The sequence below is a fragment of the Myotis yumanensis genome, unplaced genomic scaffold (assembly GCF_028538775.1).
Source record: "Myotis yumanensis isolate MYYU_CA2020_CCGP unplaced genomic scaffold, mMyoYum1.0.hap1 SCAF_13, whole genome shotgun sequence".
Taxonomy (NCBI): domain Eukaryota; kingdom Metazoa; phylum Chordata; class Mammalia; order Chiroptera; family Vespertilionidae; genus Myotis; species Myotis yumanensis.
Window position 1 is genome coordinate 9,822,694 of NW_027223764.1, and position 244,665 is coordinate 10,067,358.

The 244,665-nt window shown below is 47.0% G+C and overlaps 4 protein-coding genes across 17 annotated transcripts; 1 reads left to right on the top strand and 3 right to left on the bottom strand.

Annotated features, from left to right (window-relative positions):
* Positions 1–11,860: 11,860 nt before the first annotated feature.
* PLEKHS1 (pleckstrin homology domain containing S1) lies at positions 11,861–31,954 on the bottom strand. 6 transcript variants are annotated; one of them, XM_070432228.1, is made up of 14 exons: positions 31,805–31,954; positions 28,450–28,569; positions 28,222–28,268; positions 26,205–26,293; positions 25,986–26,092; positions 25,123–25,257; positions 23,665–23,740; positions 22,636–22,758; positions 20,687–20,812; positions 18,823–18,929; positions 18,152–18,358; positions 17,323–17,424; positions 15,958–16,093; positions 11,861–13,659 (listed from the first exon to the last, which is right to left on the bottom strand). In XM_070432228.1, the coding sequence occupies exons 3-14, from the start codon at positions 28,247–28,249 to the stop codon at positions 13,480–13,482; spliced, it is 1,416 nt and encodes a 471-aa protein (XP_070288329.1). In that variant the 5' UTR covers positions 28,250–28,268; positions 28,450–28,569; positions 31,805–31,954; the 3' UTR covers positions 11,861–13,479. The 6 variants fall into 6 exon arrangements, with proteins under 6 accessions (XP_070288329.1, XP_070288332.1, XP_070288333.1 ...); XM_070432231.1 differs by having other exon boundaries at positions 22,636–22,755; positions 28,450–28,713; XM_070432232.1 differs by having other exon boundaries at positions 18,167–18,358; positions 28,450–28,713.
* An 11,436-nt stretch (positions 31,955–43,390) lies between these two features.
* On the bottom strand, positions 43,391–70,414 carry CASP7 (caspase 7). 3 transcript variants are annotated; one of them, XM_070432235.1, is made up of 7 exons: positions 70,341–70,414; positions 63,621–63,745; positions 47,795–47,931; positions 46,938–47,066; positions 45,828–46,003; positions 45,325–45,454; positions 43,391–44,523 (listed from the first exon to the last, which is right to left on the bottom strand). In XM_070432235.1, exons 2-7 carry the CDS (start codon positions 63,743–63,745, stop codon positions 44,294–44,296), a joined length of 927 nt encoding a protein of 308 aa, XP_070288336.1. In that variant the 5' UTR covers positions 70,341–70,414; the 3' UTR covers positions 43,391–44,293. The 3 variants fall into 3 exon arrangements, with proteins under 3 accessions (XP_070288336.1, XP_070288337.1, XP_070288335.1); XM_070432236.1 differs by having other exon boundaries at positions 70,373–70,412; XM_070432234.1 differs by lacking the exon at positions 70,341–70,414 and adding an exon at positions 69,632–69,707.
* Positions 70,415–74,084: 3,670 nt separating this feature from the next.
* NRAP (nebulin related anchoring protein) lies at positions 74,085–138,971 on the top strand. 6 transcript variants are annotated; one of them, XM_070432237.1, is made up of 42 exons: positions 74,085–74,327; positions 74,654–74,748; positions 75,326–75,413; positions 78,686–78,790; positions 79,190–79,294; positions 81,020–81,127; positions 81,757–81,861; positions 82,631–82,738; positions 83,020–83,124; positions 84,790–84,897; positions 86,813–86,929; positions 89,519–89,623; positions 91,185–91,292; positions 92,306–92,410; positions 95,602–95,700; positions 96,905–97,009; positions 98,130–98,237; positions 98,480–98,581; positions 101,102–101,299; positions 101,853–101,957; positions 103,816–103,914; positions 105,038–105,142; positions 106,220–106,327; positions 107,794–108,105; positions 109,240–109,344; positions 112,034–112,132; positions 113,981–114,085; positions 114,793–114,900; positions 115,440–115,553; positions 117,134–117,331; positions 118,612–118,716; positions 120,186–120,284; positions 122,131–122,235; positions 122,612–122,719; positions 123,590–123,901; positions 128,305–128,409; positions 129,639–129,737; positions 131,354–131,458; positions 134,696–134,803; positions 136,738–137,049; positions 138,006–138,137; positions 138,716–138,971. In XM_070432237.1, the coding sequence occupies exons 1-42, from the start codon at positions 74,256–74,258 to the stop codon at positions 138,818–138,820; spliced, it is 5,199 nt and encodes a 1,732-aa protein (XP_070288338.1). In that variant the 5' UTR covers positions 74,085–74,255; the 3' UTR covers positions 138,821–138,971. The 6 variants fall into 6 exon arrangements, with proteins under 6 accessions (XP_070288338.1, XP_070288340.1, XP_070288339.1 ...); XM_070432239.1 differs by having other exon boundaries at positions 84,793–84,897; XM_070432238.1 differs by having other exon boundaries at positions 81,023–81,127.
* On the bottom strand, positions 138,198–169,664 carry HABP2 (hyaluronan binding protein 2). 2 transcript variants are annotated; one of them, XM_070432244.1, is made up of 13 exons: positions 169,495–169,664; positions 159,389–159,425; positions 152,293–152,418; positions 149,920–150,027; positions 148,588–148,704; positions 147,729–147,848; positions 146,821–146,992; positions 145,612–145,709; positions 144,281–144,524; positions 143,100–143,242; positions 142,362–142,496; positions 140,928–141,073; positions 138,198–139,591 (listed from the first exon to the last, which is right to left on the bottom strand). In XM_070432244.1, the coding sequence occupies exons 1-13, from the start codon at positions 169,561–169,563 to the stop codon at positions 139,427–139,429; spliced, it is 1,680 nt and encodes a 559-aa protein (XP_070288345.1). In that variant the 5' UTR covers positions 169,564–169,664; the 3' UTR covers positions 138,198–139,426. The 2 variants fall into 2 exon arrangements, with proteins under 2 accessions (XP_070288345.1, XP_070288346.1); XM_070432245.1 differs by lacking the exon at positions 169,495–169,664 and adding an exon at positions 168,748–168,833.
* Positions 169,665–244,665: the final 75,001 nt, after the last annotated feature.

The window sequence follows — 244,665 nt, forward strand, 5'->3', positions numbered from 1 at the left end:
TGAAAAAGAACAATTTCTCATTCTGTGGGATTTCCCCCCTTCCCATCTCCTTTCCTATTTCCCAGGCTTTCAAACACCTGCCTTGGTTGCATATAGTGAGCTTCCCAAATATTAGACCCAAGTAGAAGCTTCAGAAAAAAGCAAAAAACAAACAAACAAACAAAAAAAAGACACGACCTTGAGAGTAATTTTAAGACATCTTGCAGTTTTTAAAGGTTCCTTTTGGTACCCAGTGTGCATTGGCCAGGCTTCTTAAGCAGGGCTGACATCTGGCCTAGTGTTTACTTCTCTCTACTGCTACCTGCTGGTAGTAGATCTGCAATGGCAACTCCCAGTACATAGACCACATGATCATTCATGTTTCCAGGGTCAGACCCTGGATGGAGTCGGTGATTCTCAGCTGCAATGACTGCCTATTGCAATCATGTGGGACATTTTTTAAGAATTGTTTCCCAAGCCCCAGTCCTAGAGATCCTGATTCTGTTTGGTCTGGGGAGGGGCCATGGCACTGATATTTTTTGAAAAGCTCACCAGAAAATTCTAATATGTAGCCGGAGTTGAGAACCACTGACTTAATCAGTCAAATCTCACTAGTACAGGTAATCATAAAGTTCATGTAACCATGGAAAATATGCATTCAATTTTTTAATATCTACATCAGGTACTCCAATTTATTTCATACCCTTAATACAATCTATTTCAACTCTGAGATTTTTATGGATTAGAAGTTAAAATCAATCATTTTCTCTGTAAACTTTTAGAATTTTCATCCTGACCAAACAGGAATACTGCCTAAAATAAGTCAGCTTTCATTATTTTATCACATTTTATATTATAAACTATGATATAAATAAATGCTAAAAGTTATTATAAAAAACATATAATTCAGAAAGAGAAAACATATTAATATGTACTTGATATTAGTGTTCCTGTAAATGTAGCATTCCTTTACCACATGAGTCCATGTTAGACTAATCAGAGGTTCTTAATATTTTAAGTAGGCAGATTAAAAAAGCAACTTATATGAGATTTAGTTTTGTCTAGTCATGAAGAAAACAGAAAATTTTCAGGAGAGAATATAATAAGTCCAAGCCAATGTGGCTCAGTGGTTGAGTGTTGACCTATGAACCAGGAGATCACAGTTTGATTCCGGGTCAGGGCACATGCCCAGGCTGTGGGCTCAATCCCCAATGGGGGGCATGAAGGAGGCAGCCAATCAATGATTTTCTCTCATTATTGATGATTCCAGTTCTCTCTCTCCCTCTCCCTTCCTCTCTGAAGTCAGTAAAGATATATTTTTTAAAAAGAAAATATAATAAGCTTTAAACACACACACACACACACACACACACACACACACACACACCATGTATAGACCCTGTCTATTTTCACAAATTATAAATAGTGGGAAAAGTGTTTGAATTTCTTAGAAGTGAATTTGACCAATGATTCAAAGAACATGTTTTAGATTAAGTAAATGTTTATCCTGGGTTCCCAGGAAACGTTCTGTAGGCCTGCAGGTCAGGAGGCACCCCCACCCCCTAGCCAACCCCAATCTTCAATAGCCCCAAGGACAATGCAGCCTGCTCACTCTATGGCTCCTCATTATTGTCAGGTTGTTTTGTATTTTGTTGGACAGAATGTCAGAATTTAAATATATATATATTTGTTTGTTTTTATTGAATTCAGAGAGAAAGGGAGAGGGGGACAGAGAGAGATAGAAACATCAATGATGAGAGACTATCATTGACCAGCTGCCTCTTGCGTGCCCCATACTGGGGATCAAACCTGCAACCCGGGCATGTGCCCTGACCAGGAACTGAACCATGAACTCCTGGTTCATAGGTCAATGCTCAACCACTGAGCCATGCCGGCTGGACTGTCAGAATTTGTTACCATTGACTGTACCTGTGAGGCTTTGATCCTGTGACTTGCTAGACTTCCTGGTAGCAGGGGTGGCATTTTCTCCTTCACTTTTTTTATTTTTCTGGAAAAATAAAAAAAGAAACCAAAATCCAACCAACCAACAACAACCCTACCTGGTATCTTTTGGCTTTTAGGCCTTTTTTTTTTTCGTTTTTAAAAATTTAAGAACACACAAAACATTCACTGTCTTGTTAAGGTGTGTTTTTCTAGTCTCATGGAGGAAAGTGGCCACTATTAGCCTCAATGGCAATTAATGTTGGGAAAAAATTTTATATAATGGACTATATAACCCATTCCTTAACAAGATGAATCTGAAGTTTTCACTGAACTAAAAAGATTTCCAATAAGTATAGCTCTTATAAAAATAACCCAAGGAAATGTGAAAAAGAAGCAGGGTAAATTCAGTTGTTTTTAGTCTGATTGCCTCATTTCAACCTGGTTTAAGTTCTGAAAATATTGTGCAATTATTTATTTTCATGGCTGAAGGAATGAGTTACAAAACTTGGGAGATGTGATCTTGAAATAATTTGAAAACAATCCACCAGCCCAGTCTCTCACCTTTGTTTTATTAAGAGGCTTAGATTACAGTCCTGTGAATGTCCCAATATTGTCCTTTAGGATTTAGCCAAGATTCCAATTCTGATCATTCAGAACAGATCTAGGGAAGGTCATGTGATTTTAAAAGTTCTGCTAAAATCATTTTGTACATGAAAGGAACTAATGTTAGTGCTTTTTGGTACTGAAAAGTAGACAGCCAGTTCCAAATTCCTGAGATTAGTGTCAATATCAAACAAAATGCTAACACGAAGATGAATTGTTCCACCCGATTCTATTTAAAAGAAAATGGGATTGCACACAGGGATCCAATCTATTTGATTTAAACCCTATCAAATTGTTTGGGAGGGAAAGCTCATGATGGAGGCCAGATGGAGGCTTTAAATGGAGAAGGGGGTGGGGAACCAGAGAAGTTGTCACCTATCTAAGGTTGCACAGTGAGTCGGTGGTGAAGGTCAGACTAAATCCAGATGTTGTACTGTTCACCAACACCCCACTGTCTTGGGATCCCCACTGTTGAATTCATTGGCAACGTTACCCTCTTTTTTAATTCTTTTAATAAATGCAGACTTCTTCAAGTTTTTATCCAATTTCTTGCTTTTTCTAAATGGTGCACTTTCTCATCTGCATGTTAAATTCCAGCGCTCTTTGTATCCAAAAGATGTTACTAAGAAGTGTCTGATCCATGCCAACTACCTTGCAGAAATGCAGCAAAATTATGAAGTGAAAAATACTTGAGGCCTTGAAAGGGTACACATGTGGGATATGTCTCAGGATAAAAACAAGTTATTCGAGAGATATTTGTTGGAAGGAGAAAGTCAAGATTATGCTGACAGCAGAAACCATAAGCCAGCAAGACCCAAGATCTTAGGGAGAACAGAAGATTCATGAAACTGTTTTGTCAGCATGGTGAGTATATTTTAAAATTTTAAATGAGTAATTTAAAGTATATGTATTTATTAATACACTAGAGGCCCGTTGCACGAAGAGATCCGTGCAATAGGCCTTCCCTTCCCCTGGCTGCTGGCACCGGTTTTCCTCTGGCACCCAGGACCCAGGCCTTCGCTCCTCCGGCCGGAGCCTTCAGTCTTCGCTCCGCCACTTTGTGCCTACATATGCAAGTTAACCGCCATCTTTGTTGGGTTAATTTGCATACTCTCCTGATTGGCTGGTGAATGTAGCAGAGGGATGGTCAATTTACATGTTTATCTATTATTAGGTAAGATAGTTATACTTAATTTTAGTGCACTTAACAGGTACAGTATTATTTTTTTTAAAACAAGGGCATAATTAATTAAATAGCAACCAATATGCCTATTATTTAGAAAGTTCATTTTCAATTCAGATGTTGGTCAATAAAAATTCTTTCTAAAATAATATTGACAGAAAATATCTAATCTCTATCAATTTTGTATGGAAAACACTTCTATTACAGTATTATAATTGCTACGCTTTTACCAAAATGTAAGCTCCATAAATGTAAACCACAATTTTTAATTATTTTGTCTAATGATATACCTCTGGTGCCTTGAATGGTACCTGGGATGTAATAGGTGCTAGAAGTATATTTGTTGAACCAATGACTTTTTTTTAAAAAGGTAGCCCTAACCAATTGGCTCAGTTGATAGAGCGTCAGCCTGTGGACTGAAGGGTCCCGTGTTTGATTCTGGTCAAGGGCACATGCCTGGGTTTCGGGCTCAATCCCTAGCAGGGGGCATGCAGGAAGACCCCAAACATCTCCCATCATTGATGTTTCCATCTCTCTCTCCTTCTCCTTTCCTCTCAGAAATCAATAAAAATTAATAAACAAAACAGATACAAGTTGGCTAGCAGATAGCCAGGACTATAAATTTGGAGGACTTACCAAGGTTAAATAGCATTTACTGCTTGAATCTTCTTTCCACTTTTAGGTTGCGGTTGGTCATCAATTTGGGAATAAGAATGGATTTGGGGTTTGGCATGATTTTCCAGATCTTCAGCCCACGAGTTTGCAGCCACACATTCACCTTAACTGTTTGAAATGCCAGAGATGGCAAAGGAAGGAAGTCTTATGTTTCATTCATCTTTATATCCTCAGGGTGTCTTGTACACTGCAGGTATTCAATGTATGTTGATAGAGTTGCACTGGACTACTTAAGCTACTTAGGCAACTTAAGTTTTAGTTTTTTAATTTTTAAAAATATATTTTTATCGATTTCAGAGAGGAAGAGAGAGGAAGAGAGAGATAGAAACATCAATGATGATTGAGCCCAAAACCTGGGCATATGGCCTGATGGGGAATCGAACCGTGACCTCCTGGTTCACCAGTTGACACTCAAGCACTAAGCCACGCCGGACAGCTTAGGCAACTTAAGTTTTAAATGTAGCTTTCTATTTTTCTTGGGCAAATCTTAATCTGGGAAAGAATCGACATAAGGCCCGAACACATAGACATACTGTTAGTGAGCCCTGCCGTGATGATTAAGCTCGGTTTTATTTCCAGACCTGAAATGAAAAGCAGTTAACATATGGGGAAATGCTGTGCAATTCCTCTCCACCTGCCAGGCATTTTCAAGGAAAGTGCTACCCACATAATTTCCCATGTGGTTGGTTGTAGAATGGATTCATGTTATATTAAGACACTTTGCTTAAACAGTTCAATCTGAGGCCCCCTAGGGGCCAGGTAGGTTGACACAAATTGGCTAAGCTTGCTCTCTGGTGCCCCACCTGACCCACTCACATCGCACAGCTAGGAGACTGCAAGGCTGAGTTTTCACAGGAGGGCACCAGGGAAGGTTGGGCACTCAAGGAGAGGGTACAGGGGGTGTACCTCCCGACGTCTTCAGCACTCCTTCTTCAGAGCGAGTGCAGGAATTATTATTGAATGCTCACTCTCAACACAATTTACTTCCTTTCCAAATGCAATCTTCTCCTCTGAAGCCCTGGGATCCAGAATTTTCCCTTCTGAAAAGACTTATACTTTTACGGGTGATCATCTTGGTCTTGAATCATTGGCCTCCCGGGAAAGTCAATGTAGGGAATAACAGCAGCAGCTTCACCTGATGATCGCAGAATCTTCAAGTGATCGTTTCCTATTGTACATTCTGGGCACAAACTCTCACCAAATGCTGGGGTCCCCACCCTTGAAGGCACAGTATTTATACCATGAAGTTGGGTGACAAGTTGACTGAGTCTTTCCATTGCAGATGAATAAAAACAGATGTGGATGCTTCAAACCATTAGTGGTCACCTAAAGAGTAGTTCTTTCTGCCTGGCTGGTGTGGCTCAGTGTTTGAACATCAGCCTAAGAGCTAGGAAGTCATGGTTCGATTCCCAGTCAGGGAACATGCCCAGGTTGCAGGATTGATACCCAATAGGGGACATAGAGGAAGCAGCCAATCAATGATTCTCTCTCATCATTGATGTTTCTATCCCTCTCCTTTCCTCTCTGAAATCAATAAAAATATATATATTTTAAAAAGTAGTTCTTTCTGAACCTAAGAGGGCCAGTGATCAAAGGTGCTTTAATTTTGAAACCAGATCACTTCTAGATCCCCGATGTCAGAGTGAAGCATTGAATTGTTCCATTTTGTGGAAGGCAGCAAGGAAATGACTTCTATCATGTCATTTGTATATTAAAGTTCTAGCCTTAAATTTTTTAATTGCTTGGAGCAGAAGGACTAAATATATGATAGAACACATACACATACACACACACACACAACTAGGAGAAAGAAATAGAGAGGGAAAATCAATAAGCACACGAGAAATTAGTCTAAAAATTAGAACAATGATAGTAAAACTTGGAATGCTTTGTTAAACATAATGACATTAAAAGAAATTTAAACTACAAAACAAAGATCTTAAAGACTATTTTCCTCTAAATAATCCTTGGGAAATGCATCTCTATAAAGTACTTCTTTCCAATGGAATTAAGGAAATAAATTTGCTTATTCATTGACCAGCCAACTTCTCCTTGTTCTTTCAACAAGGAATAATAGACAAATTATTAAGTAAAAAAATTATTAGATATTAACTTTTAAAAAAGGAAGTGCAATTTTCAAAAGGGGAAGAAAAGTAAATACTGGAAACCACCTTGATTTTATGTTGACATCAGGATATAATAAACAAAAAACAAAATCTATTGACATTGGGGAAAATGAAATGCGGTAAATACCCAGAAAAGGTCAAATCAAATGAGTTGGAGTTTTTTTTTCACCAAAGGGTAGGACAGCATTTATGTCATGAAGTTGAATGACAGGTTGACTGAGCTTCTAAGCTCCAAGCCTGTACTAAGCAGCACTGAATAAACACTTGTGTATTGATCCCAAGTGGGGGATTTTTGGTAATGATAAATGTTAGAACTCTGTTATCCCTAGAGTCTCTGAAGGACTCATTTTCGTAACCAAAACCAAGTGGGGACTTGCTGTACTGTGGGCACCGTGGCTGCATTCTGGGGAAGGCCCTGCACTGTGAGATGTTAACTAATATTTCACTTTGACCCGCATTTATTATTATTCTGAGCACTCTTAACCCCAACCATATAAAGTGATCAAAATATGGCTTTTCTTGCAAAGCATCCACAATCTATTGATAAATAACCTTAATAGATTTACACACTTCAGAGAAAATAGATGTAAAGTGATGTGGGGACGTGGCTGGAGCGATCGATTCCACCTGAGAAGGGGAAGCAAAGAGATAGAGAGGGATGACTTTTGAGCTGGACCTTATGGGTCAAGTCTTCAACAAGCAAGCAAATACTGTATTAAAAGTGTTGACAGCACGGTGCTTTGCTTTATGCTTTCCTGTAATTCCTATATCACCGAGAGTTACTCAGGCAATTCTGGGGGGGTTTTGATGATCTGATCGTCACCTACACTCAGCAAATTGGGGGCGAAGGATTGCAGTAGGAAGGGTGGGTAAGGATAGGAAAATGCTTTGAGGATAATGAATAATGTGCAGATGCCTAACAGCCAACGTCAGACCACATGAAGAGAAGCATCTTTTGTGAACTGATGGTGACACTCCCGTCAAATCTATTTATATGGCTCAGTAAATAAACACTGCATTAAACACGCTCACAGCACTGCCTAATAAATCCATAACCCAGCTCAAGTTTGGCTCGTGTAAGCCGAGAGGAATCCTGGCAGAGTCCTCTGTGCTTTCACCCACTTAGTTTGGAAGTGTGAGATATTAATTAAAGAGAAGCTGCATTACAGCATCCAGGCTGATTTGAGCTGGCAGCATCTTGCTAGCCATCTGGGACTGGTGAAGACCAGTTTCATAAATCTCTCGCTTTTTTAGTTCAAACCATCCTCCTCCTCCTCTGCTTAGCTCATTTGCCAGAGATTCCGATTCCTTAATTGACCCTCACAATTCCGTCATTGTGTAGGCCCTGCAAAACCTTTTCACTACAGTGTTAAAAAGTTGTGTGATTTGTGTGTGTGTGTGTGTGTGTGTGTGTGTGTGTGTGTGGCAAGATAATGCAGTTGCAAGACAGTTTATGAGAAGTCAGGATTGGATCTGTGTAGAAGGCAAAAAACAAATGTTCAAAAAGTTAGTTACCTTTCTTTAGAGTACAAGAAGACCCTGCCCATCCTAAATATGACTTTGAACAAAAATAGCAGTTATGTTTCCTCAGCTGTTATTAGAAGAGGGCTTTAGAGGAAGGACTATAATTTTTGGCTACCTTAGCCAATATTACTTAGCTATTGATAAGTTGAGAAATATGTTACTTGTCTTTGATGATTTATTGGTATCTTTCCTCTTTTTCTGTAGCCTAGCTCTGCACATCCTTCTCTACTAGGCACTGAGCGCCCTCTAGACCTCTTTTGTCATCCTTTTGTTCTATTCTTTGTATAGTCATTTACACCTTAGTATAAAAGTAGGACTCAAAGTCCTTGAGGTACTTTTAAGATTTGATGATAATAAGAATGATTACCTAGGAAGGAATTCAAGACTATTGTTAATTAGGTAATCTATTGTTTCTTACACAGGGATACTTTTACCATCTTCATATGAAGTCACGTTTTAGAAAAGTCTACTGAATCAGTCGGTGAGGAAAACTGCTTCTTCTCTTATGTCAGTAACTATAAGTGAAGCCAATCTTCAAGGTTGGTGTGATACCTTGATATCCAATTTCCCTACCCTAGTTTAGAGGCTATGAGGGAATTTTTTTAAATGTTTTTATGTTGACATAAAATTTATATACCAAATACAATTCAGTGGTTTTTAGTGTATCCACAGAGTGGTACAACCATCCACCACTATCTTGCCAATGTAAGAAACATTCAGACCTGTGAAGAATTTTTGTGAGTTTATTTGAGCCAAACTCTTGACAATTGCTGGGAAGCAAAATCTCAATGGGTTGAGATAATGCTCCAGAGAAAGGCGGTTTGCACTTTATTTTATACATTACACTCAGAAGAGAAGACATAAGTTGGTTATATGAAATTCATTGGTGAGAGATTAGGGAGGCAGGAGAAAGCAGAGGTGGGGGGGAAACTTCTGGGATTGGATTCAAAGTAAAATGATAGACATGTACACATTTTACAAAGCGAGTACAGGATTGTTAATAGTCAACAATTAACATGATAAAAGTAACAAAGAAAGCATTTATAGTCTCTGTTCTGGTGCATTGGCTGTGCTCTGAGGGGGTTGGAAAAAGGGAAGTTACCCTGACATTCTGAAGGTATGTTATTTTAGATGCAAAAGACAATAGACAAGCTTAGTTAAAGTAAAGATTGACCCTTGTCAGGGAAGATGCTAGCCTAGGACATGACTGCCTGCCATAAACTGCTTTTAGTTTAAAAGTTTTAATTTCAGACCATCCTTTATGGTGATTTTAGGTCTCTGAGTTTGCAAGGCCTTCCCTGAGCTTGTCAGGTTAGCGTGAGGCCCCTTTTCATCCACAATCTAATTTCAAAATATTTTCAACACCCACAAAAGAAGCCCTGTATCTACGAGCAGTCACTCCCCATTGTCTCCTTCGGCGACCATTATTTCACTTTCTGTCTCTATGGATTTGTCTATTCTGGACATTTCATACAAATGAAATCATACAACATGTGGCCTTTTGTGTCTAGATTCTTTTAGTTAGCCTAATGCATTCACGGTTCATCCATGTTATAGTATGTACCAGTACTTCACTTCTTTTTGCAGCTAAATAATATTCCATTATATGGACATACCACATTTTATTTATCCATAATCAATTGATAGACATTTCCATTTTTTGACTAATATGAATGAGGCTGCACTAATATGTACAAGTTTTTGTAGAAATATATCTTTTAATTTGATGAGGGGAAAATGTACCCCTAAGCAATTTTTATGTCCATATCCTTTATTAGATTATCACCTTCCTGAGGGAATTTTTTTCCCTGTTAATATCACCAGCACTTGCCACAGTGCCCTGCACCTGGAGGTGCTCCAAAAGTGATGGTGGTGACAATTCAAAGGGCTGGAATTGCATAAAAATTAAGGAGTTCTACAGGACTTCTGAGAACTTCTTTGGTCCTGTCAATTACATACATTGTGATGGCTGTGCAGTGGGGTTTTGGCCTGATCTAGAAGATCAAGTAAAATTCTATTGGTTCTTCCAGATGTAAAATCCCACTCCCAACAATTAAAAAAAAAATCAATCGCTCTTTGAAGCTTTTCCCAAACCAACTAGATAGGAGTAGTCTTTAAGCCTTTTACTCATTTAACACTGAATTTTCTCTTTCACAAAGGATTTAGGATCATTAGACTTGCCTTGTAGTGATCTGTGTATATGTTTGTATCACCCCCACTTGATGATAAGGTTTGTAGTCAGGGATTCTTGATTACTCATCTCCTATCCGGAGGACCAGCCTTTGTCATTGGAACTGTGTACTAATTGCTCGTTAACTTGAGTGTTTTATGAAGCCAGATGGCCATGCAAAAGGAGGGGTGTAAAACATGCTAATGAGCCATAACAAGAGCCTGCACAGAATTCCCTTGGTTCCTGGAACATAAGGTGTGGGCTTCGTTGGTTCTCCTGGGCAAGAGGCCCAGAAAATGAATGGGTATTACTGAAATCAGAGATGTGAAAAAGCTGAGTCATTGCCCACATTCCTTGTTCTCCCTAGGAAGTAGGCTCCGTGCTGGCTCCTGTCTGCATCACTGCCCCCTGTGGACTGTTCTCCTCTAGAGCTCAAATCACCGTCTCTTCCAGGAAGTGTTCAATGTGGCCTCCAAAGGCAACCGTCTGGTTTAAATTCTGGCTCCGTCATGCACTCGCTGTAGCCTTGAGCAAATGTATTGAACTTCTCTGGGCTCGAGCTTCCCCATCCAAAAGAATGGGTGTAGTGATAGCCCTCGTTGTGCAAGGCTGTAGTAGGATTCAGTGGTGTGTGCTCCCTGACTTTGTCATGATGAGCACCACGATCTCTCTCCTCTCTAAACTCCTCTATCATTACACACTATGGTAGTTAATTTTTCTAGTTTTTTATATAGTAGCGTTACTTGGCTCCCAATCATTTTTCTAGTGGTCTCACCCATCCAGAACACTCTTGAGAACCAAGAGGCATACAAATAAACGACTGTACCACCACCACCACCATCAAGATAACTGTGCACCCAAATCAATGTCACAGAAACCCTGTACCAGAAGTGAATGAGCTTTACTCAAGAACCCTCTTATACCCACACTCATAGTGTACGTGTGGCTAGAACAAGCTGCATCATCTGCTTTCCCGGCCTGCAGCATAAACAGAAGCAGTATGGGATCATTGGTGGAAGGGGAAACAGTCCTCCATACGGAATACTTAAAGGGTGTGGTGAAATCATGCCCATCGCCTTGACCCTGAGAAGGAAGGCAAGAACATGTTGACACATTTCAGAAAGATTACAATGAACATAGTTTAAAAATCAGGCTTACAGAATGGTGCCTTCTCAGATGACAGCAGGTAAATGAGACCTTGGCGTGCTCATTTTTTTCTTCCTCATATGTCATAGGCTCTTGTTAAAGAGTTTTAGACCTTATATTTCTTCTGCATCCTCATAACAGCTCATAAGTCAATACTGACTCTCCCGAGAAATCTCTTAATTGTTGGGAAAACAGCTTGTATTTATTATTATTATTTAAATATTTTTATTGATTTCAGAGAGGAAGGGAGAGGGAGAGAGAGATAGCAACATCAGTGATGAGAGAATCATTGTTTGGCTGCTTCCTGCACACCCCCCACTGGGGATCGAGCCTGCAACCTGGCCATGTGCCCTTGACCATAAATCGAACCTGGGACCCTTCAGTCCACAGGCCAACGCTCTATCCACTAAGCTAAACCGGCTAGGGCAAGGCTTATATTTAAAAGGCCCACAGCTTGGTTTTAAGTTAATCAGATTTGACCCTGTCAAAAAAAAAATGCTACCAAAATCATTGATGTGAATATTTTATTTGGAAACATTATCAAAATAGAATAATGCTTTTGAACGAGGCAAATGTGACCTGTTCCCCTCTTGGAAGTTGAACACTCTAGAGCAGCACTGTTTTCTGGAACTTTCCATGAGGATGAACGTATTCTTTGTTGGATAATGCTGTAGCCACCTGCCACATAGGGCTACAGAACATTTCAAAGGTGGCTAGTGCAACCGAGAAACTAAATTTTAACTTTTACCTAATTTTAAATGTAAAAGGCCACATGTGGCTAGTGGCTGCCAACTTAGGCAGGCCAGCTCCAGAGTTCAACCTGTGAGTGCAAAGTTCACTTAAACCTTTCGTTTTCCAGAACCATCTAGCCTGAGTTGATACTGAGAATGAATGGCTCTGAGATCCTGCCAAATCCTTGGCCATTAGGTAAAGATTTCATTAACAGAAAATGAACTGTATTTGAATGTCTCTTCGATGTGCTGAAGGTCTTTTCAAACCTAAATCCAAATACAAAGTGGGGATCAGGACACCTGCTTCTCAGAGCTGGTTTTAGATTCTTGGTTCTGCCACTAGCAGGTGTGAAACTGGGAGCGCCTAAGACAGTAGATCATTAAACGTTCGAGGCCTTGATTTCTTCCCATGCAAAATCACAGCTGGTGAAACATACAGGGTGGGCAACGTAGGTTTACAGTAGGAGTATGCCAAACTCCCAACTGAGTTTATTCTTGTCTTACTATTTATTAATTATTGTACTGTTTTCTATACAAACAATTGTAAACCTACTTTTTGCCCACCCTGTCTTTTCTGAAGCCCCCTGTTGCTCTACCCTGCCCAGGTTAGTCCTTTGGCTCTCTGCCTTTGTTTTCCTACGTATGAAAAAAAGATTGGGTTCTTCTGGCCGTCCAGGATCAATTAGTTAATGCATCAATTAGCTAAGACCTTCCAAACTTAGAAGTGCTAAGTAGTTCTCTTATTTAGAGAGCAAGCAGGTCTTTGCTGGATATGACCTAAAACTGCTTTCACTTCTAACATAGTTTCTGGGTCTTTAAAAAAGCAAGATAATTATTGAATTCTAGAGGCCACTCTGTCTCAGCATTCTGTTTATTTTTCTTTTTTCTTTTCTTCTTTATTGTGTGTGTGTATGTGTGTGTGTGTGTGTGTGTGTGTGTTGCAGTTTGTCTCAGCGTTCTGGACCACAGACATGATGAGTAGCAGGAAGTGTTGGAAAGGCTGAATGATATCACATCTCTCTCGGGATTCTTGCCTTCCCGGAATGAGTATTTCCAACAGCACGTTCCCTAACAAAGAAGGGATTGTGTGGACCGTGACCTCACAGAGCGCACAGCACATTCTCAGTGAGGGAATTACCCAATCTCTGTCTGTGCTGTTTGGAACAAAGTCTGAGATAAGGCTTCCTAGTTTCACTGTGCCCCGTAGTCTTTATCCCACTTGGCCCTCTTCACGCCCCTGACGCAGTTGCCAGCGAGGGCGTAGTTAGTCCCATGTGCAGAGGCAGGTGTGGGAATTCAGAGAGGTGTGCTGGCTTGCCTCGCCTCACACAGCGATAAGTGGCAGAGTCCAGTACGGAGTCCGGGTCCTATCCCCACCCCTTGGGTGGGTCCCACATGTTACTCTCTAGTTCTCTTCTGATGACCCTTTCTAACGGCTGGGCTCCTCTTCAGTGCCCTCTCCAGTTCAGACTTTTCCAATTCAGAAGGTACAACGTCTTGGTATTTTAAGGAGCATGTACAGTCTATAGCGTGGAATTTCTCGGAATTTGGGATCCGGCCTATAGTGAGTTTCACTTTCTAAAACAAAAGAAAGAAAATAATTAAATGACTGAAGATTGTCCTCAGGACTGTTTGTTCTCAGTATGTCCTCATTCGTACCCTTCGAAGCAGGTTTTGAGGAAAAAGTCCTGTGATGAACTACAATCAGAGGAGGGCAGGAGGACTTGTATGTCCAGGTGGAAGGTGGAGTTTTATTGTCTGGCATCCAAGGTCTGGAGCCTTTAGGGCAGATCCTAAATGTCGTCAGTGGTGCCCGATGGGCCCATTTGTACCAAGAATTAAAAAGCCTCTGGATGCTAAAGAACAGAAATGACACCACCAGCCAGAACAAGCCCCTGACAAAATGGGGGGAAAATTGAAGTTTGATGTGTCTCCTGCAAAATCTAGCAACTCCTCCTGTTCCATTGAAAATCTCACATTTTCTCCTCTCACTGACTTTATCCAGATCCACCCCATCCTCCCACATGAGTCCGCTCAAGGAAGGAGGGGCAATCTGCTTCGTTCAGGTGCTTAAAACAATAGCAGCCCTTGGCTTCCCTGCCTTTGCCTCCACATCTCCCCTCTTCCTACTTTCTTTTTCTTCCAGCGGCCAGAACTTTGAATTTTTAAAAAGGACTGGATAGCCATTTTCACATAGAGAAATTGGCCAGGAATGGTAAGGGTGGGGAAGGAAGGGGACTGTTTTGGTCATCCGGATAATCATGCTGGTGAGCACCCCAGATTTCTCAGAAGCATATGGTTGTCCCCCCAGAAAAAGGGGTCAGGCAGATGGAGCACAGGAGGAATGCTGCTGTTCCCTCCCAGGCAGGGGACTCCACAATCCAGAAAGGCAGCCTTGATAACTGCAGTCGGTGGCACCAGGCAAACATCCTTTCCTTGGACCTGCCCCCAGACCAAACTCCTTCTCTTGGCTTTGAAGCTGATGGGTCAGAGCATTGTTTGGTAACTTTCCAAAAGGTTCAGAAGATTCCATTGAACCCCAGGCCCCAGCGTGGGTGTCTGGCAGAGGAAATATTGGTACCTGATTGTTGGACCGGGCCCCTGAAAGCTACCTTTTTTCCACCGCACAAATGCCTACCATAGTCTTTGAAACGCAAGCCCAACACAACCTTCTCTGAGACACCTTTCTGGCCTCCCTCAAATAGATTGACTCCATTCTCCCTTTACACTGCATGGCTCTCTGGTCATCTCAAGGCACACACTGGATCATAGCTAGCACGTAAGATGCCTGAATTATCACTAATCTGTGAGCTCCCTAAGCTCAGGCTGAGGCCTCTTTTGTAGCTCGAGGACCTACAGCCAGCATATGTACATGTTCAATAAATAGCCAGTGAGTGAATGGATGAACGAATGAATGGACAAATGAATCCTTGCTCTCCACTAACTAGTTATGTGTCTTAGACAACTCACACAATCTTACTGGTTTCCCATTTAGATAATAGAAGTGGTACAATCTGTCTAGCCAACAAGGTTACATGTGATATGACCCACAGAATCATAAACTCTCAGAGCTGGAGGAAATTCGAGAGATCATCCTGTACAGTGGTTTGCAAAAAATAAATAAATAAATAAGTAATGGTTTCTTCAAGGAGAGCTAACAGGAAAGTCCAACGTATAAAAAAGATAACTGGTAAATGTAGATTGCTCTGGTTGAAGCTCCATACCTTCCCCTTCCCCTCCTCTCCTGTCATTTTCAGGGGCCAAGGAGCACAGTTGAAAACCAACTCTCCCACGTTGGAGAGAAGAAACTGATACCCAGAGAAGGAAGTGTTTCCCAAGGTCATGTGGCTCGTCAGGAATAAAAACGGACAAGGGAAGGCATGAACAACATGGACACTGTACTAACAGGCAGAACCATGGCTGAGCACTTAATAGGTACCATTCACTGTTGTAAGCACATTAGATATATTATTTCATTTCATTCACCAATAACTAATATTATCACTACATTAGAGAAAATTGAGGCCAAAAAAATGGATTAAAGGACACAGAATGCAAACCCTGAGCCGGTTTGGTTCCGATGCAAGTTCTTTATGCCACATCATGTGTCTGAGGTCCTGACCAGCAATTCAGTCTCCTAGTCCAGTGCTCTCTCCCAAATTACCTCACATGAAAGGGCCCTATTATAACTTTCTGTTATTTACACGTATTATAGGAAGTGTTATTTACAGTCCTTATTCTCTTATTTACACATGGTGGCTGAGGATTGAAGAGTCTCATTTGTGTTCAGCGTATGGTTCAAACTCAATCTAAGACCTTGATCTTGTTCCTTCTGGCACTGACTTGCCCTGGGCAGGGCCGGTCAGCAGGACTCACCTCCTTCTGGATGGACCGGCTGAGAAACAAGGAGGCCTCTTCCAGACTGTGGGGCTTTAGGTCATTCACGGCCAAAATGTGGTCTCCGTGAAAAAATAAGCATCCCAGGCGTGGGGGTCCCTTCCACGCAGCCACACTGCAAGGGGAATACAGCGTCAGACACAAGCATGAGACCACACTCACTGGCAGGACACGGATGGGGACACAGATGGGGTCCCTCACTCTAATCTATCCCATCATTGCTACCGCTAGTTTCGTTAGCTATGTTATACCACATTCAAAGTAATTGAATCCTTTTTCTGTCTGAAATATTCTTTCCTCTTTCCCCACTGTGGGAGCCTTCCCCTTCCCCCAAAGCCTCTACAATGCCCTCCTACGTTCCACTTCCCTTACTCTAATTAATCGTTCCTCTCCCACCCCTGGACTTCTATTGCACTGTGTGAGCACTCACTTATTGTATATTAAAATAAATGCGTTTTATATTTACTTGTTTATGTGGCTTTTTCACCAGAAATATGGCACTAACACCTTTTAAAAAATTGTGTATATCCCCATAACTCCAAGTAAACAAAAGGTGCTCAGTAAGTACATATTCACTGAAAGTGAGCACATAATGATTACACTACGAACATCTAATGAACAAACACTGTAAATGGATTAATGCATGAGAAATCCCAGGCACAGAGAGGGCCACAGTTTTAATCAGGTATTTATTGAGCCTCAGATTGTGGGCGATATGGGAAAAGGCAAGGCTGTGGTTCCTACCCTCTTATAGAACGTGTAAGGCAATTGGTGTGAAACGTTTTATTTACACTGAAGGACTTTCTTCCCTTGTAGAAATGTAATCTTCCATCAGAATGAATTACAAAGTCTTTAAGAGAATTGGAATCAAATGAACTGTGATTATTTCAAGAAAACTCTGTCACGGGATCTGTTGTGTCTGTCCCTGACCAGCAGGTTTTCAGCTGGTGTCTGGAAGTCTAGACCCTGATACATCTTTTCCTTTTAGACCTTAGATTCTTGTCGGCTAAACTAACTTCGTTCATTCACAAATACTCATTGCTCATTCATCGAGATGATATCCTTAGACGTATGTATTCTATCCCACTTTTCCTCACCTTGAAAAAGGTCAGAAATTTGCTCCTTCCTGGACTTTTGGGTCCTCCTAAACCCACCCATCTCCTGCTGACCCTCCCACACAACTATTCCCTTATTTCGGCATCAGTCAAAGACCTGCTACAACAGCAAAAGAACAGTCCAAGCTCTCCAGGCAGTTTTGCCACCTACACTGTTTCAAAGTATGAGTGTTGCCTTCATATCTCCCAGCCGAGTTTATAATCAATAACCCTCCAATCTCCGACCCACCATATCAGTCCTGCAGCTTCTGTGAGACCCAAATAATTGGTGACATCGAGAGGAGAAAGGAACACATTCAGTCTCTCCAAGTGGCTTTCTTCAGGAATGTTACTATGAGAGAAAACATTTGTAAAAGTCAAATTAGGCAACTATCTTTGGCTCTGAACGGTACTTTCTGGCTACACTCTGGCCTCCTACTTAGGAGATGGCCTATTCCAGCTAAAGATCGTCCAACATATTTAGAGAAGAATATGAATTTAAGTTACTGAAAAGTACCCACAGATGCCCTCCCCCACCCCTCTTGGGATGTGGTGGTGAATGGGAGACCATGAGAAGGGAGAAAAAAATGGACTAAATTGATTATATAATTGTCCATATCAGGTCAGTTTGCACACTTCTCCACTGGGAATGAAGAAGATACTGAAAGAGTTAAAATTGAGAACAATCTCATCAAATGCCCTTGGCATCACTACACCTAAATGTCCCCTTCCTTCTCCCCCTACTAGTAGTATAGAACCAGGCCTCTTATGATTTGCATGCCCAAAATTTTAACAGTAAAAGCTGGGTGATATGCCCCCCAGATCAGTGTGATCCAGGGCCTGAGAAGCTAGCCAATGAAGAATCTTTACAAAATATTTGAAAATGCCACCCACCACCCAGGGAGCTCAGCTTCCATCCCTTTTACACACTGTGCTTGGCCACCACGTCAGTGACAAGGGGAAGTGGGTCAGATTCTTGGCTGATTTTTTAGGAATTTCTTTAAAATTAGAATTCTGAGTCAAAAAGGAAGGCTGCCTTGCTCTAAGGGCCCACAAAGTTTGAGAAATTAGAACTTTACTTGATTAATACGGACAATTGCACAACAGTTAGTGAGGTCGACCCCTTTTTGCCATTCATGGTCTGGGCCTCCGTTTTGGCAGGTGGAAGGCAAGAGTCACTCCTGGAACCTTGTTCTTGCAGATGAAGCTCCCTGTTCTGGGCCTCTGGAAGGGCCTGGGATGCCTCTTCGCTACCAGCAGACTCATCGGTTGTCTCTTTGAACCAACTAGAGTATAAGAAGTGAACACAAACGCTTTTTTAGCATATCTATTGACAACGTTCACATTTATGCACCTAACAGTTGTGTGAACATTAACAAGATGTTGAAGTATGTCCAACCATCAACATCACAGTCACAGAATCAAATCCAACCAACTCTCCATCTAAAAGTGGATATGGAGTTAAAATAACCCGTCACCTTGAGAAGGTTGGGAGACAGAAGTGAGAGTGTGAGAGATGTAAATGCAAACTAGAAAATCACTTCCTCAGGAAACAGAAAAAAGTCCCAAGGATGTCATTAATGGTTTTCTGTGGGGAGAGAAGCCAATTCTCACTTTATCTTGTTTTGAGGTTCACTGAATGTGTTGAATTTGGTCTATGGTAATGCTTTTGTATTAACATTTCAATAGTGATTTTCTGTAACCATACATTAGCCCAAACCAATTTTTAAAATATGATAGTTTTACTTACCAGGATTTCATTGACATGTAATGATGCTCAAGTCTCTCAGAGACCTGGTCTGGACTACCAAGGTCACTGGGTTCACCAGATTCATTGGAAGCAATAATATTATCCAACTATAGACAAGAGGAATAAATGTAAGGATGCAAGTCTACCAATAAGCCAGGTGTCCATGATGGCTCGAGGCCCTAAACTTGGAAATGCATCCACCATTGGATGCACAGCGGTGCTCATTCTGAGGGACTGATCCAGTAAAGCTCTGGCAGACTCCGAGTCCATTTTCTTCTCCTGGGTCCCCCATGCTCCTGTCGCAAGTGTTTTATTGGACTAAATTGCTATTGATTTTTCTGTTTCATTGGCAGGCACTTAATGACATGAATTCTTTCCCCCAACCAGTGACACTGTGAAATCATGTCACCTGGCTGGGTCAAAGACTCTGATACAGAGCTGGCCTCAGGCTACTATAATCACAGGTGACCCAAGTTGCTTCAAAAGTCCATAAAGGGTTTTACAGACCCTTGAGAGCTTCTCAACAAACCCCTCAGAACTAAGGCAGTCATTTGGGGTAGTGGTTGTTCAAAACCCTAAGGGCTTTCTATTGCCCACCTAAAAAATGAAGCATCAACCCACAATTGGAAGAATTCATTCCAGTCAAGCCAGTCTTCCCACTACATATCTACCAATGCCCTTCTAGTGCCCATTTTCATGCTGTTTTCTTTACCAGGAATACCCATTTTCTCTTCTGCCTAATGAAGTGTGTTCAGACCTGGCTGAGGTCCCATGGCCCCTCCTGACCACCTCAGCCACTACCAATCTTTCCCTTCTTTGAACTTCTACTTCACAGTTTTGCACTTAATTTTTTTTAAATGGACTTTTAGCTTTCACTTCTTGGTATATATCCAAAGAAATCCAAAACACTAATTCAAAAGAATAAATGCACCCCTGTGTTCATTATAGCATTATTTACAATAGCCAAGATAGCGAAGCAACCCAAGTGCCTGCCCATCATCTACCTCAACTATAGCTCTGGGTCAGTAGTACTAGAAGATAATTTAGGTTCTGCCACTGCCCATCTCAGAGGCCACCACAGCCTCTGTGCTGGCTGCAGAATGAAGTCAACGCCCCATCCTGGTCTGGCTCATTTTTTTTCTGTCATATTCCCTACTATGCCATTCACTCACTCTAAGTTACAGCCAGCTGAACTATTTACTGTGTACCTATCAAGTGGCTTATTGTCTCTGAAGCCTTCCCTGACTCCAGGGGAGAGAAAAACTCTGCTTTTTCTAGTGGTTCCAGAGCTCATTGACCATGCCTCTTGGGTAGCATTGTCATGTGATAACTAGTAGGGCTGTGAGCTCTGAGGGCAGAGAGGTATAAGTTCCATGCCTAGTAGAGCACTGTGACTAGCACACAGAAGGCACTCAGTAGGGGCTTCTAGTAGATCAATAGACTGGTTGATACACACCAAACCATTTATCACCCAAGGACCTGTGTTCATAGTATTGTTTCTTCCCAGAACGCAGAAAGTCTCCCCAAGTCAACCCCCAAGTCCAAATTTTACCTATCAAGTGAAGTCATATGTCATCTCCCTGAAATGTTCCCTTGTCTTCTGTCTGGATGTCAGTCTCCTTGCCTCCCACCCCTTGTGCACTCTGGGCATTTTATAAACATCTTTCTTCAGCATGGAGCCCTTTCATCTTGTATCATGGTTGGTTCCTATTCAACTGGTTGAATAGGAACATTGAGCACATCACTCATGTCTGATTAACTGATTCAGTGTTTTACTTAACCAGCCTAGTGCCTCAGGAACAGTGCAGGGGCTCAGGCAAATATTTGTAGAAGGGATAAACGATTAATAAATGGAAAGGGTTACCTGTAAAAGAATACTTCGAGGACTAATATAATGACTCTCTTCTTCCATATCCTGAGTAGTCTCTGGCAAGAAATCGTGTAGTAGATGAGCTTGTCTGAGTCCTGGAGGACTTTTTTCCATTAAATGCTGAAAAAAGAGATGAAGACAGAATGAATGCTTTGCTTTTTCTTCGCAAGAGAACAGAAGTAAACGCCATGCTTTCTGGGAAAGCCATAAAAATGAATTGGATTGAGAAGATCAGAGGGTCTTCCAAGGTTACATCCAGAATCCTACACAACCTGGAGATGCCTCTTGAGTCTGGGTCACCCCTGACAACGTGAACATATGAGCTCATCTTTCGGGCTTTTCTCTACCATTGGGATCTGTAACTCAAAACAAGTGATTCTCTCAGTGGGTGGCATCCTAAGTCAGCAAGCTCTGCCAAAGTCCCCCACCCCCATCTTTTTTCTAGTTTTCACTCAAGGCATCTGAGAAGGTAATTATTAGTCCAGAGTTAAAACATTGCAAATTTCCTCTTCCTGCTCAATATTTCTCTTTTGTGTTCTGCTCACATACTCCTATTGTTTTCATAGCAATGCAATGTGGTAGTGCTGGTTCATGTGACAGTATGTATTACAGGCTTCAGGGTGATCTAGGTTCAACCAATTACTGCCTTCCCTCCCCAATACATACAAGATACAAGTAGCTGCTTTGCATGGCAGGGAAATAGTTGGTACAATTCAATTCTTCCAAGAGCAATGCCTTAGAGCAGGGGTTTTTAAAAAGACCTGGGATGTTCTCCAAGCAGTCCTTGAAGGGAAGTGATTTAAAAAACATAGATGCATTGAAGTTGTATCCATTTATCCAGCTCCAAGCTCATGGAGCCAGATCATGCTGATCTGGGGATGAAGAAGGGATCTAATTTAATTTCAACAACAACAATAGCAAAAACAACAATAAATCCCAGCAATGCAGATGGTATTCTTAGCTGGAACTCATAAAAACCACTGGATTGAATACATAGTGTGAAAAGGCGAGATGGCCAATAACATTATCTTTGGGGAGAAGGGGTAGCATCATGAGTGGAAAGCAGGAGGCATTTACTGAAAACCGTTAGTCTTCCCAACCCTGTTTCCTGTCACCTTCCCTACAAACACCAAGTGAGGTTTTGGTTTGGTGAGCTTGATAAGCCACAAAAAGCTTTTAAAATAGTTGGAGAGCTTCCAACTAGATAAAAACAGGAGGCTATGCCATATTAAGACGTGTCTGGTCCCCAGGGAGAAGGGGAAGTCCATGGTTACATCTCTAAGGGACAAAATAGTATTTGTGGCAGAAGAAGAAAACACTCAACCCATTTTTTAATAATATCTAAAGCTGGGAAGATCACAAATGCAAGAGAGCTGAGAGGACAATTACAAATCACTTCCAGGGGACAAATGAATTTTTTCTTCAACTAAATTTCATTAGAAATTAAGATGAAATCACACACACACACACACACACACACACACACACACAAGCAAGACTGATTTAGGCAAATGAAGTAAATAAAAATTCTGATTTTGCCTTGAGCACAGATGATATGGCAGGAAATCAAGTGGTGTTTTGGCAACTTTTTGCAGAGATAATCTGTGCCCTCTATGTGTGAAAGGAAGGAAAAGGTTACTAACCAGCCTTTGGTTTAGCTAGGGGAGGTGAAAGTGGGAGCTGGGGGTGGGGGAGTGTTCTTCCAGTATACCCAGATGTATATTGAGGAGCATCCAAAATGAATGAATCCATTTAGAGGTAGGCGGGCAAGCAGTTAGGCTCATCTATAGTATAGCCAACAGACTACATATAGGTTAAGTACTGGGGATAAGAATCGTTCTTATGGTGGGTTAGGAAGGGGTCAAATCCATTGGAGAGACCCTTGAAGCACCAGCGGACTCCCAGCCAGGGCATCCTGAGAGAGGTGAGGCGAGTCCGGTTACCATGTCTGGAAGAGTATTTTTTGATGTGGTGGAGCCGACGGCCTCCGCCGATGTGCTGGAATAACCGAGGAGAGAGCTGGGGTCTGAAGAGGGCCTTTCAGCAGCCAATGAGAGTGTCTCCTGCTTATGAAAAAGGATACTGGAATCAGGGCACGATTGACCTCTTGTCCGGAATGAGGCAACAGCCTGGTCCCTGGGCTCCCTGCCTCTGGTCTTTCACCACTAACATTTATTCCGCTGGCCAGCGTTCTCTCACTAAGACATGGGGTGATCTTGTCTTCCTCCTGTTTCCAAATCCTCAAGGACTCTCAGCATGGCCGCCACACACTCCCCGAACTTCCCTCAACCTGTCTTTTCAGCCCTATGGCTCTCTGCACCCCCTTCCCACCTCTTCGTTCTAATAATTTGAGTCAATTTGTAGAAACACCATGTTTTCCCTTCTGCCTTGGCTTCAGCTTTTGTTGGAAGCACAAAACAACCTAGAAAACATGTTAAAACAATACCTGGAGGCCAATGTTTCATGAATAAAGGTCTGCCCTCCAAAAGGACTTGTGCAAATTACCAAAGGTTCTTTGTTAGGAAGTCAACAAAAAAACTTCAAGTCACTAGCCCTTACATTAGAGAGACATTATATTGAAAATGCAAGGGAAAGGAAAAGCATTGTATAGAAACCACCCTAGACTTAGTCATTCCGAAGGTGGCTGTTATGTACCTGGAATAACAATGAGGGAAAATACTGTTGTTTCGGCTACTATTAAAAAATGTCACAGTTAATTTTCACCCCTCCTACCTCAATAATGGAAATCTGAAGTGCCTCTATTTTAGCGCAAAACACAAAAGAAAATACTTCTTTTGTGATTAATAACCCCCGTTGTTAATCATAAAAATAACAAGGATGTACATTTTCTCATTTATTCCTTGTATTAATGCCAGTTGCCAAGGAGGAGGGGGGAAAAGCTCCCATTGTTTCCTGGTGAAAGGAGGGCTGTGCTCAGGTGCCGTGTCATTTTGTGAGCGATGGAGACTCACCTCTGCATTCGGGCGTGCTGCTTTCAGATCCCGGCAGAATGATGACATGAACGAGACCCAGTCTTTAATCTTCTCCCTGTTGATAGGAATAAACTTGCAGCTGGCACGTGGCAACAGTCGCGCCTTCGCTCCTTTTGAACTGAGGGAGGATTCTTTTGTGAAGGTTGGAACAGGCAGTGGGAGCAGGTACTGGGGAAATAAGGATTTTTTTCTAAGTAGCTTGAATGACCCCCTGGCTCCTTACCTCCTCCACACTCACACGCTAGAATTAACCCTCGTGCCGCCTCTGTGAGGAAAGCTCAGAGAAATGGGAGGGAGAGGGGAAAATGACAGTAGTAATCACAGGGTTCGGAGCTGTTGCTTTGACACTGATTTCTTTTGTGTTCTAAGCAAGCCCGGTACCTGTCGGCACCATTTTTTGTGTAGCCAGCCAGGAGTGCCTCTCTTGATACAATGTGTGTGTTTGTGAAGAATGTGCTTGAAAAGTTCCTATAAATCCCATTTTCTTTTCTGTTGATGCTCTTGACAATGTAGAAGAAAGCTTTTTGCCTCTGGGTGGATCCGAAGCAGATCAAGGCTCCTCCCACTTTGGCTTTAGCATTCGCTGCCCCCTCTGCACGGCTTCCTCCTCCACCTTGGCCTCCCTGTCAAGCAGATAATCATCCACGAAGAACCCACAAGGCACCTTCTTAAAACTGAGGACTCCTGCAGGGACAAGCATAGCCCCCACCCTAATACTGTAGCTTGGACAGATGTCTGTGTAGTGGCTTCTTTTACAGGGGACACATCTGGGGTGATGGTGACTGTTATGGGTTGAATTGTGTGCCCCCCCCAAAAAAAATTCATATATTGAGGTTCCAATTCCCAGGACCTCAGAATATGACCTTATTTGGAAATCAGGTAGGGCTGTTACAGATGTAATTAGCTAAGATGAGGTCATACTGAAGTAAGGCAGTATGCCTGGTGTCATAATAAAAGGGAGAAACTGAACACCAAGACATGCACACAGGGAGGGTGCCACATGAAGACTGAAGTTACGCTCCCAAGAGCCATGGATGTACCAGGAGGCCTGGAACAGGTCTTCCCTGGGGACTTCAGAGTGAGCATGGCCCGAGGCACCTTGATTTGGGACTCAGCCTCCAGAACAGTGAAAATAGACTCTTCCGTTGTTCTGAGCTTCCCCCCACCCCTCCAGTGTGTGTGCCTGGTTATGGCAGTCCTAGGAAAGGAACAGCGTGACTTTTCAAGGGATTTTAACCAATACTGCAATACTGAAGACTGCCAAGGTGGTGTGGAAGGGTGTGGGAGGGGTTCTGTTCTAAGCATGTTTATTGTGCACTGCTTTAAAATGGTTTTGTTTGCTTGCTTGGTGTTTGGCACCTGGGCGACACTGTTATCTGATGACTCACCTTGCTTGGTGTTTGGCACCCGGGCAACACTGTTTACCTGACGACTCACCTGTCGCTGCCGATGAGGAAGTACTCTCTGTCGGTGGTCCTGATGGACATCACCTCATCGGGGTGGCACTTAAACATCTTCTGTACGGTTCGCATTTTTTCATGGCTACTTATGCCAACATCTACACTGGAATTTCTGTTCGATATAGACATAAAGTATCAAACACATACACACACAAAATTAGAAAGAACACTGACTAATGTTTCATGTTAGGATTCAAATGGAGTAAAACTTGAGGTTTGCTTGTTCAATGTTTTAAAAATTACCTAATCATTTTAGAAGATAAGTTTAGATCTGGGTATTCAAATACTTTGTTCAGCATAAAACATAAGTCAAAAATTCCTATTTTACTTGGATCCTTGATCCCACAATTATCATGGTTTCTAATTTTTTGGTACATAGTTCCTTAAAGACAAAAGATTCAATCTCAGTATTTTTTAAAACCTATCTGGGCTTAATGAAATGGTAATTTCATCTGCTCTATCTCATCTATAAATTAAGTGCATCAGTGCCTTTTGTAACTAAATACTAATGAATAATTTACCAACTAGAATGTACAATATGGAATAATTATTTAGCTATCTTCTACTCATATGTTCCCCAGTTTAGCTTCTTTTTGGCAACAAATATTATGCTCCTTTTTAAAAATTGATTCTTTTTTAAAGAGAGGAGGGGAGAGAGAGAAACATCGATGTGAGACTGAACACTGATGGACTGCCTCTTGCAGGGGTAGAGAGCCCACAACCCAGGCATGTGCCCTGACTACTAATCCTTTGGCGCAGGCCTTGCTTCTTTCAACAATGACTTCAATTTCAGTTTGCATGCAACAAAAGTTAAAAACTTTTGCACAATTGGATACGTACCCATCGATTTTAATGGAACCTCGGGGATGATGGTCTTTGTAATAGGAAAGACTAAAGCCCTTCTCCCCACTCCTTGTCAGAACAAAAAACCTCTTTTTCCAAGAAGGCTGAAAAATGAAAACATTTTGCATCTCAGTTAAATCTCAGAGGAAGAGGAAGGGTTGAAAAAATGCTCAGGAGGTTGGTGGGAGGCCTGTCAAAATCCTAGCGAGTACTTACTGCTGTGGAGAAAAGCTGAGGAGGTGGTGACTTAATAAAGTAATCTTGTTTGCAGACTTCATTTTCAGAATAATATGTAAATTGTTTGCCTAATAAAAGAAAGTGAACAGAACTCAGTTTGTTCCCAGTGAGTTTCTAAAAAGAACTGCTTTAGTTGGAAAACATTGTTTACTTCTGGAAAAGTCTTCAAATTATTCAGTTACGGAAAAACAAAACAAAACAAAAAAAACCCCAAAACACGCATCTATAATAGGCCAGGAAAACAAAGGCCCACAGACCAAGTGTGTGACTTTATTCACCCACGGCCGGCGGCGACCTTCATTCAGGTGCCTGCGTTCAGCTCACACCCGCTGGGTCCTCTGTTTCTGAAGCACTTAACTGGCTCTCTAGATGTGAGCAAAGGCTTGTCTCCCTTCCTGCTGATGCACCAGCCACAGGAGCAAGATGATTCTGCCTTGCCCTTTGGCTTAGCAAATGAAAGCAAAATCACCAACTATGAAAAATATGGTGGCAAAAGTGCTTACAGGGGTTTCCAAAATATTGTTTCTTTTTTTAAAAATATATATATATTTTTATTTTTTACAGAGAGGAAGGGAGAGGGATAGAGAGTTAGAAATATCGATGAGAGAGAAACATTGATCAGCTGCCTCCTGCACACCTCCTACTGGGGACGTGCCCACAACCAAGATACATGCCCTTGCCTGGAATAGAACCTGGGACCCTTCAGTCCGCAGGCCAAGGCTCTATCCATTGAGCCAAACCGGTTAGGGCTATTGTTTCTTTTTTTAAAAAATATATTTTTATTGACTTCAGAGAGGAAGGAGAGAGAGTGAGAGAGAGAGAGAGAGAGAGAGAGAGAGAGGGAGGGAGGGAGATATGGAAACATTAATAAAGACAGAGAATCATTGATTGGAAGCCTCCTGCACGGCCCCACACTAGGGATCGAGCCCATAACCTGGGCATGTGACCAGGAATCAAACCCATGAACTCCTGGTTCACAGGTCAAAGCTCAACCACTGAGCCAAGCCAGCCAGGCTTCAGTGTTCCAGTGAAAGTGTTGAAATTATATGCAGTATTGATTTTTTCTATATTTTCCAAACTGTCTACAAGAAATATAAACCACGTTCATTATTTAAAAAACATAACTAAATGTTAAAATAAATAATTGTTCAGCCCAGCTGGTATGGCTCTGTGGTTGAGCATCCACTTATGAACCAGGAGGTCACCGTTTAATTCCTAGTCAGGGCACATACCTGGGTTTCAGGTTTGATCCCCAGTAGGGCGTGCAGGAGGCAGCCAAGCAATGATTCTTTCTCATCACTGATGTTTCTATCTCTCTCTCCCTCTCCCTTCCTCTCTGAAATCTATAAAAATATATTTTTTTAAAAATAATTTTTTTTAAAAGTTTGGTTTTCCTTTCATATCCAGATGATAATTCTAATTTGTTCTTGGTTTGGGGAAAGGCAGCCTTTACTAAAGAATTAGAGCTTTTTTTTTATCCAGTGAAAAGAGAATCTGGGTTAGGTAAGGCAGCTGATGGGACCATTATGCTAGTGTTCAGTGATTCTTGGACAGCTGTCCTCACTCTCCTTCTGCAGCCGCTCCCCAAAGGCCCCCCAAAAAAAGGAAAAGGAAAAAACCTGAAGGAAAAATATAACAAGTTTCAGCTCCTCTAATAATTGTGGGGCCTTGGACAAATTAAGGAAATCTTCCCTAGTCTTTTCTGGGTACAGTTTGTCGTTAGTATCATCTCTAAGCAACAATGGAACATGAAACAAATGGAACAAATTGTCCATGAAAATCAGAAAGTGCCAAGTTTCTAGCTAGAAGAGGTCTTACAAAATAACTAACTGAACCCAATGGCCTCTGCTACATCCTCCAAACCAAGAATCACTGTCCCAGAATGCCACGTGTTATCCCCACTAAAACCATCTTCTGTATCCGGGTTGATTGATGGGAATTGTTCCTCACTTTCAATAAAAGGGTTTTTCCTTCTAAGAGTATGCCCCCTGGGTACCTGGACTCTCCCGAGGTTTGGGTTCCATTGTGGCTGGCTCTTCTCACCTGTCAAAAAGAAGAATTAAGAGCTGTTAGTCCCCAAACAACAGGATGCTTCATGGATTAGCCACTTGATCATCAAGTATCAGGATGGTGCCCATGCATGTGGATGAGATGGGTTATCTGGCGCCTCCCCCACCTGGCTGATGGTAGCCACGGCAATAGGACCTTTCCAAGCAGCGCTCACCAAATGTCAGTTCTGTGGAGATGACTGAAGAAGCTGTCTTCCCTGGACGTTGATCCTGCTCTGACAAGAGAGTTCCACCCTAGCTGGTTTGGCTCAGAGGATAGAGCGTCGGCCTGTAGACTGAAGGGTCCCAGGTTCGATTCCAGTTAAGGGCACATGCCCAGGTTGCAGGCTTGATCCCCAGTAGGGAGTGTGCAGGAGGCAGCTGATCAATGATTCTCTCTCATCATCGATGTTTCCATCTCTCTCACTCTCCCTTCCTCTCTGAAATCAATAAAAAATATCCTATCTAATAAAGTGGTAATATGCAAATTAACCATCACCCCATCGCAAAGATGGCAGTGCCCATAGCCACAAGATGGCAGCTCCCAGTCCTCTCAGCCCTGCCAGAGTCCCCCAGTCCCGGGTGGCTGCTGAGAGTGGGCAGCATGAGCGGCCTGGCGGAATGCTTGCTTTGTCACCGCAGTGATGAGTCAAGCGTTCCACCACAGCCGCAAAGGGCCTCTGGGCAGCGGGGACAGAGCGGCAGGGGTGGGGAGGTTGGGGGTCGGGGGGGGGGGGGGAAAGAATGCTTGCATCGTCGCCCTGGCGACAAGGCAAGTGTTCCGCGCCCAGCCACAGATGGGCCTCTGGGCAGCGGGCGTGGAGCAGCCAGGCCCCACAGAGAGCTACTGGCGCACAGATTCGTGCGCAAGGCTATCAGTTTATACATAAAAAAAAAAAAAGTGTCCCTTGGGGGAAGCAACACCAAGAAGGACAGGGCAAGGGCAGGGTGCTATGGATCAAATCTTGCTGAGAAAGCATTTCTGGCTGAAAGGAAGCCCATGATGAGCCCTTCTCCACACCAGGAACTCACTTTCCCCAGAGGGAACCTACAAGCGAGGACCACGGCATGCTGAAGTTGCCCCAGCCCCCTGCGTGGCCCGTTCCCAAGGCTGCCTGGCTCTGGGGACTGAGGCTGACACGGTGATACTGACCCGGAGAGGAGACTCTTTCCTGGACACTCTGCCAGCAAGGCCATGACCATTGGGGGACCTGAGAGAAGGGGAATCCCACAGGGTAGAGGGCCTCGGGGCAGGTGAGGTTCCTTAGAACAGGAAATCATGGAGGGCCAGTTTTTTACATTGAATTAATGAATCACACCCTAGAAGGAAGCACGGAACAGGGCAGTGTCAGGACAGTTCCAGAAAAATGGAAAGAGGCCAAGGGACTTTTGCTGTCCTTGGTCATGGTGTCATTCCTCCCTCTCCTTCCTCATTTCTCTTTTTCTTAGGCATGAACTCATTCTTTCCTCCTAAGGCATAAATGACTGACAGTCTTTCTTTTTCTAATCCTCACCCAAGGATATTTTTTTTTTGAGAGAGAGAGAGAGTGAAAGGGAGAGAGGAGGAGAGAGAAACATCGATGTGAGAGAGAGACATTGACTGGTTACCTTCTGCACAAGCCCTGACTGGGGCCAGAAAGCAAACCTGCAACCGAGATATGTGCCCTTGGCTGCAAATCAAACCTGGACCCTTTGGTCCGTGAGCCAATGCTCTAACCACTGAACAACCCAAACAGGGCAGAGATGACAGTCTTAAGGTTAAGACCACAAGTTCCCAAAGTCTACTTGAGCTGACTTGTCAGAAACATGAGAGAGCTATTTGGAGACCAGTGGGTTTTTCTGGATGCTGAGCTCACAGCTTCCAGGACCAGAGAAAAGTTTTTCCACTGTGGAGGGATCCCTCTATACTAACAATAATGATTACGTGAACAAATAAACACACAGCAAGTGAAATAACCACTAAGACCTTTCTGGTGTCTTAAGGCATCTCTCGAAGAATTGTTGCCCGTGGCCCCCGCCGGTGTAAGGGTGCACTTCGCTCTGTGCAATGAGCTGGAATGCCTGAGGCCAAACCCTCCATTCCCTGGAAGAGCAATTCTGTATGAGGAAGAGCAATATAACATACCTACGTTTTGTCCAACTCCCCCAAAACATGGACATTTAAAAAATTTACCCCTGAGATTTTGCAACAAACCCATTAGGTTCTTTCCAATTTTAGGGATTTCACTGCCTAAGCAGAAGTGGGACCAGTGGTTTTCAGCCCCTCACCCTTCCTTTCATCCATACGTGGAACTTGGCCAACCCTCCCACTGGGCATTTAGCCTAGTGAGTGTTAGAGTTCAAAGATCAGATGACAGGACTGCACAGGAGCAATTAGCTGAGAGCGAGATATTTTCAAGCAGTGTGTTTACAGCAAGCTCTTGGCTTAAAAAGCCAATAATCTTTTATTTTCTTGATCAAACAATGATTCATAGAGCCTTTATGGATTATAAATGTTGCATACACTGTTGCTTTGGTGTCTCGGAACTCGTCCTAGAAGGTAGCTCCTTTTACAAATGAAGACCTGCATTTGATAGAAGAGCCAGGTCGTAGGCTCCCAGCAGAGCCTACACCGCACCACACCGATGCTCACTCACAGACACTCTCGACAACATTCCTCTCCCTGCACACTATGGATGCAAGAGAGCTCGGAAGGACATTTCCAGTCTTCATGCCTGTGGAAGGCTCCACAAGTCAAGCCTAGGGGCCGCTGCTCCCTCTTTTCTCCACCCACCATAAAAGGAGGTGGCCGATGAGGCAGTAGGGTGTGGTGGGTTAGAGTGCTAACTCTAGAACCTGGATTTAAATACATCTCCATCTGTGTGAGAGATGTGATCTTGGGCACATTATACCACCTCTCCATACCCCCATTTCTTCATCTATAAAATGAAAATGAAATATTACCACCCTCATAGGATTGCTGTCAGCACCGCTTGAGATAAGCTAGCGAGGAGCGTTCAGTATCGAATAGGTGCTCAATAAATGCTACTTGTTAAGTCCTTTGTAGCTCAGATATTCCATAATTCTATGACTGTTTAATAATGACTAGCATTTATTGAGTACTTATTACATTCCAGGCACTTCTAATGGAAATTTGTATAATGGATTTCATACATATGTCTATAATGGATTTCATATGTATACATAAATTAGATTTTGTATATATAATATAGAATTTATAGAGATAATATGAAATATCTATACTAATAATATCCTAGGGTCGTCACAACCAGACGGGTTGACCGAACACCAGGAAGTTCATGGAGCACCTCTAGGTCCCTCCCCCCACCCCCCAGGCTCCCATTGCTAGATGGCCCATGGGGAACCAAGGGGAACCAGGCTGGGTGATAGCAGAGCAGGACTGCGGACTGGTGAGCGGGCAAAGGCAGATCTCCTGGTCCCTCCCCCCAGCTGGCAGGCTCCAGTCGATCCTGTTTCTTCTGAAAGAAACGTGGTGCCTCCACTGCGCAGCCTCCCAGGATGCGGACTCACCTCTGTGAGAGGCTCCGGAGGGGAGACTTCAACAAAGACTTCAGCACCTGCAGTGACCCTCAGCCTTCACTGCTGGGAGGTGGACGGAGAGCATCAGCTTTAAAGCACAAACACCCTCCTCGGAAAAAACCACCACCTGCCTACTCCAGAGCTGCTGCCCTGTCTGCAGGAAACTGCACATGCACCTCCCTGTGGGATGGGCAGGGCCAGAGCCTGAGTTGAGTGGCTCTGTGATGGGGGAGGGGCCGAGCCAGGCGGCAGGGCCAGTGCAGGGATGGAGGGAGAGAGGGCGGGGCAGGAGCAAGGGGGCAGCCCTGGTTATAAGTAATATCCTTATCTCCGTTTTCTAACTGGAACAACTAATCCACAAGGAGACAGAGAAGTGGCCCAGGAGAAAGGGGAGCAGCCCTACCCACCAGCGCCCTCCCACTCTGCCAGCTGAACACCCTCAGGACTTCCCTGGTGCTGACCCTGGTGCTCATGGGAAGCTTAACAAGTGTCCCCAGGATTGTAAACACTCACTGTGCTGGGTGACATAGGAGGAAATCCGAGACTGGCACCCAACACCAGAGACAGGCACCCAACACCCAGAGACAGGCACCCAACACCTGGAGACTGGCACCCAACACCCGGAGACAGGCACCCAACACCCAGAGACTGGCACCCAACACCCGGAGACTGGCACCCACCACCCGGAGACTGGCACCCACCACCGAGAGACAGGCACCCAACACCCAGAGACAGGCACCCACCACCCGGAGACTGGCACCCACGAGAGCCGAGCTGTTCTCCTGGCTCCCCCAGCATTGCATTCATTTGCCTAATATCCATTAAGAGCTTTAGAGGTTCACTCAGTAGAAAAGGAAAGCAACCCAAACTAACTAAACAAACAAAATAGTCACTGTATCCCCAGAAAATATCCTTTTTAAACCTGTGCTCCCTTTCAATGTTGCTGTCCCTGTGGAGTTAGGTAAAATGTTCTCAACAATGCCCTTCCATTGACCCCCCTCGGGAAACATTTCTGGAGCCCACGGGGTGTCGGCCCCAAGCCAGGCCCTACAGAGAAAGACGGGGAGGCCCTCCCCACCCCTGAGGAGCTCTCCCTGTGGTCAGAGCAGAGCCGAGGACAGGACAATGCATCTGTCCTGTGTGCACCTAGATAAAAAGCAACCAGATGCAAACCATGTTTAATCTAAAACACACTCCTGCCGGGACAACCCACACTCCCACAGGAACACCCCATGCGCTCCTGCCGGGACACCCCACACTCCCACGGGGACACCCCAGCGCTCCCACCAGGACACCCCATGAGCTGCCACTGGATTAAAGTAAAAAACCATGGCAGTATGCACACTCCCCGCTTCCGAGTCTAGAACTGGAAGACATTCAGCTCTGCAGACACCATCTATGATAATAAAAATATTATATGATAATTAGACCAGACAAACAACCTTCTGGGCATCATTCGGGACGTCCTTCCGGACAAAGCTGCTGTGACAGGGGCCGAGGCAGAGGCAGTTAGGGGCAATCAGGCAGGCAGGTGAGTGGTTAGGGCAATCAGGCAGGCAGGCGAGCAGTTAGGAGCCAGTGGTCCCGGATTGTAAGAGGATGTCCAACTGCTGGCAGTCAGACATCCCCTGAAGGGTCCTGGATTGTGAGAGGGTGCAGGCCGGGCTGAGGGACCCAAACCTTCCCCCAACCCTCGTGCACTAATTTTGTGCACCAGGCCTCTAGTAATTATATATGAAACCCCGTGTATGTATATATGTATGAAATCCACTGCAAACATATATATGCAATAAATTATATCAATGCTTATGTAATACAAGCAAACTCATATATATGAAATCTCATTAGCTTTAGATATATATATATCACATAACAGCACTATAAGGCTAACACTATTTTTATAATGACGCACACTCATTTTACAGATGAGGGCACTTACCAGAGGGATTAAGCAGTTGGTCTTCGACCACAGAACTGCAAAGAAGCAGAGTCAGAATTCTAACTTGAGAGTCTCAACCACTTTGCTCTTCCTCCCACCTCAGAAAGAATGAAATCATTTCATAGTTCTGCGTGCATTTCTTGGCATTGCCTCCAAACAAGAAAGCCTTTCAGATTTAGCTCTTTGATCTCATGCAGGAGAATCTACCCACTGCTGTTGCCTACCCTGGTCATTGTCATGCCGTTTGGCAGTTGATGAGTGTGACATCAGGGGGTCCTATTTCCCTCTGACTGTACAGAGCAAGAAGGTTATGAAGAGCCCATACCAGCGATTTGGGGCAGGTAAGCTTCCAGATCACCATGGCCTTGAGACCCCACACAAAGCACAGCAAACAGGACTTACTAGAAGCCAGGAGGTCCCAGGTTCAGCTCTCAGCAAAGAGCCCTCTCCCTGGGTTTCTTGCTTTACCCTGCTCACTCTGAGCTCCGGTGCCAGGTGATGATGCACGCACAAGCTCCGTTTGAAATGTGAACCCATAGGAAGTTCCCTGACTTCTAGCTTAGGACAGATTTTACTCTCGCCCCAAGTTGAAATGGAAACTGGTATCCCAGGGGAAGTCCCTGGCTTTTAATCTTCTTGTGGCTTGGCACAGACCTGCAGGCCTGCCATTCCAGTCGTCTAGAGAAAAAGAAAGAAAGAAAAGAATACATATTTAAAAAAAAAATTCCTGCCAGACTTTGGACCGTAGTCACAATGACTTATTGAGAACAGTGGCAGCCCAGCCTTGACCTGCCGTGGCTACCATTGAAACGATTCCCTTGCTTCCACCATCCATATCCTGCCCTGTCCTCCTGGGGATGAGAGGAAGGATTAGGAAACAAAAGCCTGGCTTCTCCAACACATGTGTACAGGCCAAGGATCTCCAGGAAGACTTGCTTATCATCCGTAAAAATGAGAATATCAACAGGGTGATCCTAAGTGGCTCCTGCACAGCACCTAACAGTCCTTAGAAAGAAGCAGGCTAACATGAATGGCCACTCTTAAACCTGCTGAGTGGGATCTGGCTACCATAGGGCCTTTGGCATATTTTCACTTATATTACATTTTTTAGGGAACCCTGGCCAGCGTGGCTCAGCTGGTTTGGAGCGATGTCCTGTACTCCAAGGGTCATGGGTTTGATTCCAGGTCATGGCACATAACCAGGTTGTGCGTGTTCTCTCTCTCTCTCTCTCTCTCTCTCTCTCTCTCTCTCTTCCCCTTCTCTATCTAAAAAAAAATCATTTAAAAATAACTTTTTTAGGGTGAAAGAGGAAGTGGCTAATAAATTTTATCTTCTTTGATCACCTCTAGAAGTGAACATACAAAATTTTAATCTTTTTTATTACTAGCATAACTGGGTTGGACCCAACCCTACCAGGTCTTCATTGAGTGGCCTTAGCTAATTTAAGTTTCCTCATCTTCAAAATGGGGTGGATAGTGTTGACCTCACAGGATCTTTTTAAAATTAAGTGAGGCCTGGCCGGCATGACTCAGTGGTTGGGCATCAACCTATGAGCCAGGAGGTCATGGTTCAATTCCCAGTCAGAGCACATGCCTAGATTGTGGGCTCCATCCCCAGTAGGGGGCATGCAGGATACAGCTGATCAATGATTCTCTCTCATCATTGATGTTTCTATCTCTCTCCCTCTCCCTTCCTCTCTGAAATCAATAAAAATATATTTAAAAAATTAAAAATAAAAAAAGCATATAGTATAGTGCTCAATCCACAGTAAGCATTAAACAAAGATTATTTCTCTATTTTTCCCTTTTCACCCTATGCACAGTACAAATATTATTGGTTCCTTCATTTAGAAAACACAGCTGGATTTCAGACATGCAGATATGATTAGACTATCATCCACTTTTGCGCAGGACAGATTGTTTTAGGAGAAATATTTTCTTGGAGTGTATTTCATTGTATGTTTGTTTAGGTCACCATTTGACTATTCTGAAAATAGTCTTTAATATTTTTACATTTGGTCTTTAACTAGCTATTACTGGTTATTGCTCTAAGTAGTTTATAAAAAGTTTGTGCTGATCTCCACTCACTTGGGAACTGGAATGCTGCCCACAGACCATCATCATAATCCAGAGACCTAACCAAACATGGGACAGAGAAAATCACTTTAACATTGTGTTTCTTTGGGAAAAAAATATCTATAAAACAGTATTACAAACAGATGGACTTCCCATCCATCCATCCATCCATCCATCCATCCGTCCGTCGTCCGTCCGTGTGTCTGTTCACCCACATACGCATTCACTCAGCCCACCTGTTCTAGGCTTTCTGGTCATATTTCCCTAATAGTATTACAAAGCTCTTCGAGGACATTAATTTCTGGCACTTCTGGTCTATGTAGGCCCCTGCACTGAGGTGATTAACATGCGGGGGGACAGCTGGCTGCTACTAGCTAGTAGCTGCTACTGCTGCTAGCTCTTCACTTCTACCTGCAAATCGTTCTGTGAAATGTCGTTTTTTAGCTGGGCACAATGCTATTTTCATCTCAGTCAGGGTTTTGAGGATAAGGAAGTTGAGACATAAAGTAAATTAAATAATGCCCCCGTGCCTAGCCCAAGATGCCCACACCCTAATCCCTGGTACCAGCACTTAAATAATCAACCAGCACTGAGCAGCCACATGCCCAACAGAACAGTGGTCCCTCTCATTCCTGAGGGCACATGATCCATTTGTGATGGGAAAGGGCTGTGTTGGAGGATTTGTACTTTCAGTAAAATCACAGTTGGTTCACACTTTTTCTTCTAAGTTATGACAGGTCTTGTGGGAGCTGAAGATCAATTTCTCGTTCAGACATGAAGATAGGGAAGGTGTGGGTGGTTATATAAAAATGCACTAATTAGCCTTCTGAGTAAACCACACCTACCTGAGAAGCTACCACTAGTCTTCAACTAACCATGATAGACATCTAAAGGGAAATAACCATGTATAGGAACAGAGCAGGTGATAAAACACTCCTAGTCCTCAAAGAATTTATATTTTAGTAGCGAAAACAAAGAGTTATATAATCTTATATAGTGAGAAGTGCTATGAAGAAAGATAAGGCAGGGTAAGTAGCTCAGGAATGGTGAGGAGCGGCAGGTTAACTTAGGTGGAATAGCTGAGAAGGGAAAGGCCTCTCTAAGGCCCACATCAGAGTGGAGTGAGGGAGTGGGCCATGTGGATATGTGAAGAAGGAGGGCTCTATGCAGCGCAAGTCGCAGGTGCAAAGGCCCTGAGGCAGCGACCATCTGGGCATGTTTGAGAAACTTCAAGAAAGCCAGTGCTATAGAGCAGGCTGACAGGAAATAAGGGTGAAAGGCAGAGAGGGTCATGTAGGGCTTTCAGCCATGGTGAACACCTTGGATTTCATTCTTATGCAAGGGGAAGACCTTAGAGAGCTTTGAGTAGAGAAGTGATGGGATCCAGTAAACTCTTATAAAGGAGACGCTGGAGGATGGATTCAAAAGAGAAAGAGTAGAAGCAGGGAGGCCAGGCGAGAGGCTGCTGCAGTGGGGCTCAGATGAAATGAAGACGGGTTGGAGTGGCCGTGGAGGTCGTGAGAAGTTGTTAGACATGGGCTTTCTCTTGCAGGTAGAGCCAGCAGCTTTGCTGACAGATTCGAAGTGAGACTATGAGAAAGGACTGGACAATGAGCGTGCCTTCTAAGTTTATGGCCTAAGCAGGTAGGTGCAATGGTTCTGTTTCCTGAGGCTGGGAAGAGGTTTGGGGCAGGGGAAAGGGTGAAAAGATTTCTGTTTCCCAAAAGTTGATGGAAAAGGGCTGTGTTGGAGGATTTGGACTTTCAGTGAAATCACAGTTGGTTCACAACTTTTTTTTCCAAGTCCACACATTATTTTTGGCTCCTCCCAACATCCCTGTGAGCTGGGCATTTGGGGCTGAGAGGAAGCCTTGGCAGCTGGAGCAGGGGTCTGCAGAGTAAGGGCTGAGGTGGCGCAAAACAACCAACCAACAAAACCGAAACAATAATGACAAAGCAGCCAAAAGAGTCGGCCTGCGGACTGAAGGGTCCCGGGTTCGATTCCGGTCAGGGGCATGTGCCTGGGTTGCGGGCACATCCCTAGTAGGAGATGTGCAGGAGGCAGCTGATTGATGTTTCTTTCTCATCGATGTTTCTGACTCTCTGTCTCTCTCCCTTCCTCTCTGTAAGAAATCAATAAAATATATTTAAAAAATAATAATGACAAAGCAAAGCAATAGTAATAAAAAAAAGAACTCGCCCAACACAGAATGCTCAGTTAACTAAGCAATATTGGGGACATACTTTCATGAAGAAAATTACTGCTCTTTCTGAAGTTCCCATTTAACTGGGCACCATTTTTTAGGGGACATATCCACACTCAGTGCCCACTCCTTGTGCGAAGCTCGGGCTCCTGGCTCTTCCATCCTCTTGCCTTCCTCCAATCTCCCAGCAACTTGACATCTTCAGCATCTGCCCACATTCTTCCTCCTCTCCTTTGCATGCATAGCCATTATCCTCAGAAAGAACCTCTTGTCTATTAGAATCTTTTTGCATTTCCTTCCCCCCCCCCCCCCCCCCCCCCGCAACCCACTTCCTAATCTCTTTCCTGTGGCCTAAATTACTTATTGGGACAGGCTCCTTTTAACACACTCCAACACTTACTGGGCGCTTTCTGTGTGGCAGGCGTTGTGCTGTGCGCTTTGCACTCATTAGCTCATTCGCTCTTCACCAGACCCTTGGAGGTAGGTACCGTTTCCTCGGTACCTACATGGGACTCGTTCCCTTTTAAGATGGAGAAGCAGAGGTTTCGGGAGCCCCAGAGATTCCTCAAGAACATACAACTCAGAAGTGCCAAAGCTGGGATTTGAACAGGGCTGTCTGACGAGGGCCTTTCTATTGACTAGCTCACGGGGGAAACAGGATGACGAACCTTGGGCTCTGCTAGTCAAACTTTCCAGCTTGTTCACGGTAGCTTTCCAAAGTTCCTGGGATTTGGAATAACCATGGGAGAAATCGCTTCTTCCATGCCATGTGGGTGGCCTGGAGGATTCAAAGTGTTGACACTATAACAATCCATAAGATGCATATGTATTTTGGGAAACCTTATTTTTAACCCTGAAGTGGGGCGGGGAAGAAGTGTCACCCACAAGCTCTTGAAGGAAGACTTCAGCAGCCACTGCCAGCCAAGTAAATCCTAAATCAAACCAGGAACATTGTTCTTTAAACACTTTTGCCGAGGCTAAGGGGCAAATAGTTTATGCTGATTCTGGGTGACCATCCACAAATATAATGTGTCAAAGAGGCTTTTTTTCCTCCAAGTGTTCCATATCGTTTTTGGTATAAGCTGCCGCTGTGCTTTAACCGTCGGTAAATATTTGTGCAATTAATGTATGCTGGTAAATGTCTTGAGGAAAGCCAGCTTCTAGTGCCAGTTGCCATTAGTAACACAAAAGAAAAAGACGGTTTCTTTCATCTCAGTGCTTAAAAACCGTCAGCACTTAATACAGCTGGAATCTTCAGAAAAGATAATCTGCAAGAGCTGATGTTCCTAAGCTTTTAAGAGTTGATCCTTCACTCTGGTATAAAAAGCATTCACTTGAGAATTATTTTTTTCCCCCTTGCCTACTTCACAGTAATCTAGTTAATATTAATTATGAAAAGTGATTGTACAGAGAAGTTCTTTTTTAAAATGTCAGAAACGTTGTTAGAAGGAGCATCTTGCATTGTGGTACCTACAAGGTACTGGAGGGGAAGGAAACAGGAGAGGCCCTTCTTGTCTAGAAATGATTGCCTTCGTGATTGGAGAGGACCAGGAGTGAGGTGCACCTGCCGACACCAGCTGGAGAAGCCAGGGCACCGGCTCCCATTCACGGCAAACTGTCTGGTGGTCTGCTCCTCCCTCACACTTCCCCGGCTTCCTCTAAAGTCGCCCTGGGCTTGAAGTTACTGTGAAGCCTGTGAAAGTTCCTGGGCAAGAGGCCTCGAGTTCTTGAATGTGTACCTTGAATCCTTTGCCATTCGAACTGGAGGTAGGATGGCTAATTGAGTATTATGGATTGAATGATTGTGTTCCCCCCTAAATTCATAGGTTCAAACCTCACCCCCAAAGTAATGGTATTTGGAAGCGGGGCCTTTAGGAGACGATTAGGTCACGAGAGTGGAGCCCTCAGGAATAGGATTAGTGCCATTATAAGAGAGACCCCCAGAGACCTCCCTCACCCCTTCTGTCATGTGGGAACACAGCAAAGAGGTGAAGTCTATGAACCAGAAAGCAGATTCTCACCAAACAATGAATCTGCCGACACCTTGATCTTGGACTTCTCAGCCTCCAGAGCTGTGAGAAATAAATGTTTGTCATTTCAGCCACCGATCCATAGTAATTTGCTATATAGCAGCCCAAACTGATTAAGAAATGGGGTCTGCGAGTAGCCAATGCCTTGCTGGCCCTTTGGTGATCTTTTCCAGATGTTTAATTCAGGCTTTGCTGCTATTCATGCTGATGTGCAAGGGTTTCTGGTATCAGGATAAAGCACGTTGTCCTAGGACCACCTTGTATATCTGCAGCCATAACCCCATGTGCCTTTCCGATATAAACCTTTTGGCACAGATTGGCTTTATATACTTAAAACAAACTTGTTAGAAAATTGTAGCACTGTAAGTATTTATAGTGCTATAGAAACCAAAAGCCAACTCATCATTTTTGTTGATCACATAGTTTCAGAGGACTGTCCAGGCATGAACCTGCAAGATGGAGTTTCCACAGCCACCCCAGTTCCCACTGCAGTGGTGGCTGGGGCCCTCCCAACGTAGTGTGCTTGCGTTAATGATTTCTAAGTCAAAATGAATTATTTGCCATCGGATCCAAAACAAAGCCCCGAAGTCTATCAAAAGGGTGACCTATGGCCTGAGGGCTCACGGGCAGGGAGGGAGCAGAATTCTCTGGGTGTCCACGGGGCTCCAAGGATGGGTGGGAAGAGACAAACTCTGTGGCTTCAACGCACAACAGCTCCGACCGCCAACGGAAACATGCAAGGAATGGCTCCCTTAATCCTGCTCTGTTTATGAAGACATTTTAAAGGCTGCGGTCCACATTCGCAGACACTCTGAGAACATAAACAGTCCTATGACATCACTCGGCTGAAGGCTCATTTAAAATAGACAAGGGTGTAGAAAGTCCACCGTGGAAATGAAGGGCGTCATGTAGTCTTACAAGAGGATTTGCTGAAGGAGAAGAGATGCTTGAAAACATACTTTCGGTGAAAGCTCCAAAACACTTATGCTCCTTCCCTAATCCTTTTAGGCACGTACTCGATCAGCTCCATGTTCCGTGCTGAGGGGAAGCAAAACTGTGTCAACAAGCGATCCTTGCCCTTGAGCTTCTCAAACTGTGATGTGTAGGTGGGTGCAGATGCTAGTTGAGCAGATCTGGGCGGGGCCGAGCTTCCAGGGGATGCTGATGTCACTGCACACACGTGCTGCTGAAGGTCCTAAAACACTCACAAGGCGAACAGGGTAAAAGAACCCTTTGATCAGCAAATCTCTGAAGAACTGCCAAGCATCCCATTCCTTCAGAAATTAGGGATACCCGGGCTGCTGCTGTGTGTCTCCCCGCCTAATGACACAGGTGAATTGCTGCTTTCAACTGGTGGCCACCACAGCTTGCCACCTAGCCAGATGCCCGCAGGAAAAAAGCCTGACAGGTGCAAAGCTAGGCAGAAGGGCCTGCTCCTAGGACGTCAGAGGCCATCCTTGGTAGCCAGAGCGGCGGAACAAAAGATTTCAGGCGACACAATGCAAGACTGGACAAAAGAAAGGATTTGTCAGCCAGTGTCTGCGCCCTATCAGTGGGCATCGTTTTCTTTCTCACAATGAGGCCTTGGTGGTGGTTGTTTTTTTGAGGTTGTAAATCACAAGGAAACACAGAAGCCTAGCACTTCTTTTGAGGCCTATTTTGTGGCAATCTGTAAACATAACAGGCTTCGGATGGTTTATGGAAACTTGCTCAGAGAGCAAGCTCAGGGCAGAGCCTAAAGCTGACGCTTCAAGTAGGTTAGTGGCACCTTGAGAAAAGGCAGAGAAACTCAGATTTGAGCCGATTAAGGCACTGTCTTCCTCATGACAACAGCGCCCTGCCTGCTCCCCTTGCTGGGGGAGCTTGGTCCTAAATAAGAATGAGAAGTAGGAATATATATTAACCATCATGACGCTCTCCTTTTGCCATCAGAATTTCAGGTAATGAAAGGATGGAAGTTTAAGACTAGAGTTGACTGAACACATACTCATTCTGGAATAGGATGTGTAGTCTTTTATTTTATTTTTAAATATATTTTATTGATTTTTTACAGAGAGGAAGGGAGAGGAATAGAGTTAAAAACATTGATGAGAGAGAAACATCGATCAGCTGTCTCCTGCGCACCCCCCACTGGGGATGTGCACACAACCAAGGTACATGCCCTTGACCGGAATCGAACCCGGGACCCTTCAGTCCGTAGGCCGACGCTCTATCCACTGAGCCAAACCGGAGCTGGTGGGGATGTGTAGTCTTGCTAACCAAGTGTTTGCCTGATAAAGTTGTCTAGGACAAAGGCTTTTTTTTTTTTAATCCTCACCCAAGAAGGTTTTTGTTTTTTCTTTCAATTGATCTTGAGAGACACATCCATTGATTGCCTCTTGTACATACCCCAACCTAAAACCTACAACCTAGGTATGTGACCTGACCAGAAATTGAATCCATGACCTTTCGGTGTACGGGATGACGCTCCAACCAACCGAGGCACACTGGCCAGGGCCAAAGGCACTTTCTTAATAGCATTTTTATGTCTCTGATCTAAGGGGCATGAGGTAATACTCTATTTATAAACTGAATAAGTGTAACTGCTCAGAGTTTTTGAAAATTAATTTTTTTAACACGAGATCATTTCTCTATAATAAATGCTTTCGAAGGCCAGTAACTAGAGTGCTATGATTTTTACTTCAGATGACAATGTATGTCGGCATATTTATTTCTATAAAAGGGAACGGGAAAGTCTTACTTTCCAAAGAACAGCCTGTGAATTCTGGGGAAAGCGGGCTGGTTGCCTGTTGATTCTTGATTCATGATCTCTGTTTCAATTTTGAACATTTGGTATATTTTAGATGGCAGAAAACCAGGGACAAGTCTCATAACTGACCCTACATCCACTTTATTATTGAAAGAAGATAGTTTTACACCATCTGACTTATTGCCAAATTAATAAATGGCAGCCCGTCACAAACAACTTCAGGCGTTGATTAACCCTTTATGTGAGGCGTTTTGGTGATTCCCAAGCGATTACTTAGTATTTTGTGAGTGTTCTAGCTTCAAAAGAAATGCGAGTTATATTTTGTGTGGAGGATGAGTGAGTAGGGTCAATTCTTTTCCTGTTTTCTCATTTTCCCACGACCATAAGACACATCCAAAGGAATAGAAACTGAGCAGGTTAGACATTAAGCACGATATTTTAACCAATAAATATGAACATTAAACCCATCATTAGACCCAATAAAGTATCAAAAGTTCAAAAGAAACCACCACCTTGAAAACAAAGTGCAGAAAATCTTTGCTATGAATTGTCCCCCCCTTAACAAAAAATGTACTCAGAATAAGGCTTGGAATCATCCGAAAAGTTTCAGGTATTTATTAGAGCTAAAACAAACTGGTTTTCACATAGCAGGTGATACATAGATTATCTGACAACTGAATGAATAAAAGACTGAATGGAGGAATCATTAAACATCAGGAAATACAATTACTTCTATTCACATTATGGGCAGCTTACATCCACTCCTTGTTCCTCCCCCGCCCCATTCACTGTCCCTTCCTCTGCTGTATTACAGGGAAATACACTTCCCAGCCCCCTTGTCAACTGGCTTCCATGTGGGTCTGGAAGGGTAAGTGCCGGAGGAAGACTCGGAGGGCAGAAGAGGTGAAGCCAGGGTACTTCTCCATGTCTGACTCATCTGGTGTTGCCCCATCTCAGGCAGTGGGCTTGTCCCTGCCAGGACTCCATTTTCCATAACTCCTCTCTCCTTGGGGGTGCTGGCTCCCACCAGGCAGCCGCCCACCATGGTTCCAGCTCTTGGGGAGACCTCCCGCAATATCGGGAAGACCACCCCCTTGGCTGTGTTTTGTCAAGCACTGGGACTCGTTGACAGGCACCAACATGACTCTAAGTGTCCTCAAAGGCACCCCCACCCACAGTGGACACCGCCAAGAGTCACCTGCAGAGGTAATTGTTGTTGTATGTGCTACGTGTTGTATGTGCTACCAGAGGAAAAGTACAAACCAAAAATAGAAAAAAACCAGAATATTAAGAGGAAATGACAAAGTCATTGTGTAGATAACATTGTGAAAATAAGATAGCACCCTTTTCCCAATTAACCAAGAAATTTTCCTGAAAGAAAAATCCTTTAGAATTTATGAAAATTTAAAGAGCATAAAAAAAAGATCTGATTCATCAATAAAGGTTCCATTGCTTTCCAGCTACACAGCACCCGTGGACAAAGCTACTTAGGGAAGTAGAGGTCCTTGGTGAGCATGGAGACCACACACGGGATCTGCTTCTTCTCGTGGAATTGCGGGTCGTTGGACCAAGACTCGAAGTTCCTGGCCACCTTGTAGTTCACCCTGGTCAGGATCTGCAAGAGGTCCAGGCTTCTCCCGTGCTCGTTCAGGGTGGCGCAGAGGGCCTGCACAAACCAGGAGCCATATCCTGGGTTCCTCCACGAGTAATAGCCTTCAACAGGACAGGAAGAAGAGCAAGTCAGCTGCCCTGGCCGCGGCCTCACTCACCCCTGACCATGAGCTCTCGGTGTCTGGGGCCCTCACATGTACCTTTCTGAAACGGTGTCACTCTACTCTGCACGTGAGTCCCTAATGAGAATCGTGCCGGGGTGCTCAAAGGGCAAATGTCTTAAGATTTAGAGGGCTGCGTGGAGATGCTCAACACAGGACTTGGTGGACCAGCAGGGATGCATGTCAGATTCCTAAGTGAGTGTGTGACAAGTCGAACACCGAGCCTGCCTAAGGAGAGGCTGGAGAATTGCCCCGTAGCTGGAACGCCTCACCATTCTTTGGGGGGAGTGCTACTTTCCAATCCAAGGGGGACCCCAGAGGATTTTGAGATGTGTTCCTGCTGCTGAGGGAGAACTAAAGGCTGGCTCCTGCTGAAGAAATCTCGAAGTGAGAGGCAGCTGAATGAGCAATTATCTTAGGGGCAGAGCTAGGAGAGCCAGCTGCCCTGGGAGGGCTGGAGGAAGGGGACCCTAAGCCAAGGAATGCGGGAGGTTCTAATTGCAGGGGAGAAAGTAAAGACACGGATTTTAACCCCTACAGCCTCCATCTGAAAGGGACGCAGCTCTGCCAACCCATTTTGGAATTCTGACCTTCAGAGCTGTTAAGATCACACAATTGTGTGTGTTCAGCCACTATGATTGTGGTAGTTTATCACCGTGGCAATGGGAAACACATACAGCCCCAAGCCTGCACTCTGATGGTGGAACGGCATGGCCCAGTTAGCAGATAAGGGACTTGATACCTGGCACTGTGGAATAGGCGAAGAGAAAGTCGGCCTCGACGGGGATCTTCTGTCGAGGGCTGGCATCTGTGTCACCGATAGGCCCCGAGTCGGCCTGGATCCCGTCATCGAACTCTGTCCCACGGCAAGCCTAAGTGGCAAAGCAGAGATCACTCCGTGGAGTCAAGAACAGAAACATGCGTGCTGTTCCCTGCTGTGTCCCAGTGCCTGGAACCGTGCTTGGCATGAACGAGGAGCTCAGTGATAATCTGCTGAATGACTCAATGAATGTTGAATTGAGTTCGTCAGCAAAGCAAGTAACAGTGTGGCAACGTCTTAAAGAAACCCTCATGGTTTGTGATCTGAAGCCAACACAGAAGCCAAGCATTTAGAGGTAGAAAAACAAAACCCACATTTGCATAACCCCAATCGAAACAGCATGTAGATTTGTAGAGATGATACAGTCCAAGTCAAGCTGTAACCTTTTCCCCCTTTCAGTGGGGTTGGCTTTGAACAGGGTTTACCTGGATGAAGAAGAGTTTGGGTTTCCCTATGAGGGTAGTGCATCTATCCCCCCGAAAAAGGCTCGTCAAGTCCTTGATGTCCATCTTGCCGTCCGTTCCGTAAATCGAGTTTTCTTCTCCGTGGCTCAACAAGACGCAGGCGAAGCAGGCTGCCTTACTGTGGTCCTCCTCAGAGGCTGCAAGCAAGCGATTTGAACAATGACCAGTTAAAGCACAAGCCCTGTAAGACCTCAGAGGTGGTGCCCCCTCCCGCCTGGCAGCTGCCACTGACAGAGAGCCATGCAGGGGGAGGAACACCCCAGAGGAGAGGAGGAGGACCAGTGGAGAAGTTAGAGAAGTCTAGCATTCTCAGTCTGAAACCAGAATGGAGCTGTCTCATGAGGAAGTGACCCCACAGGTGGGAGGGTTTAGACAGCTGCTGGGAGGCAGCATTTTGGGGTGCTGAAGGGGGTGGCCCTGCTATCTGTTAGGTCTGTGACATCAGGCACATTTCTTTGCCATTCTGTGTCTTGGTTTCCTTGTCTGTAAAATGGATAGGATAGTATCTATTACGTGAGTTAATATTTGTCATGCAAGTATTTGTTAAAGAAAATACAGCATCATGCTAAGTGAAATAAGCCAGTCACTAACGGACAAATACTTGACGTTTCCACTTACGAGGTCCCTAAGGAGTCAAATTCTCAGAGACAGAAAGCAGAATGGTGGCTGTCAGGGGCTGGGGGAGGGAGAACGTCATTGTGAGGTACATGGGATTATTCTTCTGTCTCTTCCACCAGGGAAAAGTTTACTCTTAAACTGTGTGGTGAGCAGCATGGCATCCATTTGTTACTTCCCTAGGAATCAGCCTTTTGAAATTGGGACTTTCTGTAGAGACAGATCTTATTTCTCTTGCTGTCATAGAAGCTGATTTCATCTTTTCAGGGAGAAAGCTAAGTTCACTGAAAGAGACCCACCCACCCCGGAGACAGGTATGGAGTGGTCCGGAGGCAGGAAAGGCCTCCCACCCTGAAATCCCCGTGTCCTGCGAAGCATCCTCCAGGGACCAGCTGGGGCCCTGCTCCTCTCTCAGGCACAGGAAAAGGACAGAGGGAGGAGGGGGTGGGCACGCACCGTTTTCCAGCACTTCTTGCATCTGGGCACAAGAGTAGTTGTTATACACCACCACGTCGAAGCCCAGGTCTTGGAAGGTCTTGAAAAGGGACCCGGCATCTTTGTCCGTTCCGGTCCGGACGGACATACCTGTGGGAGTCAAGCACCAGTTCACGGTGAGCAATCCTCGGCTGAGCACTGTGTGCCGGCATCGCCCGGCCAGGCGCCACATGCAGCTGAGAAGTAACTCTCAGCTGTAGTCAAGGCCAATGGCTCCCCTTGAGTCTCAGCTCATGCACATATAGGGTGTCCCAAAATTCATGCAAGATTTGAATTTTGCGTGAGCATTAACAACAAACAACAAAAAATAAAAGCCTAATTTTACTTGGTTTATTGAATCAGATTCTAATATCTGTTGCCCTTTGATTTCAATCCCTTCAATTTGATAAGCATTACCAAGTACCAATTATGGCCCAGGAGCAGGGACAATGAGGACCAATGAAGACCACGGCTTTGTGTATGTGCCAGCAAAGCCGTGGAGGCCATTTCCCCGATGTGCTATTCCATACATAACCCTATACTGTATACTTTGCGAATCAATCAAAAATTTATAATTTTTAATTATAAACCTGTTTTCTCTATCAAAATTACTTCTTGTGTGAATTTTGGGACACCCTATACATGGTGGGTCCTTCGACTAAAAGTTCCTGATTTCTCCACATCCCTTCCTCCTGGACATGCAAATACCATCTACAAAGGGGCCGTGTGCCCTAGTAGCTGGGCACAGCATTCTCTGCTGAATGAGTGCTACAAGTCTTAGCACCGCTGGAGAAACTGGAAGGAAACTGGAAAGGTGAGCCCGTGCCCTCAGCACCTACCTGTCGATTCGTCGAATTTCTTGTTGTTTATTATGATGCATTTGCCCACCTTCTCAAATTTCATGCTATACTGATATGTAGGCTCTTGCTCCTGGGTGGTCTTGTTGGATTTCCCAGAGTCATTTTTCTTCTTCAGACTGGGGAAACAGAAAGCCAGTCAGGGGCTGTGGGGGAAGCCTGGACATGAATGGCCCCTTGCTTTTACTATCAGCATGAAAGGGGCGTCCAAGGAAGCTGCAGTATCTGTGACGGAAAGACCTGGGGCAGACAGATGGCTCTGTTTAATCATCACATTTAAAAGGAACGTGCATCGTAATTGTATTAGTTGCCAGAGAAAAAATCACAATGTAATACCAGAACGGCTGCACATGTGGGTGATCGTGCGCAGCACCTGAAATTGTCACACATGGTTGGGCAGAGACTACTTTGTGCGGCCAAGTGGCAGAAGTCTTTGAAAACTGAACTTAAATATATCCTGTGACAGCAATTCCACTCCTCGGCATGTGCCCCAAAGTGAGCCAACATGTGCACCAAAAGGCAGACCATAGGATGCGTAGAAATAACCCAAATGTCCAATCACAGTAGAAAGGGTAAACTGCTCAGTATTTGTAGAAGGCAACAGTAGATAACAAGGAGAGTGAACAAACCATGACAGCATGAAGCCACAGGAACAAACCTCACAAATACAATCCTGAGTGAAAGAACCAAGATTTAAAACAGCGGTTCTCAACCTGTGGGTTGCGAACCCCTTTGGGGGTCGAACGGCCCTTTCACAGGGGTCGCCAAAGACCATTGGAAAACACATATATAATTACATATTGTTTTTGTGATTAATCACTATGCTTTAATTATGTTCAATTTGTAACAATGAAAATACATCCTGCATATCAGATATTTACATTACGATTCATAACAGTAGCAAAATTATGGTTATGAAGTAGCAACGAAAATAATTTTATGGTTGGGGGTCACCGCAACATGAGGAACTGTATTAAAGGGTCGTGGCATTAGGAAGGTTGAGAACCACTGCTCTAGGAGGAATCCGTCTTTCATAAAGTTCAGGAAACTAACACCTGGTATTCGAAGTTGGGAGGTGGTTTTCTTGATGGTGGGATAGTTAGGGACCGGAAGGGACATAAGGACTTTCTCAGCTGCAGGTCATAGTTTGTTCTTGATGTGGGTGCTGGTTACATGGTTTTGTCAGTTAGTGCAAATGCATTAGTGTGTGCCCCTTCCTATGTGCCCCTTACTTCAATGAACAGTGACATTATACCAGGGAAAAAGGAACAGCAATTTAAAAAAAAACAGTAGGCCTCTTCCAATCTTCAAATGCCAAAGTCCAGTTTACCAAAAGTCTAGCATGTAAGCCCTGAGGCCGGAACAGGGGTATCATTGAGGGGCCAGAGGAAAAAAATGTCCAATGTGAATGGAAAGCCGCCTTGCTAGTCATCCAGTCGAATGTAAAGTCCCACAAAAGAAGAGATCATTTTAAATATGTTCTGAAAAATTGCTGAATCCCTAATACCTAGAACGATGCCTAGCATATAAGTGGCTCAATAAATATTTCTTATAAACTACAGGCCAATATCCCTTATGAATACAGATGCAAAAAATCCTTAACAAAATGTTAGCAAGTCAAATCCGGCAATCTATAAATGGGATTATACATCATGACCAAGTGTGATTGATCCCAGGAATACAAGGTTGGTTTAAATCTCTGAAAATAAATTAATCCATCCTATTAATAAAGGCCAAAGACCATACGGTCAACTCGGTGGATACAGAAACGGCATCTGGAAAAATCCAACACCCTGTTATGATAAAAATGTGAAATAAACTAGGATGATGATGGAACTCAACTTGAGAAGGGCATCTATGAAAACCCCACAGCATCACACTTACTGAAGCAAGACTGAATGCTCCCCCCTAAGATCAGGAACAAGCCACACAGGCCCACTCCTGCCGCTTCTATTAAATACTGTATGGGAGGCTCTAGTCAGGGCAATTAGGTTTAAAAGAATGTGTTGCATAAATGAATGAATCGAGTCTTATCCCCCCATTTTTCAGATATGAAAACTGACGCCCACAAAGAGGCAGGGGTTGTCCAAGATCTCCCAGCTAGTGATCAGCAAAGCGGGACCATCAGGCTTCCATGCCAGCATTCTAGAGCCCGATGCCCTTGAATTATTCACCCCCTGTTCCGCCCAAGCTCTTATCAAAAGCTGGAAGAGGAAAAGTGAAAGAGAAGACGAAGCTTGTTACCCATTAACTGTGGGTCCAAGGGTCCTGGGCTCTGAGTTGTCATTAAATCTTATCTGTTGGGGTTTCTCAGGATATCGGAAAGGACCTGGCCTTTCCCCTTGCCCCCTCCTACCTTGGTCCAGATTACAGGTTAGCTCTCTATGTCGAGCCTTCAGTTTCCTTATTGCTATTATTTAACTTCACCATGACTATATCCTCCACTTTTATAGGGCCTGATTTCTTCCAGATCATCTATATATATAAAAGGCTAATATGCAAAGTGTCCCCTTGGGAGTTCAACAGGGAAACTGGGAGTTCAATCACTCACTATGACATGTGCTGACCACGAGGGGTCAGCTCAAAACAAAGGAAGGTCCCTGCAGCTGGGGAAGGAAGGTCCTGGCCAACAACTGGAAGGCCCTGATCAACCCTGATTGCCGGCCAGGCCTAGGGACCCTACCCGTGCATGAATTCTGTGCACTGGGCCTCTAGTTTTATCTTTAAAAGAGAAGTCTTCTGAATCTGTTCTTCTCACTTCTCCCTCCCTTTGTTTGTTGTCTGTTTACAGGTGATGCCAGGTTCTCTTCACATGTCTGCCCCCAGAGGCATCCCCAAAAGAGCACTGGACCTGGAGTCAGACAGAGGTCTGCATCCCTGCACCTGTGCAACCTGGGCCAGCGAGTCTCCGCCCTTCACAGAGCATCAGTTTCCTCTCCTGAAAGATGGAGCCTTCTATGACTGTCACAAGATTAGACAGGGGGTTCAGTGGGAGTGGGGACTCCTGTGCAGCCTTCTCCCCTCCCAGGCCTCCAAGAAAACCTCAGAGGAGGTGAGTATCAGCAAATCGAGTTTCTGTACGCTTCAAGGACATGCCATTGGGAAGGGGTAGGGCAGGTCATTGCTGCCCTGTCAATAACCCCTACTGACAGCATCTGTGCACATTAAAATATGTGGCAACAGCCCGGACAGTGTAGCTCAGTGGTTGAGCACTGACCCATGAACCAGGAAGTCATGGTTCGATTCCCAGTCAGGGCACATGCCCAAGTCTCAGGCTCGATCTCCAGGTGAGAGCAGGCAGGAGGTAGCCGATCAATGATTCTCACTCATTATGGATGTTTCTATCTCCCTCTCCCTCTCCCTTCCTCTCTGAAATCAATAAAAACATACTTTAAAACACATCTGTGCACAGCCTTATATGGGCACCACGATCTTTGGTCTTCAATTGACGTCTCTGAGGTAGGTGGAGGGGGTACAATCATACCCACTGTATAGGTCCCAATAACAACTATCAACATCTGTCAGTGCTTTTACTATGGGTGGGGATCTGGTTAAACTCCAGCTGCATTTTCTCACTGACTCCTGACAGGTCTTTAGGTCACTTAAGGCCAAAGACCCTAATCAGAGTTGCACTGAGTCTGGCAGTCTGGAGAGCACGGTTTATGCACTAAAGCCCTTTCAGAGATAAAGTCTATTTTTATCTTTGGCAGCGTGGATTATTTTAAAACCAACTGTACAATATCCAAGTAACAAAACAAGATGTGATTTCTCTTAAGCTGCCATTAGCCCATCCTTAATGATGAGCAAACAAAACCAGTGAGCATCTTTTAAAGAGAAACAGGCTTGAATATGTCACATTAAAAAAAAAAAAAAAGGACTCCGCTTCTATCAGAATAGAATTTGGAAAATTAAATGTGTTGGGTTTTTTTTTAAGGAACACAATAGGGGAATAAGGATATATACACTTTAAAGAAAACACTTTCCATGGTTATGAAAAGTGCCTTACAATTGAATAGGAAATGTGATTCTTATCCTTGGTAAACATCTCAAAAGGGAGGTAAGGAAAGTTTCCCTTACCTGGCCTGGCCCTAACTTGAACTCTCATTTTTCAAAATGAACTTAATATCTGCTTCCTCTTTCTAGATTTGAAGGTGGCTGATTCTGCAGGAACACAGGAAAATTTTTGTGCTTAAGTATTTCTTTTGTGTGTGACATCTAATATTACTTGGAAATGCTTCTGGATTGACAAGTTTTCTTCCCCCGCCCCCCCCCCCCCCCTTGCCTCTCTCATTTCCAATTTTGAATTTTAATAGCATCCCTCAATTAAAAGACCTGGTTGGCAGGCATATGTGATTCAGCTAGCCCCTCACTCCCATAATGACCAGCAGGACACTTCAAAGATGCAGTTCAGTCTCTACTTCCTGTTTGGACTGGAAAGGGCAGGGTTTTTCATCAAAACCACAGAGTATTGAAAAAAAAATGAGGAAGCTCTCTGTTCTGATGTGAGATGATTTCCAGTAAGTGTGAAGCGTAGAATAAAACAAAAGGGCAGAACAAGATGCTACCTTTTGAGGGGAAATGAGGAGGAAATAAATAGATGTTATCAGCACTAATGTTACTGTATATCATTCAAAGTGGGTACCTGTGTCTTGGGGGGCCAGGAGCAGGACAGCAGGAAGAAATGGGAAAAATAATTTTGACTGTATGCCTGTCAGTATATGTGAATAAATTCATTATTCAATAATAAAATTATTATTAATAGCTAAAGATCACTTGCAGCAAACAGATTTTGAGATCTGACCTATTTAGAACATTACTGGATTTTTATACTAATTGTTGAAAGGACTCCATTTTTCTGTTTCCCACTGTGGTTTTATCCGTCTCCCCAGCTTTCAAACTTCTTACTCTTCTATGTGTCCATAATAACAACATCAATAATTATAATAAGTATCATTATGCCCTACCCTTCAAACACCTCTCCACCTGGGTGCAGCCTTTGGGACTCTTGGCTCTTGGCCCGAAGGTCAAGCAAGATGTGCCTTGAGGGGCACACACTGTGGAAGGTGCCCCAGGGCAGCAGCGAGGTGTACTCAGGGCCATGTGTGAGGTTCACAACGTTCCATGAAACCTGCAAGGCAGAGCTGAACATTCAATCGAAATTACCAACACAACCAAAATGCGTCCGCGGCACAGCCTTGGTGGAGCTCTAGCTCACCATCAGCCCAGTCAAGGGAGGAAAGATGGGTGATCCCCATGCCAGCAGCTCATAAAGTTACCATATGTCTGGAAATCAACTGCCAGAGCCAAGCAGATCATCAGATAAATGACGCCCACTGGACAGGAGTAACGGCCGCAAGGGCTCCAAAGAGATTGCGCTAATTAACCAGCCAACGGCAGGAAGACAGCAACAGTCCACAGATCTGCGGGACAGCCTCTTGCAGGGGCGGGGGGCCGGGGAGGGAACTCTAAGGGTAATAAGAAGCTTTCAAAGATCCAGATTAGAAACTTCTTGGGCTGGCGATCATCCCCCAGAGATAAGATTTTCTAAAAGTGGCTGTTCTTGTCCCACTTTCATATAAGGCCCTTCCGGCAGAGGAAGGAGGCTGCAACATGTGAGGAGAACACAGCCCCTAACAAGTGGGCACGCTGAGTTTCTTTTAAGTCCGGATCAATGGAAACCAGTCTTTCTCCTAAATCTGATAAATGGAGGAATCACTTCAGGTAGCTCCCTAAATCCCTAGGATCAAGTATCATTAACATTGGTGTGATGCTTTATGCTTGACAGAGTGTGTTACTGATCATTCTTCCATTCATTCTGCAAAATCCAGACCAGAGACATAAGAACACTCAGCAAATAAAAGCTGGCCAGGGTATTCTTAGGCCACATTCTCTCTCCTGCCATTCTACCTCCTTCTCCCTTTGCTAATTCTCTGCTGATAAAACTACCCTTTACCTGGACCTTTTTTTTAACATTGTGAAGACTTCCGCCAATATTATTATGCTGAGAAGAAATACACCCAGCCAGGGTCCTTGTTTTGGAACCTTCTGTTAAGTATAAGGCTCATGATAACCCGGACCAGTGAATTAAAAGTTCTAAATCCTCTTAAAGGCTCATGTGTTCCACAATTGGCTACAGATTTTACAGCAAATCTGGCCAGAACATCACTGTGCTTAGGGCCAGCTAAGCAAGACCGTAACAACTAGGAGAGCCTGGAAGAATGACTTAGTAAATGCACGCAAGTGTGCACGATCGGCCAGTCGATAAGGAAGCAGGCTGGGTCACTGCGCTGCTTCCTAGCCATCCTCACTGTCTCTTGGTGTTGTGTTTCCTCACCAACCCGGGCCAGTACCGGTATCTCTGTTTCCCAGATGTGTTCAAAGAGGCTCAGATCTCTGCCGGGAACACAGATAACGCCAGCGTCGATGATCAGGAAGGAACTGGAATTATCCAAACTTCTTAGGTACAGAGCCAGTTTGTGGAGCCTCAAATTTCACAGTGCGAGGCCAACGCAGTCATTTCGACAAAGTCAAAAGGCCAAAAATGACAACCCACGCTCGGTGGTTATTTAATATAAAAAGACCTCCTGGAGGAATCTATGGCAGCTCCTACCAGAAAGCACCAGCGGATTATAAAACCGTCGGCTTACTTTGCAAAGAAGCGGAAAAATCTCAGAAAAGTGCCCGCTGAACTTTCGTAATCCGCTCCGGGCGAGAATGTAATTTTCCCCATGGCCGGAGTGGATAAGTACAGGTTCTATCCTCTTACAGATCCCCCAGCCTGCTCGAAACGTGAATTATAGCTTTCTATATTTGGAAGGGACTAGCCAGAAGCATGCAAAGCCCATGAACAGAATTCCCAGGAGCTCTGTGTGTGTGCAGGCATTCATCAGCACGAGAATAAACACCCCACCCCCCCAGGCACACATTTCCCCTGGGCTGGTTCATTGGGAACCAGAGCTCTGCTTTTCGTAGCTGCTTTGTCTAAATATTTTTGGGATGATTCATTCATGGCTGCCACATTTCAACAGAGGGCATCCCCAACAGTCCTGACACTCCCAGGCACAGAGCAAGACCGAGAGGAGAGGAAAGGAAAGGAGCAGGGCAATACCTCGGGTCTCCATCCGAAAGCACCCCACTGGGCATCAGCACCAGGCTTCGCCCTGCGACGACAGGCAGCAAGTTTCCCTCTTCTCTGTAATAATAAAAACTGAACATGCTTGGAGCTCAGCAGGAGACAGAAGGCTGGCATAGCCGGCCGGGCCCTGAAGGCCTGCGACTGAATCAGCAGTGAGCTGCCCGCTGGAGCTTTCCATAGGACCATTCACACTGGGGCTGGGAGAGTCACCCTGGCCTCCCCTTTCTCTGCTGACCAGCAGAAATGCCCAGGCTCCACCCTGCAGCATCCTCCCGACCCAGCGACAGCTCCCCAGGGACAAAGAGACTTTCCATGTGCATGAGGTCCAAAGGAAAAAAGACCCACGTTCCCTCTAAGGGGCAGTCAGTAGCTCCATCTTTTAGAGCAAAAAGCTGGAAACAGCAGGGGAATGAATGGCTAGGCCAGGGACCGAGAATTAGTAGACTAAAATCCTACACAGCTATGCAAAGTGGTGAGCACACACAGGCAGGCAACCCACTGAAGGGCCAAATCTACCACAAGTGGCAAAACAGCCCAGACAGGAAGTTTGCAAAATGTGTGAAATGGATAGGTAAGTAAATGACCAGAATCAGGGTGTGAGTTTGTGGCAAACCAAACAGTTCAGACTCATTAGGCTATTTTTTTCCTTCTAAAGGCACTCAAGGTAGTAATACAAATAACCAAAGACTGGAGTGGATACCAGATCTGTCAATTTTCAATGAGGCACATAAATGTTCAATGGTTTTGAATGAAGTCAGTGATCCCGGGAGCTATTATCGTTGCCCATCTCACCTCTCCAAGGGCAAAGGCGAAAATGTGAACTCATAAAAACCAAACATGTGTTAAGCAAAAGGCTCGGCAAAGCTTCTCTCCATTTCCTGGTTCAGGGTCACAGTGGGTGCAAAGTGCGAGGATTACAACACCTGCGACCCTGGGCAGACCTCCTAATCATTTCCATGTGCAGGTCCCTGACCGAGAGGAAACCGGCTCAGTGCATTTTCCCCTGAAGCCCAGTTTGCACAAATACCCTGGGAAACAAAGTCAGTTTAATACAGGCTAAGGGAAAAAAAATATTCCTTCCCCTAGTTGCACCCCTCCACGTTTTCCTCTTCCCCCTGAAAAACGAGCAGAGGAGACCCCTGACAGTAAAAATTGATCAAGGACTTAAAAAAAATCACTCAGGGGAAATAAAGGACGGAATTCTCTTTACATCACCTATAACCGAGTGGAAGATGCAGTGAGGCCTGCATGATGGCTGCAGGCCCCAGAATTCAGGACAGTTAACACACTTCAGTCCTCATTCTTACACAACCACCTCATCCGTCTTTGGTCTTTGTCCCTTTCATCTGAGCAGAATGCACACGCGCCATCACAGATGCTGGCCAGGCACACAGCCCTCAGGCTCCAGCAGCCACCTCCTGGCTAGAACACGCAAGGCCACTATGCTCACTTTTAAAGTGCATAATTGAGAAGCCACAGGTCTTATTTTCTAGTACTTTCCTAGTCCTAGATTGAATTCTATACTAAGAGTGCTTTAAAATTTCTATTACTAGGAAAACCTCATTTACCTGCCTTCCTCATTTTTTTTTCTTTTAACCTTAGAGCTTGTTTTTCCCCCTTTAGAAGAGCCAGGACCTAAAACAACTGGAGGTAGTCTATGCATTTGGTACGTTTACACAGTCTCAAAGTTCTCGACCGTGTGACCGTGTTTCAGATGGGTGGCTCCCTGCTCCCGAGACGTGCACTTGGCCTTCTCTACCAGAAAGCTCACTGCCAAGCCCTGTGGGAACAGCGGTCCTTAACCCTCCCTCGCCTGAAGTGAAGCAGAAAGGGAGCAGTTTCAATAAAGAATTCAATTTCTTGGGTAGAAGAAAAAACAGCTCTGCGGGTGGATTAACAGGGTTGAACAGTTTGATGCCTCTGCAGTTGGGGGTGGCACTTGATGTAAGGGAGTGGGGACCCTGGACTCCCAAGTTAGGCCTGGGTCTCGAGCCTGGTCCTGCTGGGTGACTATGGGTGGAGCACTTTACTTCTCTGGTCTTAACTTTTCTTGATCTTTTTAGATGGGAGATGGATAAATTACCTTTTAAGGAGTCTTCCGATTTTAACATTATGCTGCTAGGGGTTCCTTCCTCAACAGGAATTCAGCAAACTGACAGTTACTTTAATTCTCACAAGAGTCCAGTGGATGGGTGTTCACATCCCTATTATGCTGATGAGGAAACTGAGGCTCAGAAAGGTCAAAGGACTCGCCATAGTCCCTCAACTGGCGAGTGAGAGGCAGGGCCAGGATCTGAACCTGGGTTGTTTGACTCCACTCCACCACTGATCCTCATTTAAGTGGTATAGTCCCTGCTTCAAATACAGCACTACGTCTTTATCACTCTTTCTATACAAATTTGGGAGACAGGCATCCAGTATTCTGGAGTCTGGATCTGAAGGCTTCATTTGCTAAAAAGTAACCCGCCTCGCTATGTTTCAATGTTCCTTTCCTCTTAGGGGCCCAGACACGGCCTCATTCAATCGACGGTTGTGATTGAGTGACTTTCACTTAACATGGAACATATTTTTCTGGAATGAATTAAGGTCTGCGTTCTTTGTTTTTCTTTCCCCCTCCAATTCTAAAGCACTGCTTTTTCTAAAACACTTTTTTCTTTCCTTTCCAGATGAAAAGGCAGGCCACCTGAGTCTTTCTTATAATTACACAAATAACACATTTTTTATAGGGACCTGTTTACATCCTAACATTCACCGGGGGAGAAACCCAAGCTGCCCTGCCAAGGAAGAATTACGACCAAGTGGCATTTATTAAACACTCCGGCAGGACAAAGGCTGGAAGGACAAAGGCTGGAAGGCAGAGATGACACAGAGGAGAAAGCTCACGGGATCTGAGCCAGTGCCTCGAAAAATGGAGAGTTTATCAAGTTCTGAAAGATGGGCCTGTTCTGCCCTCTTCACTCAGGACCAGATCATAAACAATCCCCTGGGCAGGGACACACAGGCTCCACAGGCCCTGGGGGAATTCGAGAGTGAGTGGAATCTGTTTGCTGCTTTAAAAAAATGTTCCTTTAATGCCGACCTTGAGCAGAGCTCAGAAAGGAATCTGACTTCACTGCAGACATGTTCCTGGGCAGGGCCATCTGCTAGGACGCCCAGCTGCTCAACCAGAGCCTGGACGTGTACCTGCAATGGCTCCTAGTGGTGCACCAGGACCAAGCTCACCCATCCGAGGCCTCCACCCACTCTCCCAGGACCTGTGCTGTGTGTTCCCAGGCCCTGGCAGGCAGCCCCTTCTAGTCTCCTGATAACCGACTGCTTTTTCTCTGACACTTCAAGTCCCAACTCCTCTCCCCCGCCTCCCACAGCTCCCACTCAGTGCGCTACCATCCAGCAATTAGTTATTTTTTGGTATTAACTGTTTTCTGTAGCCGTGCTCAGGCAGTAAGAACCCAAGTTTATATCATTATAAACTCAGGGACATCATTAAGTTGGGTGGCAGGTAATCTGTGCTAGGTGTTAGGGTCACCTTTACATGAAAAGGAGCCCTCTTCACGTTCACAGATGACACTAGGTTTTGTTCCATAAACTAGGGCTCATAATGAATGTCGACTGTGCACATAAGGTATTTCTTTTTCTTTTAAAATACATTTTTATTGATTTCAGAGAGGAAGGGAGAGGGAGAGAGAGAAACAGATGAGAGAGAATCATTGATTGGCTGCCTCTTGCACGACCCCTACTGGGGATTGAGCCCGCAATCCAGGCATGTGCCCCTGACCGGAATTGTATCTGGAACCCCTCAGTCTGCAGGCCGATGCTCTATCCACTGACCAAAACTGGTGAAGGCCATAAGGTACTTCTTCTAAACCATTTTTTAAAAGCCCAACACTTTACTAATTTTAAATTAATATTTAGAGGTTTTTCCTTTGTGGTTTTATGTGTTTTCCAAATGTTCTTCAATAATCAGAAAAATTAAAAAACAATTTTAATAAATTTTTGTTTTTAAATGAACCTAAGGAACAGGCTGGATTTTATTCAAGCCCCAACGGAATGGAAATGAAACGATGCTGTTGTGCCATCTAGTGGCAAAGAGACAAAAAAGCCAGGATGGGACTGAACTACCTACCCCAGGCCAGCGAGTGCCCTCCAGGCTCTGGGAGAAAAGGAGGCTTCTTTCCAGTTCCCAGAATCCTTGGTCTCCAGGGGAGGGTGGGCGGGCAGTCTGTCCTCAATTACAGATGGGTATTGGGTGTTACTGCTCCCTAAAATGCCTTACAAGACAGTAATTCTGAGGCCTTGGAGAAAGGTGCTGGGGATGGGATAGAAGGAAGAAGGGGCCTGCCATCAGCTGCAGGGAGCACCCTGATTATTCCCAAAGATAGCATCACTGTTAAGCTAAAGTCCACTGAGAGCAAAGCAAACACCTGTTCAAGGAGGTAAACACAGCACTGGGCTTTGTGCCCTCTCCTCCCTCCTTCCCTTCCCATCATCCATCCAAGAATTAGAACCCATCCATCATCCATCTATCCAAGAATTAGAATTTAAGATGGCTTTCACAGGGATATCAAATAACACATTTATTAATAGAAAATAAATGGTTTCAGACCTTGACTGATGGAGAGCAAGTCTTGGGTGGCTGACCAGTTTGATAAGGAGAACTGGCTTTGTCCACTAAATTACACAGCAGACATTTCCCATAAACGAATAAACTCCATTTGTAGCAACAAGGTCTTAACAAAAAGAATATATTTTTTAAAGCATATGGTCTAAAAGCATTTTCCAAGAAGAAAAAACAAGGATACTAACAAACGTTCATTAATGCTTTTTAAATTAACACATCTCTGTTGAGTATTTGGGCTAGACAAGTTGCTTCTAAGGAAAAGAGGAACAGGTTTGATTAACGGTTATTAGAGAAGTTTTGATAAAGCCTCTTTGGTGTATGTCCCAGAAACTGAAAATATAAGTGTCTCTAAGGGCTGAATAACAATTCTTTGAAAGTCAGGTAATTCCCAATTCTTAATTTTCAAAACAACCGAAGAAGGACCTAAATGAGTTGTCATTTTTTGACACAGAACTTGGAAGGAATTCAAAGACGTAATGACATCAGTTGAACAAAACTCCTGCCCACCCCATGCATTTATTCATGGCTCCTCAGAGCTTCTATCTCTAAAAATAAAAAAAAATTAGGAAAAAGATGACACTAAATATCTTTCTTTCTAGCGATAAGTATTATTTGTCCACTTATTCATAAGCTAACTTTTTAAGACCAACCCATTCCATTATAGGTTGCAATTTCAACACAATTTCCATTTAACAATTACTTTGGTGACTAACAACAATGTGGATGAATAAAAGGGATTCTATGGAAAGTAATCACACAGGGCGATCAGATCATAAATTCCAAACTGGGCAGGTCACGGTGGGTAGTCATGCCCCAGGCCTATCACTTTTTTGTTTTTAATTATTTTGTATTTTTTCAATTATAGTTGATATACCATATTACATTCCTTTCACGTGTACAATATAGTGATTAGACATTTATATAACTTATGAAAAGATCACCCCACTAAGGTTAGAACCCACCTGGCACTATACACAGTTACTATAATATTATTGACTGTATTGTACTTTACCCCTGTGACCATTTTTATAACTGGCAATTTGCACATCTTAATTCGTTCCCCTTTTTTACCCATTCCCCAAACACCCCTCCCATCTGGCAACCATCAAAATGTTTTCTGTATCTATGAATTTGTTTCTGTTTTGTTTGTTCCTTTGTTTTTTTAGATTCCACATCTAAATGAGATCATACAGTATGTGTCTTTCTCGGTCTGACCTATTTCACTTAGCATAATACCCTCTAGATTCATCCATGTATTGCTGATGGCAAGCTTCCATTCTTTTTTTATGGCTGAGTAATACTCCCATTGTATATATGTACCACATCTTCTTTATCCACTTGCCTATCAATGGAAATGTAGGTTTCCATATCTTGGCTATTGTAAATAAAGCTGCAATGAACATAGGATGCACATGTCTTTTCAAATGAGCGTTTTGGGTTTCTTCAGATAAATACCCCAAAGTGGAATTGCTGAGTGTTTGTTTTAAAATCTGCTTGTCTGGTATAAGTATTGCTAACTCAGCTTTTCTTTCATTTTTCATTTTCATGAACTATCTTTCTCCACCACTTCACTTTCAGTCTGTGTGTGTGTTTCAACATGAAGCAAGTCTAGTGGAATTGCTGAGTGTTTGTTTTAAAATCTACTTGTCTGGTATAAGTATTGCTAACTCAGCTTTTTTTTTTTCCATTTTCATTTTCATGAACTATCTTGCCCGTTCAGCCTCGCCCCACAGCCAGGTAATTCAGTTCCTCCAGGTATGTCCCTGTGTTTTTTGAGCTACTGTCCCTACTCTGGGCCCTTTAAGAGGATGCCTGGAATTTGAGCAGCCCTCTGTCTCAACCAGAATCTCCACTGATTTTCACAGCCAGATGTTGTGGGGACTCCTCTTCCTGCACTGGTGATCCGGGCTGGGGAGGGAGCCCTCGCCCCTCAAGGGGGACCTTCTAGCCAAGTTACCCTCCTGATTCTTAACCACCACACATACCAGTAGGTGTGGGACCAGCCGGTTCCGTGTCTCTGCCCCTCCTCTACCAGTCTCAATGTGGCTTCTTCTTTATATCTTAATTGTAGGACTGCTGTTTAGCTAGATTTCAGGTGGTTCTGAATGATAGTTGTTCGTAATTTAGGTGTAATTTTGATGTGGCTGTGGGAGGTTCAGAGTATCATTTACCTTAACCATTACCTTGACTGGAAGTCTCCAGACCTATGACTTCTTTAGTTTTAAGCCAGCCCTTCCATTGTTCTTGTGCATCTAAGTTAACACACCTTTGAAACTCTCAAGAGAGCACATAATGTTAACTGTCCGTAATCCAATCCTTGCCTTGTTTTATCCCACCTCCGTGTATTTCCTTCCTTAATGTCAAATGCATAAGAGAAACTGAAAAACTGTTATTCTCCAGAGCATTTGAGATCTTGCTCCCTGGCATTTGTCATCAGTTTGCTCCAAATAAACTTATAAGAATTATTCACAGGTTTGGACATTTCTTATGTTGACAATAATGCTAATGATTTATCAACATTTATTTGTTTAGATCAACTATGAATTCATAGCTGGAATAGTAACTTAATCTACAAGAAATTAATAGTATGAATTTAGATTCCACTGGATAGGTTTAAAGGAGTGATTTTTAAATGTCAATATTTACAATACACTATTCATTTTCATAGTTTCTGGAAAGTACATCAAAAGACTCATATGCTAAGACTCATAAAATGATTATTACTTGATTTCTGTTCCTCTTTCACTTCAAACCAATCTGCTTAACCCAAATACTCAAGAGTTGGAAAACTGAAATAGTATTACATTTTTGTAACTATTTTGACAAGGTATCATCTTAAAAATGTATGAGGGGGATGTGTAGCCTGACATTATTTGGTAGGGTGGGGTTCGAAAGCCACTGCTCTAAAGGGCTTGTAATAGTTTAGCCTGGACCAAATGACCATGTGCCTTTAAAATTTTCAGGAGCTGGAACTTTATTTTCTGGCCATTTCATTGGGTGTTCTTGACCCTAAATGGCAGCCAGTAAATGCCAATGGAATTCAGGTCCAGGATCCTGGGGTCTTCCCACTTTTCTGAGTTTTGTCTGGGATGGTATGACCCGAAGCTCTCTCCAGGATGTTTCAGGGAGCCAGGCTGCCCCTCCTCACCAGCTCTTCCCATCCTGAGTGCTGCCTGGGAGCCCCTACTAACCTCAACTATAACCCCCCCCTCCCCCAGCTGTCCCTCCCAGGTGGGGCTTGGCTTAGGAGCTATCAAGAAGTCTGATGCTTCTGACCCACAGACTGTTCCCGTCTCTTTCAGGAAGCCCCGCTCACTTGCCCCTCTGAGACCAGGGTTAAGGTGAGGTCTGAGGCTCCTCCACGTCTCTGCAGCCCTACTTCTAAATGGGAAGCACAGCAGAACCATGAAATGGTTGGGTGAAGCTGGCACCACCTGGGTTCTAATCTCAGCTCTACCATTTTTAACTGTCTTCAGAAAGGCAAGCTATTAGACCTCTTAGCAGCTCAGTTTTCCTACCTATTAAATGGTGATAGCAATACAACCATTTCCTGGGGTCATAAGGACTGCATGCAATACTGAGCTGGCGTACAAGAGTTTAATACACAAAGTGATTATTATTAATATTAAATGTGAGATTTGAGAATTTACAAGTAAACTCAGTAAGGGAAAAAGTAGGACTCCAGTAGACAGGATGCTCCCCTTTCAGTGGAGCGCCTCTGAAGGCACAGGGTGGGGGTGAGCCCAGGTTCTACGCCCAACGACTGTGGCTGCAAGTCACCTCTGGCAAGGGTAGCCCCTCAATCCTGGGCGGCTGCCACCCAGACACATAGCCTCTGGGCAGGAGACTCCATGGCTTGCTTTTCTCCCACACCTGGGGTTGGCCCAGGAACACAGGAGTACACGGGGGAACCGAGTCACACAGAGCCAGCAGGACCCTGTGCAAACCTCCCCTGCACAGCGTAAACCCTCTTCCCTGAGTATCCCCCTGGGTGGGTGGGAAAAGCAGAGAAGTGGCCCAGGCCCCTGATTAACCCAGCCAGGAAGGAAACTTACCTCTTCATTACGGAGACAAAGGAGGACCGATCTGGCTTAGCATCAGTTGCATCTTCACTTGCTGACTCCCCAGCTCCCCGCTCCTCGACAGAATTTTGATCGACAGAGTTTTGATCGTCTGCCATCTGGGAGGAGAAAAACAAAACAGAAAATTGGTGTCCAGTGTGATGTTTTTAAATAACACTCAGTAGGTGACGAGGTTTTTACTTAAGCTTAGAGATAAGCACTCATGCACACGGAGGCTCCAGGGCTGCGCTCCTGCCCCACCAATTCATTCAAATGCCTGAATGCTAACTCTATTCCAGGAATTGTTCCAGAGACGGTATACGGTGGGGAAGAAAACCAAGTCCTTGTCCTCAGGGAGCTTCTACTAGTAATCCAGCATCCATGATTTTGTTCAACGTTCCTTGTGTAAGAGAAGCTGTGGAAGGAACGTTAAGGTTTGTAACAAGAATTCCTGGATTCTTGACAGGTTATAAGGTGCTTATCCTTTGCCAGGTATCGCTCAAACCCAGTTCAAAAAAAGGAGCAAACTGCAGTATAAAACTCTCTTTCTGCTTCACAGGATTTCCCATGGTTTTCCCAGAACAGATTTCCTCAAATCTGTCTGGTGCTCGATCGTTTTTAAGAGATCCCTAGAATATACAATTTCAAATCTAACCCCACTCCTTCGACTTCAAGGCCCTTCAAACTATGGCCCGCCACCAGTTTTTGTAAGTAAAGTTTTATTGGAACACAGCCTTACCCATTCACTGATGATCTGTCTGTGGCTGCTTTTCCCACCACAATCAGAGTTGAGCAATTGTGGCAAGAGATAATATGGCCCATAAGCCGAAAATATTCACTACCTGGCCCTTTACAAAACAGGTGCACTGACTCCTGACCTAGGAAACTATCAGCCGATAGGATCCCCTACTTACCTACCACTCCCTCTAAGAAGTAAAAATAACAATATAAGAATAGAAACTCACACTTAATGTTGTTTTAGCAGCATTATCTTTTTTTAATACTGCCAATAAATGCTGTTAGGTCAGTTTTTTGATAATTGCCCTTTTTAAAAAATATTTTTTGATTGATTTTCAAGAGAGAAAGGGAGAGAGAGGGAGGGAGGAGAGAGAGATCGATTTGTTGTTCCACTTATGCATTCATTGGTTGATTCTTGTATGTGCCCTGACTGGGGATCAAACCCGCAACCTTGGTGTATCAGGACGATACTCTAACCCAGTGTTCGGCAAACTCATTAGTCAACAGAGCCAAATATCAACAGTACAACGATTGAAATTTCTTTTGAGAGCCAAATTTTTTAAACTTAAACTATATAGATAGGTACACTGTTATTAACTTAATTAGGGTACTCCTAAGGCTTAGGAAGAGCCACACTCAAGGGGCCAAAGAGCCACAGGTGGCTCTCGAGCCGCAGTTTGCCGACCACGGCTCTAACCAACTGAGCTACCTGGACAGAACAATAATTGCATTTTGACAGATGAGGAAGCCGAGGATGAGAAAGGCTAATAACTTGTCCCGGGCCACATAACTAGTAAATAGTAGGACTCAGACCTTTAGCCAGCAACAGGCACTCCAGAGACCACCCCTCACCATCATACCATTTAGCTCCCAGCTCCCTTGGGCACACTATGCTCATCTCAGGTTCTGTCTGGACTCATGGTTGGTTCTCTTTCTAGAAGTCAGCACCCACATGGTTGCTGGATAAACCCTCTTTGCCCAGCTGGCTACTTCTCACTTTTCAGAATTCAGCATAAATGGCACCTCTGCAGAAAGGTCCTCCTGTATTGCTCCCATCCCACCAGCCGCCATTCCCCCATTTGCCTCCCAATTCCTATCCCCTTTACAGCCCTTGTGTTTGTCTTTTTTTTTTTGCACTCTGCTTACTGCTTGGCTCAAACACGACAATGTAAGTTCATCACGGCACAGGCTCCTGGCACACAGAGGTGCTTCCTAAATAAATATGAATTGAATGAAAATCTGGGAGGAGAATTTGCTAGAAGTGATGCAGCTGGTCAGAAGCAGAGCCTGCTTTCGAGTCATTTGCCCTAAATCAAGTCCCGTTTCCTTCCCTGTGAAGGGATCGGCTCTCCAGAATGAAGGCACCCCTCCTCCAGACCCTAAGTCTACTGGCCTCCATCTCTGAGCCACTGCACAGAGCACAACACGGTTGGCAGATGCAAGTCTGCATTCCTGCTGGGCTCACTCGGGATGAGTGTTTGCCAGATGAGGAAGCTGAGGCTGAAGACGGTTAATAACTTGACATTGATTTGGCAGAACGTACTGTGTCCCAGAGCACAAGTAATGCCTTTTGGAAGGTGGGGAAGAGAAGGAATCCAGCTTAGGGGGACGTGTCCAAGATGGCAAAGCACACCTCGCTGCTTGGAGCTCTATGTGGCATTATCATGTCACGTTCCAGCTTCCCTTAGGGCTGAGCTGGACAGTGAGTAGAGACGGAGGGGGAGTCCGCCCAGATCTCTACAATGACCTTGAGAAGTCAGATGGCCATGCTGTTTCTCAACACATCATGAAGGCCCCCCACCATGGCCACTAACGTGTTTCCAGTTCAGAGGCAGTTAGATTTTTTCAGATCGGGACTCAAAATGTTCCTCGAAATCAAGAGATAAAACCCTATCCTCAGAGAGAAGGGTAAATCCGGGTACACAGAGGTGCTCAATAGTTTTTATTTCATCTCCTTCATACAGACTTAATTACTTTCCAATGTGGATTGGTATTTAGCAAAGCACCGAAATATTTTCAAAATGAGCAAGTTCAAGTTATACATGATCCATCAGAAAAAGACACTAACTTCACCATGTGGTGTATAAGCCTTGAGCCTTTTGATATCGCTAATCTCAGAGGCTGGATCTAGGCTGTATGATGATAAAACGCTGTGACCACTGTATTAAAAAAAACAAAAACAGCCGAAACCGGTTTGGCTCAGTGGATAGAGCGTCGGCCTGCGGACTGAAGGGTCCCGGGTTCGATTCCGGTCAAGGGCATGTACCTGGGTTGTGGGCACATCCCCAGTAGGGGGTGTGCAGGAGGCGCAGCTGATCGATGTTTCTCTCTCATCGATGTTTCTGACTTTCTATCTCTCTCCCTTCCTCTCTGTAAAAAATCAATAAAATATACTTTAAATAAATAAATAAATAAATAAATAAAATTTAAAAAACAAACAAACAAAAAAGAACGCTTAGCAAAATGGCTCCTGTGAAAGGCACACATTTAACATGTTGGCACGGCTGAGAAGACTCATCGATGACTGTGTACTTGATGTCTCATGCGCCAGGTCGCGTGCTGAGACATGGGGATATGCTTTGGAGCACAGACCAGGTCCTGTCTTTTTTGGGAAAAGGCATCGTTCCCGTAACAGGAAGCCGCAAATGTGGGGCTGCTGTTGGGTGTGTGCGAGTACCAGAGGGGCTGACTAAGCTTCAGAGGAATTGGAGAAGGTCTCAGCGGAGGAAATGTCTGACCAGAGATCTGAGAAGGGTAAGAAGGGAGAAGTGAGCAGGCAGAGAAAAGTGCACACTCACGGAACATCTGACCTGCATCATCAAAGGAGAAGTGTGGCTCATACTCCTTCCCGGACACTTGGGAGCGGGCTTTGGGCTTAGCTACAGAGTGGTTAAGTTCAGGCTGATTTCCATAGCTCAGTAGTGGGAATTTTCCAAAGATTTCCCTCCAAACACTGTGCCAGAAGGGTGTTCTGTAGGAAATCTACAGCATCTTTCTGGGTTAATGCTGAACAGTCTGGGAGGGTGGGGCAGCAAACATTCCTTCTAACAACCTGCTGGAGTGTATGTCTAAAACAAGCCAGCGTGGTGGACTTGGCCCTTGTAAGTCTGCAAGCCTAAACATTCAGTGACTTTCTGATGCCTGGGACGCTGGGCTTGATTTCTGAGTGAAACCAAGTTCACCCAGGGCAAGGGCAGTGGCCGAGTGGGGTGCCTGACCCCAGTCACATCATTTCAGTAAAGCCAAGTCTTGGTGTTCACCCCTTATTTCCATGTGTCCTCACAGCCCACCATGAAAATCCAGGCCTATCTCAGCTCTCCGGTCTCTGCTGCGGGCACACCTGGCCTTGCTTGTCTGGATGTGTCCCCTGCTTGGGGCTCAGGCTCAAAGAGCGGTCATCATGGGAGACTGCATACTCAACTGTTAAATACATCTACCTTCTCTTAAATTAATTCCTGTACAATAGACACAAAGCATTAATAGTGTACATCTACAGGCACTCTAGATTAATTATTACTCTTATCCATTATGAGTCAAGCTATTTGCAGACCGAGAGCTTATCTTAATGATCCTTTCTTTGGTTCCAGTCACAGAAAAGAGCCAGGTACACAGCAGTCACGCAATACATTATTTCTTTATAAATGCTATAACGGAAAGGCACTTAAAATTTTTAAATTCTTCAGTGTCCCAAATAAACTGTGGATACAAGACACACAACAAAACTAAAGGGGCCCAGGGAGGGCCGCGGAGAGCCCAGTCAGGGTAAACAGAAGATCAGGGGCTGAATCAGCTCCTCCACCTATTAGCCATAGGACCTTGAACAAAGTACTCAGTTTTCTCATCTGTAAAGTGGGCAAACAACAATGCCTCCGTCACGGGTGGCTGTCGGCTGATAGAAACAATGCATGTAAAGTGCAAAGCACAGCGCAGCACTTTCTAAATGCTCAATCAATATTCCCTATTAACTCTGCTGCCTGAACTGCTCAAGACCAAGGTAACCTTCGACTATCAATCTTCACTGGTATTTTAAAATTACACCCATATGTTAAGCAGCTTTTATGGAAACAAAACTAAAACCCTCCAGTGATTATGTCCACGCACGCTTCGTTGGCGACTGGTACACATCTGGCAGGAAATCACTTTTTTTTAATGGGGGGGAGGGGGTGCAGGTGCTTTCTCCAAAAAAAAAAAAATGACATAATACATCTTACACCCCATTCTTGGCCCCAATGAAGACAATCTTCCGGAAAGGCTCCAAGAGAAGCAGCTCTGAGGACCTCCACCTCTTACCTCCCGCACTGGAGAAGGAGGGGGGCTCAGGTACCGCGCTGTCACCTGATGCTCAGGCACTGACAGGAGACTGGAGCCTTCGCCTGTATTGCACCTGCCTAAAGCCACACAGCTAAGAAGGCAGAAGTAGACTGTGAATCTAGGAAACACCTGCCTATCAAGGAGGAAGGCCAGGCTGTGTAGATCTTTCCAGAGGAAACAGCCTTAAAGAAGAAGATAGGGCCAAGCTGCCAGCGACGTTCAATCTAAGCCTAGGAAAAGGCTTGGGCATGACTCACACACAACCCCCCAGAGGTAATATTACTGCCCCATCAACGGATAGCTTGAATACAACGGTGAAAGGTTACCAGGTGCCTGGCAGCCCTGCCTTTTTTCACTTCCTCAAGGCATCTTCAAGGGCCCAGCACAAGGGCACCCCAACAATGACAGCTCACGTGTAGCAATACTAAGCCTCGCCCGAGGCCCTGCTATGCACCCTAATCAGCTCCTCCCATCCTCGCTGCAGCCTTTAGCCTGGGCTCATCATCATTCCCATTGAACCCAGAGGCCAAGGCCCCAGGGCTGGCAAGCAGGGAGGCGGGGACTGGAACCTCCAGCCCCAGTGATTCGGGAGCCCTTGCTGTCAGCCCTGCGAGAACCGCTCCTTCCCTTGTAAACCCACCTCTCCTTTCCCCAAACTGACTAGTACCGGGTGACGCCAGCCCGCTGGCTAGGAGGGAAAGGAGATCAAGCAAATCCAAGCGAGCGATGCTGGGGGCGCGGACAGCCCTCTCCCCAAAGTTGCAGCGCAAGCGGTTGGGCCGCCCGACCAGCGCAAGGGACCCAGCTTCCCGCGGACTGCGGTCCCGGCGGCCGGAAGAGCGCGCGGTCTAGAAGGGAAGGCGGAGGGCGGAGGAGGGAGCAGGAAGGAGGGAGGAGGCGCGCCGCCGCGGCCGGCCGGGCGGGAAAGACGAAAGCGCGGGCGGGACCGCGGTTACCTTCCTCTGGAGCCGGACCGCCGGAGCGTGCGGCCGTTCCTGTCCGGCTGCAGCAAAGGTCTGGGCGACGCGCACTGAAACGAAAGTAAAAGCTCCGCGCTGGCGTGGGAGGAGTCGCCGGGACGCAGGCGGGACACCCGGGGCCGCGGGCACCGCCCCGTTCGCTTGGCGCGCCCCGAAGCTGGCGGTGCGCACCGTCGCGGAGAAGCGCGCCCGGCGGCCGACTACGCGCCCCGGCCGGGCGCCTGGTCCCGGGGCGGGGGGCGCCCGAGGCACAACGGGCCGCGCGTCCCGGGAAGGTGGCCGCGCGCCACGGCGAGCGTGCGGGGCAGTTTGCGGAGACCCAGGCGTTCCCGCCGCCGCGCTCGCAGCCCCCAGGAGGCCACCGTCGGCAGAAATGGCCGCGCGCAAAGTTCGCCTGGACAGCGCGCCCCGCCAACCTGCCGTCCAACCAGTGTCCCAACCACGCAACCGGGAGAGCGCGCCCTGCAGGCTTCCCGGCCTCCAAAGACGGGCGCTCTTCAGAGTCCAGCCGCCCCCCTCCCCAACCAACCGCCCTCCCCCGGCCGCAGCTCCCTCCAGCCTACACCTCCACTTGGGCCTCAGGACTCAGCCTTAAGGGTCTTCCGCAGACGGACCTTGGACCCCAGTCTGTGCGGTTCGCGCCCCGCTAGCCCCCGAGAGTCGCGCCCGCATCTGCGGAAACTACCTTCTTCCAAGACGGAGCCCCTCAGGCCTCACCGTGGGATGCGCTGCGGTAACCCGTCCTCTGGCCGCCGGAATTTATTGCCGGTCGCAGGAGCGCCGTCTTCCCGAGGGGGCGGTACGTCGCTGACTCAGTTTTTCCCCCGAGCAACTAACTTTGCATCACAAATCACAGCTAGCTGCGGGATTTGGCACCAGTCACTCAAATATTTACTGAGTCAGCCATTGGGCTTGTAGCAGTTTGTTAGTCTAAGCTGGGAAACTGCACTTCCACAAATTCCCCTCCACTCCTAACCCCACAACCCCCATCTCTCACACACACACACACACACACACACACACACACACGTACACACGTGGCTTTTTCACTCCTCAGGGGAGCAGCTGATGAACTCAGTCACCCTGAGGTGTAACTATGTGAGAAGAAATTCGTTTTATTCATAGTAGAGATGCTTGCTTTTAAAGAACTATGCACACCTTGAGTGAAAGGAGGGAAACCTTTCATGGTGTGACATCAGATAAGAACCTCACCTTGCCTTTTGGTTTGCTTGCTTTCCTCTGGGCCCGAGACTTTTGAATCTTGTCTCTAAAATCCCACCAGGTAAGGACACTTTCTTGGCTTAAGAAGGACTGGTCCCAGGCAAGTGTAGAGGAATAATGATAAGTTATTAACTTATGTGAAAATTCTTTGCGGCTCCTTGGACACAGACATGGCATGGACGTATAGGGTAGTCAACTCCCAATGGGGCAGAGCTTCCACCCATGGGAGATAGAGGCCATCAGAGAAATCCTTTTCTCTAGCACAGTGGTTCTCAACCTTGGCTGCACATTAGAATCACCTGGGAATCTTTTTAAAATCCTGATTTCTGGGCCTCACCCTCCGGAAATTCTGTTTCTTTGTTATGGGGTGAGGCCACAACATTAGTAACAAAGAAACAGAATTTCCGGAGGATGAGGCCCAGAAATCAGGATTTTAAAAAGATTCCCAGGTGATTCTAATGTGCAGCCAAGGTTGAGAGCCACTGCTCTAGTGGATGTTCTTGAATTGTAGTTGCTTAGCTGGCCCCTTGGAAGATGGAGATCAAGCAAGCCAATGCACTTCATAGCAAGTGGTGGCTATTTTGAGAACAAACCCTCATATTGACTCTTCCCCCTCCATTTCCTGCCCCTTGCTCCTGTTCCTCAGGACACTTCTGAATAAGGTCCTTACACTTAAGCCCTTGCCTCAGGTTCTGTTTTCTGGGGAACCCAGGCTAAGACAAATGTCGTTTGAACCAATCCTGACGGCCAGAGGCGCTCGTGTGCTCCTTGGCGAAGGCTCCCATGGCCTGACACCATCACTGCGACGATGGAGAGGCTCCAGATGTGAGAGAGTGGGATGGACACGGGTGGGGGGTAGGGCCGCGAGCCATGTCTGTCGAGAAGGTGAGGGCTGTGTGTACCTTACCCCAGCAATGAGTGTTCACTCTGGTTCCTTAAACCTGTGGTCGGCAAACCGCGGCACACGAGCCACATGCGGCTCTTTGGCCCCTTGAGTGTGGCTCTTCCACAAAATACCAAGTGCGGGCGCGCACGTACAGTGCGATTGAAACTTTGTGGCCCATGCGCAGAAGTCGGTATTTTGTGGAAGAGCAGTATTTTGTGGAAGAGCCACACTCAAGGGACCAAAGAGCCACACGTGGCTTGCGAGCCGCGGTTTGCCGAGCCACAGTTTGCTGACTACTGCCTTAAACTGTCCCATTTCCAGTTCGTGGGCGTTATTTCTCCTCACAGTGTCTGATATCTAGTAAATGCCTTTTAAAAACATAAGGGGTGGCGTAAGTCACATCTAAGATCTTTCACGTTGGCACTTCTGGTTTTCACAGGGTGACCGAGACTTGTAGCCGCTATGGAGAACCACCAACCACAACCAAAGCAGAGAGGAAGTAGCGTTTTCTCTAGATGAACTAACTGTGGTTCCTCATCCACCCCCCCTGCACCCCCTGTTGGCACAGAGTTCTTTCTTGGTGGTCACTGGGGCTTCCAGCCCACTTCCGAGGTAAGGCTTGAGAGATTCGGCACAGGGTAGAACATTCTGGGAGCCTTCAGGTCTTTTGTTCTTTGTCTTTGCTGTTCCTGTTCACCCAGGCTGCCCTGTATGTATCACATTTCAGCATGGGAGTCTTCCTGAGCCTGGAGCCCCTACTGCGAGTCCCCTTCCCTCCAGATGCTGAGATAGAGTACGGAGCCCCACCATCCTCTATGGGGAGCCTCCAGCTGCACCCTCTCCTTAGTGTATGTGGTGCTAATCGTCTTCACTTGCTTTGCAGCCTCCTCCTCCCTGCTGGCTCTCTCAACACAACACAGAAGTGCTATTGACTTTTCTCCACCTGCAGATCCCCCATCATCATAATCTCAGAACGTTTTGGCCAAAGGTCACTAATTGGTAGACTGCCAACCAAATACTGCCCATGGCCCTGTTGTACTGTTTTGTTCCCAGTGTTTTACAAAACAGGGAATTTCGTGTATAAATGCAGATAATCTGGCTTCTCTGGAAAGATCAGAATATTAGCAATGTTGGATACTCATGACAAGTTGGCTGGGGTGTGTGCCCTCCCATTTGGAAAGGTTCCTGCCATAACATATGACTTCACCTCTGGCCCCTATAGGCATTTTGGTGAGAGTGTCATGTTTATGTCATTGATTCCATGAAGAGGTACTGAGTACCTTTTCCATGTCAGTCCTTGTTCTGGGCACAGGATAGGAAATGACAACAAGGACCAAGTATCCTGTTTTGATGAAAGGAGATAGATTTTTAAAAGTAGAGGCACAGTATTTAAGATGTCAGGTGGTGGCAACTGCTACGTAGAATTTAAAACAGGGTAAGGTTATATCAGGTTGGGCGCCATCTTTTCTTTTTTAAAATATATTTTTTTTTAATTGATTTTCAGAGAGGAAGGGAGAGGGAGAGAGAGAGAGAGATAGAAACATCAATGGTGAGAGAGAATCATTGCTTGGATGCGTCCTGGGGATCGAGCCCACAACCCAGGCATGTGCCCTGACCAGGAATCGAACCCTGACCTCCTGTTTCATGGGTCCACTGTCAACCACTGAGCCACTCCAGCTGGGCAAGGTGCCATCTTTTTAAAACTGTTTCTAGAAGGTCCATTTTGGGGTAACGTTTAGGGGCGATGAAGGGCTTCACAAAGCCAGGGAGAGAAAGTTTTCCTTCAAGCTGCTCCCCTTCAGGCCTGGGGGTGAGGAAATAAATAGGCCTTTTTGGAACAGTAACATACAGAGGCCAAAGCACCGAGCGTTCTCATTTGTTCTTATTTTAATCACTTTCCAGTTGCCAATATTTTTAATACCTAAAGCTAAGATTCACATATGGTTTTTACCCCTACCGTGGCATGAATCAGTCCTGTTTTATTTCTTATACTTCGGGGAGCTGCCCTTTCTGCTTTAGTCACCCTGTTCACAGAGCAAGCCTTTCTAATTTGATCGCCGGGGGGAGGGTGTGTCGTTTTCCCTGGGGTTCTTTTCTTGGGCTATGATCGCAGCTAGTGAGAAACGACTCCGTTCTGCCTACTCATACCCCAGGATTTGGCCATCCACGCAAACATGATGCTCCTGTGAGTTCACTTTTCTATTTAGAGAAGCATGTCAGCTAGAAATACCTCTACCTCGTTTCCCAGACGCATGCGTGTTGAGAGTGTAGCCAAAATAGCCCCCTGAGTAAGTGGCAGCTTTAAAAGCCATCCAGCTGCTAACTTCGAACTAGAAGGTCAGCAAAGGAAAGTGGAAGTTGGGTTCTGAACAATCAAGGTGGCCCGGAGTTGAATAGTGGTCGGGATTTGCGAGACTTGAACGACTAGACTGAGGCTTCTCCTTGGACTCCTTGCCTGTCACCTGCCCCTGTCGCCTCCCCTGGAAAGTCAGGATGAATGTGCAGGCTTGCTCTAGATGTGGCTATGGAGTGTATCCCGCTGAGAAGATCAGCTGCCTAGATCAGGTCAGTAGACGTTGCTTAGCCTTTGGGAAGAATCAGAAACATGGGAAATTTATCTTCTCATGTAGGGACATGTGGATTCTTTTGAACCACACACACAAAAAGATGTATTTCTCACCCTTTTGCAGTTCTACCCAGTTCTAGCTATGTCTTCTATATTGTCTCAAAAAATGTCACTCATTTATATAACATACTGTAGCTGTGTGTTTTTAAATCACTATTTTATGCCTAAAGCTCCTTTTTTTCCTAGCCCTGAAATATGTAAGAATCCTGAGTCTGAAAAAAAAAAAAAAGGCAATTTTGGTAAATCTTTTCTATATGATTTCTAGATATGGCATAAAGCGTGTTTTCACTGTGAAGTTTGCAAGATGATGCTGTCGGTTAATAACTTTGTGAGTCACCAGAAAAAGCCATACTGTCATGCGTAAGTGTTCGATGGCCCTCCCCAACACCTCTTGAGTTTTGTTTATTTAGTTTTTAACAAGTAGCCAATCAGAGATTCAAAATCACGCACCCCAGGGGTAAATCCAAGAAATGTCTTCTCAAAGGTTTTTCCTTACAATCACTGATGAGACTTAAGGCAGGACTTTATGCAGTAAATAAAAAGTTGAAAGTTTCATATTTCTTCTTATAAGTAAAAGATAAAATCTACCCGCTATCACCCCATGTCAAACTATTAAATATTGTCCAAAACAATATAATTGCCATGCTACAGTATATGCATATAGAGCTTTAACAGTTTTTCTTTTAAATAATTTCGGAATCCTTTTGTATTCAGAAAGTTTTTAAGTGATCATTTCCAGTTACATTTGGTCTTTAAGTTACACATATTGCATTTATTTTATTTATTTATTGTCTTTAAGACTTCTTGTCTGGAAAATCATGAATTATCAAGTTTTCTATTTATTCATTTTTAAAAACGACTGTGCCTTTGAGATAAGTCACTCAATCATCTTGGAGAAAGTACATTTCTAATTTGGCTTTACACCTGTTTTTTGTAGTCACAACCCCAAGATCAACACTTTCACGAGTGTCTATCAGACTCCATTAAATGTAAACAGGAAGAAGTCTCCAGGAGACCTCCATGGGGTAAGTTACTTACTTTTGAATTTCAAAACAGCCTTTAAAGAAAGTTTCTTAGCTCAGACGCCTATTAAGTTTTCAAGTATGTATCTAAATGTGAACTTGCCCATTTTCTCCACATACACACGCATGTAAGTGACAAATGTTGCTATTGGTCCTATCACAATATAGGGGCCCAGGATAATCGTGCTTGAATATCTGAGGTGCTTGTATCCAGAGTAATCTCTCTGGTCTGCCAGCTTTGGACACATTGATGACAGTTTATACAATAGGTCCTGTATATATTAGGAGCCTGATACATAAAACAACGTTTTTATAGTTAGAAAATGTTACAAAAGCCTTTCCTTTGTTTCCCCCATAATTCTTTTGGTATAGGTAAATTAAAAACCTCTAGTACAGGGGTCCTCAAACTACGGCCCGCGGGCCACATGCAAATACAAATACTGTATTTGTTCCCGTTTTGTTTTTTTACTTCAAAATAAGATATGTGCAGTGTGCATAGGAATTTGTTCATAGTTTTTCTTTTAAACTATAGTCCGGCCCTCCAACGGTCTGAGGGACAGTGAACTGGCCCCCTGTTTAAAAAGTTTGAGGACCCCTGCTCTAGTACGACCATTTCAAATCTCTCCTAATTCAGTAGTGCTTAAGATTATTTGCAGCCTCTCTTTCCCCTTGGGGTGGCAGTAGGTCAAAGATATTTTTATTTAGAAGTGATATTTGGGTGGACAAGGAGGCCACGTTGATCAACCAGCCTCTTTTGAAAAAACCAACAGTGGAGTTTTGTCAGATAACCAGCTGTTGATTGAACACTTGAATTTATTAAAATGATGAATCATTTAACTTCTCCCCCCAACCTCCCCAGGCCCCACAAGAAGTTCTTTGGGGTGGAGCTAGTAGCTTTCTAAAATTAGAAAATTACACATTGGATAGAAGGTGCTCTAGAAATCTTCCTTCCTAATGTTACCTCATTTCCTACTGACTCCTGGCTGCTCAGGCCATACTCTTATCAAAAAAATGTGTATTAGGTCAGCCTTAGCCTTATCACGTGGCTTGCTATATATACTGTCAAGATTACCTATTTTGCTAAGTACTTTGCACTACTTTCAACTTGTTTTTTTAACAAGCTTATATAGCATTTACTGTACATTTTTTGCTTAATTGATTTAATGCACATTGTAGTCCAATAAATTAAATGCTGTTGTTATTCTATTCTACTGGTGAGGCAATGGAGGCTCAGATTGTTGTCCATTTATCATTGGTTTCTGAGGATTCACGAGCCTTAAGAAGTCACAAGCATTCTTAGATTACTGAGAAGGCTAATTCTTTCAGGATTTTTTTTTTCATCTCTTGATGTCTAAGGGCACCTACATGATTATTTTAAAAATAAGTAAGTAATTACTAAGACAGAATTCCCTGTTTGGTAGATGTTGTAGAAGAATGAAACATCTAGGTTCTTTTCTATCCAGAGAGTGAACGTTAGCCCTTAGAGCTTCCTTACCCCACTAGTAGTATGTCGGCTCCCCCCCCACCACCACCACACACACACACTTCTTCCTGCTTCCTCACAATAATCCTGAATCTTGTGGAAGGTCTCTGGGGACAGACACTCCTCAGTCTGGGATTTGTGCTGTGGGAGGGGGACCGCAAAGATGTGGTTATGATTCCTTAAGCCAGTGGCTCTCCAGGGGACATTTGATGATGTCTGTTTTGATGATCACAACTGGGAGGGGGACATCTGGTGGACAGAGGTCAGCTCTGCTGCTGAATATCCTACAATGCGTAAGAAACGCTGCCTTCGTTATGTAGTGTTCATGGTAGCTTCTTAACTCCAAGAGGAAAAGCATGTAAAACCTCTCAATTTATACGTTTAAAAATATACATATTGGAACTGCATTATCAAGCCAAAAAGTCAATGATGGAAAGTGCCTTGATGAGGAACTAGAATCCCTGGTTCTACATCTGGCTCTGACAACCCACTGAAAAATTTTAGTGAGTTCACTTCTTTTCCCAGACCTTTCTCATCTATAAAATCGATGGTTTAAAATTTAGCTTGTTAATAGTGCAGGTTTTTGGGCCCCATTTTAAACCTCATAAATTATGATATTAGACCTAAAACCTTCGGATTTTTTCTTTTATGGCTAGTCCTTTTTATGTTTTTTTTAAAAAGAAATCTTGCCGAAACCGGTTTGGCTCAGTGGATAGAGCGTCTGCCTGCGGACTGAAAGGTCCCAGGTTCGATTCTGGTCAAGGGCATGTACCTGGGTTGCGGGCACATCCCTAGTGGGAGATGTGCAGGAGGCAGCTGATCGATGTTTCTCTCTCATCGATGTTTCTAACTCTCTCTCTCTCTCCCTTCCTCTCTGTAAAAAATCAATAAAATATATTTTAAAAAAAAGAAATCTTTGCCTATTTCATGGTCACAAAGATATTGTTGAGATCTCATACTCCCAAATTGATGTATACATTCAATGCAATCCCCAAATCTTAGGTTTTGTTCATGGAAATTTATTAACTAGTTTTAAAATTGATATGAACATGCAGAAATTCTAGAATGGCCAAGAAATCATGAAAAACGAAATTGCAGGACTTAGGTTACCAGATTTCAAGACTTACAACAAAAGTAGTAGTAATTAAACTCAGTGTCGTATGGCATAAGAACAAATAGACCAGTAGCATATAATCCAAGGTACGGAAATAGAACTTCTCATATATGGTCACTCTAATTACAACACAGGCACCACTGCAATTCCATGTAGCAAGAATGATCTTTAAATAAATGGTGAGGGAGGTATTGGATATTTGCATGGAAAAAACGAACCTTGATACCTACCTCACATTTATACACAAAGATTAACCAAAGATGTGTTATGGATCCAGATGCTAAAGGTAAAATTATAAAACATAAGAGAACACCTACTTGAATCTGGGGAGCCAGCATTTTTACAAGCTCCCTGGGTAACTGTTGCACAAAGTTAAGAATTGCTACTCTAAAGTCTAGTGTTCATTTAACCTGAATTCTCGTTGTGTCATAAGCTCATGGAGACTTTAAGTCCTTGTAATTGCACCACTGAAGTGAGCTTTGCACACAGCAGGTGCTCTATGCATGCTGCCCATCTGGTGGAACAGCTGAAACCATGAGGAGACTGACAGCACAGTGTGTTGTGGTGCAGTGATGCTGTGCAGTTGAGACTTAGGAAAATCCTCGCAATTCAGCTGTAGATTATTTCTTTTCTTTTTTTTTCTGATGGAAACGTTACTGACAACATCTTCATTGGTAGGTTGATGAGCCAGACGATGGTGGAAGGTTTAAATCGGTGTTTCAGTGGGACATGGAATCCAAGGATGGGGCAACCACATCTAGTGGGCGACCATTGGTGAACGAGGTGAGTTACGAATGGGTTTGGAAACAGAACAGAATGACACCCTGTGCAAATGAAATGCATTCTCATTATTACTGCTAGACAAATTCAGTGAGGCTTCTCTTATCCAGTTTGTAAATCCAACTGTCCAGTTACCTTTAGAACTCTTCTATGATGTAAGTGAATCGCAGAAAGTTCAATTGCTTAGGACATTAGGTTATATTTTTAGTTTGAAAAAAAATGAACATTTTGCTTAGCTGAGACCTGCCACATGCCAATAGGAGAGTGTCGTTTTTAGAGAGCTTCTCTCTGATATTGACGATGTGTGTGAGCATTGCAGGGAGGGTGGGGTTGGTAGGGGGAATCCTACCTACCAAATGCGCATGGGGGGTGTTTGTTGGCATTTGTGTGTTTCCTTTTTAGAGACCCTATTGGACTGGATATGGGGAAGGGAATGCTTGGTGCCCAGGAGCTCTGCCAGACCCTGAAATCGTAAGGATGGTTGAGGCTCGAAAGTCTCTTGGTGAGGTAAGGGCTTTAGAAATTATTTTAGCCATTCATTTCAATGTTCCTTTATTTTAAAGTGTGGTGGATGGAGTACTGGCCCCTCCCCCAAAGATCCCCATGTCCTAATAACTGGAACCTGTGTGTATGTTACATGTCCAGAGGGACTTTGCGGATGTCAATAACCTAAGGATTTTGAGATGGGAAGATTAAGCTGGATTATTAGGGTGGCTGCAGGGTAATCAATTGGGTGCTTATAAGGAGGGAGGCAGGAGGGTCGGAGTCAGAGAAGAGGTGACGTGACAACAGAAGCAGAGGTCAAGGCCCCTTGGAGCCAGAAGCCAAGGAATGCTGGCAGCCTCTGGAAGCTGGTAAAGGCCAGGAAACAGGTTCTCCCTAGAGCCTCCAGAAGGAACAGCCCTGAGGGCCTGGCTTAGGTTTCTGACAGCCAGCATTGTAAGAGAGTCCTCACTTTAGCAGGTTTTCCTGTGAAAAAGTCCTTGGTAGGCCAGATGGTGGAAATCCTTAACAATTTGCACAGAATCCCTTCCCGTCTTCCCCACACACCCGGGGCACCTGCCCTCTGAAGAAATCACTTCGGAAAATATGGTTAGTCTTAAGTGACTTTTCCTTTAGCAAATGGAAAGGAAACAATAGAAACACACTGCTAAGTTTCTGTGTCTTATTAGGAAAACTAATCAGTAGAGATACTAAAAAAGCAAGGAGGAAAAAGTAACTAACATTGTACTCCCAATGCTGTTATAAGCATGTCAAACTCCAGGCCCGCGGGCCACATGCGGCCCACAACAAATATTCTTGCGGCCCAGCCAATATAACGGTATGTAAGAAGCACTTTAATAAAAATTTCGTAACTTAATTTTTACAATATCCTGTTATACATAATTATTAATAAGAAATTACAACATTTGCTAGTGACTCATTACTATAATCGTGTTGCATTCATTTCCCTCATGCACCTTACGTGCAAGTGCACCATTTCTCTCCACTAATACTAGCAGTGAATATTTTAGCAGCCAATTGCCACATCTTTAGTTTTGTACTGACTTGTTTGGTGTGCACAACAGGAAATATTTCGCTTTTGGAGAACAACAAAAAAAACAGTTTCATTTGCGTTACACTTATTCACTTGTGCAGTTATTCAGTGTCTGGTAAGTTAATGTTCAAGAAAAAAATACTAATTTTTATTAAAATGTTCTGTTATTTTATGTTAACGATGACTCGTTTATTTCAGCCCTTCGTATTCAGCATGTCTCTATCAAAATAAACCTACATTTCTATGAAAATTGAAGCTTTTGTTTTATTGTGGCCCACATCAACTTAAACCTTGTTTATTTGGCTCGTGTTAGCCTTTGAGTTTGGCGTGCTTGCTGTAGAACTATCTCTAGTGGACAAGTTAAGGCAAGGCTCCTGCATATTAATGGATTTGTTATCATACATGCCTTTGAGTCGAAGAAATACTCATTGAGGTGTGTCAGGTTCCACATAATATGAAAAGGGGGAGTTTTTTTTTTTACCTGGGGAATATTATTTGAAGGTGTGATTCATTTGTGAATAATAGTTTCCAAAATGTGAATAACATTTTTGGATTCATTCCAGGTGGCTGAATTATTTTCCAGGTATCTTATACATCCAGTGGCATTGGTTCTGATGATGCTTGCTATTGCTATTTTATTAGATCTCATCCGAAATCATATAGTAGGTTCTCATGCTGACCTTGGTTCTGACCAGCAGGAGTACACAGAAGACTATGAGCAACAGCGGGGCAAGGGGAGCTTCCCAGCCATGATCACGCCTGCTTATCAAAGGGCCAAGAGAGCCAGCCAGCTGGCCAGCCAAGTGAGTGTGTTCGTGCTTAGTCACTATTAATTATGCTAATTTTTGTTATTAGTGTACCCCCAAGGAGTCAGATAAAATTCAATGAGACAGTGCTTTTGGACAGAAGGCACCGTTAGTGTGGTGTTATGTGGAGAAAACTGTGTTCTTGTCTCTCCCCTATCAGTTATCCTCTGTGCCATGATTGGGCCGCATCCATCAAATGGAGAGAAGACCATGCGTCTCACCCCAAAACTGGACCAAATAAGTTCTTGAGGTGACTTTAGCCTGAAGGACACTGGTTCTTATTAAGCAGATAGCAGACCCTCCTGAAGAACAGCATAGCTTGCTAGTTAAGACTTTAGAATTTGAATCCTGGCTCTCTCGCTGGCTGTGAGCAAATTACTTAACCTCTCTATGTCTCAGCTACTTTTATGCAAAATAGGGCGATGAAGTGTGTTAGCATTTGTTAATGTTTAGCAGTGCCTGGTACTCTCTTAGACTTTTCCTGTTAGCATCATTGCTTTTTGAAGTGGAGACTCGCCCCAGGTGTGTGTTCACAGTAGCCCCAAGGTGTAACTTCTGGAGAGCTCCAAGGAGAGGTTTTCACAAAGGCCAGTGAGTATGACCTTGACCCTATACTGTCTCCTCAGGTGGAATACAAGAGAGGGCACGATGAGCGAGTCTCCAGGTTCACCACAGTGGCGGATACTCCTGAGCTGCTACGGGCCAGGGCTGGGGGACAGCTTCAAAGTGATGTAAGAAATGATGAAGGTGGAGACTCGGTGATTCTCACTTATGGCTCCCCATTCTTTCCTTACTTGGAGAAGGAGGGAGGGGGAATGTGGGAGGCATGTCAGTCCTACACAGGGAACAGGGAGAACTTCCTGAGGTCAAGTATGGGTCGGATCAGATAAGTCAAGAGACCTTGTGAAAACTCATGTTTAGAGAGAAAACTTGAGAATAGTATTAGTGACAAATCAGATGTATCTGATGAATCTGAAAGAATTCATTTTATATTCTCTCCTTGTCACTGAAAATTATAGACCACAACTTCTAAAGAATTTCTACCACTTTTCATAGTCTAGTTGCTCCATAGGATAAGACCAAGAACTCACTATTGTTCCGAGTGGGAAGCTTTAACACAAGTTCAGGTTCAGCTGAACAAGTGGTTTCTATTTGTCTTGGGTTGAGAAGCCTCTATTGTCTCCCAGACTTGACTGGCGGCTCCTCAAAGGCAGAAGCCGTATTCCTCTGCCCAGCCCTTCACCTCGCCCACACCAGGTGCTGCACACACAGGTGTTGAATTCTACATTGAGTTTCATGTGCCAGGCACTGTGCCAAGTATTGGGAATAAGAAGGTAAATAAGATGTGCAGGGTCCATCCAGCTATAACAGCTGTGACCTAACAGCTGTGAATAGGGGATTGCAGGGTGTTCCAGGAGCCCTTAGCAAGGCTTCCCACCCGATTACCTGGTAGATAGCAGGATGGTGACATGCAATTCAAAGTTTGTTTTCATTTTCCAGGTGGTCTACACTGAGGACTATGAACAGCAGAGAGGCAAAGGCAGTTTTCCTGCTATGATCACACCTGCTTATCAGATAGCCAAAAGGGCCAATGAGCTGGCGAGTGATGTGAGTGTCCCCAGCAATGGTGTCCTGTTAGAGGAGGAAACAGGAAGTTACCTGAGCCTGACAAGTCCAACCTCCTGTCTCCTGTCGCATGTGCTGTGGATCCATGAAGTAGCTTTTCTTCATGGTTGTCAACCAACTTCACTACAATCTGGCACTTTATGTCCAAGCACACTCCCAGGACCCAAACATAAAAAGAACACTACACAGCCATTTAGTTTTACACTCTGGCCGCTGTGCATAGGAGGCAGAATTCACCGGGTTTGCCCTTTCCCTTCAAACAGGTGAGGTACCATCAACAATATCAAAGAGAAATGAAGGGAATGGCTGGTTCAGCCATGGCAGCCGAGGGCACATTGACGAAGGACTATGTGGACCAGTGTGGTCAGGTATGTGATAAAAGGACTTTCTGGGAGAATGGCCCTTTGCGATGGTCAGTTATGTAGCCTGTGACAAAGCCCATGGCCATGTCATCGGAGGTTGGGCTGTGGCTTATCTTTGCCCTATTGATGAAAGGTGGACTTTCCAAGCCAGAAAGTCGCGGGCAAGCAATTTCATGGGGGCCATCTTGAACCACTTAGGAAAACAGATTCCAAGCATTCCGCCCCCCCCTTTTTTTTAAATAAAGGACCTATATCAAGATGGTGGTTTGCCAAGAATACAGCATTCTCATCTATTCCCTGAAGAATGATCTCATGGACTAAGACTGGCTACTTAAGAAAATTTTTTTAAAATTTATTTTGAGAGAGAGAGGAAGGGAGAGGGAGAGAGAGAAACGTTGATGTGATCGCTGCCTCCTGCATGCCCCCTACCGGGGATCGAGCCTACAACCCAGGCATGTGCCCTGACTGGGAATCGAACTGGCAACCTTTTGGTGCATGGGATGATACCCAACCAACTGAGCCACACCGGCCAGGGCAGGACTGGCTACTTTTAATCCACTATTGAATAAACACAAAGGGGATCAAAATACTTGTTTTGAAAAATATTTAGCAATTCACCGAGCAGCAGGGCTCATTTTCTTAGCAAGTGGAGTTTCTTATCTGGGTTGCTGGATAAAGCAACATTCCAGAGAATGCAAACCTTTTCCCCAGTTTTACTTCTTAAATGAACTATACTTGATAGGCTGTAAAAAGGTTGAGCTGACAATTACAAGCTACTTTTTATTTGCACATCCCTGTCTGTTTTCTGGTACTAGACAGATGTCGCAGGGGAGAAAGTAAACATCATTTTTTTCACGGTTGTAAGTAAAGAATATTGGAAGACCAATCGTGTGTACATTCAATGAGCTTAGTTAATATTTTTTTCTTAATTGGGCAGTTGTGTGAAATGTTGGCAGTAGGTAGACTCTACAACATAAGTGACTCATTCAACATAATTTATAAAAGATAACAAATAACTTATTTCTCTTCTTCAGAGAAACAGGTTGCCCATGTGCAGATACAATCATGTGAAGATAGTTTGTGACTCCATTGCAAATGTCTGCCTGAGCAAAAATACTTTTGAATTAAAAAGGCCATCTTATGAAATTCCATAATAAGTTAGTTAAATGGTCTCCGAGTGCTTTAAACTCAGTGGAAATACTTTTTTTTTTTTCATGTTTTAAATATGTTGTTAAGAAGGCTCAGGACAACTTTTAAAAAATCTGTATCTGGTGAAAATGATTTTGTTCTAAATGTGGGCCTGAGGAAGATAGCATTCAGGATGACTGGAAGACAGGAGGGCTTTCCGGCATCCACTCAGAAAGGAATTCTCCATTATCCATGGGTCTGGGAGGCTGCGAGAGTGTCATGATTTATCTGGCGAAAATGACTATGATGATAATGAGAATAGCCACCGTTTACTTAGCGCTGACTGGGTACTGGGCCCCAGGAAGTGGCGCTGACTCCACAGTCTGCTGCCTTAACCACCACGTGGCACCACTCCTGGGGAGATCACTGGAATGTCCAATGTGGACGGGCCTCAGGGGGAACAGGCTCTAGGAAAGATCACTGCTCACTTCCCACCCGTGCAGGGAGGGGAACGTTACTGATGGAAGGTTTTGATCAACTCAGCAGGGTTACTTGGAGGACTATGAGGAGCACCGAGGGAAGGGCAGCTTCCCCGCCATGATCACCCCAGCTTATCAGAACGCCAAGAAAGCCCACGCACTCGCTAGTGACGTAAGTACCACATTGGGACGACCCGCAGGTCCACAGAAGCAGAGAAATGAGACTGAAGGCGGTGCTTGCTGAAACCTACACACGGATACGTTTATTAGAGCCGAGCCAAAGTAGAATGCTAGCCCGCAGTTTCTATCCAGATTTCTGGCTTCCACTGCTTTTGTTCAGGCTGTTTGGTCCCATGTATCTGCTTCAAAAGAGACTGATATGAACAAAATGGCATACCTCACTGTAGGTCAGCTGAAGCCAGTGCAAATGCTGGCCCAGGCAGGTACGCTGGGGCTAGGACACTCTTTGCAAAATAACCCATCTAGAAATCGAGCATTTTTTAAAATACTTTATTTTTAAGAATTATTTATTTGTATTCATTATTTTATCTTATTCCCTGGAGTGTGGTATTTTTTTTAAGAAAATGTATTTTTTTAAAAATTTCCTTTTTATTTAAAGAAATGGTTCTTCCTAAGACAATGTAGAATACTCATTTTTCTCCCAAGTTGGCCAGGGGCACACAAATGCAAGAATTTCTGATTTGAGATTAGTAGATTTGTTTTGTTTTGTTTTTAATATTTTATTGATTTTTTTTTTTTTTACAGAAAGGAAGGGAGAGGGATAGTGAGTTAGAAACATTGATGAGAGAGAAACATCAACCAGCTGCCTCCTGCACACCCCCTACTGGGGATGTGCCCACAACCAAGGTACATGCTCTTGACCGAAATCGAACCTGGGACCTTTCAGTCAGCAGGCCGACACTCTATCCACTGAGCCAAACCGGTTAGGGCAGATTTGTTTCTTTCAATCTTTTTTTTTTTTCACTTTTAATTTTTTTATTGATTATGTCCTTATCCCCCCATTACTTCCTGACTCATGCCCTCACCCCCAATCAAGCACTTTTGATAGCTGATTAGAAAAGTCATATGATTATCAGACTGGGTGTAACCCAGGTGATAAAATGATTTTTATTTACAGAAGGTTGGCCAGCTGCCGGTCCTTGAGAGACAGGCTATAATTAAACTTGGTAAAGGGACACACACTGTAGAACTAAGACACCAACTTGAACTTGGTCTATAATTGCAAGCCAGGCATTCAGTTCAGAGCCCTTTGCCCTTCTCAATTACTTGGTTACTATTCAGTTATTAATCCTGTTTACCCAGAGCAATACACTTGGACCCCGAGGGGAAATAGAAAGACACATTCATCTCTCTGCCCCTCCTCAGCAGACACGATGAGAAATGATGTTGAAACCTATGGCAGACCGGGTTTGGGACTACACCTTTTTTTTATGCAGAATTAGAGTGCAAAGTGTGAAAAGGGCCAGTAACTTTTTTGTAGGGAAATTCTTGTTTTTATTCTTATTCACCTTATTTACAAACGTGATCCTGTTTACTTCAGTTGACAATTACATTACATGGACAGAAGATTTATAGAGTATTTCTGGGGTGCAAAAATGAGCCACTTTCCATAAAGACAGTGGTTCTCAACCTTCTGGCCATTTAAATACAGTTCCTCACGTTGTGACCCAACCATAAAATTATTTTCGTTGCTACTTCATAACTGTAATGTTGCTACTGTTATGAATCGTCATGTAAATATCTGATGTGCAGGATAGTCTTAGGCGACCCCTGTGAAAGGGTCGTTTGACCGCCAAAGGGGTCGCAACCCACAGGTTGAGAACCGCTGCATAAAGATGTACTGACAGTGCACCAAATAAAAGTGACCCGGGCCAATAACATTTTAATACGAAAGGGACTGAGTGGTATGTGGGTTGTATGGAGAAAAAAAAAACCCATATGATATTTGTCCTTCAGGAAATTCTTCGAAGTGAATGTTGACATTAAGTGTGGAGTAATTTGAGGGTAAGTTCTGCCATGGAGCATGAAGACAGCAACTCTGGACCCTCTTTGTGTGTGTCTTTCAGATAAAATACAGGCAGGACTTCAACAGGATGAAAGGTGCTGCTCATTACCACTCCCTCCCGGCCCAGGACAACCTGGTTCTGAAGCGGGCTCAGAGCGTGAACAAGCTTGTGAGCGAGGTGCGTATGGGGGACAGTCGCTACTGCTTGCTGTCACTTCCTTTAACCCCCATAAAGGCAGTGAAAGGGCAAATTCCATGTAAAGCCACATGCACTACACCTGGGCTGCCAGTTCCCAAAGAACAAATGTGCAGTGAAAGCAATTCACAGGCGAGCCCAGAACAAAACCAATTCATTAAATAACAAATTTAATTTCTGATGGCTCAAAAGCTTCTCCCTGAATTCTTACAGGGCTGAGCTATTCAGAGCTTCCAGGCAATAGATTTCTAGTTGCCAGAATATCAGGTGAGCTAACCTTTAGAAATATGTGTCATCCTTATAGAGTGGGAATCAACGGACAGGAAGTGGCTTGAACTTGAACCTCTGCCATTTCTCTCATCATTGTAGTCAAATTCCCAAGAAAATTGTGGGTACTACATGAGTCACCTTTATCTTAGAGGCTGAACTGGCTGCCAGAGGGTGTGTTTTATTGGTCCTACCCAGTGATTAAGATATTTAGAACTGTTAGGACTCTTCGGAGAGGAAATCTCCCCTCTAGTTCTCCATGTCCTTTTCAAGCCCCAGAGTCTCATTTGCATTACCTCTCTGGACCCTAAAGGTATTTGAGTTGGCAACAGGTCATAAAAGGGAAGAATGCTTTGTGAATGTTTGCTGAACCTTGCTCTTTTTTTTTTTCTTTTTAAAATATTTTATTGATCTCAGAGAAGAAGGGAGAGGGAGAGAAAGAGAGAGAAAAATCAATGATGAGAGATAATCATTAATTGGTGTCTGCAACTTGGGCATGTGCCCTGACCCTGACCGAGAATTGAAGCATGATCTCCTGGTTCATAGGTTGATGCTCAACCACTGAGCCACGCCTGGTCACAGGGCATTAGATCTGGGTGGGACCTTTACAGCCTGCAGGCCCTTCCTTTGTCATAGGCCTGGAAAAGTAAAAGTCTCATTCTGGTTCAAAGAGACTTTCAGGGACAGAACTGGAGCTAGAAGGCTGACAGCATAGTCCTGCCATCCAGGAACAACAGTTACCATTTTGACCTTTTTCTATGTGAATATTTTATAAACAAGTACATGAATGTAAGAACATACAGTTTCAGAATTAGAATTCAGCTGTACTTTTTTATTTTATATCCTATTGTGAGCATCTTGCATGCCTTAGAAGGTGTATTGCCACCCTATCCTATATAATAAAAGGCTAATATGCAAATCAACTAAACGGCAGAACGACTGCTATGACGCACACTGACCACCAGGGGGCAGATACTCAACACAGCTGCCCTCGGTGGTCAGTGTGCTCCCATAGGGGGAGTGCCACTCAGCCAGAAGCTGGGTTCATGGCTGGTGAGCGCAGTGGCGGTGGCGGGAGCCTCTCCCACTTCCGCAGCAGCCTTAAGGATGTCTGACTTCCAGCAGGCCTAAGCCATCAGTTGGACATCCCCCAAGGGCTCCTGGACTCCAAAAGGGCGCAAGCCAGGCTGAGGAACCCTCCTAAGTGCACGAATTTCATGCACCGAGCCTCTAGTGCAGTGATGGCGAACCTTTTGAGCTCAGCGTGTCAGCATTTTGAAAAACCCTAACTTAACTCTGGTGCTGTGTCACATATAGAAATTTTTTGATATTTGCAACCATAGTAAAACAAAGATTTATATTTTTGGTATTTATTTTATATATTTAAATGCCATTTAACAAAGAAAAATCAACCAAAAGAATGAGTTCGTACCCTAACTGGTTTGGCTCAGTGGATAGAGTGTTGGCCTTCGGACTGAAGAATGAGTTCGTGTGTCACCTCTGAGGCGTGTGTCATAGGTTCGCCATCACTGCTGTAGTGTTTAATAAAATAGGATAACAAACTGTATTGCCTTTGGTAAGAGGTCGCAAGGTTGCCTTCGGTTTCTTTTTGCCCTTATGTTTATCAAGTGAGATAAACCAGCCATGCCTCTATTAGTGGCAGTCACCCTCAGCTCTTCCTCAGGTGACCTGGAGTCTATGTAATAACTGTAGCCTCACATTTGACACCCAGCTACCCAGGGGAGCTCAGCTAGCCAACCCATTTAAAGTGAGAAGGAAGACACTCTGTGCATCTATGGTCGTATTTATTCTATTCCTTTGAAAAGTAACTTTTTAGGTTATATTTTATTGATGCATGCACACTAAGAATTGCATATATCAAGTGTAACAGAAAGGATTCTCACTAGTGGACACATCTGCATAACTAGTGCCCAGATCAAAAAACAGAACATAACCAAAGTCCAGACACCCCCCTCTCTGTCTATCTCCGCAGACACGCGTCCCCAGTAGTAACCACTGTCTTGATTCCTAAAACCAGTTCTGCCATTTTTAAGTGGTATGAAATCTTGTAGTATTTATTCTTGAAGGGATTGTATATTTTTAATGTTTAGAACCAAATTGATTGTCACTTATTTATTCCTTGAAAGGAAAATCTGTACTATTAACTTAAGAGTATGCTGGGCCTGGTATTTTTAAATCTTGGGCTGAAAGTTTTCTAAAAATATCCTGGTAAAGTCCTGGTGACATATTCAAGAGTGACTTCGGGTTTGGTTCTATTGTGCAAGTGGTGTTTTGGTTTCTAAGGTGGAGTATAAGAAGGATCACGAAAGTAGTAAAGGTCACAGTATCAACTACTGTGAAACACCTCAATTCAGGAACGTGAGCAAGATCTCAAAATTCACCAGTGATGTGAGTTTTTAATGCCTAAGCATTTCTGGGTCTCCTAAGAGACAGTCTATGTGAATGTATTTATGTGTCTTGGAAAAGCATGGCCTTTTAAGCACAGATACCTAACAGGTCTGATTAAGATTGCTGGGACTGGTCGATGTACTGTTAAATTCTTTTACACCTCCTGATGCACACTTGACCTTGAGTGCTCAGGGCAGTGCCTGCCTGTCCTCTTGCATCCTTCCTGTATGGCAGTATCCGGTACCTAGAGGCGAATGCTGGTGAGCAGAGCATGCAACATCCTCTCCCAATGCAAATTTGTGCTTCTTAACTTAACACCTGGCTGACTGGTCAGGAGATAACTCGTGTCTGCGTTTACATTAATTTAAGTCATTTTAAAACTCTGAAAGCTTAAAATCACTTAATGTAAATATCTCCTGACCGGTCAGCCAGGTGTTAATACCTGCTCTCGTTTGACCTGCAGAGTCACCTGGGGAGTCAGATATTATTTCCCCGGATTACACATAAGCAGCTATATGCTGAGTGGCATTTGCAAATTTTGGAAATTCTCAGAGAAGGTCTGGAGATGTATCCTGGGGAACATAATCTACACTAGATTATGTGACTTTACTTCTGTTTAGTTGTGCATCCTCGTAGAATTTAAAGTCACTCAGGACGTTGTAAAGCTCAATGAGGAATTTGTTTTTCATAAATTAGTGGGGAAGAGCGCCAGCTTTGGAGCTGACAGACATGGTTTCACAATTAGCCAAGTGGCCAACTTTGGGCACATTGTTTAAGCTCTCCAGCCACTTTGCCCATTGTAAAATGGGGATGATGACAGTTCCTGTTCTCATAGAGTGAGATCAGCTGAGATAAGTAGAATCCTGTCTTGATATATAGTAACATTATTCTGTTTAAATACTCTCAGTGCCTCATAACTCAATGGCCTCCCAGGGCAGGTCATGTTAATGTGGCTTCATTAGATGCTACCCAAATTTTCCTATGTATGGCTTCTTATCATCCCATTGTGGTTCTCATTATTTGGTAAGCTGCATTTGGGACACAATATTATTTCACCTGGTTGTAGTAGTGACCAATCTGTGATGAAATGTTCATAGAATTTGGCAGAGCTCAAGTTTTATTTTTCATCTATTTAGAAATGGAGGTAGTCGCCTACAGTGATTATACTATCCCCCAGCATGGGGCTTCACACACAATCAGGGCTTGCCCATTGGAGAGCTCCTGGTCTCACAGTAGGTCTGCACATTGAAAAAGATCTGGTATATACACAATTGAAAATATTTTTTAAAAGTCAGGTCTGTTTTGTGCTGTCTGTGCCCATCAGATTTTATGTTTTTTTGCCTGCTGTGTGCTTGCCCCATTCCAACTTCTTGTCCTTGCTTGAAACTTTAGTTGATTATTTTTTTAAAAGGTGTGTCTTGTTATTCAGTGAAACACTGACTACTTAAATGGGTTGTCTTTAATCATTTATATTTTCAATTTAGTCCATTAAGAGGAGTAGTTAATTTTGAACACGTTGGGAAGAGAATGCTTTTGTTGAAAGTTTTATGGTCCCCTGTAGAATAAATATAAAGAAAACTACCAGAACCACATGAGAGGCCACTATGAAGGAGTTGGTATGGACAGACGGACTCTCCATGCGATGAAAGTTGGAAGCCTGGCGAGCAACGTGAGTCCTTGTGTGAGGGGCCTGGCGGTTCTGGGGATCAGTTGGAGTGGAAAGAGGTGGGGAATAAAGAATTCAGCCAATTCTTTTCAGCCTCCCTTTTGAAAAATCAATTTTCTATTGTGTAAAGGCTGACCCATAAGAGTTCCTAAACATGAACTGATACAACCAAGGCTAGGTAAAAATCCTTGACATTTATCAATAGCTTCAATTTACTTATCTCAGCTTTCTCTGGTTTGAAGAGTAGTCAGATCCATTGTAATTGATCCAGTGTGAGAAAAACTTTCAATTTCTGAGAGATAAAGAGAAATGGATGAGCATAATTTTTATTTGAAATTCCTGCTATGAAATTTGTTGGTTGGTTGGGTGCTTGGTTGATTGATTCATTCATTTATTCCATCGTGATGTTCATTGGAGACCTTCTGTTCATTGAAGGCACTGGTCTTCAAAGTAGATCAGGTCCCTGTTTCATCATAGCCTGAAATCTATTAATCTGTCTTTGGCTTTGTCAATTCAGCTCATAGGTTTGCAAATGCCAAGTTGTAAATCTTACCAATTTCATTATTAAAACATAGAAATGTCAAATGTCCTCTGCTTGAGAATGTCAAATTTGATCTTTAGGAAAAAAAAAAAAATTGAAAGCACTCTGAAGACTCTTGACTTTTCATTTATTTTCTGGAAGAAGCTCTTCCATTGTATATTCATGTGCAAATACTTCTTATTAACAAAAATTACAAGGGGCTCCATATTTAATAAGATAAAATAAACGTGCTACAGATGGAAGTTAATGAATTTTGGATTAATTAAGAGGAAGAATTCAAATTAATTGAAAGCAAAAGTGTGAGCATAACTTAATTTTCCTTGGAGGTGATGAAACTGAATTAATTTTATTTCTGTTTACTTTTTTATTTCCCCCTCTGGTTACCTTTTAAAATACTTCCTATGACATTCAAACAAGGTAAACAAAAAGAGTAGAGGCTAATTTCTCTTTTCTTGTTCTTTTCTTTGTGTTTCAGATTGCCTACAAAGAGGATTATAAACACGATGTTGTCGACTACAACTACCCAGCCACTCTCACTCCTTCCTATCAAACAGTCATGAAGCTGGTTCCCTTGAAAGATGTAAGTCCTCTTCCAATAGCCCTCTCTGCTCTTTCTTGTCGCTTCTTTCCTGTGGAGTGATTCTTAGGCAGCAAGATGGAAAGAAACAAGATACTTAGGAAATGGAAGAAGGGATTGAGAAAGGGACACTCTTTTTCACTAGGAAGTCCATTTATGCATGTTTGGAAACTCTTAGTTCTTATTTTATTTTATTTATTTGAGAGAGAGAGGGGAAAGAGGGAGAGAGAGAGAGAGAGAGAGAGAGATACATTTGTGCCCTGATCAAACCCACAACCTTGGCATATCAGGACGATGTGCCAACCAACTGAGCTACCTGGCCAGGGCTAAGGGAACTCTTAGCCTTTCAATATAAGGTGAGGACAACTCTAGTTTTGTCTTGAAAATAACCTGAGGTTGAATTTCTCCTGTTGGAATTTGGTGGACTATGTCCACTGCTGGGCACATTCAGTAATTGTTCTTAGCAATGATGACCTTTTTTTTTTAAGTTTAGGAGTGTGCTATGTTTAAGGACTGGAGGAAATAAGATAAAGTGGCTGTAAGTTGTGAGAAAGTGGTAATTATAACTCAATTTTTTTCTTAGAAGCACTTGGGAAATATATATGTGGAATAATATGTAACTCAATTATTAAATCAGTGATTTTATTTATAATTTGGCTGGCACAAAATAAAATATGCATAATTAATTAAATTTATTGTTTTTTACTTATAAGAGGTTACTATATCTTTATTACAGAAAATTTAGAAAATACAGAAAAGTATGAAGAAAAAAGACAGAAGTCATGTCCTATCTTAAAAAGTACTTAAGGTGGTTTAGAATTGAGTTGGTATCACAGTTACTTGTCAGCAAAGGTTATCGTAAATCAGTCAGTAACTTAACAAATAATTCAACATATATTTAGTAAATGGTCAGTGCTACTTTCCTGCACATTCCTTTGGGATCAGTAGTTGACTTGGGTTTTGCTATTGGTAGGCAGGTCTTTATGTCACTCTGTCTTTTGCTCAGAGTAGGAGCAGTGTTGGCTGTGGTGGGTATCTCTAGCGTCTGACACAGTTGGCAGGACAACAGAGGATAATCATTGGCAAATGGTAGTTTAATGGCTGAAAGGGGCTTTCAAACATGTAATAAAGCAAGGGATGGGCGGAAGAGAAATATAAAGGACTTAAACTTTGCTTCTCTTTATCTGAGGAAACTTGGTTGGGTTGACTAGCTCACTTCACCTTAATGAAACCCAAGGTTAAACTTGACTACCAAAACGACTTCTTTTTGTTCTTGGCTGCATACATTACCTGGGGAATGTGAGGATCGAGAGCATTTCATTAAAATCCGAGTGTGTGCTCGTACAGTTGAATTATAGAAATCATGCGTAATAGCACATGCAAACCAAGGTAGATGCCTACAACATGTACTCCCGTTATAACATGACTTGCTATGACATTCATCTGTATAAGGCTGACTCAAACCAAGCACCTGAAATATAGCCAGCTCATCTTTGGAAGTCTGGGGAAAGAATGGAATTAGCCTGGATTAGAAATAAGCAGAGGTAAGTTCAAAATGGAGCCCACGAGCCAAATCCAGGCTGCTGAGATGTTGTATTTGGCCACAGAGTGTTTTTAAAAAAAATTGGACCAATATATAGAAATTTATGTAAGAGAGCACAAATTTATATATTCTTTTTTTTTTTTTTAAGTTGGAAAACTCAGTGAACTGTGGCCCTAGTTCAGCCGTGGGCAAACTACGGCCTGCGGGCCAGATCCAGCCAGTTTGAAATGAATAAAACGAAAAAAAAAAGACCGTACCCTTTTATGTAATGATGTTTACTTTGAATTTATATTAGTTCACACAAACACTCCATCCATGCTTTTGTTCCAGCCCTCCGGTCCAGTTTAAGAACCCATTATGGCCCTCGAGTCAAAAAGTTTGCCCACCCCGATCTAGTTCCTGCATGACAGTGCTTGGGTGGGACTGAGTGGCCGCTGCTCTCTGTCATCACCTTCCTCCTGCTTTCTTGGCTCCCTGTGATTTTGAGTTTACACCCTAATGTAGGGGCGTTGGTGTTCAGGAAGTTTGGGGGATCCATTACAAGAACATTTGTGGCCTCTCTTGCTGTCTGGTAGTTGTTAAGGTGCTCAGATAGCTATGAAATTAAACAAGCACAGCCCTTGATTAGAGAGGGTTCCCTTCAGATGGGTTTTATGAACAGTAACAGCATTACAATGAGACTATGCTCAGCGAAGAGCCCCTTTAGAAAGAAAACTGAAGCAATGACCAGGTATCTGTGAGGTGGCGAAGATGTGGTTAATCATGGAGACTGTCAGTTATGTCCTGCAGAGGAAAGTAACTGTGCTCTGCCACGTACTCAATGCAGAGTTATTGGGAAGGAATATGCTATTCTATAAATATAGTTTTTGTGACCTTTTATCGTGCATAATTCTGAATTCTATTAGACACTTCATTATGAGATGATAGTTTTTCCCTCTGAATTAATGCATCAGGAAGCCACTGTACTCTAATCTCATTAATAGTTGACATTGAAATGAGTTTATATTTCCTAGTTTTCCCTCCATACCCCATGTCCCAAACTCAGAATGTGCAAAAACTTTTCTTCTTGAATCCAGGCCTGAAGAAGCTGTAGTAGTGCATGGGGTGTTGGGCGGGGTCCTGGGATTTAGGCAATAAAACAGAGGCATACCCTAGGCAGTTTGGCTCAGTGGATAGAGTGTTAGCCTGCAGACTGAAGGTCACAGGTTCAATTCTGGTCAAGGGCAAGTGTCTTGGTTACAGGCTCAATTCCCGGCCCTGGTTGGGGCATGTGGGGGAGGCAATCAATCAATGTGTCTCTCTCACATGGATATTTCTCTCTCTCTCTGCCTCTCCCCCTCCCTTCCACTCTCTCTAAAAATCAATGGAAAAGTATCCTCGGGTGAGATTTAACAAACAAAAAAACAATAGAGGCATGATGACTATGAGTGGGGTGGGTGATCAAAGCCAGAGCCCAGCTGATTAAGGGCCAACGTGGAGTCTGTGCCTGGAAAGGCTCAGGTGGGCTCGGATTGTTTGTTGTCTCCAATTGGAATCTTTGGTTCTCTTTCTAGTCATTTGAGAATCACAGCTCGGTTGGGCTTAGGCAGACGGGGCTAAGCAGGTCTTAGAGAAGAGTGCGAGTGACATCTTCCTGTGCCTCTCCACCCAGGTCAACTACAGGCAAAGCATCGACAAGTTGAAGTACAGCTCTGTGACCAACACCCCTCAGATTGTTCAAGCCAAAATCAACGCCCAGCAACTGAGTCATGTAAGTGACCCGACATGCCCAGCCGGATGTGGGTGACTTGTGATTGCCGGGTGGCCTCTGGATATCGGGCTCCCAAGGATGTGACTTTCATGAATGGTGACATTTGTCTTATTACAGCTATGAAATGACGCACGCCCCCCCCCCCCCCGCCCCCCGCTCTTGACAAATTCAAATATATTCAAAAATAAAAAGAATCCCCATGGCCCATCACCCAGCTTCACCATCACCTCATGGCCAGTCTTGCTTTATCGTTATGCCCATCCACTCTCTTCCCTGCCCATGTTATTTTGAAAAAAATCCCAGATATCATGTTATTTACTCTATAAATATTTTAGTATGAAAAAAATTTAAAACATAGTTATGCATTTTTTATATCACACCCAAAAATTAATAATTCTTAATATCACTAATGTTAATTAGTATTCAACATTCCAGTTGTCTCATAAGGTTATACTTTTTTATAGTTTGTTTGAATTAGAGTCAAATAAGGTCCACATTTTGTGATTGGTTGATATGTCTTTAAGACTTTTCATCTTTTAAGTTTTTAAAAAAATGTCTTCTTTTCTCGCAAGTTGTCTGTTGAAGAGACTGGATTGTTTATCCTGTACCATTTCCCACAGTCTGAGCTTTGCCAACTGCATCCCAGTGCGGCTTTCACATGTTCCTCCAGCCTCCACTTGTCCTATGAAATAGTGGTTGGGTCTATAGACTCGATCAGGTTCAGGTTTAATTTTGGGCAAGACTGCGTCTCAGATGATGCTGTATTCTTCCACTGGGAATCACGTAATGTCTGGGTGGCTCTTTCTTGGAGATTTAAGATTGCTTTTCTTCAGTGTGGGCAGACATTTGATAATTACTCTTTGAGTATCCACCATGCGTATCGCAAGATGTTCTGCACGGCAGTGAGATGATAAACTAAGCTCCATCCCCTCACAAGTTCTTCAAAGGAGAGCTGCTGAGGTGGCCACAGGGATAGCCTCTGCAAGCTCATGACTCTGAGTGCCTCTGAGTTGTCTTGCTTTTCACTGGGCATCTTCAATCTGTTCATTTAAAACATTCACAAAATTGTAGGCTTCCTGGTCAAGTGCCTTTTCCAGAAACTCCTTCTCAGCTATGAGTCGAAAGGGAAAGTGGAAAAGAGAGTGTTCTTCTGCCCATCCAAACACCTTGCATTTACCCTGTGGGTTTACTTGAAACCCAATAGGTGAATTACCGTGCTGACTATGAGAAAAACAAGTTGAATTACACATTGCCCCAGGATGTACCTCAACTGGCGAAGGCCAAATCCAACGCTGAGCTCTTTAGCGAGGTAAGCAGGCAGCATGGGGAGAGTGTGGTGAAGACTATGTGCACAGTGAGCATGATGATACCAGTCCCAATGAGCCATGATTATTCTGCTCATGAAATGGGTTCATTCACAGCATCCACCATGTTATAATTTTGAATCTTGCTGTCTCATGGCCCGTGGTAGTTCACTGGGGGTAAATTGATCTTAGCAATTTTATTCTCACAATATGAGCATGTGTGCAATATGTGCATGAACACGCACATGCCATCATCATCATTATCATCTGGGTGACTTCAAGCTGGAGCTTTGCTGTGTGGAGAAACTTTAAGTTAAAGATCGATGTTAATTACCAGATTCTTCCTGGAGTCCCAAATGGGCTGTGATTAGGCTTCTCATTCTAGATAGGACTTGTGGGGCAAAAGAGGAAAAGAAAAAGGAACTAATATTTGTTGATGTGTATTCTGTGCTGGGCACTGGGAGAAGCAATGGAGTTAATTGTCATACCCCCAGGAGGTATTTCTTATAGGGACATAGTGGCATGGGCTTTGGTGTCAGATAGACCCAGGTCAGATGTTGGCATTGCCACTTTCAACCCATGTCCCTACATAAGGTTTTAATGTCTCTGAGCCTCACAAGTCCAATGCAAAGACTTAGAGTTGATGAGTAGAAGACACGTAGGAAAGGGCCAGAAAACAATAGGCGCTGTTACCATGGCAACACCAATATCAACACCTTAGATCTATGTTGCACTTTACCAGCTTAAGATCTGTTTTCATATACTACATCCAATTTATTCTCGCATCAATCCTGAGACAGATAATAGGGTATTCTTTTTGCAAATGATAAACTAAGGCATAAAAAAGTAATTTACCCAAGGTCACATGATCAGGAAACACCAGACCTAGGATGAACACATGGGTCTTCTCTTTGTCCTGCCCATTACCGTTGCCCTGCATGGCTCTGCAGCTAAGGAATCAATGAACTGTCGTAATAATTGCTATGATCCTTTTGATAATAACACCAAGATTCTTGTCTGTAGACAGATGAAGATGCCACCTTCGCTATTTGTTTGTTTTTTTCTTCAACTTTTGGCAGGAATACGGATAGGGACTCTTAATTCACCTGTGTCTTTGTTTGTCAGATTAAGTACAAAGAAGGCTGGGAAAAGTCCAAGGGGAAAGGATTTGAAATGAAGCTGGATGCCATGTCTCTGCTGGCCGCCAAAGCCTCCGGAGAGCTTGCTAGCAATGTAGGTTTTTCTCTCATTAACTCAGAAATGCATAAGAAATGGTTTCCATAAAATGTCAGTAGTCCTGCAGAAAAAAATAATGACTGTTAACGTGGCAAACATCACAATCCTTTAATCTTCTGGGTGCGAAAGACTGGGAGGTGTTTTTGCAGAATTATTCCCCTTGCACTTGTTAAAACCAGAACCCCTGATATGGCAAAGTTTCTCTCTCCCTCACGGTAGACTTTCTTCTTTCTCTCAAGATTAAATACAAAGAAGAATATGAAAAAAGCAAAGGCAAAGCCATGGGAACTACGGACTCTAGGCTTCTGCACTCCCTGCAGGTTGCCAAGATGAGCAGCGAGGTAAATTCCTTTCTACCCTCCATCCTTTACTTAGAGTTGTATTACTTTAAAGTTTTTCCTGGGCCTCCTTCACTTGGGACTGTTACCTTTTTATTGACTCCCACCTACGACTTCTTTCCTGGCTTGTGTGAGAAGTTTGTTCCATTTCTTTGTTCTTAAATGTATTTTTGTTGATTTCAGAGAGGAAGGGAGAGGGAGAGAGAGAGAGATAGAAACATCAAGGATGAGAGAGAATCACTGATCAGCTGCCTCCTAAATGCCTCCTACTGGGCATAGAGCCTGTAAGCTCGGCATATGCCCTGACCAGGAATCGAACCAGTGACCTCTTGATGTTCAACCACTGAGCCACATCAGCCAGGCTGTTCCATTTCTTTTGTTTGCAAAAGCATTCTTTTAAAATAGATGAGTAATGTGTTCCCTGTGAGTGACCAGGATCTCCTAGTGAAGGTATAAAGGTGTTCAGCCTCATTTACTGATTCTACAAATGTTTACTAAACAACTACTATGGGCAAGATCCTGTGTGAGAGACACTGGGCTCTAAGAATGAGAACCACATAACAGGTTCCTCTCTGACAGAGCTTAATTCTACCGAGAGGGTTCAACAGTAAGCACCCTGATTATTGTGGCGATGTCCTGGATGAATCCTGTAGTTACAGATGCACACAGTATTCAAAATATTTAGCAAACAACTGGGCATCTAGGCTCCAACCAATCAGAATGATGCTCCTTTGTAAACAACTATAGTTAATGTCTGGAGATGAACTGTGGTAAATTGTCACTTACTGAAACCCTTGTGGGAGGTAAATTCTTCTAGAAGGGGCAGATGTGGCTTCTTATCAAGTCTTCCCTACCAATACTGAACAGTTAAAAGGACACGTAAGTATCAGGTTTCTGCTTTACGACTGCCTGCTCCAAGCTGTGAGGCCAGCTGACAGTGCTCTGATGGTGCAGACAGGTCTAATTACCTGGTAAATCATTAAGGAGCCATGGCTTGAATAAAGTAAGAAGGTTGGTGTCTGAATCACCATTTTGGATGTGCCTATATAACAAGCCCTTTAAAGTGCATAGTTGTGAAACATACAGAGACATTGAGAATCTGGCTTCGGGTTAGATAGAGAACGAAATGGTATTTCATATTTACAGTTGGAGCATCTAGGGCCAAAAAGACTGTCTTGCCCAAGGTCATATAGTAGTTGATGATAGTGGTGGAGGGGTAGAGAACTAGATTCTAGAACTCTTGCTTACTGGCACTATATTCTTTTTACTGTAGATCACTACCTTTCCCCACCACCGTATCATCACCACCAACATCACCATCATCACCATCACCATTATTATCACCACCATCACCATCATCACCACCATTACCATCACCACCACCATCACCATTATCATCATTACCACCATCGTCGTCATTCCTATCATCAACATGATCATCACTGTTATCGACATCACCATTACCACCATCATCACCATCATTGACATCATTGTCATCACCAACACTATCATTACCACCATCATCATTACCATAATTACCATCAACACTATCATCATCATTCTTATCATCAACATCAGCATCACCATTATCAACATCACCATCATCACTATTATCCTCACCACCACCACCATCACCATCCTTCCCAATACCAACATCATCATCACCATTATCAATATCACCATCACCACCATATTATCATCACTAGGGCCATCATTACCATCATTATCACTATTATCATCATCACCATCTTCACCATCGTCAACACCACCACCATCACTGTTGTCATTGCCAACCTCATTGCTAACATTTACCAAGCGTTTTCTGTATGCTAGCCTCTGCATGAAGCAGGTATCACCTACTATTTTGTTGACTTATCACCATAGTCCCCCCGAGGAAAATGAGCCTTTAGAGCAGTGGTCCTCAACCTTCTGGCCCTTTAAATACAGTTCCTCATGTTGTGACCCAACCATAAAATTATTTTCGTTGCTACTTCATAACTGTAATGTTGCTACTGTTATGAATTGTAATGTAAATATCTGATATGCAGGATGGTCTTAGGCAACTCCTGTGAAAGGGTCGTTTGACTGCCAAAGGGGTCGCGACCCACAGGTTGAGAACCGCTGCCTTAGAGAGATGATGTAACTTTCCAGAGATCATCCAGTTGGCAGAGGGCAGATCAGGTTTGAACTCAGGCTTCTCTGGCTCTGGAGCCTAAGCTTTGTTATTCTACCTTTTCAAGCTTCTACAGAAACCATGGATAAAGTGTTTGCCTCCTGGGGTAGCCAGATAAAATGATTAGGATTGGAAGGAGGCATTTCTCCCAGAGACAAAGTAGTGTGGAATCTCAGCTCCCCAGCACTGTCATCTTACAGAGCCAGAAATGGGTCCCACTTTCCTGACAGGTGGGTGCCATTGCCCAGAGCGCCAACTTCTCACGAAAATGTGGGCTTCTTTCCTGTGTTTCCATATCACGCCTGCAAACACAGGCTTCGAGTAATGGGCCTTGTTTTGGTACATTCAAGGTTGAATACAAGAAAGGCTTTGAAGAGAGTAAGACCCACTTTCACCTGCCCATGGACATGGTAAACATCAGGCATGCTAAGAAGGCCCAAGCTCTGGCCAGTGACCTGGACTACAGGAAAAAGCTGCACGAATACACCGTGCTGCCCGAAGATATGAAGACGCAGTGGGCCAAGAAAGCCTACGGGCTCCAGAGCGAGGTGAGCCCCCCTCATTGACAGTCTCCCGTGCATCTCTCGCAGTGGGATGCAGTGACACTTTGAGAGTGAACCTGTGCACGTGTCTATGACATAACTAGAAGGACCAGGAAGAACTGCTGGAGATGTACCAGGCCTGAGGAGGGTGGATGGGGAGATGGAGATACAGTTTTAGCTGAGACAATGGAGACTAGAGGATGCAGGACAGGGGGCTCAGAGCCATGACAAAACTCAAGATGAGTGAAGAGGAATCAAATGTTGAAAATGGTAAATAAATCTCAGAAATTTAGCCGATTGAAAGATGAGGTCCTTGATCAAAAAGTCTGAAAAGCCCACTTTCTGGTTAGGTTATGACGTTTCAGTGCTAAAGTAGAACATGGTTACAAAAGTGGGCCCAGTGTCCTCCCTACCTAGGCAGAGTCCTGACAGATTATGAAGGAGTAGGGAGCAGTTCTTCTAGGAAGACGATGCAGAAGCAAGGATTTTCCTAACTCTCTCCTCACCTTTTTGCAGTCTGCACCTATGCATCTGTTAGAGACTGGCTTTTCTCTTGCAGCTGCAGTACAAATCTGACCTGGCGTGGATGAAAGGCGTGGGGTGGCTGACGGAGGGCAGTCTCAATTTGGAACAGGCCAAGAAGGCTGGACAGCTGGTCAGCGAGGTAACCTGAGCCGAGGCCCCTGGCTTCTAGTAGTGATCTTGTCCTCTGATTCCCCCTCCCCAACCCCCAGGATTATTTGGGGTATGACTCATAGGAGTATTTTTTTATTTTGCACCTGGGGAAGGTATGTGTATGCAGCCCAGCAATGTAAGTAGCAGCAGCGTCCACAGAAGAGTTCGGAGAGGTTGTCATACACAATCTATTGGCACGAAGAAGCACATGTTCGTTGTGTAAGAGTTTGTGATTACTTCTGAATTAGAGTTGGACATTTCGAGGACAGTGTTCTCATTACGCCCTTGCCTTTCATTCACTGCAGACTTTGAGCAAGTCATTCAACCCTTCCCACCCTCTTTCACATAAAAATGAGGTTGGACAGGCTACCCTCCAAAGTCCCCATGGCTCCAAGCTTGCTTCTCTTTTCACTGTGTAAAGCTGGCTTTGGCAGCAGGCAGAGGAGGACTTTTGAAGGGCATTTCATTTGGAAATGGGACTATTTCATGATCCCTCTTTGGGATCTTTTAAAGGGGATTCTTATGTCGTGGCCAGGAAGGCTGAGTCGGCATCTCTCTTGCAAATGGTAATAATAGTGGTAGTCATAGCTGCCAACTGTGGACTGATAATCATGTACTCATTGCTGTCATTTATTTACCACTTCAAGTGTGTTACCTACATATTGCTCATTTATTGCTCACAGCAGCCCTAGGTGAGTGACACTGTTATTATTCTGTTAACATCCCATTTTACACACGAGGAAAGTGAGACTTAAAGTAATACTTCCAGGAACTAGCAGAGGTGGCAACGGAATCAAGTGTTTGATCCAGTGCCCCGGCTTTTGACCACTAAGCAATATTGCACCCCCAAAGCACGTTTTTGTAATTTATCCTTATTTCCTACGTACTTATCTTTCTCTCCAACCCAGACACATTTATGGCCAGAATGTATAAATAAGGAAGGTAGAGAGAATAGAATAACCCTTTAGGGTCCTATTACTTATCTTCTTTGAGACCAGCTAAAATACGGGGGGGGGGGGGGGCAACTAAAGCTTCATTTGTCTTGGACAGGAGTGCAGTAAGGGACCCCAACTAGCCTTAGGAATGAATTCAGCCTGAGGAATGTGTTTCTACCTCACTTCCTGTGCCTACTCATTGTTAAGCTCCTCAAGGGACACATAGATACCATCTCCTTCGCCTTTTTAATGTCCCTGCTGTGCCCTGTCCAGGGTGATTCTTGGCTCCTTGTTTACCAGTGTGGAGTGGGGGATCGGGGGGAATTTCAACCCTGGAAGGGCAATGTCACTTCCTTCAATTATGTGGGGAAGGAGTTTTCCATCAACACAATGGAGCTAGAAAGGAAATGGCAATTGTCTGGAGTATTTGCTCTAGAATTTTATTTTCCTGCAGGGAGGAGATTGGAGTTTTAAAAAATATTCCAATCCCTATTTGGGGTTCAGTTGGTATCTATAATCCTCTTGCCGACAGCACTGGGGGTTTTGCTCATCTCTGAAGCTGGAAGGAGGTGGAGGTGAGATTCAAACTTCGGTCTTCATGATTGTGAAGTCCACGTTCCCTACACCTCCCTATCCTGGGTCAGATCTAGATTTATAAGATGGACACATCCCAGGGCACATGGTGAAATACAGAATTGATTAGGAGAAAAGGCAGGAGCAGCAACTAAAACACTCTCACCAGAGCAGGCAGTCTCAGGTCTGCCTGGCCCTAAGTGCAGGACCAGCAGGAACATCCCCCTCAACCCCAGGACATGCTTGGGCGAGAGAGAGAGAGAGAGAGAGAGAGAGAGAGAGAGAAAGAGAAAGAAAGGACAGTCTCATCCTAATGGGGTCCCTTTTCTTTGAAAACAGAAAAACTACAGGCAGAGGGTGGACGAGCTGAAGTTCACCAGTGTGGCCGACAGCTCCCAGATGGAGCACGCCAAGAAGAGCCAGGAGCTGCAGAGCGGGGTGAGTCCCGGGCTGCCCTCTCTCCACCAAGCTGCTGTGTCATGGGCCTGGGAGCCTCTGGGGACAACAGTAGGTGCTGCCCAGGCACGATCCAGGGACCAACAAAGAATCATCCCTTTAAATAGGCTGGACCCAGCTTTCTGCAGGCTTCCAGGCTGTCTCTGGGAGCTGGATCCCAGGTCTCCCCGCCTCATTCACCACACTTCTCCCTGGCTGTTGGGGTCAATGCCATCTGATTTTATTCCTTTCAGCTTTCATTATTGCCTAGTTCCTTCTTTCTTCTTCTTTCTTTCTCCTTCTGTCTCTCATCAGAGGCTCTATAATTCTGGAGCCAGTAGAGCTTTATCGTGGAGGACAATGATATTTGCTTGTGGGTTGTGTACAGTTCATGCCCGCTTGAGCTCACATGTTGGGGGGCAGAGCAGTGAAACTCCACACGTGTTATTTATACATCAGTGTTCAACACTGGTTGCGCACCTGCACCAAGTAGGTACCGTAGTTGCTACGGTCCTCACTTTCCCTCCTAAAGGTCCAGGTACACCTGCCAGAAAGGATGCTATCAACGTAATGAGTCAGCAGAAAGCCACTGTTTGGAAACTCAAGTTGTTGGTCGGGAGGGAAGGAGAGGGAGAAAGAACAAGAGTGTTGGAGATGTTCACTCATGGTGTCGTTCTGGTCGCTGCTCACTTTCCAGGTGTCAGACCTACGAATGCATTAGGATCGATTATGGGGGCAGAGTGCGCTTTTTATTTTTCCTGCTTGGAGAGTCTGTGCTCATTTGAGCTCTCTGATGGGTTATTTTTTGAAGCTGCAGACAGCGTAGGTGAGAACACCTTGGGGAGGTCTATGTCTTCTCAAGGGAAAGGCACGAGAACAAAAACCTTGGAGGGATTTTGGGGTTGGTTCCCCGGCCACATTGTTCTCTCAACTCCTCACTGCTGCTTCTCCTCCTAGTAACTCTCCTGTGTTAAGCCTCATTTACTGTATCTTACCGGCCACTGTCTGGTCTGGTGGTTTTGTAAGGTCTTCCCAGGCAAGGCACAGAAGATTCAAGCAGACGCAAGAGCCCATGAGTGATGCCCATCCGCCCACCTGCTCCTGACCCAGTTCTCTCTCCCAACAGGTGGCCTACAAGGCAGGAAACGAGCAGTCCCTCCACCAGTACAGCATCAGCAAAGACGAACCCCTCTTCTTACAGGCCCGAGCCAATGCTGCCAATCTCAGCGAGGTACAGCATGGGGGTCCGGCTTCCCTGTGTGGGCACCTGGACCCCCAAACCTGACCAGCCATGTTGGTGGGTCAGCTCGGGTTGCATACATCTGGTCATTGTAAACAGCTTGTCTAGCAACCTTGTTCCTGACCAGTGTTTTACGGGGAGGACAACCTTTCATAGGAGTGAGCCAGTGGTGACTTGAGCCACTGACTATGTGAAGGAGTAGGAGGCAGTGGTTATCCTGGGGTCAGAGTGGACACAGCATAGGAGCAGTGTCATAGGGGAGGGAGTAAGAGCTCAGACGTCTGCTCTAAACTGCCTGGGTTTGATCCTTGGCTCTGCCAGTTACTAGGTGAGTGACTTTGGACAAATTTTTGCTCTCAGTTGTCCAATTGGTAAAGTGAGGGTAATACTAGTCCCTTCCTGACGGGGTTGTCATGAGGCTGCTATGAGCTAATATACAGAAAGCACTCGGAAGACTGTGCACAGGGTAGCTTTGCTCTTAGACACAAAAGTATGCATCGTCCCAACTTTCCCATCTGTGTCTTCTGAGGAGGGGCCTTCGCTCTGCCACTCAGCTACCAGGTCTTTGGGGTCATGATCTGATTAATGGGGAGAGGAAAGAATTAGAGGGAGTGACAGAGGCTAAATTGACTCTCACACGGCAGGCAGGGGAGCCTTCCAGAAGAAAGAACTTGAAATCTGGAGGTGGAGGCAGGACAGGAAATGGGAGAAGAAAGGAAAAGACACAGAGGAACTAGAGGCTGGGGGACAGGGAAAGAAGAGAGTGGGGCAGCGGCTGGATCGGCAGGGTGTGCACAGAGCTGGAGAACACCTTTCAGAAAGGTTGCTGTGGTCATGTCATGTTATCCCATCTTTGGCATGTCCAGACCTCTCGAATTCCATGTCTACTCCTTGTGATTGACACCATGTGTAGCAAGAGGCGTTGTGTCCAGATTACAGGGTTTCTGAGGTCTTGGGGTTTGGGGGAAAGGCGTGATCGATGTTTGCCTCCCAGAGGGGTTGTTACATAACGAGTCCATGAGAATGGTCTCATGTGAAGATGATCTCTTTTCTCCTGATTCCCCTTAGAAACTGTATAAGAGCAGCTGGGAAAACCAGAAGGCAAAAGGCTTTGAGCTTCGTCTTGACTCCTTGGCCTTCCTGGCAGCCAAAGCCAAGAGGGACCTGGCCAGCGAGGTGAGTCGGTCTCCAACTTGTCCATGTCTCCGTGAACCCTGCCTTTTACAGCATGTGTATATACACATTACATACTCCGTAGGGCATGTATTTATTATGTAACATATGGATTCCATGGACATAAATATAGAGAGATGTCAGCTGAACTAAACAGTGGCTTGGTGGTCAGTTGATTTACATGCCAATACCAGCTCCTTATGCTCTCAGAGGGTAACATTTTACAAACCAGCTCTGGTCTGGAGTGGCACAGGTGTATACCAAGCCTGGCTCAGAAAGTGTCCAGTGAATGGTGACAGATACTGATAGTGCTGTTGCTGTTGGCAGAGGTGAGCGAGGAGCCCAAGTCACCTGATGGCCACAGCAATGGCAATGTTGAAAATAGTGCCACACACTGGTATCCTGTTACACTTTTTACAACATTCCCATACTTATTCTTTCTCCTGATTCTCATTGCTCTTGGCCTAATACCTTTTTTTTTTTTTTTTCAGGCCAATATGCTTCCTTTGGCACCCATACTTCTAAATATTTATGGGTTCCAGTTGTTTTTTAATTCGAGCTCCTTTCTCAAACAGCAATTGCATTTTGGACATTCTGTGTCTTTTTAACTTCGTGAATATTTTTTGTTTATAATGTTTTCACTGTTACCAAAAAGGATTTTAAAGTGGCTTTCAGGAAAGCAAGAGGGCACTTAAAAATAAATCCAGGAAGAGGGGTGGCAAATAATATAGAGAAAAGATGGAATTTCACCAGGAAATTGGGAGAAAACTGTTGTATAACTGAGCATCGTGTGGCTCTGAGCTTTCTGGTAGCTGAGGTGGAAAGGGAATAATGAGCAGTAATACTTTATTTCACTGTTTGATGAAAGGTTGTTCAAAGGAGGCAAACTTTTTATTAGGATTCTGTCGTATGGCTTTGTTTTAACTTTCACACCTGTGTGTTTTTTTTGTTTGTTTGTTTTAAACATGTTTTCATTGACTTTAGGAAGAGAGTAAGGAAGAGAGAGATAGAAACATCAGTGAGAGAGAAACATCGATCAGCTGCCTCCTGCACGCCTCCTACTGAGGATCTAGCCTGCAACTTGGGCACTTGCCCTGACCAGAAATCAAATCTGACCTCTTGGTGCGTGGAAAGATGCTCAACGAACTGAGCCACACCAGCCAGGCAATGCATGTGGTTTGAAATGTCACAATTACTTTATTTTTAAAAAATACGTTTTTATTGATTTTCAGAGGGAGAGAGAGAGAGAGAGAGAAGAAAGAAATCAATGATGAGAGAATCATGGATCGGCTGCCTCTTGCATGCCCCCTACTGGGGATCGAGCCTGCGACCCAGGCATGTGCCCTGACTGGGAATCGAACTGTGACCTTCTGGTTCATGTGTCAATGCTCAACCACTGAGCAACACTGGCCAGGCCACACTTCCTTTGGGAGATTCCGACCCACCCCTGCTCTCCTCTTCTCATCCAGGTGAAGTACAAGGAGGACTACGAGAGGTCCAGAGGGAAGCTCATTGGGGCCCAGGGTGCCCAGGGCGACTCGCAGATGAGCCACTCCCTGCAAATGTCCAAGCTGCAGAGCGACCTGGAGTACAAAAAGGGATTCGAAGACACCAAGTCCCAGTGCCACGTCTCCCTAGACATGGTCCACCTTGTGCACGCCCGCAAGGCTCAGCATTTAGCCACGGACGTAGGCTACAAGACGGCGTCGCATCACTTTACAGCTCTGCCCACGGACATGAAGGTGGAATGGGCCAAGAAGGCCTACGGTTTACAGAGTGATGTAAGCTCCGTGTATGTGTATGTGTGTGTACGTGTGTGTGGTCGTGTTGGTGCAGGTCACCCAGATCCTTCAAGACAATAGTTTATACTTATGGAAATACCTACTTCTGGGTCCCCAGGTGGAAACATGGTAGCTTCCTAGTGGTTTGACTCTTATTCAAATTATGCCCATTATAAGTTCAATAGGACTAAACAAAATTAGGAAGCTACTTTTTTCTTCTTGGAATTCTGATCTGCATACGTTTTCCATGTTTTTTTGTATTGACCCCTGGTGAGGGGGATGTATTTGTGACCTTCTGAGTGGTGGCTTCCTTATGGGACGGAATCGCTGATGTGCATTCCAACTTTTAGAATGATCAGCTCACTAATCAATAGCCCTCACCCCCTTTTCCTTATATTCTCCACCTGGCTCTGTTTTCTTTCATCTTCGGTTGGCTCTTGTACACAAAGCGGGGTGAACTGAAAAGGCAGGTCAGCGGCGGCCAGCGGTTACATGGGGTAGACTGGGTGCCGTGTGGACACATCCTTGCCGGTAGAGCTGTTTCAGGGTAGATAGGGGATATGCCCGTTTTAGAGAAGTGTCCACTTAATGGCTTTCCATTAAATCTACTCCTTCACTGGCAAGTAAGGGAATGAGAACCCCACCCCCACCGTCCGCACCGAGGTGAGGTGTGTACGAAGGAACTGGCGCCGTGGGAAGCCTCGGATGTCCTGTGAAATTCCCTCCAATAGCTCCCCTCCTGGGTTCCGTTGTGAATTCTCATTTTCCTCTCCCCTGCATGTCATTTTAAACAAGGAAACGGGGGAAGCAGACAATGAGGACGCTCCTTTTCTCTAGGTAGACATCAGTTCCTAATGAGGGACCAGGTGGATTCGGCCCCTCCCTCCCCACCCCCAGCAGTGTTGGGCGGGGCCTCAAGTGGCCATCAGCAGGCAGGCTGCAATTAAAGGGGAAATTAATTTACCTTTTGGGGCCTTACCTGTGACTGTGCAGAAATGGATAAGACAAAGGTGGCATCTCATTCGACTCAGCTGCCACCAAGGCCACGTTGGCAGTTGCTAATAGCCCTTTAAATGCCTGCATACCAACAATGGCCTGTCTTTTTTTCCTTTTCTTTTCTTTCTCCTTTGTCAGAACCAATACAGGGCAGATGTGAAGTGGATGAAAGGCGCGGGCTGGGTCGCTGTCGGGTCATTAAATGTGGAGCAGGCGAAGAAGGCAGGAGAACTCATTAGCGAGGTGAGATTTCCTGACAGCCTGCAACAGGCCCGGCTGCATGAGGCATGTGGCATTTCTGTATAAAATTAAAATCATTTCCACTCAAAAGGCAAAGAAAAAGGGAAAGCTACATGAAAGACCTCCAACCCCACACGAGGGCTGGTAATTATAGAGAAACCACATACCAAACACACACCAGTAGGGGCCCATAGAGCCCTGGCAAAAACAAAGTGGGTGACAAATGATATGATGAATAATCATGACAATCAAACGGGAGCTCAATTGCTCCCCCACTAACTTACCTTTTTAATGAAGCAACACGGGAGAGATGATGAAAAGACACGTTTATTGCTCCCAGAAAGCCCTTTTGTGAGTTTATGCACATTGTCTCCCTTTCTTTCTGCCAGTATAAACAGCTTTTGAATATTCACATGGTGTGGAACACGTGACACGGTTCCCTCTTGTTGGGGGGGAGGTCTTGCTTCTATTTAAATCTCACTCCTGTCTACTTGTGGCCACCCTCCCTGGACCCTAAGGCATTCCGGCTTTATGAAAAGGGGCACTTCCTCACATTGTAAGACAGCCTCATGGAGCAGATGAGAGTTGCTCAATCTTGGCGCTGTTGACATTTTGATCATCTTTGTCGTGGGGACTGTCCTGGGCCTTGTAGGGTGTTTGGCAGCATCCCTGGCCTCTACCCACTAGATGCCAGTAGCACCCTCTGCCCAGTTGTGACAACTAAAAATAATTCCAGACGTTGCTGGAAGGTAGAGGCCTACTGGACTGGACACACCAGGCAGCTGTCCTGGGCTCACGCTCACAGAGAGGCTGCGCACCCCCAAACAACCCAGACCCACCCCTGCTCGTGTCTGTGTGGAGAGGGACTTATTCAGAAAACCAAGTGAGCATTTGTTTAGTTGCCTTCAGAGTAGCCTGGTCCTTCTGGACTTTTCTGGGCAGGGACCAGAGTGGCCGTAGCCCCACAAGACTTCAGCCTCGGCAGTGAGTCTCCCGGGACCTTGTTTTGGTCCCAGGAGGAGACTGAATGTATACTTAAAACAGACCCCTGTCTTGGATTTTCAAACACACGTACTCAGCACTGGCATTTCCCAGTCGGAGAGCATTCTAGTTACCTGACACGTCTTGGAGCTGATTTGGAAAGCGGGTTCACTCTGGTTGGCCTAATTTTTAGAAACATTGGTCAGCATTCAAGGCTCAGAAGACCCTGAGAGCCTGGTGGAGACTGTACCGCCCTGGGAAGTTCTAATGAAGAAAAGGTCATCTTAGGAGGATGCCTGTGGGAAACTTACAGGAACAAACATGTAGGTTTGAGGATTCATGGCCCAAGCTCTTCATAGGGGACCCCTCATAACAAGACACAAAGAATAAAGACGATTATGCACGTCATTTAGGCTTCACGGTGATGCCTCCATGCATCCAAGTCTGGCAGCAAAGGGATCTGCCTGGAGCTATCTACCCCACAAGGGTCTTAATTTTCCACCTCATTTTGCAAATTTACTCAACAAAGTTGCTTACCTTCCATGCTTCAGACAAGTCCTCAAACTTCAGGAAGTCAGGACATCTTTTAGCACCTTTTCCCAACCATCTCACTGCAGTCTGGCATGCTTCCAGGTTAGTGTCACATGGGGTTGACCACTTAATTTTCAGACGGAACGTGAGGCTCCATCAGAAGAGCCACGAAAGCACCCCCACCTATCAGTGAAAGCGGCTGTCAGCAAACCTTTTTTGTGAGGGACCAGATAGTACATATTTTTGGCTTTATGGGGCCGCACGGTTTCTGTCACAACACCTCACCTCACCTCTGTCATTGTAGCATGAAAGCAGCCACGGGCAGTACGCAAATGAATGAGCATGGGGTGTTCCCATAAAACTTTATTTACAAAGGCAGGGGATGGATATTGAGCTGTGACTTCTTAAGACAACCCGGGATATGGGAGTGCTCATAAAATACTTGTTTGATTGGAGGCAAGGTACGCTTCCTGACTCCATGGAGTTGGCAACCATTCTGTTCTCTTGAGAATGTGCTTTGATTGAAAGACAAATTCATTTAAGCACGATTTTTAGAATCAAAATTGGGTTTATATAAGTCTTCACCAGCATTTGAATTTGTTGCTGTTGTTGTTTCAAACTGCATGATGACTCCAATTACCCTTTTCCTTGTTATTGTTAAGCATTGTTAACCAAAACTGAGCCGGGTTCAGGATTGGTTAGATAGTGTATGATCACTCACTGTTAAATGCGAGGGTTTTGACTGTGATCATCTCTGCCAAGTCCTTTCGTGGAAAGAAAATTAGACAGCTTCCATTGATAAATGTAACTCTGAATGTTCTTTTCATGCCTCGGAGACTCAAACTAAGATCTGTAAACAACTGTGAGGCAGTATTTGAAGCCTATAAAAAACACATCCTTTCCTAAGTGTGTCTCCCACAGTATTTTACTGGTATAACCTAATTTTGAGATGTTTTCTTTGCACCAGGTAGATAGACTTTAATGTTAATTGACACGAGGTTATTCTTAAATGGAAACAAATATTAACCTGAAGCCACCGAGGATATAAAGATGGAGGAAGCCGAATAATAATTATGTTCACAAATTCACTCTAATCTCAAGCAACCTATGATTTTTCTCTTTCAAATGGCATGAAAGAGCCGCACAAAATTCACAGCTTTGATCTTTTTCTGCTCAACAGAAGAAGTACCGTCAGCATCCAGATGCTTTGAAGTTTACCAGTATTAAAGACACTCCGGAGATGGTCCAGGCCAGAATTAGTTACACCCAAGCAGTGGATGTAAGCGATAATGTATATACATTATGACTCTGAGAGTGGGCGCCTCTTTCAACCCTGCGATTGAAGCCGAGGGGTTCTTGGCTTGCTCCTTCTGTTGCTCTCGGGATGAAGGAGCGTCTTGTCCTTTGCTGAGGCTCACCTTAGCGGGGTGCTGCCTCATTAGGATGTGGGGTGGCGGTGTGAACGCTTTCAGGATGCCAACTGGGGCTCCTCCACCCCACAGCCCCAGGCTCACTTTTTCCTGTTTGCATGTCGGGAAGATTTGTCTGTGGTGGGGTCTCCCTGCCCGCCCCCCCCTCCCGCCACCCCCGGCTCCTTTTGTTTTAAAGCATTGTTTGCAGAACTGGAACTTTTGGGGTGAAATTCTCAGTAGTTGGAACACTAAAGCCAGGCTCAGGGCTCCTGGGGGCCCAAGGACAGGAATTCTTCCTCTTGGAATTTCCCAAGGCTTTGGAAATGATTTGGATCTCGTGTATGTACCTTGGACTAAACTGCCAAGCCACGTCCCATCTTCCCAGTTTAACGTCAGCCGAGACCTGGCCTTTTGTCCTTTCAGCTCAGGGTTCATTGAAAGATGGGGTGCTATAAAAAGTCACTCGAGGACACGAGTCCACCCAGTTTGGCTGACTCTACTGAGAGAGGTCCACAGATCTCTGTGCAGGGCACACATGCCTGTGAAATATCTTCAGACCATTCAACTTGCTACGAGAAAAATCTACCAGCTGTATGGGGAGGGGTTTCAGAATGCTCCCCTGTTTCCCAATTGGGCCATGTATTCCGGTTGTGCCTTATTTGACAGGCATTGTGAAATGGCCCGAGCACCCGTCCGAATATGTTCTGGGATGATTCACAAACGTTCAGGCTTAGGGATGTATCCTATCTTGATAATCAGCCATCAGGATCAAATTGGATTCTGAGAAACACGAACTTTTTTGTATGAAGGAAAACAGTACCTGCTTCTTCCTTACCCTAACCAACTCTAGGGGGCAGTGCTGTGATGCACAGAAACTTGGACAAGTCGGATAGGATTCGGCGTGGAAAAAAGCCCAGTTTAGAAACTTTCTCTGTGGCTGTTGCCAGCGCCATGTGTCCCTGCTCACTACCAGAATATCCCAAAGCCCAAATCAGAATTCTGGGTGAATAGTGCCCTAGACCCACCCAGGAGACAGTTTTTAAATATATATATTTTTTTTATTTATTTCTGAGAGGAAGGGAGAGGGGGAGAGAGATAGAAACATCCATGATGAGAGAGAATCACTGATCAGCTGCCTCCTGCTCGCTCCTACTGGGGATTGAACCTGCAACCCAGGCATGTGCCCTTGACCGGAATTGAACCCGAGACCTTTCAGTCCACAGGCCGACGCTCTATCCACTGAGCCAAACCAGCTAGCGCAGGAGACAGTTTGAGCACAAGAATCCTTGCAATGGGAGAGGGATGAGGATTGATGTAAATCCAGGGAAAACCTCACCTGTGTATGAGCCATCGTCTCTCATGCCGCCTGAGTTTTGATGCCCTCTCTTAGCTTATATAGTTAATAACAAAATTAGGGATGTTAACCGGACCTCACTTGTCATTTGACACCCGTCTCAGCCGTGTGCTACCAGTGGAGCGTTAACCCAGGGCACAGTTTCAGCCTGTCGTGTTCTGAGCGGGGATGTAGAACTCGGGAGGGAATGAAGTGCGTGTCCCCGTGCTGGCTGTGAAATCCACATGGAGGCAGGGCGCCCGTGGTCCTGTCTCTGGGGAGGTGGCAGCTGCCTCACCCTTGTCTGTTGGAGTTTAACTTGGCTGATGGCTGCGTGGGGGGAGGCTTCTGGGTTTAATGCGAAACCTCTCTCCGCCCACAGAGGTTATACAGGGAACAAGGAGAAAACATAAAGCATCATTACACACAGACAGCCGACCTCCCGGAAGTCCTGCTGGCCAAGCTGAATGCCATGAATATCAGCGAGGTGAGGCTGGTGGAGGGGTACGGGTTTTCATTGCGGGGCCTCAGGGGACCTGTGCAGACACAGCATCCTGTGCTCAGAAGGGCCCCACTTGGTGTGATGCTCTGTCATTGTCTTAGAATGTGTGATATTTTTGAACAAGGGGCCCCGCATTCCCATTTGCACTGGGCCCTGCGAATTAGGGGGCTGGTCCTGCAGGAGAGTCAAGGTCATTTACAAGGAGGAGACTAAGAGAAATGCCTTAGTGCAAAGGGCATTTGCACTGTGGGACTGGTATATGGGCATCAGAATACAGGCGAGTCTATCCAGCAGCTGTGGCAAGGAGAGACACCGGGGCCTTCACCTCCATAGTCTCTGTCAGCCCCCCTACCTGTTCCTTGACGGAGACAGCCGGGTTCTCTTTATCCTACGTAAAGAGCCATGCAGGTACAGCCTCACGCCTCCTTCTTGCAGTTGACCTGCTGCTCACAGAAATCTGGGTCTGTCTGCCTCCAAAGCTCTTGCTTTTTAACCCCCATCCCCCACCCGTGGCTCCCTCCCCCATGGTTGGGCAGGAGCCAGCTCTTGGGTGATTTGTGCTAAACCCCAGGGATCTCTGACTTCCCACTGGGAGACAAACCACGACAAATCAGATTCCGGTTTTGGTAACGGGAGTTTGGGAAACCAGCAGGCCACACGACGGTCTCTACTGGTGCACATCTTCCCAACAGACACGATATAAGGAATCCTGGAGCAAACTTCGAGACGGCGGGTATAAACTGAGACTGGACGCCATCCCATTCCAGGCGGCGAAGGCCTCCGGTGAAATCATCAGCGATGTGAGCATGCATCTCCGTTACTGTGGCAGCGTTTAATACTAACTGATGTGGTTGCCTTCTGCCCCTGACCCCAGCCTGTGGATAATATCCTCTCCTCTCCCAGCTGACTGTGGTAGGGCAATCAGATAACGACCAATGAGAAAGAACGTACCTGACAACAAAAAAATGCCCTGGCTGGGGTACAAAGCCAGATGCTTTGTAAACATGGACCCTGGGCAGATGAAATGCACCCTCCGCTCAGCGTTTTCCTAAAGCAGGTCCCTGTGCGGAGACTGGAGACTGCTAACAATGCACCCACCTTCTTCCAGCGTGGGCCGCCCGAGCGAGCGCTCACTCATCCTGCCATGTCACAGCCCAGCCCTTTAGTCATTGGGAGTCTTGCATATGAAAGAACGGGCCCTTTGACGACTCCCACGCGTTTCTTTTAACTCACCCAGTCACTGTCAAAAGAACAAAACATTTTCGCCCAATGCCCACCTCTTCCATTCCGTGTCCCTTGTCCCCGAGCTGTTACTCTCTCCTGTTCTCTTTCCCTTTAGTACAAATACAAAGAGGCATTTGAGAAAATGAAAGGGCAGATGCTCGGCTCCCGGAGCTTGGAAGACGATATCAGCCTTGCGCATTCAGTGTACGCCAGCTCGCTGCAGAGTGAAGTGAGTGGGAGAAAAATGCCACAGAGCCGCCCCCCACCCCCCCACCCCCCACCATGCACCGCTGGCTAATGTCGATCGTCCTCTGGTTGCGGGGACTGGCTCAGTCCTGACTGTCTCTGTGTCATGGTCAGGTCCCTTGGCCCCTCTGGGTTTCAGCTTCTTCCTCCGTCAAGTGAGAGGTTGGGCTAGCTGACCCCTTACTCCTTCCAGGCTGGGAGTTCTATGATTTTTGCCCAATGGCCTCTAAAAGAGACCTGAAGTCTGGATTTGGATTGCAGAAGGGTTTTGTTGGGTCTGCAGTGAATTCATTGCAAGCCTTTAAAAACGGGAACTTTCACATGAAAGTTTTAGGCTTCTGGCCAGAAGGCGGCTCTGGAGTCTGCAAAGCTACAGGTGAGCTGCATTTAGAGGGACCCGTGCCTTCCTGGTCATGCAGCCCTACCCCCTCGCCCCCTCATCCCCGACTTCCTCCTTCACTCCTTTTGCTGCCTGTCTGGCTCCTGGAGACATCTCAGATTACAACCCTTGACTTCACCCCTCTGGATGCTGGCACATGTGTGTTCCCTGTCCCCTGGCACATATTAGTATATGTGGGACTTGGCTAGTAATAGTGATGAAATCTGATATGTGGCAGCATGTTACAGAGGACCAAACACTTTTACATGCAATGTCTCATTTAACCATCAGCCTCTCTCTGGGAACGTCATCTGTTTATTCATCCTGGGTGGGTGTACTGATAAGGGGACCTACACTCTGGGTGGCTCAGCCCCTTGCCCAAGATCAGCTGGAAAGGGGCAGAGCCAGGACGTGGAGCCAGCTCCGCATCTTACACTCTTTCCACAACTTCTCGTGTTCTCTGCCTCAGTGTCCCCATTTCTAACATTGTTTTCCCCGTTCTGTCATGGGGTGCTGACCTAAGAGTATGGGGTTGGACATGAATTGTCCTTGGCTTCATGGTAGGGGTGAGGGGAGGATTCGCGGGGGTGGGACTGGGGGTTAGGCAAGAGTGGCTGCAGCTAAGAGGTGGTGATTACGCATCTGACTCCCAAGAAGCCTGGAGTGAGCTTCACAGACCTGCAGACAGCTCCTCCCGGGACTCGGTGGAGCTTGTGGTCTGCCAACAGGCCCCTCCCTTTCTCTCCCGGGATGTGGATTGGGCCCTTGGAAATACCCACCCCTCTAAACTGGCTTCCCAGGCGTCTACCCATTGCACCTGGCTCCCAGAGTTCCTGGGAGGGCATCTGATGCTTTGAAAAAGCTCTTCATAAGCTAGCTTGAGAGGAAACTCCTTGGTGTCTAGAACCTGAACTTGAGAAGGTGAAGGGAAGAACCTGTGGTGGGAGGGCTCAGGTAGCCATGCATCTTTTTGCCTCGGGAAAATGGGAAGAGCCCGTCTTGAGCGTTAGGACCTGGAGATTAGTTCTGTGTATTAAGCCAGTCCCCAAAGCAAGGAACCCCGTCCCTGCCAGGAACCTCTGCCAGACTTCCCTGGGACAGTGGCATGGCAATCGCTGTCCCTGATGCCCCTGAGGCAAATGGTGGCTTTGAAATAGCTGCTGTTGATCTGTCTGCCCCTCTAGGTGAATTACAAGAAAGGCTTTGAACGCTCAAAGGCGCAGTTCCATCTGCCGTTGGACATGGTCACCCTGGTGCATGCCAAGAAGGCTCAGAGCCTGGCCAGCGACCAGGACTACAGACACCCGCTCCCCCAGTACACATCCTTGGCGGAGGACCTGAGGCTCAGCTGTGCCAAGAGAGCTCACAAGTTGCAGAGCGAGGTAAGGAGACCTGGCCTCTCGCTCCCAGGGCTCTTTCCTCTCCGATTTGCCCACAAGGCACTGACCTGGCAGCTCCCTTTGGCTCAGTGGGGGCCTCCAGAGAAGGGATACCCAAAACCTGGGGTTTCTTTTAAAACCCACCTCTCCCCATGTTCCTACCTAGCTCTTCATAGAAAGCACAGCTGCACAGATCTAATAACAACAACCATCTATGGAGTATTTCTGCTGAATTCCGAGCCTTGAGTTTTCATGCATTATCTCATTTAAACCTCAAAATGACCCTGTACTCATAGTCTTGGTCCCATTTTACAGAGAAATTATAGTGAGGCTGGAAGGAGTTGGGCAGCTTGCCCAAGGTCATGTGGCTGTACACGAGAAGGGGAACTGAACCTGGAAGTGCATTCATGGCTCACGCCTCTGTTTTCTGAAGCAGGCAGGCCCAGGCGGGGAGGAGGGAAGGGGAGGGGATCTCCTCCCTCCCAAGGAGATACAGGACGTCTCAGCAGCTCCTTTGGTGCTCAGCCGCCTCCCTAGCTTGCCGGGCTCTCGTGCAGTGAGATTTTCGTTAACTGGCTTGTGTCAGAAAGGAAACGGCTCCAGCCCGGCTTCCTGGTGTGGCTGGGCCTGCCAGCCCAGCGGCACTCAGATCTGGGTATCTGTCGTCTGCTCAGATTTTATGCCCGTGTGCGGCGTTTACTGAATGACAGAAGCTGTCAGGAACCGCAGAACAGCTGTAGGGACGGGGAGCTCCCAGGCTCAGCTCGCGGGCCCTTTGTCACTTGAGCACAGCCCTCGCTGGCCCCACCTCTCCTCCTGATAGCAATTTGAAGGCAGTGCGCCCAACGGGACCTAGGTGGCTGAAGGGGAGTGAACTTGGTGGCCCTTTAAAGTGTCAGCCCACATCACTGAGGTACCTACATGTGCCTTACTCAGCAGACTCAGGCAGGCCTTTGCGACGTTCTTCTGGATTTATTCATTAGTTCTTTCTTAACCTTTGATTCATTCGTGCCACCCACTGCCACTGGGTTTTGTTTTAGAAGACCTGTCAGACCATTTCCACGTTTGCCCAAGACAACTGACTTTCTAACCACCGTCTGCCCCAACGTTTATTTTCCTAATGAGCATTTACTAAGCTGTTGGCTGAGGATGAGACATCTGGAGAGACCGGCTTGGCCCTGGGTACCAGCCACGGCGCTGTCCTGTCCCGGGTCCTCTGGCTTCTCTCTGCTCCTTTGTTCTGCAGGTTTGGCTCTTCTGATTCCTAGTGTTGTTTTTTGTAGAATGAGTACCGGTCGGACTTGAACTTCATGCGAGGGGTGGCCTGTGTCATTCCAGGCACGTTAGAGATCGAAGGAAGAAAAAGAGCGTCTGAACTCATCAGTGAGGTAACTGGGACTGGAGGGGTGAGGGCTGTCAGTATATTTCTACAGCAGAGGTTGTTGCATAGCCATCGGGTGTTTTTTGTTTTGTTTTTAAATATATTTTTATTGAATTCAGAGGTGAGAGAGAGAGAGAGAGAGATATCAGTGTTGAGAGAGAATCATTGATTGGCTGTCTCCTGCATGTCTCACAATGGGGATTGAGCCCACAACCTGGGCATGTGACCTAACTGGGAATTGAACTGTGACCTGGTTCTTAGGTCGATGCTCAGCTACTGAGCCATGCCGGCTGGGTACCATCTGTTTGTTGTTACTGTGAAAGTGAGGTATATGTTCCACTGTTAACATTGGTGACTAGCCGCTAACCTCTTGCCCGGCTTCTCTTCTTTGCACCGGATTCTCCATTCAGACCAAATGCCATTTAAGATGGCTTTGCAGATAGCGAGTCAGTTTTGTTGTGAACATAAAAGAATTATTCACACTTCACTGACTCATTAGATGTATCTCCCTGTGTCCTTTTGGAGATTGGCGATGTGGTGCAGTGTAAACAGGGTAGGCTTTAGAGACCAACAGCTGGAGGCTGAAATTCCACTCATTTGCTGTGTGACGTCAAGCCAGTCATCTAACCTCTCTGAGCCTCAACATTTTAATCAGCCAGATGGGGATACTATTACGACCTTTGTTTAGTTTTTGTTAGGATTGGGACTCATCTAAGCTCGGTGCTTCTCTGGTGGCTGTACATGAAATGGTTGCTCTAAGCTGGGTCATAGTTTCTTGGTAGAATTATAGAAGTTTAGAATTCTAAGCTCCTTGAATCCTGAGGAATCTTGCTCGCCCTTGAGAGGGCTTTGGGACTTCTATTCATGGTAGATCAAGGACAGGAGGGCATAATGGAAGGCCCTGGAAGCGAAGGGTGGTCAGTGGCCAGCTTGGGTAGTATTAGATGGGCTTATGGCTTGCTTACACCAGCGGAACTGGCCAAAGTTTAGATTTAACTTTGTGCTTTGCTTTTCCAATGAAATCTCCAAAACAAGTGGTTTCTAAACCTTGTGGTACATTGGAATTCTCATTGGATCCAGAACCTTGGGTCCACTGCCGATTTACTGAATCCTGATCTCCCGGGGTGGGTGCAGGCATATGTACAGGTGTTTCTGGTATGTTCCCAACACTGAGGAGCCCTAGATTTATAACGAGCAAAGGTTGGGAGCAAAACTGGAATTTCAATAGTCACGTTCACATTCATAGCAAAGGGCTAGCTCTTCCTTTCCCGCTGGTTAAGCGTCTGATTCGGTCTGTCCTGTGCTCCTCTCTGCTCCTCCATCCCATTGAATTCTGAGGCCATAAGAGCAAATGACAGACTAGATTCCAGCTGACAGACTGCCAGCCTTTGCAAAAAGAGGTTTTATCACTAGTGTTTCAAGAGCTGGTTCTATATCTTACCACGTCTTCTTATTCCTTCTCGTGTGTGAATTCAGAGCAAATACCGTCAGCATCCCCAGTCATTCAAGTACACAGCTGTGACCGACACCCCCAGCCTCCTTCAAGCAAAACTCAGCAACCAGATTACGAACGAGGTAAAGTCTCCCCCTGATGGCTTTGGAGAAACTGCTAGATTGTTAAAAATATGTGTGACTGTGTGTGGGTTTGGGGAGGTGGTGGAAAGCCTGGGTGCTTGGATGGAGGTTCAGAAGAAGAGAACGCCATTATACAGAGCTTAAATATTTCCCCGAAGGAGAGGAGGCCCAGGTGGAAATCTGGTTGTCTTTCGTCTCGTCCAAGTACAATCACAGACCAGCAAGCAGCATCTGCATCTCCCGGGAGCTTGTTAGGAATGCTGAGCCTCAGGCCCCACCCCAGACCCACTGACTGCGCATTAACCTTTGAGACGTGCTGGTGTGCCATTCATTTGTTCTGTCTCAGCAAATATTGGCTAACCACTTTTGTAGCGCCATTCTGATGGTTCTCATGAGGGGGTTTGTGGTGAGCCAAGGATAGTCCTAGAGTATGTTGTTTGCCAGACTTCTCGAATTTCTACCTCATCGTGTCTTCTCACTCATCCTTTACCCAATTTACACTTTAATACATCTATCGGAGGGGGAACCAAGGAAAGGAATCTCATGTTAAACCATCTTTTTCAATTCTGTTTCTTCTTAGTGGCTGCTGGACAAGCTTGAAATAGAAAGTGAACTTGGCAGAGAATTAAATTTTGCATCATCTTTAGTTTTTAAGATTCTCCCCCTGACTCTAACTCTTAGAAGTTGGTTGAGATTTGGCTCTTTCTACTATTAGCTCCCATTCTCACTTGGGATAAGTACATCCAAAGGGCTTCTTTCATGAGATGTAAGTTTTAAATTCCTGTTGAACCTTTCCTATTTGAGTGGTGAGCTGGACGCTGTGGGATAACAAAACCTGTTATGGCCTCAAAGAACTCAGCCACCACAGACCCATTTCTCATCACGTGAATAAATGCTTTTGCCCTGGCTGAGACCCCTCAGGCTGGCCCTGGGGTGGCTGCCCCTATGGAAGGATCTGCGGTTTTAGTAAAGAACACAGACTAGGGTTTGGGAACGTCCCTTACACATCGTAGCGTTTCTCCTACACTTCCCACGTCTTCGTGTTGTCTTTACACTCAGTCCTTGAGGGAAAAGTTTATATGGGAAGAACCTTGAGATAGACTTCCTAAATGGTTTTTCTTTCCTCAGACTATTATTGAGTGAAGTGTAGGGGAGGAAAAAAACACACCTTTTTCTTTCCCTTCTGAGGGTCTGAGCCAGGGCTCTGTGACAAAAGACAGATTAACGAGAGAAAAGCATAACCGTTTATTTAATATGCATTTCAGGTGGTAGGGGAGCCTTTGTAAGGAAACGAAGACCTGAGCGTTATTACACTGGGTTTGATGAAAAGTGAAAAGTCGTGGGAAAATGTGAGAGGACAAAGGGTATCTGCTAAGTGTAGGAAAGTGGGGGACATTCAGCAAGGTCTGTTTGCTCAGCTCCTCTCTGCGTCCTGCGGCGTCCCTTTCGTCTTCGGAGATAAGGATGCTATTTCCTCAGGTGTAGGGAGGCCACCCTCACTGGAGGGGCTCGTGATCTGCCTCAGGGGGGAGCCAGAGAGCATCCTTGTAGCACCTGCACTTCTCACATCCCTTCCGCTTGTTAGGGGGTATCACATCCTGAGCCCTATCAAAAGCAACTTGCAGTTTCTTACTATACATTTTATATCACTCAACTTGACTCGTGCAAAAGCCTTCGTCGAAAGAAACATCTTGCCCAAGGCTGACGGTGCACCCACGGCACAGCGAATGGCCTTTTACAGATGTGTTTCCCGACTGCGAGTGAGGGAGGGACCTCCAGGCCTGCAGACATGCACAGCGCTGATCTTCTTGCTTTTCTTGCTTTTCCTGTGTTTCTCTTTGCCCAGCGCCTCTACAGAGCAGCCGGGGAGGATGCGAGACACCAGTACACAATGACCCTGGGGCTGCCCGAGTTCGTCCGAGCGAAAACAAATGCGGCCAACCTGAGTGACGTAAGCCTTTCTTGTTGCTGAAGTTCAAGCACACGCCAAAGCCACGTATGTCTGTGACGTGACCTAAGAGTGACCCTCCTGGCATTCACGGGAACTTGAAAACACACACACACACACACACACACACACACACGTGTCTTTTCGATGCGCATGTTAAATAGACCTTTTCACAAATGTGTTGCGTTCATAACGTGTCAGAGCCCACGACAGCGACAGCAGGTGTGCTGATGAGATTTTTCTTTGCAAAACAGAAAGCTTTCGCTTGTCAGAAATGGATTCTGGGACACGGTGCTACAGAATGAAAGGGGTAGCCTTTGTTCATTGATTCATGTAATTTTTTTTTTTTAAAGAAAATCTACATGTGTTTCCATTGTAGGCAAAATACAAGGAGTCTTGGCATAATCTCCGTGCTCAAGGCTACAAGCTGACAATAGACGCGCTCCCCTTCCAGGCTGCTCGGGTCTCTGGAGATATCGCCAGTGATGTGAGTGGAATGATATGACCTTCCGTCTCGCCTAATTTCTGTTAACTTCATGTAAAACCAGGTCTGCAGCTGATTTTCCTGAATTAAAGCAAATCTCTCGCCGTGTGAGACAGGATGTCACCTGCAGAATATATTAGTTACGAATGAGATTCTCTGACGGAGGGAGGGGAAGCGAGCTTTTGTTAATCAGAAGCTAAATTCAGACAAAGGTCTCAGGCAGGAAGGAGATGATGGTTTATTTCTAATTGCGATGTCGAGGCCACCGTCCCTCTGGACCCGGGGAACTGCCTGCTTTCTCACTCCACCCAGAATTAGAGAGAAAACGCGCCAGAGAAATTGTACTGAGCCCGAGCACGTCTCGCTCCGGGCTCTCTGCAGTTCCACACGCCGGCTGTGTGTTAGGATTTGCTGGCTGTGTGCGGCCGCTCTGTTGATGGCGTCCATCGCATTGGGACATGAAGGTGACTTTCTCTTCCACACAAACAAGTCACAGAAAATGTGGACTTCAAATAAACGGGTCCTGTCTTTTGGGTTTCACGTTTTGCCAAGTGCGAAAGGATACATTTATTTTTAACCCTTTTTGATGAATTCCTCTTGGCCACAGGACACGCGGGCAGTGTGGGGAGTGGGGCCCTCGATTTGGTCCCGAGGACCTGGCTGTAATTAGAAAGGAAGGATGGAGGGATGTTTTAATTGTTGGTCCCCCAGGCAGGAAGCATGCTCCCAGGCTGGCCTCACTGTGGCTTTTCTTATAATCATCACTTCCTACTGTCAGAACAGGAGACTTTTCTAGGGTCTGCGGTGAGAACGTGCAGGTGGGATTTCAGCAGGTGGTACGCCAGCCCCTGACCCGCGGGCCTTCTCTTCCAGTTTCTCTACAGACATGACTTTGTGAAGGAGCGAGGGAGGCTGATTGGGGCGCAGAGTGTCAGCGACGACCCCCGGCTCCGGCACTGCCGGCGGGTGGGCCAGTTGCAGAGCGAGCTCCAGTACAGGAGGCAGGCAGTGGGCAGCCAAGCACAGTACCACCTGCCCAAGGACATGGTGCACCTGGTCCACGCAAGGAAGGCCCAGGCCCTGGCCAGCGACCACGACTACAGGACACAGTGCCACGAGTTCACGGCGCTGCCCGAGGACCTGAAGATGGCCTGGGCCAAGAAAGCTCATGCCCTGCAGAGTGAGGTAGGGACACCTGGTGGATCAGACACCAGCTCCTGACCCTCCTCCTACCACCAAGCCTGGGTATAACTTACAATCTCTGCTCCTTCCTTAGCCTGTCAGACACTCCTTCCTGTGCCCAATGACGTCTTGCTCAGTCTGTGTTATCTGGGTAGGAATTAGTCAATCTGTCATTCAACAAATATTTATTGAGCACCTACTATGCACTGGGCATTATTCTAGGTGCTGGGACTACAGAGTCAACAAAAAAAGGCAAAAAAAAAGTCCTGTGCTCTTGGAGCTTCCATGATATGGGAGCGAGATAAAATAGGATAAGTTGAATATTTAGTGCGATGCCTGCTGTGGAGACAAACAAAGCTGGGAAGTGGGGTAGGAGGGCGTGATTGTGTGCATGTGTACATACACACGTGCAATGGAAGACGGGGTCATGGAAAAGGTGGCATTCGCGCAAAGAGCAAAGAGATGCTGGAAGGGAATGGAGCTCTCCAGCAAACAGAACAGCAAATTCAAAGGCTGAGCCCAGAGCAAGAGCAGCCTCAGCATATTTGAGGCCAGAGTGAAGCATGAGGGTAGTGGGGAGGACGTCGCAGGGTCTGAGAGAGAAGAGGGGCTCTATCGTTAATGGCAGAGGTGATGGTGATGATAGAAAAGTCATGCCTCGCAGCTGACACTGACTGACTGATCGCCGTTACTGTCACCCTCCCTACAGTGCTGGGAGGTAGGGCCCGTTGTTACTCATGTTTCATTTTATTTTTTATATATATTTTTATTGATTTTTGAGAGAGAGAGAAAGGGTGAGAGACACAGATAGAAACATCAATGAAAGAGGAACATTATCCATCGACTGCCTCCTGTAGGCCCTCTACTGGGGATGGAGCCTGCAACCTGGGCATGTGCCCTGATTGGGAATCAAACAATCCACCTCTTGGTTCCTGGGTCGATGCCCAACTACTGAGCCACACCAGCCAGGCTCTTACCCCTGTGTTTAAGATGAGGTCACCTGGGAAGTGTCGAGGCAGGGCTGGCTCCGGAGCCCACACTTGGTACCATCCTGCCCTTTCGGAGGGAGCTCCCAGCGGGGGAGTCATGGTTCCTACAGCTCAGAGCAGACACTGAGGCCTAGAAAGAGGAGGTCCTCTCCCAGGCAAGGGCACCAAGCAGGCTGGCAGGTAGCACCAGCCCCGCCCAGGTCAGCTCCAGTCCCAGGCCCCCTCCAGGCCTCGGGTCCTCGGCGGGGACATGGCAACGATGGTAATGTGTGGCCAGCACGTACGGGCTGTGGGCGCATTGGCTTTCTAGGCCCAGGAGGGAGGCGCTCTCATTTCAGAGCACAGCCCACGGACTCTTGTCACATCCACCCTCATCATCCATGTCGGGGTTTCTCAACTCTGGCACCTTTGACATTTGGGGCTGGAGAATTCCTTGTCGTGGGGGCCGTCCTGGCAGCATCCAGACTTCTACCCAATAGATACCAATAGCACCCACCTTCCCCCAGTGTGACAGTCAAGTATGTCTTAAAATATTTCCAGATGTACCTGGGGGACAGCAGTGCACCCGGGGGAGAAGCCAGTTCTCAGTTGAGAACTGGTCTGCATGAGGCACACAGCACGGTGCCTGGTCCATGGAAAACACCAGTAAGAATGAGCTGTTCTGATGACGTTCCCTACACCAGGCCTCCCAATTCTGGTCGCCCTCAGGCAACGACTGTTCTTAGTTTGCTTATGGCACAGGCACATTATTCTAAGCACATGATTGATGATTAATGATGATACAATGATTGAATCAACAAATGATGTTCCAGTTATTATTACAATTTCCTGGAACTACAGGGTTGCGCTGTTCACCCTCAGGTTGAGTGTGGAGCAGCTTGCCCAGGGTCACAAACTGGCGGGGAAATGACTTGTTCAAGACCATGTAGCCAGTAAGAGGTAAAGATGGGCACTTGTCTCCTGACTCCGGCTCAGTGCTCTCCAGCTCCCCCAGGTGGCAGGATTAGGAAACCCAGGTGCTCTAGCTCCTGAGGGTTCTCTCAAGGGCCCCAGGTGTGGCATGCCTTGAGGACAGCAGCTGGTGGCACTTCTGAGACTCTGAACAATCGTTTGAACATCAAAGTAGTCCTGTAGGTGGAAATAAGAACCCCTCCTTTGCAGGATGGTGTGTGAACAGAACGAGAGGAGTCTAAAGCAATGTACACCTTATGCAAGGCAGTGATTATAATGATTCTTATTAGGATGACAAATATACCCTTCCCATGGCCACCTCCTGGGCGCAACTGCTGACATGCTCCTGTTAGAAATCAGGGACCCAGCCTGGCCAGTGTGGATCAGTGGTTGAGCATCGACCTATGTATGAACCAGGAGGTCAGGGTTGGATTCCTGTTCAGGACACATGTCCAAGTTGCAGGCTCAATCCCCAGTAGGGGGGCGTGCAGGAGGCAGCCGATCAGTGATTCTCTCTCATCTCTTTCTCCCTCTCCCTTCCTCTCTGAAATCAATAAAAATAAAAAAGAAATCAGGGACCCAAATACTTAGCTTGTGCATTTATAACACAGTGTGTGAATCTGCAGGTGGCTTCCAGGTCTTACTGTGTGCAAGGAAAAAGAGTGAGGCTGCCCCATGGGGATGCCAGGTTCAGCCAGGCCGCTTGAGAAGGTCTCTTATTATCTTAGAATCCTTCTTCGAAGCCATCTCCGGGTGGCCGCGTCTTCTCGACCCCCTTCCAGCCCCCCCCCCCTTTTTTTATCGTGAAGTCTGAGGCAGGCGTGTTGTTTTTAGGGTGTGTGTGAATAGTCAAAGCTGGGCCGGGAGCTGAAATATTAATAGACCGTCCATTTTATAAGAGAGTCAGAGGCGCAGTCAGATCTTTGGGGAACCCGCATCTTGCTTTCTGACTTACCTGCGATTGTACTGTGCAGCGCAACAAAAGGCGAGTTGAAAGAGCGCTCCCCACTTCATCTCGCTTCTGAAAGGAGCAAGGCCCGGCTGTGAAGAGGCCCTGTAGGATTATTCTCTCTAACTTAGAAATTTATCCAATTTTCTCTGTTCTTCATCAGAGTGGAAGGCATAAGCTTTGCCGGTGTAGACTGAAAGATCGCTCTCTAAAAAGCAATGTGGTTGACACGGGGTTTTGAAACCTGCTCCTGAACCCGAGTGATGTCTCCTGCATCAGTTGGGAAGCAGAGTGGGATTTGCACGGGGGCATTCACCAGCAGACAGTACATCAGAGACGGACCCTCTTTGAGGCCGGCTGCGAGGGCCCCTGTGAATCCTGAAATGAAAGGGAACTAACAAGGCTGCAAGGCCGGTTTCCGGAGTGATATTTTTGCGTTACGGCAGAGCTGATGTCTAAATTAGAGGAATGCTATCAACTTTGTTTAGATCCAAATTGTAGATTTCCTCAGAGGGTCTTTCTCCATCTTTAAAAATGCCTAATAGCCATAAAGAGAAGAAGAGAAGCATGCATGCGGCAGTCTCACCGTCGGTGATGGTGGGCAGATCAAGGCATAGTAATAAGAGTTAAGGCTTTAGGAACCCCTAACCAGACCCATTGTCTTAAAGCACTGCTTAGTTTCTCCCAGGAATGATGCTGCGGTTTTAATCTTCTGAATCCTTAAAAAAAAAGGTGGGGGGGGAAGCCTTAGCCCATTTTTGTAATATAAGCACATCATGACTAACAGTGGGAGGAAGGCGTAAACTGAGGCACAGAAAGGTTAAAATGGCTTGCACACAAGTCTAAAGATACATTTAGCCGGTTGTATCTGAGTTTGGTTCTGTTTTTAGAGTCCTGCTCTCATGGTCCCCTCCACTCCCCCCACTACCACAAGGGGATAAAACACCTAGTGAATAGGGTAGCTTTTGCCCCAAATACTCTCTGGTGTTTTTTGTTGTTATTTGTTTTTTTTGTTGTTGTTGTTTGTTTTTTTGTTTGTTTGAGCACAGAGTGGTTGCTATGAACTCCAGGCATCAGAGAGAGAAACTGAGTCACGTATTGGTCAAGTGACTTGGTCCAAGTCACAGCAGGTTAGACCCGGAGCTCCGAGCACTTTCATCAAGGGGAGTGCGGAAGTGTTTCCATTGAGGCGGTTGGTCAGTCACGTGGCTGCCAGAATGAAGCAGCATCCTGGGGCAGGTGCCTGGGCTGGAGCACGTCTCAGCCCTTCCTTTACAAGGGCATTCCCACAGGTCTTCATCCTCCGCTTCCGGTCCTGCCATCACGCTGGCGGGTTCTGGTTGTGTCTTAGGCACGATGCACCATTTAATCCCTGGCAGAGTGCACACATTCAAACACCTTCACTTAACATCATGCAGAATGCGCTCCGCATGCAGATGTCGCGATGTGATGGAGCGTTAATGACCAAAGCCCCCACAGACTCAGACCTCCCTGATGAAATGTTCTTCTTTCCGTAGTTCCGCTACAAGTCAGACCTGATGGGCATGAGGGGCACAGGATGGCTGGCGCTGAGCTCCCCGCAGATAGAGAGTGCAAAGAAGGCTGGAGAGCTCATCAGTGAGGTACCACCCACCTGCCTGTACTGGGACTACAGCCTAGCCCTAATCTCCTTCTGCAGAGGGAACCTATTTCGGGGGGTGCGGTTCCCAAGAGAGCCCCATGGCCACTGAACTCCCAGTATTCTTCCAGGGCCATTTGCAGCCAGATCCCAAAATGGAACAAGCTTTCTCTCAAAGTGAATTCTTTGCTGAGGAGTTAAAGACACGTTCAAATTGGGCGGTGAAAGATGGAAGATGCATTAACAGCGGTTCTCAACCTGTGGGTCGCGACCCCTTTGGCGGTCGAACGACCCTTTCACAGGGGTCGCCTAAGACCATCCTGCATATCAGATATTTACATTATGATTCATAACAGTAGCAACATTACAGTTATGAAGTAGCAACGAAAATAATTTTATGGTTGGGTCACAACATGAGGAACTGTATTTAAAGGGCCAGAAGGTTGAGAACCACTGCATTAGAAGGTTCTCAATAGATACATTGTGAATATGATCTAAACGGGCCCATTGTTTTCATGGGGCAAGGCACAGAATTTACCACTCACCTTCTCAGTTTACTCAGGGTGTCCAGGGTTTCTCTGATTGCAGGTGTTCAAAGATGCACAGGGATAGTTTTATTAACTGAACGCTCACCATTTAAAAAAAATTTTTTAATTGATTTTTTAGAGAGAGAGGAAGGGAGAGGGATAGAGAGATAGAAACTTTTATCAGCTGCCTCCTGCACTCCCCCTACTGGGGATCGAGCCCGAAACCCGGGCATGTGTCCTGAACGGGAATCAAACTGGTGACCTCTTGGTTCATGGGTTGATGCTCAACCACTAAGCCACACCGGCCTGGCTGAACTCTCACCATTTATTTTAAAGGCCGGGGATTCTTGCCCTGGGATCCCCTCCAGGGTGCCGCTGCCTTCTCCAGCTGTTTAATAACAGAACTTGGATAGCGTTCCAGCAGGGCACGTTGATGCCGAATCCCGCCCTTCGCTGAGTTCCTTGGGATGAGCTCTGGTATTTTGCAGCCGCCTCGTTCCCAGGAGTGTGAATACCCATAAAATGCTCCTTCTCACAGAGGCAGCTCGGGTCTCTCTGTGTCCTTGTTACATGCCCACCAAGAAGAGAGACTTGTTTTCCACTGATGTCATCGGCATAGTTGGGACTGATTAGGTGGGATGAAGCTGCATCCAGGAAAAGGCCTGACATTCAACTGTTACGTGGGTATCTTTGCCTCCTTTTACAGACCAAGTACCGGAAAAAACCAGACAGTCTCAAGTTCACCTCAGTGGTCGACTCCCCGGACCTGGTTCATGCCAAGAACAGCTACCTGCACTGCAGTGAGGTGGGTGTTTTCTCCTCACTCCTCCCAGGCTCACGGCACTGGGTCGTGAGCTCCGTGGTCAGTGCTGAGCAGCACAGGCTCCCCATAGGATGGCTGTGTGTGAAAAACCTTCTGCTTGCTACCCGGATGATCTCGGGCCAGTAACTTCATCGCTTCCAACCTCAGTCCCTTTATTAGAAAGGAAGGCAGTGACAGCACCCATTTCATAAGATGAAGTGAGTTAAATGAGGATTAAATAAAAGCACATGAAGCTTTTAGCATGCATCTGGAACATAGGAAGTCCTCAATAAATGTTCCTTATTATGGTTTGATTCATAACCGTAACAATAATAATACTAAGGATTATTGATGATCCCTTACCAGATACTAAATCAGACACATCCTTTTTTAAAACTGATTTTAGAGAGAGGAAGGGAGAGAGAGAGAAACATCGATGTGAGAGAGAAACATTGATAGGCTGCCTCTTGTACATGCCCCAATCTGGGATCGAACCCACAACCTTTTTGGTATATGGGACAATGCTCCAACCAGTTGACCCACCCAACCAGCTAGGGCGATCAGATACATCTTAATTATTGATAGATGGTAATGGAGTTATCAGCTTCACACAACCCAGGTAAAGAACAGCTATAGTAAAAGCTTCATTCTGCTTTACTGTCTGCATGAGTTAGCCCCATTTCCTCGCTCCTGCATTTATTTCAAAGAACAGGAAGTTAAGTGTTACTTCTCCGAAAGTGTCAGAGGTTTCAGCTCTGTACACACAGTGACAAAGCTGTGCCAGCCTCCCTCGGAATCTCCCGCTCACGTTGGCAAAGCCCGCAGTGAATTTGGGGAAGGATCAGAATATTAAGTATTAAATTCTCTTCTCAAAGCACAGATGGGACTCCAGTGCTTCTTGAAATTGTTTGCAAGTCTTAAAGTGCTGCTCTAAACATAACAGCTAAGATAAAGAGTGAGCTTTAAAACTGTGTCTTTTCGGGACCCCGAAAACTACGAAAACTTCACTTTTCTGAACATGTTAAAGTATCCTACGTAATAAAAACATAATATGCAAATTGTCCCCTCAATCAGGAGTTCAACCAGGGGACAAGGCCGGCCGGCCCCGCGCCAGCCAGCAGCATCAGGCAGCCGGGGGAAGGGAGGCCCCTTGGTAGCAGCAGCTGCTAGGGACCCTATCTGTGCACGAATTTCATGCACTGAGCCTCTAGTTTTAGAATGAAAAGACTAATTAGTTCTTGAGGCATCTTATTATGAGTAAAAAGCTTGAACGCTGTTCAGCTGCAAAGATTCTCCGAAGTAGCCATACCCTTGACACTGTTTGTAAAGCACACGGTGGGGCCCACAGGATGCTGGTGGAGTGGCCCGTTTGGAGCAGAGCTCAAGGAATATTTTAAACAGGGTCTCTTTCAAAGCAGCCACCCCACCTGGCCCTGATCACGTGGGCCCTCCCTCCCTCCCTGGGTGGCTTCTGAGGGATGCTGTCCACCTGCAGGCTGGGCTATGTCCCTGTGATGGGCACTCGAGCGGGAGGGGCAGGAGCAGAGAGCAGCCTGCTCCTCACCTGTGCGTTCAGCAGGTGGAGTTCTAGATTGACCGTGAACCTGTCTTACCTGCAGCGCCTGTACAGGTCGGGGGATGCGGAATCCCTGCACAGATTCACCCTGATCCCCGACCACCCCGACTTCATCAGAGCCCGCCTCAACGCACTGCACCTGAGCGATGTGAGTGAGCCGGCCATCCATGGGGGCCGGGTGCGAGGGTGGCCTGTTTCTGTCAAATTATCCAAAGTGGCTTTTATTTGTTAAAAACAAAATTCCTAGAGAGGAAGACTTAGGAGAAAAGGAACGCTGCACTGAGAGTGGGATTTGAGTCACTTTCCCCGCTGGGCCTCAGTTTCCTCAGCTGTGAAATGGGAATGGAGCTGAGCTAATGATGCCTGTGGTTCCTCCCAGCTCTCACATTCTGGTTCTGGACATGGCTGCAAAGACCTCGGTGTGTGCTGGGTTACAGCCAGAGGAGTGGGCCCCATCAGGCGTGGACACCTGCTCTCTCTGATTCCTGGACACCCCTCTGTAGCCATTCAGAGGGTGACCTTGGAGAAACGGTGGCTCTTCCTCACCCTGCAGTTTGGAAAGTTGCTGCCATTATGGCCCATCAGGCCCCAATACAATTTGCTCCTTTGTGCATGGGGCTGTGGCCTCCACACTCCAGTTTCCCTTGGATGTGTGCCCTTTGCGTGCATAACCAAGATGCTGTTTCCTAAACCCAGGCTTGTTGTTGGCGGGGGGTTGGAGGCCCCTGGTTGTAATAGAATAGGCGGCCGCTCGGCCAGCAAAGCTGTGATCCTGGGATAACAGGTAGTGAGGCGGCAGAATCAAAAGACGCTGTCAGATCAGAATAACACGGGCTGAGTGTGTCGGCCTGGGGCTGCGCCGGGCCTCCCAGCGTCGGCCATTCTCCCCTCCCTGGCCTGGCCATTGTGTCCTGGGGCTCCGTGCAGAAGAACAGCTGCTACCGGTCGCCCCAGAGGTGGCCGCCTTGCAGGGGTTGGCGAGGCGCCTTCTAGTTAGCGTGTACGAGAGTTTGTTGCATTTGTAAAGCCCTGTGGGATCCCACGCAGTGAATGCGATGGTGCTTTGTAAATAGGAGTCATTATGACCATCTGAGGCTTTGGAGGGATGCACGTGGGATAATTTTAGAACAGCAGCTCTGGTGGGCTGACCTCCATCTGGGGAAGCAGGACCTCCCCCTTCTGCAGAGCTGGAACAAAACATCCGTCTCATTAACGCTTCGAGGATGGGGGAGGCCAGGCCTCCGTGCGAGGGACCACTGGAGGCCCACACAGCCCTAGAGACGGGGATAGGACTGCCAGTCCACGTGGGGCCCAGCTTAAAGAGGACAGCCACCCCGGGCTGGTGACGGACGCATCTTTCCTCTCACGGGAGATGCCCGTCTATAGAGTCCCGGAGCTGAAATTAGCCACCAGGGCATGCGGATGTGGAGAACTCACGGACCTCTTTTGAAAGAGCACTTCTTCAGGGCGTGCGGAATACACACAATTGGATCAAGTGCTGTGTGTGGAGGATGTGGAGGGAAAGTGACCTTCCTGGGCAAAGAAAGCCATTGAGATGTGTCAGGCAGCCGAAATAACTAAAAATCAAATGGCTGTAATGTGTGAGGACGAGGACAAAACTGTGCCCACTGTGATAAAGAAGAGGAACGCCCAGGGTTCCAAATCAAAGGGGCTGCGGAATCTAAAGACTCCCAGTGGCAAGGCAAAAACCTCAACAGAATCAAAAACTCGGGGAGGAAGTGATGACCATCAGGCAAATAGTATCCAGGGAGCAGTGACCAGGAGGAAGGGGGCCGGGGCTTTGAGGAGAACCCCGATCTGGGTCACGTGCTCTCGTTGACCCTCCGTTACAGAGACTCAGAAGCTGGGGTGCACTAGACACCAAGCTGGGGTGAAGTTGGGGTTGGATGCTGTCATTACCCAGCCCAGGTCTCGTGTGAACCAGGCTCTTGAATTAGGAAGACCCTGACTGTTCCCTCTCCAGGAAATGATCAGGGTTTGACTCAATTTGCTGGGATATTTGTGGGACCCCTTCTACATGGCTCCCTTTCCTGCCTGCTAAACTCAACAGTGACCCAGTAAATCCAATCATGTGGGCCCTGTTTGAGATCCACCAATTAGGTGGTGACCCCAGGGATGATCGGTTCTGTATTTCAAGACCCTTGAACATAGTAGGCTTTTGGCTCCTGGTTTGTGGTGGTAGATGTTGGGGCTGGAGGGTAAGATGCAGGAGAAGATGGGCAGCAGGACACGGGAATGATAAGACCCACCAGGCTTGGCCCAGGCCCTTCGCGGTCCCCTCTGGTTCCAGTTGTAGAGTGGGTGAGGTTTTATCTTTTTATCTACCACTGCTCCTTTGTCCGTTCCCCCCACCCCCACCCCCCACCCCCATCCCTGCCAGTCCCCTACAGAACAGAGCCCCGGCCTTGAGCTCTGTTTCCAAGTGACAAAAGTGAGGTTCTTAAGGGCGCCCTGACCTGCTGTGGCTCACAGAACGAGCCAGCTACCGGCCTGCTCTGGGGCTGTCACTTTGTCAAATGCTGGTGATGAGCCTCTCCCGCTGTCTCCCTTCCTGTGGCCGAATAAAGGATAGATCCTCCACGGGCATCTCCAGATGACTCCTTTCACGGAGCTGTTGCCTTATACATCCGCTACATGAAGGCACGGGCGATGGTGATGCCTCTGTCCGTGATGCGGGTCTACCTGGGGACCCAGGGGCTGTGATTCCAGGCTCCTGGAGCAGGTGTGAGAACGACTTGAAAAGGAGGAAAATGAAAGAGGAAGATGTGAGATCCACAGGTCAGGGACTCAGTCAGGCTCTTGACAATCAATTTAATTCAGGTGAAGGCTCTTCCCTCGCTCAGTGCAGCCACCAAGGGAGCATAGGGGATGCAGAATAATGGGGTGACATGACATCAGAAGTAGCCGAGGGCCTCTGGGAAGTCAGTGGAGCTAATGAACATGGGAACCAGGACCTGAGGAGCAGCACCTCCTGCTGTGGGAAGAAACAGAGCTCTTGAGCTTTGAGTTCTGGCATCTAGAAGCTGCAAACCTGGGTCCCTGAATGTGAAAGCAGACATAGGAGGGAGGGGGCGGGGGCCTCAGATACCAACGGAGTGTGGCCAGTGGGCCAGACCCACAGACCCTAAGACCCACAAGAGCAGCACCTGGCACTCAGGTTGCACTTAGAGCTGGAGCCCATGGTGGCCAGTCCCAGCAATCCTAGAGCAGAGGAGGTCTCGGATGGGCTTGGGGCCATGGGCTCTGCCATTCTGGGCACCATCAAGGCGAGGGTTTGTGCTTAGAAACTGCCCTGCTGAGAACCAACCACATGGCAGACAGGGAGTGACACCTGCTCACTCACTTCTCTGTTCTCCTTGTCTAGAAAGTCTACAGAAACTCTTGGGAGCAGACTCGGGCTGGCGGCTACGACTTCAGGCTGGACGCCATCCCGTTCCAGACTGCCCGGGCGTCCAGGGAGATCGCCAGTGACGTAAGGCCTTGCGTTCTCTCTCGCCTCTGTGACCGATAGGTCTTACTCTGGTTTTCCCAGGCCTGTTGACAGGCAAACCACCAGGAACCAAAACTGAACAAGTAGTTCACACGAGAGGAAGAAATAGGCTTTACTTCTGAGAAGTCCATTAACACGTGATTGATTTGTTGAGCTGCAGTAAAGGGACTTCCTTCAGCTGAAGTGCAGTGTGATGGGGTTGGAAGAGATTGGTTTTCCCCCTTCATTGACTTGAGTTAAGATCCTGGCTCAGTCATTTAGGAATTGGCTCTAAGGCAGTGGTTCTCAACCTTCCTAATGCCGCGACCCTTTAATACAGTTCCCTCATGTTGTGGTGACCCCCAACCATAAAATTATTTTCGTTGCTACTTCATAACTGTAATTTTGCTACTGTTATGAATCGTAATGTAAATATCTGATATGCAGGATGTATTTTCATTGTTACAAATTAAACATAATTAAAGCATAGTGATTAATCACAAAAACAATATGTAATTATATATGTGTTTTCCAATGGTCTTAGGCGACCCCTGTGAAAGGGTCGTTCGACCCCCAAAGGGGTCGCGACCCACAGGTTGAGAACCGCTGCTCTAAAGTCTTGGACGAGTTGCTTAAATTCTCTGAACTCAAAATTTTACATTTATGAAATAGGGATCTAACACTTGTCTACTAGGATGGATGTAGGAATGAAAACAGAATGGTTTAGAGCAGGGGTGGGCAAACTTTTTGACTCGAGGGCCACAATGGGTTCTTAAACTGGACCGGAGGGCTGGAACAAAAGCATGGATGGAGTGTTTGTGTGAACTAATATAAATTCAAAGTAAACATCATTACATAAAAGGGTACGGTCTTTTTTTTTTTTTAGTTTTATTCATTTCAAACAGGCCGGATTCGGCCCTCGGGCCATAGTTTGCCCATGGCTGGTTTAGAGCATCATGCCCATAGCAGGTGTCCAAACATGGCAGCTGTTACGATGGAAGAGGAAGCATCGTGATTAGATATGCATCATCTATGGATGGCTTGGTACTGGTCCACCATGAGATACATACAGAAACCAAGAGCAAGCATTTAGAAAGATGTTTAACAATTAGACATGTGACATCCAGGCATGTGACCTGTGGGCTCATATTGTTGAGCAGGGGGGAGGCCAGTTTGGGTATTTTTAAATCCACGTGGTACCACTGTGCACTAATTACATGCAGTAGGACCATATATTTGTTGAATTGCATATTGAAAAAGTAAATTGAAATGAATGTGGCCCTTTATATAGAGAGTTTGAGGAGCACTGGACTGGGTCCCTGAAAGATGGAGAGAATCAAAGGAAGAGTGGCTGCTAAGAGAATGGGTACATTTCTCTTCCATTGGATTGTGAATTACAGCAGCAATAATACTCGGAGCCACCACTCAGTGCCAGACATGAAGCTAACCCTCCATGTCATGGGATCTTCTCCATGTCCCATAGGCTGGAAGTTCATTCTCCCATTTTTTTGTTAAATATTTTTATTGCATTCAGAGAGGAAAGGAGAGGGAGAGAGAGATAGAAACATCAATGATGAGAGAGAATCCTTGATTGGCTGCCTCCGGCATGCCCCCTACTGGGGATCGAGCCCACAACCCGGGCATGTGCCCTCGACTGAAATCAAACCTAGGACCCTTCAGTCCGCAGGCCAATGCTCTATCCCCTGAGCAAAACCAGCTAGGGCCATTCTCCCATTTTTATCAGATGGGGAAACTGAGGCTCAGAGAGACTCAGTAACGAGCCCAAGGCCACACAGCTAGAAGGTAGCAGAGGGCCATACAGATGGTAAGTCTACTTGAATCCAAAGCTGTGCCCTTGACCCACGGTAGAATTCCTGCTGAGAATCCGTGGGGAGAGGTGGGTACCCATGACCCATCTCTGCTCTTCTGACCTGCAGTTTCGGTACAAAGAGGCCTTCCTGCGGGACCGGGGCCTGCAGATTGGGTACCGCAGCATCAACGACGACCCAAGGATGATGCATTTCCTCAGCGTCGGCAAGCTCCAGAGTGACAATGAGTACAAGAAGGACTTTGCTAAGAATCGGTCCCGGTTCCACAGCCGCCCAGATCAGCCCGGCTTCCTCCAGGCCAAGCGGAGCCAGCAGCTGGCCAGCGACGTGTGCTACAGGCAGCCCTTGCCCCAGCCCACCTGTGACCCGGAGCAGCTGGGCCTGAAGCACGCACAGAGGGCCCACCAGCTGCAGAGTGATGTGAGCTGCCCCACCCGCCTGGCCGAGGCCCTTCAGAGAGGTGGCTCCAACCCCACATTCAGGCTCCATCTGGGAGGAGCCAGGCTGAGATAGAACCCGGGATGTCTGATACATTAGTTCCTGAAGAAGTAATATCAATAACTGCTCTTTATCCAGTCCTTACTGTGGGCCAGGCTGCAGTGCCAAATGCTTTCCAAGCGTTGTGTCCGGTAGTCCTCCCAATAACCCCATTATTGCCCCATTTTACAGGGGAGGGACCTGAGGATTCGAGAAGTTAAGTAACTTACTCAAGATCCCGTGGCAAGCAAGTGGCAGACCTGGGACATGAACCCCCTTTGGCTTGATGTGAGAGCCCACGCTCTTGATTGCTATGCCAAACTCTTTCCAGGGGATCTTAGTAGTTACCTAACCCAGCCCTTGCCCTTCTCTCTCTGGGAGGAAACCGAAGCCCAGAGAAGGGAAGTGACTTGTCTAAGGCCACAGAGCAAGTTAAGGTAGGAGCTTGGACTTGAACCACGTCTCCCCATCCACCGCCCCCATTGTGCTCCCATCACTTGAAACGGGTGGGGAACGTCTGGCCCACAGGCCACATAAAGGCCTGAGAAATCATTTGGTCTGGCCCTGCCAAGGCATTAGGGGTGAGTTAATTAAATGTTTGACCAAATAGAGCGGGCTAATCTTTAAGTTGATAACTTTGTATGGCCCACCAATGATGTTATAAATATCCACATGGCCCTTAGCAGAAAGAAGGTTCTCACCCTGAGAAAGATGCAAGGGACAGCGACAAGCTGGCCAGGCTCACAGCACATTGGGTCAGGGAGCTCCTGCTTTAGATAAGTTTGCTTTACTGACAACACATTTTCCATCTCACGCTCACCTTTAAGCCTCTCCACCCCATGCCCAAACCATCCCCAAGCCTGCTGACACATTCCTCTTACTTCCCTTTTCCCCGCAAGGTCAAGTACAAATCAGACTTGAACCTGACCAGAGGTATTGGCTGGACCCCTCCTGGCTCCTACAAAGTGGAGATGGCTCGGCGGGCTGCAGAACTGGCCAACGCAAGGGGCCTGGCTCTCCAGGGGGCTTATGTAAGTAGCAAGGGGCAAACCCTCCTGGCTTGCAAGGCCACGGACAAGGGCAAGCTCACCTTTCCTTTTTCAGACTTTATTTTTGGCCAAAGGTCAGCTGGCTCTAAAGAGTGTGAGATGCAGCTCAAGCAAGGTGCCTAATTCCATGGGTCTGAGGTGACCAGGCGGATGACACCTGGGTTAAACTTCCTGCAGGGTTTTCTCTGAAGCCGCAGCCATTAGTTCTGTGGAGATGAACCTGCTGGGGCCGCATCAGTCCTGGGCCCCGGCGGCCCCGCTGGGCTGCCTGCTTGCTCATTACGTTCCCACAAAAGGGTCAGGGACTTGCTGGCTACACCAGTCTGGGTTTTGAACCCTCCTTTGTTCAGAAGAAAGACAGCGCATCTAAATGAGAGATTGGCTTTGCTTCCTCCTGGTTCTTGCCTTGAGGATCCTTTCTCTGGAGAGAGGGTGGTGGAGGGGAAAAGAAAGGACGGGCGGACGTGTTAAATGCTCCCGGGGTCTCTTAGACAGCTTATCCTAAGGGAGCCGGCTGGAAGCTTCATTGGGACTCAGGGAGATGTGTTTGGTTTCTGCAGTGGGGGGCAGAGGATGTGGAGCCCAGAGATCATCTGAGGGCGGATGTGAACCCAGATGCCACTGAGATTCTGCACGTCAAGAGGAGGAAGGTGCTGCCCTTGTGAGCAAGTGGGTCCACCCAGGATTCTCGGGAGAGACGCTGGAGAGGAAGCTTGCACGCCAGCGACAGGCCTAGTGGCTTCAGCTGGGGCGAGCCGTGCAACGGCACACCAGCCATGCCTTGGTCGCCTTTATTAAAGTAACAAGTCTGTGAAAGCAGATGGAGAATGCGGTCTTTTGTGGTCCTCTAGCTGCTACCTAGAAGTGGACGGCTCATTCTGTTGGGGGCCTTGAGTGTCTCCGATGAGGCATACAGGTGCCAAGGGGACACCCACCGATGTGGAACGTTGAGAGATCCCACATTTGCAAATGTCTGAGGTGGAAGCAGTCAGTGAACCGTGATTTTCTAGAAGGTGCCATGGTGTGAAGGGAAGCAAGCACAATATATTTAGGGCCGATTCTGTCATTTCCCAACTGACTCAGGAGGGAGCCTGATGATGGTGGAGATGTTGGTGGGGGACGCCCCAGGCCGGGAAGCTGTTGTCTCTGCTTAGAGCACGGACACTTCGCCGTGTGCATCCTGGAGGCTCCCAGGGGTGTCCGTTGCTGCCCACGAGGCCTCGCCTGGTCTGGGTGCTCAGGAGGAGGGGCTCTGAGGTTCGGAAGGCACCTTAGAAGCCAGTCTCCCTTTGGATGGTGGCTTTGATCCAATTCAGGAACTTGGTAACTTGGGTGTAGACCCCTGGCTTCTTCCCGCATTCCTCGCCCCAGCTCACTATCCCGTAGACATAGTAGGTCCCGTCCTTCTCACAGGTCAGAGGGCCTCCAGAGTCACCCTGGGGGGAAAAGATGCGAGTTCAGCTCTGTGAACAGAATGCATTAGGAGACACCCCACCTCCCATGAGGGGATGGCAGCAGGGGATGGCGTGGGCCCTCGGGAGAGCAGTGACAAGACTCTTCCTGGGCCTCATGAGACTGAAGGCTCTGCAGCAAATACCAGCCCCTGCCCTTGAGTCAGGGAGGGCCTGGCAGAGGGGCACAGGGCCAGGCCACAGTGCTGTGGTCACAGCCTCATATCCAGATGCCATCATGGCTCTCAGTAACACAGGTATTACTATCGTGAGTTTTCAGGGGCCCTCGACTCCTCATTCCAGCAGGGCCTGGGGTGGGGGTGGGGTGCCCTGTTAGGATAGAGCCCTTCCAGGACCCACGGGGCACACACAGGGTAGGAGGGCGGGGCTCAGAGGCGCATGGCTCAGACGTCCAGCCTGGTTTATGGGGTTAGATCTTCCGGGTTCCAAATTAGGCCCTACCTCCTGCTAGCCAGCTGGGCCTCCATGTCTCACATTGTGAACGGTGTTAGCAACAGAACACTCTCCCCACCCCCAGGATTTTTGTGAGGATTAATGTTTGTAAAGCACATAGAACAATGCCTGGTTTATATCAAACCCCACACCCCCAAGGAAAGCGGCGAGGAGGAGGATGGCTCTTAACCACACAGCACTGCTTACACTCTCCAACTGTGTAGACAGGATTTTCAATGTTAATCTCTTTTCATCTGCCTCAGATCTTATGGGGACAACATTTCCATCTTATAGATGAGGCACCTGAGCTTCTAGAATTATTTTGGTGCAAGGGACTGAATTCATATGTTGGAACCTAACCTCCCAAGTGATGGTATTGGGAGGTGGGGCCTTTGGGGGGGGATTAGGTGATGAGGGTGGAGCTCTCATGCATGGGATTCTTGCCCTAGTTAAAGGGACCTAGAGAGCTAGCTCACTCTCTCCACCATGTGAGGACACAATGAGGAGTTGGCAGTCTGCAACCAGGGAGAGGGTTCTCCCTGGAACCCAACCACGCCGGCGCCCTGATCTCAGACTTCCAGCCTTCAGAACGGTGAGAAATTCCTAAGCTCTGTCAAATAACACTAGTGACATCCCCCTTGACCAGAGTGTCACAAGGATGAAATGCAGCAATGCAGGCAACGTGCCCACCATGGTTATTGTGCTGTCTTCCTGGATTGATATGGGTTCAGATACGCCAGCCTAGGCCTCTGCTTTACGGCAGGTGGGTCCCTGAGCCTGTCTCCCAGCCCAGGGCTCTAAGGGGGTCTGTGCCCCGTGTAAGGTCCTGCTAGGCTCTTGCTCTCCAAGCCCATTTGGAGTCTCTGACCTGGCAGGTGTCTTGCCCAGGCCTCTGCAGGTTTCCCGCACAGATCATGGTCTCGTCGATCGTGTGGTTGTAGAGTCGGCGAGAGTTGCACAGAGTGTTGGCAATCAGCTTGACTTTGGCATCCAGGAGATGTCGGGACCCTTCCCCTGTGGGGCAGAAAGAAGAGGTGGCCAATGAGGGGACCAGGGTGGCACCCAGCCCACCAGAAGCCAGCAGGAGTAAGAAGAGGGCCACCAGCTCTGAGCTTGGGAAGGAAGGGTCTCTCCAGGAGATGGGCTCTGCAGCTGTCACCAGGGCTACCTAGACCTTCAATACTCTGCTTATCACAACGGAGCAGAATCCTTTATTCCCTCCTCTGTCCGCCCAGCTAGATCATGAAGTCAGGAAGACAGGGAGGGTGTCTCAACCACTTTTTAATTTCCCATGACTAGCAGAGGATTGGCATGTAGAAAATGCTTAGTGATGGATGCATTTCCCTGGTTGATCATCTACATCATCTGCTTCCCAGAGCAGGTATTTCCTCCCCTAAACTTCTGTTCTGCTCAGAATGCTCTAGTCGGCATGCTGACGGGGAGAGGGTTAGATGGACTACAATGACGATAACTACAAACAGAGTTAACCCTAAATCCAATGAACCAGGTATCTTCTTTCCCCCAGTCCTTCTAACCGTTTCATATATTACACGACACTTTCTTTATGAATACAGGCCTACTTAGAGTGATTCCTGCTTTTCATTATTAAGGACATGATGTATGGGGAAGAATTCCATCTTGAATATTAGAGAAAGTCCCATATATTAGAAGATATCATCATGTCAGTACTATGAGCAAAGTAACACTTTGGTTACTTTCTTAGATAAGACCAAACCCTGGAGCCAAATCAAAAGTTTGATTTAACAAAACTTTATAGAACACCTACTAAGATCAGCACACTGTGGGAGACGCAAAGATGAATGAGACCTGACCCTACCCTCCAGGGCTGACTAAATCAGTATCTCTGTAGAATTCCATCTCCTGTTATCATGATTCTAAACCTAAGAGGTAAATATGGTTATTGGAAAACTAAAACTCAGCTGCCCAAGTGACAAGCCAAGAATCTGACTCAACAATTCGTCTTCTTTCCAATGTATCCTATTTCTAGTCTACTTAGGGAAGGCAACAGTTCTTTATGTATACAGGGTCAATGCTTGATGAAAGTCAAAGGTCCGGGGGCCAGAGCCAGGGGCAGGAGCCAGGGGCAGGTGTGAGATCAGGGGACACTCCTTGGAGCTGATGAGACTTAACTAAACCTTGAGAGATGATGCAATCTTTCTTTTGATAGTACATTTTGAATATAACACTGGTTTCAAGTTCAGAAGGGCAGTTGAGTTTGACCCTTTATTTTCTGGTTAAAATAACTCACCTGAGTCTCAGGAGACGGCATGGCCAGACTCACCTGTTTCTGTAACACCCCAGCCAGAGATGTGGCACTCGGTCCCAGAGGGAAAGGGACCATCAGGCAAACATACAGTCCTCACATATTTGGATTCTAGAGCACAGTGACCATCCACTGGCTTTAGCTTGAGCAAAGCTAGGTAGAGAGAGAAAGCGGAAATGGGTGATGTTATCCTCTGTATCAAAGCATCCACTCCACCTTGATTGGAAGGTGCTTGTAGCAAAGCCCCACTTTTTCCATAATTTCATTTTTTAAATGACTAATCAATTTAAAAAAAAACAGGCTTTCCAAGGGTAAAAAACGATATTGAGGAAGGAGAGAGAATGAGAAGTATCATGAATGAAAAACTGGGCAGTAAGAAGCTTAAGTATATCATTGCCTACCAGGTGTGATACGGGGTGTGCACGGGGGCACATGCACATGATGACACTTAACACACAGGAAGCTGAGTGTTGCAGTCAGCTTCCCATTTTATAGAAGAGCAAACTGAGGCCAAGAGAGGTGAAGCTGGCTAGCAAGTGCCTGAGCTCTTTCACACAACACAACATCCCTTTCCCTTAAGAGCTTGTGCATGTTTACCCACAACAGTAACCTTTAAGAACTAGAAAGTGATGGAATAAATTTTCTACCTTATAAGGTCTATGAGGGACCAAACAGAACCAACCCTCAGCTTTCCATCAGTAGAGAAATCCACCCAGGACAAGACCCGAGGGAGATCCCCTGCTAGAAGAGACTTGCCGATATCGTTGTAGGGAATGTCATCTCGTTCATGATAGTGGCTGTACTTGAGTATCTTCTCCACCCTGAAGGTCTGCTCATGGAATTCTGTCTTCTTCAAGTCCTGGTCCCCTAGTACCACTCTTAGATTTTTGGCTTTTAGGCTGCAAGGGAAAGTAAGATGGTCAAGAAGGAGCCCTGGCACTGGAGAGACTGCAGCCAAGCCCTGGCTCTGCCCCTGGTGAACTGTGTGACCTTTGGTAAATGGCCCAACCGCCTGCAGACTTGGCATCCTCATCTGTTATCATTGTCTTGTTCACAGAATTCTGCCATGTGGTCCAAATGGGACAACATGAAGAAACTGTTTTATTGATGGGACAGTCTTTAAATACAAGCTGTAACTTGTATCCCATGTCTCCTGGGAGACCTCTCATTCCCCCACGGGTTTTGCTAAAGAGCAGCCAATGAACATCTTGAATAAATATCCTTGGTAGATGCCAATGTTTGCATGTTTGACCCTTGAGGAATAACTCCTAGACTCCCTAAAGAAATTGTCTAAGAACAGGGTGGACAGGAAGACTTTCAAGGCCACCACCGGAGCCTGGCTTCCATGGGACGAGTCCTGGCCACGAACTTAGGGAAGTCAGGGGAAGTAGTGATTCTTCAGGCTCCCAGTGGGTTCTGGCTTCTCTGAGGCACACAGGACCGAAGACACTTGACCTGGGAGGCTCACTGGTGAGGCCATCAGATGGGAGCATGTTACTGTTTCTTTCTGTCCAGAGACGACTAAAGAGGTGAAGGAAGCAAGTAGGTCTGGGTTCACATCCCACTCACCTACTCCCTTACCATGTGACTTAAGGCCAAGTGCTAAACCTTCCCAAACTTGGGGTCCTCGTTTATGAAATGAGAGTAACAGTTAACTCTCTTTTTGCCCAAGTGTTTACTGAGCACTTGCTCATACAAAGACCTATTCTGGGCAGTGGGGACACTTTAATTCATAAAAGGTAAAAATACCTGTCCTCCCTCAGCCTGTCTTCTGGTGGACTGTTGTGAGAATTAAATGCCATAAATACATGGAATTCAAAGGTACGCCTTCTGCCACCCTCTTTGCCCCTGGAGAGCAACAGATGCTGCTCAAATAGGAAGGGGAGAACATCCCCATGGACCAGGTCCCCTGTCCTCTGCCCCCAACAGGCACCTACTCAGTGCAGTGGGCAGCAGTGAGCACCCAGCAGGGGTGGATCAGCGCCCCCCCACAGAAGTGGCCCTCGGGCATGAAGGTGGTCAGTGGCAGCGAGGTCTGCAGGGACACCTGCCACGGGTGCTTGCCCGCCGTGCTCTTAAAGCCTCCGTAGATCCTCTTGATTTTTCTCTCTGTTATCTCAGTCCTCCCGCACGAGTCAAAGCCCGGAAGCTTGGTCAGGGGCTCTACCGGGTCGGTAAGGTCTGTGGGACACAAGAAAGACAAATCACACCATTCACCCTCCCTTCAGGTCCTCAGAAGGACCTTGTTAGAGGTATGACCCTGAGTCTAGCAACTTGGCGAGTATCCAGAGTTAAGAGATGGGTGCACACAGGGTGAGCAGGTAGTAGGTACACAATATTTGTTGACTACATTGATAAATATAAAGCAAGTCTGTAAAGTTAACAATGAAAAACGTTGCTTTTTCATTCTTATTTTGACATGTACACGCACAAAGATGTGAGTGCAAACATATAAGTGCATCACTGGGCATGTTCTTAGCTACCATTAGTGCACACATATATTTGGGGGCCTCTCTCGGTGTATAAGGAAAGATATCCAGATGAAGTAGAATGGGGGAAATAAGACATTTGCAGAGGGAACCATCATACAAAGTGATAAGTGCTGTAAGGATGGTGCCTGGTTTCTTTCCCTGAGGTTTCTGAGGAGGGGGAGATAGTACTGAACTTGGGAGATCATGAAGGACTTCCTGGAGGAGGGCTCCTTGAGTTGGGTCTCACAGAATGGTGGGTTATGGACAATAGTAGATATGAATGCAGTGTTACAGTCAAAGGTGATCATAAGAGCACAGAAGTGAAACTGTCCAGGGAGGCAATCCCATTGATCAGGATGGAAGGTGCATTGTTCTAGTTGTGGGTAGAGAGGTGGGCCAGCGCGGCCTGGAAGACTGTGAGGCTGGAATCCAGACTGTTTTGTGTCCTGAGAGGCTATGGGGGCCCAGCCAATGTTTGGTCACCATTGTACACCCAGAGCCAGGCATAGTTCCTGGAACATAGCAAACAATCAAGAAATATTTGCCAAGTGCACTGACTTGGAGTTAGGAAACATGAATTTATATTTGCACTACTGGCCCAAATTTACAAAGGTCTCCAGACCTGCTCAGCATCCCAAGAGGGGAGCGGAAGAGCAGCAGTGGGGCCGCCACTGGGATGAGAGTCGGTAAGGCAGATGCGGTGGGAAGACAAAGGTGGGAGAAATGGGGACCAGGAACATCTGTCTACGGATCTGCATCCTCCCCCCACCAGGGCCTCTGGGGGGTCAGGGTCTTACCTAGGGCTGGGCAGGCTGGGACATCACAGTACTCCCATTTCACCTTTGCACTGTTTGCTTTAATGAAACACCAGGGCTTTTTGTCTCCATCTGGGTTTCTAAAACAAAAACCAAGATAACCCAGGGTCAAGGCTTGGTGAATCCATGGGACCTCATTACAGGACCTTTGGGTAGAAGAGCAACACATTCCTGTGTGTCCCTGGGATCATAGATTGATTCTGGCATATAAGGGTGGTTGTAGTTTTTTTGGCAAAACCTTAACTTCCAGAGGAGAATCCGATGACCAGGAAGTAGTTCATGAGCCTTGTGCCAGATCCATGGGACACATCCAATTATTTGTAGGAAAAGAAGTGAGATCCTCATTGACGATCCTTCTTTGTTAGGAAAGTGAAATAGCCCCAGAAACATGGTGAAAGTAGGGCTCCTTGGCCCCAACCTCCAAATTCCATGCATGGGAAGTCTCTGAGAAAGGAGTCACCCTGAAGACAGCTCCATGAAGGGAACAGCTCATGGTGAGTGAAAGTGGAAGGTCCCTCTTGCTTAATGGAACCAGTTTAAAGCCATACAAACAACTCCTGTCTCTTAGACACAGATCATGAATGCCCTTGGCCTTGATTAGACAATGAAGAGTAAGAGAAAACCAGCAGAATGGTCTGGAGGCACCAGAAGGGGCAGAAGGGAACTTGTTGTCACCTTTACTTGGGAAAACCTGAACATTCTTGTGGTGAAGACCGTAACACTCACCAGACATCCAATTTCCTTCTCTACATTTCTCCCTTAATGTTATATGGGGCCTCATGACACTTTTTAGTTAATGGCATATGTGTGCAGAGATGATGTATCACTTCTAGGTTGAAGTAGTAAAAACAAAGCAAAACTCCTGCTCCATTTTTTCATTCTCTTCCTTTCTTGCCCTTTCTGGGTAATTGAGTCACTTTGTGGAGCTGAATCCCCCCATCCCCTACCAACCCACATGGCACATTAGTGAGAAATAAACTTTGATGTATTCAAGCCACTGGGGTTGGGGTTTGTTTGTTACAGCCTGTTCTGAGTATGAAAATCTTCCTAGAAAGAAGGGTGATGAGTTCCAGTGTTCTGTCCCAAAATGTCTAAGCTGGCCCAGGAAATCTTGGAGCAGCGGAAAGAGACAAACCAACCCTTCACTGACAAGTGACCAAGACTGAGTGTAGGAAAGAAGGTGGTTTTTACCTGCAGAAGTTGTGCTCCCCAATCCCGTGGGCTTCAGCATCCTCCATAAACATGTTGTAATTCTCTTGCAAGAGGAGGTGGGAATTCCAATAAAGGCATGAGTGCTGGTTGATTGTCTTACTCACTTTCCCCCGATAAGAATAGCCATCACCAACATAGCAGTCATCAGAACCTCGGAGAGAGCAGGTAGGGATGTGAGAATGGAAAGGAACTGGCATGCTGCTCCCGAAAAGGACTTGGTGGGTGTGTCAGGGGGTGAGATGATTGGGCCTGAATATTGATCACCCTGAGAGTTCACTACAAAGTCCCAAAAGAAGGTGACTTGAAGGTCTCACACTTAACCCAGCTCAAAAATGTGAAATAACCATCGCTGGTTTGGCTCAGTGGAAGAGCACTGGCCTGCAGACTGAAGGGTCCCGGGTTCCATTCTGGTCAAGGGTACATGCCTGGCTTGTGGGCTTGATCCCCAGTAGGGGGTGTGCAGGAGGCAGCCAATCAGTGATTCTCGCTCATCATTGATGTTTCTAACTCTCTCTCCCTTCACCTCTGAAATCAATTTATATATATATATATACAAACAAAAAAAACCCTATGAAATATAAAGTGCTTGTGGGTGGGTGGAAACTTATTTACTTAACTTTGGCTCTCACAGACCTGGTGGCAGGTGGGTTGAGGCCCAGAGGAGGCCCAGGTGGATCTGAGTTGCCTACACTCTATCCCAGTTTCTTACTTTCTCTGCCTGGAGCCATATACACCGTATGCCCTCAGGTTAGAAGGCTGAGGCAACAGCAGAGTTTGGGAATCTTGACTTGAATCCCGTTCTTGGAACAAAACCCAATCAGAACAGGATTCCCAAGGCCTTGCTGGTGGCCCTGAGATTCTGCGGAGGTGGTGGCAGAGACCCATACCTATTTCACAGAATTTCCCCTTGAACTGGTCGGGACAGGCACAGGTGAACTTGGATCTTCGCCGGTTCCGGGAGCAGGTACCACCATTTCGGCAGGGGTTTGGCCTGCACACAGGAACCGCTGTGAACACAGGAAGTGGGGCCGGGAAGGGTCTTCAGAATGAGTTGCAGCCACATATGAGATGACGAGGAGACACTGGTGGCATTCCTCTGGTATCCATCATTTCACAAAAGATGGGTCACCCAAGGGACAGACAGACCAAGTGATGCCCTAGTAAACGTGCACATCAACTCAAAGATCATCTACAAACACGGATGAGGCACTGTGATGAAGGCCACAAAGTGTATGCAAGTGCATGGGTCACGCTGTAAGGAATAGCAAGAGCAGGCATTTGGGGATCAGTCTGAGCTAAGCTGAAACTTGGCTGTCCCCCTTTAAGGCTGTCTGACTGTGAGCAAGTTAGTCAACCTCTCTGAACTTTACTTTCTTCATCCATAAAATTTTTCCTTGCAGTGTTTTAGGGAGAATGTGAGAGAATATAAATCGCCTTGGACAATCCCTGACTCATACACTGAATCAGTATAGATTTATGCCCCACCATGGGCCATTCCGGGAATAAACCAGGGCTGACTTCCTGGAGGAAGTGATTTTTAAGATGATTCTTTTTGGATGGGAAGGAGCACAGATCAGGCAATTCTCAGTAACTCTCCAGGGATGATGAATCTTTAAAACTCCTAGTAATAATGGCCATCATGGGTGTTACTAGAACATCAAATGTATCTGGACTGTAGGGTGCAGAGACCCCGGGCACAAGCCAGGGCAGAGAAAGCCTAGCATGGAAGGGGCTGCTGGCACTTACCTGTGGAGCAGTCTGGACCCCTGTAGGGGTGCTTGCAGGCACAGCGATAGTAGGGAGGACTCTGAGTAATGAGACATTCGCCCAGGCCACATGGGTTTTCCTTGCACTTGTTTTTCACTGTAGGAGATCCATAGAGAAGAAGATTCAAAGTACAGGACATTATTGGGGGCACATTTCACTTAGAGGGATACCTGAACAGTACAATGTTTGAGGGCCAGATGGCTGATGGAGAGTGTGCCCTTGTCCATGGTCCTGAAAGACTTGATTCTTTTACCCTCTGCCCCCCCCTCCCCCCCCCCCCCCCCCCCCCCCCGCCAAGCAAGGCTTTTCTCTAATCTTCAGGTTATTATGGTTGCTTCCCAGTTCCTTCCCATACTTACTCACATATTATTCTATCTTGATAAAAACCTTGATAACGTTTACACCTTTAACAGAATCAGTATAGAGTTTCTCCGCTTCATAGCTGATTTTATATTCCATTTACATCTCCCCCCATTCTTCTGAGAAGGTAAGGGGTGAACCCAGATACTGTGTTTATATCAATATACCAAACCACCCAGAACCATTTGTGGAAGGACTTGTAGGATTGAAAATGGAAGGAGTAAATAAAGAGGACACAGAAGAGAGAAGTCAACCATAACACCCTATGTATGTAAGACCTCCACTGCCTCCCTCACCCTGGTTAGATGGTTGTTAGATGGAACAGAATCCAGGTGCTCTCCAGGGGTGCAATTAGTCCATAGGAGTTCCATTTGTCGTGCTTATCATATGCCCCCAAGAACTCATCGAAGGCAGATACAGCCTTTAATCAGAGCCCCCATGAGTGAGGAGAACAGGGAGAAAGAGCATGGAGCCAGGCGTTAGGCACCAGGGCTCTAACTTGTGCTCTTCTCCTAACTAGCTGTGTGGCCACAAGGAAGTCCCCTGCCCTCGCTGGGCCCTCTTTCTCTAATGGAGTTGGGTGTTATGTGCCCTGAGGTGCTTCCTGCTCTCCCATTTGAGAGCAATGTTTCTCTGTTGTCGTTAGTCTAAACACTCAAACCAAAACAAAGACAAGTCCTGAGTTTTGAATATGTCTTGGTCAGATTCCAGCTCTTATCTCTTCTTAGCCTCGATAGTCTCATCTGTAGAATGGACACACTAGTCCTATGTATCATGCAGGGGCAAGGATTCAGTGAGCTGCTGCCTGTGACCATGCTGAGGAGTCCATCATACATGATATAATGTGCGTGGCGATGATCCTTCCTCAGGGATCACTCAGCTTTTCTTTACCCCATTGACCTGGAGAAGGAAACTGCAGAGGGAGAGTGAATCCAGTGAAGGTGCACTCACCATCCTGACACCTGCTTCCAGAGAAAGGGGCCAGGCAGCTGCACTTGAAAGTGTCCCCGCTGACGAGGCAGGTCCCACCATGCTCACAGGGGCTGGACAGGCATGGATCTGAGACATTTGGACAGAAAGCAATGTTTGCAATAAACAGCAGGCAGGCGAGAAGCCCCCTACGTACTCATCGAATTTCAGTCTCCGGCCCAAATGAGAAAGTAACTACATAGCCAGTGATTGGTGGAAAGGGGACACAGGCATGGCCCTTAAAGAGCAAGGAAGCCCTAGCCAGTTTGGCTCAGTAGATAGAGCATCTGCCTGCAGACCAAAAGGTCCTGAGTTCAATTCCAGTTCAGGCCACATACCTCAGTTGCCCAGACCCTGGTTGGGGCTCATGCAGGAGGCAACTAGTTGATATGTTTCTCTCACATCATTGTTTCTCTCTGTCTTTCCCTCTCTCTTCCGCTCTCTCTAAAAATCATTGGAAAAATATCCTCGGGCGAGAATTAACAAAACACAAAAACAAAACAAAAGAGCGAGGACAAGAGCAGTCACACGACCAGAGAGAGGGATTCAGGTTGGGAAGAGGACTGACAAGAAGGAATGGTGACTGTCTCCCCTCGGCCTGGCTTGCGAGGGGACTTTTCTCATTGAGAAACTCCCCTTTCCCATCCTCAGTCTTTTCCTCCTCCCAGTCTCGCTGGGAGTGCCACGGGGTCTGTCTCTGATGCTGAATGCATTTCATAAGCCTGAAGACCTCCCCTACTCCCAGGGCCCAGGGGTGGAGGTCAGGCCTGGAGAAAGAAAACCCACCCCTAACGGAACACACGCTTTCTGAACATCAGGCACGAAGACCAAAGGCAAGAGGGTGACAGAAAAATTGACGGCAAGGAGGAAATGACCCAGTGGCCTTCATCTTTCTTCAACTACTTGTTCAGTTAGATTTTGTCATATTTCATCTGTGCCTTTGGCTTTTCATGGTTGTCTGAATGGATCTTCCCTCGGGGAATTCTTTATCCTTCTGTTCACACGCATTGTTCTTTGGTTCAGGGACTAGGATCCCTGGGCCCCGCTCTTGTTTTGATAGTCCCTTCTGATGTTCCCCCGGTGCCCCATGTCTTAGCCCTGCCTTCCAGGCCACTTCGCACAGTTTCACAGCTTTTATTCCAGCGGCTGACTGCTTTCCGTTTCTTCCGCTGCTGTAAGGCACATGGCTGTGCTTGGGCCAGTGTCTCCCTTTCTTTTCTGCACTATGGCTCGGTTAAGAAGCCACAAAAAAACAAAAACAAATGGGGCAGAAGCACACATATGAACACACACACACACACACACACACACACCCTAAAAACAATGCAAAGCTTCTAAAGAGTCGAAGAGGAAGAAAAACACAGCGCAGGCGCAAGGGAAGGAAAGTGCCAATGCCAAGTTTGTGAATGCTGCAAATCTGACGCTGAATGTTAACTCAGACGCTTCTCCCTAATTAGGGCCTACCTGTCATGAAAGCTCTGGGAATGATTTTGACTCTGACTCCTATTCACAGTGTCGGGAGAGCTAGATGATGAGGCACTAACTTGTGTATCAACTTGACTGAGTCAACTCCTTTCCTGGTCTCATTTGCCTCACCTGTCCTCTGAGGCTGAGAGAGATGGTCTCAGAGGACCTCCCCAGGCCCCCGCAGTATATAATTCTAGCTGGAAAAATAGCCAGTTTAGATACTTTCTTTGGTACCTATTTTACAATGCCCGTCAGAGAGCAGGAAGAGAGGGAGGCCTTTGCACGTGGTAACACATAAATTCAGCTCCAGGTGTGCTGCCCTCCTCCTGGGAGGGCCCCTGAACAGTGTTGGTACCTGCTATTGAGAGGAGTTAGCTTGGAACACAGGCAGATAGGGCCGGGGTCCTGTGGAAAACAAAGGCAGGTGGAACCTAGGCAGGGGCAGGCACGGCAGTTTGAGCAGCCTAACCAAAGGAACCAACCAAGCAGAAATAATAAAACATTTCTGGACTCAAAGCGGGAGGCATGGAAACCAAGGGAGGGCCTGCAGTAAACAAGATGCACGAACACATAGAAACAGGGAAAGTTCAGCATAGGAACAGAGAAAGCACACACAGAAACAGGGAAAGTTCAGGTCCGTTGCTGGGCAAGAACAATTGAGGGAATCAATCAAGTGACAACACAGGTAGACATAGAGCAGCTTGTAGCAAATATATACCCCTGGACCACAAGGCTTTAACGGGCATCCCATTCTTGGGTCCCCCTCCCCTTGCGGGGAGTCTGAATCTGCTTGTAATAAATTTTCCACACTGTGCTTAAATCTTTTGGTCCGCGTAGATCATTCTTCGGCGTCTCGAGACACGACCCTGGGAAAACACCTTGGCTCACCGTTCTGGTTATCACTGTAGTCTTCATAGTACCACTCAGGATTATCGGTGTGGTCAACAGCACCATTCGTGCTCTCTTCCTGCGTGTAGTACTCAGGGCTGTACTCATAGCTGTCGGGAGTCCAATCTGCAGGGGTGGGAACAGGACCGAAGAAACCCTAATGATTACATCAGCCATTTTATTTCACTGAACATTCCCCCGCTCCCCCTCTCCAAAGATTTCAAAGTCCTGGAGGAGGAATCATGTGTCTTTCCAGATCCTCACACTGATGGGGTGGACAGAGGTCAAGCATCATGAGTTTCCATTTGGAAGAAGGATGTGGTCACCCCAGCAAAGCAGCGTTGGCACTGGACAGGGTCAAGAGCACCTGATTGGAAAGGGGAAGAAGTCAAGTTCTGGCTTCCCACTGAATGTGACCTTGGACAAGGCAATGGTATTCTTGGTGTCCCCGTGTTCTCATCCGGAAGCAGCATGAAGGTGATTGGAGCCTGAAAGGTCTCCAAGGTCCTGTGTAAGATCTGCCCAGGGTCAAAGCCAATGGCACTTGAGTGCCCCATTGGATGGTTCTGTGATGGGACTTTATTAGTCACCTGAGCTTAATGAAGTCAAAGGAACTAGTCTTCATGGTCACAGCATCAAACTCTCCTGAGTTGTATCTAGAGAGCCATTACAACAGCTAATGTACATTGAGCCTTTACTGTGTACCAGGCCCTGGACTAAGCATTTTACATGAATCTTCGATTTCATTCTCATAAAAATTCAGATATGTTATTATCTCCATTTTAGGTTGAGAAACGCAAGGGTGAAAGAGGTTAAGTAACTTGCCCAAGGTCACATAGCTAATAAACAGCAGGATATAAATTAAGACAGTTTATCTCAATAGAACCCCTAAATTGAACCCTTGGCTGCTTCAGTTTGGCCTCGTACAGGCCTCAGGTACCTCTACACTTGCCCTTGGGAAAAGCCATCCCCATGGAATAGCCAGCCTGCTAATTAGGAACCACACAACGACAACCTTGAGAAGGTTCATGGATCCTGCCCACTGAAAGGCAAGGCCGTGTATGGCGTTTCCCGAGGTGCAAACCTCACACTGGCCAGTCCACTGGGAAGAGCAAGTGTGTGACAGGCTGGACTCAAGCTCATTGACGTGGGGCCTTGGAAGATGCTGAGAGCTCTGTGGCTCACGGAGAGAAGTCTGGGGTTTGCAGAAAGTTTGCAGAGGCCAAGCAGCTGGGGGGGCCGAGCAAGAAGGGCGCTAAGACTCTTTCCATTTGGGGTGGGCAGCAGCATGTGCTGAAGGTGCTTTGTGGGTGCATCCCTGGGAGGGTTGCTTCACCTCTGAACTTAAAGCTTATTTCGTCCTTTCTCTTCCGTTGGCACTTAATCCCATTGTCTAGATTAAAAACATGTGCATTGTACACCATGGACTTGGCTGGCTCCAGCTGGCAGGAGCATGGCAGGCAGAAGCCGTACGGAAGCCGTCCAGAGATGCGTATGATAATGAGGCCAGCGCAGATGCAGATAGCCGACTTGAAAAGGCGCTCCCACCGAGCCAGCTGATGGCTCTGAGGACCGCACTTTATCCAGGCCCGGTTATCAATCGCATTACCTCACTCGTCTCTCAGTCATCCCCTTCGAGTCTTTATCTCTCTGGCTTTTGAAAAATCGACTTTTGCACAATGGCTGTTTTATATTTCCCATTAAAATGGAACTATCTTTTTATTTCCTTTTTGAATCTGCCAACTCTGGTTCCTTGCCAGAGTTTCACCTCATTTATCACAGTGTCAAGTCGAGACTCCCTTTGCTTGCTCATTATTTCTCCCGAACTGCCTTTCCCCACTCTGAGAATGCTCCCAGAGGAGGCCACCTTCCAGGGATGAGGATCTGGGTTGAAGATAAGGCCATTGTCTTCCTGGAGCAAATAAAGTTTCTTTCCATCTAGTTGGATAAAGCCTGAGAGAAAGTGAGGGGGAAAAAATGTTTTTCTGAGTTTGACATAAAAGCTTTCCAGCTGACATTTGGGAGAGACAATGGGGTCTGATAATGAGGTATTGCATCATCTCTTTCTTTTTTGCTTTGGAGAATGCATTTTTGTTTTTCTAACAGGTGTTTATAGATAAGCGCCTCCCATTGCTCCTGTCATTTCTCCCATCACTCCCTCAGGTGGAGGGTCAGATGGGCTAATCTTGGTGAGGCCACTCAGAATCCACCCCTTTGCAGATATTAGGAGAAGAGAGTTTCGCATGGATGGAATGGAGCAACTTCTCTGGGGGACGGGGGAAGGATGAAGTGTCTGCTGGACGATTTTGACTAGAATCCAATCCTAGGAACAAGATCTGCTCATCACTCAGGGAAGCTCAGGAGGGAATAAACCAGGTAAGCTTTGAATTATGCTCCTGCTATTCTCCAGGGCCCAGGCCCTGGGTAAAGGTGAACAGAGGCCGCAGAGCTGGGTGCTGTGCAAAGGGCGCTAAGATCCTCCCCACTTGGGGTGGGCTGTAGCATCACCAGGGAGGAGTCTTTACCTCCAAACTTAAAGCTTATCTTGGCCTGGCCAGCGTCGCTTAGTGGTTGAGCATTAACCCATGAAGCAAGAGTTCATGCCTGGCTTTTGGGCTTGATCCCCAGTAGGGGGTGTGGAAGAGACAGTTGATTGGTATTTCTCTCTCGTTAATATTTCTATCTCTCTATCCCTCTCCCTTCCTCTCTCTCTAAAATCAATAAAAACATATTTAATAAAACATGTTTGATAAAAAGCTTATTTTGTCTTTTCTATCCCATTGCCTAGGTAAAAAATGTGCAGTGTACACCTACAACGGGCCAAGTATTATGCCAGGCGCAGGAAGGCCTTGGGAACAGTGGGGACTAGTACAAATACGAGGGGATGTGGCCTCCATCAAAGGAGCATCTTGTCTGGCTTGGTGGGGGAAGAAAACTGGCCAAGGAAGGAGATGAAAGGGTAGCGCAGAGGTAGGGAAGCCAGATGTGGCCAAGCTCAGGCCTGGGAGCCTCAGTTCCACATTGGCCCTCTGGTGTGGTCAAAGCCAGTCGGATGGAAAACATGGCCCTGGCTCCCACCCTTCCCTGTAGCCACACTTTTTGCCATGTGACTTCAAAGCTCCTCCCACCAAAAGATAAAGCCCATTTCCCAGGCCCTTGGGTCTGGGCTGCCCTTGGGACTTGCTCTGGCCTATAGCATGTGGTGAAAGCATGCCTGGGCCTCAGGAAGCCTTGTGTGCGCCACCCCGCCCCCCCCCGCCCCCCCCCCCCTCCCCCCCATGGACCTCTGTGGCTGCATGTGAACAAGTGTGGCCTGTTCTCCAGGCAGATGAGAGGGCATGAGGGGCAGCAGCAGGTCCAGTGGTCCCAGCCAAGGCCTCGGACATGTGAGGAAGCCCAGCTCATCCACCAGCTCAGCCTGGTCCAGACCAGAAGAATGGCATGGCTAAGCCCAATCTACATCGCCAACCTGAAGAATTAAGATCTACATACATTGTTGATGGTCAAAACCACCAAGTCTGGGGGAGTCATAACAAATGGACACCCAGGGCTTGATTGGTATTGGGTTGCCAGTGGGATTAGAATGTTAGATGCTAGAACATTCCTCAGTGGCCCAGGTGGCTGCAGAGGTTAAGTTTCAGGGCCAGATCTCAGATGCCCTTCTCTCTTATGGTTCTATCTAACTCTTTCTATCAATGTGTTTCCTCCAACTCGGTTGGTTGTTGGTTTCTTAAGAGTAGGGCCAACCCTATTTTTCTTTCTACCCCACCATGCCCAGCACAGAGCCCTATATGCACTTAATGTGTGTGTTTGGCAGACTAATTTTTCCCTCTGTGACTAAGCTCTTCCTTCTCTTGGCCTGCACACAGCGGGCACACAGCTGTAGCAGCAAAAATGGCGTCTGCTTGGAGCAGAGTAAACGGGGAGTTTAGGAGAGAAACTATGTGAGATTTAGGTCAGGTGTTTGGTGGGAAGAATGCCTGTTGAGCTCTGTAGGAGTCTAGAAACTTGTCCAAGTACTTTCCTGGGTAGAGAGGGATTGCAGCCTAACATGAAATTTGGCTCCATTGGTGGATTGTAGAAAAACAGTCCAGGTTCAAATACAGATTACTTGAGACTTTCTCTGGGCTGTAGAAAAGGGGAGAGCTCTGGGGGAGAATGCAGCAGCTGTCAGAAGCACATTACATTAGGTATAAAAAGAAATCCCTGTGGATTTGCCTACTGTTCAGAGTCTGTGTCTAGAGAGTATCAGGGAGAAGAGCGAGAGCTTCCTGCATTAACCCGAGTCGTCCTAACTAGAGGTCATTCTGTATCGAGTATTTTCTATGTCTCAGGCACTATCCCAGATCAATGTGCTGCCCACCATCTTAATTAACCTTAAGATAACCCCGCAGCATCGGTATTATTACTGCTATTTTACAGAAGAGGAAAACCTCAGGCGGAAGGAGGTGGCATCTGAAACCAAGTCTACCCAACTCCAAGTCTGGGGGTGCTTTTTTCTAAGCCCTGGAGCCCCCTCACGGTTTATGTTTCATGAAACCTCATGGGTTTGGCTTCCAGGAAGTAACACGCACTGGAAAACGTTCTTTAACCCAGGCTCCTGGTCCCTCGGCCCGGATCACCATGGTCCAGACCCAAGATCTCTCGGAAAAACTCCAGAGTCGCTGTGACGGAGGCTTTGCAGCTGCTCCGGTTAAAGAGCCTGCCAGATGTGTGGAACGGAATAAAAATCCCCGGAATGCTGTCCCTGTTGGCGTCATCCATCACCGTGGCACAGCCGGTTCCTCCCAGGGCCTCCGCCAAGCCCCAGCCCTGTCCGTCTGCATTTGACGCTTCCAATCCGGCTGACAGGGCGAGCCCAGCGGAGACCCTCCCTGGCAGGCGGCGGGACAGCTGATGGATGGGCTCAGCCTGTGTCGCTGGGCAGAGCCAAGCCAGCTTTGAAGAGGCATTTCCGCAGGCCTGTTGGCTGTCGCGTCACCTGCTTTGGGGAGATGGGCAGAGCCTGTGCCGTTTGATGGCCACCTCCTCTGCCACTCACTGGGGACCATGGTGTGGGCACCTTCTCCTCCAGCAAGACCCTCCCCACGCACTGTCTGCAGCAAGATCTACGGAAGAAACAGCTTGCCTGTGGACAGGAGACCGCGTTTCCCGGGCCACGCTGTGGTCCAAAGCCTGCTGGGCCCTGACAGATTTCATCAAAGCACAACCCCCCTGTGAAATGAACTCAGACACCAACAGGGGTGTCTTTAAAACCTAAGCTGCCCTTTGCAGCAAGACTCAGCCTTGCACCTCACCCCGCTCCACGGTCGGAGGCTGACAGACACCTTGAGATGGACTCAGAAGCCCAGGGGTGGCGTGTCCCAAGGTCCCTTCCTCTACTCGCCCACCTGCCAGAAGCTACTGGCAGAGTTCTTACCGAGCCCAGAACCTCGGGATGTTAAACCCCACACTCTCCACTCCCGGCTAAGTTGTTCTGTAGCCCATGCTTAAATACCACCAGTGATGGGGAGCTCACCACCTCTCAGGAGCTCAACAGCCTATTCAGATTTCTGGACAACTCTGACAATGAAGACGTTCTTCCTGTTCGCAGGTCAAATCTGCCCCTATCGACTCCACCCTGTTTAATTAGAGTTGTGTGGACACCGTGAATGAATCCACTCCCTTTTCTGTGATCTCTGCTCAGTAGGGCCACGGCTCCCAGTTGTCCCTGTTGTTCACTGCACAATCCAGGGCATCATGAGCTCACGGTCATTGTAGACGTATGTCATTTACAACTTTCCGGCAGATGGCAATCAAGTGTTATGAGGCCAAGACACCTCTTAATTCCCACGGTGTCCACATCATGGATGAAGGGTGGGGCTGCTTCTCAAACACTTGAAGGGAGTACGGTCCCTGGAGACTTTCATGCCCCTGTTTCATCACTGGGTGACCCAGAGTCCTGCCTTTCTGGCTCTCGGACACTCAGACCAGAGCGGCCCCTTCGCAGGTGCCTGAGCAGTTAGTGCTGAAGGCCGGAGAGGGGGCAGCATGTGGCTTTGGACCCTCCCTGGAGTCCACGTGTGGATGCTGACGTGGCCAGCTGGGGAAAGCTCCGAAACAGGGGCCCCCAAGGAACTGAATTATATGTTGGCTTGGACATTCTCCTTTGCTTTGGGGAAAGACCCAGATCTTCTTAGAAACCCACAAGCACGCTCACATACGTTCCTGTGCAATTCCACACAATTTCCTGAGCAGGCGGGCAGGACAAAGGCCAGGCATCCATCACCTGGAGCGGCACAGCCTGCCTGGCCATCCTGGGCTTTGCTGAGGAAGAATATTGACTGTTGTACCAATTTGGTCCAGGGATTGGCATCTTGGCTCCAAATAAATCCAAAGTTTAGACGTGACTGCAGTCTCCAGAGGCAGGTTCAGACCCAGGGCCAGAGACCAGGCACAGGGGATGGGGAAGGGAGAAGGCGAGAGGGCGAGGCTGAATGAAAGAGACTCACCGGGGAGTGGACGCATCGAAGAGGAGAGAGACCAGGTGGGGATACTGGGGAGCTATCGCCAGGGGTGGGTCAGGCTGGGGGCTCCCTGCGTGGCACTGACACCCTCCTCTCAGCATAGAGGTGCTGGCTTCCCACCTCGGGGGCGAAGTGAGTGGGGGTGGCATAGGGCCGCCCCTCCACCCCAGAGCCAGTCATTGCTCGATGACACCCTGACTTTGTCTTGTACCTGTCACCTCATCTCAGACACCAAAGGGCTGGGTGATCTGGGGCAAGTTGCTTCCCCTCTCTGGGCCTCAGTGTCCTGCTCTGTAAAATGAAGGGGTTTAACAGCATCAGCAATTTGTCCCTTGGGGTCCTGAGACTGGGCATCAGGGGTGTCCATGGGCAACTCGAAATCAGGTAAAGCATTGTGTGTGTGTGTGTGGCCATACAAACACCTGGGAATGTACTTTTCCGGGAAAATCCTCAAAGGATTCTGCGATGCCTCTGGACCATTTGAACTCTGAGGTTGTGCCTACACTCCCGTGCCTGGTTGCCCTTCCCCCATCCCAGAGCCAGCTGGTGGGGGCGGGGAGGGGGGAGCCCCCAGCAATCGGCACACTTACCTGGGTCCAGGTCTGGGAGCAGGGACATCAGAGAAAACTGGAAAACAAAACGACACAGACAGAGCCAGGTGAGTGAGTCACTGAGCCGCTGACGCGCCCTCCAGCAAGGCCAGGCGCTTGCCTGCTTCCTCGCACGTACCCGTCCGTACCCAGCACAGTGCTGGCACATGGCATTCCTCCAAGAGTTTGTGTTGGGTAAAGGATGAGATCAACAGTTCCTCTTAGAATGCAGTACTTACCAGAAAAAGAAAGCTTTCCTCATTTAGTCGCTGGCATATTTCTTTCCACATAAATCAAGGGTTAATAACAAGAGCCCTTGGGCCAAACCCCACAGTTGTGGTTTCATAAATAAAGTTTTATTGGAACATGCCATGCCCATTTGCTGACATGGTGCTAATGGCTGCTTTTGTGCTGCCATGGAGGGGAGTTGTGACAGAGACAGTATAGCACCATATATTTGTCTGGCACTTTACAGACAGCGTTTGCTGATTTCTGACTTGGAAAATGAGAGGTCTGTCACCCAATATGTTTCCTTTTGGGCCCTGGTGGCCGGAAAGCTGGTCACCGCGATGCACCTTCTGGCTGCCTACGTCTATCTAGGCAGCACCAGTTCTAGCTTTATTTTTAGTTCTGTTTTACTGTAGGCTTCCTTACCCATTTGGGGAACGAGGCAGATGCTAAATTAGGAAAGAAAGGTAAAAAGAAGGAACGCATCCCAACACGATGTACCGAGGGCGGGACATCAGCAAGCAGCACCCTTGGCAGCAGTGCCTGTCCTGCATCTACTCCAGGAAACATGCCTGTCCTGCATCTACTCGCAGGGAACATGCCTGTTTGCATCTACTCGCAGGGAACATGTCTGTCTTGCATCTACTTGCAGGAAACATGCCTGTCCTGCATGTACTCGCAGGGAACACGTCTGTCCTGCATGTACTCGCAGGGAACATGCAGGTCTGGGTGGCGGGCTTGCTACGGAGCGGCTCGCCTGGACTCTGCAAAAATGCCAACGCCGCCTAACACAAAAGGATGGGAAGACTGCTCTTCACTAAATGAGACTAAAGAGACACAGCACCGAAATGCAGCGTGTGACCCTTGGTTGCATCCGAGAGCTTTAAAAACAGCTAGAAAGGACATTCTTGGAACAATTGGGAAATTTGAATATAGACTTCTATGAGATAGTATCATTGTCTCAATGTTGAATTTCTTGAGAGTGATAAGGGCATTGTGGTTCTGTGGGAGAATGTTCTTGTGCTTAGGAGATGCTGAAGTATTGAGGGTGCTGTCTGCAATTTAGCTGCAAAGGACTCGGCACACCAAACGCATACAGTCATACACGAGAGAGCAAGAAAGAAAGCAACATGGCAAAATGCTCATCGCTGATTCTATCTGAGCGAAGGATATTCATTGCATGAGTCTTGCCACTTTTCTGGAGTTTTGAAAAATTACAAAATAAAAGGCTGGGGAGGGGAAAGGAAGGCGCAAAAAGGAAGAGAGGCCCTTTGTTGCCTAGACTGTGCCTGTGTGATTGCCTCCCAGCCCCACAGCCCTGTTGCTTCAGGAGATGAGACAAGGGAGGGGGCGGTTTGCTTGGCTGGGATGGCAGATTGATAGTGGGAGGCTTGGCAGAGGAAGAGCAGGGTCAGGTCTCGAGGGTGGTCCTGGTCCTGGGGTGCTTGCACGGGGAGCATCTGGAGTTGACACCTCTGGCTCGAGTGTCAGGGCAAGAGAGGACCCCGAGGACGAATGTATGCTGCCCCCCATCACTCTCACCCTGTCACAGCCAGTCAGCTCTGCCTTGGTCCGGGTCCTGCCCCAATCCCCGCCCCCCCACCCCCCCCATCTTCCCACCATCCAGCTTGTCCGGAGGGCAGGGCCTACCCTCTCTACCTGTCAGCCCTTCGGAGACAGATATCCCCTTGAATTCTCCTATTTGAGCTGAATAGTGTGGGCCAAGCCTGGCTACCAGCAGTGCTGAGATGTGGGCCGGACCCGAGGGAGAACTTTAGGGAGCCTTCGTCCTCTGGAAAGGGCCTCCCAGACCTGTACCTGGGCCAGGCAGAGCTCCACATCTTAGTTCTAAACTGGAGCCTGAGGGACAGCCAGGTGCTGTGCTGCCCATGGCCAGCAGGTGGCAGACGTGCCCTTCCCAGGAGCTGGCACTGGACTGGAGCTGAGGGAAACCAAACAAAAAGAAAGCCCAGCCGGACCTTCCTGGACTGGGGTGGGGTGGGGGCTTCAGATCCCAGGGCTCAGGGAGTCTGAAGCAGCTGCCGCCCAGCTGTGCAGCCTGGCTGCAGGTCAGGGGGTCCCAGGGATCCGAAGAGGCTTGCTCATTTTGTGAATCACAAGTCCACTGTGAAGAGAGAGGCTATGGTGAAATGTGGAAACTGGCAGTGCAAGCACCGGGCTGGATACTGGGGGAACCGTATGGGAAAGGTCAGGTCAATAGCCAGTTATTTATGCCCTGGATCTGGATCCTGAAACTGACCTGGGTGATGGTGGGGGCGGGTGGGGGGAATGAATAGATGCAATATTTGTCTTCTTTCATTCCATTATTCTGTTCAGTTTTCCCACACAGAGACAAGGAAGTAAATGATAGAAGTCCTACTCCTGGGACTTGCAAATCCGATGAAGAAGAGCAACACAAAGGGAGGAGGAGGAGGAGGAGGAGGAGGAGGAGGAGGAGGAGGAGGAGACAACTATGATCTCACTTTGACTAAGAACTGACAGTGTGCCAAGGACTGTGCTAGATGTTCCACATGCATTCTGTCTCACTGATTGCACACAATACTGATCACTGAGGCACGGCGATTATGTCCATTTTAGAGGTCAGAAAATGGCCCTAGCCAGTTTGGCTCAGATCATCGGCCTGTGGATCCAAAGGTCCTGGATTCGATTCCAGTCAAGGGCACATACCTTGGTTACAGGCTCCTCCCTGGCCTGGGCTCTGGTCGGAATGCATGCAGAAGGCAACCAATTGATGTTTCTCTCTGTCTTTCCCTCTCTCTTGCACTCTCTTTAAAAGATCAATGGAAATATATCCTTAGGTGAGGAAAAGAAAGAAAGAAAGAAAGAAAGAAAGAAAGAAAGAAAGAAAGAAAGAAAGAAAGAGAGGAAGGAAGAAAGGAAGAAAGAAAGAAAACAGGTTGGCAGAGATTGAGTTGGTCAAAGGAACTCAGCTAATAGATGCTGGAGCCAAGATCAAATGGAGCCAGGTTTATACCAGAGCCCTCACTCGTAACTTCCGTTGCTGAGGGAATCATGGTGTGCCCCTGTCATAACGAAAGGATGGAGGAGAAAAAAAACAGAAGAGCTCCCTAACCATTAGAGACAGAGGATTGAGCGAGGGTAAGAGACTGGGCCCCTGTTCTTTGAAAGCTTTGTGAAAGGCCTGTCCAAAGAGCCCGGGCCTGGCTGGACATGGAGAGGGCCTTGAGGTGCTGGTGAAAGCTGGGGAGCCCCAGCCAGTCCACCCCTCAACAAGCCTCTCCACCCAGATCGAAAGGCAGGCAAGCCACTGCCCACTTCTTCCACCATGACCGTCCCACAAGTCTCAACAGGGCTAAAGTAGCATGTGGTCCATCGGCACCAGCTCCTCTGGGAGAGCTGCACACAGCTGCTTCGCACACATGGAAAGGTAGAGGCTTTGCCATGGATTCAGAGAGAACCCCTCTAGGTCCAGCTGCTGGTCCACTTGGGCTTTCTCGGTGGGTCCATGGCACGGGACTCAGGCCTTCCCCAGTTAGGAGCAGGCCCTCAGCAATGTCAGCTGCCTCCTGGCCACCAGAGAGCCTGTGTCAAGCTCTGGTGTCTTGAAGGCTAAGGGTGGTCAGTGGGGAGGGGCCGAGAGAGAAGGATCCTGAGTCTTACTGATTAACAGTGTCATCTCCTTAGATGTGAAGGGCATTGGGGTCTAATCTATGTTGTCCTATCTTTAATCTAGTGATTATTTCAATTCAGGTTCTTCCTCTGCCTTTAAGAATTCTAAACCTTCCGGAAAACAGAACAAAAGGGCAGAGACTAATCGTCTGAGTTGATGATTTCCAGGAATTAGCTGATAGAAAATGTTCTCCGAGGACTGGGAAGCAATGGAGGGGAGAGATGGGGCTAGTCCTGTCCTTTGGGGCCAGAATGAAACAAAAGCAAAACCATCTTTCACCTGGTAATTCAAAGGTTGGAACCCTAATCCCAACCATCCCTTCCTCCTCAGATGTTCCTTCTCTCTCAGAAGAACTGGTGGTAGACCAGATGGCCACCAGGAAAGTACTGCATTACTCCCAAGGGCAGCTTGGTAGGAGAGAACTCTGCACCATGGCTAAGTGAGGCTGCAGCTGTTGGGGACCAAGCACACCCCCGAAGCTGTCCTCAGGCCTGTGCTATCCACTGTGTGGGACGGGGACCACTGGTGGCACCCAAACAGATTTGCATGGCTCCTGGCCAGGGTGTCACGTAACATCCAAATACACATGAGAAAGTCATTTCCTTCTCGATTTTAGTGTCAGCCCTTCCAATCCCATCACAAAGTGACTCGGGGGGGAGTGGGGATGGGGGTGCTGGTACATTTCTATCATCTACCTCTTGCTAGTCTCCCCTTCTACCAAGGAGAAAGCAGGCTGCAGGCTCTGAGCGTGAGGGAACGCTATAGCCAGTCAGAGCTCAATGACATCCTTTTGTTTTCTTTGATTTTTTTCCATCTATAGTTGTGACAGTTTCCTTTTAAAAAATGCATCTATTTAGCTAGAGAAAAGGTGAGTCTGTTTTAACAAAAGTATGAGAGACTAGTTTGGGCCTTGACAAGATTTCTGAAGGTGGGTTCACGGATGATTAAAGGTTGGAAAGCACTTGAACTAACTGGCTAGCTGTCTGGAAGACTGGATCTGCCTGGGATGAGAAGAAAAGCTTCAGGGACTGTGGGTGGAGCCTGCAGGGGGGAGTAACCTGATCTCCCGCCTGAAGCTGGAGTCTCAGGCCCCTGCTCTCTGACACCTTTCACATCACCTTGAACCTGCTCATTTGTTTATGGATATCGCCTGGCGTGGCAGCCTCCACCACAAGCGTGGGTACACACATGGGGCTTGGCATCGGGCAGACCTGGGTTTGAATCCCAGCTCCAGCAGATTCTTTAACTTCTCTGGAGCTTGGTTTCCATTCTGTGAAATGAGGGTGGCCGTGGTCCCTGCCTCATGGGGCTGCTGGGGAGCTATAATGGCATAATAAGCCCACAGCACAGAATAGCTGATAAACAGTTGCTATTATGACTATGACCATGACTAGTAGCCACTGCTGTCAGGGAGTTGGAATTCTTTACATTTTTATTTATAAATTTTTGCAAATTGCGGAGCCACTGAGAAGAGCTCACTCAGCACAGACTCTTCTGGAACTTGTTTGTCGGGTCACCGTCATGTCACACAGCCCTCCCCACCCCACCCCCACCCCCTCTCTTTTTTAAACCTGGGATCTTTGCCAAGTCCTAAGCCGGGAAACCTTGTTATATTAATTATGAAGAAAAAGCATGTTTTATTTAAAATCCCGGCTGCCGAATATTCTGCCACGCTGTTTCCCTGTGACAGCAGAATGGCTTTCGCATTTAGCGAGCCCTAATGAATTTAAAATGTCTCAGTGTCTGTGCCTAGATACACATGCGACTCTGCGACCTGATTTCCCTAAGTCCCAGGCTACACTGCCAAAGCTAACGAGTCGGGCTCGTGCTTAAAATCAGTTTAAAAAAATCGATAAGCAGGTGCCATGCGATTCAGGCCCTCTCTTTGCCTTAAGACTGTGGGTTATAGTGAGAGGGAGGGCTGTCTCCTAAACCTGCAAGAGACTGGCATTCTAGGGCATCGAGGCTTGGAAAAGGGGCGCTCGTATCTGAGGCCTTCTTTGTCCTGAGGGCCACGAAGACTTGGGTACTTGAATTAACAGCGGCTGAACCCGTTACTTGACCATCCAACATGGATCCCAATACTTCAACACCAAGCCAACTGGAGAAAGCCAAATATCACATGATCTCACTTATATGTGGAATCTAACGATCAAAATGAAATGACCAACAAAATAAGACCCAAAGCATGGAGGCATGGAACAGACTGACATACCTGATGTGGGGGTGGAGGGACAAGAAGAGATAAACCAAAGAACTTGTATACTTACTAGAGGCCTGGTGCACAAATTCGTGCACAGGTGGGGTCCGGCTGGCCTGCCCATATCAGGGCCGATTGGTCGGGACAGTGAGAGGGGGAGGGGATGTGGGAGGTTGGCCGGCTGGCCTCACCCCTGGTCGAACTCCCGGTAGAGGGGGAAATTTGCATATTAGCCTTTTATTATATAGGATATGCATAGCCCATGGACACGAGCAATAGGATGGTGAAGACCTGGGGGAGGGGGCATAGGGGCGGGAAGGGGTTAAGGGGGGTGGGGGGAATGGGAGACGTCTGTAATACTATCAACAATAATAAATTATATATATATAAACAATAAAAATATATATATTAAAAAATAAAGTGATTATTGATAGGTTAAGAAAAAAACGACTTCCCATGGTGATTCTGAACAACCAGATAAGATGGCTCTCTCTGTCTGTCTGTCTCTGTCTGTCTGTTGCTCTCTCGAATAGAAACAGGCAGGTGATGTGCATCAGGCAGGCAGAAAGGGTGTCAACAATAGAGAATGGTGAGGGGGAAGGACACATATGTAATACCGTTTGTAATACTTATTATAATATTTTTTTAAAAAGAATAAAAAAATAAAATAAAATAAATAGAGAATGGTGAGGCCTGTGGGACCTGGGAGGCTTACTTTTCTAACAATAGCAGCAGTAGCTTCTCTCCCTGCCGTGTGAGAATGTGAACTCCCGGAGACTAGGATGTAGGGTTTTCAAGAAAGGCTAGAGATTTGTACTTTTATGTGAAATGTTGCCGAGCCATTGAAAGGAAATCTTCAGACTGACCCTCCACCTTCCAAATAAAACTCAGGCTGTGAGCAGAACACACCCTGAGCTGCCACTTTGCGACCCCTGGGCTAGGCAAACATTTGTGCGGCTCTAGATCCAGGGGGAATTCTTAAGTTCTAGAGTTCCCGGGTTTAAACTCTAGGGTTTAAAAAACCCAGAAATGGTAGCAAACACACATTTTAATCCCAAGACCCCCTTGTCTTCTCTCCTGTCTGGGGATGGATCGAGATGAGCAGGGCAGGCCCAACAAGCCTTGAGCTCTGGCTTTTGACCCTGGAAGAGGTCAGATTCCATCCTGGCTGAGTCCATGCACTCCAAATCACCCCAAGAACCACAGCAAGCAAAGGTTTCTGAGCCCTGGAGGCAGTATACGACCCCCCTACTGTCAAGCAGGCCTCTGGAATGTGCCAGGAGTCAGACGGATCCGGGTCCCAATCCTGGCTGGGAAGTTAGTCCACCATCTCCGGGCTTCCCGTCCATAAAACAAGGATAACAGTACAGGGCTGTGCTGGGGACAGGTGTTCAACACTGACCGGTAAGGACAACCAAATCTAGGCCAGACAGGGAAGGCCCTTTGAATGGGTCCCCGTGCCCACGGTAGTGATATTTGCCCTCTACCTCTTTGGATGGCAGCTATTTGAATACACATTTATGCTAAAGATGAGTCAGAGACGTCATCATGAGACGTGCTGCACGGTCTGAGTTCATGGGAGGGATCCAGCTGTGTTTCCCAGGTAACAATCACAGGTCCTGTGACCACTTTTACTTAAATTTTCCAAGGTCCGCAGAGTCCCGCCAAACAGTCCCCTGGTCTAAGAGCCTCCTGTCCCTCCAGGAAGGACCATGACCCTGAAGCAATCTCATCTGTAGCTGGGGTCCAGGCCAGAGAGCGTATCCAGACAGAGGGATACCACCATTCAGCCACCTCCCAGCCGTGTAGCTGGAGGCCGAGCCACCAGCGCCTTATCTGTAGAGCGGGAGCAGCAATAGCACCTCCGTCTCAGGGTCTTCCCGAGATGGAATGGTCCCTGGAGAGCACAGGGCCTGGCACACAGGATTTCCCAGGACGTGGTCGCAGCTGGCTATTATGTTTAGCTCCGTGGGGCAGGAGAGGCCGCCCAGCCCATCTGCCAGGTGGCTCCTTGCCCCCCATGATGCCTTGAACTCTCCACAGCATCTGAGCGACTTGGCCACTTTCCCCTGGATGTCTGTGTCCTGGCTTGTGAAACGCAAGCCGCCTCCCCGGCCACCTGTCTGGCTCACATCTGGGGTAAGAAACATTCCAAAGCCCCGAGCCCTCTCCTTGGAATTGACTAAACTCATCGCCTGAAGGCTCTCTCTCCTATTTCCTCTTTGATCCATGATTGGCTTATCATTTCATCGCTAACCCTAAAAATACACCGGGGCTTGCAAAAAAAAAAAAAGGATTTTTTGGGACCATTATCTTTTTGTGAACTTCCAACAGACTGCATCAACTCGCCTCCTTGCCTGCAAACTTTAGGATTTAATTCTTTCTGGCTGGTCCTTTCTCTGGATCCCTGTGGGCCTCTGATAATTTCTACCGCTTTGCTGTAGACCTGAGTGATATTTCTGCGGGGTTTCGGCCTCGGACATCCCACGAGCCATCAAAGGATGGAGGGGGCTTGATAACAACGTGTCCTGCGGCCACACCACACACACTCCAGTTGGCATTGGAAAATGAACTCAGAGGTGAGCCACTTGGCAGCTTAAGACGGGGTGGAGGGAGGCTCCGAGTACCGTTTGCCGAAAGGGGAGCTGTTTGTTTTTAAAGCATGCTAATCAGAAAACCTGGAATTTAATCTGTTTCCTGCAGGAAAAGGCCCTATGAAGTAAAATGGGAAATAAAATGCAAAGGTATTTAATGAGATAAAGAGGTTATGGTTGTTATTTCAGTTCCCATAACCTGCTCGTTCTCTGCCCCTCCCCCGATAAAGGGGCGCATTTTCTGATTTTTATAGACGACTTGTGTCCTTTCTGGAAATTTTCAGGGAAAAGAGCTAGCGCTTAGTGAAGGCCGCGTGCACCGCCTCGTTCATGCAATCCTGACCCTCCCCGAGTTTGTGAGAGATTATCACTGGGTTGGCAGGAGAGGAGACGGAGGCGCAGAGAAATCACACCTGCCCAGCATTCTGAAGCGAGGATGTGGCAAAGCTGCGATTCCAGTCCTGGCTCCACCGTCCGCCCTCAGGCCTCCAGCCTGGAACTCCAGGCGGCTCTCTGTGCTGACCGACCACTCAGGTGCCCAGAGACGCAGCTAACACTCCTGACCACAACGGCACGCAGCAGGAGCCGCCTCTCCACAGCTCATCTGTCCCCAAATGTCTTGAGTTCCCCATGCGAGTCCCTCTTCCCACCCCTGCTCACCACGACCCCTGTGGGCCCTCCTCACCTTTAAATCACTCCAGTCACGGTCACAGGGTAAGGGGAAAAGCAACTGTCTCCAAATCTAGCCCGTCTAAGTCAACCTGTTGCCGGGCTCACTGGCGGCCGGCAGGATTCTCTTCTAGGGCCAAAGCACAAGGATTCTAACCCTGGGGTCCCACCAAAGGGCTGGGAAACCGGGCATGCCAGCATGCGCAGAGAGAGACTTTACAGCTTTCCTTGGCTCTTTAAATTATTATTTATTTTTATTGATTTCAGAGAGGAAGGGAGAGAGAGAGATAGAAATATCAATGATGAGAGAGAATCATCGATCGGCTGCCTCCTGCACGCCCCCCTCCCCGCCCCCACTGGGGACTGAGCCTACAACCCAGGCATGTGCCCTGACCTGGAATCGAACTGGTGACCTCTTGGTTCCTGGGTCGATGCTCAACCATGCAGCCATACCCGGATGGGCTCCTTGGCTTCGTAAAGGGGTCTCTGATCTATGCCAGGTCACGACCCATGGCCTTAGCAGAATTTCTTACCCCGTCTCTGTCTTTGAGGACAGTTCCAAGAGGGCTCAGGTCATGTGCACGGTTTTATGGGATGAGCTGCTCAATAAAACCATCCCAGGCCTGCCTCACCTCTGGTCATCGGATGCATTCGACCCAACAACACTAGGCTTTCTCACGGCTCCTGGCCCAGCTGGTTCGGTCTTCCTAATAAGCTCACAGTCTCTCAGCCACAGGTACTGGTATTTGAGAAGAGCACTTACCCCAAAGGCTGTCCTTCCCACCAGAGCCAGAAGCAGCAGGACATGGAGATCAGACATTCTGGCAGACATCTTTGCAGCTTAAGGACTCTGGTTTTTCTCTAAATTAAATTTCTTTCCATGCCTTTACGGGGGGGAAAATGTCCGTCTCCAAGGATTCAGGAACAAATGAAGAGGATGCAAATTATTAACTAGGCATCAAATACTGTTTAATGTTTAATGTTTTGCAAACCAACTATCTTGATTAAACACATGGTCACTTCGGGGCTGGGCTGAGTCATAGGGTGGTTTCTTTCTGGGAGAAAGTCTCCAGAAAAAGTGGCCGAGATAAGAAGCCCCCGGCTGCTGGCTGCAACTGGCCAGGGGGGCGGGGGGTGGGGGGGGGGGTGAGGGGCAGCCCAGCATTCAGTGCGGGATGGTTAATAGCATCCCAGCTGCAGGATGAGAGCCCCAGGTGACGTGAGGTTTCTGCCACTGGCCTCTGACATTGCGGATTCGCACAGAATGCGAATCGAGTTCTGATTCATCAAATCTCAAACAGAATTAAGGCACGGATGAGCTCCTAATAACATCGCGCTTTACATTCATGGAAGATAAATTAAAGGATGCAAAACTGCTATTGACAAACATTGATTCTGAGCCCTTTGAAGCATTGCCCGTGGTTGCTTGTTGGCTTCAAAAGTTTTCTTTCAAATTTCATTACATAAGGTTTTTACTTTTTAATTACTTCCCCCCCCCCCCCCCCCATTGGACTCTTTCTTTGATCAAGGTGTGTGTGTGTGTGTGTGGAGGGGGGGAGACCCATGATGCTCATGTTTGGGGTCCATTGTTTCTATGTTCTTTATGTAGCTACACTGGTTGTAGGAAGGGCTATATAAAGCAACAGTTACCTATTAAGTGTGGGTTCTCCTGGACGCAATTGATCTCTTTAATAAGCTCCTGTAAACACTTGATTGCCCACAGTCATCTGTGCAAGGGCTCCAGACATCCTGCTGCCTGAGTCCTAAATCCAGGTTCTGAAACCCTGCTGCCGACGGAGGCAGGCGCTTACCTGGGCCTCCCTCTTGCCCATCTGCAATCCTCTTGGGCACACACCCTCGGATGCTCAACCTTTGGAAGCCAGGTTTCTGGCTATGGAGGGCCCATGGGATCCCATCCAGGAGAAGGTTGAAGTCCATGCCCCAGCCACCTGCTTGCCCTTGAAGGACAAACCAAGTCCTGACATTTTACCTCCTGAAGGACCCCCAATTTGTCTTCTTTTCTCCACTTATTTTGTCTCCACCCTATTTTACTCAGCCATCCACTCACCCCTGGTCAACATCCTCCTTTCTGGAAAGTTCTTCTCTAAGCTCATCCTATTTTTACCCCGATCCTTACTCCAACTCTCACTTGGTCCTTAACTCTAATCCTCATCACTCTTTAGCAAGGTGATTCAGTGGGCTCACCTAGTTAATGTATCTTTCAAATCTCAGCCCAAATATTACCCCCTCTGAGGCCCTGCATCTTCACAGCACCATCGCAATTGCATACTCATTGCTGTTTCATTAATATCTGTTCCCCCACGGCCCCCACTAAACTGAAAGCTCATGAGGGCAGGCACTCTGTTTGGTTCACCATTGAAATCCTGGCATGGAGGCCTGGCACTGACCTGGCCCGTGGTGGGTGCTCAATAAATATATGTCTTTAGAAAAAAAAATTCTCACGTGAGGACAAGCTTAGAGAGATGAGAGAGAGAGAGAGAGAGAGAGAGAGAGACATCAATGTGAGAGAGGAACATCAGTTGCCCTCCATATATGCCCCAACTGGGGATTGTACCCAAACCCAAGTGTGTGCCCTGACTGGGAATCGAACCAGCAACCTTTTGGTGCACAGGATGACGCTCAACCACTGAGCCACTCGAACCGGGCCGAATAAATATATCTTAACATTGTGGATGGATCATGAGAATTCTCATATTTTCATATTACACAGTGTTTTACAAAGTATCATACTTTAAAAAGATATTAGCTTGCAAGACCATGTAATAAATAACTTCAAGATGCAATGGATATTTAATTTTAAGGCATGCCTTTAACATTTATGTAAAATGTTTTTTGTACTCCTTCAATAGAAACTTATCTGGCTACTGGGTAAAGCTAGCAATAAAACTACTGGTCCACAATGTGTTAAGTCAGCGGTTCTCAACCTGTGGGTCGCGACCCCTTTGGGGGTCGAACGACCCTTTCACAGGGGTCGCCTAAGACCATTGGAAAACACATATATAATTACATATTGTTTTTGTGATTAATCACTATACTTTAATTATGTTCAATTTGTAACAATGAAAATACATCCTGCATATCAGATATTTACATGACGATTCATAACAGTAGCAACATTACAGTTATGAAGTAGCAACGAAAATAATTTTATGGTTGGGGGGGTCACCACAACATGAGGAACTGTATTAAAGGGTCGTGGCATTAGGAAGGTTGAGAACCACTGTGTTAAGTGAATAGCCGCTTTAGGAAAGTGACAGTGGTATACTTTATAACAAGGACACCTAAGATATCATAGCCAACTCAATGTGAAAATAAACACCAAACAGTATTTGTGAAATTTTTAAGCAACCTCTGTTTATTGATGAACACAACATCAATCTACATCATATATTTGCCAATGGCCTGCTGTGAGCCAGGCCTTGGCGATGCAGGGTCGGAGGAGGCAGAGAGGAGCTTGCTATTAGGGACCACAGGGTCTGGGTTAGGGGAAGGGAGGCAGACAATGAAAAAAAGTAAATAAGTTGATTTTTAAAAAATATATTTTTATTGATTTCTGAGAGGAAGGGAGAGAGAGATAGAAACATCAATGGTGAGAGAAGCATTGATTGGCTGCCTCCTGCCCCCTCCCCCAGGGGTTCGAACCTGCAACCGAGGCATGTGCTCAACCACTGAACCACCCCAGCTGGGCTAAACAGGTTAATTTTGCTGGTGATAGCAATGAAAAAGAATGAAAGGAGGTGATGGGGCAGAAGCCCTTGTGGGTGGGAGGTTTCTGTGGGCTAAGAGGTGGTGATGGTGATGATGGCTGGTGGGTCACAGGTGTGGTCTGACCCTGTTGATGGTTCTCTGATCGCAGAGCAAGGGCCCAAGAGGCCACGTGTGCGAGGAGCTCACTGTTGTTCACGTTCACAGCTGGAGCCTTTGTAACGTGGCACAGACGGTGAAAAGGAGAAACGGAAGTCCAGGCAGGTCCGATCCCAGAATCGCTCACGTGACTTCTGCCTCTCTTTCCCTCCTGGCCCTGTGTGAACCGACCACCTTTTGACTTTGTGGAGGGCGTCCCAGAAGCGTTTCTTCCCGTGTGACCAGGAAGTGAGCAGGGTGAGTGGGCTGTGCACCTTTTTAATCCGGATTAATTTCCCCGACATGTAATCTTCCCTTTATGACAAGGAAAAACTGCTCTTTGTGTAATAACCGCAGGCCTCCTGCACATTGTCTCTTATTTCCCTCACGTTTTGTTATCACTACAGGGTGAATTGAATACATTTCTGCACGTAGCCTGAAAGGGGAGAATTTTCTAAAAGATACTTAATCCTTTCCGTTTAGGAGGACAAAGGGGCGAGTTTATCATGGAATGTGTCTTTATCTGGGGAGCTGGACCAAACCTACCTGCAGTTTCTGATTTTTAAACTCAAGCACAGAGCCTTGCATCCTCATCCCGGTGGGGGTTTCAGCTAGTAGCCCCTCGGTCGACTCCCTCAGCTCTGGGTGACCCTTTCTCTCGTGTTGGGCTGCAGGTCTCTGGAGGGAGCCCCTGCCTGCCTCGGTGACCCCGGGACTCCACTCCTACAGTGGCTGACTCCTTCACCCAAGGAAAGGCCTCCTCACGGTGCCCAGCCCCAGCCCCACACTCGGATGTCCTGGGGCCATGGTCAGCAAACTGCAGCTCTCGAGCCACATGTGGGTCTTTGGCCCCTTGAGTGTGGCTCTTCCTAAGCCTTAGGAGTACCCTAATTAAGTTAATAACAATGTACCTACCTATATAGTTTAAGTTTAAAAAATTTGGCTCTCAAAAGAAATTTCAATCGTTGTACTGTTGATATTTCGCTCTGTTGACTAATGAGTTTGCTGACCACTGTGGGGTAGCGAGTGTTTCTATTCAGCGTCACCGCCTGGGCCTCAGCCCACCTGTTTCTTATTTACTGCTCTTCCTGGGCCTTCAGCGTGGGAGGCAGAGGGAAGAGGGCCCCTAAACAGCAGCCTGGACTCAAACAGACCCGGAGAGAGTCCCAGCTCTGCCACCCCCCCCCCCCCCACCCCCCGATGTGTGACTTTGGGTCGGTTATTGGCTCTCTCTAGGCCTCTGTTTCCTGGCCTGCAAAATAGGAATCGTATCATTCCCACTTCATGGCATTCCTGAGAGGTGCACGTGCGCGCATTAAAGGGAGGTGCTGGGTGCAGGGGCCGGTAGAAAGCGTCCTTTGCAGACACACAGGCCTTGATCTCAATAAAGTCTTTTTATGGGATGGCACTTACTGAGCCCCCAGACCCTCGGAGATGCAAGGGCCTTGTGCTCAGTGAGTCTAATCCCCAACCTGGGGAAGGAGTGACCGTCCTCTGTGTGGGGAGTGCCTATCTATCTCATTTGTTCTTTCTAGGACAGGGGTCAGCAAACATTTTCTGAAAGGGCCAGACAATGAACATTTTAGTTTCTGTCCTGGCCATCCAGTTTCTGCTGTGACCACTGAGTCCCATCATTATAACACAAAGCAGCCACAGGCAATACTTAGGCTGACGGGCGATTGTTCATACTGTACAATAGGCGCCTATGTGCATTGTGACATATTGGCTGTGTTCCAGTCAGATCATATTTTCATGGTTTGTGCATCAGTGATACAGGGGCAGCCAGAGCCTCGCACAGCATAGCAGGGGGGGGGGGGAGGGGGGGGTGTGTGAAAGGGGGGCGGGAGGGGGAGTCCCTGGGAAACAATGGAGACACATTGGAAATCATGGGAGGGGACCCTGGACTGATGACAGGCTGCTGCCCTCAGAGGGTTTACCCAGAAATTATGCTGCCCACGCGCCATGGGGGCTGGGCCCGTGTACTGGGATCTCCGTCTTTGGATCTGGGCTACCCCCGTGGGTAGAAGTCTGTGCCAGGCAACTCTGGTGAGGGTTAGTTTTCAGAGAGGAACTCAGCTGCCAACACCCAGCAGCTGAGAGAAAGGGGGCCTCATTGGTGAGGAGGGGATCTGGTGGTACCCCCCGCCCCCAGCGTCCACTTCAACTGTTAACTCGAAATGTCCATGCCTTGGTCCAAATATCCAATTCAGGAAATCTAACTGGCTCAGCCAGGTTTTAAATGAGTATCCCTCGTCGATCCTTGGTCTAATCAGAGATGGCTGGAGTCACCAACATGGCCAGGTGGACCCAGGTTCGTGGGGCAGACACAAGTGTTTAGTTGGGGTGATCAATATCTAGGAGAAAACCAGAATGCCATTATGGAAACCATGAACTTGATACAGTCATCAGCTGAGCTATAAAGGTATAGCCCACAGGTGGGGAATGTCCAGCCTGAGGGCCATAGAAGGCCTTCGAAATAATTTGTTCTGGCCCTGCCAAGGCATTAGGGGTGAGTTAATTAAGTGTTTGACCAAATACAGCAGGCTAATTTAAAATATATATATATATATGTATATATATATATATATATATATATATATATACATATATATATATATATTCATTTCAGAAAGGAAGGAAGACAGAGAGAGAGCTACAAACATCAATGATGAGAGAGAATCATTGATCGGCTGCCTTCTGCACGCCCCACATTAGGGATCGAGCCTGCAACCCGGGCATGTTTAGGGCATTGAATCGCGACCTCCTGGTTCATAGGTTGATGCTCAACCACTGATACACGCCAGTTGGGCCTGCGAATGATGATATAAATATCCAAGTGGCCCTTGGCAGAAAAAAGGTTCCCTACCCCTGGTCTAGCTAAGTTCTCTGTTGGACAAAGGAAAAAGAAAACCTGGTCATTCGGCATGTTTTCCATCACACGCAAGTCCATTTCACAGGAAAAAGAAAGGGCTTGGTTTTTAACCTATGGTCAATTCCAGGCCAATTTTGATTTTTTTAAAAACTTTATAATCTGATGAGTCCAGGTTGGAGTTGAGTCAATAGGACAGGGAACCCCACCAACACACCGACAATCCTGAATTCCACATGGCCCCTCCGCATGGCCAGAAGAAGGAAGCCTGTCTATCAGGCTGAGCCAGAGGCCTGGATGAGCCCAGAGGCAGTCTCTCCTCCTGTTCCTCAGAAGGTGCTCAGGAAATGCCAGCTGGAGGCTGGGAGGATGACCACCCTCCTCCAGGCCTCTCCATCTTAGAAAATGGCACCAGTATACATGTGGCTTCAAATGGAAATCTGGAAATCACCACTGGCCTCCTCTCCCTCCCCAAACCCAATCATCAGCATGTTTCTACCTCCAGCATGCATCTCAGATCCTTCCAGCACCTTCCACCTTGGCTGCCCCCACCCTACTCCAAGCCCACACCATCTCCTCCTGCCTACCCTCCTGCAAGAGCCCCTCGGGGCTCTGCCTGTTTCTACTCCTGCTTCCTATAAAATCCATTTGACACCACCCAAGTAGCATAATACTCTTTCATATTTTCCTTTTGCACGTAGACTGAGTTCCCTGCTTGATCTGGCCTCTGCTTGCTTCTTCAATGTCACCGTGGGCTCTTCTCAGGCATGCAGTGTTTTAAGTAAGACCAGGGACCTGGCCTGTCATGCTCACGGCCATCTCCTAGCTCAGGACCTGTTATGGAATGTCAATAAATACTTGTTGGATGGTTGGATGGATGGATAGACGGATCAAGGGACAGAGAGCAACCACATTTGATCAGATGACTAAAGTCTCTCTCTTAGCAAGGGCTCCCAGACAAGCCATGAACTTCAAATTCAGATGTGCTTCCCTCTTGCCCAAATGAATCCTGGTCTTTGGTCACTGGTGGCTCTGGCTCCTGTGAGCTATGAGGTTTGGAAAGGTGTAAGAACCACTGGCGTAGTACAACTGTGTAACCTCCACATGCTGCCCAGCCCAGTGTGAATTACACACCTCAGGATCTTCACACAATCATTGATCTGCCCATTTGTACTTCTTTCCTTCCTTTAATCTTTCAGTGGGGTTTCCATCTCCCCTCTCGCATTTTAAACTCTCTCTGTTCCGTGGTTGTCTGTGTCAGGGAATGTATTTTTCTCCCCCTGATCTCTCCCATCCCATCAATCAGTTTTACAGAAACACACGGCCGCCCCCTTGGATCTTCAGCCTCACAAAGAACTATCACCTGGGCTGTGTGATGTTTCCTGTTCTAAGTGCATCTTTGATTTATTAAACATTTTGGAATAAAATTCTGCATATGGTTTGCATGTTGGCTAGTCCCCCCTCCCCCCTCCCTTCAATGCAGTAGAAAACTTGAAAGAGAGGAGGGATCTTGAGACGTGGGTATCTCTTTCTGTCTGGACTTGTCAGCTTTCTGAGCAGAGTGTGCTATGCTATTTTCAAAGCCTTTTCTCTTTGGGGAAAGCAGGTCCTTGCTGAGGCCAATGCTGAGCCTCTAGTCTAGCACCCCTCTAAAATGTACTTCTAGCCACTGCCTGACATCAACATCTTTCCGAAGTGCATTTGCTTGCTACCTCTGCAATGTGGTGGCAAGAGCCTGGCTTGGAGACACTGATAAAGCCATTTACTTGCTGTGTGATTTGGGGCAAGTTGCTTGACTTCTCTGAGCCTGTCTTGAGTAATTTTTGTGTGGATTCAATGAGAAGGTATGTGGAAGTATGTGGCACACAGTATGTACTTGATTTGTGTTATCTTTTCCCCTTTTTCTATTCCATTTCTTGGTTTACTTTTAATTTATTATGGAAATGACAGCTTCCTCCAAATTGGCATGATAATCAGCAAAGCAAGTTTTTATAAAAGAAGTTAGACAAGAGCGGAAACAAAATAACACAGAGCTGTGCGACTTCTCCCCCTGAGCCATGCATTCTTTCACTCATTTTAGGAGAATTCATTGTGTGGGGGGCACTATGGCACCCCAAGATGCATAAGAGATCTGTCGCTATCAAGGGAAAATCAAGTAGGCAAATCTACAACCTATGCAAGCAGGTCCTTGCTGAGGCCAACTCTGAGCCACGCAGGATGCCTGGGGGTTGGAGGAAGACAAATTTGAAGAATGACAGGTGCAAAATGGATTTCGTTCATGACTAATAGCTAACACTCCTACTGAACCACACTCTCCAACCTCAGGCCATTCAGTAAAACCAACTGTCCCAGTGGTAATTATTATCTACTAGTATTACCCAACATAGTGACGGTGTGCCTAGCACCGGGCTTGGCTCTGTGGATGGAGATGGGAGAACAGACCTTGCCACAGCCTCTATTTTCAAGGCTCTCACATCTGGGGGAGCAGTCCTTAACTTCCCTGACTCAGTTTTCTCATTTGAGGTGGGAAAACAATATCAGTATGTATCTCACGGGGTGGTTACAACAACTCAATGGGTGATGATGTGTAAAATTCAAAGCGCTTGGAACCATGCTGGCACAGAGTGGATGCTCCGAGAGCATTTGTTAAACGTTTGTGTATTTTTCCTCTCCCACCAGCTTTATTCTCTACCACCGTCCCCACTCCCCTGACATACACCCCAAACACCTGCAGGGTGTCCATGGCAGAGAGTACTACAGATCTTACCATCTCAAACAGCACCAGGGACCCGGGGAATCAGCACAAACAATGGGGAAAGAAAGCAATTGATTGTGGATGCAATGAGCAATAGGCAAGACAGATGAGTGAGCGAGCAGGCACCTCTGCCCTGGCACAAACAACATCAAAGAATCTGGTGAAGCTGGCATCCAGCACCTTCGGAGAAAAGTCTAGGTTTAGACTTCCTTTCGGTCTTACCTCTGACTCCCGGACCAGCCAGAAGGCCAGCTGACCCCGCTGCTGAGCTGTGATGACACCGTGACCCTTCCCTGCACATGCTGCTTAAGGAGGCAGGGAGTGGGGACCTACAGGGACCGACATGTGGGTGATCGAATGCCTCTTTGTACCTGTGGCAGAACTACTCTCATTGTAACACCACCAGGTCGCAGGTTGAGAGGGGAAGCCATGCATTCCCACCCTGTAATTAGCAGAGCCCTGGTTCTTTCCCGAAGAGCCTTGTGGCTGCTGAAAACACAAACTGGCAGAGGTCCGTCCACAGCATGTGAAGTGTTTAGAGCAGCTCCTGCGACGTAGCATAGACCTCCGATGTTACGCCATTACCACCCTGTGACATAATTAACGACCGATCAAGCGTTAGATCATGTGGAACAGACCACATCTGGTGCAGAATTTGAGAAGAGGAAGTCAGGACAGTGTGGCCACAGGCTACACATGGTGAAGCTGGCATCCAGCACCTTCAGAGGTGAAGGTAGCATCCAGCACCTTAATTCTCCTAAAATGAGTGAAAGAATGCAAGCTGGGATTGGGTTCTAGCCCCTTCTTGGCCGGGTTGGTACCCCTGGGCAAATGCGCAACTTCCCTGGGTCTCTGTTTTCCCAATTGTAAAATGTAGCTCGTTTGACCCACTCTGCCGACGTGGTGTTGGAAGGCTGGGATGCTTCGCGAACACAGTGCCCTCCTGAACGGAAGGGCTGGTTGTTCTCCTGCACCTGCTGATCGCCCTCTTCCCTGAACTGTGGAATATCGATCGGTGTGCTGTCACCTGCCTTGCACCTAGCAGCCATTTCTGTAATTGTTTGTGCAACCCTACTTATCAGTTGCCCTGGGGCAGGTGCTCTTGTCTGCAGAGTCCCCTTTGCCAGAGCTCACTTACTCCTCTGACCTGCCGGGGTCTGTGGAATGGGCTCTGTGCAGCCCCCAGGCCTGCCCAACCCCCGGGAAGGGGTCCTTGCAAAGGATGCATGTGAGTGTGTTGGTCTCTGCACGCCCATCTTTTGCATCTGTCCCCGCAGCCCTGCCCTCACCACCATGCTGTGGCTCAGGCCGTCAACATCCCTGCCCGCCTGGATCTCTGCAGTGGCCTCCACTTCCAGCTCTGCCTTCACTTCCAGACTTCACAGTGCCAGGTGAGCCATCTTCTTTTTTATATATGTAAATATATTTTTATTGATTTCAGAGAGGAAGGGATAGGGAGATAGAAACATCAATGATGAGAAAGAATCATTAATCAGCTGCCTCCTGCACACCCCCTGCTGGGGATCGAGCCCACAACCCGGGCATGTGCTCTGACCGGGAATCGAATCTTGACCTCCTGGTTCATAGGTCCATGTTCAACCACAGAGCCATGTGGGCTGGGCAGGTGAGCCATCTTCTAAAATGTCAATGTGGTTGTGTCACTCATCCGCTTAAAAGTCATCATCGGTGCCTCATTGCCTACAGGACAAAGTCCAGGCTGATCATAGGAGGCCCTGCTGAGCGGCCCCTGGAGTCTTTTGCTTTTCTCCTCTCCCCACTAGCTTTATGCCCAACCACCATACACCCACCCTCCGTGCCAGGCACAGGCCTGCGGATGCTCTCACTTGTTTACACTCATGGTTCCCCTGCCAGCGAAGTCTTCTCCCCGCTCTGGTTCTTGGAAGACTCGCTCTTTCTCTTTTACATCTCAGGTCAAAAGTCCTCCTGGGTAAAGCTCTCTTCCCCTAGAACTTGGAGTCCACTCTCTACGCTGAGGACTCCCTTGGCACCTTGAACATGTATGGCTGTAGGAGCCTGGCATGTCAGATTATAATTGTGTCTCCAGCGCACAGTAGGGCTCCGTATCTGTTTGCTGGATGAGCGGATATGTACATGTCACCTTAGGGGCGTCTGAGATAATAGGGATTGGGGAGTGGGGGAAAGGAAGGAGGAAGCGGGACAAAACAGCTTGAAACAAGCAGTGGCGCCCTTTGGAGATGATAGGCCCCCACATCTAGTTTGAGGCTGTTCCCATGATATTGTTGGGGCTGAGTAAATAGAAGCGGCAGGAACAGCAAATAAGTAAAGGGAGCATTTGTCAATGAACCCTCGGGAATTGGTTCTTGCTGAAACAGGCCGCCCTTGCCTGTCAATACTCACAGTTCCTGCGTGTGCTGGCTCCAGCCTGACCCCACCCACTGACTCCACAAAAAGCAATTAGGGGCCTGGAGGGCTGGAGTTCACACAGAGGAACAGTGGAGCTGGGGACTTTGCATCTCAGTGTCCCCATTTGCTAGCTGAAAGATCTGGGATTGATTGGTTATTCCACTAGCTGAGACCAATAAGGCCAATCCCATTAGGTACTATGTGGGAAGATCTTTGCATGTAGTAGGTGCTTAATAAATGCAGCCGTTATTTTCCTGGGTTGCCCAAACGCAATAAATTCAACCACCACAAATAGAAGCACATGTAGCAAGAGAATATTACTCATGTCCTTTGTAGGACATCCTGATGGTTCCTTTATGAAGCTGGGGTTCTTCGTTTGATTTTCCACTAGATTATTACTCAAGGAAATAACAGTACAAATCATTGTACACCTGAATTAGTTTCTACAGGGGAAGGGAGACGACATATATTTTCTGAATGCCAAGCTCACTTTGTGGTTGGATTGAGGATTTTGAGACCACACTGAGGCCAACAGAGCCCAGAGGTGTCTAGGTCTCTGGGCCTCTTTCTAGTTAGAGTTTCTTCCAGCCCTTTCTCATGAGACCAGGTCTCGGATACGTTCTTCACAGAGGTGTCTTTGAAACATTCACACTGGAGATGGCACCAACCCCAGAGAGGGACGCACGTATATGGAGAGCTATCGAATTGACCAATTTGATTGGCCAATATTTGGATCAACTATAAGTTTAGTCAATTCCCCATTTTGCACACAGGGTGTGGCATGTGAGGACTGGTTCATATTGGGTTGAAAGAGCTGTTGTCCATGCGCCACCTCCCCACACCGTTCATATGTTACCTTCTACGGCAAAAAGGAATTTTGCAGATGTGATTAAGGATTTGGACCTTGAGATGGAAAGATTGTCTTGGACCCAATTTCTTAAAGACACGAATGCTTAAAAGCAGATAATATTTCCTTGCTGGGTCAGAGGGATGAGACCAAAGCAAAAGGAGAGACTCAAGGTGTCAGAGACTAAACTTTGAAGATGGAGAAAGAGGGCCGCGAGTCGAGAATGTGGGCAGCCTCTAGAAGCTGAGAAATGGTCCCCAGTGGACAGCCAGCAGGAAGACAACCCTGCAGATGCCTTGATTTTAGCCCATGGAGACCCAGAAAACTAGACCCACGGAACTAGAAAAGAATAAGTTTGTGTTGCTTACACCACTAAGTACGGTACATGGTTATGGCAGCAATTTAAAACTAATACGGAGGCTAAAATCTAGTTGCTAAAGAAAATGTAGGGGAGAGGTCAAGAGCCAAGGCTCAGTGGTAGGAGGGGCGATGCATTCTCAAGGAACTGAAAGTGAGAAGCTATTTATCTGCGTGGAGGCCTCAAGTGGAAGGAACTTTGGGAGGACAGATGGGCCCTGTGTGGCCCCAGGGGAACTGGTGGCAAGTGTGAGGACAGACGTGATGGCAGTAACCAGCTAATGAGTCTAGAGCTACCCTGTAGCCGCCTAATCTGCAAGGAGTGGAATGGGGAGATGTAAGGAAAATAGCCTGAGGATGGTAAGGGAAGGTAATTAACACTTAGCTTCAGGGTGGGGAGCAATAGGGGGTGGTGGAGACTGTGGTGAACTGGGGCAACCCCATCCAGCCCCCTTGCCCTGCAGGAATGTGGGCCTTATGGCCACAGAGGTGGCCTTTTAAAGAGAAGCCAGAAATCCCGAATTCTTTCCATTTCTAAACATTAACGCTGTCATTGATTTTTTTTAAATCTGTGTTGGTCACCATTGTCTGTGTCCCATAAAGCACATGTGGGCCAGCTTCGACCTTTGTCTTCTGCTCCCAGCTTTCGCTCCTCCTGGGTTTTGGATTCTGTGCTGACTTTCCCTTTGGACTGAGTCAGCCCCGGGGGCGATTACACAATTCAGTAGTGGGAGGTCTTGAGGGAGGCTGAGTCTGGTCTTCCTGCTGATATAAACCCAAGTGATTAATTATAAAAATAAGACATGAGTTCATCCCTCCTCTTCCCATCCTCCTACTCCCATCAGCCCCCAAAAGGAAAACAAAAGGAACACATTTTTTTTAAAAAAAATATGTTTTTATTGCATTCAGATAGAGAGATAGAGGGAGAGAGGGATAGAAACATCAACAATGAGAAAGAATCATTGATCAGCTGCCTCCTGCATGCCCCCTTCTGGGGACTGAGCCCACAACCTGGGCATGCGCCCTGACTGGTAATCAAACCGTGACCTCCTGGTTCATAGGTCGATGCTCAACCACTGAACAGAAGAGCCACACCGGAGGTGCAGGAACACATTTTGCTGGCGTGCTTGCCTGCTCACTGAATACCTGCTGACTTCCCCTCAGTCCTGGTCTTGGGTGCTGAGGAGGAGCAGGCCCACGAGTGGGGGCCTGGCAGGCAGGGGTATCTTGCTGTTTGAGTTGACAGGGCTGCAGGTGATGGGTGGCTTTATTTTTATTTATTTACTTTTAAATATACTTTTATTGATTCCAGAGCAGAAGGGAGAGGGAGAGAGAGATAAAAACATCAATGATGACAGAGAATCATTGATTAGCTGCCTCCTGCATGCCCCCTACTGGGGATTGAGCCTATAACCCCGGGCATGTGCCCTTGACCGGAATCGAACTTGGGACCCTTCAGTCTGCAGGCCGATGCTCTACCCACTGAGCCAAACCGGCTAGGGCTGATGGGTGTTTAGTCTGCACTCCTTGCTGCCCCCTTCCCTGCGTTTTGCCCAGGACTTTCCCAGACTTACCTGGAGCCTTAGGGGAGGGGGAGAGGGAGGCCAATTATTTAGATTCCTTGTCAGGAACTACTTTACACTGCATTTATGTGAACAGAATTCAATATTTTTCTTCCCCAAAGTTACTATTCATTCATGTACTTATCTGGGGGGTAAGTGACCCTTTCACTTTTCCTGTACCACCTGAGTGTGGCCGGGGAAGTGATTTTAAGTGACAGGGGGCATGTGTGTGAAAATGAAAGCAGGAGAAAAGATTGCCCAGGGAAGTTTCCTGAAAGAGCAGGTCCTTGTTCGTGGCTGAGAGAGGGTGGCACCTCAGGCCGCTTCACAATGAGGCGGGACCCTGGTCTTGAGTCCGAGGTGACTGACGTGCGGGTGGTGGGTTGGTCTGCAGCTCAGGCTCTGGGCGAGAAAGACGTTCTGGATCCACGCTGATCATGTGGGTGATCTTGGGAAATCGATCCCTCTGAGCCTGTTCCCTTACCTTAGAGCAGTGGTTCTCAACCTCCTGGCCCTTTAAATACAGTTCCTCATGTTGTGACCCAACCATAAAATTATTTTTGTTGCTACTTCATAACTGTAATGTTGCTACTGTTATGAATTGTAATGTAAATATCTGATATGCAGGATGGTCTTAGGCGACCCCTGTGAAAGGGCCGTTCAACCGTCAAAGGGGTCTCGACCCACAGATTGAGAACCGCTGCCTTAGAGGTATTTGGGGGTAGATTGTGTAAAGTGCTTTGCTGTTATTTCTTGATGTGTTGTGTGTATGAGCATGCAACCTAGACCACATGTGCCCAGAGTGTGAAAATGTGCACACGTGTGTACACTGCATGGGGATGTCTGTCTGTCCTCAGATGCATTCCCGTCCTTCCCCTGCTTTATTTTGTATGGAGGGAACTCCCTTTGTCAAGCTCTCCTGCCCTGTGGCTTCTGAGCAGGTTTGGCCACTGGGGGGTGCTAGGGAAGGATTGGGGGAAGAAGGAAGGGAGATGCTAGGTTACCCTCCCCTTTCGTTGCGTCCCCTGGCATCTCTGGAAACTTCTGTGCCTCCTCTATGATCAGCACCCACAGAATCTGGTGGCATTTCACTAGTTAAAATGGTACGAAACCTCCTTGACTGTTTCCATGAGCAAAGTGCTTTCCATGTATTTTAACCATAGTTAATCCTCTCCAGAACCTGAAGTAGAGGACACTACATTCCTTAGCCCCATTTTACAGATAAGAAAACTGAGTCTCAGAGAAGTTAAATGGCCTGCTGTCCGTCCCATGTGGTCCCTCGTGTAGCCAGAATGTGAACTGAGGCCGCCTGACCCCAGGGCCCCTGATCACTAAGCTGTGTGCCTTATGGAGCAGAGGCTGGCTCAAGCTTCGCTTTAATTAGCAAAACATAACCTTAACCCCCAGGCACCGGAAGGGACACCAGCCCTTGCTGGGCCTTCGCTAGTGGCGTTCCCCTTCCCAAGTCCAAGAGGGGAAGAGCTGCCTCCAGCGACAGTTACAGTTGTGACAGACACCCAGACACCGCTGGCTGGGCCCGGGAAAGGTTCTATGGCTTTGATGGGAGATAAGGCCCCATCCGGCAGTGCTAGGAGATGGCTTTGCTCTGAGCAGATAACTCCATATAAAGGAGAGGAAAAGTGGAGGGGTGGGGGGAGGGTCGGGGAAGGCAGAGGAGGCGGGGGAGGGAGTCCCGATTTCACAGAGCCCAACCCCAACCAGACACTCTCTGATGACCAGGGGAAAGGCTTTGAAAAGTGGAGGGGCAGCGCCTCAAACCCTGTTCCCTGAAAGTGGGGGTGGATCCCGGCAGCAATCACATGGGGACCCCTGCTGTGGAGCCAGGGAGACCGAGGAAGGAGTTCAGGTGTTAAAAAAAAAAATGTTAATAGAGGACTGAGTGCATCTGGCTGTGATTCCAGCCTCGGGTTTTTCTTTTTGAAATCCCAGGACGGAATGCTGCGGGGCTGCCGCCTTCCCTGCCCAGGCAGCCTCTACTCACCCGGGACGAGGACGTGCCACACTGGCGCACTTCCTGCTGGGTTGTGACGTGGGAAACTCGGTATTAAATGTGGCCAAACAGGCATCTTGGCATGAACGGCTTTTCTGTTGAACACCTTCCTTTCTCCCAGGCCCCTGCACCACGGGCTGGCCACCGATGATAGCACTTGGAGTGGGGGAAACGAGTTAAGTCGGCTCGCGTGAATTGTGCGTACTCCGCGGGAGCCGTCTTAACTCGGTTCATAGATTTGCGGTGGAGTGCGGGAAACGTGTAAACTCGGGCCGATTGTAACTGCGTATTACCAAATATTTGTTTGTTTGCCGTTCACAAAGATACCTACCTGCGTATGCGAACCGTTTCATACCCATTGGGGTAATAGGTATCATAAAAATCCCTGATTTTGCGCGGGAAACCTAAATAATTGCCCGCGCCATCTTATATTTTGGCGGGAAATTCACCCCACACCGGAGTGATAACAACTGGAGAGGAGATGGTCCTTTCTCCCCAAGAAAGATGGGGTACTCATGCCCCTAGTTAGGAAAGAGGGACCTCATTGATGCCTCTGGTTCCTTCTCCAGAAAGGACAGTTTCAAGCACAAAAACGGGGTCCTTGTAGCTTCCCTGGTGAAATCTTTCAGCACCTTCTAGTTGTGCTTAGAATACAATCAAACTCCTGACTTGGCCAGCCAAGCCCTGCAGGGTCTGGCCCTCGCCTTCTGACAAGCTCACCTTGGACCATTCTATCCTTCATCGGCAAAATTCCAGCTGAAGGGCCTCCTCTCGGTTCCTTAAACACAGCCTGCCCCCTGTCACTGCCACAGGCCCTTTGCACATTCACTTTCCTCTTCTCGGACCTCCCTTCAGGCTGCTCTGTGCAAGCGTGGCTCCTTTGCATTCACTGCCTCAGCTTTCTTTACAGAGAAGAGAAGGGCTACTAGTTTCTATCCTGACATCCTTTCTGGTACTCCCACAATCCGGAGTGAATTTACTTATTGGCTGTCCCCTTCAATGGTCTCTTAAGCACCCCTCCCAGAGTTTAGGGCCCTTGCTGTCTTGTATTTGCCTGTGTTCTCAGCTTCTAAGCACAGGATATTGCTGAATCTATGATAGGCTGAAGGAGTGCAAGGAACAGAGAAGCAGAGCAGGGACTCCTGGGTGAGAGGAGGAGTGCTGACTCTTGGTGTGGGTGACTTCCTGGAGCGGGTGGTGATGCAGAGTCAATAACCGGGAGCTGGCCGGACAAGAGGGAAGATTACAAAAGGGGGTCCAAGCAGGCAAGAGGAGGCCTGTGCCATCTGCTTCCAGGGCTTTCTGCCTCGAGGGGCAGCTTTGGTTTTGGCATCTGACCATCTACCAGCAAAAGGGGGCTGGGCCTTGATCCTTTCTTTGTGTCTGGGCCAGTTTCCAGGCTGGTGAGCTCCTCATGCGTTGTGAGTGGTACTTCCACCCAAACCCCCTGCATTTCTCAACTGCGGTGAGGTCATGCAGAGCAGGGGTGGGGAACCTTTTTTTCTGCCAAGGGTCATTTGGATATTTATAACACCACTCGCTTAATATAATTCACTTGATATAAATTTATGTTGCTATGAAAGAAGCTTCTAGATTTATTGAATTACAAGTCCCGCCTGTGGTTGCCTTGGCAGGGCCAGACCAAATGATTTTTCAGGCCTCACATGGCCCACGGGCCGGACGTTCCCCACCCCTGATGGAGATGAAGACGTGCTAAGAGAAACAGTAAAGGACAGGAAAGCAAGACATGGTAGCATCTACATACTTACATGTATGTGTATAAATAAACATTTAAAAATATATAAATGCATGCACTATTTAGACAAACGTGACCAATAGAGCAGTGGTTCTCAACCTTCCTAATGCTGCGACCCTTTAATACAGTTCCTCATGTTGTGGTGACCCCCAATTTCGTTGTTACAAATTGAACATAATTAAAGCATAGTGATTAATCACAAAAACAATATGTAATTATATATGCGTTTTCCGATGGTCTTAGGCGACCCCTGTGAAAGGGTCGTTCGACCCCCAAAGGGGTCTTGACCCACAGGTTGAGAACCGCTGCAATAGAGGAACTAAGAGCCTGCTGTTAGTTCTCTTGGGAAGAAGGAAGGAGAGGTGGGCGAGTGTTTGTGAGGGAGCTAAACCCTCTTCTATCCGAAGGTCATAGGTAAGGTCATCTGTCCAAAGGTCGAAGGTCACAAAGTGCATAATCAATAAAACAAGAAGTGCTGATGGAAGCATAATTGATGGAAATGTGGAAGCAACTACCAGGAGAACTAAAAGTAGAAACAATTTTAAAAATGAAAAAGAAATTGCCTCTGGGCTTTTTTGAGGGGAGGGTTGTTTTATTATTATAAGCCATTTAATGCCATTATTTTTTAATCCTATGCACATATCATTTTGATACAATTTCTTTAAAAAATTACTTTTAAAGGGTATATTTCAGTGGTTTGCATAAGCATTTAAACATTTTATATTTTATAAAATATTCATACATTTAATTTTTTCCAAAAGATGAAGACATAAATTGCAGCAGGAAAAAGGGGAGGGATTAGAAGGAATGAGTTGGATGCCACTTAAAACCCAAGAAAACAAGTTGAGACGGTGTAGCTCCCATCAGTGCCTCTCCCCAGCCTCCCTAGGCTGGTTGCATGGACTGTTGCCTTTTCTGGAATGTTCTCCTTGTCCCGCCACCCACCTACCCACACTCCTGGGAATATCACAGATCCTGGACAGGTATCCAGCCCAGCCTCCTCCCTCCCCACACGATTGTGGGTGAAGGAAATTAATGACGGAGAAGCCCGTGCGGCCCTGAGCCGAGTCAGTCAGCAGCACTTGAAACTGCAGTGTCCCCGAGGTTCCCATGTCCCATCAGCATGTGTCCTTCCTGTGCTCACGGAGCCTGGAGAAGCGAGAATGGGGAGCCCAGGGTCTTCTTGGGCACCTTTCCCATGTAGCTTTTAAAAGTATATATTATACTAGAGGCCCGATGCACAAAGTTTGTGCAAGAGTAGGCCTTCCTTCCCCTGGCTGTCGGCACCGGCTTCCCTCTGGCACTCCAGACCCGGGCTTCCCTCACACCCCAGCTTTGTCCGAAAGGTCGTCCGGAAGGACAGCTGGTCTAATTAGCATATTATGTTTTTATTATTATTATAGATTTTTTTACTGATTTCAGAGAGGAAGGGAAAGGGAGAGAGAGATAGAAATGTCAATGATGAGAGAGAATCATTGATCAGCTGCCTCCTGCACACCCTCTACTGGGGATCGAGCCCACAACCTGGGCATGTGCCCTGACAGGGAATCAAACTGTGACCTCCTGGTTCATAGGTCAATGCTCAAGCACTGAGCCACGCTGGCTGGGTCCCACGGAGCTTTTGAAATGGCACTCTAGGTCTCACCTTCCTACAGACCCACCAAGACCCAAATACAACACTCCCATTGCCCAGGGTTGGAGCCAAAGCCTGGCCATGGTCTCGGGGTTGGAAGGCAGGCGTACCCCAGAGAGGGGGTGGCTTCTGCAGGTGAGTGTGAAAGTCCTGCCTGGACAGAAGCAGAGCCAGCCTGCCTGGCTCCTTATTTGCAGAACCCAGCACTTATGCTTTTCATGGTGTGGAAACAGGCAGGTCGGGGGTCCCCAGGCTGAGAGAGAGACGCGTCGGTGGCTTGGCAGACCGTGCGGGCATCACCCCTGTGGCCCCTGCTGCTCTTCCTCCCCCTCCTCCACGTCCCCCACTGTCCTCGGAAGCTCTCACCCTCTATTTGCCCTCTGCGGGCTCCTCTGTCCTTTGGCTGCAGGGAAAGGACGCAGCCTGCATTTCCACAAACAGCTCAATGCGGGGCTTTGCGGAGGGCTTTCTCTTATCTCGCCTCTCCGTTCTCAGAATGACGCTCAGGGCCGGTTTCAATTTGGGGATTAATCTAACCAAAGTACAGAACCTGCTTCTCTGCATGGAGGATGCTCTCCCTTCTGTTGTTTAGCTGCCTGCCCCCCACCCCCTCCCTGTTCCACCCTAATCTTTGGAGCTTAAAAAGGCTTAAAATGCTTCTTAGGCATGGGATAGTTCTTATAAGGCAATTATTGATGAGCTCAACAGAAATGACTTCGAAACTTAGAGTTCGAACTTTCCCTCCGTGACTGCATTGCCGGACGCCCAGCGGGAAGGGAAGGAGAAGTCCTCCTATGGACTTCCATCATCAGCTAGTCTCCCCGGGGGAGGCTGACCATCAGGGTGTTCACATGTGGAAACTCGGACCTGCCTCAGAGGCAGCGATGCCCAGTGGCCCTCTCTCTTCTCCTGTCACCTGATCAGCTCATAAGTTGGTGACACTCTGCACAGTGGCCTCACCCAGCTCAGACCAAGCCTGGGGCTCTTACTATACCTGAGAGGAGGAGCTGCTATAGTCCCCCCTTATCCTCAGGGGTATGTTCCAAAACACCCCCTCCCCCAGTAAATGCCTGAAATGGAGCATAGTACTGATCCCTATACTGTAGACTATGTTTTTTTCCTATACATGTATGCATGGGAAAGTTTAATTTATAAGTTAGACATAGTTAGAGATGAACAACAACTAGCAATTCAATAGAGCAATGATTAACAGTATCTATATATATAAAAGGCTAATATGCAAAGTGTCCCCTTGGAAATTCAACCTGGAGAACGGGAGTTTGATCGCTCACTATGACGTGCACTGACCACTGGGAACAGCATGGAACATGGCGGGCGACCAGTGACTGGAGAGGTGAGGTGCTGTGGGAGCGAGGGAAGGAGGAGGCGAGGAGTGGGGATGGGGGGAACCTGATTGGCCCTGATCGCTGGCCAGGCCTAGCGACCCTACCCATGCACAGGGCCTCTAGTGCTATAATAAAAGTTATCTGAAGGTAAAATCAGGACGATTCCAGCACAAGCACTGTGATCTCATGACGGTCCATCTGAACACTGAGATGGCGACAGATTTCATCATGCTACTCAGAGCGGTGTGTTTTAAAACATATGGATTGTTTTATTTCTGGGATTTTCCATTTAACATTTTTGCACTGTTTCAGAAAGAGAAACAGCGGGTAAGGAGAGACTATTGTATTGCATTTCACATCATCCTAATGCTTCTTACGTCATCAATTCACAGCAAAATGGCAGAACCGAATCAAAATATTTAAATATTTGAAAACCGCTTTCACATGCATTATTTCATCTGCCATTCACCCCAACACAATGAATCTGAGTCGCGCGCCTCAGTGACGGTTCGGTCAACGACAGACCACATACACAACAGTGGTTCCATAAGAGTCTAGCAGAGTCAAGTCATTCCTATCGCATTGCTCATAACACAACCCATCGCTCGAGTGTCTGCAGTGTAAACACACCTGCTGAGGAGCCGGAGTAGGAAGTACAGCACTTGCAGTCACATAACACTTGATAATGATAACAAACAACTGTTACTGGTTCACGTATTTACTATACTATGCTTTTTATGGTTATTTTACAGTGTGCTCTTTCTACTTATAAAAAACTGTGCTGTAAACGGTGTGCTGTCTTACGCCAGCAACAGCCTCAGACATCTCGTGCTTACCGCGTCTATCGATTGCACCATTTCCTCTTGCGGTTGATTTAATTTCGTGTTGTTTTGTGAATTTAGTGTAGCCGAGGTGTGCGGTGTTTATAGAGTCTGCAGTAGCAAACAGTAATGTCCTAGGTCTTTATATTCACTCACCCTCACTCCCTGACTCACCCAGAGCAATGTCTTGCCCTGTAAGCTCCATGCATGGTGAGTGCCCTCTGCAGGTGTACCAACGTTGATCAAGATCAGTGGTTCCCAACCTTCCTAATGCCGTGACCCTTTACTACAGTTCCTCATGTTGTGGTGACCCCCAATTTCATTGTTACAAATTGAACATAATGAAAGCATAGTGATTAATCACAAAAACAATATGTGATTATATATGTGTTTTCCGATGGTCTTAGGCGACCCCTGAGAAAGGGTCGTTCGACCCCCAAAGGGGTCGCGACCCACAGGTTGAGAACCGCTGATCTAGATCGTATTTTTCCTGTACCTTTTCCATGTCTAGATACACAACACTTAACATTGAGTTACAATTGCCTACAGCAGCGGTTCTCAAACTTTTTAAACAGGGGGCCAGTTCACTGTCCCTCAGACCGTTGGAGGGCTGGACTATAGTTTAAAAAAAAAACTATGAACAAATTCCTATGCACACTGCACATATCTTATTTTAAAGTAAAAAAACAAACGGGAACAAATACAATATTTTTATTTGCATGTGGCCCGCGGGCAGTAGTTTGAGGACCCCTGGCGTACAGTATTCAGCATAGTCACATGCTGTACAGGGTTGTAGCCCAGGAGCCATAGGCTGGACCATCCAGCCAGGTGTGCAGTAGGCTGGACCACCTCGGTCTGTGTAAGTGCCCTCTGTGATGTTCACATGATGACAAAATCACCCAATGATACATTTCTTAGGATATAGCTTCTCATTAAGCAACATGTGACTGAAAATGACTTGCCTTTGCCGGGTGAGGAGACCGAGGCTCAGAGAGGGGAATCAAGGAAATACCAACTGGAATGCAAAGGATGCTCTCCTGGGGGGAGGGGGACCTAGGCCCCAGGGACTCAGACACTGCATTTGTGGGCCTGCCTTCCCCTTAAGAGCATATTGGCATTCTTGGGTCTATACCTGTGTTACCCAAGGGATCTCAGTGAGTGTAGTGTTAGGATGAAATTTAAGGTTCTGATTCTGCAGCCTCTCAGGGCCCACTGCTGGTCCCACAGCAACGAGGGAAGCTGCAAGGTGGGTGATGATGGGTGACCTTGGACAAGGGGTGAGCCCTTTGCAGTATGAGGGGGGAAAGGTCCATGAATCATTTGCATATCAAATCAATGGGAGACTTCGTGCATGAGGATGGGACGAAAAGGACCCAAGAGAAGACATCTCTGAGCTGAAATGAACATGTAACACGCAAATCACCTTAGTGAGTCGGGGAAATAGAAACCAGTGACCTTCAAACCGCCCGGAACCTAGGGTATGTAGAAGCTGACCCTGCACGTGGGAAGAAAGGGAGGGGGAAATTATGGCAAAGCCAGATGACTGAGGGGGAGCAGAGGCTGGGAGTCTCCTGATAATTCCACGCCTCCCTCCTCACTCTGCAAATTGAGACAGGCGGGCTGGAGGAGGAGAGACAATTTGTGAAACGCTAACTTGCCTCAGCAGCCTCCATCGGTGCTGATTTCAGAAGAAACCGAAAGCACAGGTTTGGAGGTTAGAAGCCTTTGCTGCGGACTGGAGCTTTTGGATCTCCTGCGCGCATCATTGAGAAAGCAGTAAACGCCTGGTTGCGTGCCTTCAAATGTGCGTGCATTCTCCCGCTGTGCAAGCACACAGTTGGCGTGAAGTGAGGAGAAGGAATTTAGTCATCAGAAGGGAGCGTGGGATGTGTGCATGGAAATCTGTGGATATTTGTCCTGAGTTTTGGGAGGATCAGGCCCCCTGCTTGGGGAAAGGGGGCGGAGGCAGGAGGGCTTCTTGTCTAAATCATCCGAGGAGCATGTGATGTCTACTCAGGGACCCCTGGAATGCCCAGCGGTGTCCTAATAAAATAGTAATGGGGCATAGCCTCCTCCCCAGCTTTTCCACAGGGAAGACTTACCATTACCCCGGACAGGGATTAAGCCTAATAAATTACACTCCAGGACGCGGGGCGCACAGAAGACGTCAGGGATGCGTACACACGCGCATGGCCCTGAGCACAGGACATCCATCATCCTCAGCTTAGACACACAGCAGGCGCCAAGCAGCAGGACGTGGCCTGGAATCTATCCCAGGGAAGTGGTCCTTGGAGCAGAGGAGGAAATACCAACAGGAAGGCAAGGGATGCTTACCTCTGGGGGTGGAGGGATGGGGGTGGGGTTGGGGGAGGGGGTGGGATTTGGGCCCGAGGGACTTGAATGCTATATTTGCGGCCTCTGCCTTCGTATATTGGTCATTCTTAGGTCTATACTCGGGTTTCTCAACCTTGGTACCATTGACATTTTAGCCCAGATATGTCTTCATTGGGGTGGAGGTGGCTGTCCTGTGCATGTGTGGCCTTATCCGAGGCCCCTACCCACTAGATGCTGGCAACACCCTTCCCGCTACTTGTAATGACCACAATTGTCTCCAGACATTGCCAAATGGCCCCAAAGTGGAACAACATGACCCCCAGTGGAGGACCACTGGTCTATCCCAGGAAAGACAAAGGGTGATTTTGTTTCTCTGTTAGATTGCCCTCCAGTGACTTCCAGTCTCACTTAACAACCACCATGGACCCCTGGCCCCTTCACGGTCCCCTGGTCACCCACACCAGCCACTCTGCTGCTTCTGTGTGCACCCGGCTTGCTCCCTCGTTAGGGCACGTATGTCCTCCGTCTGGAATGCCCTTGCACTGTCCCCTTCCCAGTACCCACAGGGTTCATTTCCTCACCTGTTCGGTCTCTGTTCCAATGTCTCCCCCTGACCATTCTACTGGAAGAATAACCACTCCCGCCACACTCTAAGCCAGCGGTTCTCAACCTGTGGGTCTCGACCCCTTTGGCGGTCGAACGACCCTTTCACAGGGGTCACCTAAGACCATCCTGCATATCAGATATTTACGTTACGATTCATAACAGTAGCAACATTACAGTTATGAAGTAGCAACAAAAATAATTTTATGGTTGGGTCACAACATGAGGAACTGTATTTAAAGGGCCAGAAGGTTGAGAACCACTGCTTTAAGCCCTTCCTTTGATGTCTCTCTCTCTCTCTTTCCAGCCCAGAGCCCTATTCACTGCCGGCCATTCTGCATGTGATGCCCATCTTCCTCATGGGAACACATGGTCCTTGAGCTCAGACCCTTGTCTGCTACATCTGTTGCTATGGTCCCAGCTCCTCCCATAGGGCCTGGCCAGCATGGGTGTTCAAAGACCTGTTCACTAGATTAGGACAGAGACTATGCCTGTGTTGATCATCCATATAAACTCAGTGCCCACATAATGTTAAAGTAGGCTGTTGAGTTACGATTAATGAGTTCTTGTCTGACATCCCCTCTTACAGCTGTGAGGTGGGAATAAAATACAAATCAGAAGTAACCAAGCCAAATACATGGGCTGGGTGTCCACCTGGGCCCGGCTCTGTATGGGGCTGACTGCTGGATCGTTGGCATATTGTTTAACTCCTCCAGGCTTTGGTTTCCTGGTTAGACAATGGGGGTACCAGCAGTCTCTTCCTTGCCAGGCTGTGTCCCCAGGAAAGGAACAGGGGGATCAAAGAACAGGGACCCTGAGAAGAGTCTCACGGCTTCCGAGGGTGACTCATCCTTGGGAGCATCTGATGTTGGGCTCTGCATCGGGGTGCCTGGCACCTGACAAGACACTCCATGGTGGGCTCGGGCCTGGGCAACAGCACTTCCCTGTGGTCCCTTTCCCAGCAGAGTGTTTTCTCAGGTCTGGACTCACACGATGGCCCTTCCCCTCCCAGGGTTGGACCCAGGCTTGGGACACAGCTATAGCACAGCGGTTAGGAGTACAGGCTCTGCAGTCAGACCTCCTGGGTTCAAAACTTTCTTCTGTCACTTAGTAGCTGTTGGACCCTAGGGAAGTTTGTTAACGTCTCTGGACCTCAGTGATCCCCCTGTGAAATGGGATGGTAGCTCCCTCATGAGTCATGATGAAGATAGAGTTAGCTCATGCATACAAGAGTTCCTGGCATATAGTACTTGCTCAGTAAATGTTCGTATTATTATTATTCTACTGTGAGTTTCACACTCCTACAACAAATTGCCCTTCCCTAAACTCCAACCTATGGGCCAGAACCCTCCAGAAACATCTAGATTTTTAATCTGCTGCTGGCCATCCATGGGAGGACTTCTTCCAAGGTTTTCTCAAGGACAGGTGCAGGGTTGAGTAGAGACCCTTTTCTGTTCACTGTCCTTGGCTCAAGGACTTCTCCTGTGGGTTGGTAGGGAGTCCCCATTCATTTGCCAGGGGGGCCCTAACACAACTCCTTGTGACCCCTCCCAGGAAATCCTTTGCATGGAAATGTTGGTGGGAATGGGGAAGGGCCCTGGAGAGCAGAAGGCAGTGCCCTTCAGACCCTGCCTGGGGTAGCAGCCCACTAAAGAGGAGCTGTTCATCTCCTACAGAATTACCGAATCCCTTCTTACTTTGTCCCTTACTAGACAGTGTGTTTAGACAAAAGCAATGGATTTAGACAAGAAATGTAACCTGCTGGTTCACCTCATTGTTCAGCTTCTCTGTCTCCCTCAGAGGACTTCCCAGGAATCCTATGAGCCATGAAAACATGCCCTGGTTGATTAAAATCTGTTCCTAAAAAAAGTTGGGTGATAGGACAGAAAGATAACTGATACACTCAGCCCTTATTTCGAGTCGAGTAGAGGACTAACCCTGTATATACATTATTTCATTTGATTGCCACCACAGCCCTATGAATTAGGTAGTCTATTATCTCCATTTTATGGGTGAGGGACCAAAGGTTCAGAGAGGTTAAGTATCTTGTCCAAGGTCACACAGCTAGGAAGTGGTGGAGCTAAGGTTCAAATCCAGGCCTGCTTGACCTTCAAGCCTGAGTGACTTTGTTATGCATTAGGAAATGGAGTCTCCTAATGAAGGAATCATCCCTCTGACCTCCCTTCTGATTGCTTGGGTATTTCAGTTAAACATACACTTTCTTTCTTAGCAATAGGAGCATTAGGGGTCCTGGGAGTGAGACTTACTGTTCCCTATTACAAAAAAAACCCGCATTTTTTTTTCCTACTCATTTTTGGTGATATCATGAAAAAGACACTTGACCCAGATATGCAGTATCTTTTGGAATAACTGGATTGCAGCAGATGCCTCTTAATTAAGCCATGACCTTTACCCGGTTCATCTTTTTCCTGAATGCACTCTCTCTTCTCTACCCAACATGCTCTCAGGGAAAGCGAGGCTGGACTGGAAAGCATTAACCTTTTTCTCTCTCCCTCTCGCTCTCCCGCTCTAATCTCTGCAGCTCTCCCCCTGATTCCAATCTCTCCTTTCCAGCTGCCCACAGGAAATTGCCACTGGTTGTCCCAGAGCCACCTCCTCCTCCTCGGCTGAGACAAAGCGCATCCTCTCCCTGCGCCCCAACCCCGCTTCCTGCTGGAGGTGCCGTTATTCTCCCAGCCTGCAGAGCTCAAGGTCAGAGACGCAGCTCTGAGGGCCCCACTTCCTTCATTCTGATGTGCCAGGCGTCACGAAGCCCACAACAGCTTCCTTCCTGGTACCCCTGGCACTTATCTCCCTCGGCACCTGGCCCTGAGTTCCAACTCTGCTCACCTCTTCTCAGGACTCAGGCCTCCGGCCAGTCTGCCTGGCGCTGGCCACCAGAGAGATCCTGCTCCTCAGGGCAGCTGCCACAGCCTTATGGCCCGACAACCCTCCGTGATTCCCTTTGCCTCCTGCACGAGTCAGCCAGGCATCCTGGGCTCCAGAGGGCAGCCCCTCTCTCACTTCCTTTTCCTATCAGATCTGTCTTCTTACTTGACATTCAGTGTCCTTTACTTCCTCTAGCTAAAATGCCCCCCTCCCCCTTTCTCTATACATCTTTAGTCTACCTGTGTGTCAAGACCCAGAAAGGTAAATTAGATTTTAGGCCAGTTTCCTGCTTTGCTTAATTGGTGTGACTGCCTGGAGCTCGATCATAACCCCAGAGATTATATGCGTGGTCTCTGAGAAGGAGGGCTATAATCGATTAGTGATGTCTACCGTAGGGTAGAAGGGCATCGTGATTGATTAGTGATGTCTGCTGCAGGTAAAGGAGGGGGGAATTAAACTTGACTTGCTAGAGGCAGGTGGCAGCCCATCTTTTCCATACAGCCTGGAGACAAAGATGCCCTATGGGTCATCTTGCTCATGATGCGCTGTCATATTAATAGACACCTTATTGCAGTGGGCTCTGAAAATTTTAAAGACGCGATCTGCCTTGAGAAGGACATGATTGGGAATATATTTGTCCAGCTCTTTATTACGTCTTACTACTTATAACAAGAATGGCTCACATACTTATGGGAATTACTCCGCACTGGGCCCCCTGCTGAGGTCTTGGCACGTGTCATCTCATTCAATCACCGGGACCCGGGAAGAGCTGTTACTGGACCCATTTTGCAGGTGAGGAGACGTTCAGAGTCATGAAGTAACTCGTTCAAGGTCATGTAGGTAGTGAGTGGTGGGGCCAGGATAGACACCCAGGGCTGTCTGATTCCAAACCTTGGCTGTCAGGTTGACAGGTATTTTATGATTCTTTATTAATAGACAGTGTCATTCAGTGTCATCCTAAACTAGTCACTTTTAGTGGAGGCGTTACAAATAGGGTGTGAGGTCTCTGAGAGCAGAAATATGCCACAGACTTTGTCACACCCTCCCCTTCCACACCCACGTACCCAGCACAGTCCTAAGCCAGAGGTGATGAACACTTGGCCTGCCTTTCTTTCTTTCTTTCTTTCTTTCTTTCTTTCTTTCTTTCTTTCTTTCTTTCTTTCTTTCTTTCTTCTTTCTTTCCTCCCTCCCTCCCTCCCTCCCTCCCTCCCTCCTTCCCTTACTCCCCCCTTCTTTTCCTTATTTATTGGCATTTCTTTGATGTTCATTTTGAGGCTGATCAGGCTCTATTATCTATTATTCTTTAAAATTTTTTTTAATTTATAAAAAATCTTTATTGCTGGAAGTATTGCACATGTCCCCTTTCCCCCCCACATCGACCCCTTCCAGCTTACCCCAACACCCCGCTCTAGGCCCTCACCACCCCACTGTCTGCGTCCATGCTCTATTAGTCTTTTAAACATATTTTCAAGGCATTGAACAGAGGATCACAGATACAAACAGGGTATTTGGGACTGGGCTCAACATGACTCAGGGATCCTAAAAAATCTGCTTCAGGAGACAAAATCTCCCTCTCTGTGGCCGCAACGAAAGCTCCAGTTTTTTCTGCTGCTGCAGCAACTTTTGGCCACAAGAGGGCAGTAAAGACAAGGCTACCAGGGCCGGAACCCACCAGACTCTATCCAGACCTCTAAAGCAGAGGCTTTGGCAGCAAGTGTGGTTTCTTTTATTATGGCCACTCTCATAAACCTTCAAATCAAATGTACCAGAACCGGCTGGTGCAAGGACCTCATCTATGGCTCGCTTGCAATTCCCAGGGTAAACTTAGCTAAACAGGTTTTTATTCATGAATATATTTGTGGCCTCTGCATTTATTGAGCACCTACTGTATACTGAGCACTGTGCTGTCTGCTGAGGATGACGGATAAGTAAACTGACAACTCCAGTAACAGGTCTGTAAAAGGTATCCGCAACCTCTGAGGGGGCACTGACCATAATTCCTGGATAAAGTCCGGGATGGCATCTCAGAGGAGGTGACATTGGAGCTGGGCTTTGAAGAGGGTCTGAGAGTTCACTAGGTAGAGTGGGCTGGGAGGGAACATTCTGGACAAAGGGAGCAGAAGAAGGGTCACTGGGGTGGAAGGGAATTTTTTACGGCTTGCCGGAGGCTGGAATTTTATGGCTATCTTCAGATGAGGATTCCTGAAATTCTTTCCTCTTTTTTGGTCAGGTTATAACCACCCACAGGAATGGGGCTAAGGGAGAACAGTGGAAGCCATATTTTCTAGAAAGTTCTTGTGGTCATATTTTTCCTGAGCAGATTTGTGGGAGTTCCCAGCAAGGGCATCACTAATCTTCCTCTGGAACAAGCCCAAAGGATCAGTGCTGGGCGGGGCCCCTGGAGGCGCTCCCAGTCCCCTCCTCCCTCCAGGGGCTGGGGGTGGGCCTAGGGTACAGCTCTTCATTCTGAAAACAGGCCGAGGTCCCTAAGCAGCTGGGCTTTCTCCTGCTTCAGGCTTTGTCGGATTCCGTGGCAAACAGTAGTTCCCCAGGCAGCTGGTCTAACCTCTGGCTGTAAGGCAGGGCAGGAGGTCACCAGGTCTTTGTGGTCATCCTGGAGCTCAAATCTAGGCTATGTCCACATGTTGGCTGTGTGAGCTTAAACCTGACACTAAACCTCTCTGAGCCTCTATTTCCTCTGGGAAAGGGCCTCATGGTCCCTTCCTCCCAGGCTTGTGATGAGAAGTAGTAGAGGGAACTGTCTGAGAACTGGGGTCCCAGGGGAGGGCCTGGGCTGTGGACCCAGCTTGCCTGAGCGTCATGGGGGCAGTGACTGGACATGTCAGGTGTCAGCAGCCCAGCAACTGGGGAGCTAAGTGGACAGGGTGGCAGGGCCCCAGGGGCAGAGTATAAAAGATGTGATGCCATGAAAGGTCCTGTGTCTGTCTGTCCATCATCATCATCATCATCATCATCATCATCATCATCAAGAAACTTGAGTTGACTGAACACCCCCCCCTCACTTCAGGCATTTTCTGTACACAAGACAGTATTTCCAGGTGGGGGTCATTATTATTCCCATTTCACAGATAGAGACACTGAGGTTCAGAGAGTCTGAGGAACTAATCAACTTGTTAAAAAGCAGTGAAAGCCAGGCTTGAAACCCTGATGCGTGTAGCTTCACAGTGCGGCCTCTCTCCAGTTATAGGAGGCACCATTATTTTCTGCACCACTCACTGAAAATATGTTTTTTAAAAAATGCTGCTGGTCACACTAGGACTCCTTGCTAAGATGCTACGACCAGCCAGACACATCCAGACCGTGGTGATGGTAAAATGTGTCCTGGCTGTCTGTTTTAGAGTCGGTGACACAGGACGGTGGTCCCCACATACAGCCCGCAGCACAGTGCCCGGCAAGGAGCCACCGCCAGTGAGTGGCAGTCGGGTGAGGCTGCCCTTCTGTGCCATCTCCTGTTTCCAGGGTGCCCACCTGGACCCTCTCTGGCCTGGGGCATCAGAGTGAGCACCCCTCCCTCTCCCCTTCCCCTTCCCCATGCCCAGCTCTCGGGAGCACTTTCTCCCCAGCAAGGATGTGGGGGAAGAAAGAGACTGAAAGTTCTCGTGGAAGATTTCACTCCTTCTTTCAGGCAGCTTGTCAGCCACCTACGTGGCTCTTTGAAGGTTGGAACTGGCTGGGGCACAGGGAACCAAGAAGCCGCCTTCCTGCTGCAGTTCCCTGGGTCCTCGGTTCCCCCTGAAGAGCAAGGCTTTTGCATCATCTTGAAAGACATTCCCCATTTGCCTGAAGAGGCAGAAGTCTGATTGGGTGGCTCCAACTTACTGCAGCCCCACAGAGCAGCTGGCCAGGCCCGCCAGCCGTGCCCCTGTAAGCGTGACTTAGCCAGGAACCAGTTGTCGCCCACCAGGCCGCGGCATGTGTAGCAGGGACAGGGAGGGCCTCCACGCTCCGCCCCGCTGTCCCCAGCCACAGCCCCACCAGCCCCATGGCCCCCAGCCCCGCAGCACCCACACTTCCTCATGGCTTTGGCCTCTTCTCTGGACCCTTTGCTTTCTCCTGGCCAGAAACCAGGGAAGAGGGAGAGGAGGGCGATACCCATTTATAATACTGCTTTTAAGGAGCTCAGAGTGACACTCGCATCTGTGAGGGGTGCTCACAGGTCTCCCCATTCTCCTTGCCGGGGAAGTTCACCTGGGCCTCGCCCACAAACCCTTCAGTTCTGTGTGTCCCTGAGTTCACCTCCAAGTCAGGGAGACGCCTGCCCACCTCGGGGGCACCTTCGACTTCTTTCCCAGAAGCACCTGCGGGTGAGTGGTTGGTACATACTGAGCCAGGCTTCCTGTGTGTGGACAGAGGGCCCCACCCTGCTGCCCTGGAAACATTCATAGTGTAAGACCCCTGGAATGTTCTCACGCTGTGGTAGTCTCAGACAGGGAGTCCAACGGTGTCTCATTCTTGGAAAAATGAGCCAGACTTTTGTTTTTTGTGAGCCCACCCATCTTCCTTCTTGAGCGTTCGATGAAGGCCCAGGTGGGTGCTAAGGGCCCATGCAACTGAGGAACCCAGCAGGGCCTGGGGACTCAGCACAGCACCCAGGCCCGGGGCCCAGAGAGGAGGCCAGGCAACTCCAGGGCCAGGACTGGCTGAACTCAGAGGCCAGCAGGACCAAGCATGGACCTGGATGTTTGGCGCTTAGACTCACTCAGTGGTGCAGTCTGACCTGATTTGATGTGAAGCTATTCATGGCTTTTATTTGTCTCCCCAGATGGGGAAAGACTAATGTATGTCATCGAAGGCTGCTCCCACAGATCCTCCAAGGGGTGTACGTGTTGTAGGGTCTATGCCCATACGATTCCTTATTAAAACCTGTTCTCGGGGAGGCGTGAGTTTGAAACACATCAGCCCCAAGCATTCTTGCACAAAGGCCTGACGACCTGCAAGGCCTTCCTCCACAGACCATTCTGCAAATCAAATGAGCTGATGCATGTAAAGTGCTTGGCATAGGACACAGCATCAAGTGAATTACCCTCTACCCAGTCCCTCCCCCACCCCACCCCAAACCCCTGGGGCCATATCCCCAGACAGAAGAGGCAGCTGGGTGTTTTGAAGAGGGACCCTTCCCTGAGGGAGGAAAAGGAACTTCCTGTAACACCAGGAGAAACTCCGGCATCGCCCTTGTACCTCCAAATCAGGTTCCTCTCTGTGAATCCAGGCATCCACCCCTGATGCCTCCTAGTTGGCTCTTGAAAATAAGTCCATTTCCAGAGAGAATGCTGTGCTCTGTGCGCTTTCTCCCAGCCGCCTTCAGTCGCACGCTCCCTGTGGGCGTTGAAGTGGAGAAATCCATTCACATCTGTCCTTGATCTGCTAAGTCAGGAACGTGAGCACTCAGCAATACAAAGGCATTCCTCCACGCCCCTTCCGAAGGGGCAGTTTCCATCCGCGTGGGCCAGCCAGGGCTGCTCTACACGTGTTTTTGATGCCGAAACTATAACATTGGACGTTTTTTCTCCTGCTCCAGAGTGTTAACCAAATAAATAAGAATTAGATGATGTTTGCATAAACTGAGATACATGACCTAAGACTCTTGTTTCTCTTCTGACTTCGGCACAAGGCTTAGCTACTTCATCCCCGCACTTGAAAGCGCGTGTTCTATTCATGTCGTCAAATCCATTTCTGCAGCGAGCGACCTCTTCCTGGATGAATGTATAAGCAAGGAGGATGTTTTGTATTCTCACCAAGGTGGAGGGAGACCTGCATGGGAGACTGTGGCTGTCTAGGGGTTGGGCTACTGTACTTCCTTATCTGGATCAAAGTAGGTTCTTTTCTGTGCTTCTATCTTTGGTCCCTGACTTCTAACCACAGGCCATGAGGAGGAATGGGTGTAGGGTGACTAATTGACTCTACTAGTCTGAGATTGAATTTTGTCCCAGGCTCAGAATACTTTTTAAACGTGTGTGTGTGTGTGTGTGTGTGTGTGTGTGTGTGTGTGTGTTTATTGACTTCAGAGAGGAAGGGAAAGGGAAAGAGATAGAAGCATCAATGACGAGAAAGAATCATTGATCGGCTGCCTCCTGCACGCCCTCACTGGAGATTGAGCTGGCAACCCGGGAATGTGCCCTGATTGGGAATCGAACCGTGATCTCCTGGTTCATAGGTTGGTGCTCAACGACTGAGCCATGCCGGCCAGGCAGGCTCAGAATTTTTAGTGTGAAAACTGATAAAGTCCTGGGCAAACTGGTGACTGAGTGGTGACCCAGGCATGGGTGAGAGAATGGGGTGCATCCAAGTAAACCACCCTAACTACTTAAAAACCACACGGGCCATCTTGCATCTGAAGAGATATGCTTATCACATGGTCACACAGCCCAGGAAGAGAAGGGAAGGGAAGGGAAGGGAAGGGAAGGGAAGGGAAGGGAAGGGAAGGGAAAGGAAGGGAAAGGAAGGGAAAGGAAGGGAAAGGAAGGGAAAGGAAGGGAAAGGAAGGGAAAGGAAGGGAAAGGAAGGGAAAGGAAGGGAAAGGAAGGGAAGGGAAGGGAAGGGAAGGGAAGGGAGCTACCAAGGTGAGGACTTTAGCATTTTGGTAGGAAGTGGTTGTGGATCATGTAGAAATGGGAGGGGGGAGGCAGCCTCATCCCAGCAGGTACCAGGCACCAGGGACTAAGAGTTGGGACCCATCTCTGAAGAGCTTGGTGAGGACGCTGGGGTGGCATAAGGAAGAGAAGCCCCCAGGACACATTTCCCCGCAGTGTCAGGTTAGAACAGAAGCCCCCCCCCCCCGCCCCTAACAAATGAATAAACAATACTGTATTGCCAGGCTGCTCACATTATAATAATCAACATGTCCAGTTTTCAACAAAGAATTACGAAGTATGCAAAGAAACGAAAATGGGTGGCCTGTTCACAGGAAGAAAAGCAATCAATACAAACTGTTCCTAAGCAAGCCTCGATGTTGGACTTGGTAGACTAATCAACTCTTTTAAATATGTTCAAAGAATTAAAAGAAACCATGGGCACAATGTACCACCAAACAGAGAATATTTGTATATTCTCTATATACAAATATTTATCTATATACTAGTATATATAAATTATTTTAAAAAAACCAAATGGGAACTCTGGAATTGAAAGTTACAATAACAAAAAATAAAATATTTTACTAGATGGGCTCAATAGCATATTTGAGCAGACAGAAGAAAGAACTGGAAAATTTGAAATTGAATTAATTGGGATTATCTAGTCTGAGGTGCAGAAGGAAAACAGAATGAAGGAACATTAACAACCTAAGAGACATATAGGACACCATCAGGAATACCAACATATGCATAATTGGAGTTCCAGGAAAGAAGGGAGAGAAAGGGAAGGATTATTTGCAGAAATAATGGCTAAAATTTCCCAGTTTCAATGACAGCATTAATCTACACATCCAAGAGGCCCAACAAACTCCAAATAGGATAAATTCAAAGAGATTCACTCAGAAATAAAGTATAATCAAACTGTATAACAAAGATGAAGAGGGAATCTCAAAATCCACAGGAGAAGTAATCTTCCATGTACAAGTGAGTTTCAGTAAGATTAACAGATGATTCCTTTTCAGAAACCATGGAGGCCAGAAAGCTTTGGGGTGATCTGTCAAAAAATATTGAAAGGGGCCAAGGCGGGGGGGGGGGGGGGGGGGGGGGGGAACCTACCAACCAAGAATTCTTATCTGCCCCAAATATCTTCAGGTATGAAGAAAAAATTAAGACATTCCCAGATAAACAAAAATGGAATTAGTCTCTAGGAGATTTCCCTTACAAGAAATGCTAATGGAAGTTTTTCAGGCTGAAATGTCTTTCAGACAATGACTCAAATTCACCCACAGAAATAAGGAACATTGTTAAAGGTTATATCAACAGAAGTAAGTATAAAATGCAGCATTAATCTTTTTTTGGTTTGCAACTCCTCTTTTTCTCCCCTCTATCGTTTAAAAGAGAGACAACTGCATAAAACAATAATCATAAACCCATGTTGATGGGCGCACAATGTATAAACATGTAACTTGGGACAATGACAACCAAAAAGGGAAGCAGAGAAGGTGTCTTTAAGCAGAGACCTGATGCAAGGGAGTGGGAGCTCTGACTATTTCTGGGGAGAGAGTGCTCTAGGCAGATGGAAGAGTGAGTGGGAAGGTCTCGAGGCAAGAACTAGGCCTATTGGAGGAAGAGCAAGAAGGCCATGTGGCCGGATCAGAGTGAACCAGTGGCAGCATAGTCGGAGATGAGGGCTGATAAATAACAGCGTCAGAGCAATGGGGCCTGGTAGGAAAGTCTAAGAACACTGAACTGGGCTCAGGCCCACTGCCTCGGCCATCAAACCAAAGGAGCTGATCTGCCACAAAACCACTTGCCTCCTGGACTGAAACACCTCAGGTGCATGGAAGGTCTATTCTAGGCTAGGGAGGGAGCATGCACCCCCCAGCCTGGTTCCCTGTGTACCCCGAAGTCATGGGAAGCGAGCCAGTTTTTAGGGAGGAAATAAATGAGAAGTCCAGTCCTATGTGCCAGACACCAGAATCAGCTGTTGTCCCAGGAACAAGCCATCCTCCCTCACCTGTGTGTCTTCCTCCTCTTCCCCACCACCCTCTTTCCAGAAAGTTCCTTCTGAGGTGTGCGTGGCCTCTCTGTGCCCACGCTGCCTCTTATGCATGTTAACGTACAGCCCTCCGGACTTTGGGGAGCACTCTGGTTGACAAGCGCCACAGGCTGAGGATAAGTTTGTAGCCTGGGAAACAGCTGCTGAAGAAGCGTGTGGAATGAAGAAAGGAAGCCTTGTCTCATGTGGAATCTAAGTAACAAAATAAACTGAGGAAAGGCGTGGATCCAAAGACTTGGAAGCATGGAACAGAATGCCGATTCCCGGAGGGAAGCTGGGGAAGGGTGGGTGGGTGGGAGGTAATCAACCAAAGACCTTGTATGCAAATATGCATAACCCCTGGACACAGACAATAGGGTGCTGAAGGCCTGGGGTGGGGGATGGGGCCGGGCTGGAAGGAGTCAATGGGGGGAAAAAGGGGGGGCATATGTAATATTTTTAACAATAAAGAATTATTTAAACATATTTTAAAAAATATTTTAAAAAACAACAACAAAGAGGAAGCCTTGTAAAGGGTGTTTGCATCAGGGTGTAGGTTGGCCAGCTGTTTCTTGGCTTAAATGTACATTTAATTGTGAGAATTCCCTTTGTTCGGGTGTGTCTGTGAAATCCAAGTGTTCCCAGCATCCATCCGGGGTGAGCTGATGACTGCCCTCTACCGACTCCACTGTGGTCCACACAGGGTTAATCCATATGTGCTTGTGTTCCCCTAAACGGAGAAAAGCTGGAAGCATTTCTGTGTTTTTTTTTCCTGTTCCTCTGTTTAACAGTTTTCCTAAAATCGCTCATTTTTCAAGAAGTAATTCCTTTGTCCTTTAGGAAGAATGAAGTTGTTGTTAACCTATTGTGTTTACCCGCACCCTATGACCCAGGGCTTTAAGTTAGGCCTGCTAGTCCTTAGCTTCTGGGTATAATTAATGCCCATTATAATCATACAACTGACCAATCATGGGAGGCCCCCACGGGGACTGGGGCTGGGAGAGAGACTATTCATAAAATCATACTTAATGGAGTCTTATCTTGCAAGGGAAAAAAGCCATCTGCCTGGCATCTTACATCCAACGCTATGCAGGCAGCCCTCCTGTGTGGGGGCAACTCCCGCAGCAAACAGGTTTCAGAAGTAAAAAGGCCACACACCGGAAATGACTGGAATGTCTATGGACTTTGTCTAAGGGGAGTTGCGTGTGCTGTTAGTGGACAAATGTACCTCACAGCCCAGTAGAGAAAAGGATAAAAAAAAAAGAGAAGGGGAGGGCTCTTCTCCATCTCTCTCCCACCGCTGCGTGCAGAAAAACAGCTGTTCTTTTTCCTCCTAAAGATTTTCCTTGAAACTGCTGCAAAAAAGCCAGGATGGTAATGAATCCCACCCCATCTCTTCCCCTTCCCCCTCCCAAAGAAGCAAAATAGGCGTATTTACATAGGTCAGCACCTGAAGGTAATTAGGATTGCAATCTTGTATTTGCAGCCAGCTCCCTCGTCTATAGTACATGCCCATCACCAAATGCTACTCCTCCTGTCCACCTGTGGTGCACCATAAGCCCCCCTCCTGCAACTTATGTAATGGGTTTAGTTCCTCATGTCAAAGTGTCCCAGCTGGGTGGGTAGACAAGGAATAAATATGCCCATTTTACAGGAGAGAACACTGAGGTAAGAGGCATTCCACGACTCACCCAAGTTCGGCAAGGCTAGGTTTCCTTGTTCCCGATGAAGAGTTATTTCTATTGTACCATGAAGATGATAAGGAATGGTTTAGTCTTATGTGCCAACCTAGGCTGCAAAATGTTAAAAAAATAGCACGGGAAATGCCACTGAATAGAGTTTATATAGAATTTTGGAGCTGGAAGTTGACTTGAAGCACACATGGACCATTCCTCGAGTCAGGGACAGGACCTGTGCCCCAGAGGGCGCCATGCCAGCCAGCGGGGACCCACAAAGGAAACAGTAGTCCAAAGCTGGAGGAGAGAGCTCCAACTCCTGGAAGACTGATCCAATGTTCTGTTGGGTCCAGAAGTTACTTCCAAACCCTACTCCTGTGTATCCCTACCTACTCATTGTCAGGAATCAGCATGGTGAAGACATGTGTGATTATGTGAGCTTTCTAGTTGTTTGGGTTCTAAATGGAATTAGGGTCGTAAAACCAAAGGAACACAGATTGGGATGTTACACCAGAAGGCAGCAGAATGATAGAGCACTTGACTGGGAGCCGAGACACCTTTCTTCTGACTCAAGTTCTGTTAATAGTGCCTGGGTTACCTAGGCAAAGGGTTGGAGGCCTGGGGTCTGGTCCCCCATCTAACTGGCTATCTGATTCCAAGTTCTCAGACTCTCAGTTTTATCATCTATTAGAGGCTGGGTGCACAGATTTGTGCACCGGTGGGGTCCCTCAGCCTGGCCTGCACCCTCTCACAATACAGGACCCCTTGGGGGATGTCAGACTGCCGGTTTCAGCCCAATCCCTGCTGGCCTGCAGGGATTGGGCCCAAACTGGCAGTCCAACGCCACCTGCCGTTCCTGCTATTCCCGGCCCTGCTGCACCTGCCGCCAGCTCACGCCCAGTCAGTCCAGATTGGGAGAAGCTCTTGCCACCTGTGCAGTGCTCGCCCAGCCAGGAGCCCTGCATCTGGCGCACGTTGGTCTGCTGAGCAGCGCTCCCCCTGAGGGGAGCACACTGACAACCAGTGGGCAGCTCCTGCGTTGAGCGTCTGCCCCCTGGTGGTCAGTGCACATCATAGCGACTGGTCGGTCATTTGGTCACCTGGTCATTCGTGACTTGGGCTTTTATACATATAGATGAAATGGGGAGGAGAGAGCTTCGAGGGATTGATCTGGAAGGCTCCTTCTGCCTTGAGAAATCTTTGATTCCAGGGCACACATGCCCTATTGTCTCTCCCCATCCCAGCCACTGAGACACCATCTTGGAACTAGCAAATAATTTCAAATCTCAACTGTCCCTCCAAAGGAGCTTGCATCTTAATTACTGACAGGGGGTATTGAATGGGAGGGGGAAGGTATGAGACGCTTTTAGTCTAACAGCTGCTTTTGTTCAAATGTCATCGTATTTGTTCTAATAGGATTTGACCTATATGTTCCCTTCATAAAACCTCTTCCCTCCCCTCAGTCCAGAGAACTCTCTCTTCCAGTGGATCCAGGGCCAAGCGCCCCTTATTGTGGAGTGACCTCCAGGTGACAGTGCCAGGGGTCAGTGGAGACTTTAAGCGTCACCAGGGCTCATGGCGAGTGACCCAGAAAACAGAAACGAAAGACGCAGACAAAAAAGAGGGTCAGCATTTTCCTTCCTGCTCTTCCTCCTCCTAAGCCCATCAGAGAAGTTCAATTGCAGGTCTATAGGGAGGATGCCTCCCTTGTCAATGCCGAGGCAGCTTGGGCAGGACGAGGTGGGGGTGAGGGTGAGGGTACAGTGGGGAGAGCGCCCCCTTCCTCCCACTCTTGGAGCCCAAAGCAAGCCTCCTTCTTCAGGCTGCGCTTGCACATTGCCCCCCTCCCCCCAGTCCCCGACACACAATACCGAGTAAATATTCCTGGCTCTGGTCCATGTGGGAATTCTGGGGTGAGACTGTGATTCCCGGGAACGCACAGACACCAGCAAACATTCATTTCGTGGCTATTTTGAGAACCAAATCTGCTGCTCTTGTAGCAATCAAATTGGGGACATTTCAAGTCCTGCTTTACAATAGCAACCTGTTCTCCCTTCAGCAGCCTTTTCCCTGCAAGGATTCAATCAGCGAGCGAGGGACAGAGAGAGCCCATTAAAGTTTCCGCTCCCCATCTCCGCGTTGGCACGACACGCATGCCTGGCCAACTTTCCTGACTCTCCATCGTAGCAAATTCTTCCTGACAATAGTTAGTGACAAGCATGTCAGAAACAACAAACTCCGTCATCTGTATGGCTTATCAATAATTTAGTCTCTTCCCCCTCGCGAGAGCCTGTGTGTTTTGCAATAATGAAATATATGATTTTAAAAATAAATAATAAGCTGTTGTCAGCCCGATTGTAGCTGCGAGTTATGAACGTGATTGATTGATTGAACATTTGACTTCATCCGCTCGAGCAGGATCAAAGGGAGCCCCTTCCACCCGCCTAGGGCCACTGGCAATTTATTTAGAGGCTGCGTTCGGATCCCAGCAGGTAGCAATATTGGACTGAGGTACACAGAAAAGCAGCTCTTTGAGGTTTTCTCCAAGTCCAAGGGAAGCAACAAATGAGATTTTTTTTTTTTTAGTTCATTAAATCATTAACCACTTAATCACTAAAAACAAGACATTCGAAGCTTTCCCCTAAGCTGGGATACCCAGCCAGAAGGAAGAAGGCATCGGACGGTGGCCCCTCTTACACACCGTGACAGTCTCTAATTTTTTATTTATACGGCACCGTATTTTTTTCTTCTTCATCTTAACTAATCAGTGTGGCAACAGCCACGCTGACATCCAAAAGTGACAGGTGTCGGAATCGCAATGAGGTGGCTAGCCAACCGCCCAGGTGGGGGGAGGGGGACACAAAAGTCTGGAGGAGATGGTTGTAAAGCAGATATTGCAACAGTTGATATGAGGCCGGTTGAACGGGAAAAGGCTGAACAAGAGAGAAGAAAACAGGGTCTAAAAATTGCTGGTGGTGTGGCATACAAGCCCCCCATTCGGCAGGGGAAGAGTCCTTCTGGAATTTTGGGGGCCCGTTGGCCTAGGGGACGCTGTCCCTTCTTTCTCAAGACGGGCCTAAGCCGCGCCACACCACCCCCTCCCGCGCAGGGAGCTGCTTGGCATTCGGATGAGCAGGGCTGGTCCTGACCAGGGTGCGGGAATAAAGGAGACAGGATGCGCAGGCCCGAGGACATGCACCCGCAGAGGGACGCCCATGCTAACAAGAACAGGTTCCGTCTCCGCGGCTCTAGCAGGGGAATGGAAGAAAGGGAACGCGCCTTCCCTCCCCAGCTCCCTAGTCCTGCGCTGTCTGACCTCAGGCGAGGCAATTTAATAATCATCCCAACGCTTTTGACTTCACAGGGCCTTTCATCCGAGGATCTCAAAGCACTTCACAAACACCAATTCATTAACCTCCGCCACACAGCCTGGGGACAGGGTGGGCGAGTTCCCCCGTGGTGGGAACACGCGGCTGGAGGCACCGAAGCAGCTCCTCCTTCAAGGTCACTTGAAAGTTGACCAGGAAACTCCGAAGTGAGATCCAGAGCTGCTGGTGGCAGGGCCGGGGCCTCGGATTGCTGGGGCCTCAGTTTCCCCTCCTTCGGGCTGGATTCCCACCTCTGAGTCTCCTTCCCTAGAATAAGGGGCTGCAAGTTCAGGAAGGGCTGGGAAAACAACACCGCTTACTTACCACCGCCGGCCGGGTGCTACCTCCACACACGGGGCCCCCTCAGTCCCTGCAAGGGTGCGCTGAGGCTCTACAAACCCCTTCTCACAGGCCAGGAAACTGAGGCTGAGGGCTGTTAACGAATTTTCTCAAGGTCCACTAATTCATAAACAGGGAGCTGATAATCTGTTTGTAATGATAATAATAGCAATACCTCCTGAATACTGACAGCCACTCCCCCAAGGCCACCCCTAAGAACTTGTTTATGGGTCTTTCTGGGTCTCTGCTCAGCTCATCCACTGAGCCTATGAGCTGGAACAGGAAATGCTGAAGCCAGGAATGGCTGAAAACTCGGCTCGATTTATTACGGAGCAGAAAGTGGAGTTCGCAGGACAAAGGGGTGGCTCTGAAAAGAGAGGGGGCATCGGGGAAGGGGAGAGGGACAGCTTAGGATGGGTAGGGAGGGAGATTTTAGGGGAACGAGTTCACAGGGGAAGAGAGAGGCTTGGGAAGCAGGCGCCCTGCGTGTTTGAAGTACATCACGGAGGGATGGGGAAAAAAGGATTGTAAGAAGTCTTGCTTTGCATTGTGATGTTGTACCTGAGGGACCAGCTGCACTTGGATGCTTCCATAAGTGCCACGCCAGGCACAGGCAGGCAAAGCTCCGTTGGGTGCTCCGTGGGTTGTCCATCTGTCTCAGCAGCGCATCTCTGCTCTCTGCATGCCACGTGGCCTGTCATCCTCCCATCTCGGTTGAGCAGGAACTCCCGCTTCTGTGCCCAGGGTTCATAGAGGGCGTGTGTAGATCACATGCTTCCCGCTCAGTCTCACACGGCTGTGTGACTGAATGCTTCGTTGTGAGTCACCTTGGTGGGTTTGGCAGAACAAGCAGCATGATGGGCTCTGCCATCCAGGTGAACTAACACACATGCCAGGAGGCAACCAACATCTGCAGGATGCATTAGTCAGGGTGGATTAACTGCTGTAACAAACAGCTCCCAAATGTCCAGAGCTTAACCAAAGGAAGGATGATTTCTCACCCACATGATGTCCCATGTTGATGTCCCTGGTCATCTGTTCTCCTGCACAAATCACCCCCCCACCCCCAGCCATGTCACTCAGGGGCTAGGCTTCTATAGTCTTGTTTTTCCCCTTCCTCTGATGCCTTGAAGTCCTGTACTTCTTCTTGCAAGATTGGTGGAAAGACTGAGTGTGGGCAAGGGCACTGGAGTTCAGAGCCAGGCCTAACTGGGATTGATACACATGTCTCTCTGCCAATCCCATGGTTCCACCTGGCTGCCAGGGAGGCTTGGGTGTGTGCCTAGCTGTGTGTCCAGAAGGAAAAGGAAGTCTGGTCTAGTAAGCATACAGCGGCCTCTGCCACACGGGGTCTTTCCCCACGACACCAGGGGTCCCCGCATCAGCCACACTTGAACTATGCTAAAGTTGCTCCTACAGGCAACCGGGCATCATGTTTGTAGGTGCCCTGTGATTCTCGTTTCCTCCTCAATAGATGTATGAGTAGCTAGAATTCTCCAGAGGGAGCAGAGTTTTTTTTTTGGGGGGGGGGGGGTGTTTGAAAAAAACCCACAAAACTAAATGGACCTAGGACAATTGAGAAGCATAAGACATTTTCTGGTTGGAGGGAAGACATGTCTACTAGTAATTTCATAACTGCCTTTCAATTGTCATTCTTCTATTTAGTCTGTAAAAATCTCCACATGTAATATGCAAAAACTGGATAGAAAAGGCTCCCCACCTAGACACAAAGGGTGAGCACTAAAGCACCCTGAGTTCCTCTCTTCAACGTCCATCCAGGGAAGGCTGACCAAGCTTTCTTGGAGTAGCCAGTCACCCTCGTGCAAAAGAGAGGGATTTGTTTCTTGTCTTGGGAAAGCTTTGGTTCTGTCTCCACCTGAGCCATGGCCTAGCAGCAAAGCTGGCAAGAAACACCATTTCTGTCTGGAGAACCTCACTCGCTGGGTCACCATGACAGTCCCCCACACGTGCAGGTTTATTTGGGAACACAGCTGTGCACATTCCTCATCCGCTGCAGGGGTTTAATAGCGATATAACCTGCTTACAGCACAGTCTGTTTCTCTTCGTTTCCCCTGAAAAGACCAAACTTGGATTGTTCCAGAGAGCCCAGGCTGAAATATTCCAAAGCAGCGTCTCACTCATCCTCTCTCCCAAGCTCTTTCCTCTGTTGTCTTCAGTAGCCCCTCCCTTTTCCATTTGTAGAGACAAAAGAGAAAATTCTATAGCTACTGGCCTCCATTCAGGGGCAGAAGAAAATGAAGCAAGGCAAACAACAGAAAAGTGAACAACAAAGAGCAAGCTCAAACAAAGCTGCCCACGGACCCCACAGTGTGCACCCAGCGGGAGCGCCGTGACTTCCTTCCCCCTTTCTCTGAAATGTCCAGCTCGTGGTCCAAATTCTTCACGTGAAATCACAGGTTGGTAAAAGTTCTGAAAACTCCTACATGGAAGCCACTTGCCCATCAATATGCACCCTGAATCTTAAAGCAGTCATCTGGTTTGGCTCAGTAATTCCACTTCGCAGACTCTACTCAGAGTTAGTGACTGAATTGGGGTCTCCCAGAGGCAGAGCCTGAGACAGGATGGGGGTAAGCAAGCAGTTTCTTAGGGTGGTGATGCCAGGAAGCGTGATGAGGGAGTGGGGAATGTGGAAAGCAGGGAAGAGAGGAAAGCCAGTAGGACACTGTGGGAGCTGAGGCTCAGCCCTGTGAGGATGACCTGACAGACGGCGTAGACACACCTTGTCCCCTGAGGAACAAGGAAGGACTCTGGAATTCGCATCCCCATTGGTTGAAGGTTGCTCAAGGACATTGATGCTGGTGTGTCCAGGCTATTACACACACACACATAGTTGGCACCAAGCATGGTCCCATGGCCAGAGCACAAGCTCAGGCAGGTGCGGTAGGAGCCATCCAATCATCCAGGGATGGTCTTCAGGCACCCCTGGGAAAGGCCTAGAGAAAATGCCAGAATATCTGGGGGAAAGAAGCATAACATAATTGCCACATTTCCTATAAAATTGAAAAAATGAAGATGACTTGAATATCCACATGAGGGCTATACAAGTTCTGGTATATCTACTCGATGGAATGTTGCCCAGTATTATTTTGTTCAATAATGTTCCTGTGGACCAGGTTCTGCACTAGGTCCCAGCGTCACTGTGACGAGAAAGGCAGAACCTGGTCCTTGCCCTCCAGGGACCACGGTCTCCTTTATTTATATGGGATTTAAGAAAACATGGGCACATGCCCAGGTTGTGCCGTAATCCCCTGGAACTAGGACTGTACACACAGCATGGCCTTCATTCTGTTTTTCAAAATGCGTAGAAAAAAAGACTGGAGGGAAATACACCAAATTGTGAATAGTGACTCTCTTTGCATGATGGGTGTTTCTTTGCCTCTTGGATTTCCATGTTCACCATTATTTTTTATAAGGTAAACGCATTCCTCTCATAAGGGAGGAAATAATAAACTTTTTATTTGAAAATAAGAGAAAAAGAAGTCACCTGCCAAGCAGACAGGGACCCAAAGCTGGCCCTTCTCACCTTCTCCCTGTGCCCAACTTTTAAGTGTGTCTAGCATCTCTGGTTCCCTTTGGAATCTGGAACCAGCATCTAATGCAAAATAATTTGGAGCACTTCTCAGGCGTGGCTGGGGCCTGAAAGGAGCTAGCCAGCATCTCCCGATTAAATGTGAAGTTCTTAGGGAACCACAAAGAGAAGGAGAAATAGCTCTCCCTTTTATTTTCCTTAAATTAATTCATGGAACCATGAAGCCCACAGTTGTGTTGTCTATACTGGTTCCCCTCTATGCTGATTAGCTTTGATACCGTCTTTAATGGTTTGTCGGCAACTGGAGCGTTGGCACATTTCCTGTTACTGTTCTGAACGTACCATCCCACTGGAGGGAGGGGACCTCTGCATTGGGGAATTTTCTTGCCAATCATCCCTCTAGTAGATTCTCAAGACTTGGGGATGAAAGGTGTAAAATAAATATAAAGTGTTCTCGTGAAATGCTTTGAAAATGTAAAATGAGCTAGGTTTAAAGGGAGCAGAAATATGACTCTATTCAAAGTAATTTCATTGATTGGAATAGTTCAAATTGGCAAAGTCCATCCTGAAATATTTTCCATGCAAATTTTGAAAGGTTAAACATCTTGGAAACCTTCTCCTTAGACACTCCCCAATCCTTTGATTCTGAGTAATTTCTGCTAGATCAGCGGTTCTCAACCTGTGGGTCACGACCCCTTTGGGGGTCGAACGACCCTTTCACAGGGGTTGCCTAAGACCATTGGAAAACACATATATAATTACATATTGTTTTTGTGATTAATCACTATGCTTTAATTATGTTCAATTTGTAACAATGAAATTGTGGGTCACCACAACGTGAGGAACTGTATTAAAGGGTCGCGGCATTAGGAAGGTTGAGAATCACTGTGCTAGAAGGAAACCCTGAAGTTCCTAGCCTTCACTAGTCCAGTATTTGGCTATCGGTCCAGGCTGCAGTGTGGCACAGCTACATGGGGCTCCATGCCCACAGCTGTCCCTTGGCATTGTGCAACAGAGAGTGAGTCTGGGTTGATTCCAGAATGACATTCAAAACAAGTGTCCTTGATGCTCCTGAATTGATGATAGGACTTTTGGATGTTTCCTTCTGATGAACATGTTCAAAGTGAAGGTCATGAGCACTTGAGGATCATGATGATTGCTCCTCACTCTCCCCAAAGTGTGTTATTCACTGCTAGTTGCTTGGGATATCAACGTGTATTTTGCAAAAGAAAAGGTCTATGATTAAACTTAAAATGTTTAGGAAAGGCTGGCTACGTCCAGTTAAACAGGGCTTTCTCTTGTGGGATTCCTCCAGGTCCTGAATATGCTGGTATCGTGTGTCTTTATGAGTTTTCAAGAGAGCAAAGGCACATACTATGTTTGCAAATGTTTGAACGCAGAGATGGCCCCCTCTCCACAGCCCTTTTTGTTTTTGTCCGGGGACCGCATGCAGCCGAGCCTGCAGTAAGTCCGTACTGTGGCCCTGAAGCATCTTGGGGACCAGTCTAGGCCAGTGGTTCCTGGATTTCGTGAGCATCAGCTGCCTGGAGAACTGTTCAAGCACAATTCCCGAGTCCATCCTGAGAGATGCTGAGTCAGTAGGTCATGCAGGGCCCGAGAGAGTGCATTTCCCAGTCCCACGTGATGCCCCTGCTGCCAGGCAGGCACCATATCGGAGAACGACCGACTTAGCGGGATTTAGTGGTTCCTTCGAAAGACAGACAGACAGACAACCTGGAGGGAAAGGAGTGGTTTTCTAGTCACACAGTTTGTCCTGTGGGATATGAACGCCACATTGTCCCATGAAGTGCATGATGGGAAATGACACACAGTAGGTGCTCATTACACCCTTATGGAAGAATCAATGTGTTTGGTAGAGGGATTCAACCAGCTCGACCCCAGGAGCCACTCAACAATACAAAACTGAGATTTTGCTTTAGTTAGTCAAGCTTTTCCTTTTCAGAACAAACAAACGAAAAATAAAACAAAACAGAAATAAAATCAGACAAGGCTTTGGTTCTGAAACTCACTGAACAAATACACTTGGGTTATTATCTCCGGAAAAATCAATGACTTTCCCATCCACCGGTGGATGAGCCTTTGGCGTTGACCAGGAAACACTGAGACCCTCCTGGCCTGAGGCTGTCCGAGTCCGCTGGCTGAGCACGCATGTCCCCGCATTCCCAGCCGGCCCTGTGTGAACTCATTTCCCTCTTGGAGTGCAGAGCCATCGCTGCAGGTAGTAACACGCCTGCGAAGCCCTCTGCCTTCTGGCTAACATAGCAACGGACAAAGAAAAGAGGAGGTGAAGCAGGCAGCTGTGGGGCGTGGGTTTGGGGGAGTGAGGGTCTGGAATATGACAGGCGAGCTAAGCACGGCGGGGAGGTTGGCCAAGAGCTGAGCCGATGCCTGGTTGAGCAGCAGAATCACTGGGGAACCTTTTATTTCAATTTCTATTAGTAAAATGATTATTTAATGACATTCCTAGGTCCTACCTTAGACTTGATCCAGAATCTCTACCTGAGCACCCCCTTTTGGAGATTCCAGGAGGAGGAATCTGCAGGAACCCATTTCTGTTTCGGGCCTGGATGCCACTGTTTGGCGCTGTCTCCAACCTTTGCAGCTTACCCGGGGGGCTCAGGCTCCAGAGAATTCCTCCCAGTGCTCCCCTCGGAGGAACACGCTGACAAAAGAAGAGGAGCTAGAACATTCTCAAAGACTCGTGTGGCGGCTGCAGTCACGTTTCTGGAAGGACATCTTAGAAAGCGCTCATCTTCAAAGATAATTACAGAGAGTGGCTAAGGTGGAGAGAGATGAGCCACTGTTTCTGGAAGAATGCCAGGATCTCTCCTTTTGGCACTTTGGTTCCCAGGAAGGAAAACTGGGTGAAGGGGACCCTTTGGGTATCTTGTTAACAAACGAGGGGCTGGATCTCACAGCCCGGGGAGCTGCGAACGACTCTGCCATGGGCTCCTCTCTGGCTGTCCCTGCTCCTCACGACAGAAACTCTCATTATGGAGGGCCTGGAGGCATTTTACGGACAGTATCTCATTTAATTCCTACCACAGGCCTACACACTAGGTCAAGGTCACCCGCCTGTTTTTATAAATGCAGTTTTATGGGGACACAGCCTCTGCTATTCATTTCCATGTCATCGGTGGCTGCTTTCATTTCACTCTGTAACGGCCGGGTCTAAAGTGCTTATAATGTGACCCTTTACAGAAAAGGCCCCTGGAGAAGGTCCCTGGCCCCACTTTACCTTTGGGGAGACAGGGGCACAGAAGGGCTAAGAGGGTTGCCTAAGATCATTTAGGTTAGAAAAGACAGCGTCAGAGAGGTCTCCAGCGCCAGGGATAATTATTCCTGCGCTTCTCCCCACCTTACACTGTGCTGCTTCCTGCTCTGTCACCCGTCACACTGGTCTGTTCCTGCTCATCGTGTCAGCCGAGAAGGACATGTTCCTTTGCTCCCAACAAAACGCCTCAGGCTGACCTCACACGGAGGCCCGCAGGAGATTCAGGAGTCCCAGAGAAGCCATCATCCAGCTCACCCCTCTGCACCCCACTTGCCCAGAGCTTATAAGAGAGACCATCACCCAAGAGATCAGCTCAGGGATACACTGACCAGGGAAGAACAAGAGAAGAACCAGGTAGCCCCAAGTTAAAGACAACAGTTGCCCTTAGTGGAACAACACCCCCAAGGGGCTTAACCCCGATCCTGCCCTGAGGACAGGCCCACACTTGCCTTGTCTGTCGTCCTGCCCATCCTGGTGTCTTTCCACCTGTTGATATTGATGTGCCTGTTGATATTGTTCACGACTGTGCTGCCCTCCTGTCCGGAGTGCCCGCCTGGTCCTGGTTCCTGCCTGTCTGGCCTTGGGTCTCCCCTGACCATGTGGACCACAGGCCATGACCCCACAGTGGCCTGCAGCATCTAAGGCAGGTCACAGCTAAGGCTCCACATCTTGGAGAAAAAGTCATTTCCTTTGAGGACTGGCCATTTCCACCAGGCCCAGTAGAAACTGCTGGTTTCACCAGGAGGTGGTCACTGGGCAGAGGGAACTCCGAGGGCTTCCGTTTCGCATTCTTGCCCCTCCTCTTCAGAAACCTCCGTCCAGCTTCCCTGGCCTTGGCCTAAAGGAAACTGGAAAATATCTGAGCCCCATTAAGCTCTCTCTGTCAAGGGACCCCTCCTTATCTGAGAACAGATGGCTGGCTGTTGGGTTGCCATCTTGGGAATGCTAAGAGCGTCTATTTGGTTTATTTTTCGGGGGGAGGGGGAGGCAAAGAAAGCTGAACAAACACAGGAGAGTGGAAACTTGGCGCTTTTCTTACACAGTAGCTGCAATTTTTGTGGCCTTTTAAAAAGTGAGGAACTCTAGTGTTCTCTTAGCAGAAGTCATTCAATATCCCGGAGGAGCCTGTGTGAGTCAGCAGGAGGCAGTGGGTTTGCCGTTGAGTCATACTGGGTGTTGACTAAAGACTTTATGGGCCTCTCTGTGCATCTACCTGCCCAGCTCACTCACTGCCAAACACTGCAGGGCAATTCTGTCCACATCCCTGTCAGATTCCATTTTTCACCAGAAGCTTCATTAGGAAACAGAGGCTGAGCATCCTTAGAGGCACTTTAAACATTGAAAATAACGAAGGAGAAGTCACCGCAATTAACCAAGCCCTTGGCAGTGGGGTTTGAATAGTGAAGGAACTAATTATGTGCCCCAGGCACCCACACACTGCGTTTGCCACATCATCAGGCCACAGTAAAGCCTGTCTCCAAGCTGTGCATCTCACAGGACAGGAGTGAGGCAGGACTTCCCTTGGTGAATTCCTTCTCCATAAAGAAGGCTGATTCTTGCAAAGTAGAATCTGCAGTTGTTTACTCACTATCCATTCCTCTCTTCTTCCTAAAAGAAACAAGATTTTGCTCAGACTGGCAATGTGCCAGATGAAAGAACATATTTTCAATTATAAGTGGCCAATGAAATGTCAGTGGAAGTCAGCTGAGAAACCAGGAAATGCTGTCCTCCTCCTATTGTCTATCTAGAACATGGCTATGATCAACAGAGTTCCGACAGCCACCTGTTACCATGAGGCAACCTTCTCTCTTAACAGAAGGGCAGAAAGATGGAAGGAGGCTGGGTCCTGGTGACCACAAAGCCTCCATGTTGCCCTGGGACTCTCAGCCTCTAGACTTCATGTTCCACGACAGAATAAGGAATCTTTAATTATTTATTACAACTGTTGATTCAGATGTCTGTTTCCGGTAACAAGCCTAACTTTAACAGACACAACAGACAGGAAGTTTCTACCTCTCCCACACGTCTCTCCAAGAGCCCCAAGAAGAGTTCAATGACTGACGGAAGCAATCATTTATCAACCGGTATTTATGTAACGTGCACTGTAGGCCCAACTCCGTGGTTCACAAGGGGGAATGAAAAGGTGAGTATGTGTAGTTCCCGACCCTGGGAGCCACTCCTGTCCACCAATTAGAATGAGCTGCTCTTTGCCATGGAACTTTGAGTCTGTGTTAGAGCTGCCTTGCAACCGAGGAATTGGGTGAGCTGCTAGAGAACCTGCCTTGTTCATCTTGGTCTCTCCCATCATCCCTGGCACAATGCCTCCCAGTGTTTATGGCAGAGGCGTATAAAAGTGGAGACTTCAGCACAGCACGGCCTATTGTTTTTTTTTTTTAACAAAATATATTATTGATTTCAGAGAGGAAGTGAGAGGGAGAGAGAGATAGAAACATCAATGATGAGAAAGAATCATTGATCGGCTGCCTCCTGCACACCCCACACTGGGGATGGAGCCTGCAATCTGGGCATATGCCCTGACCGGGAATTGAACCATGACCTCCTGGTTCATAGGTCGATGCTCAACCACTGAGCCATGCCAGCTGGGCCAGCCCAGCCTGTTTTAGCAACTGCCCACATCTGGCAGTCAGCATGTAAAGAACTGCCTACTTTGACTCAGGGTTCACTGACTCAGGGTTCGCTGATGATGTCCGTCTTTCCTCCAGCCACATGCTTTGGGCCTCAGGTGCCCATTCCAGCCTTACCATCCCCTTCAGGAAGAAGATGGGGCTTCCTTTCAGTTCTGACGCTGCCTCTCCACCCTAGCCTGGCTTCAGGCATGACCTTGACCGCTCAGCCAAGTCCCAGCACCCTCAGACAAGGAGCATACCTCACATCCCCCAGCCTGGCCACATGGTGAAGAAGCCATCAAATCTGCCAGGCGGTGGCCCATTCTACAATTTGGCCTATCATTCTCTCATTATGGATAATCCCTAAGTATCAAGGGTTTCATCAGAGAGCAGCCAGTGGGCCTCTTACAGTATATTTAAGGAGGACCATATTTAGCAATGGAATTGTGGGCTAAATACACCACTTGTCTACTCTTTAACATGCCAATTCATAAGCCAGTCATGACCGAGGCAGGCTATCTGCCAGGTCCTTATCCTGGCCAGCTGGTGGTGGTGGTGGTGGTGGTGGTAGTGTGTGTGTGTGATCAGTCTTGCTGTCCAGGCTCAGATTATGTTGGAAAAGGTGGGGCTTGAATACCAGCTCCATCCCTTTCCACCTCTGCGATTTTGGATGAATTACTTAACCACACTAAGTGTCAGTTTTCTCACTGTAAAATGGGGATAACAGGTCGACCTTACAGAGTTGTTATAAAGATTAAAGGAGTTGATGCATTACCACCCTTAGAGCATGGTGAACTCGAAAGAAATGGCCATGGTCACCATCAGTATTATTAAAACCTGGCGTTCACCTGTGGTTACAGCTGTCTCATAACTTGGTGAATATTAAACGTCTTTAAGGCTCTAATATTGATCAAGAATCCCAGTTAGATTTTCTGTGGGGTGTATGTGGGGTTGGGGGTGGGGAAGTGGTAACTTTGAAAAAGACCTTTTCACTTATTTTTCTCAACTCTTCTCTCTGGCGACATTATTTGTCCTTTAGGTCATTCGAAAAACAACCCCGTGGTAATCCAGGCTCTCATTCTCACCTTTGCTCTCAGCATCTTTACCACTCACCACCCGACTGGGTCGACTTGCTGAGTACCTTCCTTTGTGAAGTTTACAGTAGAGGGTCAAGTTACCTGCCCGTTTTCTTCCCAGGGTGCTCCCACCTGGGGACGGGTCTGAGGTGTGCGGAGGCAGGCAGACACATAAAAACGCACGTGGGAATCAATGTGTAAATGTGTTTAGACTTTTCTCGGGGAAACGGGGCTTTTGCTGCCATCCAAGTTTAACAGAGATGGCTGTGCAGACCAAACAGTGGTGACTCGTTGACACCAAAACCCATTTGCAGCCCAAATTAGACACAACAAATCTGGGAAAGAATTTCTTAAAATCCAAACCTTGCAACCCACCCCTCTCCCCAGACTGCGTTGGCATGTGAAGTGAAGGGAATATTCATGCCAAGAGGAGGCAGGAGGCCAGAGAGGATTCCTCCTCAGGCTATCGAAGGGGAAAACCACATTTGTGAAAGCAGAGTTTGGGGATTCGGGCAGAGGAGCTGGGAGGCCTAGGAGTCAAGGCCCCGGTGCTGCCTCCCTCTAATCCCACAATGAAAAGCCACCAGACCCGAGGGCTGGGTCATCCCTGCTGATGCTCCTGATAACAAACAGAAACACTCAGAGACGCAGAGTCCATGCAAAAGCCAGCCAGGGACATCAGCAGGAGTGGTGGCCTGAGGCCAAAGAGCTGGGGGGCCTGTGGTGGACCCGAGATGTCAGGCCCTGCAGGAGAGAAGAACCTCTCCTCCCACCCCCGCCCAGGGACACTGTCTGTGCTGGTGGGCTACTATGGAGAAACGTAGGCCCAGTGTGGCCAGGATCTTCAGATGGTTGAAGAGCTGCTATATATAAAGCTCCTGATTTTCAAATGTTGGCAACGATTCAACACATTGTGCAATGCTGTGTACAGGCTCATAGCAAACAGATCTGCCGGCTGGATCCAGTTTGCTTCTGGATCTGTGGTGAGGGCTGACTTTTATCTCACCTCTGTCAGGGCGTGGCTGAGCGCCTACACGTATCCTCATTCACTCTTCTGCCCAGATCTTCCCGGTGCTCAATTACGCCGGCCTGAGAACTGCGCAGCACGGAGACACATGAAGCACCGAAGGACCCACACAGAACGCCTTCTGGGGAGAAGGCTCAGAGAGGGAGCTTTATTTTTTTTATTTTTATTTTTTAAAATATATTTTATTGATTTTTTTACAGAGAGGAAGGAAGAGGGGTAGAGAGTTAGAAACAGCGATGAGAGAGAAACATCGATCAGCTGCCTCCTGCACACCCCCTACTGGGGATGTGCCCGCAACCAAGGTACATGCCCTTGACCAGAATCGAACCTGGGACCCTTCAGTCCTCAGGCCGACGCTCTATCCACTGAGCCAACCCGGTTACGGCGGGAGCTTTATTTTTATTGTGTGTGGGTTTAATCATGTCCCAGAAAGGCTGGCCGTGTTAACACTGCAGGCGCAACGGCAGTCACACACCCTCTGAAGCTCTTCGGACAGAGAGACGTGACAGGCTTGGGAAGGAAAGGAGACGTGGAGGGTGGTAAGGGACACACCCGAGACCACCCAGCGGGCTGAGGCAGCCTCCTTAGGGGCCAAGTTTACGTCCCTCCCCCTCCGCCTGTTAGAGGCCCGAATTCCCAGGCCACCCTGGAATTTGGAATGTCCAGATGACAGCTCTGTCTGCCTCCTCGGGGAGCGAGGTTTGGAGGGAAAAGCCTGGTGTGTGGGTGGGAAAAGTGGGGTCCCAGGCTTTCCCATGGGCAGGGCTCAAGGGAAAGCCCTGTCCCCAGCAGCGGATCACGGTGGCACCTCTCAGTCACCCCACTGCCCAGGAAGGACTGTCCCCGGGACCCCAAATGTAGAACAGGCCAGCATGTCTGGGGGTGAGTAACGGCATCCGAAAACACACAGGGCTCAACAATCTCCAATTCCAGGCCAGCGGTGCAGCAACCCAGCCAGGACGTCTGAAGGCCTCCCTCTTCTCTTCCTGCACAGCTGCCTTCACTGTCGCTGCACATCTGGGGAAAGGGAAGAAGAGGAAGACAGGAGACAACACAACAAAAACCAAGGCCAGCTAGAGCCCCCAAGCCTGTGATTAAGGCCTAGAGGGCTGCCTGCTCATCGCCACGGGGGAGCACGTCTCTGCCCCTGCGCCCTGCTTCTCCAAAGCGCCTCTCCCACCCACCAGCGCGGGAACCGCTCCCTCGGTTCCCCAGAGCTGCTCGGAAAGATCTGGGAGCCCGCGGAGCATTGTGGGTACTGGCATGCAAATGAGGAGCGCAACCCAGCGTGTCCCACATTGCTTCAGAGGACCTGCATTTTTTATGGCTTCTCTGTGCTTTTTGATGTTTTCATTGTCTCCCAGCATAACTGATATGCATTCCTATTCTGACAACGAGGAGTTGTCGGGTTGTGGTGGGTTTTTTTTTTTTTGGTTTTTGATTTTTGTTTTTTTCCTGGAGCTGGTCTTCTCTACCTTAAAAACAAAACAAACAAACCAAAAAACCAAGGAGGATTTAAAAAAAAATGCACCGTAGCACACCGAGGTTTCTTTAAGAAGCGAAATATTTTCAGCAATTCAAGCCCAGATGCAACCAGGAAAAGAAAACATGTTGATTCTCTTAAATTCCTTGCAGGAAAACAAGGCCAGCTTGCCTACCTCACTTAAAGGGACAACTTCCAAGAGGGGTAGACAGGGAGCAGTTTAGTTTTTTGTTTTGTTTTTCCTTTTAATCTTTGTTGTTGAAAGTATTACATATGTCCCCTGTCCCGCCCCCCCCCCCCCCGTCCCCGGGCCTCTTCTAGCCTGACCTCTGCCCCAGGTGAGTGAGTTTTTTATTATTTGATTGGTGTTCAATCACGAAGGACCCATTTTATTATGAGATACACCCTCCCCATCTGTTTGCACTTGCTCTTAATCAGTTTGGGGAAGTTCATTTGGAAAAAGTGAGAGACTTCGTGGGTATCCCCTCCCCTGCACGAGTGTGCACACACACACGCTCCAAGGACTAAATGAACTTTTAAGGGAACCTTTTCATTTTACAGCCATTTGCCTTTAAAGGATCCAGAACACTGTCACCCACGCCAAATACCTCCGGTTCCGTGGTTTTTCTGGTTTGGCTGAGGGAAGGAATGGCTGGACACATTTCAAGAAAGTCACTGGGAGAGAACCCAGCCAACTGCCCCCATCCGTTCAACTCAGCTGATGGGCTGGATTAGAGAGGGCCTGTCCGAACCTGGACATGACCTTCCGCGCAGCCCAGCTTCATTCCGACCTCACCCACGCAAAGAGAACACAGAGGGAATCTTGCCAATGTGCACACAACGGCAACATCTGCAAAAATGGGAACAAACCGAGCATTTTGCTCACCGTTCTCCTCGTCGGAGGAGGCCTTGCCGCTCATCATTCTGGCCTCCAAATCCCTCCTTCATCCAACGTCGGCGTCATCGTCTCCTTCAGCGCCATTCCTGTGCGTCCGTCAGCCTTGGACAACTTGTCCACCAACACAGGACAACCTTCCCGCTCCCCAGGGCCTCAGCGCCACACCTGACATGTCTTGGACAGTGAGACGCAGTGGCTCTATTCCTCTGTCTTCGGACCGTCTTCCTCCCATGGTCCTCTACCTTCGCTGAAGTTCCCCCATAGCCTGGGGGGCCGAGGGGGGACTTCAGGTTCCAGGGCCAGAGGTGCTGAGTGAGGTCACCAAGGTCAGAACTGGGCCTCTAACAACTTCTATCTCCATCCCCAGCTCCTAGGGGCTTGCCTCGCATGAGTCAGCCTTCCAAGGCAGTTCTGAATAAAGAACGCAGGTCTTCATTGCTCACCACTTCAGATACTTTGCGTCTGATACCCAGTAAAAGCCCAAGAGGTAGGTATTGCCATTTCCATCTCACGGATGAGAAAACTGAGGCTCCCAAAGGCTACAAGACTTGCCCAAAGTCCCCAACTGGTAAGTGTCAGAAGTCCAGTGATCTCCCAGTGACACCCCGCTTCTCCAGTTTTAAGTCACTTCCACAAACAATATTTCTGAGACCCTGTCAGATAGATATCGATAATAACCCTGTTTTACAAATGCAGCATATCGAATAGCATATCCCTGCATTTCCGATGCACTTCTGTCCTCTTTTTCCAGAACCTTCCTTAGAAGACCACAACAACTGCAGTGGTTCAAAAGGAGTCTGACCTCCCACAGCAGAAGCTCATGCGGGTGGAAGGGAGGTCAGTTAGGCACTTGAAGAAGCCATGTTAACATGTGCAATGAAAAAAGCTTTCAGGGACTTTATTCACCAAACCACCCTCAAGACCACAGGAATTTATGAGCCTTCTAAATATACCCAAATGAGTCTCCGGAAGTGTCTTAGGTAGTCAGAATCCAGCTCCATAAAGCATATAAATACGTTTAAAATAGCAGTAAATGTTTCCACCCTGCCACTTGGTTTTTTATGACTGAATGTACCCCAAATAGAAATGTTGGCAGCCACCCCTTTAATAAAGCCTTTTATATTTAACGTATCAGGGTATAAATAGAAGCGCAGTCGGCTCACATACCAGATCTTGGTCTCTAACTCAGCTTCAGAGCCAGGCAGTCCTGATTTGGTCCTGACAATAAAAATAGAGCGACACTCGGTGTTCTCACCTCACCTCGGGCTCCCAGCTCCCGTGTCCTTCAGCAGGTCTGGAGTTCTCCCACCGGAGCCCTGAGAGATCTCCCGAGGGTGGGAGGGGAGGAGAGAGAGGCCACAGGGGCTCAGCTTTTCAAATAATGCAAAGGAAGGGGGATTTCTTCCGAAAGGCTTTGCGGTGGTGCCTCCAGGACGGCTCTAGGAAAACTCAACTGGCACAAATTAACTTGGACAGAAAAAGAAAGACTATCCCTAACTCCACATAAAAGCTGTCCAAACGTCCCCCACCCAGGCCCTCCCGCACCCTCCCATCGCTTAGATTTCAGGCTCTTGAAGAAATTGTATTTCTTTTGACATTTAATAATGTCTGTTGACGTGCAACATTCCTGTTAGGGCTTTTCTTTTTTTTATTATTATTAAATGATGTAAGTTCTGTAACTGATACCAGTTGTCATCAAACATCATAAAGCCAATCATGCCTCAAGTCATCAATATTTATTGTCCCCGGTCGGGGAGAGGCTGTTTTCAGTTTGGGGCAGATGGGTTTCATTTTTAAGTGGAATCGTTAAAGCAGACGCACCTAGTATGAAATATCAGACCAGCAAAGATCTGCGGACAAGGCGCAATTGAGACGTTCATGCAGCTGAAAGAGAGGATGGGGGAGAGAAGGCGATGGGGGAGGAGCGAGAAGGAGCGAGGAGAGGGGGCAGGCATAGACCACAAGGGTGTGGGGGGTAATGGGAGGGGGGAATGGAAAGAGAAAAAGAAAAAAAATAGTGCATGCTCATCAAATGTGTAGCCTTTGCATGAATAAAAACGTCTTTCCTCTTGAGGATTTCAAAACGGACTTGGGGAAGGGCAGACAGACACTGTGTTCTGGAAGGGCATGCTAGGGACCACAGCAAAAAAAAATAAGTTAGAGAAAATGAACGTGAAGTACAAGGGCATGAGAGGAAGTAAAAGAGAGAATGACAAAGCAAAAGGAAATGAGAAAGTTTGAGAGAAAGTGAAAGACAAAGAATGGAGAATGAGAAAGAAAAAGGGAAAATGAGAGTGAAATTAAAAGTGAAAAATGGAGAGATGTGTAGAGATAGAAGGTAAAGGCGGAATGAGTGGGGGTGCGGAGTCAGGAGATTCAAGGGGGTCTGAGTCCCAGGTACCAGCCTGGGCACCAGGGCTGGACAGGGGACCTGGGGAGGGGCCAGCATCCTGGGGGCTTGGGTAGGCTTTGGCCAGGCCAGTTCCAACCAAGGTCAGCCAGGGGTGAGTGGGGCTTGTTCTTGCACCTTCTCCTGTCTCACTGTGCTCCTTCCCCTTAGAAATTCTCATCTAATGGGCAGGCTTCTGGAGGGCTCTAGAATATTCTTCTCACAGGCTGCCATCAGGAAAGGCCCTGGGTATCTTGTTCACACCGAGGCATGAATGACTGATGAGGCTAATGGCTGGGCTCGGTTTTCCCTGTTTGGTGTTTAGTTCTGATGGCAAATTCCGAGACACCAGTCAGCCAGGTCGGGGAAATGGTGGGAGATGTGAAGCGGCGGCCACAATGTCATCCCGTCGCTAAGTCTGTTCTGCCTCCCGAATGTTCTGTGGGGGACACACTCCGCAGACCCAGCGTTCTTTTCTTGGAGTGATAGATGGAGGAAGTGTGACGGAGCCTGAGGCCTGGACGGTCCAGGACAAACCTTGGGAGCTGAGGCCTCTGCGTGGGACCCCAGTCCTGGGCTGCTGAGTAGAGGTGCCAGAAAGTGAGACCTTGTCCTTCATCCTTGGGGTTCCATGGAAGTCTTGCAGAGACCAGGGGCTGGAGGGGAGGGGGCAGGCATGGGTTCACTGCTCTGCCGTGTTTTTGAACACCCAGATTCTGCCCACGCTGGCTGTGTGCTGACGTCAAAGTCAGAGGGAAGAAAAGGAGAAGGAAGAACCTTAACAAAGAGTTTCCAAAAAAGCTCCTGGTGAAAAAGAAATAGGTCAAACCTCAAAGCAGCCCACTTGCATGTTGGAACTGTAGGCCTTCGTGTTTATGTAAGCTGTTCTGTGGGGTAGGCGGGGGCAGAAGCCCCTCCCACTCATGGGTGAGGGCTCAGACACAGAGGCCCCTACGCGGGGTCCCAGAGCACCGCAGAAGCATCAGAGGGGCCAGACCTGAGGCTCTCACTCCTATCTGCCACCTTCCCTCCCTCCGGCAGTCCATAGAAGAATGAGAGGCGGGGGAAGGTGTTAGGTCCCAACACCCCATCACAGGCCCCTTCCCCCCACCCCCCCATTCCTAAACGGAAAGACGCTGCTCTTCTGAATTTTCCCATTCAATCTGGGCAAGTGCCAGGATGTGAATGACGTCCCGGTCTGCGCTGTTGGCCTCCAGGCAGCCATGGAGGTGACCTGGTAGCTCACCTACAGTTCCACCTTGTGAATTGGCTCCGTGCCATTCCTGCTCAAGCACCCAGCCAGCACCCCAGCTCCCTGGGACACGGGGTGGGTCCTTCATCTCTAGAGAACGCGGCTCAGTGCGACCTGCTAGCGCAGGCCTAGTTTGTTCCTCTGTTGGTTTTAGACAGCATTCATTAACTCCTCCCAATCTTCCCCCCATCAGTTAACTATGGCTCTAGTGGTCATGTTTGAACAAGTTGTTTTTTTTTTAATCCTCACCTGAGGATATTTTTTCCATTGATTTTTAGAGAGAGTGGAAGGGAAGGAAGAGGGGGAGAGAGAGAAAAAAAAAAATCGATGTGAGGATACATGGATTCGTTGCCTTCCGCATGTGCCCTGACCCAGGCTGGGGATTGAACCTGCAACTGACCAGAAATCCAGCCCAGGACCCTTCAGTTCGTGGGCCGATGCTCTAACCACTAAACTACCCAGCCAGGGCCAGGTATTTTTAATATGGTCAAGTTCAGCAATTTTTGCCATGGGGTTTATGCTTTTGGTGTCTTATTAAAGAAATCCTTACCACCCTAAGGTCAAAAAGATATTCTTTTACATATTCTTCTATTGAATATGTAGCATTTTTTTCTCTCAATCTTAGGTCTCTTTTGAATTCACTTTTGAATGTGGTTTGAATTAGAGCCCCAACTTTATTCATCTTCATCCAGTGAGCCAGTTACCCCAACAGGATCTACTAAATAATTTATTTTCTCCTCCACTGAATCCTGATGCCTCTTTATTACAGATCATGGGTCTCTTTCTAAATTTTCTTATTCCACTTGTCTATTGGCCTGTTCCTGCACTAACTAGTAAAGTGCTCTCTTTATTACCATATCTCTATAGATTGTCTTGATAACTAACATGGCAATTTTCTTTCTTTAATCTTTTTAGTTTTCAAAATTATCTTAGCTATTTGCGATGCTTTATTTTTCTGAATCTTAGAATGTTTATAAATGTCCAAAAAAAGGAAATTTTGTTGGAATTGATGAAATAGAATTTAAAGAATTAATGTGGGGTGGATGGACATCTAAGTTGCTCTATTCATAAACATGTTATGTCTCATTTTATGTAGGTGTATTTTGTTTAAACTTTTTCTCTGTGAATATCATGTGTCAATCCCTAGATACTCCTGGTGATGAGGGTAGAGGCAGACTATTATGAATTATAACATGAATTTGGTTATATTTTTCTAGTGGGTTATCACTGGTGTAGTGAAAACCCAATAACTTTTTTTTTTTACTTTTTTGAACCTCAACTTTATTGACACAAAAATTTATAGACATTAAGATGCACCCATTGTAATTTTAGGATCTAATGAGTTTAAACAAGTCTGTACACCATGTAACTGTCACTACAATCAAAATGTAGATCATTTCCATCACCCAAAAAGTTCCCTCATGCTCATTTGTAATCAATCCTTATCCCTTTCATTTGCCCAAGGCAACCACTGATTGGCTTTTCAACACTATGGATTAAAATTGCCTTTTCTAGAATTTTTATTTTCTAATTTTTCTTTGATAGTACATGGAAATAGAATTGAATTTGCATACTGACCTTGTATCATGACATATTGCCAAGTTATTATATTAGTTCCAACTTCATATGTAGAGACTCTCAGGATTTTCTACATAATAAATTATCCAAATGAAGAGAATTTTACTTCTTTCTATTTAATCTTTATGCCTTCACATAAAAAAAATTTTCATGTGTTATTGCTAGGACCTCTAGTGCTGTAGCAAACAGGCAGTGAGAGTAGACAACTCTGCCTGTTTTCAATGATAAGGAAGAAATTTTTATCTTTCACCATTAAGTATGCTATTAGCTGTAGGTATTTTTTGTAGATAAACTTTATCAGTTTGAGAAAGGTTTTTACTATTCCTAATTTGTTAAGAATTATCACAAATGGGTATTGAATTTTACCAAATGCCCATTTTGTATCTGTTGAGAGGATCATATAAAATTTCTCTTTTATTCTATTAATAAGGTTAATTATGTTTATTGAATTCTGATTAAACTACCCTTGCATTCCTTGGGTAAACCTTAGTCACAATGTACCATTCCTTTTACACATTGTCGGCCTCGATTTACTAATATCTTGTTAATGATTTTGCATATATTCTATGAAGGATATTGGTCTGTAATTTTCTGTACTTGTCATGTCCCCGCCTTGTTTTGATATCCAGGTAATACTAGCTTCATAACACGAGTTGGGAAGTATTCCCTCTTACTCTGTTTTCTAAAGAACTTGCTTAAGATTGATGTTTTTCCGGGATGTTTGATAGACTTCATGAGCAAAGCTGTCTGAGCCAGGACTTCTCTTTGTGGGAAGGCTTTTAATTACAAATTTATTTTAAAATTTGACAGGGTATTCAAGTTTTCTGTTTCTTCTTGAGTCTTATTTTATAATTTGGGTTTTTAGGTAAGTTTCCATTTCATATTGGTTGTTAAATTTCTTTGATAACATTGCTCATACTTATTACCCTTTTAATGTCTGCAGGATCCACGATGATATTCCCCCATTCATAACTGGTATTGGTTATTGCTGTCTTCTGTTTTCTTGACCACTCTGACTACGAATTTTCTGGTCTTACTGATTTTTCAAGAAACCAGCATTTCCTTTCATTGATTTTTTGTTCTATTTTTTGTTTTCTATTTCTTGGATTTCCATTCTTATATTTATTACTAGAGGCCCGAGGCACACAATTTGTGCAAGGAACTCGGCCCTCGCAGCCCCAACTGGCTCTTGCAGCCCCAGCTTCGTCTGGAAGGTTGGCCGGATGGTTGTTCAGACGGTCTGCTGTTTGGTCTAATTAGCATATTAGCTCTTTATTATATAGGACTTTCTTCCTTCTACTAACTTTAGGTTTATTTTGCTCTTATTTTTCTAACATCTTATAGTGAAAGGTAAGATCACTATAGTGAAGGTAAGATCACTGATTTTTAACTTTCCTTCTTTTCTAATAGGGGCATTTAAGGCTATAAATCTCCCTTTAACTGCTAATTTAGACTGTATCCCACAACTTTTGTTTTTATTAAATTAAAATATTTTTTCATTTTTCTTGAACTAGCATAGAATTGGGCCTAGTCTGAATCTTTGTCTTTTAATTGGAGTGTTTAGCCATTTACATTATATGTAATTAACAATATGTCTGGGTTTGAATATGTTGCTTTGTTCTTTCTTTTCTTTTTCCCCCATCTGTTATTCGTTTCTTTTTCTTTCACTTCCTGTGTTCCTTTGGATCAGTTGAGTATTATTTTACATGACATTTAATGTCCACTAATCACTTTTTAACTATACCTCTTTGATTCTTTTGTGGCTACTCTAGATTCTACCATTTATACATTTAACTTACCACAATTTATCTTTTTAACAATGATATACCACTTCACATAGAAAACCTTATGAGTGTATACTTTCATTTCCCCACTCCCATTTTTTATACTATTTTCATGGTACATTTTACGTCTACATGTTGTTAATTTCTCATTAAATTATTATTTTGCTTTAAAAAGTCAAATATTTTATAAAGAAAATTTTAAAATGAGAAAAATGTCTTGTACATTTATGCACATATTTACCATTCTTCGTTCCTCTGTGTAATACAAATTTTTATGTAATGTTTTCCTGCATGATTTCAACTTTTGTTTTTCTGACAAAATCTTACTTTCACCTCAGTTTTTCTGAACATAGTATCCTATGTTTTATTACCTTTTGGTTGCATAATTTTGATGATAAATCTGCAATGGTTCTTACCTATGTTCCTCTGTACACACACATTTGCAATGTGGGTGATGTTGCTGCTCCCAATGGGGCAAAAATTGGTTTTGTATGTATGTGTGTGAAAAATCATGCTCTTTTATGTCAAAAACATAGAAGATATACATACAGTACATGGACATATCTGTGGTATTAAAACTTCATGGAAGGGTGTCAAAAAATCTCCTGGGAGGAGAACAATAATAAAAAAAAAGTGATTGAGAAACAGTGTTCTATATTTAATGTGTTTTTTTCTCCTTTGGCTGTTTTTAAGATGTTTATCTTTACCATTGATTTTCAGCACTTGGAATACAATGTGTTTTTCATTGGGACTTTCTCACTGGCAGATCACTGCACTCTTGGATCTCAGGATTCATAGATATTATCAAATTCTGATTATTTTAGACTATTATGCTTTCAAATAATTTCTATGTCCTCCTTATTCCCAGATTTCTCTTCTTAGGGAAGTTAAATTGTTAGAGCACTTGACATTGTCCAAACAAATCAGGAACACTTGCCATCAGGCTACTTAGTTTTATGCCACAGAAGTGCTGTTCATTCCTGTCAGTCGTTTTATTCTTTGGGGTCATTTCTATTGCTATGTCTTCAAGTTCAGTCACCTTTTCATTCACTACTTTTAATCTCCTCTTAATCCCCTTCATGGCTTTTCATTTTTGGTGTGTTTTTCCTCACTGGAAATTCCACTGGGTAGCCTTTATATCTTCCATTTCTCACCTCATCTCTGTCATTTTCATATTTGTTTTTCTTTTTTTCCCCCCTTTCCTGGCTATGGTTTCTATTTTTCTGTTTCTTGCCATTGTGAATAGTATGTTTTGGATGCTGGATACTGTAACTTTCATATTTTCTGCATGCTGGGTTTTGTTGTGTTTATTCCAGAATGTAGGGTTTGTCTCACAGGCAGTTTAGTAATACGCAGATCAGCTTGGTTCCCTTGAAGCTGGTTTTAAAGCTTGTTTAAAGTGATCTTTACTCTGGGCGATCGTAGTCTTATTACTAAGGTGTGACTCTTTTAGTGAGTTTCTGCTTCCATTTTATTGTTGGGTTAAAAAAAAATTAAAGGCATTCTTCACCAGTTCCTCAGCAGTAGGAGGCCTTTGGGGGTTCTGGGAGGGAGGCATAGTATTGGGCTCAAATGGGGGGGGGCGGTGCGCGCGCGCATATGTGTGTGTGTGTGTGTGTGTGTGTGTGTGTGTCCCTTCCCAGAACAATTCAATTTGTACCTCCAAGCCTCCTCCTGGGTTTTTTGTTGTTGTTATTGTTTTTACAAAGTCTCCCCATTTCACAAGTAGCCTCAAGCAACAATTAGTTCTGCATGTAATTTCTGAATCAAATGGTAGGGTGGGTGAGAACTGTGCAAGCAGTTGGGAAGCAGATGTAGCCCGAGGTAAAGTCACTCCCTGTGCTCAAGGAGAGACCCGGAAGGGGTGGAGGGGGAAAGAGTGGGTGCGTGGCCTGGTGTATGGCCCAGAGCTCTGAATTAAGAGCCAACACAGTGGCGACCACGTGGCAGACAGAATAACGAGCCCTAAAGACGCCCACACCCTCATCCCCCAGCACCTGTGAATATGTGACCTGACATGGCAAAAGGCACTGGGCAGATGTGGGTAAGCGTCAGGCCCCGGAGATGGGAGAGTCTCCTGGCTTATCAGGCGGGTGAAAGCTAATCACAGGAGGAGTCCTTACACGGCTGTGGGTGGAGCTGTGCTGATGGAAGGCAGGTCAGAGAGGTGCCTTGCTGCTGGCTTGGGAGGTGAAGCCGGGAGCCAGGAGCCGGGAGCCAAGGAACGCAGTGGCCTCTGGAAGGTGGAAAAGGCAAGGAAATGGATCAGCCCCTAGTTAGAGCCACAGAGGAAAGCAGTCCTGCCGACACCTCAATGTTAGCCCCTTGTGACCGGTGTCTGACTTCTGTGAGTGACTACATTTGTGTTGTTTTAATTTGTGATAAGGCATAGAAAACACATGCAGCCTGACTCCAACTCTGCCTCTGTTAGCCCTACGCTTTGGCCACACCACTGAAATCAGTGTGAGCTGCGGTGCCTTCCTCGGTAACATGGGGACATACTTATTTTTCTTAACCCCAAACACTTTAGGCTGGCCAGCCCACGGGGACAAGGGAAGTCAGTGCCATAATGAACAGATGTGTGACTGAGTCAGCAGGCACCGCGCGCCTGCTCCCTCGGACCTCCCTGGAGGACAGAGGCCGTGTGTCCGCACTCAGAAGCGGCCTGTACCCTTCTTGTTGGGTCTCACACGTCTGCTTCCACTCAGCCCAGCAGAAAGGACAGATTCTGCTCTCCATCCATTTCACAGCCCCTCCTGCAGACCCCATACAGTGGTGCTCCACCCTCACTGCTTGCTGGGATCACAGGGAGCCTTTTAAAAGAACATTTCTTATTGATTTTAGAGAGAGAGGGAAAGGGAGGGAGAGAAACACTGATGTGAGAGAGAAGCATTGATTGCTTGCCTCCTGTACACAGCCCGACCGGAGATTGAACCCACAACCGGGGCATGTGCCCTTACCGGGAACCGAACCAACGACCTTTTGGTGCACGGGATGATGCTCAACCAACTGAGCCACACAGGCCAGGGCAAACAGGGAGCCTTATAAGAACACAGAGAAACACCAATCAGAAAGGATATATGCACCCATATGTTCATAGCAGCACAATTCACCATAGCTAAGATCTGGAAACAGCCTAAGTGCCCATCAGTAGATGAATGGATTAGAAAACTGTGGTATAGCTACACGATGGAATACTATGCTGCTGTAAAAATGAAGGAACGCTTACCATTTGCAACGGCATGGATGGAACTGGAGAGCATTATGCTAAGTGAAATAAGCCAGTCAATGAAGGGAAAATACCACATGATCTCACTCATTCATGGATAATAAAGACCATTATAAACTTATGAACAATAATAGATACAGAGGCAGAGCTGCCTCAAACAGATTGTCAAACTGCAGCAGGAAGGCCGGGGAGGGTTGGGGGGCAGGAGGGAGGGGGGTAAGAGATCAACTGAAGGACTTGTATGCATGCATATAAGCATAACCAATGGACAAAAGACACTGGGGAGTAGGGGAGGCCAGGGGATTGTCAAGGGCGGGGGGGGAAAAAAGGACACATATGTAATACCCTTTGTAATACTTTAAGCAATAAAAAAAAATTTACCAAATAATACACTGAATTAAAAAAAAAATTTACCAAATAATACACTGAATTAAAAAAAAAAAAAAAAGAACACAGAATCCCAGGCCCCACCCTGGACCCACTGAATCAGAATCTCCTCGAGGCCCTGCGAACTGTCATTTTGCAAAGGAATGCTAGGAAATGTGGGGGGCTGAGGGTTTTGCCTGCATTCTTCCAACACAGGCATGTCTCGTTTGATTGCACCTCACTTTATTGTGCTTCACAGGGGTTGGGTGTTTTAAAAATTGAAAGCAAGACCCTCCGCCAGCACAAAGATTACGACTCGCTTCATTGTGGTGACCAGGGACCGGGCCGCAATATCTCTGAGGTGCGCTCGTGGTTGTATCATTTCTGTATCATCTGGGGCACGTCCTTTGATCTTTCTGGGTCTCATTTTTCTCATGTTTCACCTGAAAGTGTTGAACTGATGATCTCGAGGGCTCCTTTGATAACTGAAGATCTTTCGTGTACAATGGTACCTTCCTTTTACTTTCTGAAGGCATCTCAGGGTTGTATCCCGTCTCAGGGCCATTGTCTGCTCCCAGTGGCAGTCGTCTGCTCTCTTTGTGCAAGGCTGACATTGTAGATTTGGGACCCTGGGGTGCATCTAAACTAAAACTGGCCCAGAATTCGTTTTAAAATATGTAGACACGTATTTAATTCTTAAAAAGGTAAAAGAAAAACAACGCCATCAGACATTCTGTCGTACGTCCAGAGGTGGAAACCAGTGCCAGGCGTTGGGGAGGTTGGAGGGCGGGGTGGGAAACCAGATGGCAGAAGAGTTAACCTGCTCCACTTGCAATAAGGATAAACCCAACCTGCCCTGCCCACCTCCTCAGGTGAGTGTGGACTCTTACCAGGGCCAGCCTTGTAGGACAAAGTGGTCATACCTTTTCCCCTGGTAACCAGAGTAATTCAACCAGTCATGCCCATCGTATCAGTCAGGATAGGTAAAGCTGTGCTACAGTAACAAACAGACCTTAAATTGCAGTAATTTAAAATAAGCAGCTGTAGTTGTCTCTCATTCTACAGGTCCACTGTGGGTTGGCAGGGGCTTCTGTTTGTTGTAATCATGGAGGGACCTAGGCTGATGGAGCAGCCATCGTTTCAAATAATAATGGTGTCTGTGCCAGAAAGAGAGAGAGCTTTGGAAGGTCTAGCGCTCTAGCCTAAAAGTCACACATGTCACTTCTGCTCACACTCATTGGTAGGAACTAATCAGGAGGCTCTTGCCAACTACATGGGACCAGAATATAAGGAAGTACAAACCTACCATGCGCCTGGGCAGCAGAGAGTTAAAAATATTTGGCAAACAGCGCTATTGTCCATCTCGGCCATCCTGTAGGCCCCAGTGCCCTCCAAGCTACATCCTCTACAAAGCCTTTTCTCACCTCATAGACTGCGTTCTGGAGAGTTCTATTTGCCTAGAACTTTAGCGTGCCTTCAATTCTCATCTCTCAGCATTTCGTACATGCCAGGATTGGCGCTTCGTCTTTGAACCTCTGACACCTGGTACAGGCTGGGGTGCTGAATCAAATGGGTACGGAATAAATGAATGCTGCTTCCAAATGTACATGACACTTCATTTGTTTAACAACTATAATGCACCAACACTATTTAAATAAGTAAAAAATTATTTAATACTTAAAATACCCTTTGAGGTCTATTATTTTCCTCGATTTTATAGTTGAAGACACTGAGGCACAGAGAGGTTAAGTACCTTCCCCAAGGTCACAAAGCTACCAAGGAACAAGTGGTAGACCAGGACTTGAACTTGTGTCATCTAATCCGAGAGTCCAAGTGCATAATGACTTGCATTCTGCTACTTCTTATTCCCAGGTCAGGGAGGGAAGGCCCCTTACAGCTCTGTGATTCTAACCTCGAAATCCAGTGATCAGCAGGCCTCCATCGGGGTCCCCCTCCTTTTTGGGGGAGCATCCTAGACTTTGTAAACTTCCCCCTTCCTGTGTCCCAGCCCCTTCCCTGCGGGGCTTGCCCTCTACAGATCTGATAACTTCCAGGAGAGCTGGGAGGTGCCAAAGATCATTATTTTCCCGGTGACAGTTTTGCCCAAGGCTGGCCCTGGAGCAGAGAATCCACCCAGGGCAGGTTGGTGGCTCCGACAGCTCAGTGCTTTGCGATGCAAACCATGCACAACCTTTGTGGCATTTGGAGCAGCACCTTCTAGAAATCAGCCTCCAAGCACCTCACTGAGGCTTCGCTTCTTCATTTCAAGTGAGGGCCTTCTAGGAGGAGCCCAGGACGCCACAAGCTTACGGGAGGGGTGAGAACCCGCAAGCATCCTGTCGTCCCAATGTGGTCACCTTGGAGGTGGCAGGTGGCTTTTCTACCCGAGTCCTCAGCAGGCTTTTGTCCCTAACTAACAAGTCCTCTCAGCTCGGGCTGCCTCTCTCAGTGGGAATGCCATCGAGCTTGCCTGTGAGTGGCACTCGGAGCTGGAGACTGGCCTCACTCACTCTCAATGAAGTGCTCTCTCCTGAAAAAATAAAAAAGAAGTCAAGAAAAATTCTCAAGAATTCAAAAGTGCATTCGGTTGTGCTCTTTGCAGAAAGAAAAAATTCCCAGTTCCAACATGAGGTTCAAACATGACTTTGTCACTACTCTAGAGCAGGGGGAGGATGTCAAGAGGCGGGGGTGGGGAGGGGGGGATGAGGAAAAGGAAAATGGGAACTCAGGGGGAGCCTTTGGGGAACTGGTTTGTTGGAGGGAGTTGGCCAGGGAGCGCCTTGCTCTTGCCTGCAGTCGCCACAAGGTGGCAGCATTTCTGAATGTTCCCGATGAGCCCAGGGGAGCCTCCCAGGGTGCAGAGTGCCTTGGCGTCCAGTCAGAAGCACATCCTCCCTTGTGTTCAGGAGGATTAAGAGTCCCGACTGGGATGCTCTCGCCCTCAGCCCGGGTCGGGAGAGAAGAGGCCCAGAGCAGCAGGCCTGGATCTCCATGGTGCACATTCAGCTGTTTCAACACAATCAGCATTGAACCCAAGTGCCTGTTGGCCAGCAGCCACTTTGGATGTTGGGCGGGATGGTCTTAGTTTGTCTTAGAAACAAATGCTTTTTTGGCCAGATGTGGTGTGGCGGCCAAGGGACTTCGTAGTGTTTTAGAAAGCACATCCTTACAGACTTCAGTTTGCGTGTTCTGGGGACTTCATTCTGCACAGCCTGGCACCGGTGCCAGCATTCAGGTTTTTACCCACTTCCCCCACCATCCTGCATTCATGCCATTATTGGGCATGAAATAGTAGACAGTTTTTGCTAAAACTCTTTCTGGAATCTGTCCTACGTGCCCTCTTTTTCATTCATTTATCACTTGCAATATTTATTGAGCACCTACTATGAGCAATGACTGTTCTGTCATCATAGAACTCACATCCCATCGGGTGGAGAATTACTTAATCACAAGTATAAAAAATGCTCTGTAGGAAAAGTGTGTTATGGCAGGGATTCTGGAACTCTCCACCATTTATTTACTAGCTGTTGACCTTGGGCTAGTGAGGCAAGGGATCGTGCGTGGTCCCTGAGGTTTTGCATGGGATGATTGTGGAGATTAAAGATTTAACTCATCTGGAGGTGCCTGGCATATTGTCAATGCCAAATGATGCTGCCTGCTACCTTTATTGCTGTGTGCTCTGCTACTCACAGAGACCACCCATTGCAACTGGTTGTGGCAGCTCTGACTCACCCTCCCAGAGTGTCAGCTTCCTCGTCTGTAAAAATGAATACGAACACTGATGTCATGGGACTGTTGTGAGGATGAGATGAGGTCATTGGGGGGCTGTTCCTCCAGCTTACATGATGCTGTTAGCTTCTGTCCAGCCCACCCTCTACTGCCCCGAGGTGAGCAGGATTGCCTATCTGTGGGACAGGGCTTCCCGCGAACGTGGGCTGCGCTCTGTTATTGTGGTCATCTCAGCTGACCTCTAGGAGGAAGACCCCGTTGTCCCCAGACAATCAGGGCTGAAGTTCAGACTCCCGAGAAGAAGGCCCTTTTGAGGTTCCTGTGGGAGAAGGGAACTAGCAATGAAGCTGAGGTCCTCCCTCCACCTGACCAGGACAGCAGTGGCCTCCAGCAACCCACAGGGCTCAGGACAGAGAACACAGCCCACAGGATGGACCCCAGCTCAGCCCACAACCGCGGGGCTGCTACTGGGCTTTTCCTGCGCCCATGTCCTTTAGGATGTCCTCGTAGAGCACGGTTTAAAGGATTTCTCAGGTGAAGAAAAAAGTGTTATGACCAGACGTTTGAGGATTGAGGGTTTGGTTTGGGTCCAATGAGGTATCAAGTGTGATGCAAACAACTATCATGTTTTTTCTCAGCACGTGCTTGGCAAGTTGTAATGGACAGCTGATGTTTCTGTCGGCCCAGCATCCAGGCCCCTTCTCCTCAGAAGAGCATCCCAGGTTTTCCTGTGGGAGCTCCCCTCCCCCACTCCCAGCCTTCTGGTTGGAGTGAGGCTGACTCCATTCACAGGCTCTGAGCATGGGCACATGACAGGAGCTGACCAATCCCTGCACTTCATTTCCTGGAGGGGTGGTTGTGGGTATGTATCCTCAGCCAGACCAACAAAGAGTAGATCCTGAGGTTTTGCTGGAATTTGGAGACAACACACCCTCTTTCTCCAGGAGTTGCTAAGCTGGGAGCCCATTGACCTGGACCCCCTGGTGGTGACATCGCCCCACATGGGCCGAGCAGCCTGGGACTGAGGCCAGCCTGAAGGAAAGCAGAGAGAAGAGCTGGTGAGACCAGATTCTTGGTGACATCTTCTCCGTGGCTGGATTCAACTGTGGACCTTTCCAGTTGGTGCTTTTGTAAGTTTGGGTTGAGTTACTGTCTCTTAGACCTGAAAGCATCTTGTCTAATGTGGAGATGATCCCAAAATACATCCGGAAGTTGGGTGCCGAGCACACAATGGAAATTTAATTTGAAATGTTTTTAATATCTATCATGATTGTTTTGTGTTATAGATTATTAAAGACATAAGAGAAAAATTTTTAAAAATATGTTTTTGTTGATTTCAGGGAGGGAAAGAGAGAGAGAAACATCAATGATGAGAAAGAATCATTGATTGACTGTCTCCTGCACGCCCCCTACTTGGGATCAAACCCGCAACCCAGGCATGTGCCCTTGACCAGAATCAAACCTGGACCCTTTGGTCTGCAGGCTGATGCTCTAACCACTGATCAACCAGCTAGGGTGACATAAGGGAAATTGTGCTATGCCTACATTGTATCATGGGGAAAAATTAACAAAAGTAAACAAGTATACTCACAATATTATTAAAAAAAAAACTAGTGGCCTGGTGCACGGATTCGTGCACATTGAAAGGGAAATAATTAGAAGAAATATTTTAATATTGCTATTTACCCTTTCTCTCTCAGCGCCTGGGAGCCAGGTGGTGGCCCCGCTCTCTGCCAGTGCTGAGTTGCCAATGCCTGCCATGTTCCACGCTGCCCCCTGGTGGTCAGCACACATCATAGCAAGCGGCCGAACTCCCGGTCTAACTCCAGGTCAAACCACCTCCAGAGGGAACAATTTGCATATTAGGTTTTTATTATATAGGATCCCAGGTACCTGCTTCCCTGGAGCCAGAAAGATCTGAGTTTCAATTCTAGCTCTGCAAATTACCTTGGACAACTATCATAACTGTCATGGGCCTCAGTTCTCTCATCGGCAATATGGCAATAATAAGAGTAGCTGTATCATTGGGTTCATTATAAAGGAGTATTGGAAAAAATAAGAATATCGGCCTTCTTACAGTCCTATGAGGTAGAAACTGAGGGGCAGAAAGAGTAAGTTCCCTGTTCAAGATCAGTCAACTTGTAAGTGGCAGAGCTGGGATTTGAACTTGGGCAGTGTAGCTCAGAGCTTCCACTCCTGATCCCCATGTTTACTATCTATTGAGGCTCAGAGAGGTTGAGTAACTTGTCCAGTGTCACAGAGCTCATAATATTTTACACAAAGTGCTTCTAGTGGAGTCTGATACACAGTAAATCTCAGCAAATGCTAAGAAGAATACAGAGAAAGGAGGGTGTTAACCAACTGATGGCATCTCAGGGCAGGGCCGTGTCTGCAGTCATGGGGGGATACAGGAGTGGGATTTAGGAGCCCTGATTTCAGACTCTGCTCTGTCATTAACCTGACATGTGACCTTAGGTAAGTCACTTGCATCTCTGGGTTTTGCTTTCTCCTATGCAAATTGAGAGGAGCAGAATGATTGTTCGCCAAGGGCTCTTCCACTGTAACCATCTACTGGCCCAGGGAGGCGGTTGTCATAACCAAGGTGATGAGGCTGCATGGCCTGGATGTGGAGAGGATTTTTTTTGCGAGGGGGCTGGACTGGAAGCTCTAGTCTCCCTGCCTGTCAGTCTGAGGGGCCAGGGCTCCATCCCCCATGCTCTGCCCTGCTTCCAGCTTGGGTCTCCTTCTCCAAGTTCTCCATCTTTCTCTAACCCAGTGCATTCCCAATATCAAGGAAGAAATGTGACCAAATTGGCCCTCTCTGAACCAGAGCAAAGAAAGTCCAGGCTGGTCCCTCAGCCTCCTCACATGTCTAACCCATGACCAACTCCCAGCCTCTTGACTGAGCATTTTAAAGGCCTTAATCACATCTGAAAATGCTTCCCAAATAGCAAGAAACTCTCCCAGGAAAAAGTCAGTGTTCTAATGAGTTAAGTGTAAATGAATCGAAACCATATGGATTAAATTTCCCCTGAAATACGCTCAGGATCGACCATTAAGGACAAATGCTTTGGGACAATATGGGCTGTGGGTGGAGGGGTAGAAAGCCTGGGTCCGACTTGGAACTTCCTCTCTACTCCTTGGCAACGGAGCCCTTTGTCCCAAGTGTGCCCCTAAAGTCCCAGGCCCCCGAACTCACACTCAGTTTTCCACAAATGAACAGATCGTCTTAGGCTGGAATTTAATGAGACCTGGCAGGAAAAATTCAAAAACCAGGGGCATCTGTTTGGGCTGTTCTTGCTGTGAGAGTCTCTCTTCGGAAGGTGGTCAACTTGTCCAAGGTGGTACACAGCCTTGAACACACAAGGCAATCTGTTCATCCACTCGGAGAATAGTCACTGAGCACTGAACTTGCATCAGAACCTGCCAAGACCTGGGAAGGAAAGAGGAATAAAACAGTCCCTGCGTCTCTGTCCCTGCTACGTCTGCCGTGAGGTTCCTGGCCCTGTTGCTTCTTCTCAATGGGTCTCCCTTGCTTTTGATGACATGAGCTCCCTGATGAGTGGCTGTCAGACCAGTTTTGGAGTATTGTGTCAAGGCTTTGGCTGAGGTTGGAAACATGTGGATGGCAGCTTATCAACTCTTACAGCCCACCCATGTCCTGTTATTTATCAGACACTATCTTCTCCTACCAGACACCAAGGCAGCCTCCTAATCAGTCATCCGATTTATCCCCTTCCAATCCACTCTCCACCCAACCACCTAGACCTCAGATCTGACCACATGATTCTACTGTGCAGAGAGTCAGGGCTCCCAAGTGTCTACACCAGTGATGGCGAACCTTTTGAGCTCAGCGTGTCAGCATTTTGAAAAACCCTAACTTAACTCTGGTGCTGTGTCACATATAGAAATTTTTTGATCTTTGCAACCATAGTAAAACAAAGACTTATATTTTTGATATTTATTTTATATATTTAAATGCCATTTAACAAAGAAAAATCAACCAAAAAAAAAAATGAGTTCGCGTGTCACCTCTGACACGCGTGTCATAGGTTCGCCATCACTGGTCTACACAGTTAAATCGAGCTCCGTCGAATGGTGGACAAGGCCTTCTACAGGGCTTGGCCCTTATTAATCTCAAGCCTCTTGTTCTTACCTCTCCACTCTGACAGCACCAATGTGGCTGGAGCTTCCGCTACCTTTCATCCCATGATTTCTCATCTCTCTGCCCTCTTCATGCAGAATCCTCTTCCGTTCTTTGCTGCACTAACGGAGACTCCTAGGTCGCCTTCCTGAATTCTGTTCTAAGGAACACTGGCTCTGTGAGATGTTGGAAGATTTTGCACCACGAAATAAAGGGTCTCCTGGCCAATAAACAGCTTAAAAAGTGCCGAGTTTGAAAAAAGTTAAATGGGCTTTTTCTTGCAGGACTTCTCCGAGCCTTTCTGTATGCTAATGTGCATGCACTGTGGCTCTCCAAGACCAAACCTCATTTGATCCCAAAATTCTGTTTGTCTCAAATATTTATTATCATCCGTTGTTGAGGGAAACTTTCCTAGGCAGGAACTCATTCTACAACCTTGGACAAACCAGTGAATCTGTTCATTCAAAGAAGATTCATGGAGTATGTGTGTCCAAGTGAAAGTAATGCGGAGGCAAAGAGGAAACCCAGTCCCTTCTGTGGAGGAGATCAGTTCTCCTTCATGATGACACCTTCATGGCTTCTTGTTCTCCAGGAGCTAGCGGGGCCAACAAAATATATTTTAAGTCTTTCCAGGAAACACATTAGACAAAAACACAGCACTTCCCAAAAAGCTGCAAAGGAAACTGCAAGCCTCCTGCAGGAGCGTGCCTTTCCGGGCGACCTGGTTTGTATGGTGTGAATGGCATTACCAGCCGCCTCTGTCGTTGGGAGAATCTGGTGAAACTTGCCATCTCAAGTAGGTGGGGATGTAGGGGGTGACCTCTCAGAGCATCTGTAACAGCTTGTTGGTCTTTTCCTAACTCTCTTTTCTTACAAGTTGCATCTCTTGGAAGATGGGCTCACTCCCCGTGGACTCCCCCTTGACAGGAGCAGGGTGGGTTGAGCTAGTGGCACTTCCACCACCTTGGCCAGAGAGGCCAGTCCAGGGCGGAATCGAGTCCTCGCGCTCTTCCATGCGATCCATCATTCCAAGTGGTACCAGTGAGACACCACCAACTCTTGAGGCCACACCCTTTGCTACAATTCACACTCCCCTGGGAGCATGTGTTTTGAAATGAAATGAATCCAGAGTTCACATATGTTGCCTGAATGTGACATTGTGTAATGTTTTGTTGGTTTTTTTTTTTCCCCCTCCCCTGACGATCCGTACCACTGCCCCCTTTAGAAACCCAGTCTCATTGAGTGGCATAAAAAACAAAACCAAAAAAAAAAAAAAAAATCCCCACATCCCCTTAGAGGGTAAGTCCTGGGGAGCCGGAGCAGAGGAGAGGTTGTCGCCTGTCAAGTTCAGCAATAAAAATGACTTTCTCCTTTCAGCGGCTGTTCCCTGATGTGACTCTGTGATCAGTATCAAATGCTCAGTGGCAAGGGTTTCTGTAGAGCCTTCCCAGCTAAAATAGA

Excerpts from the sequence above, each read along its gene's own strand:
- PLEKHS1 (XM_070432229.1), bottom strand. The coding sequence starts at position 28,249 with ATGGAACCCAAACCTCGGGAGAGTCCAG. Across the intron at positions 22,759-23,664 it reads CAGCACGCCCGAATGCAGAG|CAGGAGACACTCTCATTGGC; the intron begins GTGAGTCTCCAT and ends CTTTTTCATAAG. Across the intron at positions 17,425-18,151 it reads CAATTGTCCGTATTAATCAA|TAACATTCCTGAAGAAAGCC; the intron begins GTAAAGTTCTAA and ends TTTCTCTCATAG.
- CASP7 (XM_070432235.1), bottom strand. The coding sequence starts at position 63,745 with ATGGCAGACGATCAAAACTCTGTCGATCAAAATTCTGTCGAGGAGCGG. Across the intron at positions 45,455-45,827 it reads CCAAACTCTTCTTCATCCAG|GCTTGCCGTGGGACAGAGTT; the intron begins GTAAACCCTGTT and ends TTTGCCACTTAG. Across the intron at positions 44,524-45,324 it reads CGCCTATTCCACAGTGCCAG|GCTATTACTCGTGGAGGAAC; the intron begins GTATCAAGTCCC and ends GTCCTGTTGAAG.
- NRAP (XM_070432237.1), top strand. The coding sequence starts at position 74,256 with ATGAATGTGCAGGCTTGCTCTAGATGTGGCTATGGAGTGTATCCCGCT. Across the intron at positions 83,125-84,789 it reads ATGTGGACCAGTGTGGTCAG|CAGGGTTACTTGGAGGACTA; the intron begins GTATGTGATAAA and ends TGATCAACTCAG. Across the intron at positions 112,133-113,980 it reads GTTACACCCAAGCAGTGGAT|AGGTTATACAGGGAACAAGG; the intron begins GTAAGCGATAAT and ends CTCCGCCCACAG.
- HABP2 (XM_070432244.1), bottom strand. The coding sequence starts at position 169,563 with ATGTCTGCCAGAATGTCTGATCTCCATGTCCTGCTGCTTCTGGCTCTG. Across the intron at positions 146,993-147,728 it reads GGGGAAATTCTGTGAAATAG|GTTCTGATGACTGCTATGTT; the intron begins GTATGGGTCTCT and ends GCTCTCTCCGAG. Across the intron at positions 141,074-142,361 it reads CTGGGGTGTTACAGAAACAG|GGGAAGGGTCCCGACATCTC; the intron begins GTGAGTCTGGCC and ends TCTGCCCCACAG.